The 288,358-nt window shown below is 40.3% G+C and overlaps 1 protein-coding gene, 2 long non-coding RNA genes and 2 pseudogenes across 5 annotated transcripts; 3 read left to right on the plus strand and 2 right to left on the minus strand.

Annotated features, from left to right (window-relative positions):
* Nucleotides 1-25,113: 25,113 nt before the first annotated feature.
* EGFR (epidermal growth factor receptor) lies at nucleotides 25,114-176,946 on the minus strand. 2 transcript variants are annotated; one of them, XM_085226730.1, is made up of 28 exons: nucleotides 176,809-176,946; nucleotides 70,950-71,101; nucleotides 68,930-69,116; nucleotides 67,891-68,025; nucleotides 65,811-65,879; nucleotides 63,064-63,182; nucleotides 61,829-61,970; nucleotides 60,887-61,003; nucleotides 60,207-60,333; nucleotides 60,034-60,107; nucleotides 58,756-58,846; nucleotides 58,094-58,293; nucleotides 57,413-57,545; nucleotides 55,738-55,837; nucleotides 53,734-53,891; nucleotides 50,140-50,175; nucleotides 48,519-48,660; nucleotides 47,307-47,429; nucleotides 46,583-46,681; nucleotides 43,161-43,346; nucleotides 39,779-39,934; nucleotides 38,839-38,914; nucleotides 37,537-37,683; nucleotides 35,122-35,219; nucleotides 34,080-34,247; nucleotides 33,936-33,983; nucleotides 33,681-33,783; nucleotides 25,114-32,673 (listed from the first exon to the last, which is right to left on the minus strand). In XM_085226730.1, exons 1-28 carry the CDS (start codon nucleotides 176,924-176,926, stop codon nucleotides 32,297-32,299), a joined length of 3,681 nt encoding a protein of 1,226 aa, XP_085082856.1. In that variant the 5' UTR covers nucleotides 176,927-176,946; the 3' UTR covers nucleotides 25,114-32,296. The 2 variants fall into 2 exon arrangements, with proteins under 2 accessions (XP_085082856.1, XP_085082855.1); XM_085226729.1 differs by having other exon boundaries at nucleotides 33,681-33,786.
* LOC146544191 (uncharacterized) lies at nucleotides 55,534-57,824 on the plus strand. The gene is made up of 3 exons (XR_014884055.1): nucleotides 55,534-55,657; nucleotides 55,929-56,028; nucleotides 57,689-57,824. It is a non-coding gene; the product is annotated as an uncharacterized LOC146544191 (long non-coding RNA).
* On the minus strand, nucleotides 81,198-108,415 carry LOC146544192 (uncharacterized). Its single transcript, XR_014884054.1, has 3 exons — nucleotides 98,206-108,415; nucleotides 85,661-85,735; nucleotides 81,198-83,259 (listed from the first exon to the last, which is right to left on the minus strand). It is a non-coding gene; the product is annotated as an uncharacterized LOC146544192 (long non-coding RNA).
* A 47,490-nt stretch (nucleotides 176,947-224,436) lies between the features above and the next one.
* LOC146544193 (syncytin-2-like) lies at nucleotides 224,437-227,099 on the plus strand (annotated as a pseudogene).
* Nucleotides 227,100-231,891: 4,792 nt separating this feature from the next.
* On the plus strand, nucleotides 231,892-248,109 carry LOC146544194 (uncharacterized; annotated as a pseudogene). Its single transcript, XR_014884056.1, has 2 exons — nucleotides 231,892-232,029; nucleotides 233,094-248,109. The product of XR_014884056.1 is annotated as an uncharacterized LOC146544194 (transcript).
* Nucleotides 248,110-288,358: the final 40,249 nt, after the last annotated feature.

The following is a 288,358-nucleotide window of genomic DNA, read 5'->3' on the forward strand; positions in this document are numbered from 1 at the left end:
TGCCATGAAAATATATATTATAAAATATAAAATATAAATATTATAAAATATAAAATAAAATATATATATTTTATACTGACCTTTGCTTTCTCTTCAGTCTGCACTTTTCTCTATACTGCAGCCTCCATGTCTGTTTTGCAGAACCCCGTTTTCTTCTCTGACACTGCTATAGGTCTATAACAGCCTACAAAGACTTTCTTATCATCTCTTCACCATTACTGTTGCATTCAACTTAATTATATTTCCTAATTTCTTTTTTTCTCCACCACTGTCTATCATATTCTGCAGTTAAGTTACTTGAAACAGTATAGGCCTAATAAACTCTGTTGGACTGCTTTTTGTAATGAATATGATGTTATGATATCAAATTTGCAGGATCAGGCTTTGTATGTTAATTGTAAAAGACTTCCAGACTTTGGATGAAATTCAGCCCTGTGTTTCAGTTTATCTTTAGGCAGAGTATAACTGTTCACAAGAACTAAATGGTTATGTGTGATATGCTATATCATACTTATTTCCCATAGCAACCACTTTTTGCATCTGCTATGAATAGCTGATCTCTATAATAGAATAACTTTGTTGTTTAGTATAGCAGAGATTTCTATGTATCTGTTAAGATACGGTGCAACTCAAACACCAAATAAATAATAATAATTCCATATAGTTGTGGTTTTGTGCTTTTTTGTGTTGTTTTCATTATTTTTTTCTGTTCTTTCCTCTTTTAGCAAAAACAAAATAAAAACAAACAAATGAAAGAAAACCAGTGCCATCAAGTCTATTGCAATTCTGTTTTGATGAGTACACACAATAAATGATAAGTCTGAGCAGCAGTTTTTGCTTTTCAAGTTGTTTTTAAACAATGGATTTTGTCATAATCAAACATTTAGGTTCCTTATCCCCTTAATCCTAGTGCTCTTGATTTTTCACCTTGTGAGGAAAATAATGAAATTATGCAAAGATGTCTGTAAATGTTCTTACTGTCTGTGATGAAAATTGAGCCAGCTTACTGCTATTAAAATGTACCCTTAATAATTTTTGGCATATCATTGGATTTTCAAAGGAGATGATACTAACCCTGAGAAGATTTGTAAGCCCACCAAAAGAACATCCCAGTTAGTAAAAAAACAACTTTCCAAAAGACAAGGAGAATAACAAACTGAGGTGAAATATGTGTGCTGTTAGGCTCCCTGTGGCTGGCCTAACAATACATCTATTTCACCTTTGCTCCATACAAATGAGCAACAAAAAACTGACAATTTCCTTTCTCTAAGGAAGCTGTTTCAATCTGGATTTTAAAATTTCTGACTGTATCCCAACAACTATTTTCTTATTTCTTCTGGTACCCTTTGAACGGCATAACGACAATGTGACTTAAAAAGTAGCCCCAGTTATTATTTTGACATAAGAATAAATGAAAGACCCAGGCCTGAGATTCACCAGAAGTAACAGGCTTGGTGCTGTAATGCACAGGGCTCTCACTCCTGTTTGAGGGGAAGGTTTATGTTCTTCAGAATATGCTTCATGGCTTTGGATGCTATCTTCAGTGGTTTTCATCACATTAGAACACAGAGGAATAATGAAGAGAATATTTTGGAGGAATAATCAGGAAAAACACAAGCACCTTCATGCAAAGTGGCTCTATAACTTTTGTAGGCTGAGGAAGAATGGCATCAGTACAAGAACGGAAAAGAGAAGCAAGGGTAGACAGTAGAATATGTGGTAGACAAGACAGGGAAAGAAAAAAAAAACAGGACTAGTGGATGCCATGCTGCTCCTACTAAGGAGGTGAGTGCTGACATACTTGTTTGTCAAGATTTTAAATACACCCCCAAGAAGAGTCATGTGTTTAGCAGCTATTAACGTGCCCTGATGATCACTTTATCTGAAGATGTCTGGCTTGCCACAGCAGTGAAAGGGCTGAGAGGTCAATTATTTAACTAGAAACCTGTATCACAAAAGATGTGTAGGTGAGAAGAGAGCCAAAGCTACTCAGATGTCTCAGCTGATCAACAATTAATTGCTCCAGCTCTTGGTACTGTGGCATTTGTAGAAGTGTATAAAGTCTCATCTTCTGCCGTATGTTTTATTCTTGTTCATGCAAGCTGTGGACTGTTTTTTTTTTTCTTTATGAGCGTACAATTTTCAGAAGCCTTGATCAGAAAATAGTTTACTAAGATGTTATGGGAGCATTCAATGCTCAGCAGGATTTTTTCCCTCTTATGTACACCTTGTGTGTTTTACTGAATACTACCTGATTCTGTGAAGAGCAGCAGGCAGTGCTTTTTACATCTCTTGCTGTGTGCTCCATGCAGCTTTAATCATGGAAGCAGGAACTGCCTCATCTGATGACTTAAATCCTGAGAGTACGAAGAACTGGGCTAAAACATATGGAGACAGATGGAGGTCATTAAAATCATAAACATTTTTCCTGCCTTAATTGAAAGGCAAAAAGGGAATCACATTCATGTGGAAAAGTTCCTAACACAGTCCTCATTTAGAAAGGGAATCCATATGGATGCCAATTTATTGATTTATGTACAGTACATCTTCTTGTAGCCTTGAGGGGAGCAGCATGGGGAGCTGGTGTGCTTTCACAGATGAACAGTGATGACTTGGGGCATGGCCCTCTTGTTACCATAGCCTCTTCCCACTCAGGACTTTAGGCTTCATCTGATCCTTCAGGATGCACAGATTGTGCCATTAGCTTCTCCATTGCTGGGATTTCGGCATCTCAGAGTTGGGAAGAGAGAGAGACATCAAAGGAGGCAACTCTTTTTTTTTTTCCTGTTACAAACTGAAATACATCTGATCTGGGCTAACAAAAAATGCATATTGCAAAATGTGCCTGGCAGATCTTATAATTTGAACTCTTCTTTTAGCCTGTGCATCTGATGTGCATCTCTGTTTTGTCAAAAAGTATGAGGAAAAATTCAGAGTTCCCAAAATTAAGGTGACTGGGATAGTGCAAAGGAAATTAACATCTGCTGTAACAACAGTAAAATCCCTTTTGCTAGATAAGGACAAAAACAAAGAGCAAAGAAAGAGTAGCTTTTTGTTTTGCTTTGTCTTTTAGTAGGGTAAGGATAAAGTTAGAAGGATTAAGGAGATTAAGGTCAATCCAGGTCTAGTAAAAAGCAGAATTAAAATTAAATTAAAATTCTGTAACAGATTAGAGAATGTGGAAATGAAAGCAGTGTCATGGGAACAAGTGAAGGAGAACAAATTACTGTGTTCTGAGTTGGGCTGAAGAAAACTTGTTTAATACCCAGTTTGACTGGAATAATAAAAACTGGCAAATGAAGCTACAGTTTCCTCAGTTATATTTATTTGTGTAGGTATAAAATTTGGCAGTACTGTGCAGTCAATGAATGACACATATAAGACCTGTTTAACAAAAAGAGATATATTGAGGCATTCCATTACCAATCATTTATATGACCTCAGTAGGATGCAAAGATTTAGAACAAATGTTGAAGAAAGGATTAACTGGGAAGATGGAGATGTATGAAAATGGAATAAAATAATGTGCAAGTATGTAATACTTAGCTCACACTGGCGAAACTCACTACTGTTCTTCGATTAGTAAACCAGTTATGTGGCTAAAGGATGTAAAGTAGCTGTCACTCATCTATACAGTTGCAGTAATCAACCATGTAGCCCGAGAGCAGATTAGTACATTATTGTACTGTAAGCAAGGATCTAACAGGAAGGGAGCCAAGAATCTGCCACCAGATAATGCGTGAGGCTGCAGAAAAGATTGATCCTAATGTACGTTTGTATTAACAGTGTTTATAGAAAAGTTAAGGAAAACAAATCAATTACTTTTGGTGATGGAAGGGTTGTTGACGCAGAGAAGGATCAGAATTTTGTAAGGTAATAGCCAATAATGTGGAGTTGGTAGTTTCAGTGGGGATAAGAGGGTATTGAACACAATACGTGGTTATAATTGCTCTGTCTGTATTAGAGATGGTCAGTCATGCTCAAAAATATCTGTTAAAATTGGAGCAGATGCAGAGGATGAGAACGGAGAACTTGCTTTATGAGGAAAGCCTAGGCAAACAAACAGAACAAAGAATAACAAAGACTGAAATGTATGTAGTTGTTGTCTGTAAGTACCAGACAGTAGAAATATTGATCTGTATCTATAACAGGGAGAAGACAGAATAACTAGTGACAGTATTTGCAACTGAACAGTATGTTTATCTGTTGCCCATAATGAAATTCATACTATTAAGAACGAGGTGTTGAACTGTTAGAGGAGGAGGGCTTAAAGAAGCCTTTCAGTGAGAATTTTTATAAAGACTCTGATAAACATCTTGAAAAAAATGTTACAATGAATCATAGAATCACAGAATGGCCTGGGTAGAAAAGCACCACAATGCTCATCCAGTTGCAACCCCCTGCTGTGTGCAGGTCACCAACCAGCAGCCCAGGCTGCCCAGAGCCACATCCAGCCTGGCCTTGAATGCCTCCAGGGATGGGGCATCCACAACCTCCTTGGGCAACCTGTTCCAGTGCCTCACCACCCTCTGGGTGAAAAACTTCCTCCTAATATCCAACCTAAACCTCCCCTGTCTCAGTTTAAAACCATTCCCCTTGTCCCATCACCATCCACCCTCACAAACAGCCGTTCCCCCTCCTGTTTATTCGCTGCCTTCAAGTACTGGAAGGCCACAAGAGCCGAGCAGAGGGGGACAATCACCTCCCTCTCCCTGCTGGCCACCCCTTTTTAATGCAGCCCAGAACACAGTTGGCCTTCCGGGCTGCAGGCGCACACTGCTGGCTCATGTCCATCTTCTCACCCACCAGGACCCCCAAGTCCTTCTCCGCAGGGCTGCTCTCCAGGAGATCTTCCCCCAGTCTGTATCAATACCTGGCATTGCCCCGGCCCAACTGCAGCACCCTGCACTTGTCCTTATTGAACCCCATTAGGTTCACATGGGCCCACTTCTCCAGCCTGTCCAGGTCCCTCTGGATGCCTTCCCTCCCTTCCAATGCATCGACTGCACCGCTCAGCTTGGTGTCATCTGCAAACTTGCTGAGGTTGTACTCGATGCCATCGTCTGTGTCACTGATGAAGATGTTGAAGATCACCGGTCCCAAGACTGATCCCTGTGGGACGCTGCTTGTGACTGGCCTCCAGCCTGACACAGAGCCATTGATCACAAATAATGTTGTTATCGTGAGCCAAGATTATCACAGTCCTCTGAAGTACAGTGGCCTCTGGAGACATTACAGATCTTCTTAAACCACTGATAGGTCCAGGTAACCAGTGATTAAGAGAGCATAAGCTTTTTTTGCTGTTCATAAACTTCCTGCTGAGGAAGGTGTATTAGCAAGTGAAATGACTATAATTTTCAATGAGCTCCGAGTGACATTTCCTTCAACTGGCTTCTGAAGTCTAATTGCTGTGATTCTGCATATGTAGTACTAAAGTGGCAAAGGAGTACAGGCATCTACACCTGCTTAAAATTATGCCATGGGAGTGACAGGGCAAAGTCCTGGGAGGGCAGATAAGAGAGAGGTAAGTTAGAAAAGGATGAACCCAGGCAGCTTTCCATTTTGTGACTTGAAGGGAGATTTCATTCTGAAGTGAATTTCCCATTCTGACAGTTTCCTCTCGTGTGTTTTTATTTCCATACATCTCTCCTGGTATTTAAGTGTAAAAATATTCCTATCATCCAGACTGAGCTTTCAGGTCTAACAATGAAAGAGAACAAAGGTGAAATTTAAAAGTGGTGCCCTCTTGGAAGCCATTTAAGAGCTGTCAGTTTGATATAGAAAAGGCTATTAATATTTAAATTGTAGAGATAAGGAAGATATGGGGACACTCTTCCTTTTTTACCTCAAATATTGTTTTTGAGCTGCATTTTGACTCAAGGAATAAATGAGAACTTATTTATTGCATAGTCCCTCCATTACTGTTGGACTGAGTACAGTTTTCCAGAAGGCTGAATACTACCAGTGTGGCTATCTTTGCATCTATGAAGGTACAGTGTAGATGCTAAGCAGAAGTAATACAGTACTGAAGTTTGAATGCTTGAATAATGTGAGTGGAAATTGCTAACAAATTAGAAAATCGAATTTCTTCTCCCATAACTGCTTTGACTGGTTTAGGTTTTCTGAACTAACAAAATGGATTAACGTTACTCTGCATGTGTGTTGCAATTCAGCTGCAACATCACCTCAGAATTAAGCAGACTGCTTTTGAATTATTTCTGGAGTAGTGTTACCCATTACAAGTGTTGTTTTACCCACAATTAAGCAGGGCATCTTTCATTGGACCAGAAGCAGATTTCAGACACACAAATATGTCAGCACACCAGCCTGACTTTTGTAAAAATGATGGATTCCAGGGATGATGTGGGAGGAAATGGTTGCAAAGCTATTGACCATAACTTACTATTTTAAGAAATGGACAGCATGAAAGAAGCAAAATAAAGATAATGGGCTTCAGTAAAAGAGACTTCGATAAACTTGAGGAATTTTTAGGTTGATTTTCTTGGAAAGTAATTTAAGGATAAAGGAGTGCAGGAGAAATGACAATTACTGAAAGAAGCTGTATTTAAGGCATAACAGCCAATTATTGTCGTGTGGAGGAGAAAGTAATCAGTGAAAGAAGCAACAGAAGCTGAAGCAGAATCTCTTTAAATCTTGGATATTAAAAAGGGAATTATTTACGAATTAGCAACAAGGGTAAAGCTGAGTGGAATAAAAGTAGACCAAAGGTTTATAGCTGAGCCTAGGATGATTAAAGCACAAAATTACTTATTACCAACGGCAATAAAAATTCATGTGAAAACATTCTATGAGCACTATAAGAACGGGAAAAAAAAGAGTATAATACCTTAATAGGAGAGTATTGGAAATAATAGACAACAATGAGAAGGCCAAGATATTCAACATCTTTGCTTTAGGAATTACATAGGGGTAAATCATGAGCAAATGCCTAAAGCAATTAGGTTGTTAGAGAACAACTGCATGAATGCAACCAGGGCAAAAAAAAAGTTTAAAAAATGTTTAATTTTACTACATTTATTAAAGATTACAGTAGTATTTTCCCTGAAATATCTAAGAAACTGAAGAAAGTAACTGAAATGAATCCTATTAATGCATTTTTTGCTTCAGATTTCTCCTAGAGAGGTGGTGGAGTCACCATCCGTGGAGGTCTTCAAGACACATTTAGATGCTGCACTGAGGGAGACAGTTTAGTGGGAACTATTGGTGATGGGTGGACAGTTGGACTGGATGATCTTAGAGGTCTTTTCCAATCTTAGTGATTCTGTGATTCTAACCATTAGCACTTGTTGGTAAGAGAAAAGCAAAAAGTTCTGTGGGAACTAGAAAAACAAATCACAGAAACATAAAAAATAGCTGTGATGACTCTAATGGAGCACAAATGAAAAAGTCATGATATGTTACAGTTACAAAGATAAACAACAAATCTCATGCTGTGCTGTGCTGATAGAAGCACTGTAGGTAACAAATGCAAGGTAAGTATTCTTCCCTACTTGGCCCATATAGGAGGCTGGCGTTGGCTTTAAAACAGTTTTGGGCAGCACACTTCATTAAGTGTTGCTAAACCTGAGGGAGTCCCGAAGAGGAAAATCAAAAAAGTAGGTGCGAATGAATACATGACTAGAAGATGATACCCAAATCAGTCTGAGAAAAGACTGAAATGAAAGGCTTTGTTTGGTTTAGGAAAGGGAACACTAAAGGTAGGAAGTAATAATAATCCCTCTTAAAGAGATAGGTGGAAATTTGTTTTCAAAGACTCTAGCAGATATATTATGATGACCTCAGTGAATTTGCACTGGAGATATTTTGGGCTTGGTATTAAGAATTATCTGTGGAGAAGTGGTTGAATATGCTTCACAGGGGAGAACTGTTTACGGAAAGGTTTTATGATCAAGCTAAACAAATTATTATTATATAGTTTAAGTCTAATAGCCCTGTCCTTCACATAGGAGGAAAGACTATGTGATCCCAGGAGGTCTGCACCAGGCTTGCATTACCATTATTCTGTGAAATTAAGAACAGGAACACAGCAGAGTTGACTGTTACTATCTATCTGTAGTTAATTCTCAGTTCCAAGTTTCAAATACATAAGGCTATTATAAGGCCTCTTTTGTTTCACATGGATGTTAGACAATCATAATTAAGACTGGAATGTGACTAGTTTTTTTTTAACTGACTTAAATTTGGAGACAGCTAAAGAATAATGATATGCGGAGGATATTATTTAATCAAGGAACTGTGGGAAGTCTGTGAGAAATTAAATATGGTCTATATAATAAAATCCCAATATTTTCCACAGGAAGAGCTGGTAGCATGGTTAGTACAAAACATGCTGATAGAGCATGCCCTGAAAGACTGTATTGTGGAGGAGAAAATGAAGGATAAGACAGAAAAAAAACTTGAGGTGAAAGGCCAACCATGCATGAAATCAAACGGCAAGAAAGAAGAGGCTGTAGGCATTGTGAAGACTTCAAGAATCAGAAGCAAATTCTAAAATCTATTCTATATTTATTAGGTGGGACAGAGACTATAATGGCTTCGAAAATTATAATTTACTCATTTGCATTTTTCAACCAAGTGGGCTAGTACAGTGTCTACTGAAGACCTAGCACCCTAATCTTGGGAAGCTAGGAATGTAAAACCTGAATATTAATACTTCCACTCCAGTTCTGCTTCTTTTGTAAGAGTTATTCCTAATACAGGAAGAGCTATCTTCTTTCTTTGCACCTATATGCAAAGATTGTGCTAGCTTCACTAATGCAGCAGCAGTGAAGAACGTTGCTCGATAGTTACAGCAGACTGGTGCATTCGTAAGAAAAACTCTGGGTTGGTGCAGGTTTTAGAACCCCTGATTTGAGATGCAATGCAGGAAGTTTGTGCACATGTGTGTGCATATGCTTGCACAAATGCAGCTGCAGCCAAAACGTTTCCTTTTCCCATTTAGTAACCAGCACATGTGATTACAGTTTCTGTTGCATCCTCAATCTTGAAGTCTAACAGAAAAAGATCTATTGTGTGATTACCACTCTTTAGTAGAAACCCCAGCATATGCTGTGTAAGACTGTTTTATGCTATTTTAAAAAGGTACAGAGTAGGAGGGGAGGAAGAAACTGTTCCAATAGGAGTATGTCTCCTAAGACAGATTCAGAAGCAAAGGGAATTACGTTTGAATGAATTCTAGCTTTATTCCACATTAATCTCCTGAGTATTATCTGGAATTATCCTCAAGCAACAGCGACTGCAAATGTCCTCTGGATACTTTTGAGTACATGCATAGCTGTACAAACCCATTCACCTGAACCTTAGAGACAGACAGTGTACAAGAAGGATTGGATGATGAGATAACAAACCTTAGATAGAAGAAATTTTGTAATTTTTTGTTCTTAAGCATACACCCGTTGTGAATGAAAAAAAATCTCTGCATCTCCCTGAGGCCTGCAGAGCAGCTGAAATATCTGATTTGCAGTATGTTTAATCTCCAGTTTAGTCCTTCAGAAATCCTGTGTGGTGTCTGCCTGGGGATGAAGTAAAGCTGGACCATGAGGCACAGTAACCTACAAGTCTTATGTGTTTTCCACTAGATTTTTTTAATCAGTCATTAAAAACAGCATCTTTGATTTCTAATATCTTTATATATTTGTTTTTCTCGCCGTTATAAATGCTGTTCCATTGCCTCGGTCCTTATTTGTAGATATTTTGGTTTTTATTAGTGCTTCAAAACACCAACAGAAATATCTTTCATTCAAATGCATATGTATTATTCCTCCTTTAAATAAAAGATGCCTTAATTTTGTGATAGTCAGGATGTACATTTTACATTTATTGATGATATTAATTAATTACACAGCCTGGTAGTGATCTCAACAATAACCACTGCTATCTCATTCAGGATCAAGCTGATCCTGAATTGTTGTGGCCTGACCTCTCATTAGACACGTTGACAAAAGGTGATCATAGCTGTCTTTTAGTTGTGACACTTTCAGAATGTTCAGTATTAAATAAAATACAGGATACAGATGTTCTCCATAAGATCTGATTTTTAGTGAAAAGATTAGAATTAGTTGTAAACTCTCCCTTATAAAAAATATGACATTATGGTTAGAGGAACTATTATTTCTTAGCAATACAAAACTCTCAATGCTGATTAAGCAGAGTTCACTGACTGCTAAAGCTGTGAATTTATCTTCGTATTCAGTGGAGATTAATTCCTGTGCTACTTTAGTTCTACTGGCAGCATCAGCAATACAATATTTTATGCCTGCTGCCTCCTAGCTTGTCAATGTTGGCTTTTTACTCTTGGTATCTGTGCAAGTTCACATTACTTAAATGACCTCTCTTTTTTCTCTGCCTGAAAAACGTGCTTTCCTCCTTTCCAGTTGAACAAGCCTTAGAAACCCAGTGCCTCAGGTATTTTGAGACTCTCTTGAATTTAACCTTGTTTGTCAGGATTCTTGCCAAGTGCTTCAGTATGCAAAAGAATCAGAAGCACATCATCAGATTTTATGTTCAAGGCCAGAAATGATTTACTAGCTATACAGGGTACTAGGGAATATGCATATTCAATATATCTTCCTTCAAGCCAGAAGTTCATGTAAGTACAGGAGGAGCAACACTTAAGATTCATTGCAAAACCGTTGTATACATTCTGCTTGCTTTTTTTTTTTTTTTTTTTTTTAAACACACAATATTCAAATGCATACTTTCTAATGCCTAGTATTTCTTACCATCACCACACTGAATGGCAGTGTGGCATTCATACTTACACCAGCTATGTGATCACACCATGTCTCATAGTTGAGTGTGCTTTTGTTCTGAACATTTTCTAACCAGAAGATTAACAGAGCTGAGTTTGCTTGCAAATCTTGCCAAAGCTTAATTGTATCACTTGGATGTAGTCCACAATACCATTGGTCAGGAGCCATGCAATTTCACAAGGATCACTGAGAAATATTTTGTCCCAGGGAAGAAAAATGCTCTCTTTGGTGACATTACTACCATTCAAGTGTGTCATATTACTCTTACACCATCAAGATACCGTGTGCTGGACAGGTGCCTTAGAATCATAGAATCATTAAGGACTGGATGATCTTTGTGGTTTTTACCAGCCAACTATGAACCCATCACCACCATGACCACTAAACCATGTTCCTAATGCCCACATCTACACACCTCATGAACACCTTCCAGGGACAGTGACCACCACTTCCCTGAGCAGCCTGTTCTAGTGCTTACCACTCTTCCTGAGAAGAAAATTTTCTTAACAACCAACCTGAACCTCCCCTGGCACAACTTGAGAACAGTACCTCTCATACTATCAATATTTACCTGGAAAAAGAGGTTGACTCCCAGCTCTTTAGTATCTCCCTTCAGGTAGTTGTAAAGTGCAGTGAGGTCTCCCCTGAGCCTCCTCTTTTTCAGACTAAACAATCCCAGCTCTCTCAGCTGCTCCTCATACGACTTGTGCTCCTGACCCCTCACCAGTTTTACTGCCCCTTCTTTGGACACACTCCAGGGTCTGAATGTCTTTCTTGTAGTGAGAGGCCCAAAACTGAGCACAGCAATCAACATGCAGCTTTACCAGTGCCAAGTGTAGAGAGAGAATCATCTCCCTAGTCCTGTTGGCTATGCTATTTCTGATACAAGCCAGGATGCTGTTGGCTTTCTTGGCCACCTGGGCACATGGCTGGCTTATGTTCAGCCAGTTGTCAACTAACACCCAGAATCACAGAATCATAAGGTTGGAAAAGACCTACAAGATCATCCAGTCCCACCATCCACCTATCACCAATAGTTCTCACTAATAGTTCTAACTAATCCATCCAGCCTAAATCTCCCCTGGTGCAGCTTGAAGCCATTCCCTCTAGTCCTATCACCAGTTACACAAGAGAAGAGGCTGACCCCCAGCTCACTACAACCTCCCTTCAAGGAGGTTATAGTTAAAGAGAGCAATAAGGTCCTTTTCCTCCATGCAGCTTTCCAGCCACTCTACCCCAAGCCTGTAGTGATGCACAAAGTTGTTGTGACAAAAGCTCAGGACTGAGCACTTGGTCTTGCTAAATCTCATAGAGTTGGCCTCAGCCCATCGATCCAAATTATCCAGATCCTTTTGCAGGGCCTTCTTAACCTCAGGCAGATATTTCCTCCCAGCTTGGTGTCATCTGCAAACTTACTGAGGGTACACTCAATCCCCTTATCCAGATCAATCAATAATAGTATTAAACAGGGATGTCACATTGACCGACACCTTGTTTTTTTGCAAGGTACAAATAACACAACTAGTAATTCTCACTTTTCTTGAATTTCACCTGCTTGTATCTTTTCTCCACTATTTGCTGTATCATTTCAGCTTTTCAGCTACATTAACTTTCTTGTGAATACCATCATGAAGGTGATGGTTTGTGTTTGGATACCATAGAAAAATTAGAACATTGAAGGAATTACTGGTAGTATCTGAAGCCAATAAATTTTGTCTTTGATGTTTGGCAGAACTGAGATCCTGGGCTAGAAAGAACCAATGGAGCTGCAGGCCTACATATTGGGAAAGCATGAGGAAATATGATAGGATTTGGAAGGCTTTGAAATAAAATAATTTTATACCAGTACTGATAAACTAACAAACCATAGAAGCTGCTCCTAGTATACCTGCTTCTTCTCAGTGTAGTTTGAAAAGCTGAAGAAAGACTCCTTTTTTCCTTCTTTCTTATTCTGCAGCATTCATGGAAAAGTTGAATGCAGCCTAGCAATATGGAGATCTGTCAAATAATAAACCAAGAATTACTCCCACAGTGATACTTCTTACATTAGGCATTTATGAAATACCATACTTGTGTCTTGTCAATCTTGAAGTATTTGAGCATTAACATAATTAGGGATCTAGTACTGTGAAACAGCCAAACTTGAACAAAAATAAGAGGGCTGCTCTGAAAATAACATCTATTTTATTATGTTGGGCCAGGATGTCAGAGGCAGATGTTGGTAGTAGAGGCTGAAACTTTCTGCCAATGCTGTTACATCTTGCTGCCATGCAACAGATGGCAGCAGAGGGGCAGTCTGACAGAATGGCACCTGGCATGGAAGTATGTGTGAATTGAAGGGATGTAATTGAATCCCCCCAGGTAGGAAAAAATGCACGCATGGACATTCACTGATGCTTGCTGAACATTTATGGAGACCAAACAGTGGATGTCAGCACAGTGAAAGCTGGATTGGATAGGCAGTATTCTCCTAGCAATTATGTCATTGTAGCATCTGTAAAACAGTGGGTCACTTATATTAGTGCAGAGATTTACAAGCGTGGCATGCAGACTCTTGTTCATTGCTGCCAAAAATGCATAGCTAATGGTGGGGACTATGCTGAAATAGTGTTTTGTAGCTGATAATTTGCTATACTAAATAGTGTCCTGATGCTCTTTATATGTGTTGCAGCTTCCATGGAAATAAATAGGAAATAAATTACATTTGGAGCAACCTATCTATATCTCAGTCCCTTATATTTTCACTTTTACACAAAAGTTATTTTTCCTTCCTTGCTCAAAACTCAGAATTCACTGTATTTATTCACTGCCTGAAAGATTTCAAAAGTACAGCCTGCACACAAAGCAGACTGTTTTTAAATTCAACTAAGTCATGGCATTAGAAGAATTTTTAAAATTGCAAAAATAAAATTCTAAAATTCCATAAAGATAAAACCTAGATTGGTATTCAAACAAAGTAGGCTGCATGTGGCTTGCAGAGGAGTGTTCAGAGATGTCTTCTCATCTCAGAGTGTGATTTTTTCATTAACTATGGGCTGAAGGGTTTTTGAGCTACATGGAATACAGACGTATCCGAGAACAGCTTTGGACATACCGCTGCAGACTTTATCCACCTGTCTGAGCAAATTATTTTGGGTTGCAGAACAAACTAGCTATGATCTCTCAGAGCTCTGACTTTTTACCTAAGATTAATCCTCATATCTTCAGTTATGGAATCTGTAGATCTGCCTGGCAACCTCTCCCTACCCTCTCAAAGGGACCACATACATGGAACAAAGAGGTGGCTGGTGCCACTGAAGGTTTCAGTGCCCAAACCTATTATCTTTAGGAAGATAAATGACACAGGAGAACCATTCCCATGGAAGGGGCCCTCAGCTCTCCCATGCTTACTCTTCTTCCTTTAACATAGCCAAGAGTTGCCCCAGTTTTTTGATCACCATGGGACATTAAAATGACATCACCACGTGGCCTCCCGATGTCACAGGTAATCTCACAGCCCTTCATTCTAAGCCTTTTAAGCAAGGGGACCCTGTGTCCAGAACTCCAGCCACTGAGCTACAGACAACCAGCAGTGACTTTACTTCTAAGCTGCCTTTTCTACCAAGGAGAGAGATGGATTGCTCTCTTGCCAAGATAAGGCAGCTGATGGAGAGGCATCATCACCATCAAACTGATGAAGGTGGACCTGCCTAAGAGCAATGAGGAGCCCATGGAATTGGATCTACCTTCATGAGGGCAGAACCATCATCAGCCTATCGCTCTCAGGCAGTGCTGAAGGAGATCCAGACCCCACCCCTATCATCACAGGGGCACAGCATCCTGTCCAGCTCCCCTCAAATGGCCACCTGAATCTTGGCACAGAACCTCCTGTCCTGTAAGTTTACCAATAGCCAGGAGAACCCCAACTCCAGTACCACTCTGTGGGCTCCCATGGGACATCCGTTTCCTCAGTATTCTTCTTTTGGCAGCCAAGTCTCCTATGAGCCGATCCTTCCTGTCCCCACCCCCCTTCCCTTATCAGGACTTCTCATTTTTTCTGCAGCAAGAGGAAGAAGGGAGGGCAGGGACTGGCATCTGCTGTGCTGCTGTGCTGAGCAGCACCATACCTGAGCTGCCAGGGGCTGTGGGGAACTGTCAAAGTGACAGAAGTGGCTGTTACTGTGGAGAAGCAAAACACTTCAGTTCTTAAAGGAAAAAGGCTGAAGTGCAGCATGAAGGATTTATTTTCAAGACTGGAAATTCAAAAAAAAACAAACTCACAAGAATAACCAAAATAGTAAATGATGTTGTTTTTTGGAACTCCAGACTCTGCATGTAGATTCCTGTGTCCCCTCTTGGTCTCCCCAGTATAGGAAAGACATTGCCAGGTGGTGTAGGGCTCAGCTCAGGGCCTGGAGGGGCTGGGAAGGGGCCAGGGCACCTGGCATCTCTGGGCAGGCTGAGGGAGCTGCCTTCAGTCAGCATTAAGGACAGAAGGCAGAGGGGGGTCTGAGTGCTACCTACAGCTGCTGCTGGGAGCATGGAGCATGATGAAGCCTGACTTTTCTCACAGGTGCTAAGTAGTGGAAATAAATAAATAAATAAATAGGAGGCATTACTTTGAGAGTAACCTACATAGTTCCCTGATTGATGGTTCATTTTGTCTCACTCCATCAGAAAGGCACCTAAATGTTGAGGGCCTAATGAGCAGTAATGTCTCACTTGGTTTGATTTGAGAGAATTTGTGTTCAGAAGGCTTCTCAGTGGGAGTACCTGATTTTAGATTTTGCACAGCAGTGTTCAGAAGGGACATCTCTGAATCAGTACTTACCTTAATAAAATGCTGAAAATCCTGAAATCATGAAATGATGAAATCTTAACCGCCTCCTCATTATCCAGACAGCATCTGTCTGACTTCTCAACCCAGGGATGTTGCATCCAGTGGGTACAGTAAGTGATTCCTGGCTTGTGCAGTTCACCAACCATAAGAGAAAAATCTGCAAAATCAAATACAGTATTTCTCAAAATATCTAAAAGCATAGTTGCTGAGAAAAGCCTATTCTTATGGCTTTGCTTTTCAGGACTCTTAAAAACATGATATTATCTTTACTCACAAAATGCCTCTCTTTCATCTCTGCCGTGACATCCCTGTTCTAAATAGCTGAGCTAGTTTTGTTGGAACTCTCAACAAAAATAAGTATTTTTGGTAGACATTGGAAAAAAAATGGCACAGCCAGAAAAGAGAAAAACTGAGACCAGCTGAAGTCCCTGGGAAATTCTTGCATAATTTGATCTAAAGCAACCCCTGTGACTCCCATTTCAATTACCATTCCTCTTCAACAAACTGAAGATAACATGACATAGAATTAACCCGCTTGGAAAGCAGAGTAAATCACAGTTCTGAGGCTGCAGAGTGCTTCGTTAAGTAAGCTATCAGCTCTCAAAAAAATAAAATAAAATAAAAAATAAAAATAAAAAAATCTTTCAAACAAAACAGCCCTGAGGAGACACTAGCATCAGCATAACAAAACAAGTGACTGACAGGATAGACAGGTACAGGCTTTGGTTATGAGATCCTCCTCCACAGCAGAGTGCATACTCCTTGTAACTGTGTCAGATCTTGCTTGCTAAAAATACATCGTGCCGCTGCTCAATGCTGTAAAGAGAGCATGGGACTGAGAGCAGAGTGCTGGAAGGGATATGAAGCTGAAGAGTCCACTGGTGACTTGCAGAAGTGAAGGAAAGCTGGAAAGAGCATACAAGGTCTTGTAAGATGAAGATGATTATGGACTAAATAGCAAGTAGACTGAGGGTGTGAAGGAGAAAAAAAGGAAAAAAAGAGTCAGATGGTAACTTCTGCTAAAAAACTGCCTAAATTTCTAAGCACGTTCATACTTTCAAGAATTGGGTCCTAAGTGATCCGGTTATGTGAAATCCCATTTTAGAAGAGACCTATGTACTTTGAAATCTGTTCCTCTCTCTGAAATTACACAAAGGCGTTCACATCATGTAGACAGTGTTTTTGACATCTGTAAGCCTAAGAGAAAACGTATGTAAAACTGTTATTGATTTTACTACAGTTTTACCTTGTGAATTATAATCAGCAAGTGAGTTAAACTCAGCTTTTATATCGTAGACAAGTGATTGATGCTCTTGTCATAGCTGGCAGCAACACCTGTTGGAAATGTCCAAATGATTTTGTCAGGACGGTATCTCTGATAAAGCAGATTTTATTCGCCATTGCAATGGCGGGCGTCCCGCAAGCAGGGGCGCCTATGGGCACAACATGGCAGTCTTTATTCCCTGTTTTCTCCCCTTTGCCTCTCCCCCTGCCCTGTTTCCCACTGGCTGGGCACTCCAGGTTCACAATCTTATCAGAGGATTTACATTTGTTATTTACTTGTTAATTTGTTTGTTATCTGGTGTCAGTCAGCAGTCATCCCGTTGTTTCCAAGATGTCTCAGCGCTCTTCTTGTCATATTGATATGGCGATTTGCTTCCAAGTCTTCCTTAAACAAGGAGCACCGGGGGGGGATGATACCAGGCCTTCCGATGTCTCTTCAGGCGCTTCCTCGGGCATGCCATGACTTGTTCTCTGGTTTGATCTCGTGCAGGATATTCTTGCAGTGTGTATGACAAAATATACATATATACACCTATATACAGAGCGTGCATTCCACAAAATTGCCTCCCCATCACTGTATCCTTTGGAAGACAAATGGATAACCAGCAAAAAAATCAAACAAGCAACTGAGAGCTCATTACAGCCTTGCTCATGCAAGTATTGCACGCTTATATTACACCAAGAACTGCTTCATAGAGCTTCTGTGGAACTACTTTAAGAAATTAAACATCTCTGCCTGTCTTTGCAGAGAAATTTGCTCTGCAGAGAAGGCAGATGTGCCATTAGTCATGTTTTGAAGACTTAGGAGTAATATAAATGATATTTACGTTCTTACACAGATTGTGTACACAGGCAGATTCCAACAGCATTATTAATGCTATTTGAAGTATTTATAGAAGTGCTTCGCATTCAGCAGTGATTAAAAAAAATAAAAATAAAAATCTGTGCTTCAATTGACATCTTAAAGGGATGTTTAGAAACTTCACTAACATTTTCCCTGAGGCCCTTCCCATGGTATCTCTAATACTGAGACATGGAAGGTTAATTAGTGAATATTTGTAAAAGACTTTGAAGATGAAAAGCTTTTTTTTTTTTTTTTTTTTAATGCTAAATGCGTTGATGATTATGAAGGCAAGGTTTTTGATGGCTTTTTTTTTTTTTTTTTTTTTGCATGGTGCATTGAAGTGGTTTGCTGCGAGTCCAGTTTCCTGCCAGGTTTCCAGAGATAAGGTTACCAGCTCCACTTTGTGAGTGGAGTGAGCACTGTCTGCCTTTTGCTATGCTAATGGCTCTGTGATGAACTTGTGCTGGTAGGGTGCCTGGAGATTCAGGAGGAAGCTGAGCTCAAGTGCCATGTTGCACATCACCAGCAACCACCACCGTGGATCAAATGGTAAAATCTTCCTGTTTGCAATGTTAAAATCCACCAGTTCCCCCTTGACTACAAGAAACATAGCTTTGAAACTTAGGGAATTGAGTCTATTGAAAAAGATCTGTGTGAGTAACTCTACTGTCAACATCACACCGATGTTCTGGGCAACCTGCTCTAGATGCCCCACATGACAATCAGAGGTCCTTCCAATCTCAACTATTCTGTGATTCGGTTCTGCTTAGCATAATACAGCCTACCCTATCAAGAGACAGAAAAGATGTGACAGCAACTTTGCCATTGGCAAGTTAAACAGAACGTTCATTTCATGAAATCCCACAAAAGGCTACAATATTTTGGGGAAAGAGCCAAGTACTAAACAAACTGCATTGCAGCATCTTTCATTTGCTTGAACACAAGAGCTCTGCAGTAACAGCGTGAATCAAGTCATATTTTCAAAGCTTTCTGCTGTTTTAAGAAACTAGCTGTTCTCTTCATTAAACTCAGACCATTCTTTGTCTGCCATATAAACTTCCACAGGAACAGTAGACAGCAGTTTCCTTCATACATGATAGGTTATATTTTCATATTCATCTAAAGTAGATAAAATTACTCTGCCTGGAATCTTGATATGCCTAAATTATTAAACTTTCATTAAGCTAGGCCACTGTAGTAGTAGCAAACTTTATACTTAATAAAAGTAGGCTTATAAAACAGGTTACTTGGTACTATGATTTTGGAGCATTTACACATTTAAATGTGTTAAGAGAAGAGTTTGCTTTGAAAAGAAACCAATAGCAACTATTAGACTTCATCTGATCCCTACCTGTCTCTTGGTTGGTTGATGTTTCATTTGCCTATCCTGAGTCTGTATATAGAGGAATGCATCTTCCTCATAAAAAATACCCAGAGTACTGTGACAGAAAAACATAGCATTCCTAAGACATTTATTGAGATGGAAGAACACACAAAAATGAGAATTCTCTAATGATACAAACTACCTCAAAATGAAGAACACAATGAATTTCCCCAGTGAAAAACAAATTCACAGCTTTTTGCTCCAACCTGTATTAAAATTTTTATTGTATAGTAATATGATGTTGGAAGTAAGGCATTTGTACCATATAAACTGTATAATTTTCCCTCTTTTTCTTAACATTATATTATAAATTCTGACTACAAATTTATTCAGCCCTAATTTTTCACCATCTGTGGGAAAGCAGTCACTGTCTATGTATTTATGTCTTCAATATGAAGAGTGTTCCTATTACACATTTCAAGATAAAAATCATAGTTAACATAACAAAGTCATAAGGTCATAAACTGATATAACGCACTGCTAGTTCAGTGGATGTGGGCTTCAGCTGGATCCCATTGCTTTGTATTCTCTGAAGAGCTGAAACAGCCCAAGCCACAGAGAGTAAATTCTGCTTGGTGAATGCAATTAAACTACCAAAACCACCAAGGGTGGCTGGAGCCAGGCTTACACTCTAGTTTCCATCAGTCTTATTAAAATTCTGTCTGTGTCATCTGATCAAAAGTCTGTAGAGCAAAACATCATTCTTCTTCCAGTGGCTAATGCTGGGAACTCAAGGAAAGCATGTAAGAAAGAGGACTTATATGCACTTGGGGTAATTCGGTTTGTTAGCAACCTAATTTTTCATTTTCTGGTAGCCTCTGTAATTTCTTTTTTGTGATTCTTTGTGTGAGAAAGTATAAATTTGAGTTGTGTTTATTAAAATAGTTTGAAATAGATGTTAATTATTAACAATCTTTCAAGCAATAAAATTTGTGTGAATATTTTGAATGATAACATCAATACTCAGTAACCCAGAACTCAGGACGAGCCATCATTTATGAACTCATTAAACTCTCTCTGAAGTAATACCTTCTCAATGCAAGCAGCTTACAGGCTTGCAAAATAGGAAATTGCATCCTTCAAGAGTATATACATGCCTGTGCCCTTCTCCACCTGCTGAACAAACCCCTTAACAAGGAGAAAGACCCAAAGACAACACAAGTGGAATCTCTGCAGAACTCACACACAGAGGTCTTATACATGCAAAATTAACAGGTAGTTAACAGGTAGTTTTCCATCCTCCTCCAATGAAAAAAAGAGGTCCAGTGGAACATCTAAATATCACTCAACCAATCAGCAAATTTTGATGCAAAAATATAAAAAAAAACAAACCAAGGCACAGTACTTTTCATTAAAGCAACAGTTCCTTCTTCCTCATTGTTGAGGAAGTCAGAGCCAGTCAAAGAGCCTCTGACATACCCTTTCTCACCTCATCCTTCCTCCTTCTATAGGATGCTCTTCTTCTGTCATGTCAACACTTGTACAGCCACATCAAAACCTATCTGCTCCCTCCCTTCAGGCATCCCACACCAGCCCAGACTGTATTTCTTTATCTCAGTTTCCTACCTTTGTGTAATGTGCTTACTTATCTCCCAGAGATGTAGCGAAGGTAAGTTTTTGTTGCACACTATGAACAGCCAGTGTCATCTCTGCAGGATTACTTCCAGCTGTCTTAATGTACCACTTCTACTTTCCAGTATCTTGCCACTGGCTTCCTCAAAAACCATGTTGGTGTAAATCCTCTGAGCTGCCAGTATCCCAGTGGGCTCATCTCTTGCTTCATAATGATGTTAAACTTCCCAGTGACCACTGTTACCTCGGGAGAAGTGCCCTATTAGCCTAAACCATCTTCTATTGAAAGGAAGCAGCAGAAAAGCCTACTGACAAGGATGCTTACAAACATGAATTCGGAATCAGCGTTACTTCCAGTATCTGTTGCCTAATTACATATAGATTACTGCTCCTCCCAATAACTGCTTGCTGTCTGCCCGTATTTTTGTACTGATTTCAAATGCCTATTGCCTGACCTTGCCACTGCCTATGATAGGACAATACCCTAGTACCACAATAAGACATCCTCAGCAGGAGTATCAACCCAACTTGCTCTGCAAAAAATTGTTAACTGGCACGGTTTTGCCATATGCAAGAGATATAAAACTGGGAAGAAAGCAGCGCAACATTCAGGAGGAACACAGATGAACAGACTCTCATGATGCTATTTATCCCTTGTCTAAAATGTTGCAGAGACATGCCTGTTGCCCTCTGCAAATATAAAAAGTTCCAAATAACTCAATTTCGGCACAAAGGCATTCCGTAGCTTTTGCTTGCCTGCTGAACTGATGTGTGACGGGAATTAGGTTTATTGTCTTCATACGTCTGAGACAAATGCAGAGCCTCACTTCCTTATAACTTGTTGTGGTTTTGTGATTTTTGTTGTCGATATTCCACACGACAGCATCATGTAAAGGAATTAAGGAGTTAATGTTCCGGTTCTGTGCACTGCCTTTTTTGGGCATTTTGGTTCTCAGAGGGCAGGGGAGGAGCGGCCATTCCCCAAAGGACGAAAAGAAAGATGGAGCTCTCGACAGGGCTTCAGCCCGCCTCCCTCTCGTTATGGAGAAAAGCGTGGTTCTCCTGCAGTCTACTGTAGTAAATTACCGTTCCTCCTCAGATCGTTGCCGTTGTTCGTTTGTTTGTTTGTTTTTTAAAGACCCATCTACTGTCTCCCTACCCTTCCCTGACCCCTCGATTTCCCGGCTCTCCCAAGGCGCCGATCCACGAGTGAGTCGGTAGTCCGGGGCCAGGCCGGATAGGCATAAATGGTTAACACTTCTCTTTTCCTTCTCCTCTCCTTTGTTTTTTTCCCCTCTCTTCGGGCCCGTGTCCCTGTCACAGATCTAGAGATAACTCTGTGAGGTAACTGTATTTTGGCACCCTTATTTACAGCTTCCAGATTATAAACACAGCATCCAGATTTCTTAGGCAAATCTCCACTGCATTTTGAGCCAGAATCAAGTAACAGAAATAATTTTGTGTTAGCAAGATAGAAGCCAGTATAACCAATTTTTAAATGTACATGACTTTTTTTGTTGTTGTTGTTCATGTTCCACAAGACCGCAACTTTTCTAAAGCTGACATTCACTGAAAATATTCGTATTTACTCTGCAAAAGATTCTGTGTATGTTGGAAACACCTCATACAAAAAAAGAAGTCTGGACAAAGCCTACTTCCCACCAGCAGTCTGAATAAAAATCGTAAACGAAGAATGAACTTAATTCCCCTTGTCCTGACACAGCCTATCTGCATTATTTTAACTCATAGCATTATCTTGCATGACATGAAGAAAACAAATAACTGAGTGCTACAGAAATGGTGTACTTCACAGGAATATGTGCTTCTGAGGGCAGGAGGACCTACCTGTTTGTCACCACAGGTACGGTCACGTCCTTGGCATACACACTGCCACATCAGATGTCAGATCTCCGGTGCATGCAATTGCATTGTAGATTTGCTTAAACTATACCATCAGAGAGAAGGATTAATTATCCATCAGATCAGTGCAGTGATCCTTTGCAGCAACAGCCCGTATTTACACTGGATTAAATGTAGCATGAACCTGTACTCCAAATAGGCTGGAAAATAAATTGCTTGTGTGAGCTATTTTTTTCTGCTTTGCTTGCTAGAAGCCTATTTTAAAGCTACGTATTTGTGCACATTTTAATCTCTTCCAGAAGAGGGCACTGCTAGCTTTTCTTCCACACCTTCCAACAACAGGACCCAGGCAGACTTTGCAGGCTTGGCTTCTCTTTGCTAGCCTCGACAGCGGCCTGGGCTTTCTGTCTCTCCCCAAGGGGCTGTCGGCAGAGAACAGCGCGGTCTGGGCCTGGAGGACTTGGCACCCGTACAAGGGCTGCCCCTCGGGCATTTCTGGCCTATCCAGAGCAGCCGGGCCTAGTGCAGCTTGCTCTTCACAGGCAGCAGCAGAGGTTGTTGTGTTTATTATTCACCACCACAAAACACACACAAGTTATCTGCTTTTGATGATTTAGCGGTTAGGCAGAAAGTGATACAGCCAGCTACAATCCATATTAACTGTACACTGACTGGTTAAGAGCATCAGTAGAAACACAGCTAAATAAAAGCTGTTTGTAAAACAAGAACAGCCATCTCCACTGTCATCATAGCTCACACGTGTGAAGGACAAGATCCACTGAAGTCTAATGTAATCCTGTTACAGTTGGAAAGATTCACAGAGTGGAATGGTGATAGAGGAGCGTAACAGCAAAGGATGGATCAAAATGGAATGTTGTTACAAAGGAAAAATGCTCACCTGTCTCCAAAGATCTAGGCTCACAGGAAAAACTTCACAAAGGACAGATCACCAACCAGAAATCCTTCCCTGTGACAGTCTGCTCTTACATGGACTCTAAGAGAGGTGAAGCCAGCCTCCACCCCTTCCTATCACACAGCCGAATTGCCTTCACCTGTGCTCCCAGGGCTGACTGGATCCTTCCCCCAGTTCTCATTCAGTGGTTCAGGCCATGACTGAGCAGTTCCCATACAAATCCATACATCTATGCCCAAAAGGAAGAAATGAGAAAGAAATGAAAAGTGTAAATCAGCCCATGCAGTACTGGATACAGAAAACAAACATTGCTATTTCTGAGCTGGTTCAGTTTCACAGGACAACAGTCTCTGGGGTTAACACGCGCATTAAATGATACTTCCCTCTTCATAAAGAAAAGAGATTTTAAAGCAAAAGGCTTTCTGAAATAAAAGCTCTGATGTGGAACACCTCATGTATGGTACTTATTAGAGAAATTTCAGTTCCCAACAAACAATTTAAAACACCACCTGATCTCTAACTCCAGTTCCTCTTTCAAATAAGAGCAGCAATGTCCTCCATTTTGAATTTGCGGTCTCAGCGTATGCACCTTCAGGTGGGCTCCCAGTGAGCCACCTCAACAGAGTGGAGTTCTGTCCACCTCACAAAACATCCTTGTGCAGGACATGTCCCTTAGTGTCTGCTGCCCCAGTAGCACCTCTCCTTGGGGGTCTGCCATGGGTCTACCTCAGGTGGGCACCAACAAGTGCTGTGCAACTTCAGAGAAGCTGTGCTGATGGATTAGTAAGCACCTGCTTTGATGCCACACAGAAAAACACTCTCTAATGGTAAGCTCCTGGCATGAGCAATGGCTGTCACCTGTATGAAACAGGGAGCCCAACCACACAGCCCTTGGCAGGAGGTGGCCTTGGTAGAGCTCTGCCATCTTCACACATGAGCACTGCGGTAGAGACTCTGACTGTAGCCATGGCTCTTATTGGCTGTCCTGGAAATTTCTTACAGGATGTGGTGTAATTGTTGCAGGTTTGGATGAGATCCCTAAAGGCTCACTTTGCTCTTTCCCTGCTTGAGTTTGGGAATAGTGAAATGTTATGTTTGATCAGTGCTGATGAGAATAATTATGGAAGGACGTGGCATAGACTTGCCTTCCTCTCCTTAGAGAGCAGTTTTCTGTATCTTACCTTAGTCAGGGAGATAAGGGAATTAAAGAATACTAATAATTAGGGAATAAGTAGGGAAATAACACCTGTGTTTCTTTAGCTGTCTTATCCTTTTGCACCTTTTGTCTTTTTTTATGCTTCAGGCATTTGAACTGAGATCAGCGGAATTTCTAAATGTTTATTCTTCCCAAACATCCATACATTTCTATACCCACCTCATTCTTGATTTTTAATTTCCTCTCTTCTAGTGCTTCAGCAGGGGGATTTTTCCCCACCAGTGTCTCCACCTCTTTGGGTAATGCTGTGCCTTTATTTTTCTATTTGTGAAGTACAGAGAAGAGTACTCCTGCCCAATGAAGAAGACTTTTGAACCTTCACAGAGGAGGTGAAAGGACATATATCTCAGTTTCCTTTTCAAGTTAAAAATAGTAATACTAATTTATGCATAATCTTAATTGAGCATTGAAAAAGAAAAAAAAAAAAAAACATGCCTCCAAGCAGCAGATTTATTTAATTACTTTTATTAAAATAAAAATATCATGCATTAATACACATTAGACATTTCTGAGAACCAGTAATATTAAGACTACATAAGTTCTGCATAAAGTAAGTTGAGCTGGTAAAACATGCAGCCTATGTGTTGGAAGGGACTGGATGGAAAGATGAAAATGAGAAAGGTGCTGTAGTGGTTTTTTTTGTTTGTTTTTTCATTTTTTTTCCCTCTGTACAAAATTAATCTCTAGAGAGAGAAAATGATTTAGTTTACTAATGATAATACCAGGGACTTATCCAGGCTGAGTGTGTACTGTCAATTCTAGATCCTCTCTATTGTATTGTAAACCCAATGTATTTTGCCCCGTTATATCACAGATCCTGCAACTCTTTTTTTTAAACTTTGTCTTCTGCATGTTCCGCCACTTGGATAATTAAATACCGATACTTGGGGAACCTTGAGGCTTTATTTCATTTGCTTTGATAACAGAATTTATCCTTTTTGCTAGAGTAGTACAATAATATAACTGTTTTTCACATGTGTGACTAATTGAAACTTTTGACTTTCCTTTCCATGGAGTTGTGCTATGTTGCTGTTGCATAACTGTACAATTAATGAATGTACCGATGTTATGGTATAGCAATGTACAATTAACAAATACATAAATGTTCAGGTATAACAGAGAGCTTGGCTGTAATGTTATTACACCAAAGCAGGAAACAGAAATGATAGGTACACTCCCCTATAACCTGAGCTCACATGGGAAATTCCAGTGGAGCAGATCTCCAGAAGAGATCCTTCCCTACAGGGGGTCAGCTCTTAAATGGCTCTAGGAGAGGTGGAGCCAGGCTCCACCCCTTCCTGCAGCACAGGTGAATTGCCTTCACCTGTGCTCCCGTGGCTGACTTATTGCTCACCTCAGGTGATCAATCAGAGGTTCAGGCCATGATTCAGCAGCCCCATACAATAACTCATGATTATGAAATTCAGAGATGTTCATTAGTATAGCTTTATATGCCGAATGCTATAAGGATGAGAATCTGAGGGATTGCTTTGACTATCCTTCTGCTTTTGCCATAAAACTGAAGTGAGAACCTGCCATGTATTTTGAAAGAGCAGCACCTCTTAACGCCCTGATAAGCAGCACCATGTCTTTTATATTACACTTCCAATGGTCGCAATTGTTAGCTGGATTTTTACTCACATTATGAACTCCCGCACTATCAATAGAGAGAGCCAAAGATTATTGAAGACAGGAAAGGTTCTGTTATTAGCCTCACTAAGCACTGGATAAATCCCCTAGGTGACTGCTCTTACAAAAATCTAAGTTCACCAATAAAAAATCCCTAATGTGATTTCTTCTCTGGCTACAAACGCTGCAAGCTAGCCACTGATTTTTCTTCCCCCAAATACAACAGTATATCACAACAAAAGTTCTCAACAAATTAAAAACAAATAAAAAGAATAATATACACCTCATTTTTCTCGCTCAATATACAAACAATCTTTGATCAAAGTATAAACCATTAAACCATATAAAAGTCAAGAGTTTCTTATTGTACAAATAGTGCTTTCATAGTTGAGTAACCTTACAATGCAAGGGTACTGTCTGTATCTGTGGATGTATTGCTTGATAGTTCATTAAAACAAAGACATTATTCCTTATATTCAATTGATTGCATCAATACAAAGCGGCCTAAAATGGGGCAATAGATCCATAGGATCTTTGGTTATCAAAATCACTCACATTATCCTTGTTTTGTACTCTCAATGAAATCAAGTTTAACATCCCACTAATTTCAAGGGGAACAGAATTAGGAATGTAGGATTAAAAAGAAACTTAGGTATGTAAGCCAACCCTCCTATCACTGTAGACAACTACTTCACGTCCATTTCATTAAATATAAGGACAGCATTGATGTTATTTGAAAATCCACAGTTTTCAGTTAGATTGTGAGAGGTTAGGAGTATGGTTTGGCTCAGTTCCAAAGCAACTGGAAACGATGTACCATTCAGCTACATAAGAAAAATAACCCAGCAATTTGATAGGTTACAGGTGTGGTTTTGTGTTTAATTTTTTTCACCTTATTAATCAGAAAATTCATTATTCAAGGAGAAAGATACAGAGAGACCACATTGCATCCAGACAGTCCCATGTGCAACAAAGCTGAAGCATGCAGGAGGACAAGAGCAAAGGTGGTGGAACACCGGCCCTGAAACTTGCCAAAGGTATTTTGCCTGCTGACTTCAGTGATTCAATTAACAAGTCTCTAGTCAGGTCCTCAGTTCTCTCTTTTTCTTCAGGAAACTTTTTTTTTCTAATGCTACTGAGGGTTTCCTTCTCCAATAACTGCAGTACAGCCTACTGTCTCCGCAGTCTCCTCTCCCAGTCTCATTTCGCTTCGCATGTAAAAGAATTAGAAGTTTGTGTACTGCTGATGTGAATGAACCATGATTTTCAGTCCACTAGGCTTTGGTAACACAGGTGATCTGCAAATACACACAATGCCCAACTAGAGAGAATGTGTGACAGAAAGTAAATCCTATCAAGGAAGTGTTGTGATTTCAACTTCTCCACATAATTAAAGTAATGCAGAACAAAAAGTGTTTTCATTTTAAAGTCTCACTGCCTGCCTACACACTTATTTACATAAAAGGCAGTTATCTAATCATGTCTCATCACTGTATTTTTTTCCTAAATCTGAGCCAAAATATAATGTAGTTGTTTCTTTTTTTCTTTACTGTGTCCTTGTTTAGTTATTGCATTGAATGGAAAGTGAATCAAAATTGAGCAGAAGTTATAGATCTGTCCCTGAAGTGATATCTGGTTCTGATGTTTGGTTTGGTTTTCTATGAACAGGCCTCAGTGACTTGTGAAGCCCACCTGGCACAACGATGCTTTAGCCAGTCCCAATGAAGGATGGAGATCAGCAGCTTTTCCTTGTAATGAAATAGTGTGGAAGTGGTGATCAATACCCTATTTCTTTAAAACAAGAAAACAAGACATTACATCTTTGGTTCTAATGCAGCTTATTAAAAAAGCTTCTTAAAAGTGTCATATTTTTCTTTTGTATAAACTTTATTTTTCTATTATTTTTTAAAAAGTCTCCTTAAAAACTTGTACGTTGGAACAAAGAGATAAAAACTCAGAAAAAGAACACTAGAAAGTGGGATTCCAATATAGAAAATTGATTCAGTGGTGATAAAACATTACAAAGCATTCTTGCTAAGTGTTACATGCAGAGTTTGATGCTTCATCAGTATGTGGTTTTCATCAGGAGGGAGGACACAGGTACATTTTCATAGTTTGTCCTGATTCAGACTACTTCTCCCAGAGAAGCATGGGCAGAAATAAAAGCTGGCATTTTGTAACTCCTCATCTGGAGAGGCAGTCATACTAAAGTATACATACAGATGTTGGAACTCTGAATTTGAAAAATGACTGCTTGTCTGGAAATGCAAAGTTTCTCATTGGCACCCTGGAGCATCCCCAGACAGCCCGAGGACACCGCAGGCACTGTGTGAGGGCACAGATGCTGCCACAGCCCCAGGTACATCTCCAAGCCTCCTGAAGCACAGAGGCTGAGCCCTGTTTTTTGTACAGACTCTGGTCTCTCTAGAAATATAGAGGACTTCTCTCCAAGGTGGAAGTAGGGAGAGGAGCCATTTGTGTACCTATTCCCACCCATGCCTGCAAGAACAATCCATTGCAAATTCGGCAGCTGTCACAGATATGGATTGGCTGTCTGTGCTCTCAGCCTGGAACCGCTCTCCCCTTCCTCTCAAGTAAACCCCAGGAGCATATTTTATAATGCATTATGTAGGAGAATTCAAAGCCACTTTCCTTTGCAGCAGAAGAAAACACCCAAGGCCCAAGTGAAATAAAGTGCACCAACACCGCACACAGATTGCTGGAAAACATCAAAGTAACATGAAAACTCTTGACGTGACTTACATTTTCATATCCAAGCATGTAGTGCTTAAATTATTATTTCAAATAGTTTGTCACTAACTGCTGCTTTACGATTAAGAGATACTAACTTGTGAGTGGTGTCATTTTGCCTTCCATGAGAAATACAGTGAAAACTGAAGTTTTATTTTCTGGATTGTAAAGTGTCTGTTAGCTTTTACCAGTGGCTGTGGCCTGCTACATTACCCTGTTTAGCTGTGTTTTTAAAATCAGTGTTTTATACCCATGTATCCTGAGAGACAATGGCAGTGCTTTGAAGTCATTTTTGGATGCTGATGTATGTAAGCTATCAAGATGCAGTGCCTTTATTTTTTCTAGTATTCAGAAAATAAAATTCTAATATTTAGTTTCATAAAAGTTGTAAGCCCATAACTTCTCTGTACCATTTAATTTCGTACAACACTGCATCAGCAAGGTGCCTGTGAAAGTGCTGCCTGACCCAGTTTGGCTTTACCAGCACCTATGGGGCTACTTGCTGTTACATGGTCAGTGACCTGCAGTGGAAAGAAAAAAAAACAACACAAAAAGCATTTCAGCTGCTTATTGATTATTTTTTCAGTGACAGTTGTTGGGTACCTTGCTAATGCATGTTACCCAGAAGCACTATGCTGTGTAGCACCCATGCCTCCAGCAACAACCATGCAGCTGCACAATCTCATTCACCCCAGTGCTGCTGTATCTGCCCCTTGAGGCACTGCCCTTTTTTTTATTTTATTTTGCTGGCTTTTTAATAATTGCTGAGCTGCCTATTTACAATCATGACTTAAAGGGTGCACATTTAGTGGAATTATTTCACAGTGCAACTAATCCCATAAATCTGGAATCTTCCTGTATGTTTTTATCAAGAGCTAAAGCCTCTTTCCTAGTATTCTCATTAAAATATATATATATATATATAAATAATTTTTAGATGTATTTCCCTGTTTCTAGTAATAAGTCTCTACTGAATTCCTCCTAAATAGCTTTAGAAGGGCAAGCAAACTAACCAATATTGAACAATTTTAATGCTACATAACACTGGTTATAGATATTGCTCCTTCTTAGTGGCTTTATTGTTTTGGATGACAGATTAAAACATCAATACATTCTTCCATGTAATGCTGTTGGAAATTTGCTATGGGAGGACCATGCACTGTATGATTTTCTAGTGTTCTGCTTTGAGACAGAACAGATTTAGTGAACTGAAAATTATCTGTGCTTTCTGTTAAAACACATTTTGGTTTTATTTACATTCCTCTTGGGGTGGTGGGTGGGCAGAAAAGCACTGCCTGTGCATTCACACTGCTTTTGAGAGCAACAGAACAAATGTGCTCTCAGGAATGCAAGGAGAAATCTGCCACTAGTTGGACGTGGGAACTAAATTTTGGTTATTGTTTTGAACACAAACCAGCAATAATCAAAGTCAGACACTGCATTTCCCATAGCACTGCGGGTGGGACTCACGTCTCAGTGAAATAGCAGACCAGGAAAACCTTTGGATTTTGACTAAATACACTTTTCTACCTCAAACTGAAAGGCAGCTGATGAACTACAGCACACACAGGAGCTGCTGATGCCTTTTTCACTGCATTATCTATAAAAAGGGTCATTTCACATGACCACTCTCACTCCTCAGTACATCTGTAAAAACAATGTTCTAAAATTGATGAACATGCTTTTGATTTCTGAACTAATGGTTTGATTAAAACTGCACTGCTGCTAAGCTGCTGGAAAGTCACACTTTGGGCATTTCACGCCTACTGCCTTCATGAAGAAATATCATTGCTAGAGGAGTTTTAAGTTCTGTAACATGGAGCCCTTGAAAGAATACCTGCTTTGGTTCCAGTGACTGACACACTATCAGTATACAGAGTATTTATACTATTATGTTAAAATCTCCATCTTGGCTAGTCTGCCTCTTCCACACTGACAACAGAAGCCTAGGCTGGGAATTTTGAAGAAGCAGTGAGAAGCTGTGTGTTTCATAAGAGGTAGGCAACTTTTTCCACCATTCTAGATCACTCTTCCTTTTCTGAACCCATGCTCACTGACCCTCCGTGTCCCCACAGGGAAAGGTACAGTGAAGCAAACAGCCCTAGTCTCTGCCCTGGCATGATACAGCTACTAGCCATATTCTGCCTTGAAGTGAGGAAAGCGGTAACACGGGCTTGACCATTTTCATTGCCAAATGTAGGCAAAAAGATTTCTGAGTCTCTAAAAGAGACTACTTGGCTAGAGCTACCTGTGTTTCTTGCCTTACTGAAGTTTAATTTAGTATCAGTCTTCCTGTCTGTCTCATGAAGGCTCCAATTTGCAACCATTTGCATTTCATTTCCTTGACATTTAGTTAGAGTCTGTTAAACATTATCTGACACTTAATTTTTCAATTATGGCAACATCTTTAACAGTTCTGTTGGAGAGGCATTTTGACAACTCTACAACAGCATAATACATCAGGAAAATGCCTTGTATTCTACCATCAGAAAACAGACGAGTGAGTGCTCTGTAAAAATCTACAAATTATTGTGAGCTGCGTTCCTGTCAGTTTTTAGCAGCAGTGGTCAGTAGGTGATGTGTCTTGCCATTCACTCCTTGTGCTGGTTTTCCCCAGAATAATCTGCCTCATCCTGCCATGGACAGAATTTCCCATACATCCACCAGATGCACTTTTCCTGTTCATGCCAAGATGCAGTATGTGGAGCCAATTTGTAGAAATCCCGTGGTTTGGAATAACTATTTCTGTTCCAGGACCTTTGGAAAACTATTTAGTAACATTGTTTTTCTTCCTGCTGGTGATCTGATCACCAACTAATAGACAAGCAGTACAAGCATCTGATCTTGTAAAAGATCCAAAAAATCTGTTAGAAACATTTATAAAAATACACATTGTAGAAAGAAATTTGACTGTACAGAGTGTACAGCTCACAAGTTCATCCCAGAGTGGCTTCTTACCATGCTACCATTTGAAAATGAAAGGAATGAATCCATATTTTTTCTGTACAGGAAGGTCCTGCTCCATTTCAACACACATCTCAGTGCAGGGTATGGGCTTCAGCTATACATGGAAATGGGCAAGAAAAGACCCAAACTATCCTGTGAGATTGGCTTTGCAGATTCAGATTGCGTGCTGAAGTGTGCTTATTGATGCATTGTGGTTGCCATTCATGCTGAACAGTTTTTGCTCTTGCAGCAGCCAGGCGATTCACCAGTCTGACTTGCCTCAATGCAAGAAGAAATTCTCTGTGGTCATGCTGAAGCTTCAATGTATTCACTTTTTGGTGCTGCTACCCTCAAGTACTCTGGGTTTTCTGCTGCAGGAACTTTCAAGAGACCATTAGGTTTCGTTTCATTTGGTAAAAAGTCCTGCTGGTAGTCTGGATTGTCCAGATTTATTTGATGGTTGCCTGACTGGATCCAGTAAGGAGAGCTCTCGAAAACTGTTTTGGCCTGTGGGGACTGGTTAGTGTTGAGATATTCAGGGTTGTCCACAGCTGTGCTGTGGGAATTCTGGTAGCTTGAGTCCATGGGGAGCTTTGAGTTTGCTGTGAGAGAGATGTTGTTGTAGATTGGATTCTGGACCATGGCAGTAGATGGTTGCTTGGGCATCAGTTGGTTTACATACTCTGGAATTAAAAACAAACAAACGAGATAATGGAAGTGATGAGGTATGACGAATGCAACCATTTGCATCACCCAAGGTGCAGTTTTAATCTATCTGCAACACTTTTTTCAGTGCAACATCTCACCAGACTTCCCAGCTCTGTACCCAGAGTGGAAGAGAACAAAATGCAATGACTGCCATGCTGTACATGAAGCACACTGCCTTGAAGCTCACCTTCAAAGTTCAAGTTTCAAAGCAGCAGAAAAGATTACTTTGACCACAAGGCTGCAAGATAGCTAGTGCTGATTTTAGCAGCTATGTCCCTGATACTGTTCTGAAATTTCAGTAGGGAGTTTGGCGGTCAGAAGCCATATTCCTCAAAAAATGTTTAGAGATGAGGAAACTACCTAGGAAATACAGAACAGACAGTAACAGAGATTCCACTTCTCACTCACATGCAGTCTCTTGTCAGTCTTTTCAAAAGAGATGTGGGACAGGAGAGAAGATTAATTTTTTTGGAGGATACTACTTAACCATGACCCTCTATGCCTTCTGTCTCACTCTGTGATGGCCAGTGCTGTAAGTTAATGGGAACCTGTGAGCTTCCTTCTGTGTATCAATATCTGAAAGCAGTGACACAACCAGAAAACTGTTTATATGGCAGAAATGGTATAAGGGGTGAAACCCATGTTGACATGATATTTTCTGAAGTAGTAGAAAGCTTTAAACATAGACTGACACACGTAAACTTCCTGACCAGATGGCACATGTGGTAAACATGAGGAACTTGACTCATGAAGGAGTGGAAATGAGAGATGGCCAAAAGCAGTCAGAAAAAGTTTAAGAAAGGGATATGTGCATGCATTTCCACTCTTGTTTACTGAGTAAAAGCAAAAGGTAGGAAACATTTAGATTGCTTCCTTTCTCTCAAAGAGTAAGGAAGACAACTATATTTATGCAAGAGTCTTAACTGATCAAATGGTTTGTGAATGAATAGCCCTAGAATGGAAACATAGGAGAGGTACTTACCTGGAGCAGGCAGGAAGCCATCATCTATGCTCTCCTCCAAGAAATTACCTGTTGGGTCTGAGCTGTACCTCTGGACAAAGCTGTCTTCCCTCACAGGGTGCCCCTGCTAGGTTGGAAATGCAGAAATTCAGTATTACAGGGACTGTTTTGTAGAAGTTGACTTGCATAAGTGAGGTATAAAAGTAGGGAGGGGGATTCAATAGGAAAGTGGTCATGCAGTGCTGCTACTCCTTTTTTACGAGTCATTCTACTTACCCCATTTCTGTCAATGCAGGTTGTAGCAGAATTGTTGCTAGTTGCGCTCTTTTGAAAAGGAGAGAGAAAATACAGGTACAATGAGAAACAGTTCACTCTCTCATTACTTCTTTTTTTTGTTTTCAGAGAGAAAAAGCTTCATACCAATGAACTCAGGAGAGGAGTCCGAGATGTAGAGGGGCTGTTGAAAAAGCCCTGGTGTGGGACAAGATACTCATCTGCATCCACAATGTCTTCCATGTCCTCCTCCTCCATCAGGGTGCGATAAAACTTGGAATCTGTAGGGCTGGGCAAATGCATCCTTTCATCTCCCTATGAGACAAATCAGAGTGAGAGAAGTCCTTCAAGTTGAATTCCTTCAAGCCCTCGCTATCAGTAGAATTTGGACCTGGAATGTCCATGCTGCTGTAAAATATCTGCATTTTTGTATTATTTTTTGAATATTTTGTAATATTCACACTATTCTAACTCTGTTAGCATTTCAGAACTTCAGTAGGTTATCGGGCATAGACAAGGAACCAGTATTAAGAAAACATTGGCCAGTCTTGAAATTCTGTCTGTGGTTCTAGCTGAATGTGTTAAGACCTGGAAGGCAAGAACTGTCCTTAAATTATCAGCATGTGCTAGAAATTATTTGCAGTGTATCTTCTCAACTCATGCTGTTACTGAGTGTAAGCTCACATTCTGCCACAAACAGCTACGCTGTTTCATCTTATCATCAGTGCCAGAGAGGATGTTCAAAATCTATTCCACAACTGCTCTTGTTTTCCTAAATGGCTTCTCTTTCCACATCATGTTTCAGGAAACATCACAGGAAATAATCCTTCACTGGCAAGGAGATAAACAGGCTAACACATTCAGCTCTCTGATTCTCTAAAACACAGAGCTCTGCCATTTCAGTCAGCTTTCACATCCTCACACCTATACCATTTGTGTTGGATCTTTTAGCTTGAAGCAAATGTCAACATAAAATTTTTTTTGCTGCAGCACCCAGAAGTGGTATGGGCAGGATAAATCATTTTGCCTCAGAAGGAAGCAAACCATGGGGATATTAGCCTGTGTGGCCTGGCATCTTTTATGTGGAAAACTTGTCCAAACCAGGAATTTGATTTCCTATTCATCATTAATCATTCTGGACCCGATAATAAACGCCCATTAGATGTGTTGCTACCACTGTGTTTAGTACCTGTATGACAAGATAGCGGGGAGGGTCACGAGCCATTTTGGAGAACTCTGCAATCAGCTCACGAAACTTGGGACGGCTGTCTGCGTCAATCATCCAGCCTGAAGGGACAGCAGGGAGAGCAGTGCACAATTGAAATTGTTTCAGCAATCAGACACAGAGTCTGAAATAAAGTGTAACAGCTAAAAGAGCAGTGCTATACATGGTAAGAAGAAAGCAGCTGCCTGTAAGAGATCACCATAAAAAATTAATTAACCAGACACTAGCTGGTGTGAAGGTCAGCATTTAAGAAGTACATCCTGGCAGTTTGGGAAGCATGAAGGAGGCAGCAAAATCCCAAGGCCAGACAAGCTCCAGCCTAAGCCTGTCCACTCTCTTCCTGGCTTCTCTCTGCTTGGACAGAAGGTCAACAATGTGACAGTAAGGAACAAGACCTGAGGACAGCTAATGGGGGCCAGTCTGGATCAGTCTAACCCTCTTGAAGGAAGAGAAGCAAAGTATTTTCAACAGGTTCCTGCAGATATATTGTAATTTGCCTAATCCTTACTGTGCTGCTTCATGAAATCCTGGGAAATCTAAAGCATTGCAGTTTTCTACCCTGTACCAGATATTTTCTAAAATTTACATCTACAAAATGTTTTGAAAGATACCATACCTAAGTTGTATTTCATTAGTAAATGAAGTTTAATTACAGCTTAGGGTGGATTAATGATGGAAGAGATTTCTAATATTGATACTGGTGGCTTTACATGTGAAATGACTTAGAAAATCCACACTTTCCGATATCAACTAACAGATGAGGTGATATATAGACACTTGTGTTTAAAATTAGAAGTAAGAAAGGTTAATCTTAGCATGTCTGAGAGAACTCATAAAAGCGGCTTATCCAAGGCAATGGAGGAGCAAAGTGACAATATGCCATCTGAAATCTGCATTGGACAAAATCTCATCAGTGCCAGTAGCTTTTTGTCACGCTGAAGATATGATGTTGTGCTAAAGTCTTCCAGTTCTTACCAATTAAAGAAATTCTTCTCACTTTAGGAGAAAATGGACCTTTTGGAAGTAAGCTGCTGTTGCAGAAGCAGCATCTACTGCTTCTGAATTTATCTTTTAATTGCATGTGTTTAAATATAGTTTAAAAAATTATGTGTAATAACTTCCAACTTTTCAGTTTATATTTTCTCTTTATAAAAGGAGATGAATGGGAATCCCAAATTCTTTTAGACAAGAGGGCATGGCTTCAGCAGTGTCTGCACTGCAACCTGTACACAGGGTCTGATCAGAGTGATGAAAGATGTACCGCTGAGTCCTGTGGAAGAAGGAAGGCTCAAGACTCACATTCTCATGCTCTTGCTTTTAAATATAGTGTAATGGTATGAAAGAGAGTAGTGACACTCCATTGGTAGTGTTTTATAAGCAAGAGGTACCCGACTGAGTGCCTGGAAAAATGCCAGCCTTCTAGCTCTGGCCTGGCTTTAAAGAAGGGCAGTGGAATGGAGCTGCCAGGACTCAGAAAATCTCAGCATTTGGAGACACGCTGTTGTGCAGAGCTTTTGAAGGTCTGAGATAGGATTACCAAAATCTGGTAGGGCTCAGGTGTCAGCAGGGTTCAGCATTGGTGAGGGACTTCCAGGAGAATGCTTATGGGTCTGAGCACTGCTGATGGACGCAGATGGACATGTCTGGATGTGGTTCCTTCTCGCCACAGTGAGCACAGGATCAGACTCTCCTTGCACAGTGCCTTTCCCAGCACAGCAATGCACAGGCTCTCCAGGCCTATCCAAAAGTGCTATACTACAGGGTCGGTGTTGTAGCACAGCTTATATTTCAGCAAAAGCTACAGTCTGTTCCAGTGAAAAGATCTTAAATGCCACCTAGTGGGCTGCCTCTCAGCATCCCACAGCATACACAGACTGTACTGGCAGGGATGCAGCCTAATCTTGGCTTAGAAAACAAGGTTACAATCTGACATTTTAGCAGCTGATAGATGAAAAAGGAGTTTGAGATTTAGAAGCCCTTCAGTGTGCCCTACCTGACAGCATATTACTGAACTAAGGCTGAGCCTGGAGAAGTCACTGTTAGTTTTATTTTCTAGATGTTTAAAACCAGAGTGTCAGGTCACATGGATGGTATTATACTGATTTATACTGCCTGACATTTTAAAATAATTGACAACATCAGCCAGCAGTGTGAATGGTTGATAAACCATTAGTTGGCTGAATTAGTAATTAACAAAATCATGCCCTCTACTCTCATCTAAGGCATGAGGTGCAGGAATGCACTCTGTCACTGCTCTTTTCATGTAACCTAATTTTCATGCCATCACCAAGAATACAACATACAGAAATGCCTACATAATGAAGACAACTGTGCTACTTATTGGGCTTAGGAAAGCACCCACAAATCCACTGAACTCACATTTGACCATGATCATGTACACATCAATGGTACAAATAGGTGGCTGAGGCAGACGCTCGCCCTTCTCCAAGACAGAGGAGATTTCACTTGCAGGGATCCCATCGTAAGGCTTGGACCCAAATGTCATCAACTCCCAAACTGTCACACCTGCAGGGAAAGGAGAAGACAGTGACAGAAATTTGGAGGAAGCCGAGTAGCTTGCCTGGATGTGTTTGTCAATTGAGAGAAACACACTGACAGATCCTCATCCAGGCAAAGCACTTTTTGCCATGATATTAAAGACATACACATTAATAAAACAGTTTGAAATCATCCTGCCTTCCTTTATTTCTTTTTAATCGCAACTACTGTCTCAGTGTTGAACATCCCACAGACTTTCCAGCCCCGCAGCAAAGAAAGGAAATACAGGCTACAGACTCCTGACTCCAGCTTAGAAAGGGGATTTAAAAATGCAAGTTGCCTTTTTGTTTAAAACAGTCTCTTTGGAAACCAGCAAGAGCAGTTGTTGAAAGATGTGTAAACCATCTGCCTCAGTGTTGTTTGCTGATGACATACTCTGTGATGTAGCTATTGTGATTGTCCAGTAGCTTAGGATTCAAAAAAAAACTTTGGATGCCAAGATACATAAATGGATTAAGAGAACCAGAGACTGTACTTTTTCTAAATGGATACAGCGTCTGACCATTTGTACTTAACGTCTTCTAGGAGCATGACACCATGGAGTGGAAATTTTGCAACAAGTTGCTCTGAAAATTTTCCTTTCAGCTCCTTTATCTCTTGTACAAAGTATAAAATGAATTATTTCAATTACTTTTCTTTCCTTGTTGTCCTCTCAGTACCCAGAGAGCACATCATACTGCTTGCCCTTTTGCAACTACTCTGAATCATTTTAGGCCACCATGACAAAATAAGGTTATATCATCACCTCAAGTAGTGCCAGAGGAGAAAGTGGAGTTACACTGACTGATGATGACTGGCAGTGTGGCCAATGGTTTTGTGTCCTCCCTCCCATTATACTGCTTTATTTTTGCTCTTTAGCAGTTCACCGCATGGAGGAGTGCAAACTCCTACATGTAGCTCCTGTCAGGGAAGGGCTCATCATGTGGAAGCATATTCTGCAAAACTTCTTACACCTCACCACTGCTCAGTTTTGTGGGAATTTGACTTAGCTGTATAGGTGATTTTGCCCTATTATTTAGGTTTAATCTCTCAATTTTCAGATAATAGGAAGAATAAAGAACTCTTTTCAATGTCACTGCAATTGTTCCAACACATCCACAAAAACTATGTTTTTAGACTCACCATAACTCCAGACATCACTTTGATGAGTATAAATTCGGTGTAAAATTGACTCCAATGCCATCCATTTAATAGGAACCTAGAAAGATCCGCAAATTAGCCATAAGATGCTGAGTCAAATTTTATCAGCAACCTTTACCACCAGGTGGTGTTTAATCAATGACTTGGTTGTAGAAGGAGGTCAAAAAACACAATGAAACAACACAATTATTTGAGTGGTAAAGCAGGCAAGTTCTGAGTCCCTTGTTACTGTTTTCACTTACTATGATAAACCTGGAAACTTGTGAAATTTTTGAGGCTATTACTAATATCTCTTACAAGTTAGTTTTACCATATTTTTAACAGTTAAATTACTAATTTTTTAATTTCTCCTGTTGTAGCAGAATAAAAATCCAATCTCAGACGGTATGACAAAGACCGATTTGTGCTCATCTGATTTCCATTTATGGTCACTGGTCACAATATTTGCAAGCAGATTTTGTTAATTTCTCAGCAGGATACATTCCCTTCATCAGCATGTAGTACAACATAAAGGCATGTTGAACCAAGCCTGACAGGTCTTTGTTCTGCTATAAATAAACAGCATTCCCTTTCTATTCACAAACCGCACGGTTTTATTGGTGCTGGCTATGTGATGAACTCAGACATGCTTTCATTTTTATAGTTTTCTAAATAACCTTGTTTTTTCCCAGACATTCAGGGTGGGAATTTCAAAAGCCCTTGCTGCTCTGCTACCTCTGCTCCTACTGCAGTCACACTGGCCTGACGCTGCTCTGGCTGTGCTCAGCAGACTTCCACAGGCTTCAAAGGCAGCAAGCTGAGATTGCAGCTGAGCCTTCTGAAAAGCCCACTTCTTTTTTCCTATTTTTAACATAAAGGCTCATGCATGAACACATGAACACACCAACAAACACGCCATGGTTCATCCTCTAGTGCCTTGTACCTTGCCTCCCTCTGCATGATACTCCTTCTCATCTGCCCCAAGCAGCTTTGCCAGCCCGAAGTCTGTGATTTTCACGTGTTGTGGAGTCTTAACAAGGACATTCCTGGCAGCAAGGTCACGGTGCACCAGGCGACGTTCCTCCAGGTAGTTCATTCCCTGCAAAACAACAGGCTGGTGGTAGGCATCTTGCTCATACACACAAGTAAGTCACCAATCTTCAGCTGTTCTCTATGGTAACTGTATACATACCACCATCAGCACGTGGTAACCTATTCCCCTTTCAGAAAGATTTGCTGTTTTGAATTTTGTGATGCTGATTGAAGGATGAGGGCACGTGCTATGCAGAGAAGGAGGTAGTTATGTTACTGTCTTCTAGTAACCTTTCTGTGGGTCTGTATTCAAGTGGAACCACGGAGAAATAAGGGATGGCAGAAGGATGTGGTTCCTCTAGGACTTTGTTCAAGACATATAAAATCAGCACAGTACTGTCAATTGAGTGAGCAAACCCATCTGTTGTTGTGCAACTCCTGTGACCTCAAGGTAGCACAATCACCATCCTTATTCACACAGGCAAACCTCTCTGGGAGAATCTAGACACAAATGGCCTGGGAGAAGAGTCCAAGCAAAAATAAATTCATCAACACAAAGCTGCCAGTTCTGTGCCTTGTTACAACTCTGCCCTTTCACTGATAGCAATTAGGCATCTCTGCAAACATGATAAAAGGAAAAAAAGTTAAAAAACCCTCATGTAATGGCTGAATTCAGAGTTGCACCTATTTTGAAGTCCTCTTTGTAAAGGCAAGTTCTTCCAGTTTCAGTGCCATAGCATATGTGCTTTTTTGGTACAACTTCTCTCAAGGAAGAACAGACTTTTCTCTGGAGTGACTACAAATCTCTCACACAGATAAAATTGCTAATTGTACTGGTTTGATTTTTAAGGCATGATCCTAACATCTGCCTCTCTGACCATAGAGTTAATTCTTTGTTCCCTCAACTCCAATCTTGTGGTGCATGGAATTAAATAAAAACATGATTTCTAAGTTTCCTGTGAGATCCTTTCTAAAAACCACTATTATTCCCAGTCCATAGGTTTCTGGCAGTAGATTACATGCTTGTATTTTTACAAAGACAGAATTAATAAAAAAAGTGCTTCTAGCCTACAAAATTAACACTGAAACGAGCAAAATTTGATGAAAGGGCACTGGAGGGAGTAATTCCCTTCCATACTCCACCCCCCTCCTAAGCCCACTGTTAACCTGGACCACCAGTGAATCTTCCACTGCATTTTCTCAGCAGAACTTCACCCCTGTGCTTAGAGCTGCTTGTGTTGCCAAAACAAACCACCCAAACAGACTGGCACAAAGCCACTGTGAGCATGCATTTAATTATACAAATATAGCTTTAATGAGCAGAGTTCTTGAAAAAAAAATGAGCTACCAATAGAAAACTGACTATCTTAAAAAAAAAATCACAAAATCTCACCCCAGTGGAGCAAACATTTCCTGCTAAGCATGTATTGCTGCAGAGACTTATTAGGACTCAAAGCTACTGAAAAGCAGAATATCAGTTTCACTCTAAGCTATTTAAGACTCTGGTAGCCAAAGGACTTGTGCACATGCATAAGCATACACCAAAGATGTTGAACTGCTCATGCAGAAAGTACAACAGATCTTTATTTGTGTTCAAGTCTGGGATTTAAGCCATTTTTTCATCATTAAGTGTGAGACTAACATGTTCAAAGTTACTTCAAAGTGTTTCTGCACATGGTGTGGATACACTCATTTTGTCTGAAAGACATGGCTCAGTAAAATATAATGTTTGTGAAAGATACAAAGAGAAATTATTTCAAAGCTATGAAAACAGAAACAAAAATAAACTTTACAGTGAACTTGTTTCCTTCTGGTTAGTTTCCAGACACAAGTATATTGGTCATAATTGTTCTCCCCATTTTGAGAGCCAGAGAAAGTCAAAATATGGGGCATGACTTTATCAGTGCAGCAGAAACACCAGACACATTGGTGGGAAAAGGCCATATGCATTTACAAGCACTTTGAGGAGAACTTCAGTATGGAGCAACACAAAGGGGGATGTAGAGGTCAAGCAACATTGGAAAGGGTAAAGGTTGCTATAGGTGAATGCTAAACTGATGTGAAGAAAATCAAAAAGAAGCAACAATTGTGGATGGTAACGTTTCAGGCAAGTGCACAACAAATGGGGTGTTCTGAGGATCAGTCTGGGGACTGATTTTGCCACCTTAAAAATGAATGAGGAGGAGGAAGAAAAGCAGAGAAATGTGGCCTCCAGTTCATCATCTGCAGGAAGAAAGACCAGGAGAGAGCAATAACTGGTTTCAAATGAGAGTGCAAGAGTGAGAATAATGGCAGCTCATATTACCGGTGGACACACAAACTAATTTGCTGTGGAGTGTGCTGTAAAAAATATACATAACTAAATGAAAAGTATGCGCTGTATACTTCTGGTGGATACATTTCCTGAAAGCAAACCATGGCCAGGATAGCCTGAGATGTATACAAGGTCTCAAGGGACCAATAAGGTGGTAAGTGTGTGGTTAACTTGGTATTACTGAAATGAGCAGCATTAAGCATCTAGACTTTGCAAATAATGCTATCTCACAAAGCGAACCTTAGACAAACCACAGCTATTGGTTTTGCCCCATTCTTACATACTGAACCATCTTTCACGCAGCATACTGCTGCTAAGAGCTGTACTTCAATCTCCTTTGCTTCTCTTCTCCTTAGCTCCAAGCACAGGCAGATAACCAGTGCCAGGTGTGATAATAATGTTTTATTTAGCACTGTGGCCATTTCAATTTGATCACGTGCACCAACTCATTGTATCTGAATTGCAAAAATCCCTGTGGTGCCTGGAATGTCTTTGGTCACAGCCAGATGGTATTTATTAATCAGCAGTTTTGATCCCAGACCACACAGATTTCAGCCTGAAAAGCCAGGGTCATTCTCCAGGGCATGCTAGAAGGTATATTTAACGTTACTGTTTGCCTTGTGGCACAGCCCAAATAAATACAGCAACTTGAAGCAGCATTTTCTTATGAGAATGACAGATTCTTTTCTCCGTCACAACTTAATTAAACAACTGTTTCATCACTGGGTGTTTAGTTTTCATTGGTGACAATATTATGCTGCCTAGGAGCAAATTGTTTGCTCAGTGGCTTGAAAATAATAAATTGTTTAAAACAAAGCAACAGCTTGCTGATGTGTATCATGTCTCCAGGAACTATGGGGCATGGTGAAATACAGAGACCTGCGCAGACAGGCAAGGAAACAAACACATGATATATTTCCTGATATCTGTGTCGCAGCCTGAGTCTTAGCTGGCCCCAAAGTCAAGCTGGTCAGCTTACCTTTGCAATCTGCACACACCAGTTGAGAAGGTACTGGGAGCCAATGTTATCCTTGTGCTCTCGGATGTAGTCAAGGAGGCAGCCATAAGGCATGAGCTGGGTGATGAGCTGCACAGTGGAAGTGAGGCAGATTCCCAGCAAGCGGCACACATGAGGATTGTCAACACTAGCCATCACATAGGCTTCCTGAGAAGAAAGAAGGGAAGAAAGGGATGTGAAACACTCTCTTATGTATGACCAAAATATTTCTCTATGATATCAAGAAGATAGTTATACATTTTATGAAAACCTTAATAAAGCCTTTTGGGTTTGAGTTTCATAAATACCTGAAAAACTCTTCTTTCAAGCCTATTCACCCTGAGCAAGGTAAACATGGTACCTCTTCTTTGCTCTTTCCGCAGTTAAGAGACAAGAGAGAGGCTGTTGCAGCCTCCAGAAAATCTTAATATACTTTTTAACATGGCCATGAGGGATAAGCCACTCAGACTTCACAGGTTTTCATGCAAAAACTACTTACAGATTATAATTTGGGATTTGTATTTGTATTGAGATCCATTGTCAAGTGCCAGCTCAAAGAATGGTATAGTCGGCTGAATATGAGCCAGCAGTGTGCCCAGGTGGCCAAGAAGGCCAATGGCATCCTGGCTTGGATCAGGAATGCTGTGGTGAACAGGACCAGGGAAGTCATCCTGCCCTGTACTCGGCGCTGGTGAGGCCTCACCTCAAGTGCTGTGTTCAGTAATGGGCACCTCAGTACAGAAAGGACATGGAGGTGCTGGAGCAGGTGCAAAGAAGGGCAGCAAGGCTGTGAAGGGCTTGGAGAATATGGCCTATGAGGAGAGACTGAAGGAATAGGCTCCCCAGGGAAGTGGTTGAGTCACCATCCCTGGATGTGTTTAAGAACTGTTTGGATGTGGTGCTCAGGGACATGGTTTACTGGTGGGTTGTTAGAGTTAGGGTAGTATGCTTAGGTTGTGGTTGGACTTGATGATCTTGCAGATCTTTCACAACCTGAGCAATCCTATGAGTAATATACAATAGGGGAAAAAAGTAAAGCTGAAGTTTTTTTAACTAACTTCCCATCTGATTTTACAATATTTTCATTTTGGACATTTTAAAAGAACTTTGAATGAAAACTGATACAATTAAACAAATAAACGGGGATTTTTCCATTCAGTGAGCTTCAGCATCTTAACTCAGCATCTAGAGCGCACCAACTAACTATCCCTTGAAAGTTTCAGCATTAAGTCAGCAGCCCCCAGAAGCCTAAACTAATAGTCAATGCCCATAGAGCACTAACGCAGCAGGGAAAGAAGCAAATCTGCACTTTCTAATAGCTTAAGAAATGACATACCACAGCACTAAACTCATCACCTAACAAGCTTTCCACAGACGTCACATAGCTGTGTAGCTGGTAAGAACTATTATTAAACAAAGATATTATAGCAATGACGTTCAAGAAATAAACAATCCCAATTCTTAAGCAATAGGTTCTGTCCCTGGAATTGCTGCATGACATTCCAGCCTAAGCAATACATGACATAATGCCGTTTCTTCAGAGGTGCTAATTCTGCATTTGGTTTCTTTGTTTAAGAGCCAATGGGATGCAAGTGGCCTCCAGGCAGCCAGAGTAAAGATGATTTCCAGCAGTACTCAAATTAAGGGATCCTCAACATCCTACAGAATGTGAGCAGGTAACTGAAAAACTATACTTTGTCAAGGAGAGTGCTGAGTAAGGGAGCTTGAGGAAAGATAAAAGAATATAATGTGCTCTTCAATTATGTAAACATTTATGACGCTTTAAGACGATCTTGTGAATTTACTGTATGATGCTTAGATGGAAGCAGAGAGCAAAATACACTAATCTCAGCAGGCCTCAAAACCCAGCAGCAATAATGATTAGGGGTGTCTTTTCCTAGCATTGCTTCCTGTTGGGATTCAGCTCCACTGCTGTATTAATTTCACCAGGGGGAAAAGAAATCTGCAGGCTCGGAGCTGCTTTCTGCCCATCTGCCACACAGCCCCTGCTGGGCTGGCTTGGGGGCAGAGCAGGGAAGCTGGAGGCGTGGAGTTGGCATTCAGCCACACAGCTTTCAGAGATCTCCCAGATTTGGTAATAGGGAAATAGGGCCACGGCCTCCTCACAGGGAGCAGAGGGGAGCTATTGCACATCCAGGATCCCTCCAAGTAGTCCTAGACATTAAAGTGAGCCTTTGTTTCAACTGTTTATCTTGGAAGTCTCTGTGTATGCTCTGACCTGCTCCAAGTATGCTTGGTATTCAACAACAATCTTCTGAATTAGCCCTACCCTAATAAAGTCAGTGAGAGCTTGTCTGGATTACAGGAACTAAAGCCGATGAGCTGGTTCGATGCCTAGCATGTTTCTGTAGGAGAAATCACCTTTAATTGATTGTCATTATCTCTGATGTTTCAGTGACCTTAAAATATTGGTTGTGTAGCAAAAGGACAAGAGCTTTTGGAGTCATCTTTCTGACTTCTTTCAAGAGAAAGTATTTTGATATCACCAAAGAGCATACAGTCTATGCTTGTACCAAATGTATCATTCGGATATCTTGCTCTGCTGAAGGCAGGTTGCAGTACCACAGGCTTATTAATTAACCTTTCCTTCACTATACAGGAATTTGACACAGTTCAATTTGTGAAAACTATATTGTACTCCTTATCACTGTGAAGAGCGCAACTGCCCCTGGAAGGCCCATGCAGGAGGAAATCAGCCTATCCTAGATGCACTGGAGCAGCAACAGGATCCATGTGGGTCTGGGACTTGGAAAAGTGTGAGACTGGCCTAGGGGCAAAGGGTCTGTGCTGCTTGTGTCTTGTCCAATGGCTCAGGGGAAATAAGTGGTTTCTCTCCATGGGATAATGCTAGGAAACTGGTTCCAGAAGTCCAAAGACAAAATCTGTAAGACAATTTCCAGACCATAGTTGTTTAGCCATAGCTGTCAGCAGTTCCTGGGGACCTGGCAAGGTCTAACAGAGATCTCAGCCATCTGAGAACTGCTGATTTTTGTCCCTCTGAAAGCATGTGAGAAACAGTGCCTCATAGTCTTTTCCCTGTTTTGTGAAGTTGTAAGTTTTATCTGAGTAAGAAAATAAAATTCCCAAGCTTCTTTCAGGAAGTGAGATAATTTTTCACTTTTCATGGCTGCAAAACTAGTCTGCTGGAATTTTTCTTTGTGGATTAACAGTTAACTTATTCCTTTATAACTAAGCAACAACGTGATGACAATCTGCAATGTCAGGATTCAAAACAACTGCATTATGACTGCAATTTTATATGAAGAATTCTGGCTGGGACGTTAAATATTTCTTGCCAGCCAAAGTTCTGAAATCCCTTTAGCTGCTAGAGGAAAAAATTCAAAGCCCACTGTCAACTTGGCAGAACAAATATGAACACTTACGTCAAGTATTTCCTTGTTGGCTTTTGGTGATGTAGCCTCTCTCAATTCTTTAATAGCAACAGGAATTTTAACCTTTTCCCCTTCTGGGATCCAAAGTCCCTACCAAAAAGAAGTACAAAGAATTACTCAGCTCTTATGTCTAACAATTTAATTCTCACAATTATGTACACATTTTACATCGTCTGAGTAGACTTAAATATTCTGAGCAATGGGGAGGCAAAGCAAACAACAAAAAATTTGACAATCAATATGCAAAAAGTCATTGTGTCTTGCAGATATTAAAACAATCCTATCAGTGGAATGACATTTCATTTTTTTGTTACTTCAACCGTATTTTTTTGAAAAAATACTCACAAAAAACCCCCATGTTAATTACCTGCATCTATAGCCCAAGACATGCATAAAGAATACCTTACTTGGATAGAAAACTAATTAATTAGCACATCATGGCAACTGCAATAGCAAAACCTGGCCACTTACAATTTATAAATCACTGGTTCAGCAATATAGATTCAGCAACACAAAAAAAAAATCCCATGTTATCAAATTAATAAATGAATTAATGACAATTTTAGCAGTATCTGCCAGTTCAACACATACAAGTTATGAAAGCTAGTGAAAAAAATCTACAACAATAACCTCAGCTCTCAATTCATGCTCTGTTTGGGTGGCTTTTCCATGTGGGAGCAAGACAAAGAGGGGAAGAGAAACATTGCGATCTTACCTTATAAACAGTGCCAAAAGCTCCAGAGCCCAAAACTTTGACTTTTTTAAATTCTGTTTCCTTTAAAATTCTCAGGTGGGCCTGGTTTGGTGCCTCCCCACTGGGTGTCAGTGGTTCGACAAGCTGGTGCAGACAGAAGAACAAGGCTTTAGAAAGATGCAGGTTGGAGTACAGCAAGCAGGACAATTTGGGAAGGAAATTAATCCTACATTTAAATAACAAACATATTATTCCAGCTGAAGTTTATGTGAGGGCAATTCTGCTCTGACTTACAGCAATAAATATCTAGAGTTGTTTCAAATTTCAGAGATAAAATAAATCAAAATAAGCTCCACTACACCATTTCTGTTCACTGAAATTGAGCAGAACAGCAGCTGCCATTTTGAAGGAAAATAAAGGAATACTGTTGTTCAAATGAAGACTTAGACATAAAAGACTTAAAAAATATGGCATGAAGAACAGTGCAATTACCACAGATCTTAAATAAGATTATTTTTTTCAACTTGCATATAAATTATAAAAATGTTTAAAGTAATGCGCAAGAACCACCTGCAACCTTTCAGGTTTGCTCTTGTTTAATGAGATGAAATTCCCATGGTACTGTAAGCTCCCCCAGACCACAGCGTTTAAAAACAACAGTTTAAAGTATGAGCACAATATTTTATAAATTGAAAAGGAAAAGTTGAATTGACTGTTAAAATTTGATCTAAGCCTTGTTGCAAACAGTAGCAATGGCCTCCAAATAGAAATATTTAACACTTGTTCTGATAAGTAAGTCAGTTTTTTCCCTTTACTGATTTTCTTTTGTTGCCACTTGGCTTTCTGGGAGAGAGAAATGACTCAGTGCTGAGGGTGTGGTGCTGAGGGTTTACATGGCAAGGTTGCACAGATCAGCAAACACATTACACATCACCCCTCAGGCAGTCTTTTCCTCGAGTAGAAATTTTCAATGATCGCCACTAAGATTTATACATCTAAATCCCTGTGGTTTTGGAAAATTATATCCACAGAGATCAGACTTAAGATTAATTGAGAAGATATTAGGTGCCCACTGCCTCTTTTCCAATGAGTGTGGCAGACGCCATGGCAGCCAAGCCTGGGCTTATTGAATTACGAGGCAGATCTGTGGTGCTGCAGCTCTCAGGCTTAAGGTGGTCCAGCTTCGCTGCCCTCAGGAAAGCAGCCTGTCCCAGATGTGTTTGCAGTACTCACCTCTCTCTCTTGCAGCAGCCTGCGCAGGGTGCGCTTCCGCACGATGTGACGTCGCCGCAGGTAAAGGCCAATGCCCAAACCAACCACAACCAGGCACAGGAGTCCTCCGACAACACCAGCCGCGATGGATGGAGTTTTGGAGCTGCCAGGCACCAGAGATGCAGAAAGAGAAGAAAATGCTCAGGTGTGTGATTTAAGAAAAACCTACAGAGGTTGCATATACATTTCTGATTTTTTATTGCACACTCCGCTAGATCAATTTGACATTTTAGGAGTCTCGTGTAACTGTATTTTTAAGTTCTTCACCCAGTGTTTGTGTTTATTGATCACCAGGGAATAGTGAAAAATCAAAAGAACTGAGCTGATATGAGACCATCCGTACTTCTACTGTGCTTAGCAGTGGAGATTTCTCCTCCACTGCTCTGCCATCTCCTCCTCCTGCAGATGATTGTTTTTCTGTATTTCCCATTTCAGTGCCATTTGCTTTTGTAGTTTTTTTTTTCCATATTTGCAAAGCAACCTTTAATAAACCAATTTCCTCAGAAAAAAAGTGCTTCTATGGCCAAGTGCTGAGCCTTGCAGAGATGGGTCTGCTTGTTTACCCTGGTGATTTTAACATCACATAGCAGGAGGGAAAAGAGAAGGCTCTCCATGTAGATGAGGTACTTGCAGGTTTGTATACACGTAGGTAAAGTGATATCAAAAAGGCATACACAACTGTAATACTGCTGATGAAGCTGACAGCAGTATTTATATCATCATTGTGAGGGTGCACGATGCATGGGTCACAATGTACTACAAACTGTCTGCCTTCTCCCCAAGTACAAAATGACTGAGGCTGGGTAGCACGTGAACAGTCTGTGTTGCATGTACTGATAGCTGCCTGTTTATAAGAGTCTGGCTGGCTTCAGACTTAAGTTGAAAAGAAAACCCTGTATCCCAAGGTTGTCTACTGGTCTGTACTTGGAGATCCATCACAGATGCCTTGGGGATTGCTATTAAATAAAGTCACATTTTAACACTACTTTTAGACTGAATTTGTCTTGCCATAGCATAACATAATTGTCAGAAACTAAATCCCTCTCTTACTCAGAGAAACCTGTTGACTTCTTACATGTTCTTGAGCAACATAAGAGGCCAAACAATGCAAAATTAGATCTCATGAGAAGAATGAATGTCTATCTTTGCATGGAGAGGCTGAAGATGTAGGGGTTCCAGACTGGAGAAGCACCCAGGTTCTCTGCAATTATTTCCCTATAATGCAGGGAATTAACTACATCAATTCTAAACGTATCTCTTTCTCTAAACCATTATCCTTTCTTTTTCCACCTTTCTCCTTTTCCTTCCCAGTATCAGAACCCAGGTCTCACCTAGATCTTCCTTTTGACAAGCTAAGCAGAACAAGTTTCGGAATCTTGTGCCAGTAGGACTAGTTCTTAATTACTTAGTCATTTTTATAGTTCTTCTATATATTTGTATGAGGTCACTTCCTCATACAAATCTGAAGCACGACTTTACCAAGCTTCAGCCTCAACATTACACATCCAGCAGACACTGCAGAAATGTTGACACGTGCATTCTTTCAAGCTCTGTTGTTAATTGTAGCAGATGAAATACTCACCCATTTGGACATCCTTCAAGACCTGGTCCTTTGCACCTGTAAAAACAAACGAGTGCTACTAACATGTTAGCTCGGGCATACCTACTCCTATAACTCCAGCTAAGAAGAGTGCTACTGATGAAAATTTTATGTTTCAGAGCAGTACAAGCACCAACATAGGTATTTATAATAATCACATACTCTAACAAACATCACACAATGGCCCTGCTCCAGAACCTTTTACACAGAGGTATAATTATGCTGTGTAATTATTATAAGGAATATTTTAAAACATCTTTTTATGTGTTAGAGTGGGGAGAGAACACAGATATACAGATTTCAAATGGACCTGGATTCCCTGCTTCTTAATTTTCAATATATTTCTGTGGTTTCTACATGTGCAGTCCTATCCACCAGCTTCAAAACAACTGATCGCTAGCTTAGACTCAGAAGCCACAAAAAATAAACAGCTATGGAGACAGCTGTGTGACAGCTCGTGTGCTATCAGCAGTGCTCTGGCTCTGTGTGGGCATTTGTTCTAGCAAAGAAGACCTCGGGGCTGACTGAAGAGGAATACATGATGGCAGAAAGCTACAAGGCAATGCACAGCTGCAGATCCTCCTGCATTATCTCAGTGTCCTGAGAAGCTAAGGATTCCCATTTCCAGGCTTTCTGTTGCCAAAGAAAGCTTCAGTAGCATATACATGCTTGCATCAGAAAACAGGATTTGACAGCACTCCCTTTGGCTATAGTGTCCATTATATTTTTCTTTCAGAATCTCAGATCTTATGCCTCTGGTAATGCAAAAAGGTATGACAGCTATCCAAAGAGCAAGAAACTCTACTAGCAAGTCATTCTCCCTGCACTTGAATTTAAAAGGTCCAAAATTCATTTTGGCAGCTTGATACAAAAAATAACATGGATGAAAACACAAGTGACTGTGTTCACACGGTGCTCTAACAGGCTTGAGGGGCACTGTGCATTCCCTAAGTGCTGCTGGGCTAAAGATGTATGCTCTTCATAGGAACTGTGGTCTTTGTGGTGTCTGCTGAGGAAGGAGAGCATTACAGAGGGGATTACATCATCTCTGAAAAGTAGTGCACAGCAAGGAGGGAGTTCAGTTTGTAGTATCTGCTCTCTGTGCTGACTTAAGGTCCATCATACCAAAGCAGCTACAGAGGAGATCATGCATGGGTTAAGGAGTAAACTCGTTCCAGGAAGAGTGCCCTGAGTTCCCTCTTACTGAGAAGAGGAAACAGAAAAAATTCAAAATGGCAGGTGGAGCTGAAGATTTTATTTCATGGAGTGACCTAGGTCGAGGGGGGTAGGAGGGGAAGCAACTACTCATTTTATTGGGTTTTTGTTTATTTGTTTGGTTTCATTACTCTGATCTTTCCCCACGTATTTGACTTGTTTTGAGGCCAACACAGTGCTTCAAGACCCAGCATCTGGAAGGTCTTGTGAGTTCACTGGTCTCCCATGCAAGAATGTGCATCCTGGTGTCCTGGACATACTGGAAGTACTGTGCATACTGGTTCCTGGATCCTGGGAGTCTGCTCTGTTAGCATTCTCTGTCTGTCTACAGCTTGTTTTGTTTGCTTAGTTGTGTAACTAAGCAAAGCGAGGCTGCACATGCAGAGCAGAACCACCAGCTTGCCTGTGGACACAGGAGATGTATCTCACTTTGCACGAGGCTTATTTCTTTGGGCACTTATAAGAAAACTGATCTAGAACCCAAGATCTCAGCCTATCACACTCTATCAGTCACCTGGATGTGAATTTCTATATGCTAATGTAACAAAGCATGTGAAACTTCTCCTGTTAGTTATTTGAAATAAAAAAAAAACTCTTGCATTATTCCAGAATGTGACCATAGTCCTTCAAGTTAATTCTTTCTAAAAATTCTGTTTTTCGTGCTACTTTATTATGGTAAAGCCTTCATGCACTTCCTAACAGCAAACAAAAATAGTACCTGAAGTCTGAGGAATGACTGACCAGTTATTTTTCTAGGCCAGAAAGTGGGAAAAGAGGGGTAGATTTTCATCTGTGCTCTTTTTTTTTAGAGAAGTATTTCCCACACAAATCCATCAATATTAAGTCTAATGGGATAAAGTTAAAAGGTGTTTGGGAATAAAATGACAGATCGCGTGTGTTTTTCAAATCTCATGTAATTCATTTCACAAGTCAAAGAAAAAATAAAGACTATGACACGTATCTATCCAAGACTAAATACAACCTCCTTCCTTAATGTGGAATTTTATGATGACACCCAAATGAGAAATGTCACCTTGTGTTATAAACTGCCTCAAGATCTTATGGCTGCATTGGATGGAATCTAGCAGCAGTTGTAGTCTCTGAAATATTTCTCTACTTTTTGCAAAATTTGTGCTGTGTACAATTCCTGAAAGTATTACATCCTGAACCCAGCATTTCCTCTCTCTATGTAAATATTCCTTGTCCTGGTTCAGACACAGCTATATATTTTCCAAATCCATCAATATTTTAACAACTCTCTCCTCGACCCACAGATCCTAATTTGATGTAATGCTGCTATGATTTATGGCCTTTCAGAGGGGACTTGAGTTTTAACAGCCTAAGTTACTTCACAATCATAAAAGAAATGGAAAACCATTGGGCTTTTCAAAGCCTTACAAGAATTTTCCTCTGCCTTTTATTTGTCATAAACCTTTAGAACATGACAAAGGCATTGAGTGTGCACTGTGCAGCTGCAAGCTTCCTTATCAGACCCCACTTTCTCACCCACTCCTAAAACCGCCTGGTATTTAACACAAGGACCAGTAAGACACAGCATTGGTGAAGACTCTGGAGGCAGGACTCATCATCTAGTCCTAGTAATTACAGCTGTGCTGTCCCCCTCTCTTTTACTTCACTGGATGTGGCTGATTTCGATTCTCATAATCCATGAGAAAACCAGATCCCTCAACATGGAGCAGGATAATCAAGCTGCTGTGTTTTGTTAGTTGCTGGAGATACAAACTGAGTAATTCCAGGGCTTTGGGGACATTGCTCTCTTTAACGGAGCATATATTCCTAGCTGTACTACAGGCAGAGCAGAAGGAAGCTGGTGTACAAAATCCCCAAGCAGTCACAGGAGAAACAGGAGAAAAGAACTCCAGGATGTGCTATGATGTGGAAAGAAAAAGAGGAAGAAAATCACTGTGGTACACCCACTGGAATTTCCCTCCTAAAAAATCAAAGGTTTGGGGAAAAACATACCCCAGGAGCTCAGCATCCACCAGATGTCACTGATGCTCCTCCCAGAAACAGAGGACCTTGTGCCCAGTCAGGTGGAAAAAAAAGAAAAAGTGCACCACTAGTGGGAAAGCTCTGTAAAATACCAGAAAATAAGCAAACAATCCTGTTTTAAATGGCCTAGATCCTTCTGTGTACAGAAGTGCAACTGAACTTTTCCTATTTACAAAGTCCACTGCACTTTGCTTACATTACCTGTGTATGCCTGACCTCTTTCACTTCCTGCTATTTTTTGTTCTTGGTGTTTTGAAATGGGACTAGTCAGGAAGGGAGAAAGCCTGAAACAAGCTGTTCTTCTGCTTTCCACTTCTTCCTCTCCATTCAGAACAAGGTTTTACTCACCCTCGTGTACAGTTTGGATGGCAGAGTTGGCAAACAGCATTGGCATCTGCATACTTCCAGACGAGGGTGTCATTCTCACCCAGCACCCCCGCGGGGCAGGTCTTCACACAGTGGGGACCATCTATAAAATGGGCACACTTCACACAGTGATCCGGGCCCTGCAAAGAAGAAAAGAAACAACTCATCTATGATTTATTTCCTTACACTCCTTACACTTCAGGAAGAAACACAGAACATAAATATCTCTGCATTCAACTGTGGAACATTTTCAGCATTTTGTGATTTCATTACCTTGCTACCTGAAATACTTACAAGTTTTTGCTCTTGTAGGATGGACTGTACAAAGGGCAATACCTGCTGCTGTTTAAAACTAATGCTTCATCAAGTTGGAATTGTTGCTGCATGGTTCCTGCTGCTCTTTTTTTTCTGTCCTCTGCCTGATGGGAAAGCTCACAATTTTTTTTGTTTAAAATGGGGAATAATTTAAGGACACTCCATTAAGGGGTAAGTTGAAAAACAGAAGGCCTAGCTATTTCCTGCTGCAATTTACCATCACATGATTTAAAATGATGGCTGGCTCTGCTTATCTCTCTCTGAAGTCCTGGCCCCAAATCATTATTTCCCTGGTTTCTCTGTGTTGAGAAGCACAGGAAATGGAAACTACCCAAGGATGCCATGCATTTTCAACTTTGAATAGCATTTCATTTGCGTTTAAAGGCAATGCCTCTGGCCATTTTTGGCAGAACTGTTTTTACTCAGACTGTGACAGCACCTGGAATGCTGTAAGTATTTTAAATCAGGGAAACCAGTAAAACAAACCCACAAAAAAACCTACACCAGATCCACACTGTTTGTTTCAGTGGAACTACAGTAAGACATGCCATGTGAAGATTACTTTAATTACTGTAATATCTAAAGGCTAATATAATTGACTAATTACTAGATGCTGGGAAATATGGAACCTCCTGAAGTAGTTTATAATGTTAATGGCATCCCTTAGGCCATGGTGGTCTGAACTGGGAGGGAGGATGGAAATAGTTCACATTGCTAAGCAGTCACTCCTCAGACTGATGGACAAGGGTCAAATACAGAGGCTGCAGGAGATGGCAAGAGGTGTTCTAAAAAAGCAGGTGATTTGATTTCAGTTGGTGAGAAAGGCTCTTTGAGACAGAGGAAGATTAAAGAGAATTACAGGTTTGTCATTAAGACATGAATTTTATCTGATTAAAATTGAATTATTTTTCATTTACAGTTGCCAAACAGAACATTTCATAACACATAAGGGTATTCTGAAAATTAAAGAAAAAATATATAGAATACACTGAGAAAGATTCAGGACTGACTGGCAAGACTGTACTGTTTTGACTTTTGTAAAAGTGTTTTGTGTAGGTATGAATGTATATAACTGTATAAAGTAAGAAAATCCAATCATTTTGTTTTGATTGCTTTTCTTCTATCATGCTTTATGCCTACAACTTCTTTAACATTGGCTATAAACTTTAACCTAGTTAGTTAAAAACAGTTTTAAGTAAAAACTATATCCTGGGTATTTTTCAGTAAGCACTTTTTAAATCTCAATTTTAACAGGTCTTTTCAAGCTACTATATTAATCCACTATTTCAACAACCCTTTTCCTGTGAGCAAGGAAGTGTAATTTGTTCATGCTAACTTGGCTGTTCAATAATTACACATTCCCAAATTACTATATCTTCAGTTATGCTTTCTTTTTGTATGTTTTTTTCCACAAAGACACAAGAAAGAAAGACCCTACAATGCCTGTGACTACGAGGCTATGTGGATAAAACATGTGATGGGGGAAAAACACATCCTAAAGTTCTCTCTCCTGGCTTTTTTCTCCACCAACAACAGATCTTGCTCACTGTTTTTTCCCTTCTCTCCGATCTCTGCCTGATTGTGGCAAAGGGTAAGTGGTAATTCAAGATCATCCCATTATACTAAACTACAGCCCAAGGTACTGGTTTGCTAAGCCAGGTCTATCCTTACAGGTCCAGTGCAGGTTGCGTTGTATACAGTGGAGTTCTGTACCAGACACTCTGAGTGGCAGGGGAGGCATTTGGAGTCCCTTTCAAACTCACGTGGCTCCCTGGAATAAAAGAAAAAAGAGAAATAATAAAGCCCTAGCTAATTAGTGAGGCTTAACATTTGTTCGTCTCTCCACCTTCTGTCTTTTCCAGCTTGAATCCATTGGGGTGATTGTCCTGATACAGGTGGAAGTGTAGGACCATCTTGCCTGATGTCAGCACACCAGGGGCACTTTCTCAGCTCAACAGAGAGGTAAGGGAAAGGGAAATTTGGATGGCAGTGGAACACATGGCACTCCAGGCCACACACTACAAATGAGTTTACTTTCCATTTTAAGCTAATGACACAGAATATTCTCAAAGATTTCCAGAGGCTTTTAAATGGTAGTGATGCAAAGAGATGAGCAAAATAATTTCAAGTGTTTCTAAAGCTCCAAATAATAATTAGGAAAGTTAAACAGCAATGCTCTGATAATTAAATTCATGCCCTCCCTAGAACACATAATTAATCACTAAAATATGAAAGTTGGGAGCAGATAGTTTCAATAGCAATAATGCTGTTCTCCTTCAAGTAATAGAGTTATTAATTAAACTTCATCTACATGTCATAGGACACAAAAAATGCCCAGATCTGCCCTTCAGATCATAAAAGCTGCTGGAGGGAATTCACTTATGAAAAAGACAGCTGCTGAATGGCAAGTTGATAGACAAATTATCATGGGCATGAGCATCCTGTCAAGTTCTTGTTTAGCACTAAAGATTTTTGTAAGAAACAGAGGCAGAAGTGTTTACATCAACAAATCTGTGGATGGCAAAGCATTACTCTATTGCACATTACTGAAGATCAGCATATTTTTTGGTGCTAGCCATGCTTTCCCTGCCTACATCATATGATGAACTGACTAAAAAAAACAGCCACAGCCCTGATACGAGTCACTGGTATGCTTTCCTCGACCTGTGAAAAACTGAAGCAATATTTTGCCTGGAATTACTGCACCCAGTGCTCTGCAGGTGAAGCCTATTTTTCCCTTAACTGCAGCACTGCAGGTTGGAGGGCAAGTTACTAACCTGGCTGGTGAGCAGGATCCCTCTGTTCCTTCAGTGACAGCCCCTGAGCACACCAGGGTACCCATTGATCTAATGAAACGTGCTGCAGTTCAGCAAATCCAGCATGTTGAGTACAACAAGGAGAGCCTTTGCAGCAAGAAAGCCTATGGGGAGTGGCTGTGTTTCTACGACTGCCTCTGTGGTTGATGATGACAGCTATCTCTGACTCTTGCCTGATGTTTTTAACATGACAGGCACAGATTGGGGATTTAAATTCCTTTTTTCATTTGGGAATCATTTGGGAAGGAACGGTAATGCCTAACCTCCTTGATAGCTTCCCAGCAGGCCTGATGCTCAGGAGCAGTGGGTGTGACTAATGCTCAGAACTGGGCCTGAATTCTTCCCCGTGCCTGAAAAAATCCCTGAATTATTATTATTTTTTTTTGGGGGGTGGGGGTGGGTAGAGTGCTCAGGCTAACACCTCTGCCAACCCACTGAAATCCAAAGACCCTATGTCTTGCTCACTTTCTCGCCACACACATCACACACATTCTAAAACCAAAACCCCCAAGGGCCCGCAGGCCCCTTACCCTTGCAGGATGTTGCACTGTTTCACACACTCCTTCTGGCGACTGAAAAACCTGCAGGAAAAGCAGTGGAAGGGCCCTGGGCCCCAGCAGCCCACGTCCGAGCACAGCGGGTCACACACATGCCTGTCAGCAGCTGAGAAAAGAGAAGCCATGAACTTCATGGCAAGAGAAAGGGCAGATACAGCGTGGCAAAAAACTATTCCAAAGCAGACATGAATGACTTTAGTAGAAGAGGAATAATCACAATTTTTCTAATTCCCAAAACTTGACTTCTAGGCTTTATTTCTGGAGCAAATTCTGGCCTTTCAAAATTAAAATGAGATCCATCGTGACCATGTACCAGACCTACAGTAAAGCAAAACCAGTACCAGAGGAGACACATTTCTGATACGTAACAAATTCACATTCTGGTTAAGAGAAATAAATAGATTTTGGCCCAGGAACCACTGCTGAGTGATTAACTTTATCAAACAAGCCTGATGTCTACTGCTGGCTTCTCTGTCCTTCACTGTGTTCATAGCAGGATGTACGATCACCCATAAAGCCCACATCCCCTATGGGACCAACTCCCCTTTCTCCTCACTGTCCTCAATAAAGCAGCATCACTGATGAATTTTGCATCAAATTACTCTTCCATTTCATCATGAGCATTTGCGAGGGCAGGAAAGCAGATTGACTTACTACAATCATTTTTATTTCTGTTCTGTATTATTTTTGTTTTCTGACTCTGAGTAGCAAACAAGCTGCGCCAGTTCATGGTGTCAGCGTAGCAGAGGTTCTTGTTCTTCATAATGGCAATGTCTCCATCACTTATTTCCTTGAGGGAGCGCAGCCCCAAGGACTGTATTTTCAAGTTAACAACAGCAAGGGAATACTGGCCACTGAAATGAAGATGGACAAATTGAAGACACAGAAAAAAGAGAATTAGTAAACAGGGTTGTACTTGGAGAAATAATCTTTTGGTATGTATTGCTGTGCAATCAATTTTTTGTAATGGGAATTTTAAACTAAATCTGGCAGGACACATGCACTCCATCAAATGAATGACATATAAGGATAGCAGTAGGTAGAGAAGCTATTTTGTGCTGGTCCACAAAGCCATTCTTCCTCTCACGGCAAGCTCAAGTGGGTGCTGAATGCAGGCTCTAACAACAGTTAGGTTTGCAGGTTTGATCTTACTCTACTGCTACAAAATGGTGCTCAGCACCTTTCAGACTATTTCCTGTTTTGCATGAGTTTTGTGACACCCATATATCCCACTGCTAGGCACCCTGGTATGTTCAGAGAAATGCAGCTCCCAACAGAGCTCCTTTTACAGGCATCCTGGCACGTCATTTACTTACTGCTGCTTGGTTCGGCCTCGGATAATCTCCAGATTTTCAAAAGCATAGAGATCAGTAGCATTATCAGGCCAGGCCTGAATCAACAGAAATCCTGAAATGAAGAAAAGAAGATTAAAAAATAATAATAATAATAATGCAAACACAGTCAGTACTGGAGGTGAAATGTCCTTCTTGAGATTCTCTTCTGCCAGGAGAAGACACTTGTGCTTTCCACGTGCTTTTCTGAGAATTTCAAAATTAAACATGACATGTTAGGAATATTTGTAAACACTGCTTTGTAAATTGTTTACTTTTTAGTCCACCATAAGGCTCAGGAGCATCAGAGAACAGTGTGTCAGGGGCCGTGCATCTGCCACGCTGAGCTGCTGCTGATGGCTCTTGATACAAGAATACCCTGCTTGAGGGGCTGTGGGCTTCCCTGAGCATGAAGAGGCATTGTCTCCTTTGTGAGCTGCCATTCGGTAAGAGAAAAAGTAGGCATAAAGCAGGAACGGCACAGAACAGTCAGCAGCTCAGAGTGCGTTTGTTATGACAAGCAAATTTCTCTGCTCAGGTGTGGTACTCTGGAGAACAGAAAGAATTTGGGAAATTGCACAAAGATGTATGAAACTCTGAGGTTAGTCACTGCTACCCTGAAGGCAAAAAGACAGGTAAAAGAGATAAAGAGAAGTGGACCTGGAGTCATATCCACGGGCTCTGACATTACATTTGTTTTATAACTGGATGAACAAAATTACTTTCAAGTTGATGCCTGTGCAAGATTGCAGTCAAGTACTCTCGTACTTTGTGGCTCTTGGCCACTTTGTGCTCATCTCCAGGAAGGGCTCTCTGGGCTGGGGAGAGTGTCTCCATGTGTCTCCATGAGGACGATGCAAGAGAGTGACCATAGTTCCCTAAGGAGCTGCAGAAAGGTTTTCCACAAATAGAAACACTTGGCTATTTTCAGATAGAGTGGCATGCCCTTGAATCACCACACACTTCTTGGGTAGCTGAGAATTGCTTCTACCTTTAGTCCTCGGTAGGGCTGACAATTCAGCAGGAGGGATGATCTGGAAAAACCAGAAACATCCAAAGAAACACCTTGGATGGGAGGCAGGGTGGTTGTAACACTGGCAAGATGCTGCTGACTTCCAGTGTGAGCAGTGACCCTGCAAGCTCAGGAACAGAAACCACTTGCCCGCTCTTCCGCTCACAAACTTTGAGAACTTTCTTCTTCTTGCTTTAGGTTTTTGGCAGTACCACTCAGATAATATCTCATGCTTAACCCATGTCACTGACCTGATATTTCTTTGACTGTTCTGAAGACATCCAGCTTCTTAGGGTCAAGGGGTAGTGTCTTTGTGAAGGCATCCCTGAAACAAACAGAAGGAGGTATTGGGAGAAGAATGAATGAGCCTGAATTTCTCCCTAGTCCCTCTCTTCCAGTCCTCAGTGACCAGCAGGCAACTCACCCTAGAAACGCAACAGGAAGAATGCTGACATCCCCATTGATCTTTGTACAGTTTTTGAAGGAGTCGATGTTTGTAGCGTTTATGGATAGTATCCCTTTAAGTTCACCTATTCCAATGCCATTGCACACTGTTAAAACAGGGACACAAAAGTTTGGTAGAGAAGAGAGAAACATCATCACATGTAAGGAAACACATACAAAAATACTGCTGTTCAAAAAGCTTGGTCAATTCTACCACTGTAAGATCAGTTTCACAAATCTTTTGCCGATCGTTGCTTTTCAGAATCACCAAAGGAAAAACACTTCTCATTTGCACACCTGTGCAGCCCTGGTCTTAGCATCTCCGCACACACATTCTGACACATGCCCTTCTCTTTGTCCCATTTTCATTTTATTCCTGTTGATGAGACACTGAGAAGGATAAATAAAGGATGCTGATGCGTAGGATACACATTAAGTGCAGTTTATTTGTGTAAGCGTACTTGCCGTATATCCCAGCTGAAGCATGCTCTGCTGCCATGCTTCCTGAGAAAACAGCCTGTCAAAACTTCAAACTAGCAGTGGATATGTGTATTGAATTTGCACTTTGAGGGCTCAATTCAGTTCAGAACTCCATCTATTTATTCTAATAAATCATCTATCATCTCAAAGCCTTACTGTTCCACGCCATGCTTTTTATACCTTTGCTGCACAGCCCATCACATTTTTTACACTTCCGAACGCCGTTTTCTTCCACTTCGTAAGTGTCAGTATTGCATGAGCGAACGCAGGAGCCATGATCTGTCACCACATAGTTGTCTGGAAAAACAAGGATGACAGAGAACTGAAAAAATAAGAGAGATGTACTGGGGGCAATACATGTACTAGGTAAAATAAGGTTTTTTAACGTTTGGCCATGCACAAAACACAGACATTAATTATTAATTTTCACATCCTTTGAAGATAGACAGACATAGAGTGCTTTTACCATTTTGTAACAGAGGAGCATCGTCACAGAAGAGTGAAACAACATTGCAAAAGACAGACTGCAGCAATGTTGTTATCTGAATCAATACACAGCCCTTCTGAACCCTCACTTTCACACATCCTCCCATGCTAAGGGCAATGATGAACCTCAGAAAAGGATACCAAGTTTATATGCTGAACCCTCTGTTACACTTAAGTCTTGTTTGTCTAAAAGACCATGGTCATGGAAAACCTTGAAAGAAAGAAAGCATCTGTAAAGGAACAGGACTTCTCAAAGAGTGTTTAAACCAACGACTTTCCATCTGCACTAAATAAGAAACAGTAAAGAGTTGATACTGTGTCAGTAATCCACAGGATTGATCCCATATGTCTTCTCTGGCCATTGAGTTGATGATTCTATTAAGATGCTTTTCTCTCCATTAAGAAAAAATCCTCGGAAGTCAAAATTCAACTGCTAATAATCAGGGAAGTTGACAGATTCAGAAAGATTTAAAAGGCTGTTTGTTTTCATAAGCCATTCTCTGACACTTGTCACCTGTTCTCAGTTCCCAGGGAAATGAAGAGAACAAGAATGTGCTGGGCTGTAATGCAGAGGGTGACACAGGTCCTTCTCACCCCTTGAACCTTCTCTTTGTCTGCAAGCAAAAATGAACTTACGTGGACATTCCCTCACACAAGTGGCTCCAAAGCTGTATTTTCCCTCGGGGTTGACATCCATTTGGTAGGTGGTCGGGTTATAGAGGACCAGTGGGGGACACGTGTCCTTGCAGGTAGCATCATCCCGAAACTTGCGGCATGCCTGTTGTCAAACAACAGCACCCATTAAAAAGTTACAAGGTCTTTACATTAGCTGTTTAAAAACACTTCTGTGAGCTGTGCTGCTTCTCACTTAGCTCAAATGGGAATCCTGAGCATCTACAGGGCTGGTTCCTAGTGCTTAGGAAGTGAAAGGTTGCTTCAGGTTGGGCAATTTAGTATGATATTTGAAAAAAAAAAAAAAAGCAAATGTAAGGTTTTCTTCTTTGTTCTGAACAAGAAAACTTGGCACTCTGGAGAAGAACTGCTGGGATTCACGTGGGAACATGGGCGAATCTGCATGCCTCAGATGAAATTTTCCCTACCAGATCAAGACAAACAGTACTTTTCTTGGCCAGCCACTTTTTAATAACCTCAATCAAATCAAGTTCTTTCCTGCCAATTACTGACTTTTGTGGCTGAATTTTAAAAGGAAGCCATTCTATTTGGCTGCAGGTAATGAACAACTTAGAAGCTCTTTATGAAGAATAAGTTGGTTCTTCCAACCCAATCTAGCATTTAATTAATAATCATTCCCTTTTCCCCTTTATTTGTCCCTGGTTTTCCAGATGAGACAGAATAACTCTTCCTTGTAAGCCAGTAAGAGCATCCTAGCTATGCAATTTTTCAGGGTGGCCAGAATACAGATAACAGCAACAAAACACAGACTGGACAGTTGCTGAGGGAATTGTGTGAGCATCACTTAATTCAGAATTAAATTCAGTGCAAAACCGGGGACAAGTTAAAAACAAAGCACGTATTAACCCCTGAAAACTCTTGTAGAAATGCAACAACATTTTTTATTCCTAAAAAAGTTGGATTTGCCCTTTTCCCACCCACAGCACCAGGGTCCCCCAAAGTTTGTAGCAACTGAGAATCAGGCAGGGAAACCTGGTTACTAAAGACCAGTGTTGCAAGGTTTGTGTCCTCTTTCCCTGCCTGCTTCAGGGAAGGCTTGCTCCCATTCCAACAGGGCATCCTATGGGTCAGCATATCTCAGAAGCTTGCTCAAATGGAAGAAGGTTGCAGGACATTAAGCTGCCTGCCTGCCCTTCTGTTTAGGGTTTTAAGCACTGATGAAGCTGTAGCATCCTTACCAGGCAGTCGCTCTCCCGAGGTCCCGTGCACCCTGCAGCACACTGATTGTGGCAGCAGTCACTGGGCACCTTTCCTCTGCACCGGCCAGAGCATTGCTGGGCACAGATGACTTTTGTTACTGAAAGAAAAAAAAAAAAAAAAAAAAAAAAAAAAAAAAAAAGAACAGAAATGAGGAACGTTTAGGCTGTAATGAGATCAATAAATGCAGAACAACCATCTGATGCAGTATCTGTGCTAGTTTCCCCATGTTCTGCTCACAAATCAGGCAAAAGCTAGAAGGGTAAGAGCTGATGCAGGTGGTGGCAAAAAGAGGATGTATACAGCTCTTGTGGTCTGCTCCAGACCTGCAAATCATGCCCTGGTTAGAAAGAGCATCCAGGCCCCTTTGGCATCGATGTCTGAATTGAGAATAACTCCATGGAGTCAATCAACTTTCAGCTTGGCTCTGCTTTATTGAGGTAACCTGCTATGACTGGTGCTAGCTTTGGGAAAAACAATATGATAGCAGAACTGCCAGAACTCTGGGCTATAGTTGGCTATAATTGGGAAATTATGTATCATTGTGCGGTCTTAGGATTCCTTTGATGACTAAAAATATTGCAGAGAGAGGGGACATCCACTCAATAAACTGATCTTATATGCATACAATATTATTTTCTTTAAGCTTCAATTCCTTGGCCAAATCTTATCTTCATTACTCAACTTCCTCAGGCTTTGCACCAATGCAACCCAAAGGAAAAGCTAATCCTGGGTCATCTTTTAACAGGAGAGGAAAAACTGCCTGCAATATTTTTTTAGATCCAGATATTATCTCAATTTGAATATCAAAGCAGGTAGAATAGTAATCATAAAAATAATTTTAAAAAGCACAACACCACAAAATGCAGAAATTAATGGATAGTGTATGTTACTACCATGGCCAAAACTGGTCTGCATTTTCTCTACAATAAAATCACTGATCAGCAGACTCAGGCTGATAGGGACTGGGGACTGAGTCCCCAACAGAGAAAGTGGGGGATTGCTAGTGTGCTTCACTACAGCACCTGAGCACCTGTACAGTGCAGTAACTGCTACCAGCTTCCCTGCTGGGCAGAAATGAGTTACAACACCACCAGGTAATCCTGTAAGTCAGAAACAGATGGTTGTTAACTAACAGAGAGTTATCAGAAAATGCATGACTTTTTTTTCCTAAACCACACTATTTTTTTCCATTATCCATTTTTCTTGTATCTTGTAAGCAATATATTGCCTTTCCAAGAAAACACATGATTTCCACAATACATATTAGCTTCTCTGGCAGAAACTCCTCTGTTCACGCAGAAACAAGGGAAAAAAAGGTACATTGTTCAACATGGACAGCATTTTGATACAACTTTTCCATAACCATCAGCATAGGAGTAAAACAGCTTATCACCTTCATAGCTATTGACTGAAGCTTCCTGCTGGAAACATGTATCATAGCAAACATTTATATTTTGTACAGAACATCCCACATTCAGCTAAGGGAAAAGACCCCTATCAGACCAAACTTCCCCACATATGAAAACGTGGGATACATTTTCAGCTGCTCAGATTCTCAAATGTTTCAAGAGTAGAGCCAAAGCCTGCAAATGGTTTCATTTTATGTACTCCACATAACCCTCCTGAAGCCAGCACGTGTTTTTAAATGCTGGAAGTCTGCAGGATTGAGATTTGATGTTTTGCAAGCCCCTGGAACAGTTATTCTGTTTTAGCAGTGGGGTTACTGCATCACTGTCCTTGAAAGCAACTTGGTGAGCTTGGCAATAGCACAAGAAAAAAACCAAGCTTGCAGCAAAATAAGAGAGAAAGGCTCTACGTTTATTTTTTGATAGGCTATAGAAGCTGTATATACTTGGTCTTAGAAGCACAAAACTTAGGTTTAAGTCATTATTTACAATGGAAAATGTTGCATTCGTTTGTGTAAGTATAGCAAACTTTCCATTGAGCTTTACATGGTCATGCAAAACTGCAAGCAAGAGGAATTAGAAACAGTGTTTTCCCCCAATTATTATAGAAAAGTATAAAGAAAACTTTCCTCTTCATTCTTTACTTTAGGAGAAATAAAGTCTTGCAAAATCTCAAGCAACTCTGATTGCATGTTACTCTAGTAATTTCAGGAAAATAGACTACCTTCAAAACTTTACAGTAAAGCATATGCAACAAAACTGAACAGCCTCACAATCCCAAATATCTAAATCTACAAACTAAGAAATGAGTGAGTGTCCAAAAGGTCTTCTGAGTACAATATGTAGTGCTATTGCCCATATGATGGTGACATTGCTTGTGTCTATAAAACAAACTTCTTAGTGTTCAAAGCAGAGCTGGATAGCGTTTCGAGCAACATGATCGGATTTAAGCAAGTTGTCCCTGCCCGGGGCAGAGGGTTTTGACCAGGTGACCTTGAATGGTTCCTTCAATCCAAATCATTCTGTGATTCAGTGATCTTCGTGACAGTTTTTTTCAGAGCAGGAAGCCCATATGTGCACATGTGTGATGCAGACTTGTTTCAGACCCACTGACACTTATCATGCCTACTAAGACTGTGAGGAGAAGTAAGCCATGTGTTGTGCTTCAAGGAGTATGAGCATAGGAGGATGAAGAAAGGACAAGTGTAAAACACATGCTGTCAGTGCTTTTATTCAGTACTGAAATTATTCAGTAGGCAGAAGATTACTGTGTCAGATTGTAGCAACCAAGATAATTCCTAATTAATCTGCACACTTACAAGTCTGGCAGTTCTGTTCACCGGCACCCCAGCAGTGGTCTTCTGTGCAGTTTGGATGGCATTTTGGACCTAAAACGTAAGAGTGGAGTATTATAAAAACATTTGCTGTTTAAAACCTGGATGACAACACCATGTGTGTCACAGGAAACAAAACCTTGTGCCTTCATTCTCAATAAATCATGGGAGGAAGCATATGTATATTGTTGTTCAGAAATTTTGAGTGCTGGAGCTAAAATCCTTATCTGTTGTTCATAGCTGGTTTCCTATGTGCAATACTACACACCTCATAGCAAGCAAGTGCAATACTCTGCTGATCTGGCAGACAAAAGAGGAGTATTTTTCCCAGGTACAGGAATTTCAGCAACTGTCCTTCTGGCTCTCAGGCTTGGATTTGCATAGAGCTGCAAGTCCCTACTGGCCTGCATTCAGGCATGAGACAGATGCTTGCTGCAGGCCATGTGGAAATGAATGTTTCTGAACAACATGTTTCTAAGAAGAAAACAAAACCAACTGGATTCACAGGTAACTGCCAGCTATTCCTACCACAAAACAATTTGACTTGTCTGAACCATGCTCTCCTCCTGCTCTCAACCAAAAACGTCCCTCAGCATAGGTCTATGCAGCAGTCACTGGAGAGGCATAGGGACAGATGTACACCTTCAATGTTCAACACTGGGTTCTTGTTGCTAAGCATCCCTTTCTTATCTGCCCTCCTCCCTCTTCCTGCTGTGTATACTCTTTCTTTTTTCTTTCTTTTTTTTTTTTTCCCTTTCAGTGTCAAGCAATGTCCCAGAGAAATAACTGATTTTAGATTACAGGATCACTATCACCACTGACCGTAAGTGGCTGTCTACGCAGATTAATCTGGAATTTACTACACTGAAGAGACATGTCATATTAGAGTAATTCCTCCTGCTAGTAGCAAGTGATCCTTCCCCCCATTCACTGTCAATCACATAGCTGAACAAATGTCAGTACTTGTCCAGGAGTCGATTGATTTGCTCTGGGACTGAAGAACTATGTTTTTTTCAAAGTTAAAAAGTTAAAGGTTAACTTTTCCATGATATTGAGAGCCAGGTTCCTGTGCTGACTTGTACTGTTTGCAGCAATGCTAGGTTACATTCGGGCTCTGCAGCAAATACGTCAACACAGAAGTTGTCTATTACACAACTAGAAGATAAAGAAAATATGTTTCCCGCCAGTTTACGGCACCAGAAATGAAATGCTCAGAAGTGAAAATAAACTCCTTTCCTTGAAGTAACAGGGGATTTCACAAGAACTCACAAGGCACTTCTCAGTGACATCCAGTAATAGGACAAGAGGCAATGGGTGCAAGTTGGAACACAGGAGGTTCCACATGAATTTGAGAAAAAACTTCTTTTGAGGGTGACAGAACACTGGAATAGGCTGCCCAGAGAGGGTGTGGGGCCTCCTTTTCTGGAGACACTCAAAACCCACCTGGCCTCGTTCCTGTGTGATCTGATCCAGGTGTTCCTAATCCGACAGGGGGATTGGACATGATATCTTTCAAGATCCCTTCCAATCCCCAATATTATGTGATTCTGTGATTAGCTTGAGCCTACCTTAGGTATACTAGACAAACTTTTAAACACATGCGTATCTCTTTGCTCATCTAAGCATCAAATTTATTTACCTCTTATAATGACATTTTCAAGGATTATTCATGCATCACAAAACATAGGAGTTTTTTTTACAGCATTCTTGATAGAAAATTGTGCCTTACTGCAAAAATGTGAAGGTGCCTGTATAGCTGCTTTAAATTTAAGGACTCCCGGAAAACATGCAAGTGCTTGTGTGGCTGTCTTTGAAGAAAAGCATTCATTAAGTACTGCATGAAATCAACAAAAATTTCTTTGAGCTATGAGTTAAGGACCTAGACATGACAAAACATTAAATCTCACGTCACTGATGAAGAACTGAATGGATTTCCCTCAGAACTGGGTTTGATGGCTCTGTGCATAAGAACTGGTGGATATGAAAACCAAAGCTGAGAGTTTGGTTGCTGGCTCTTCTCTCTGAAATGAGGAAGCTCATAGCATTTTGGTAAATTAATACTTACAAGAAGAAAGATTGCTTGCAAAGTCAAGTACTGTGAGAGGCTTCCTGCTTGTATCAATGATGTCATTCCATAGAACAGTGTCCATGTTGCATAGTTTGGGGTTGTTGCTGATTTTAACACCTCCATTGAGAATTTCTGCCATAGAAGGAAAAACACTAATGAGTGAAGCAACTTTCTTAAGTATTTCCCTCTCTCTCGCTCTCTGATTTAAAGAAAGGGAAACAAAACTCATATTTCTCCATTTCAGTCACACTGTGCTGCCAATCTGCACAGCACAGGCACACTTGACGTGCACTAATCCTAGGCTCAGACTGACAGGTTCTGGAGGGTTACTTGCTCAGTGCTGCCACTGAGAAGCCACTACACAGAGCTTTTCACCCAGTGCCACATCCAAAAGCCGCTGCCCTTGGCAGACATAGCAGAAGGTAATGTGTTTTCACCTGCTTCAGCTCACAATTCAGTCTCCTCATGCAAACAATTCTTTTCAATGTGTGCTGCTACAAAGTCTGTAATAAATCAGTATGGCAGAAGACTGGGCATATGGCCTGTTCTGCTATTCACTACAGTGCCTCCACTACAGTGGTTGTGATTTCTGATAGTGGGTGAATTAGGCATCTACCAGCACTGATGGTTTGCACAGCCTGACCCATCAGCCAGAGACCATACGAGACCCTAACTCTGCAGCTCTTCACATACCACCAACTCCCACTGGAAATTAACAGAAAATAGTAAATTACACACATTAGAATTAAAAAAAAAAAATCAAAAATAAGAAGTGGATGATTCTTTTCCATTTTGGGGATACAAATAAATCTCAGCATCCTATTGATGCTTTGGACTTCGTGTCCTTTTGTAATGGCAAATTATAAACTTTCTTCATGTTCTGAAAAAGGCTGTACAGCTGGAAAGCAAATAGAAAAACTACATCCAGTTTTTAAAGCACTGACTTTGAGAGAAGATCTTCAATTTGGTCTTGATATCAACAATTTAATGGTCAAAGTTTACTTATGAGTGCCTCCAACTTTTGCCCTGGTCTCACCTGATAGTCGTTTCATTGGCAGCTCTCGAAGTCCCTGGGTTTTATTCATGTGGTAATTGGATAAAACTGCCAGGGCAAAAGAGTTGTCATAAAGCACATTCCCTCGGATGATCTGGAGGTTTTCTAAGGGAATAACGTCCACCATGTTAAGTGCAATGAGCACATAGCCTGCAACCTCCTGTATGGTCTGAGAGAAGAAACAAGGCACTTAATCTACAGCATTTATAAACCATCTTTCAACCTCTTGAAAAGGTTACTATCCTTCTCCCACTCCCCCAGTACAATCTTTGAATTTTAATGAACAAAAAAACAGTCTCATAAGAAGTAAGTAAATTGGAGAACAAGAAGGGACTATATGAAAAACGGAGCCAAGGAAATGCATCTTCATATTTGTATTTTGCATTTGATTGACTGTGCTAAGCAGGTATAAAATGACCCTAAAAGTAGCTACCAGCTGGTCACTACCTGTATGTTGTTCCCAAGCAAGGGCAAGTGGGCATACTTAGAGGATGCAGGAGAAGAGGGCAAGCACGTATGATATGCTAGCTGTGTATGATGCTTTCTCTGAATATTTACCTTCAACGATTTGCAGCACAGACACTTCACCTGATTAAGTCTTATACTTTATCTTCTGTGCCTCTTCCCTAAACAGCACTCTAATGCTCATCAGAGGGGAGGATCAGGCAATCCCCTCTCCAGCGATAGATATTTACAGGACTACAAGACAAGTGAGGCACTGACCATGGATGTAGGTTAATTCCTGTCTTGTACTGTGAAGTGTGTGCATTTCTATCTTCTAAAAAAAATCCCTGCAAATGAAAAAGCCCTCAGGCTACTTAGGATATTCTTCTCTTCTATGAAGTCTATCTGTGAGTTTTCAGAAGACTTGTTATGTTCCTGGAGACACTGATCTTCATGGTCAAGCAGTGCTTGGAAAGAAGAATGGCAATACTATCATATTTATAACCTGTATGTCTGAAACAACTATTTTCTGATATTCATGCTTGCTATTGCAGTGTTTTTTGCTTTCTTTGTTCTCTGAGGAGGAAAGATCAAGAAAATTTCTCTAAACTCAGATGATTGACCTGCTTATTCAGATCCACCATAGAAGAGTTCTTGGTACCAGATACACATTTTTCATGTAAAACATGCATTTTCTCCTCCCGCCTTTTTCTTTGTAAACATCCTAATCTGACATACCAGGAATGCCAAAAGCAAAGCATTTAAAACTTCTTTAAAAACATAAACCCTAAATGTGCAGTGCTGCTGCCATTGGTGCATTCAGACAGGGGGGAGCAGAACTGTACCCTTTACCCAGTGTCTGTTGGTGGGGAATCTGGAGGTGCCAATGACAGACTTCTCCTCCTCATGCTCTGGCTGCATTTTAACATCCATTCTGTCTGTTCTCTTCCCAGTTGGCTGTGGTAGCTCATGCAGTTGTGCACAGAACAAATGTTGTGATGGGAATAGTCTGTGTGTTAAGTTCGGAGGATTACCTTGAAGGTCACAAAAAGCACACAGCTGGTGCAGAATGCAGCTGCCTGCTTCCTTGGGACACAGGTGCTGATAGATGGTGAGGCACTCACCATCATGTGTGAAAATGGATCACAGATTGCAGAGAACGGTAACAGCCTCCACACATCAAAGTCTGCGATCAGTGATTGCCACTCACTTTGCCATTTGCTTTGCCCAATCATATAACAAAGCCTTTTGCCCTCTCAGAGGGGACAAAGGGTAAGCATGTGATAATTTCTGAAAATTACAAACCCATCTGCATGGCAACCAAAATAGGTCGGGTCAACACTTGAGAAGCTATTTCTCAAAGTAAATGATTTTGTGTAATTGGGCTGAGCATAATCTGCAGCCTACGGACATGCTGCAACTGTGATTTGCAATATCTCTGACAATTACTGTTTTTGGATCACTACAGCATTTTATAGATAGCTAGATGATCCTTTGCACTCAGAAATGCAGTAAGATTCCTTTATCAAGACAAGTCATGTTGGCCGAAACCACTAACCTTAAGGAAGGAGAGATCACGGTTATGCTCCACGTAGGTAATCTCCAGGTTACTCAGTACCACTTCACAGTTGTTGTACATTCTCTGCAGGCTGGTGAAATGATCTTCCACATGCCCCAGCTGGGTCAACTTGTTATTTGTCCCTTGACAAACTGTGGAAGAAAGAAGAAAGCTTCATGAAGGAAATCAAGAACAACTATGGGGAGTTGAACAACTCCAAAATGTGTTGCCCATCCAGTTTTTACAAGAATCACCATAACTGAAGCATCAGCACGGTGGAAAACACAGATGTGTCTACTGTGCATGAACCTAATGGCAACAGCACAGGGAGCATACATTTCCTAGGCAAACAGATGCACTAGCATTATGAACAGGCAAGCCCCAGAAACTCTGCACTCATCCACCTAACATTAAAACATCTTTGTTATTGCAATACAGAGGAAGGGAGAGTAATACATAAGTAAATCCCATAGAAGACTTCAAAATACCTTTCAGGTAGAAAACTTCAACCCAATTTGGCTCTTGGGTGGGATCAAAAGAAGGTCTTCATCTCATCATTATTATAATGTATGTCAGGCTTGATCTCAAGAAATTATACCTTCACAGAGCCATAATTTTGAGAAAGACTAGTTACAAACTGCAACACCATTGTATGGGGTGCCATAAAGCAAATAACAAATATACTTGACAGAGCTGGATACAAGTTTCAGAGGGAAGACACCTGTTGAAGATTTACCAAACAATTGATGTTTCACTAGTAGAAAAAATAACTTAAAAATCAATGATAAAAACATAGTTATGCGCTGCCAAAACCATTCATTGAACACATGTTACTTCTCAGTACAGTCATCACCATTAAGGAGCTACAGTGATGAACTACAGGCGAAATACTCTTCATCTGTGTTTGAAACAGGTCATCTACTTACATTCCTCAGTTATTTCTCATTATACATCTACATAAGAATTACTGTATTTGTGATCAGAGTGGCAACTGGACATGGGAGCAGCTTAACAGGGACTATGATTACACCACCTAAAGAGCATCAAGTGTAGAAAATGACCCTATTTATATTTGTCTCAAATTTCTGTAATGGATGAGAATTTCCTAGGCAGGATTTTCTGCTCCAGTTTCAAAGTTAACTGTTTAAACATGTTCATGTTTAAAATCTGCATCTGAGTTCTTTTGCATACGGGAACCACAGATTATTAGCAAGAATCGTCTTATTCTGTGGCATGATCATACTTTGAGTGTTACAAAGTTAGAAAAATTGTCACATATTGGTCTGCGCTGGAAAATGCGTTGCTGTTGGGGATGCGAGTGAAGAGGCCTTGCACTGTTTGGAAAAGTATGAGTCCTACCAGACTTCTTCTGGAATTTTAAGCAATGTTATTGCACAGCTAAGATAAAAGCAGAGATTAGGGAAGAACACAAAACTCAAGACAGGTTCTATGCAGAAGCTGCAGTTTTTACACTACAGCTTGAATGGAAAGATGGGTGGAAAGAGCAGCCCTCTACGGCCTTGTCTTCCAGGCCCATGCCTACCATCTACCAACTATGCAGCTGTGGAACCAGAGACAATTAGGTCATCAAAATGAGTGCCAGGGAAACAGCATGCCTGCAGATTTATTCAGTTGGGATCACAGAAGAGCTAGAGCTCTGAAGTTTGCTCAGTTGACCCAAAAAGCACAGCCTTTTTCACTGCTTTCTAGCTCAGGGCTGACACAGCAGGCTGAGGGCATGGTTCCTCACGCACTTCTCCCTCTCTCATGGGACTGCTCACTGAATCATGCCAAAGAGTTGATCTAAGCCCCTAATAGTGCAGAACAATAAATAAGCAAATGAAATAAGAATTTTTTTAGCTCAAGAAAGCTCATCAATTTGGATCATCATGGTATCCCATGTATTTCTCTGTTGGAAACAGCTCTTACAAGGGGAGGAAGAGGGCAGGAGTACATAGTCAGCAGAAGGACCTTGCCAGTCTGTGAGGTCATGAAAGGAAAAGTAGACATAATGAGCTCTGAAGAGGCTTCAGGTTGGTCCACCAGGACTTGCTATCTTCTCCTGTCCTATGAGGGCAAACAACTTTGATGGCTTCCTACCAAACGTGTCTTAAACCATATGCAAAATACGGTCCCTTCCATCAGGCGCATCATGTCCTCTATGCAGTAAACAGAAGATAAAGGACAAACATTTGTTAAGATCTGGGTAGCAAAAGTAAACAGTTTGCTTCTGGTAAGATTTCAACAGTATATGGTCAGAAGCACTCTGACCACCCCCTAGCAGCTCCCCTCATAATTTTTTGTTTGCTCAAATACATATGGGACCAAACACTTATTTGCCATAAAAAGATCTAAGTGCATAAAAAAAGTTAACTTAGTTACAGTAATACCAACCAAATGAGAACCAGAGTCATAAGTAGTATATGCTGAGAAAGTTGAATCAAACAGAAGAACATAAATCCATGGAGCAATGTTACTGAACTCGGGCTAATCTGCTGCATAATTTTCCAAATAAAATGTTTCGAAAGAAAAGAGAATGACTTGCTTGTACGTGACAAATAATACTATTCCTGCAATTTCTCTTCTTATGAGAACTGTGTACTGAAAAGATACATGCTATAATTATATGGATATAATACTGGCATGAACACTATTTTGGCCAGAGGAAAAAGAAAACAAGACAAATTACAGATCAGAATCTTCAGAAACAGGCAATGCAGACTGAGATTGCACGTATCAGGTAAATACAGCAGGTCATTTCTTCTAGCCTATGCCAAGCATCTGCACAGGTCACACAGGCAATAGAGGCAGTCTAGCACAGTGTAGTACTGACCTTCCTCAGCAGAGTTCAAAGTGGGGCATGTACGCATGAGTGGGTGGAAGAATTACATTATGATTTAACATCTGTTAAGATTGATCTATTTGCTCTCCACAGATTTTGATGCCAGCAACATTTATTATATACTTTTGTTTCAGTGAGTAACAGAGCAAACTATCCAGTGTAAGGAGTCTGGGGAGGGAATGGATCCTTCCACAGTACTGCTGAGTAGTGTGGTAGCATACTCCACATAATAAATTCCCAATGAGGACATTAGGCATGGCTCCAGCGTGTTTTAGATAAAAGTGAGAATGAAGAAAAAATTGAGAAGTTTTCTGATAGCAATTCAGGGTGAGATTGTTCCCAGGCAGTAGAAAAGCTGAGATCCAGATCTGAAAAGTTGGCTGATCTCTAAAAGAGGGAAGTTTTGCTCTGATCTGCTGTGTTACTGTAAAAAAAATGCAGCCAGTGTGGAAATGTTGCTGCAGGGCAGCAGCCTGGGACACCAGAGAGCAACTTCATTTCTATGGGATGTTATTCTTAGCATATGTACTGGACTTCCTAAATGTCAGTGTAGAGTCAGTGTTGAGTCATTTACAGTATTACCTCAACAGATGGCCTAAAAGTAATGCTTGTTTCCGACTGTACCTCAAACTGAGCTGTAAAGTAGCATTTCTTGGTGATGCAACCTCTGCGACCCTCTGATTCTTCATCTTCTAGGACTATTGAAAAGGTCATTGGTTTCTGCTGAGTCTACTGCTGTGCAAACAACTAGGGTGAAATGAAAGCATTTCCTAAATTACATTTTTCCACGGGCAATTTTAGGGGCACAGAATGCACCCACCCCTCTGCAATGCTAAGTGACTTTATCTTCCCAAATTCATTCAATCTCAAATTAAATAAGCTGGTCCCTACAATGATTGTACAGATACAAGTAAAATCTGTTTTCATCTTCTCAGAAAATCTCTGATCACTGAAGCACCAATCTTGTCATGCATATTTGTCCCACACTTGATAAAACCCTGGAGAATGCTTTGAACCCAAATTATTACCAATCCCCAAATCATCAGTTGTTTCTGTTCGTGTTTTCCCTGATTTACCCTCTTGCTGCTCCGACACACACATTGAAATAATAATAAGGCAATTTCAGAGACACGCAGTCCATTTCCATGCTTCATATATCACTGATAGCTCTATTCTACTTGGTATAATAAACATGTATGTTTTTTTCTGCATCTTTTCCAGCCTCTAATGATAATGCAAAACTTGCAGAAAAGAGATTTTTTGCTTAATCTGCCAGAATATTTCCTTTCTTCTCACTTGCAAGTTCATTTTTGATTCATTTTGGCATTTCTTGGAAGAGCAGTACCTTGCAGGGATCTTGTTCCAGATGCAGAGCTGCCTCCAGAGGCCAGGGAGGAAAATGACTTTTGGTCTTCTAAAATCAGTGATGCCCAATACTAATTCACCTCAACCAGAGTGTGAAGAAGAGAACACTTCAAGTGAACTAGAAGCATTTTGTAAGAAATACTAATCAACATGCTTATGTATGGGCAATCACAGATAGGAATGGTTTTGTGTTGATGTATTCGCCCCTTACAAGGGCATCCACTGACCTTTTAGAACTTGATATTTGAGGTCTCCTCCAACTCAAGCGGTTCTATTGTCCCCTGCTAATTAAATGAGGATCCCTTTGTGTATTCAGGCACAAATCTGGACAGGTCTTGTACGTTAGACTTTTTTTTAACCAATCCCAAAGCTCTCCCTTACAGCTACTGAACAGCTCCCCAGAGGCCCTCCAGATAGTTGTGGAAACCTGGTATGTGCAGAACTAGCACTGTTAAATGATCGAGATAACAGCATTTAAGATTATGAGGCAGAACGAGAGTAGACAACACATTTGTCATAATTAATAACTACTTCTGATAAAATATTTTCTGCAAAGAAAACAGGAATGAAATGTCAGAGACTCAAAAAAGAAAGTGACATTTTGTTATATGTGATTATTTATATAGTAATACTTCATATATTCCTCAACTTTAGAGAGAGATGCGATGGAGAACTTCCCGTATTACTGAGTTTTGAGTGTATTTTTCATACTGAGTAAGTTTCATGGGGGTAGAAAGACTACATGACACAAAAAAAAAAAAAAAGCTGCTGTAATGTGCTTTGAAAAGTTGCAATATGGAAAGGAAAAGATAGAAAACAAGTGAGGAGTTCTCAGAAGCTGGCAAATGTTTTCCCTTGAGAACAGTGGTTGAAATGTATACAACAGCTAAAAAGACCAGCCTAATGTCAGCACTTGGGCACTGGAAATGTCACCACAGAATACAATCATTTTTGCACATACTCAAATATGGTAATTTGAAACATCATGAAAAACAGACACGTAGCTGTTTCAAGTCCCTACTCAAAAAGAGTGGTTTAGAGTAATGCAACTACTGAGATTAATTCAGATTTTAGGCACATTGGGAAAAAGCAATGACAAGAGCTCTTACAAATACTTTGATGGAAGCTAAACGCAAAAGTGACCCAAAACTAGAGCCACAGCAAAGAACAAGACTATGCTCTAAAAGAAATCTTTTCCAGATGGTTTCTTATTTCTATTTACTTGATGAAAGTAACTTTTTCAGTTAAATCTAATTTAAAATCTCCCCTGCTCCGGTTAGGAGTGGAGATCTGCCCTTTGATGGCAAAAGTCACATCCTAAATTGCAGACACAGAGGCAGCTTGACAGATGGATGACCTGATTGCTTGTGAGTGTCTCCATCTAAAAGAATAGGTAATAATACAAAAATCGTCTTGCTCCTCAATAAAGACCTCTCCAAAATAAAAGCATTTCTAGCATTTCTAACAGTAAGAAATTCTGTCTTATGAATTCCCTATGATTTTTCCCTCGATATTACTTAGTAATATTTTTGTTTTTCTTCTCTCTTGTTATTATTTTGTTATTTTTTAATTCAGCATGTATATTTCCTAATGTTCCGAAATCAGTCTTTCTACTGGCTTCAGTGAGAATGGGATGTGGGATTCAATTCTCTCACTGACACAGATGAAGAAATAATAATGACAGTGTGGGCTAGTCCAGCATTTAAAGTTTCCCTCCAAGTGCCTTACAAAACTACTGTAGGAGGGATAGAGCACAAAACCAAGCTTTTCTATAAAAACATCAATTTCAAAATGTAAGTAAGAGGGTGGTTTGGTTTGGTCTTTATCTTTGTTTCCCGCCCCCCCAACCCCCCTTTTTTTTTTCCTGGGGAGGTTTTCTAGTGAGGTCCTGAAAGGTATGTGGTTTTAGACCAGTTTTCTTCAGATAGCTTTGTCAGTGTTCTGTAGGAAATCACTGCTGATTATGTCTGAAGATGACACAAATTCTGGGGCTCTAAATGATAACAAGAGGCAGGTAACCTGCACAGGCTGATTTGTATAACTTAGAAAACAACCCCTCTGAATGACATTTATCTGAATTATAGCCAAAAGCAAAGTTTCAATCAGACTGTAGGGCTTGACCAGAAAATGGGGACCTAGGATGTAATCTTTCTGAGAAGGACTTAGGGGTGAGCAGTGCATGGCTTGATGCAGAAGGAAACCACAGTCACTGGATGCATCAGCAGGAAAATACCAAACAAGTAAGGACCTGCACTCAGCATTCATCTCTAGCTGTGCCCTGCTGTGCTGAGAGAAGAAGCCTCTGCACTAGAAGGCTCTCCAGTCTTAGTGAAGCAACTTCTTGCAGCACTGGAAATGCCCATCCTGGCTTCAATCATTCTCCAAGATGGGTTCCCCAGACTGATGAGTTGTGCTGCCTACCTAGGAGTTAGCTTGTGCATGAGATTTGGTTTACTGGAAGTGCAATTACCAATGAACTCAACAATGAGACATTGCTACAACAGCAAGGAACTTAGGATGACAACGAAACTTCATATAATCAACTACTGTGCAAACACATATGCAGAAATGATAATACTTTGTAACTTTTACACACCAATGATTGAATCTACTGAAAAACACACATCTCCCCTATTCATCCCCCAACGCTTTTAGGAGAAACTCAAAGCCACACTTAACACGTTATTTAAAGTCAACCAAGGATGTGAAGTTCCCCCACAGCATTTTCTCTGTGTGAACTTGGCAGAGCACAGTGATGATCTTATAGTTCCCAACTTAGAGTGGAGCAATTGAACGTGTATGCCCGAAGATACAAAACTCTTCAAGTTCAAACATGTCTTAAGCAGCATACTGCATGGCAAAGCAACAACAAGCAGTGCAAAGAGCAATGAAATTTTAGAAACAACTTGAAGGAAATCAAGGGGAAAAGGCAGTGCTGGTGGTGCATTTGGTAATAGCAGATGCAAGCACTTCTGGCGGGTCTCTAATAGGAAGCACTGTCCACACATCAAATAATCTCACCTTTGTTTCTTTATGCCATGTCAAACTCACACACTGACGAAAGTAAGTTCATTCAGTACTGAAAAACAACCCTAGTGTGAATCCGAGGAGGAGACCCTGGGTCCTCCTACTGCTTTTCCCACAATAGGCCAATCAGGTAGCACAGCTCTTGGCTAACAGCCCTTCAGCTCTCCAGTTTTGCTGCACACGTTCCAAAAGTCTATGTAGAGACCAGCACCAAGTGGCCAGAAGAACTACAACACAGCTCACTGAGACTTTAATCCTGAGAGATACGCATGGCAGGGGTGTGGCATTTTGAGCTCTACACCAGAATATATCAGGAAACAAGAAGATGACAACAGATAGACAAGCTTGTGCCTTGTCATCTGAGAAAATGCATTCTTTGTCATTTGTTCCAGCAACATCCAAAGAGCAACAGGGTTTTATAGCACAATAAAAAGAAAATATGCCCATGAAAATGTGAGACCACTGACATCACAACTGAATTGTTTAAAACAGTCTCAAAATGAGTTAAAACTTGGGAAACAAAATTTAAAACATGAAATGATGCTGTGAACATTTTACCATGTAGGGTTTCTTAAGATACTGCAATTGCATATGTCCATTTGTACTTTCCAATTAAAAGAAAACAAGTGTTTCTCTTGATTTATGCTAAATTGAGCCTTTTGTTATAACAAATTTCAGCCTTTACATATGTAGTTCTCTCTCGAGCCTCTTTCTTGAGGCTTTGGTTCTAGGTGAGCACTCATATGCAAACTCAAAAAGGGTAAGATAAACCTATCACATCTGATTCCAAGTAGAAGACTAGCAGTTGCTATTACAAATGCAACATAGTCTCAGTTTTTAGCCTACAAATATTTATATAAATGCATACATACTTATATGATCTCTAGAGACTGCAAAACATACAGAGCACAAGAGCAACCATGTAGGTTTTATGCACCACCTTGAGCCACGCATGCCCACGCTCCATGGTAAGCACATTCACTTCCATGTACAACCCTGTCCACCAAAGTCATGCAAATACTGCCAGCAACCACAGCGGATGGTGAATCCAACCTCTGGGGCTGCATCACACTGTCACTGCACAGTGCTTGCTCTGAAGCTGGTCAGTAGAAAGTAACTCTTTGCAAATTTCAGCCTCACACAGATTCAAGCAGGAAAGCTACAGAAAGAGGGAGTTACGCTCCCAAAATTCCCAGGAAACATCTTGTCCCTTAAGAATGAGATCGCTTTCTTGAGTGAGGCTAAAACAAGACAGGACCAAGATAAACAGTATCTGCTCCTTTAAACAATAAAGGTACTGTTGTTATCTGTACTAACAGAGCAAACAGGCCCTGTTAAATAACTAAGAAAAATAAGAAAAAGCTGATAAATTTAAAAGGTTGTATTCATGGGAATGAACATTACAGTTAACACTTACGTTAGGGTTTCCAGTAGAAATTTGGATATTTGCACATGTTGACAGGCAAGCAAGTTAATGCATGCCGCATGGGTTTGAAAAAACTCCAATAATATTTAAGTTTAAAAGGAATAGTTGAAGAGCATTTAAACGTACATATGCTCCAGATTGCTGTTTGATCTTCATTTAAGCCTTGACTAAAAGGAGAGACTCTATTGAAATCAATTGGATCTGAGTCAAGCTCTTATTTCACTTAATTTAGCTGTGTGAAATTCAATAAATGAGGTGAATAGACATACCACTCTTTTATTTCCAGAAGAAGAAGAGCTAAAACTATGTTTTGAAAGCACCGCTAAACAGCCACAACATGATTTAACAGCACTTGGGTAAGTTTGGAAGACAGAGACCAATTTATCTTCAACAGTCTGGGAAGGAAAAACATCCAATTTGGTCATTGCTACTGTAAATGTTGCATGTTACAGCAAGTGCCCTGCTTTTAGAGTTGCCCTTATTTAGCAATACAGAATCTCAGCCGCATTTAATGCCAGATTTCAGTAATGTGAAGAAATGTAAACAAGTTTGAACATTTTAAAATGTACTTGAAATGCACAGTACAATACAAATTACAGGCTGTTCACACTCTGAAAAGATTGCCTCTCCATCTTGATTAGAACAGTGAGCTCCTGCCCTACAACCTGAGCTCAGAGCCAGCACTCCTTGTGCTCCTTCACCCTTTTCAGCAAATAAACTCCTCAGTGAACTCAGAAACTCTGCAATCTGAACTGCATTAAAATAATGCCATATTGGATAAACTTCTGCTAGCACTCTCAGAGTTGTACATTCATAATGCACAATTGCCAAGGTCACAGAAGATGAGACAATGGAGTTAATCTTTTGTTTGAATGCGTTACAGAACAAGGCACTGACACACATTTTATTTCTCTCTGACCTTGCCAAGACAGCCCTCCCACTTCCATGTGCTTCTTCTACTCTGTCACTGCAGGGGAAACATCACGGCTCCTATGTGAAGTATTTTGAGGCCCATGTGTGCAGTGGGCTGCACAAAAGCTTATCAAACAACTGTTATTGTGGTAGTCTCTTGAGGATGCCTTACTTACCTTTTGTCTTTGAAAACACTAATGGAAGAAACATTAACAAACTGATGAAATAAATTAACTTCTTTTCCAAAAAAAATTAAAGTGCGGATTTGTCAAAGGCATCATGCTGTAATAATTTTCTTTAGGTGAAATTATTAATTCATCACAAGGATGAATGCAGCTGCTAAATTTGATTCTGCAGCTCCTCTGCCCCCACAGTTTGAGGAACAATGCTGATTTTGTGTCTCCCTGGATCAGTTCCACACAGACAGGTAGGCAAAAATCCATGCACCTTTCTCAAACACAAAAAACCTACATGCAAATACAATAACGCACTTAAAATGCAGACATAAATCCCATGGACAAAAAGTTGTCAGAAAGAAACTGCTGTATCAGTTAAATGAAAAGGGAATCAATGCCCCTCTTGTATGGAAAGCAATTACATTAGCTACCATGTAAGTTAAAAAATTGAGTGCAAAAATTTTATTGGTAGCAGTCAGTTGCACTATGCTTATCTTTGCCAAAGATGTCTTGAGGGGAAAAAAGCCAAGCCTTTTACTTGTGCAGCAAAACACGTGTAGAGACATGAAAACTTGCTGTAAGCCCGATCACTTCTGTTCCTATCTGCTTCACCACTCCTGCCACGTTTGCTTTGAGAAAGATTCAGGTGGCTGGAGCTTTCTGAAACCCATGGACTTTGCTTTTTTTCTAGACGACCCAGATAATAAGGAGTGGAGCTGCTGTGTGGGGAGTGGTACCTTCCTGTAGTGTCGATTCTGCTGAAGGGCACCTCCAGCACTGTGGGCGGATGGACGCACCCAGCACTTCCTTGCCCCTGTACTTTTTTTTCTGTGGAGCATCTTTAGCAGAACAACTCAAATCACATTTTGGCAAGTTTCTGGCACACTGTGGGGAGGTGATATGTTTTTCTTCAGCCTATCTTTTGTATGGAAATTCAAAGAAAGAAAGAATTGTTGGGGTAGCAAAAACAAGGGGAAAAAAAAGAATGTAAGGTCAAGGTGATATATTTTTTTGAGATCCACTGCTTGAAGTATTTTCAAGCTTGACTCTTTAAGCATCCAAAGACTGAGTGATAAAAATATCAGAAAAATAATAAGTACGTAAGGAATGCATTTATGAAAGACTGCAGAAAAAAAGAAATCACACTTATTTTTCCATGACATGATGATAACTCATAAAGTATCTATTTTTGGCCACTATATCCCAGAAAGTTTCCAAAACTGCAAAAGAGTCACCTTTTGAGCAAACAGGCATGTCACATGGCCAACTTTCCAATACAGCTGGGGATCTGCTCCTCACATTAAGTAACTTCTGATAAACCTCACTAAAATCAGAGCTACCATATCTTGGCTAAATGACACCTGTCAAGCGTTCACAGCCATAGGTTTGTTTGGCTGCCTTTGATGCTTTTGCCAATCTTCCATCAGCATCTATCACTTCATGGGAGAACAGGATCACCTCACTGCATGCAACATGATTCTACTAGCTCCAGGAACAGAACAGCTTTGTCCTTCAGGGATGCAGATGGGACCTCCAGTATACTACAGGAGCAGAAAAAAATGCATTTTTACAATCAATGAGCAGATTTCAAGTTAAAGTGAGTGGGATGAAAGCCGTGAGGAAGGAGCTGCACGTAAAGAGGTGGAAACAGGAAAACATAAAGATTGGAAACAGAGCAAGGGCTTCAGAGGTCACCTCCCACCCTACAACTTGCTCCAGCTCAGGTTCAGCCTAATTAAACCTGGAGCTCCTCTGCTGCAGTGAGGGGTGTCTGTATCATCCCTGACTTACATGAGCATAAGCGAAAGGCAAATCAGGTCATTTTGATTCCCAATCATCATCATCTTAGCTTCTGTAGAAAGCTGGAGGGAAATGGTGCTCTCACTGAAATCAGTGGGAATTGTCTCACCACAATTCAATACATATGTGCTTTTTGTTCAAACGCTCTCAGTTTAGCTTTCTTTCTCAAGAAGTTCTTCTCATGAGAAATACTCTCTTTCTCACTTGCCCTGGTATTCACCCCTAAACAAGCTTGGAAACAAATACCCATCTTGAACAAATCAAGCTATTTCTCCCAGAGACTGGGTAATAAAGTATTTTGTAGTGCTCCATGTAAGACCATGGTGCTACACTGACCAGTCTCCCCCTCAAAAAAAAGTGAAACAACTTCTTCCCAAAATAAGATTTATTTATTTTTTTTAAGTTTGCATTACAAAACCCAAATGACAAAGCATTTAGGAGATTTTACACCGTGGGAATAGCAGAGCTGCATGCAAATTACGCTTCACACCAGTGGAAAGTGGGCATCAGAAATCAGAACAGGTTTCTCAGAATTCCCTCTTTAAGTATTACTGAAGCAAGGATGGAGGATCTGCCACTGAGCAGTAAAGTTTCCAAGCCTACTATGTCTTTACAGAAGGAACGTCCTGAAGTAAGGAGAGCACGAAGTTTTCCCAAATACTTAATTCCAGTGTTAGTTGCTGTATAAGGGCACCTTTAGAGGCCATTTCACTTCAGAATGACTTCACTTCATTGCACAAGGCTGCAACACTTTGAAGGACACTATTAAACAAAACAGAATGACGTTTTAAAAATAGCAGTGATAAAAGAAAAAAAAAAAAAATGGGCTTAGTATGGACATAAAACAGCTGCTGGTAGATGCATTACATTCTCACTCAGCTTAAAATCTCCCAAAAGGTTTTTGCACAGGAGCTGAGAAAACCCATAGGAAAATCTTAGTTGCGATTCAAGTACATTATACAGCTATGGGACACATCTCTGCTTTCACTACACTTGCTTTTACAAGGCTGCCTCTCATAAAAAGATTTTGTATTCTACCTTTTGGATTTCAAAATGAAATTTATTGAGTACTTTCAGAACTTTGCCAAAATTATTTTCCACTGAAAGTCTCGAAGTAGCCTGTGGAAAGTTTCTGCTACATTCTGTTGGAGTCTCCCAATAAATGGCAATGCAGTTTATTCCTGGGGGAATAAGCTCTGACAATATGTGCCTATTCCATGCTATATACATGCTCCTAACACAGCCCAGAAAAGAGAATATGAACAGTAAATCCAGTGTGATTTTAGGATATTGCTTTTTCCTCCATATGTTGAAGCCGACAGCAGCAGGGGAGTCCCATGTCCTACGTGATTGTATTTCACATTATGTGACTGAAGCAGTACAACACAGTAAAATTCCTGGTTTTGGAATGCAAGGACCAAGCTGGCTTTCTTGGGAGGAAGCAGTCTTATCCAGAACTATGGGAATGCTCATCAACAGCAAATACAATTCTTATCTGCTCCTGTTAACACATCTAATCATACCTGTCTTCAAGCATGCAAAATTGCCAGCTCTTCTTATTTTCTGTTTAATTGCATTACCTCAAAATCTGGCTTTCCATCACAACACACTCTACGCTTCAAGAACAAAAACTCACATGGGGGAAATCTGCACTGGCCAAGATCAGTGACCATGGTAAAGATGATGTTGCTGGAAGCTGTGACAGCAATACTGATGCTTTCAAAAATTCTGCCTTAAAGACTGACTCCTTTGTTTTCACTTTTAAGTGTCTTTTTAGACCCAAACTTGTCTCTAAGTAATTGCATCCTGTAACACAGAACTGGAAGGCCATGTCTTCATGAAAAAAAAATCATTATAATCATTATGCAATAACTTAGAGAAGTAAGAGGATTTCAATATCAGTGGATAAATATGTGTATGTCTCAAACAGAGCACTGGAAACATTTTTTCTTGTACTTTAACAGAGGAATGCTTTTAGGTCTCTGTGGTTATTACTGCAAAAGTGTGTCATCATCTCATGCATTCCAAGTCACCACTTAAAGTGCTTCCTCACTATTTATTGTACGGACCAGTGACTTTCAACCTGCACTCTGCATCTCCCTGGGAGTCTCCGGACTATTTTTGCACCCATGAAAGATAAATAAGGAAAGCAGGCTTACATTCACTAAGCAGAGGTCTGTGCCCTGCTGCCCTCAGAAATACTGTAGGTGCCTGCATACTGAGCAAAACTGTAAACCACTGGGATGCACAACCCCACTGCAAATGTGCTGTGTACACCTTTCAAGCAGCTCCTTCTGCTCCATCCCTCACAGAACATATAAACACACATATACATATATTTTATTATATACAATATATATACTGAATAGGCTTCCTGAAGTATATACAAGTCCCCCTGAAGTACTTAAAAGGATAAATAAGATCGTAATTCTTGGGCTTGGCATATAAGATTAAATTGTCATTTCATAGACAAAAAGAATGCATGTGCCTAATTATAATTAAAAGAAGAACAATGAAATTGGGCAACTAGGATTTTTAGCTGGGAGAAAGTCAGCCCTGCTGCACTGAAGCATCACAAGCCCCTGGTGTCTCTGCTCACTGACCACATCAGTAATCTCAGTGAGCCTGGAAACTGCAGCTACCACTGTGAGCTCCTGTGGAGCATGGGTAGCCTGACAGAAAGCATATTTTACTGTCAAAATGTGTTATTTGGCACTTTATTTTTGCCAAATGCTCCTTAGCAAAGTTTTGTACATCTCCTGTTCAGCAAACATGCACAAACAGACTAGAGAGGACAGGCAGCTCTTTAGTTTGCAACACTGGAAATCAGAAATAGGTGAGAAGACTATTTATATCCTTTTGTTTTTGGACACTCTCTCTCAAACGTATACTTGTCTAAGAGTAAAAATAAATGCTGTCTCTGCTTCCACAGGAGTTTATCATCACATAAACCAGACACTGTGACAATTTCCTTGCTGCAACATGAAAAGCTTGTTGAAAAACTACTTGCAAGAAAGGCGGGAGGATCACAGTTGCTTTTTTAATGTTGTTCTAGGACAAACCCATGAGTTAGAAAGTGTAGTAATTATTTCTTATCACTCATGTGACAGTACACCCATAAATAAGAGTAACCAGTGTATTTATCAGTGACTTAAAAACATACCTTATCCTCTCTAGCACAATTGGATATTTCGATGAACTCGTCACTCAGTGTTTTTCCTCTACAGTCATATTCTGTCTTGATTAGGAAGAAATAAAAGGGATTTATTTTTATTTTTATTTTTAATGAAAAGCACATGATTTTCTTTAGCTCTCTTGTGAGAAATTTACTACTAAACACATCTTGCAAATATAGCTCAGACCAATACATATAATTTAAACAGCCTGGCAATCTCTTGCTGAAGGGGGCTAAAATGTCAAAAGGCAAGTTACAGTGTAAGATCATGATATGGCTTTGACATATAACTTCTGTTTTCTGAGAGATTCAGTGCCTTTTAAATGAAGGAACCATTTAGGTTTTGCAGTCTTACAAACATTCCCAAAGACTCAGATGTATTTCTCAAAGTGATTCACTTGCATGGGATTTTAAAAATCGACACTTCCTCTGACAACATTATAAAGTGCCTTAATCACTGCATACTCTGACTGGTCAGGACCAGCTCACAAGGTATTTCCCCTCCAGAAAGGGCAAATTGGACTGTGGCAGGGATATTATGCAAAGAGCTGAAGATGGAGGAGGAGTCACCTACCTTATCACAAACAAGAATCGAATCAAACAATACTGAAAATATAAAGGATAAATTGCATAAACTGCACAATGTCCTTTGTGTTAAAATAGCATCTTCCCCAGTTTGGTATTTTCTTTTCTAATGCATATGCCAAATCCCACATTCATTCAATTTATTCAACCAGCCAGACTTATTTAGCCTTGTCTAAGAAAAAAAATCTTGTGTGTGTTTTTTTTTTCCCCCTCAGTTTCCCCTTATTATATCCCTTTTATTTAATATCCATCTTCTTTTAAGTTAGGGACCAGAACTGCAGACAGTATTCCTGGTGCAGATTTACCAGTCTGTTGAAATTGATGTTAGCACCTTCCATACAGTGAGTCCTTATTTTCTTCACAGATACAAGGTGTCTCCTTTCTGCATAAAGCAGAGTCAGTACATGCTTTGTGCTCTGCACAATTTTATCTAATTTCTCATCCATTCGTGAGCATCCTCCAGTTCTTCTTAAATGCTACCAAGCCTTCCTCTTCCTTCTCAGCATCTCTCACCTCTCCACAGTGAAAGTTTGCTGGGACAAACTTATGTCCGATGCTGAGATACTTAATGAAAATAATTAGACATGTCTCAAGAAAATTCTTAAGGAAACCCAGAAGACACCTGTCTCCAAAGATTTTCTGATACAATCCATTGTGTCCTCTTTAATCACCAAATTATCCAAGTTTAAACTTTTATACTAAACTACCTCCTGCAAGATAAGCAGTAAGCAGTAATTTCTACTGTTGCATTATTTTACTTAGATTACTCAAGTCCAAGTAAGTTATTATCTCCCTGAAACAAAACAAATAAAAAAACCCAGCCATCTCAAGAAGAAAGACAGCCTGGTACAGCTGCTCTTCGATAATGCAATTGAGCCTTTTGACTCTATTGCCTTTCCTCTATTGCCTTTAACTTTTCCTCTCCTTTGATACGCTTTCTGAAGCTAAGGTCTCAGACGCAGAGTAATGGTTCTACAGCTGAGTTACTTCTTTAAGTCCTTGAATATATGTGGACATCATTTTACTGTGTAAATACTTAGAATTATGATTACTTGATTTATTAAATTCTTTATTAAATTTATTTATTAAATTCTTTGCTTTTTAAACAAAATATTCTGAACGATAATAGGAGATTAACCCAAGTACGGTGCAGCTGGAAGAACTGGGAAAGCTAGAGATGGCACATATCTCACAGTGAGAAATGTGAAAATCCACCAAGAATTATTTTCACACAGGTACTGGCCTGGCTACGTACCTTTCATTGTTCACCCAAATGTCCTGTGTGTCTCTAGTACTGTGTAATTCTTTCACAATGGTAAAATTTAAATTCCTTTCCTGCTTAATCAATGCAATTTTCTGATGTTCACACCCTTTACAGAGAAATAAGGAAGGCTGGTCTTTTAAATCCAAGTTAATTTTAAAGGGCATATTTTTAAAAAGCTATTCAGATGGTCATATCTGCCACTAAGGCTCTCTGCATCGTATCTGATAAACCAGCTTTTCGTAATATATCAGAAAACACTCAGTACTGCCTTCTGTACACCTTGTTTGTAAAGGTCTGTTTACTTACCTGTCACTGTCTGGCTAACCATTAACCACAATTAACCTGATGTGTTTTTTTCTTTGCAAACAAGCCAAATATTTATGAGAAAAATAAAACTTATTCAGTAAGCCAAATGCAAATGTTGTCTCAAGCACAAGCTGAGAGGTTGGGGGTAGAGGGTAACAAGGCTCTCTTTCCACATGCAGCAGTTTTTTGATTATTTCTGGTTGCAAATTAGAGTTAGGTAAGTGGAACAGCAAAATAATAATTATATGATAGTTACAGGCTGTCTTAGAAGTACTATTTGTACAGTAGTACATAATCAATGCATTTCAGGGAGAAAAAAAGCTATTTTCAAGAGCAGCTGATGGAAAAAAATTTAAAATTTTCTGAGATGCTAGTAAGTAGTTTTTTTTCATTCTGAAGTCTGCTTCCATTTCATGCAGTAAGTAACAAAATACCTCTGGTAGCACAATGGATGCCACAATCCATCAACAACTTCTGTATCTTTTACTAACCTCTTGCTGGCACTCCTCCATGCTTGCTCTAACAACACAGATGATGGCTTGTGTCTTTCATGGTGTTCCTAGGGAAGACCCATAGCACTAAACCTGCTCTGACACATTTAAAACCCTCATGTTCCCCTACCTAAAAATCACTAGGAATAAAAAGAAGTATAGCTAGCTTCTGTACTAATGGTGTTAAAGGTATTCCAGGCTACTGCTGAAATTAAAAATGTAAAAGTCGATACTGTAAATGCAGAGATTAGTCTTATATCTTTGTCAAGGAGTGGAGGTGTTTCAGCAGATACTACATCTAAGCAGAGAGTGCAATTTGAAATAAAACGTTTCACGTTTCCAGATGATGTTCCCCTATTCAAGGATGTTTGTGAAATCATGCTGCCAAATCTGTGATTTCCAAAGTTATCCACAGTGATAACATAAACAGTAAGTAGTGATTTATCTGTAGGATCAAGCTTTGTTAAAAGAGGCATGCGAAAAACATGTACATTTGAAAGCATTCTCTCCCTTGAGGGAGGAGAAAAGCTCATATGTGTGCACAAAATAAACCATGTGCCCCAAGCTTTGCTTTTCATTTTGTTCTTTCTGAAAATCTGTGAAATCAGATGAGTTAAAAAAAAAATACTAAAAAGTCTATTTGCAAGCTTTATTAATGCTATTCACAGCTCAGTGAGCTTCCAGACATCCTTTTAAACTACAGATGATAGCTTTATCAAGGACATGCATAAGCATACCAATAGCAAGAGGGAGAAATGGCTATCCTGCAAATCTTGTTCCATCATTTGTTTTGAAACACACCTCTCTGACAAAGTGAGAGCACAGCACAGTATAAAAAAGCCAGAAGTCTCCAAAGACAAATGTTCCTATCACCGATAGTGAGGACCATTTTCCTTGTGATCAATCACTGTCAATCTGTTGCTATCACACCCAAGCTTTCTCTATGTGCTTCTTGGTCCCAGGAACTTTTTATTTTGTCTTTTCATTTGACATTTTACCACTGAGATCCAGCTTTTTCTTTTCCTTAAATACACACCTTCTTCAGTTTTTTTCTTCATAACAATCAGCCATAAAGCAGTGAACTAGAAGGCTGCTCAACCCTAACCTTTCAATCCTAACCCTTCTCAACATACACCTTAATATAGCAAATAGAAAGAGGCAAGAAGAATGAAAGTCTCTTTTTGGAAGAGAAAACCTCAGAAGCAAGTTCTGCATTTGTATCTGAGCTGTCCAAAACCATTTGTAAACTGAAAATCAGAGGTGTGACACGCTCAGAGTAGATTTATTCAGAGTAAATTTAATATTGAACAGTGGAGTCATTGTTTGCTAATGTGTGGAGTCTTATGGGTTATCATTTTGTTAAAATGTTTACTTGTGTTTATCCGTTTTCTGGAGGTGTGTAATCTCCTCTGTGACCACTAATAGTGAATCTCTGCCAATATTACCAAGTGCTAGGCACTACTTCAGTGCCTATTTTCAGGACCCTTAAGTAAGAACTTTGTGAACAGAGTAACACAAAAAAAAGACTCTTTAGTCCTCTAAGCTGAATGAAAAAAATATTAGGGAAAAACAAAAGCCAAAAATAACAACAGAAAAGATATACAGAAATTAAGACAGCCACATTTTATGGTATACTTTACTTTCAGTGGCTGATGGCTCTCTTAATGGCAGCTATAAGGAAATGGGGAGTCTTCTGGGAAGGTTAGGAGGTGAAAAGTCTGCTTTTTCATAGCCATCCAGCTTCCTGATGTGAGGGGAGAGGCAAACTTCAAGCTGGGCCCAAAGAATCACAACCGCTCAGAGATGCCTCCTCATCTCCTGGAGCCTTCCTGCACACTGCTGATAGACTTGCACTGCCACAGCGGCTGCCCCGGCTCCGCTCTGCCTGCTCCTGTGCACCAGGCAGTCAGAGTCCCAAGAACAATAACAACAATAATAAAAGAATTAAACCCTGAGTTTATGCTGAGTTGTGTAGCTGGGAACTAAAATCCCAGTTCACATGGCCACTGAGCCAGCTCCTGGGGTGTAAATAGAAAAACTGAAACCACAAGCAGCAAAGCTATATAAAGGAGAAACTTCCAGCCACTCACTCAGTGGATAGGTTTTCACTGGGAATCGTCTCCAACTTAAATCTGCTTTTTACATTTAGGGAGAAGCAGATTAACACAACCAGCCTGGATAAACAAGAGCGTTTGCTTTCCCACAGTTATGCGGCTGTTCTGTCATCCCAAGAAATTCAATATGATGAAAACTGTCCTCAATGCACACCTTGTACCTCATTATGAATTACGCCATTAAGGCCAAGGGAGCTAGATTTCAGGTATTACACAAGATTTTACTGCTGCTGGTATTATCCAAGAACAGCTCACAGGAAATCTATGCGAGGCCAGACAGGAATTACTTGCAGGCTTTGGCATCACACTAGTTTTACTATAAAGAAACATGGGGGCACTGCTTGGTCTGCTTGGTAGCAGAGTCCAAGGAAGTCTGAATGAGCTGCTGCCTCTTCAGGCCTCCCAAAAATAAACATGCTATGCCATGCAGGTGCCCCTTTGGACATGGATGGTGGAAGCCTGGAGGAGGATAATGCATGAAGTGGGATGAGAACGGAATAGCAGCACAGAAATAGGTCAGAGCGCTTGCAGCCTCAGGAGCAAAGCAAAATCAAAATAGCTCATGGCATTACCTTGCACACCTGACCATGGCTGCTGACTGTCAGAGGAGCACCAGTGTGAGTGTGCCTTGGCACTATCTATGACACGCATTTTTGAATGGAGCACAAGACAGTTCTCTTTCTAATTTCCAACAAAGACACATGGAGACAAAATGGCTTCATTAATAATGTCTCTGAAATGACAGAATGATGGGTACAACAGGCCATGTGCTTGGCAACCAAAGTCTGCCCTTACCTACACTATCTTTTGTCTGGCAGAGATAAGGACATGGGGCAGAACAGAGTCCACAGCACACATCAAGCAACAGAAACAATAAATGCAGTCACCTGTGTCCAGAAGCAAACAAATTGCCTGTCATGAGAAACTAGCCTAGTCCAAGCTATCAGCAATTCAGCTTGGTGTTTCATGCCATGGATTTTCCCAATGGGTGGATGCTCAGGCCTTCCTTGGGACAGTGTCTCTGGACACAGTGGATATAAACCACTGGATCAGTGCAAGTCAGAGCTTATTAGGCACCAGGGCTGTATTTTGTAGTCCAGGTCCAGGACTGCATGACAAAAAAACAGGTAGCTTAGGCTTTTTTGGCAATGCTGAAGTTTCATTAGAGAACATGAGAAAGAGCAATGTAAAGCAGGTTTCAAATTATAGTTGATCCATAAATGAAATATGCAATGGTTTTGTTTGTTTGGCTTTCTGTTTTAATTTTCCTTTCATTTTCTTGATCATTGCATAAATGGCAGAGGGAATATTCCCAGGAAAACTGATTCATCTTGGAAAAAGCAAGAGCTCCCAGTTATCTTTTCTAATACCTGCTAGTTCTTGCTTTGCAGCTTGTAAAGAGAACAGCTGTTAACCAACAGACAACTTATGTGTTACTTCACCTTCATTTCTGAAGAGATCTGAGATCACCTACTTTTTTTCCTCAAAGAGAGCCCATCTCAGCATGCAGAAAGGGCTCTGCATGAGCTGTGGCAAAATTAATCTTCTTTCCTTCTGAGAATTGCCATTAGTCTGTCTTCTTCCCTGTTCTTTTGGCCTTGAGAAATAGTTCTTTAATGTTCCTAGGATGGATGAAATGTTACTGAAACAAAAACCTGAGAAGTCTTCTTGAAATTGGCTGGGGAAAAACAAGAAACTTTTCATAAAATATACACTTTTTCTTTTAGTAAATTATCAGAGCTTACTGCTGACAACAACAATGAATATATCTACAATTAGATATGTCACATGAATGAAAATACCTTTAAGAACTGAACTTATCCACTGTCCATTTACAGAGAAGGGTACAGCTCTGTGCAGCGACCAGAACGGCCCGCATCCTGTGCTGAGGGATGCCTTGCAGAGCATGGTCTTCATTTCCAATCTTATGTGGAGTGAACATAAAGTCAGCATCTAGTTGCCAGCAGGGAAGATGCTCTGTATATTTACATAGCCTGTAAATATTATTCTTAGCTCCCAAACAGTCTGTCCTGCAGCCTGGTGAGTGCTACTGGTGAGGGCCTGCTGGTGAACTGCCCCAGGGCCTCATAGATCTCTCTAGTGGCACAAGGGGGAAAAAAAGGTGACTCTATCTTGTATACTTTTTCTAACAAAACCACACACAACAGCTAGATACTCTCTAATTAAAACAGAATTTCACTGGGAAAGGTTTGAGTACAACTGGTGGCTATTTCTGTTCTCTCTGCCTTATGTTTACCAGGAGTTGCAGAATTATACATCATCTGAGCAGTTTATACAACCACCTGAAATAACAGGATTTATACTGTTTTAACTCTACAGGACATCGTGACTCACTAGCAGTAATAATGCACTTCAAATAAAGACATTCAGCTTCATTTTTTCAGATTAGCAACTTAACCTAGGAGAGGGGGCCCAAACTGTCATTCCTCTATTAATATTCTCTCAATAATTAGCTGCTTATTGTAGTTTTCCCTTTTATATTATGCCAGAAATAAAGCCTTTCCATGAACAACATCCCAAAAGAGAGAGCTACTATTTTAAAGTGTCTGCGTTCACAAAATGAACTACTCTGTGTAAACAATGAGATCTTCTCTTGCCTTGAGTGAACCAGATGTTTAAATTAAAAAAAAAAAAAAAAGAGCACCCTCCCCTTCACAGAAGGAAGTTACAGCAAAGAAGAGTTTCTTCCCTCAAAATGACCAATGGACTTTCATTACTGGTGCAACAGGCCCTGCTTCCAGATTTTTGCTCCCTACAGCTTATCTGCATTACTTACAAAGAGAGGCATAAATTAGCTTTCAGCAGTCATTCCTTAACAGCCAAAGCTTTACATTCAAGACTGTATGTTCTGTCCTGGCTGCTCCCTCTTTCCTCCCCCTTTCTCCTATACAAACTGTCTGTTCTTGCTACGTAAAGATGTTGGATATGGTTCATCTTAGATTCTTAGCTGTTTTTGAAATCCTTGACAAGATCTATTTGGTAAAATAAAGTAGTGTTTTGACGCTGATGAGCAGAGCATTAAACAATATGGTCTCATCACGTGCAAAAAATCACCAAGAGACGGCTACACAGATGTTTATATTCTACTTGGTACTGCTTTCTGTTGAAATGATGTTCACATCCCACTTCTGAACATGAGGAGACCTGCTGAAATGAGCACCATTTTGGCTGTGGCTTGTTCCGATAGGCTAAAGGAGCAGAGACCATCACAAGAGCTTTTAACTTAGTACTTGTGATGATAATTTCCAATGATAACAAGCTGGACTTTGAGATGACTGACAAAATGTTTTGCAGTGTTTCACCTTGTTACAGTCAACAGAGAGAAATCAGTTTTCAGTAGATCATTAAAAGACTGCATTTAATTAACAAAAACAAACAAACAACCCCAAACCTAGATCTGTACATTACTAAAGTGAACATTTAAATGATTTTTTTTTTTTTCATTATTCAAAGTTCAATTTCATACTAAGATCTCATTTTTGGAGGTAAACATTCATGTGCCCATTTTATTGTTGTTGTTAAAATTACAGAAATATTCTAATGAAAAAAGAACTTCCCCTCTCCTTTATCTTAATAAGAAAAAATTGATTGTCGGTAATTGTGTTGTTTGTCTTTGTGAAAAACCAAGGTAGATGCAAAATGTTTATGGCTGAGGTCAAATTATCTTTCAGATGATGAATGTGAATACAGAAATTAGGTTTCAGTGCTAATGTCAAGCATTCAGTTTTATTCTCTGCTTAGAAAAACAAAGAGCTAAATATTTGCTACTGCTTAAGAAATTATACTGATCGTGAAATGAATTATCTTGGTCAAGTACAACAAAAGAATGGATTTGTTGCACTGCAGGCTCTAAATCTTCTTGTAAGCCATGATTTAAAACAAGATTTTTTTTCTCCTGATTCCAAACAGGTTGACTTGAGGACCCCAAAGAATCCCTGCTCCAGATGTGTTTATAATTTCAGCTTTTGATACCAGCATCCTCAGAATAACACAAATAAAAACAAGAACCCCTATAACAAGGTATTGAAACAAAATATGTAAACACATGCTACATCAAAGAACTTGATCTATATGATCCTGTATCTGTTTTAAGTACAGTTGTTTGAGCTATTCCCCATGCAGCTATTGTGAATTTAGTAAAACTGCTTAGCCAGAATGGATATGGCTTGTTTTTGTGACCTATGAAGTACTCAGCTTTTAGAGCCAGGACACGCCCCAGATCTCAAATGAGGTAGAGGGAGCTCCCCTGAAGCTACAAGAGCTTGCGGAGACATGCATCTGCTTGGGGCTGGGGAAGTGATACCCCATTTGGTCACTGCATTGCTTCAAACAACAGCTACAACTCTTCCTATGTTTCCTGCCCAAACCCTAGGAAGCAGCCATTGCAGGCATTTACTCTAAAGCTGCATAAATTTAAACACATCTGCTTCTAGTCTCAAGGGATAGGTGACCTGCTTGAGCCTTATATGCTGGCAACCACTGAGATAAATATGGCATGTTGCCTTGTGTCAAAGCCTGCAAAGGGCAGTGGTGAAATTTCATTTATATGCCTAACAACTGAAAAGAATTCCAGAAAAGCTGCCAAACTGATGGCCAGACTAACATGCTATCATCTGTTTATGGTCACTGCAGGTGTATGCCATCAGTTATAAAAGAATGGAACCGTAAATTTAGAAAATTGGCAATAAGCTGAGTGATTCAAAAGCTTCCCCCAGTCATCATCTTCACAGCACCTGCTCTGCAGCTAGATAGGCCCAATGCACAGTCTGAAGGGCAACAGATTACAGTTTCTGCAAGACTAGAACGAAAAGAATTTTCCATACTTGTCAGCTGCATAAAGACTGTATTAAAACCCAAAATAAATGAGACTGCTGTTATTCACACAATCATTCTAAAATACAAAATCTACCCAGAATTAGACCTGCATCTCATCTGGACTAGACACATTAGTGCCAACGTTGGTGTTGAAGATCTGCTTATGTTTCAGTTGCAGGCAGCTTTCCCCAGAAAACTCCTTTGCCAAAAATATACGATTATCTAGCTTCTTTACAAATAAAAATATTTTAATATTAAAATATGTTCTCCTTTTGTAACACTATTAAAAGTCAGTGCACACAAAATAATATTCAGATTTTCTGTTTGTATCTTCCTTTGTCAAAGCTTGAAGCTCCTAAGCTTCAAAAGCCACTATAGCCTTTGGAAACTACAACCAACTCTGCCATCAATCAAAACAACCATTTCCCATCCTGTTAATGTTATCTGCAGACTAGATTAAAATATTATAAGCTACATGGTTGTTTGAGTTTGTCATGATTTAGCATCCTGCACATACACACACACACACATAAAAAAAGGGAAAAAAAAGAAAAAAAAAATTCACTCATGCCAAATAACAAGGGCTAGAATTAGCTTCTGGAAGTCTCATCACACATATTTAAATATATTCACAATAGCTTCATTGCTGCACTTAATCTTCTATGTAGACAAGATTCTAGTGACTTCAGAAAAGCAGAATTAGGCTCTGAATATATGCTGAACAACAAAGTTACACATATATACAAACACTAGATATATTTCCTGAGCATCTAATATTGTTAAGATAGAAAAAGGCATTCACAGAGAGTCTAATAATTCTGTTCATAAAGTAGAGTAGTAAAGGCTGTAAGAAGTACAACTAGTGTGTACTCATGTTATGAGCTTAAGTTTCACATTATTTTTCTAAATTGCTTTCTACATAATGGTACGTAATGGCTTACCACAAATATCATGTACTTACACATCTATTCTTAAATCAGTTTTCCGAAAAATACACTACAAACAAAATAAATTCAAAATAGGAACTCGAAATAACCTTCATGAAATCTGCACACATGGCTGATTTTTTCCTATTTAAATTTCTATTTGTGCAATAAATTCCATACTCTCTTTCAAGATACTCCATGCTTTGCTTAACAGTACTAGTAAAGCGTAAGAGCAACAAAATGTCAATAAAAACATCCTGTTCTTCCTTGGCACTTTACCAGAAGTCTAATTCTATGAAGCAGGTATTATTCTCTTTTTCAGTAACTGGATCCCAGTTCAAGTTTTTGAAACTTTGGGGATGCTGAAGGAAAACATACTGCAGATCAACCAGTGTCCAACATTGAAAAACACAATGCCTTTTGTCTCTCATACTGGCCTGCAGAAAAAAATAATCAGTTGTTTTAGAACCAATATTCCTTCTGTGCATCAAATCAGATTTTCCTTTACCTTGCTGTAGGGCAACAACAACAACAACAACAACAAAATAGGTAGACAAACTACAGAAAGTGTTCTTGCAACGTATCTTTGACATAACTGCCTGCTGCAAACATCTGTACAACCAGATACATTCCTTGTGTTCAAAATCCAGCAGAGGTTACACAGTCTCATTACCATGATATCATGACTTACAAGTGAAAATATACAAAGTTCCTGAGGCGATGAAAATTTAGTATACACCTAAAGAAGACAGAAGATAAACTTTCCAGCTATATTGGTCTCCAGGGTTTATTAGGCAAGAAGGCTACTTTGATGTCTCTGGACTAGTCCCTCCTTAATGGATCATTAATGTATCATTAAACCTAATGATACAGTGGCTTTTCATAAAGCTTGACCTTCAGAAACAAGTCAGTGATATTAGACAGCAAGCACATTTAGCTTTATGGAGAGATGTAAGAGCAAATCCTTTTCCCAAAGGAATGTCAGGTATCAGGACTGAAAGGTAGTGCCAATTACCCAAGCATGTCGTGGGTAACCTAACTGATCCAAGAGTTTACAAAATGTCTTATTTAACAGAAAAACAACTAACAACTTTCTGTGGCCTTACAAACCACTGAGACACATATAGATCCCTAAAGCACTGTAAGACATGTCACAGTCTCTTTAATTTTGTGGGGCAGATGGCAGATCCGTGCTCTTTCATTTCACTCTGCAGAAATTTGGAGAAAGAAAGGCTCCAAGACCTACATTGTTGCACTAGCCAAGCTGACCATAGTTGCTCTTGAATAAGACAGATGCTGAATACTCAGAGCAGTGACAATGTACAGACAGTGGGAGGGGACCTGGTAAACTAAAGTGGTGGGGCTTGAGCTTTTGTGTGACAAGGAGAAGCCAAAGGAAAAAGCAACACAAACAAAACCTTATCCTCCCCACCCCCTGATTTCCTCCTTCTAAACAGTACCGTAATAAACCAGATGTGCCTGTTATTGCCTTTCTCAGGAGAAAAAAGAACACAAACCTCTTATATGCAGCTTTTCATTCTTCCTTGTCACACAAATTAAAAAAAAAAAAAAAGTGGTAAAGGAAACCATTGTGAATGGTTCACTCAAGAGGGATGGCAAAAGATACTTAGGAATATAAAAAAGGAGGCTGTACTGAGCACAGAGACTGCTGGATGCCAGCAGTTGCTGCATTCCCAAGAAATCAAAGAGAATGTATCCTTTTGGGTTATCTCTGATGGCTCAGTCTCCACTGATTAGCTTCCAGACAGGAAGGATTTGCTTTACTTGATGCTATTCTATAACTGTAAAAAACAACACCAGGTTTTAGCTTAGGCACTGCAACTTAGACAATATAATTAACTAAATATTTTTTACAGGAAAATGTTGGAGCTTTTGTAGCTCAGTTGAATATTGAAGGAGTGTACAGCAAAGAGTACAAAACTTGGACAAAAGGACTCTGGAGCATCCTTTCCCTTGAAAGAAGAGCAGGAAAGAGAAAGTACCCCAATACCTGTTTTAGCTGTTGTTTTGCAATCATGGTCCCACTGTCACATCAGAGTGCAGGTGCAATTGCAGCATTGAAGGATTCTTTGAGAAAGGCAGGCAGGATTCTTGCTCTGAACACACCACATACACCAGCAAATGGTTTCATCACCTGGCCACCTTCTTTCACTTCCTCCTTCTCTCCTCTCAGTTTTCAGTCAGCTACCAAGCTCAGTCTGGGAGTAAGCGTATTCATTAACCTTTACAAAAATACCTCGGCAGATGAATTAAGTCAGATGACATTTTATAGGCAGTGAGCGACTTTCCAGGAACACTTCTATACTTAGTAGTAATCTATTTGATAACACTTTAGCACTGTTTCTAAGACTCAGAGCCTGAAGAAGAAATGAACGCAATTCAATGAAAAAGAATGGAAAATGAATGGCACCAACCTGCCTCTCTGATCCAGAAAGTAATGCTTCCTCTGAAATACCACAGATAAGAAACTTCAGCATGCATTACAAAACACGTTTTGCTTTTCTAATAAACCTTATCAACTATTCCCTAAAAGCTTGAGGCCAAACCTTAAGTTTTCATTCAGAACTCAAACATAAAGAGACCAACCAAGTTCGAAAAGGACTGTGTTTTCTCTTCTTCCCAGTTGGACTTTCTCCCTGTATTACAGGCTTCTCCTGAAAACCACCAGCCCAAGCCCTCATACAGTGTCTGTGCATCAGCCTTCTTCTGTCCTGCAGCAATTCTTCCCCAGGACTAAGCTATACATGGTTTACTGTGACTTTAAAACCTCTCCAGATATGAATGTTGCTCTCTCAGTGAAGAAATACTGCTCTTTAAACTTCATTTAAATTTGATTTACTTCAAATAGAGTTGTATTATGCCTGACAGATTTCAGAGACCTAAGAGGAAGGATGTAGCCATGTCTTGGAATGAACTCTGAGGACATTTACCATTTTGTATGGTAACATTAAAATTGAGCGGGTAGACCCCAACTTCTCACCAAAATCATTCACAAGTAGATGCAAATTGATAGTAGCCTGGATTTGTGCATGGAATGCCATCTGGATAGCTCTTGTCTGTAAAACAGTTGAGATATGAGCTCTGTTAATGAACTTATAAAAAAGAAAGCCACCGCCCTAGCCCATGGCTCATGACAGATCTTGAGATTTATCATGAACATATGAAGATAATATATTATTCAATATATGGATCATAAATATTGTTGGAGAAGAGAAACAATAAACATACACCATTTGGCACGCACCTTTAACCGAAGTTGTTTGCAGCTTTATTTTGAACATGAATTTATTCTAATGAGGCCATTCCAGGTTCTAGCATTGTATTATATGGTTTCAATGCACAGCTAAAAAGCCTCAGCTTTTCATAATTAATCATAATTATTTTTTTTTCTGAAATTCTAGAAGCTCAGCTGTTTGAAGTCAAAGACAGTTTAGTGTAGGAGATTTTCCAGTTAGCACCATATTCTCTGGGAGACTGTACTGTACTTGCTGCTGGTGATATAACTGGAATGGGCTGGAAGAGTTTGTAGTCATGGCAAGGGAACACTTAAAGCTTGGCTGAAAATCTTCAGCTATTTAAAAAGCAAATATGCCCCTTCTGCTGGTGTGACTGCATAAAGAATCCCTCATACAAATGGGAGTGGTAGCCTTTTGGATAGAGAATTAAAAAGCTAGGATGTTAATTATGAGCTAAGATGTAAAGCAGATGAGTTTATAAACAAGGAATCGTTTCTACTGAGTAGAAGTGCTGGGGGTTAAATTTAATTGCAAACCTCTGATCCTTTTCTTCTGCTTCTGCAATCACAGACTCTCTCCATATGCACTAAGAGCCCAGCCCCTCCCTGACATTAGGAGCTCTCAGTATGTTTAGGGTTTTTATTACAGACTCCTGCAAAAACTTAATGAGCAATAAACTCAGTGTTGTTTCAGACGTCAGCAATGACCGTGACAAGGGTATTCTGACTAAGTTTCCCTGAATCACCCAGTTATTTATCAGTTGACTAGAATAAATATTGACTGTTCTTTGCACTATCTTCTACAAATACAAATCCAACAAAAAACTCAAAAGTCTAAAGAAATTTTCAAAGTTCCTAGACTGATTTAGAAAAGAGCTGATTGTTTCTATAGGAAATTTCTTAGTAGCTTTCAGATTTCAGATTTCAGATTTGCTTCTAAAAGGATTGTCCAAAAGAAAAATAACATCTAGATACTACTTTTTTAGCCATGGCAAACTTTTCTTTCCAGGAAAATGGATAAATACATATACTTTTTTTTTTTTTTTTTTTTTTTCCCCCAATCCTATACTTACATGGGTTTGGAAAAACTAAAGATAATTAAGCTTGGAACTTCATCCTAGAATCATTACTAAGAAACTTCTGCTTCATTCTCCTATATTTATAAATGATACAGCTTAAATTTTCAAATGCAATTGTTATCTGGGAGGATTCCTCCTTTAGGCACCCAATTTGAGGCACCTTTCTTCCAGTTTTCCAAGATGTCTGTCTTCAGAAGCTTCAGTCACAAAGTTTCAAGAATGTGAAAGAATATCAGAAAGGAACAGCTTTCAGTATCTCCATCTGAGCACTCAATCGATGGAAAGGTTCAAAACCACAGAGAACTTAACAGTACAGGCTTTTGTTTACTTGCTTTGAACAGAAAGCACTGAAGATGATGGAGAAAGCGGTCTTTACCAAAACCACCCTTGCAGATCAAACATGAATGCAATCCTTGATGCATGTGATCTCATATACAACTTCTTCTATTACTGTAATAACAAAACATATGGGTATAAAAAAGCACAGGTTCAATGTGATATTTTTTAATTTCCTCCTTCCCTCTTATTTAGAGGATTTGGAGACTCTGAGGAGCTAAAACAAAAATCCTTGTGCACTTTGGATCAAATTTTCAACCTCTCTCCCTGGGCACCAGCATAAAGCTGGTCCTCCCATTCCTCTGCTGTTGGCCAAGTTGAATGAACCATCTTCTGCACAGCTGCAAGCTACAGCTTACGGGAGGGGAGAGCAGTGGTGATGGAAAAGGAGATCACGAGAACCCAACAGGGAGAATAACTGGTGCTACTGTCATATCATGTCAGGGAGGGTAACTGCTGCTACTGTCATGAGGTACTGCACAAAGGAAAAATCAATACAGAATAAGTTCTTTTCCACGGCTCACATACTTCTTTGTGCCCTAAAGCAACATTTAGAGAGGAAAGAAAAGCCAGTAAGTAACACTTTCTGGAGTAACTGGATGCAATTAGATGGTCTCTGTTACTCTGAATGATAATCATTTTTGTGATTAATGGTTCTGTGTTTGTGATCAATGGCTCTGTGTCAGGCTGGAGGCCAGTCACAAGCAGCGTCCCACAGGGATCAGTCTTGGGACCGGTGATCTTCAACATCTTCATCAGTGACACAGACGATGGCATCGAGTACAACCTCAGCAAGTTTGCAGATGACACCAAGCTGAGCGGTGCAGTCGATGCATTGGAGGGGAGGGAAGGCATCCAGAGGGACCTGGACAGGCTGGAGAAGTGGGCCCATGTGAACCTAATGGGGTTCAATAAGGACAAGTGCAGGGTGCTGCAGTTGGGCCGGGGCAATGCCAGGTATTGATACAGACTGGGGGAAGATCTCCTGGAGAGCAGCCCTGCGGAGAAGGACTTGGGGGTCCTGGTGGGTGAGAAGATGGACATGAGCCAGCAGTGTGCGCCTGCAGCCCGGAAGGCCAACTGTGTTCTGGGCTGCATTAAAAAGGGGTGGCCAGCAGGGAGAGGGAGGTGATTGTCCTCCTCTGCTCGGCTCTTGTGAGGCCCCATCTGCAGCACTGCGTCCAGGCCTGGGGCCCCCAGCACAGGAAGGACGTGGAGCTCTTGGAGCGGGTCCAGAGGAGGGCACTGAGATGATCAGAGGGCTGGAGCAGCTCTCCTGTGAGGAAAGGTTGAGGGAACTGGGATTGTTTAGCTGGGAGAAGAGAAGGCTGCAGGGAGACCTCATTGTGGCCTTCCAGTACTTGAAGGGAGCAAATAAACAGGAGGGGGAATGGCTGTTTGTGAGGGTGGATGGTGATGGGACAAGGGGGAATGGTTTTAAAGTGAGACAGGGGAGGTTTAGTTTGGATATTAGGAGAAAATTTTTCACCCAGAGGGTGTGAGGCACTGGAACAGGTTGCCCAAGGAGGTTGTGGATGCCCCATCCCTGGAGGCAGTCAAGGCCAGGCTGGATGTGGCTCTGGGCAGCCTGGTCTGCTGGTTGGTGACCTGCACATAGCAGGGGGGTTGAAACTAGGTGATCATTGTAGTCCTTTTCAACCCAGGCCTTCCTATGATTCTATGATACAGTCACTTTTAGCCTTAGAAATCTCTGAAGGTATTTATCAAGTTTTGCTTCTGAATTACATGTGAGAAAAGCAGAAGACAAACAACAAATTCTCCTAAGCTTATAAAAGATGAAACATAGCAAAATACATATAAACACACCTGTCAAACCCAATAAAAGGAAAAGCTTTTCAATGTTAATTAAAAGAAAAACGTAAACACACTATTTGAATGTGTCAGACCAATGTTTTCTGTCTCTACTAGCTCCCCTCCAAACAGCATGCATCTGCTGAGCTTTAGCTAAGGTTAGGCTTCTAGGAGAAAGACTGCTGTTTCCTTGATGCACAAATATATCCATGGAAATTTTGGAGGCAAATGAATACGGCTTGTCAAATTAAAAGTATGCATATAATTCCAAGACATTACATGCACAAATACAATTCTTTAATAAAACGTAGGCTTGAACCAAGCATTTAATAAAGATCAGACACCAAAAATTCTTTTAATGTTTTCAAAACCAATTTTAATCTCATGCTTAATACGATGCATTTTGCTTCTCTAAAATTCCAGCTTCTTCCAGACAGACTCACTTAAAATGGAAGAGAACAAACTTCACTGGCTTCAAAGTTACTGCAGCTGCACAGCCCAGCTGGAGGGAGACAGCAAGCTATACTTCCTGCCCACTCTTGTAGGGCCAGAGGAATCTAGCACTGTCTTTGACTGGTACATGGAGGAGAACACAAAGCTAAGAGCTGAGGGAAGGATAGGAGCCCTCTTTGATACTGCTGCCCTCCTGGATGCCTGGTTACAGGCTCCACTAGATCCTGTTAAAGTCAGCGAAAGCCCATCCATTTATCACAGTATAGCATTTAGTACCAGGCCCCCATGTAAGTAGGTGGAACTTTAATTAAGAAAAGGGAAAAAAAAAAGTTAATCTCATTATTAAATGCAAAGGGGAAAACCACTTAGATGAAAGTCTTGTTTTCTAGTGTCATAAACAGAACTGCCCTGTAAGCGTCACCAGTCTGCCCATTCCTCCCTTTCAGGTAAATCTGGTGGGTGAGGGGCTTATCATGTGAGAGCGGATAACATGATTCTTCTGTCCCTGCCCTTGTACTGAGCATCAGCAAAGCCAAGGCAAGAATGAAAATGGACAATAAGTTGCTTAACACTCTAAATCAGCAAAATCATCTAGAAACTTGTAGTTGGCTGATAGATGAGACAAGAGAAATAAGTTACAGAAAAGACAAATACCTTGAACAAATGTTCAGTGGCTACTCAAATAGTTGAATTTATATTCAGAGTGAACACTCTTACTTGTGTCAGAGATTTTCAATAGTCCTCTAAACATCAAGGAATAAATGAAATAAAGTAAAGTAATGATGAAAATTTTTGGGGAACTCTGGCCTCAGATGGCAAGGCCATATAGTTCCTTCTGAAATCAAAGAAAGCAGACAGTGTTTATCACCTCAGAAACTTTTAAGGGTGCATTTTTGCCCTTGGTTTTTAAGTTTATCTCCTGTTGACATAAACCAAGGACGATATTAGACTCAATGACTGAATTTCCATCAGTTTATTGAAGCATAAGACTATTCACTGCTCTGTATTCCTAGAGCCTTGGATTTCTGGATTGCAGCTCAGATATAAAACCTGAGAGTAAATCTGATGCCCATCAAATTTAAACAGAAGACTTGTCTTATAAGTTTAATAATACCCAATACATCAGAAAGGGTTCTGTGCTAGTGAATGTCACACATCACCTTGTAAATAAAGTATTTTAATTTGTAAATTTGTATAGAGCAAATAATAGATAATCTATAGTTTCTAAATAACAAGTTGTTTCCAGATAACATTTGCATTAAAATTTTACTTTTTTTTTTTTTTTCCTTTAAATGCATTGAGCAGATGGACAACAGAAAACATTAATCAATATTCTTGCTATCAGCCATGAAATAAGCCTACAGGGCAAGCACTCTATTAAAGTGCAGCACCAACATTTTTTCTAACATCCCCCATTAATGTTGTGCTAGATGTCTTTCTTTGGCAGTTCAGAATAGCATACAGACACAACCTTGGGTTATATTCCAGGGCTTTTACCTTGCACTGGAACTTCTTGCATACAGCTTGACACAACTTAATTTAAAAGTTTTAATTCATTTTTTCAAAAACAGTAATGTACTCTGAACAATGGGCTGATAAATGATTCTTGGGAGACGGCTGTGCTTAATATCACTTGACCACACTGAAAAGAACACATGAATTTTATATCATTTCATCATTGCATCTGGTTTAGTAAAAACAATCCGGTCCCTTCCTGAAGTCTGATGCCTGTCATTGCCAAGAGACATTCGAAACTTTAACAGAGTTCTTGCATAATAGATGGGATGAGTTATGTCTTAAGTGGGTGTGCAGCTTGATACTGTACCAATATATTTTTTCCATCATTGGCAATTGCCATTTGCACAGAAATAAAACTTCCAAATGAGTAAATGTTATCACCAGACATCATCCCCTGAGATACAACCTCAGGAATTATGTCTTCCTCTTCCAATGTGAAAAGATGCTCAGCATGCGGCATCTCTGGAAGCACTGTGGACAGTGTGTTCTTTTGTTAATGTGAGAAACATTTAAAAAAATGACAGGGTTTGGATTTGATTGGTAAAATTTATTTCTCAACTTCTTGCATACGTGTAGACGGTTTCTCAGAGAAAACTGATGATTTATTATCACAAGAGCACTACAGCAACTGGATGAAATACCAATACCAACTCTAGGAATAACACAGTGGTATTGAATGGGTAGTAGAAGTTCTATTATTGGTGATTAAGATGGCTTTTGAAGATATAAAATTGAGAAAAGAAATTCAAGAATGCTGCTTGTCACAGCCTGCAAATCCAGAAAGGCTATTTCTGCACACCCCCACAACCATCTTAGCCTCTAAAACTTCTTCTGTAAGAGTTTAATTAATAGGTGGGCTTAAGTGTTTATTTCTAAGACAATTAAAGCTGCCCTAAGAGAGACAAAGTCTCCTTTTTCATATCTGAGATCCAGCAGCTTGCTCTGGCCTTTGGTGCAACCAGCAATGAGGGGACAGGCTAACCCTGGAGTGGTGCAGCCTAGCCCACTCCCTTGGGACCACCAGAGCCCAACACAAACCTCTTCCTTGACGCAAAATTACTGAATCCAGCCTTTTTCTTTATCTCTAACAATAAGCAGAACAAAATTACAAAATTGAGTATTTACAAAAAGTAAATACTGTGATTTATCTCATGCACAAACTTTTTTTCTATGATTCACCTATAAGTCCTTGGCTGAATTACCCACATTTGAACAGAGAAACCAATACCGTAGGCTGTTGTGAAGGGTTGCCAAGGAAAGCGTGGCTCATTGCCACTTCTTACCAGTGTCTGTGCAACATACTTGACAGACAACCTGCCTTAGGGTTTCCAAGATGTTACTGTCAATAGCCTTTACACCCTCCCAGTTCTACATCTTTAAGATTTAGTGCAACTGTACCTGCAGTAGAGGATAATTCAATTAAAGACACAAATTTGGCACACTTCTGAAGCAGTATTCCTATAAATACTGTCACATCATATCTCATTGAGAGTTTGAAGAGTAGAGAGTAGAAGCACACTGAGAGTTTGGAGGAGAGGAGGAGAGGAGGAGCATTTCAATCTCTTCACACTTAGTGCAATACCCCAAACCCTCAGCTCACTTTCCCAAAGCTTGCTTAAGAGCATGAGTCCCACAGCCCAGCAATGATGCAGGAACCCAAGGATGCTGGCTGCAGCCCCAGAGCGATGCAGGAGCTGGGCCAGCAATGGGGCAGCTGCTTGCTCACAGCTCAGCAGTCAGGAATGCAAGCTGCAGGCCGCCAGGGGATTAAGTGGGCAGAGTGCAGGTGGGGCAGTCACATGCAAATGTAATTTCTACAAGCAACTATCAGCTGCAGATGCACAAGTTCACAAAGGGCTTTGGAATTGCTTTGTGTGAGTAATATACATTATGTATACATATTGTTTCAAATATACTTGCTTTCATGGAGGAAACGCACTGTGCTTTCTGCTCTAAACTCAGCCAGGGTAAAGTGGAAACCATTCTCAAAGCCCTGCCAGCACCTAGGTCAGCCAGCATCGCTGGGATGAAGCTAAACATCGAGTGCACAAATGGAAATTTGCACGAGCATCCTTACTGGCCACCAGCAGGGGAAGATGAAGCAGCTGGTTGCAGTCTGAAACCTGCATGCTTCTTTGCAGTCAGTGGGAATTCCAGATACATGGGAATGACAGTGAAATCCAGGAGGGAGAAACCTTGGTGAATCTTCGCAATTAACAGCCTTGGCTTAACAGTCTTCAGCAATAACTAGGGAGGAGTAAACACACAATTTTTGTCTCTATATATGTATATTTTTAGCACACATCTCATTCTTTGTCTTGATTAATGCCACAGGGTGTCTACTACCTGCAACAGAAACACTGCAGAACAGATGTTACAATCCCACACTTCTTCTACTTTTGTTTTAAAGAGAGCTCAGAAATGTAATTTATACTTCCAAACAGTACAGTGTCTCTAGAGAGAAAGAAAAACTAGAATTCTTTACTATTTGACTCATCAAAGAGCTTTTTCACAGGAGAACACAAACAGCAATATTAACAGAAACACTTCAGAAGAGGACCTGAAAATCAGCTCTGCAAAAGCTCTAATTTAGCATAAAGGAGCAGACTGAATCTTTTCTTTCACATGCATCATACAGTGGAAGATTTCACTCAAGTGCCAACAGATGTGGTAATCACAGGGGTAGCTCAGAACACTGCATTTACTTAATTTTACTGTAAATCTCATATACCCATAGATGTTCCACTCTACCACAATATGCTCTATAATGCAGTGGCACCTTTGCAAAATAATGACCTCAGATTTTATTTCTAAATAAAAGCACCTGGCAAGTTGTTCAGAAACACACAAAATTTTTCTTTGTTTGATGTGATAGCCATATGTTTGATCCACTCTCTGTCTGAAAGCTGGGGAAATATGTCAAATATAGTAACTGTGCAAGTCCTTCCTAAAAAAAGAACCAAGGGGCTCTTCTCAATATTGTATGCAATATTATATATGATATTGCATGCAATACCACCTTGACCTGTGCCAAACCTGCTTGCTCTGTTGTTAAAAAGAAAGGACTTGTTACTAACCAGATTCAAATTACTACTGATTTATTCTTTGCTATCTCAAACTCATACATACTGCCAGCTTAATGAGTGGATTCTGAAGAGAAATTCTCAAAATCAGTGAATGTTTTCTCTCTCACTCACTGCAATTTCTATGCATATATTACTGTAAAGTCAGTTAGCTGCTTTTCCTGAATGACAACTTCTAAGCAAATAGAATGCAGCTAGCAACCAAAACACTCATTGGAGTTTAACATCCACCACTTAATCAAAATTTATCACAATACTGCCAGCATGTTTCAAAGTAGAGGAAAGGACAGCAGAGATAAGGGCTTGTTCGGTGTTTAATAAAGAAGTTCTCTTATCTGATTATCTTGCTTGTGAAACATACTGAAGTATAACAGACTTTTAATATCTGTGACTTCTGGACAGCCGTATTAGTGCACGCTTCTTCAGTTAGCATTGCAAGAAATTATCTGTGCTGCTGTATATCAAAGCATGCGTGCATTCTTCCATCTGTCCCTCAGGGAAGCGAGTCTCCAGAACTCTGATGAGAAGATAGTGTGGGACGCTTTATTGCCAAAGCTTTTTTCCCTGTTGTTATTGCTATTGTTAGGGGAAAAAAAAAAAGAGAAAGGAAAAAAGTTTCCAGCTGAAACTATGCATGAGTGCAATGTGTAATGGCAATGCCAAGCAACAGCAGCCTCCCCCAGCTTGGCCAGAGCAGCACTCGGGGGGGGGGGGGGGGGGAAGGGGGGGGAGGGGAGGGCTCAAGTGAGCAGTGCAAGCAGTGAAAGCCTAAATAAACTTTGACCATTAGATAACAGGGATATTATTGCTCTGTAAGACTTCCTGAATGGCCTAGAAAAACAGAGACAGTTCTTGTTCCCGCCTGAAGGAAAGGAAAACAAGGATGAGTGCTAAGTATGCAGACTGAAAACTCTGATTACTTCCTTCCTGCCTTCTTTTTTCCTCATTTTTTAAAATTTGATTTTATTTTTTTCACCTTAAAAACAAACTGCATACACCACCGAAACCATGAGGACTCTCTTCTCATGTAATCCTTAAAAGTCTCCTCTGCCTACTGCCTCTCTGCACAAAGTTCTTTCATTCTTTCAGAACTTCAATATGGTTATTGCTTACTTAAGTAATCTCAGCAAGGGTTATTTGCTGCTTTTAACCCTTATGCTTGCATATATAATATTGCTGGTGTGCTAAAGCTGTTAGAGCCATTAAGCTGATGATTACAGTTCCTCAGGCTCAAACCATATGTTCTGGATATCTGGTTTTTTTTGTATATTCCATGTGTTTTTATATTCCCTGTTTCACGTTGAAAATAGTGAACAGTAGGTGACTCTCAACACCCAGTTTGGAATATAATGCATCTTAGATTCAGAGTCCCAGATGACCTTCCTCTCCCAAATCACTAAAAATCTGTTTTCCCTTCCGCCTCCTCCTAGTCAACTGAGCGTTCCCTATCTTCTGTAAGCTCCCTCCCTCTGGTTGCTTGGCTCCATAAATGCATAGAAGTTGTTAGAAAATGAAGCACATCACCAAAATGCCTCTCACATCCGCATCCCTAAAGCTGCTCACCAGCTTTTCTATTGAAAATGAACTTTCTACCCAACAATTTCTGCTGCTGCAATCACACCATGCCTGTATTTTTCACTTACTTCTTTACTCTTAGATTTCTTCAAGCTCCTGTCTAAGACACTCCAATTATGCAAGTTTTTTGTTCTTCCCCAGCTCCTTATTGCTCTGTACTTTCTCTACTGGTGCACACTTTTCTCAATTCTTTTCCAGTAAACCATTTGAAAGCCATTCTTTTGCAGCACTGAATGGGGAATTACAGACAGCAACCTTCTCTTTGGCAGAGGAACAGTGTGCTAGACTTGCTCAGGACTCCTTACAACACAACACCTTCTCTGTTTTGTGCAGCACAAACTGGCCACCAGCCTGACTGGTCCCAACCACTGAACAGGAACAGCAAACTGGAAAGCACTGGTCTGCTACTGGAGCTAAGGAGACAGCCTGTAAAACAGGGTTGCAATGACCTCCAATCTCCATGCACCTTGAACTGAATAGAAAATCCACGTGTAATACAGACATTCGTGTTACAAACAGCAGATGAAAGAGGTTGAGTATTAACAGTTGCTGTCTAAAGAGCAGACTAGAAGGAAAAAGAAAAAACAAACCCCAAACACCCCAAAAGTTTCTGTTTAATTGTATTGGTGCTAATATGTTGTTTCTCACTTGAGCAGGTAGTAGGTTAAAGAACCAGAAACATGGAAGACGGAAAAGAAGCCCCAGGTCTTGAAGACTGCATGAAGGGATCAGGAAGGTAAGGCGGGTAGGGTAGAAAGAACATATTTCTGAAATGCACAAGTGAGCCTGTGGCAGATGAGATGAAAATTATGCTTGAACAGATTTCTGGTGCGAATAATCATGATTTCTCACTACTCCTTTCATGTATTTCCCAAATTTTTTTCTCCTAAAACTTCTGCCATTGGGTGAACACCTAGAGAGGAAAAAGGAAAAGGCTGAGTAACAGCAATTTTTGCACTTTTATTTTAGTAAACCTCCAGCACCAGTAATGACATTCACCAGTCATTAGCTCATCCAAAGCTAATTTCCATCAGGACTGGAAATAGTGATGTTACTTTACTCTAACTTGACTTAAGAAAGAGTCAAAATTTGCTTCCTCTGGTTTCAACATTTTCCTAGGAACAGTTAGTTAATTCAGGTTAGTGTCTTAAAGTTTAGTTCCCAGGAAGGCTATTATTAAATAAATAGAGTTCACATATAAAAAGACAGATATCTTTCAGACCAAAACAAAGATAAAGCAATTCCAGAAACCCCTGAAATGACCAAGTAAACAGATGTGAGGATGTCAGAAGTGACTGACATGTTTCTGAGCCCTTCTGACTGACCTCAAAAATATTCCTTTCTGGAATAAATAAATAAATAAATAAATAAAAATAAAAAAAGGAAGCCAAGGTAGCTGGTATTGCATTCTGTAGTTTTGATTCAAGCATGAGGTCTGAAAGACTTCGTGCAGTATCTGCCAAGGCTGACAGGCCACAGACCTGCGGTGTAGGAAGAAAAGAGGAAGGAGCCAGAGCCAGAAGCTCTGGTGGGCATTGCAGGGCACAGATTAGCATCTAATGCTTGGCCATTACATGGTGCAGAGCAGCCTTTTGTTCTCATGATACCACAGTAATGATACTGTGCTTGCAGAGCACAGTAACAAGAACTCCAGGACGGAGTGACACCCACTGCCAGGGAGATGTATAACACCAATCCAACCCAACGTTCCCATCTTTGCTCTCTAGCTTGCACCAGATTTATCTCCTACTAGCTGTCTGATAAAGTCCTCTAAGAAACAAGTTTGCCCTGTCAACTTCTATGTGCATCTAATGGTGGCTCAGCCCAAACTATGGGCTGCAGCAAGGAAAGACCTGTGCTTTCAGGGCTATGGCCTTCATCTGGGCTGCTCTGCGGGCAGGCAGATGAGACTACAGTTCAACCAAGAAAAGGACCAATCTAAAAATGATAGGACCAGAATGTAAGCACACTAGCAGTTAGCTGTATTGATCTTGGCTGAGAAGTTGCATTTAAATTAAATCTGCTTAAGTACTAACCTTGACTTCTGCCTGTGTTGTTCCCAAGCATCACATTTAACTTTCTTCTCTGAAGAAGGACTTGTTGGAAATCCTCCATAAAGATGAAATCATTTACCAAGTCTGAGTGCAGTGCAAGGGGTGGTGCCTGTTGTCACATATTAAATGATTATCAGGAACCGTTGCTTGGTGGTTGTCCATTTATTCAAGTTTGGAAGGAATATTCCCATCAAGGTTGCACAGCAGATCTAACTATTTTGAATTTAAGGCATCACCACAAAGTTTGGAAGAAAATAATATCAGAAAGAGCTATGTTTGCAGCAAGAGTCATATTTTCTTGAAGCATTTCAGTGCAATGAAAATATAACAAGACAGAGACATACCATGTTCTTTCTATCAGGCCTCCACAGGCAAGTGACACTTGTTGCAGTCCACCAGTAAGGTGTTTTTTTTTTCTTTGTGGACCTTCACATCCATATTAAGTTAGAATGAAATGTATTTAAAGTGCACTAGGAAGAATATTCTGACACTGTTAAGTAACTTCAAAAGGGGAAAAAGTATTAAAACATGTTTGAATTACTAACAGAATTTTTTCTAGTTGAATGCATTTACTTCTATGCTCATTTAAATGAAAAGAAGGTACCCCCATTGACTCCTATTAGTCTGCGTAGCTAAGGAACTTAGCCAAAAATGAGTGAATGAAAAAAAACAAATCTCAAGTGTTACTCCAATTTCTTGTTTCAGGCTATTTGATCAGCAGGTTTTCCTTTTCCTGTGCTCACTCTACTGAAGCAGAGTCAAGGTAACCTCTTTCACAGGGGTAATCATTGCTTTTACCTGGGAAATTCCAGCAAATAAAGTTGGATCCCAGTTCCAGTTTTCACTGACTGATATTATTACCAGAATGAATGAAAGGAAAATAAAGAAGCAAGATCAAAGTGCAAAATTTGAAATAAGTTTCTGAATATGAAATCATAATGGGAAGGTCTGCAGAAGTTCACCATACTCCTTTTACTGGCTGTACTGAGACTTCCTGTGAACACAGTGATGCCCATAAACTGCTGAGAGCTCAAACCTGAAACGGTTCAGTCTACAGCATCAAATTACAATAACAGCTAAGAAAAGCCACACAGTACATCCTCTTCTAGGAAACAGCATTTAGAAAAACACAGACACAGTTATTGCTAAGAAATGACCACTGAATAATACATCTGAAAGCTTCAGTGAGAGATACAAGTACTAAGAGTCCCTGTAAAACTGAACACATTTGTTAAAATATTGAGGGTAAACAACAAGGGTGTCTGATGAAATACAAAGAATACAATGTGAATGCAGTTTATAAGGCTTCTTCTCTTTTGATGCCTGCCCACGTAAAAAATATCTCACCATTTCCTTCAATGTCAAAATCACTGACCTTAAATACTGGTGAAGAAGATACTGCAGCATTTACTTCAGTGCTGCTTAGCCTCTCTATTCTCCACCAGACATTAAGTTTTTACATTCTTCCACTGTTTTTGAAATACTGGCCTATGCAAAGATTCTGGTGGCACTGTGTTAAGATTGACTTAATTTATTCTTCTCCTTTAAATGCTTTCCCACTGAAGATACTTCATGTCAACCAGCAGGATAAACAGGTCACTTGAAGTCTAAAGCACAAGAATGTCATAGCTCCACATAGCATTTCCAATTCCGCAACAAAACGATGCTGCACAACATAAAATGCAGGATTTTTTTCAGCCTGCTAGAACATCACTACCTCCAGCCCCTCAAGGACCCTATATCCCCCACTCTTCTCTCCAAACCTCTACTTATCCCTAGTCCAAATCAAAGCATTGTGTTTTTTTTTCCATGCCCGAGACTTTAATCTCCTCAAACACCTCTTTTAACTTGTGCCAGTGGAACTTTCCTATTCTAACAGCTAAAAAAGACCTCTTTCCCCAGGAGAAAAGTAGCTAAAATGTAGTAGTTAATGATCTGGACTGAGAAACATCATCTCTGTGTTCCAGCCTACTCTCCATCATACATCTCCTGCATGACACTGGCTAAGTGAACCACCTTCAAAGACTCAGGCACAGAAGAGCTGAGTCAAAATTAGATTCATTAATATTTGCAAAGCACTCACTGATCGTAGCTGGGAAGTGTGATTAATATTTTATTACGGAGATGACCAACTCAGCTGCAGAGCTGTAACTCTTTGCTTCTCAAAAAACTCTGAAATAAGCAGCTGCCCTGAAAACCTCGATTTGCTCCAGCAATGCCGTACTTGTTGGGGATGGGCAGGGAGGAACTGAGAGTCCAAAATCTCATATTGTCTTGTTAAACAGGCTCAGCTAAAAAACTTAAAAATTGCTAGAGAACTGTGCAAATCAATATCAGCATGGTGTTAGCGTGTGACTGCAACAGAGCATACAAGCTGCAAACCATGTGAAAGTCTGATGAGATCTTGAAGTAAAAAAACAAACTACAGACTGTTAAATTAAAAAGAGCTTGTGTGGGCAAGTCTGCTTCATTACTTGAGGTTTTTGTAGCAGGAAAGATGCCATTATGAAGTGGCTAGAGCAAGTTAAACACCTTTTAAGTGTTATAACAATTAGTTGCATTATGAAAAAAAAAAGCTGGCATTTGCTTAAAAAAAAGTTGTCTTATTTAACTACAAACACACGGCGTTTAAGGCATTAATAACTGCCTATGCCACTCATTCTTACATACTTACATGCTTTTCAAATTGCATTTGGTAAAGCTTGTTCCATCTGTTTTCCCACACTCCGTCAACACATGCAACAGAAGCAGGCACTACCTATGGTACAGTTGTATTTAGTTCAGAACTTTCTGCTCGCATACCAGAAATTCAGTGCTAATTCAACATACTTTGTGGGCACTCAAGCTATGAAGGATGGGCTTGGAAAGGGGAGGGGAGAAAGGAGGTTTCACTCATCACAGTACACACACTTCCAGATGAACAAGTGCAGAGGAAGGATTTGTGCTTTGTCAAAGTCTGGTTGTGCCCACTGCCTTTAGACTCCAGTACAAACCTGTTGCAACACAATGATATCATGCCACAGGAATTGGATGAGTGGCTGCTAATCTGCTTGCTAACTTCAAACAAACAAACAAACAAACAAACTAGTGATTCCTGTAAGCAGCTTTTCTGAGGTGCTCTCTAGGTAGAGTGGCCTGAGGAGGATTTCAAGAGAAATCACCTTCAGGATCAGCCTATGTCCAAGCCTTGGAAGGAACAAATGGTCTGAGGAGCCCCAGATGTGATGGTGAGAGTTCTTTGTATAGAGAGCCAAGGTCCATAATGGGAAAAGGTGCACAGCCTGAAAATGAGGATGTATGATCAAGCTGTAGCTTTCCTAGGTGAACTCACTGCTGGAAAGTGACCCTGCTATTCTGCTGCTCACCAGTCCCTGCCTGCTCTTATAAAGCTGTGCGCCTGCCACTCTGTTGCCCCAGCACAACTGTTTGAGAAACCACGCTCTGTGAACTGGATTAACAGGTCTGGCTTAAAAAAAAAAAGTTTTTAATTGTCAGTCTATTTTTAAATTCTCCAGTGTTACACAACATGGCGGGTTTAACTGAGGGGGTGGCACATATTAGCACAAGGCAAGGGCAAGAAGAGAATGAGGATGCTCTTAGCAGGGAAGGTTTTGTCAAATGATATTTATGGTCTCACTTTCTCTCCCATTAGAGTTTACACTGTCTGCTTTATCTATCATTACTTCTTGATAGCCTAGTTGTGGAGACAGTACTATTAATTTTTCATAGTTCTAAATTTTGACTCGTGAAAACATTCAAACAAAGAAATCTACCAGCTCTGGGAAAAAAGCCAAGCAGAGATATAATTTTATATTTTTGTTCTGTTTTTTTTTTTTTTTTTAATTGGTTCTATGATTTGTATCAGGAGGCACTACATCAGATGCTAGCCATGCACAGATCAACCATCATTTGTATGATCATATTATCTAAAAGTATCTGGAAAAAAGACACTGAGTTTGGTAAGCACAGAGTAAAGATGTAATCAAATTAAATGGCCCCTACAAGCAGTTTTGGGTGGAAACAGCTATCACTTAAATCCTTTGTATATGAAGCTTTGGAGGCATTTTCCTGCTGCTTTTGCTTATCAGAAGTGGCAATAATGTTCAAAATCCAGAAAGGAAAAAATTCTGCCTCACTGGGTTTTTTTTTCCTAATGCATTAAGGTAGGTGGGCTGCTGAGCATTTAGAGATGCCAGAGATCAGAATGGAAATTTAAAATACCCCCTCAGTTAACAGATGAATTTCTAGTGATACAGATAGTATGCTATATACATTCACTGTTAAACACACAGGCAGTAGTCACTTGCACATGCTCTGGCTGCCATCCAGATAGAAAATTCTTTCAATCAATGTAAGAGTAAAAACCTGTCCTCATGCAAAGCTTAGATTTTAAACAAAATGTTTTTCCAATGTAAAGCTCTTGCACTGTAGTACAGTAAATTCTAAGGCACCAATGGTTTGTGCTTCAGAACTAAAGGTTATCGTTTTAAAATACAGGTCCATGCTTGATTTATTCATCCCTGGTGTTGCCTACTACCACTATAAAAAGTATGTTCTGGTAGCTTATACCAGTGTAAAACTTTAAGAAAAAAGTTCCTCATTCAGCTTCTACTCTTCCTGGGAAAGACCTCATGCAAGTATATATAAAGATTTCAAGATCTGTCTTAAATTATAATCTAGAAGTCCTATCCAACTGAGAAACTCAATTCAGCAAAGCCAAATTTAAACCCAGGTTTTGCAGCCCGCATTTAAACTAAAGCTGGTGTTCAAAACCTACATCCAAATGACTGAAGTATCCTGACATTCTGATTGAATGATGAGTTTTATTTTCCTCAGTCTCCTGGACCTCTTCCTGTGGCACCACGAGATACTTGGAGCTTCATTAACTTTGAATCTGCCCCCCCAAAAATCCCTGCACCTTGTGGGCTTTCCATACCATGCAGTGTGGTAGTGCTTAAGCAATAGCAAATCTCCAGCTTCACTCTGTTTATGTTGGGTGGCATGGAAACTACAAGTGGATTATATGACTTTATTTGGTGTCACTGTGAATTTTCCCCATTGTTAGTCCTTATACATACAGTGGGGGAGGAAGAAGCTTTGCAAACATGGGAGATGTTACAAGGTCTTCCTTCAGCTGTTCTGCTGCTACTTGCAGTCAGCTTTAAGGTTGGAGTAAAGTGGAAACGTGCTACACTATGACTCACAGTCAGAGAGGTTTTCTCTGAACAGCCTGCAAGTAAATAATGCCACGAAAACCATGAATGTAAATGGCAACAGAAGACTCTGAAGAAGCAGAATTACTTTGTGGTCAAAGATGAGCTCATTCAAAAGAAAATCCAGAAAAATGGGCTACAGATCCTCTAAGCTGTAATAATTAAAAGAACATTTCAGAGCAGTGTTTTATTCAATTTCGCTTGTGAAAAGTGCAGAATCTACAAGTAACCTAGATCTCCCAATCTGCTTTCAATGTCTGCCTATCATTTGAAAACATCACTTATAGCAGCAACATTCAGCTGCTCACACTTTGCCTTATGTAAAGCTGTCTGTTTTACATCATTTAGGAAGGCAACAATAGACAGTACCCCTGCAACTCCTCTCTCAGCTCCTGTGATCACACTGTTAACTTCTGGGTGAAGAGGTAGAAGGTTTATTGCAGAAGGAAGCCAAAGTGGACTCTGGTGGAGCCTTCTGCCAACTTCAGCTCCAAGCAACCCTAAACTTTGGCCCTGTTAATACAGTAGCAAGGAATTGCTGAGAGTTTTGCTTTCGTAATGTCAGACAGGTTGTAATTTGCTGGAACAGGAAAAGGCTACCAAGCAGCACAGGAGAATTTTATTCACCACTATTTTTCTTCTTAAACCTAGCACTTGCCTGAAAATGTATCACTTTATCTATCTCATTCACAAGCAATTTGTCATGCATCTTCAAACTTCAAAAAGCATATTGATTCCAGAGCCAAAACTGCAGCTGTCAGCAGTGCAGACTCATGTGATCTGTTAAACACATTCCTCAAAGGTGGTTTGCATCCTCTGTTCCCATTTCCTGTGGGAAAGGCAGCAGCCACAGGCTCTCACTCACAATCCTCTGGAAGGCTTCGCTGTGGTGGTCTATGGCAGCTAGGCCCCGAGCCTGCCTCACAGTAAAGCATAGAGCAAGCTGATGCTGAACCTCAAGTGCCACTGCATGGATCAGCCTATGGCAGGGACAGCAAGCTCAAGGGCTGTTGGGACACCAAAGTTCAAGGGAACCCGAGCTTGATCTGTCAAGGATTACAAAAGCCAGTGTTGTGGTGGCAGAGTTGTTTTTGTCTGCTTGCTGCTGCTACCTTGGCAAACTGCAGCAGCAGCAGGGCCTGTGGGCTCACTCTCATTAAGAACACACCATGAGTCTCAAACGCTATGGAACAGTTCCATTCCTAGATCCTCCATTCCTGACATGAATTAATACCTGTTTCAGACATGATAGCCAGGTGAAATTAGGTGCAAGAGATCCTGTTGGCTTCCCACAGCCAGAACTCTGGCTGGCACAGGTTGTCAGAGTGTCCCTGAGAAACCGTAGTACAGTGCTGATTTGCACCAGCCTTGCCAATAACCCTTGTAAGGATTTGGAAGGAGTTCCCTGTGAATTAATAGGCTGAGAAATTTTAGGGCAAGGAGAACGGCTCTTCTGTCTTACTTACATCATCTCTGAAGGAAGAGAAGGAGGAAAGGTGAGCTGGGATGATTGAGCTGGAAGGCTGCAAAACAAGAGCAGGTGCTGGCCTGAGAGAGGTGTCACAAACCCCAACCAGCTCAGAATAGAGAAATGTTGCCATCTAAGCTAGCATTTCTTCATACCAGATACATTAATAATATCAAACAGTGCATGCAAGGAAAATACACATCATCCTCAAACAATTGCCTGCTTTCTTCCCTTCAACACTGAAGTCAAAGGTGAGGCAATTCTGATACACTGCAGAAGACTTTCATTTATTTGTTTGATATAAAAAACCCAACAAAAATGCCCAAAATAACATTCGAAGTATTTCTATCAGAATGATCCCACAGCAGGTGGAAAGTGTGAACAAGTGACACACGGGACAAAAGATTTTATGGCTTTGTTGTAATGAACTTCTCCCTAAGCACTTTCTTCTTTCAACATTTGAAACTGCTGTTAGCAATGAAGTAAAGCAAAAGAGAAGAAAGTTTGGACCTAATGTTTTCTCAGCAGAAAAGGCATTGGGTGGCATCTTGCATATCAAAGCAGACCTGCAAAACTTATGACACTCTCTGCCAGATATGCAATATATAGTCAACCCTTCTGAAAACTGAGCAGATTGCCCTTGATTAATCTTACTGTCATATCACAGAGCTATTCTCCATCTTCTTTACGGGACCTGTCATGGATACCACAACAATCATGAAACTTTCAAGGGCAAACAGCACTTTTTAAGAGGAGGTATTTGAACTGCAGCTCTTTTTACAAAACTAACTCAGTCACAAAGATGAGCTTTCTCCATAGAAATCTCACATTTAATATGAGAAGCTACAGGGTGCATTTCTAAAAAGGCATATCAGCACATAAATGAGTCTATATCATAAAGCAGATGATGTTGAAATAAACACTAAGTGCTGCCAAAAGGCCCTCTCAATTAAGAGAGGACAACTACACACTTTTGCAGAGGCAGCGGTAAACAGATGAGTAAAGTGTTGCAAAAATATGCAACTGTTACTATATAAATTCCATTGTATTAGTCACCACGTTCTTCTGGGTACTAAAATCCCTTTCTATAACAAACTGAAACCATAAGCTTCTCCGATTCTGTAAATAGGTCACAGGATATTTGGAAATTCAAATCCTTCATCCAGCAGTACTATATGCAGCAGCTACACCAAAGAAACTGCAGGAGAAAAATATATATTTAATTTCTTAGATCTGGCTGGGCTTGGTTTGTTGGTTTTGCTCATCTCTGTACACTTGTGCAAATGAAGAGAGATCTAGTACAGGTTATGTGTCTGCTATTCTTAAACTCCAGAAAGAAAAACATTTTTATTTTTCTAAACAAAGCAAGTATTCTGATCAAATGACAAATGACTTGATTTCCAGAACAGTTGTACGGAGAGATGTATAGGCAACAGCTAGAGCTAGGAAATTACAGTACCAGGTTATGAACAAGGACACGTACTCCCTGAGAGTTTTGTGGATAAGGAAAACATACTTAGAAACAGTTTCCTAGATTGATGAATGCAGTAAAATACAGTGGCATTTCTTTTAACGTATTTTCTGCCCTGCTATGTCGACTTTTCATATACTATACTTACAATCATGTTATATAAAGTACTAAATTTATTTAACTAAGTTTCTGTATTCCAACTGAAATGCTCTCTCTTGGTTGCCTCTGACTAATTTTGGCTAAAACTAAATAGTAATGCACATCGATATGCCTTCTGCATGCCTCACTGGAGAGAGTCCTCTCTTCCTGCCAGGTTAGGTTACCTAAACACCCTTTTCTCAAAAATCGCAGTTGAGATTCATTTAAAAAACTCTTCCTCCTCCAACTTTTGCAATTCATGAGTTCTCCATAATTAAACCAAATGGGAAATTTTTCTGTTCACCATTGAGCTTTTGTTAATCAGGAAAACAGCAACAGCAACAACAAACAAAACAAACAAAAACAAAAAAAACTTTTTTCTTGTGTGTGCCTTTCAGCTTTTGCTGAGACAGTCCCAGCCTTTTCATGTGAACAGCTGCTGCAGGGTTATTCAGGGTCAGCTTGCATACGAAGCAAAGGTTTCCTCTAGTCATTTAGGGGAAACATAGCCATGGTTGGCAAAAGGGAAAAGAGAAAACAACTTCTATTCAATTAAAAGTGCATTTAAAGTGAAAATCAGAAAGAAACAGTTAAGAACGGGACTTATCTAACAGATAATGAAACAGGGAAAACAGAAAAATCTAGACAAAGCACTTAAAATAGCCTACAGAATCTACAGAAACCACTGATAAGAGCTTTTGGTTTTATATCAGAGCACATCATCAATATACCTTAACCTTGGAAACTTGCTCAATATCTTATAGTTTGTGAAGGCGCCCAGGGCAGAAAACAAATCTTTTTTTGCAGGTTTTTCTCCATGTAAGACCCCACTTCTCATTGGTTTTAGAAGTTAAAAAAAAAAAGCAAACAAAGCTGTCCTTCTCCTCTAAAATCCCCTTCAAATCCCAAAATACATCAAAATTTGCAAGGTTCTTGGAGTTTCAATTTCCATCCTGTTTAAGAGAAATGTTTTTTCCTACCTGTAAATGAAAATCAAAGCTTACAGGTTTTAATATTACTAGCCACAGCAACAGCTCTTGCTATTCCTCAAAGCCTCTCCTTCTAATCTGTGTATGTACTTATTCTCCTTGTCCAGTGTATGCCACTCAGTCAGATAACTTGGAGACCTATTTGTGTGAGTGGTCTCATGAAAATACCCTCAGTATTTAATTTGTGGTATTTACAACTTCTCTCAATTGCATAAAGTAAAAAGATGATAAAAACAGACTTCAAAACATCCTTGGAGATACTCAAAAGCTACTTTGACTTGGTCCTAAGAACTCTGCTCTAGTTGGCCATGTCTGAACAGGAGTTGGACAACATTACCAACATTAACCTTTCTGTGATTCTGTGAAAGTATTTCTTCATCAGTTAAATAAAGGTTTAGAAGAAGGACAAAGAAAAAAAAAAGCTTTATGTAGCACCTATGGCTGCAGAAACTGAAATTCATTTTTATCTCCAGAAGAACTACAAGGAAGAGATTTTGCAGCAGTTTCCACATATTTCCGAACTACCGTAAGGCTGCAGGAAGACATGCCCAGGGCTAGGAGGACCTGCTTGTGGGAAGGAGCATCTCCTGCCTGGCAGCTACTAACCACATTCCCAACGGCAGCCACCAAAGGCTGGAGTGATGTTGCCCATTTATTACATGGAGGGCCAACCACTAGTGGTAAAGTGGGCACAGGGCTGAACTTGTGGTCTAGAAGCTTAAAAAAGTGTTTTCCCCTCTGCTTCAATATTCTTCCCCCACATTATAACGTCAACATCGATGCTATTGGAGCCAAAGAATTTTGTGCTGTTTTAGATCAATCTTGATGTTTCCTTTCCTAGGCGTCAGCATATGTAAATACATAAATGTACACAAATAGAAGCTGAAATAATTTCAAAAATCAATTGGTCATAGATTTTCTTTACCATGTTTTTATTCTACAAGCCATGCAGCTCACAAGGCATCCATATATCGATGGAAAAAAAAATAAAACCAAAAAAACTCAACCAAACAACTCCTGCTATTTAGTTCATGGCAAGATTAATGGCTTGAAACACAGATTAATTTCCTGCATCAGATTACACCAATCACACAAAAGAAGATCCCTTTTGTGAAATGAGATCTGTAAACTCAGTATGCTATTCATGAATAATCCAATGTGGATGTAGAGTTATTCAGCCACAGTGCAAATAAGAATGAAAAAGAGAGGGCAACAGTGGTAAACACCCAGGGATATTTTGAATTTAATTGGGATTAGCATGTAATGTGCTTACAGGGTTTAGAAGAGAGGCTGTGCAGTGGCACAGTGAGAACATAGGTATTTGAAAGCCACAAGCACCTAATTTAATGAGATTGAACGGCAAGAACTTAATTTGACAGTCAGTTCATTTGCATGGAGTTTAACCCAATGCTGTTGATTTAGGCTGAACCTAGTGCTAGTGGGGGGTAGGCTCCAGTGTTAAAGTGCACTTTGAAATTTCAGGGCAGAAGACCAGTACATGAGGGTACTTCCATGACCTAATCTCTTGCGCAGTGAACTCCTTACACACAGAGATACCACATGCAGCACTACATGCTAGTCTTGATGAAAATCAGAATAAATATAGACTTTTGGGCTTACCAGCACATGGTCAATTTGGTATATGATGTACCTATCTGGGTAGGAGATGTAATCTGTATGAGTTTTGATCATCTGTGCATGGCTGCTCAGAGGAGGTAAAATGGAAAACAACTAATGTTTTGGGAAGATGGATTTGGAAGAAGTCCAACATGTCCCTGTTTTACCTGAGCCCGCAGGAATATTACTGTGTTGTACAAATATTCTAATAAATTGCCCCACTTGTTAAAGTGGCAAATATCTGCAGACTGTAACAGGAAAGCATCCATTGGCACTCAAGACAGTTGTGTTGGACTTGACTGGAAAAATATCTCAGGGGAGAAAAAAGCCTGGTGCAGAGTCCTAATCACTGTTATGGGCTCCCGAAGAATATTCAGCAGCTTTCAAGCTTATAAAGAGCATCTAAGTATCATTTTTGAAGAAAAGCAGAGGAAACATTCTAAGTACTGTGAATTTTCCACAGCCTCTTCTTATGACTACAGCAGAATGGTCTATAAACTTTGACAAACCAAGGGGAATGAAAAGTAAGGAAAACCTGTTATTGTTATTTTTTTTAATTTTATTTTATTTTATTTTATTTTTTTAACATGCTATTTCTCTCTCGGTCACAAGTGGTAGCATGGTTTCACCGAAGACAGTCTGCAGTAGGGCTTCCACTGCAGAGGGAACCAGTGAGCACCCTGTAGCTGTCTTCAAAGATTTTCTTCCAAGCTGCTCCCACTGTGCTCCTCACCAGTTACCAAACCCAGTGGGAATGAATTGCACAAATTGCCTCAAGTCTTTCTGTAACTGCAGAGCTTTGTTTGTATGTAGTAATAGTAGGGGAAACAGCGTTTGTTACTACAAGCGTACTTTATTCTAAATATATCTTCCACTTGCATCTGTGTGAAGAGGCATGGATGAGGTTATACTCTTAAGTGCTGGTAACTGAGTCTAGTGTATTTGTTATTGCTGCAGCTCTAAGAAAACTGTTTTAGGGATCGCTGTACAAATTGTTATTTTTCCCATGTACGAGCAGTCTCTGTTTTGGTGAGCTTATACAAATTCACCTTCTACCAACAACCTAGAAAAACAAGGACCAAATATTCCGCTGACTTATGTCTACTGCAGACCTAGTGAAATCAATGAGGTTGACATACTTGTAAATCGAGCAGAATTTGATTCCTGTGTTTATCTGTGGATGGCTACAGAAGAGGATGGCAAAACAAAACAAAACAAAACAAAACAAAACAAAACAAAAGAGATATCTTTAAAGAAAGTCACTTCTGCTTGGACTAAACTTCAGAGGGTTTGGGGACAGAACATGGGAACGGATGGACAAATCCTTAGAAAAATAGCAACCAAACAATGTTTTGTTAACCTGAAAGTGCTCACTGAGCTTCCATGCTGGGAGAATTCACATGATTTCACTACTTTGGCTTACTACCATTTTTAATTTATGGATATGATTTGAATAAAAGGAAGCCAGCTGCACAAGTATGACACTCACCAACACCACTGCAGCAGTAAATCAGAAGGCAAAAGGACAAGAAAACCCCTGAAAAACTGTAGATATGCCATGTAACTGGCAACGTGCAGAGCTCAAAACATGCTCTAGCACCCAGTCACAGCACTCAGAACTGGTCCAAACATCACAAGCAATGCACCAACATAAATCTGAGCATGTATCCTGTAAAACTACAGAGTTCTAGCATTGTCTGAGCAGCTTCTAGTTGCCAAATGTTTAAGAGGAATAGAAGCAGTGATGGGGCATAGCTCAGATGCAAAGTAAGGACTGATAAATGCTATTAAGATATCAACTCCAGTTTATCTCCGAGAACCCAGGAATCCCAGGATCAGTTGCACTGGTTGCTGAGCTGTTACTCCATGATGGGCAAGGACTTACGCACCACATCCCACACCCACTGCTGGATAAAGCTTCAGTGGCCTGGAAAGTGCTACTAAAACTTGCACCTCTATTACAAAAAGTCTTTTTGACAACCACAAGTTTAAAAACGCTGAAAAGCATGAGCACAGAAGACTTGGAGAGACTTAGGACATGAATTTAGAAATAGCTAAGTGAGCCAGCCTGCTATCAACCTGTGGCTCCTGCTCAGTGAATAACTTACTTGAGTGGGTTGAAAGAGATGCGTGTGGTATCTGCGCCTTCATTTTAGCAGCAAGAAATCTGGACAGAAAAAAAAGTATGCTACCATCAAGTGAGTAAATATAGGAATTATTTAAAAGTTCACAGGGAAAAGAGGAGGACAAGTCCAAGCACATGCATGGTAAAACAACTTAAATATGACCCTAAAAACAGGGTTCTCCATCACATCCAGGATCCTCTAAACCAAGCTACCATGCTTCTATGTGAAGGTCAGTCTTGACCAGCACACCATAGCTACTGGCTTTCAGTGACTTCCAAACTCAGCGAGAGCTAGGAACCAGGAGCCATTACCTCTCACAGACACACTACCAGCATGCTTAATTTGGGAAAGGAAAATACAGTTTGGCACATTATCCTTGAATACATGTGAATACATGCCAAGCCCTGCTCTCATCTATGCAGTACTGGACCTTGCAAAAAAAATAAAAGGAATAAAGAAAAAACAAAAATGAAAGCCTCAAACCAGGCTGGACTGCCTCAGAAACAACACTCCTGACCCAGACATCTCAGACTCTGTTGTGCTTACCTTTTTCTAAGCATAACAGTGAACCAGCACTTTCAGAGGCGATAAACATCAAGACATAAGTAATCTGGGAGAAATCAGAAGTAAAGCAATACAATGCAAAAATGAGTCCACACAAGAACTTTCACAGCCTATAAAGTTGAAATAACCACTTTTGGAGGCTGTGACCAGGCTTGGTTCACCCTTCTGCTCAATACCACCACTAAGAACAACAAAAATCTTGCCTCCCAGGCTACTCTACAGTGCACTCTCCTGTGCCTAATCCAACTATAATTAAACTAACCTAATATCAAATGGGGAAATTTCAAACCTATTAAAAGGAAACCTGCAGCTATTACATGGATTAAGAAACATCTTGAAAATACATGTACATGTATTATTAACACATGTTAAGCTTATTTGGAAAAAAATCCAACCACCACACATCTTTGAATTAAGACTACTTACTACACCCAGATCTATTCGGAAATCATAAACAGGCTTGAAGAAAGAAGTTTTATAAAAATAAACGTAGATAATAAATATGGAGACAGCTGTATTATTTATATTTTAAGCCCTAGGAAGAATTTATGTCCTATTTCAAAACATTCTCTACAAGCATGGAGACTAAACCCAATATTTTTGGTTCACTTTTCCTTCCTTCCTTCCTTCCTTCCTTCCTTCCTGCCTTCCTTCCTTCCTTCTGTCTTCCTTCCTTCCTGTCCTCCTTCCTTCCTGTCTTCCTGTCTTCCTTCTTTTCCTCTCTCTTTTTTTTTTTTTTTTGGTTTAATAATTTTGTCATTTAATCACTTTCAGAATGTTGGACTTTAAAAATAAACATCATCAGATGACAGTGCCAACAATGAAAAAAATGTTTGTGAATACGGAACTGTATTTGGCTTTCTTCAGTACTAGAAAACAAAGTTTCCCTTCAAAAAACATGCTCTGAAAAACAGACATATATACACGCAAATACATTTTAGTTGTTGTCTTTCATTGCAACTATTGAAAAAATTGTTGTTTGCATTCATCAAAGAAAGAGAAGGAAAAATAGGACTCCAGTAACGTACTACAATGCAGGACAATGATATACTATGCAGATCACAGAAGATAGTTCAAAACTGACCTATACTATGTATAATTGCAGGAATTGCTCTTAATGGCTCTAATTTCTATGAAGAACATGACAAAGATAGGTCACATTTGTGTCAGTCATGCTCCAGTGTTCCCCAGTTCAACCACATCAGGCACTGGAGTGGCTGATAGGTACCTCCGACCACTACACCACCACTAATCAGCCCATTGAATCAATAAGCTCCACCCCTCTTACTTTCTTCCCCAAATCTGAATCACTCTTGAGTCCCTGTCTCTCTCTGTGGACTACAGATGTGAACTAACTGTAGCTGGAATTTTGATGGCTGCTGGGGGAACCAACAGACGGGACAGTTTTCTTGCGGGGAGGAGCACATGTACTGTCTCCCAATCCATTCATTTTTAAGTAAAGAAAGATGCAGACATAATACCTCATCACATTCACTATTGAGATAACAATTGATTTTGCCCCAATCACTAAGATGGTCCTGGTAATTCTGTTGCAGGGGAATGCTGAACAATTCAAGCAATCAAGCTCTCAGGCAAGGAAGAAGGAGTGGTGGTGTGTCCTTCTATGTTAGAGAGTGTTTAGATTTTATTGAGCTAATGAATGCGAATGATAAGGCTGAATCTCTACAAGTAAGGATCAGAGGAAGGGTCGATAAGGTAGACATTCTGGAGGAAGTCTTTTAATAGACCTCCTAACCAGGACAAAGACACAGATGAGGTGTTCTATGAGCAGCTGACAGAAGTTGTGTGATCGCCAGTCACTGTCCTTATGGAGGATGTCAACTTCCCTGATACATGCTGGAAATACAACGCAGAAGAAGCAGTTTAGAAGGTTCCTAGAGGGATGGAAGATCCTTCTGCAGCTGATGAGACAGCCTACCAGGGGAGGTGCCCCGCTAGACCTGGTGTTCACAGAGAAGGTCTGGTGGGAGATGTAGAGGTCAGAAGCTGTCTTGGACAGAGCGACCATGAAATAGTAGAGTTCACAATTCTTGGTGGAGCAATGAGAAGGGACCAGCAAACTGCAATCTTAGATTTCTGGAGGGCGGACTTTGAATTGTCCAGGAGACTAGTAGGGAGAGTCCCATGGGATTCAGTCTTGGAGAATAAAGAGGTCCAGGAAGGTTGGTCATTCCTCAAGAAGGAAGTCTTAAAGGCACAGGAGCAGGTTATCTCCCTGAGCCACAAAATGAGCTGGTGGGAAAAAAGACTGGCGTGGACAAAAAGGGAGCTTTTCCTGAGGCTCCAGGAGAAAAAGAGAATCTACCTCCTATGGAAGAAGGGACAGGCAACTCGGGGAGAGTATACAAAGAAGTTGTTAGGATGTGCAGGGAGAAAATTAGAAAGGCAAAAGCCCAGCTGTTAGACCTACTGTTCCACCTAGACCGTCACAGGTCCATGGGGCCAGATGAGATCCATCCAATAATGCTGAGGGAACTGGCAGAGGTGATAGCCAAGACACTTTCCATCATCTATCAGCATTCCTGGTCAACTGGAGAGGCTCCAGAAGACTGAAGACTTGCCAATGTGACTCCCATCTACGTAAGGAGGATCTTGAGTACTATGGGCCTGTCAGCCTGATCTTAGTGCCAGGGAAGGTTATGGAGCAGATTGTCTTGAGGGAGATCACATGGCATGTGTGGGACAACCAGAGGATCAGGCCTAGCTAGCATGGGCTTGTGAAGGGCAGGTCCTGCTTGACCTGATCTCCTCACTGCAAGAAAGACATTGAGGCCCTGGAGAATGTCCAGAGAAGGGCAAAGAAGCTGGTGAGGGTCTGGTGCACAGGCCTTATGAGGAACAGCTGAGGATTGTTTAGCCTGGAGAAGAGAGGGCTCAGGGGACACCATATTGCTCTTGGTGGTGAAGTGGGGGGTCAACCTCTTCACTCATGTAGCTAGTGATAAGACTAGAGGGAATGGCCTCAAGTTGCACCAGGGGAGATTCAGGTTGGAGGTTAGGAAATACTACTTCTCCAAGAGTGGGGAGGTGCTGGAATGGGCTGCCAGGAGAGGTGGTGGAGTCACCGATCCTGGAGGTGTTCAAGAAACATTTAGATGCTGTGTTGAGGGACATGATTTAGTGAGTACTACTGGTAATAGGTGGACGGTTGGACTGGGTGACCTTGTAGGTCTTTTCCAACCTTGGTGATTCTATGATTTTATGATTTTATGATTCTCCAGCTGCACTGGAGATCCAAATGGTATAGACAGTAATCTATCCTTCTTCACCAAGTGTTAAACAACGGGGCTGAAATAAGTCTATTTTTTGAAACATTCCTACTATTTGTAATATTCATTATTCAATATTCAATGTGCTACCGTAAATCTCAGGGAAGTGGATCAAACTCTAGAGAATTCAAAAGATGCTGTCTTAAACTGAGAAAGAAATAATTAGTTTCTTTTACAGTAAACTATTGAAAAAGATCTTGGGGAAAAAGTGATTCATTTCAGATGAATCACATGGTAAAGAAGAGTGTATCATTTTGTAATCAGTATCAGTGGCTGACCCTTTCTTGCCTCCCCTTACATTCACTCACTGAAAAATTAACTGTTCAGAAGTGCAACATAACTATAAAAAAGACTCATTCACGAGAAGCAAACCTGCTAGCAAAGCAGCAACAGACACTGTACTGATTCACTGCTTGAAGGAATTTTGTTTAAACTGCATGAAAAGAAAACAAAAGCTTACATAATTAAGACAGCCTCTTCACTGTTCTTATAAAGCATTAATATTCTGGATTTGCGTTGCTAATTTCGTTACTTTAAGGAATCAAGCAGCTGGTTTGTCACAGAATAATGGCACAATCTCTTGGACATGAAGTAGACTAAACAACGATAACGCACTTTCAGAACCTGTCAGAAGTGTCCCAGTCTCAACCCATCCTTCTTTAACCACAGACTCCCTTCTTGCTCTGTTTAACATCAGCCATCTGCTTACATCTAAGGCCTGAAAACTGCCTCAACTCTCCAGTGCTGCAAAAATGTTGCATCTCTCAGCAACCAAAAATTTCAGAGTATGTCAGAGTATTGACAGAATAATCTTTTGGCTTGTTCTCATTATTTGTTTGAATTACTGTGTTTTCAAGAAGAAAGAAAGGAAACCCACACACTGAGCAAATGAAGACACTTTGCACATGAATTGTTCCCCACTGAGCAGCAAAGCTTTCACTCTCTCAGCACTAGCCTTGTCCAGATGAAGGAGCAAGAGGATTGATAAGGTAACTGTGATATCCTCACAGAGCTTGCTCCTCTGCCTTTTCTTTAGAAAAACTGATAATTTAATTTGCTTATAATTAATTACGCAATATTTTAAAGTAGTGTTACTACTTTTGGTATTGTTCCTATGAGTGTTTAGCTAGGATCAGATATTCATGATGCCTAATGAAAAGCTTTAAGAGTATCTCATTAACAGCTATCAATTTCAAACATGCTTTCACAAAGGACAGAACAGCACACATCAAAGCATGGAAAATAAGTGGAAGAACACGGCTGAAAGTACTGATTTTTTACAAGGAGCATCATGTGAAGTTAAAGTTGCATCCCATAACTTCACCATATTGTCTTCCTTTGTCCTCCTTATTGGTCACTACAAGGATAACATGATCTTTTGTTTCTAATTTGATCCATGGCCAGCCCACAGGGTCCTTGGTGTAATAACGGCAGCCGTGTCTCATCAGAAGGATTCTTTACATAGAAGTGTAGATCTATGCACTGTCTCTTCAAACAAAGTCATCAAGATGGAAAGTTTATTTGAACTAAACAGTATGCAGTGAGCCAGGGGGAAAAGAGTGGAGAGGTAAATGCGCTTCTAAAAGTCATTCCTGGGAGACAATTTGGACTAAATGCACACAAACTGAACAGCAACACAGGTCTCTCACTTGCTCTGGGGTTACTGACCATGTTTCTCCCTACTGTCTTTGCAGATATTTCCGTGCAGTGACCTGAAACAAGATCTTCAGGGTTGCATACGTTCTTCATTATCTGCCTATACAACATCTTTTCTAAAGACCATGCTGCAAAATTCAATCTAATAAAAATTTGCCTCCTGATTTTCAGAGACCCATTTTTATGCTGGACTAATCCGCTAACTCCAGTAATGTCAGGGAGAGATGCATTTTCCAGTTTCAGTTCATGTATATCTCTAGTCACACAGACTATAAGCTTCAATAAGGACTACTTTGGACTATTTTAAGAATAAGTTTAGCTTTTTTTTTTTTTAAATTCTCAAACTCAACTATGAAATTGAACAAAACCACATAACTTGTCACTAATCTCTCAGTTTAGATAGATCCAGATAGAGCGAAGATAATGGCATATATTGAGTGGTACAAGCGCAAGAATTATATTAAGCTAGGAAGGCACTAAGCTGTCATTAGAAATCTGTGGTGTCTTGGTGTGATCTCTTGGTGTAATACCCATTCATTGAAGGTCCTGTCAATCAGGATGTATTAGAAATGATTTAAAACTTGTGTTGCTCAAAAAGATCTTCAGTACCAAATTTACATGAACATTTCAGATTTTAGGGTTTCTGACATAATAGCCTATGTCATGAGATGGGGTGTTCACTGCTCTAACTTCATAAACAAGTCAAGACGAATAAGCAAAAATGAAGATACAATAATGGAAAGAAGCCCCAAAACTGAGAAGCAAATGATCTAAAGCTCATGCTGGAAAATATGCAGTAGGTCAACATGGAGTAACATACTCTGGTCACACAAGATAGGCCAACGGAAAGTGAGGAGCAAACTCTGCCTCTAAAACAAATAAAGGCATGTAAGTGCATATTTTCTCTTTAATTCCATGCTATGGGACTTGCAAACACAAAGGTTTTATCAAGAAAAAAAAAAAAAGAAGGGAAAAAAACAAAGATTCAGTATACTACCTGTTTTTTTTTTAAACAAAATTTTTAACAAAATTTCCAGCTGTAGCTAATGGCATCTGACTGCTCTTACTTCCTCTGCACAACTGCTGATGTCCAGCAAGTAGAAGGCATGCACGTCTTCAGCTTAATCTGCTCTCTCACATTGCTTCTTCTCTCATTTTTTGGCACAAGGCTTACCTGCCCTATGCTACGCCGGTGACATGTTTGATCTGTGTACCCCGGTTGCCCTGGAGTAGGACAAAACTTTGTAAATCTCCACCATTCAAATAGATTCTCTGAAAATGTGGATGTATCATTTTAACACATTTTCTCATCCTCTTTATATACCATTCCTCCTCCCTCTCTCCCCTCCAGCCGAATTCCCCTTTCCATTTTCTTCAAGAAAAATGCATGCAGTAAGAAGTGAAAATGCAGCAGCTGTTCACTTGTTAAAATATTTATATTTTATTTATATCACTTATAAACATTTATATTTTATTTATATTTTCCTTTTTTTTTTAATTTACAGATTGAGCCAACTACACTCTATGACCTAATCTGAAAAAAAAAAAAAAATACGGAGCTATACTTCTGTTTTATTTAATGTATGTTCTATTTAATCTAAATAAACATGCAAAGGGTCTGTGGCATTTGAGTGAAGGCAAACACAAGTGACAGGTTGGGGGATGGGAGAAAGAACATGCTGGGTATTTTTTTAAATATAAACCTGCTTTCCAATCCTTTCTTGGGAATGTTTACTTTTGTATTAACACCACAAATTATTTCAACTGCACTGTAAATATTTCTATTAATTTCCTAGTTTAGTATAAATTTCTTCAGTATTCTAAATACAGAAAAAAAGGAAATGTCTTTAAGCGATCAACAAGATGCAGAGAATTCTGCTGAATGTTGGAAAGGATCCCGTTCAGTACTGACTACACTCCACTACAACAGCCCAGTAACAACTTGCTCTTCAGCCTAGTTATAGCAGACTCCCTGAAAATACTACAGACTCTGCACTAACGTACAATTGATGTGCATATCAACAAAGGTGCATTTTCTGCACTGGGAAGCATGAGAATTAAGAGCTGCTGAATTCAGCTGGATTGATATTAGTGGAGAATAGAAAGTCGATCTGAAAATAGTTAAATGAAAACTGAATGCTCAGTACAAACTTTCCTTAACTAGAAAAGAAAAATATATTACTTTTCAACTGTACAAGTGACTTTATTTTTTTGTCTTTTCCAGTAGAAAACTCCCACCATTCACTGAAGCACTTCTCTTTTAAGAAACAGAGTCCTTAAAAGGAGAAATGGCTCTTGCCCAAGAGCAAGATGGATATCTATCCAGCCCCTGCACCTGCATCTCTTCAGATCAGTGGTTGGAAAAAATGGGTACTGCAGGTTTCCTTATCATCTCTTTAACTTTTCTCTTCATTTACCTTTGTATTTCATACCACAAGGCTGAATTACACTTTGATAATATGCCATCAACCAAGGGACTGAATTAAAACCCAGCTGTGGGTTTTAATCTTTTGATTCACAGTGTTCTGAAAAAATATTTTTAAAAGAACCCATCAAGTGGTCAGTAACTTTGGGAGAAATTTCACGCTTTTATTGCTCCATACCACAGATTTGCACGTCTGCGCTCTTTTAACAAGCAGCTGAAATGGCTGAGCTCATCCCCATCACTTCTTACTGTGTTAGCATGAGCCCCACTGGCACAGCCTCAGCTTATTTCTCCTTTCTCTACTTGATACAAGCTTTAAGCCTGGAATGTAGCCATCTGGGTACATTTCATAACAGATTTGATTTCTATAGCTTGCTTAAAGAGTCAGAATGACACAGACCATACAAAGCAGACTATCACATGGGCATAAAGAACTCTGCTTTTCTGTGGGATTTTCACCAATTTTGGTACTTTTGCTCATTTTTAGTGAGAAGTCTTCAGGCAAACCTTTCTGTTTCTCCCTAATTCACAGATGAAGACAGCAATATTGTATTGATCATCCAGATTAAGAAGGCAGTTTTCTAACCTTGCATTGAAGTTAGACTAAATACTGGAAGGAGTAATGAAGAGTGTGTTAAACAGAGCAGACTTAAGGTGGGAGCTTTACGTGGCACAAATCTGCTGTGCATACTGATGCCCAAGAAAAGCCACAGCAGCCATCAAGCACATTACAGGTACCTTGCGGAAGAGAACTATGGCTAAAAGAAATCTAATCAGGGCAGGAGGCAATGTCACCACACCAGCAGAGGTGCAAATATCTCCTCTTTTTCCTGGTTGGTGTCATCACAAGTTTTGTTCATCTTATCAGAGACAGATGCTTCACATCACAAAAGAGCATTACCACCTCAGAAAGAAATTCCAAATCAGGATAAATATATTTAAACACTACTGGCACCAAATTCATTTTTCACATAGGGAGTCAAGAACTGACTGGTTCATAGGGCTGGTGCTACTTCAGCATACCTAAACCCCATCAAAGAACCAAAAATCACTTGGTGCTTCACAGAGAATGTGCATTACTTCTGAAGACAGAGTAGAACCCCACCCAGCTCCTGCTATTTAGCCTTTGCTCAAGAACCGACTTGCCACAAAATTTCGCTGGATTGCAGTTCAAGAACCAGACAGTCTTTCAGCAAACCCCTTTTCTCCTTCCAGAACCACAGCATACCTATCCTTCATACTTCTTTTTTTTAAAAAAGAAGGGATTTCAAAGCCAGATGTTCTGCAATGAAAAACGAACTGTTGGTAATGCTGAGAAGATACATTATTGGTTGCATAAGACAAGGTTGATATTGCGCTAAAAATACACTTGAGTAATGAGCATTATCCACCAGCAGTATCCCACCTAAGGCACAAGACAAGTGCAAAGTATGGGACCACAGATGGGGAGCTGGAGTAGGTCAGTTCCCTTCCCCTCATGCCAAAAGACTGGTTCTCTCCAGAGAAACCACAGCTGGAGCCACAGTGAGCCCCATGCTGTCACCTTCCTGTCCTGCTAGGTAGTTTGAGCAAGAGGACAAGAAAGCCTCAACTTCTTGGTTGCTATAGCAAATGTTTCAGGAGAGGACTTGTGGGACCTGGACAGGCTATGGTCATATGACAGCAGTTCTGATGGAATAGCTGGGGCACGTCCTATAACATCTGTTTTGGCTTGATGTTTTTACATGACACAAGCTGTAGAAGAGAGCTGCTATCTGATCAAACACTAAGCCAACTGGTACTGAATTACATAAACCAGCTTTTCTTGTTTTTTACTTTTAAATGGATATGCAAGGAAAAATAAAGTGGGATTTATTTTATCATACTACAGCTGTTAACAAGGCGATGTCTACAGAATATAGGCTGAGCTTCCTGTCAGACTTGGCCACTGTTTAATAACATACCTTACTCCTGCCTCCCAGTCATGCTTCACAAAATTCTCCTATAAGAAAAATGATTTTTCCAGCTTGCCACAAGGCTTAACGAGAGTGCTCTGAGGATAAGGGCTTGTGTGCAGCTAGATGCCCTGACAAAACTCTTCCCCATTAATGCCAGGATGTGGCTACCTGTACATCTTCTGGAGCTGTGTGCAGAATTTATAGGGTGATGTTCTGTGCTACATGCCCTCTGCTGCAGCACTTGGTGAGACCAGAACGGCATGTCCCTGCATGGAGACAGCATATTCCTGCATACAGTATGGCACCCACCTGATGCTCCACCCAGTGCTCCGTACCTGAACAAATTCCTGGTGGTTTCAAACCCCAGGCTCTGCTATTCTTGTGCATTTTTCTGTTCCAGAACATTTTGGAAAAAAAAGTGAGCGTGCAAAGTGCATCACTAAGGAAGTGCAACTCTCCTGCAAGTATCTGGGAGCCTCCTTTTTCAGCTGATGTAGTAAGGTCATTCACATCTCCTTCACTTCAGCTCATATTGTTAAATAATTGTCTAATTAATAAAGTCATACCTAATTACCTGTCTACTACTAAATATCAAAGCTAAGACACAACACAAACATTAATTAGACTTTTTGTATTCTCAAACATTCTCAGTCTTTTTTGGGGGAGATCTTTAAACTGAAGGAAGTGGAAGCATGCACTGTAGTGGATACAGAGAACAAGAGAGAGGGGTTTGCAGGCTTAGTGTGGGAGAATCCCCTCCATTTCCCTAATAGCAACAGTCTTCACATTGCAAGTGTGACTTCACTGATGAAGAATGCCTGAAGCAGCAAGGAAATGAGCTACAGCCAAGCTTTATCGTTTTATGTATCTGAACCACTGATGAGTGTAAACTGCAGGGGTTGATCCAGGTTATAGTCCAGGTGTGTATCTACTGAAAAGTGAAAATACAGTTATCTGCGTAGAGTTTGAATGTGTTTGGGAATACTTTATATTTTATGAAAGAACCTTCACATTAATTTCCTTTTTTTCTTCTTGTTTTTTTTCTGGACTGCTGGCCTAAAGAGTTTCATCATTTTACCATAAGCATCAAAAGTTCCCTTGCTGGAACTATACTTAAGAAAATTTTTGGCTTTCCTCACCCCCATTGCATCAGTGCAAAGACACTTGAGAAGGTAACAAAAATTACTTTTGCCATTTGGAATGCTGGACTAAAAAGTCACAGACAACCTGAAGAAAATATCAGATCCAATTAGTCTAGTGGTGAAATCTTAGGGTGGCAAGCTGAGCTTTAGGTTCTGTGGGGCTCTCCTTGATTAGAAAGTGCTAAAAGGAAAACTGAGTTAATCCAAAGCTCATCCATTTATCCCTGTTTTCCAATAAAAGCATGCATTTAGTGTGCTGCCAGATGTTTGCAGGCAACAAACTCAAGGCCAGAGACTAAAATCATTACAACAGAATATTTTTACAGAAAAATCAACATAATAATTAAAGAAAAGCATTTTCCAGGCTGTGATTGGAATATTTTTCTCTGCTCTTGTACATAGAATCTGTTCTCTTTTGTCTGGGTATGAGATTAAGCTCCTAAGGGTAGCAATATGTGTCAGCTGAGCGATCCATGAAGGAGCAGACCTGCATGTGCTTTAGGAAGGAAATGAATCTTAGGAGTTTTTGTAATATAGTCTGCCCTCCTCCCGCAGATTTCTTTCCTCATCTTTTAGAAGGACTGTACAAAACACCTTGTCTACTTATATCTGCAAAGAGGAGTGAAATGATATCATGTAGTTGTATCTATAATGACTCTGTAATAGAGAGTATATTAGGGGTGGGGATGAAGGAAGAGAACAAAACCCCAAATCACCAGACAGACTTAACATCACAGGAGAATCATGGTGAAGGGAAAAGTAACGGAAAGAGCAAGAAGCAATATAAGAACAGTGAATATTTCCTTTTCATTTGTTGCTTATTATTTTTATTTATGTGTAAACTGACTCCATCTATTTATTTTTAATTTAGCCCCTGAAGGTAAAATATGGGGCAAAGTTTAATACTGAGTCTCATGGGAAATTTGCAAATTCGATGTTGTCTCAATATATTGTTCCAAAAAGAGGCAGGAAGTACAATCCAAATAGCATAATGGTGCTGTGTGACAGGCAATATGCATTTGTAAAGACATACAGGTTGAGAATGAGATGACAACAGAACTTAGAGCAAAACAAATGTAATCCAACATAAAACACCAAAACACAACTGTGCAGTGTAAAGTCTAATTCCAGTGTGGCTGCAAGCATTATCATGACTTTCCCACAGGTACTACTGCCATAAACTTTCAAGGTAACCACAGAGCACTTGTAACATCTTGAGAAAGTCTCAGACCAAGATTAATATATTTTAGAGAAAAGAACTCACTTCAAATTAAACGCTGTGGAAGGGGAAATCTGTAACTGCCCTTTGACAACTCTGAAAAATAATGTCCTAATCTCATATGCTATTAAAATGGCCAAATGCTACTTCTTTAAAGAAGTGCCATCAAAGCTACCTTTGCCCACACACTTGGCTGAAATGGGCATAACCATTGTTCAAACAAAGGCAACCATTTATTCTCCACTTCAAGGATTCCATGCAAGAGTCTGTTTTACAGTGGTAATCTCTGGGTACAAGCTCTCTTGGTTAAAGATTTAAATCTGACTTCTTAATGACTGCACAGAGATTGACTGAAACCTTGTGTGGATAAAATAGTCCCACTGTGTTATTTGGAAAACAGCCCTAATATGGAATTTGGAGGCTATGAACTTGCTTTAGATGCATGTCTTGTCCACAAGTTACTTACTGCTGTTAGAGCATCTCCTTTTAAACAAAACAGAAAATTATCACTTATATTTTCCCCACACTCCTTGGGACTAAACCACACCACATTGCTGTGGTGCTCTAATCTTGGATTATAATGATATGGCACAAAATAATTTATTGCCCAGGGATGCTCTGTGCAAGGTACCCAGCTCTGAAAAAGGGCTCAATAAAGGAAGTTTTCATCACTCTGTTCATAATAAAAACACTTGGAAGAAGCAGAGAAATAGAATAGAAAACACATGCGCAACACAGATGTTGTAGGAAAAATGTTTGTTACTAATGCAATGGTGAAATTGGTCAAGACAACCACATCTGTTCTTATGTACAGTTCTCATAAACACAAACAAGGCCACAAGCAAAGCCAAGGATTAAGCAGAGTAGACGAAAGACAAGATGCCTTCGGCCCTTTATCAGTGCGAGCCAGCATAGCATGTCCTCCCAGACTTCATGAGAGGCAGGGGTGCCAATATATTCATCTGCAGAGCAGTGCCCCTCCTATTCTGAGCATAAAGGAGTGAGATGTCCTCCAAACAGCTCAGCACTGGCCCCTGGGAAAGCTGTTCCCTTATCTAACTGCATCCATCTGCTTTGGGACGCAGACAAACACTACTGCAAACTTTTCTGGGAAAACAGAGATATTATTAAAAAGAAACAAAACAAAACCAGAAAACCCATAAATCAGATGTCTTTTCATTTGATTCCTCAACCCCTCAGGTATTAGAAAAACTTAAGTCAGTATAGTTATAAACTGTATTTTTGGAAACAAAAAATTTAAGCATGCCTAAATTGAAAACAGACAAGCACCACCCACCCTATGTAGAAACACTTCCAAAGCATTCCTTCTCAACTCTTCATCTAGAAATAAATACTATACTTTTACTATATATAGGCAATCAATTTTTAGTAGAAATTATTGCTTTTAATAAGGTGTCAAAGTCACTGGCAGTTTCTACAAAAACAAAACAAGTTTCGTCCAGTGAGATTTATATGTATCCACAAAAATATAAATATGAAAAACCAACATTCTTTGTGTTTTTTATGAACAATCGTTGGATGGAGATAGTTAAGAGAGAAACACAAGGTAGAAAATAAAGTTAAAAAAATCTTTTAATACACAGTGCTTATAATGGAAATGTATGTAATAAGGTGGTATGCTGTAATGGAGAAGTGGGAAAAATATAAATGGAGGAAGTAGAATTATCAGAGAATTATTTTTCCTCTAACCTTAATTCACAAAAGAAGGAAAGAAAAAAGGTTCTTAAAGGAAGCTCAGAGGTAAAAGCCAATATACAAAAACTCAATAAAAATGAGTTTCATGTACACAACAAATTTCTATTAGGATTGATTACAGAACACTATGAAATGCCGAGTTGTCATTTTCTTTACATCCCCATGACTTCTCACTGTGCCCTTGAACTGCATTGTTAGTTGCATACAGTGTACTGTTATGTGAAATGAACAACGATCATTCATGCCCAACCTCCGTATGTAGATTAAAAAAAAAAATACACTGGTAAGTGGGCTATTAAAAGTAGATGCAGTTTATTGATCTCCCCTTAAAGCAATCTGCAGTTAAATAACACTGTTTTCTCAGTGGGTTAGATTAAAAATTTCTAATATTTATCTTGTTGGCAAGGACAGAACACATCAACGCATTACAGCTTAGCCCTGGGAGCTCATTTGAACAGCACAGAACAGCACATGTACTAACATGTCAACACTTTAAAAGACAATAATTAGCAAAAGAAATAAATATTTTGAAATGCAATTACATTTCTAAGTGATTCCCTATACTATCCACTCTTCAGTGTGTACTCTTCAAGACAAGTAATTATGGAAAATGCTTTCACTGCAAAATGGCCGGAGATTTAGTAGCACGTTTCATCAAGACAAAAGTGTCTTTATCTATGATACTTTATTTGATTATCTCAAAGAGAGAAAAAGCACATACTGGAGGGAAAGACAGCTACACAGGAATGGGGTGGGGGATAGAGCAAGAGACATCTTCATCTAATCAAAGAGCACTTGAATCAGAAAATGACCAGTCCCTTACAGTACCCTTGTTCAGGTCAGGTTCTCTTGGAAGAACTGATATGCCTTCCTCCCTTACAGGTTTCCTGTTACGCATCTTTTTCCAAATCCATTCACAAAATGCAGGAGCATTGCATTTTGCCTAATTAGGTGAGAAAACCACACAAACTGTGCTGCATCAGTCAGTGTTTGTTGAAGAAATACAGACATGCCAGATCAAGTCTCACCCAATGGCTCAGAACCTACCCTCCCTCACCAGGAATGACTTTGGGAACACACCTTTTCCCTTCTACAAACAGCCAGTCTCCAAATCATGCTTCCCAGAAAGTCAAACAGTCATTGCTATTAGTCATAGCAATCAGCTAAGAGTGTGTGAGAGGAGGGTTTACTTTCGGTTTGGAAGAAGGCTAAACATAATAAACCCTATCTCTAATGACTGTGATCATCATCTAATCCAGACACTGACTGGATCATGAGGACACTAATAATGCCATCATGGCATTATGTCACCAGAAGCACTGATGTGTCAGAGAGCTAAGATGACATTAGTCTCATCCTAGCAGACACTTACCTTCCTGTACCATAAACCTCTATCAGCACTGAGTGTCCAAGCACCTACCACTGTGCATTGAGGTCTTTTTGCGCCACGGCATGCAACAGTGTTGTCTGCCACAACACAATGCCACTCTGATCTGGACCTGCATTCCTCTGCTGGCCCAGTCTGGAAGCTTGTGAGTGCCATCTTTCTCTCCTACTAGTTGTCTGCAATATTTGAAATTATTTCTAATTCAGGTAAACAATATTGTCAGAAATTCTGTGGTGGATCCATCAAGTGGATTTAGTAGTGTGAGGAAATAGCTTTGAAAATCCTACCTCACGTGTACCTATGGGGAAGTACAGCTTTCAAACTAGAAGATCCAAATACTACAACTGTAATACCAATACAAATCGGCCCTTATTTATGTAACGCTTTGTATTTTGTTATCAAAGAATGCAGCAGACAGCAGTGTTGGAATGCCTTGAACAATCTAAATTTTGGTGAACTTGAGATTAACTGATCAGCCGCAATAGGAACCAATATCTGAATGCTCTCAATAAACACAGACCACTGCTCTTTATAACAGCTTCTGGGAACACATTTTAGAAAAACAAGAGCTTATCTCATAAAAACCTAAGGAGACAACAGGAACAAAAGAAATCCCTCATCTCCATAATCTGGAAAAAATAGCATCTACATCTACAAGCAGTGTTTATCTGACACTTGCCATTGTGGAGTTGAGTGGAGGGCAAGTACAGCAGTAGATCTATGTCGAAGCAATGAAGATTCATTTCAACTTTTGCAAAGAGGCCTTTTTATCACACAGAGATCATGCGTGCCTAAGAACCCTTCCTGTGACAAACTAGCTGGCATGTACTCAAGATTGGAATCGGAACACAGAATAACAACAAAACCTTTGCAGCTGCCTTGACATCATACATTTGGATTGCAGAAATCATCGGTAACATTCTCCTACCACCATTATATAAACCACTCACTTCTGGCGGTGATGACCAAGAGGCACCATGGCTTCATGGTCTTGAACTCCAGTTCTCTGTTCTGGTTTTTGAGAGCCCAAGAGTACCTAAGCTAACTGTTAAAACACACAGTTGCATAACTATCTTGTCTGCGAGATCAGATTCTTCTATCATATTCATCACGCAAACAAACATCAGTTACATATAGCGCCACCACAATAGAACAGGTAAACAGTTTGTGAACTTTGAGAGCTTAAAGGGAAAAAGATAAAGCTTTTGAAAAATGCATCAGCAGAGTTATGTTCAGCATGCCCTAAACCCCCACGAAATATCCATCTGACCTTAACAGAGTTTCAAGTCTTATTTTTTAAAGGGCTTCTGAAGCTTTATCACATGCCTTAATAAAAAAAAAAAGTTGCTACTGAGATAAAGAATATGCTGTAAGTTTATTATTCCCTTATATTAAAGTAAAAATACTCACTAATACACTAGAGACGTCTCATTTACAAAGTTTTGGGCCTGATCCCTCAAATCATACCCATACGTATAAATTTGCTATCTTCAAATCAGTGTGAGCTGAGACTATTCAATGCCTCTCCAGGAAAACCTTACGAATAGATGTATTTTGCACTTTTAAATGTTCTTACAGTATTTAAAGACAGGATACTGACAATTAAATAGACATGTAATAGTCAATTACGCTCAATTATTATACTACTGAAAGAGAAGCTAATTTTACCATGAAAATTTGGTGTTCACTGAATAAAATTTTAGCACAGATGCTTTAGTTCTGTTTAAATCCACAGAATTTCCACAGTATTTGCATCATCAGTTATTATTGCAGTTAATTGTATCAATCTGCGATTCACCAAATCTTTACAGGCAAAATGGAGAGTCTACTTCCAATTCAGAGAAGATTTTTACGGATTCCAGTGTCTTCTAGCAAAATCCTTGTGTAAAAATACAACAGAAAGAAGAGTTTATTGTTACAAAGTAGTGCAAGTTATTTTCCATAACCAACTAAATGTACCTTAAAATTCTCAAAATGGTAGATATCAAAGAGAACACATCTGAATCAGTGCTGATGATTTTCAGAGGCATTTACTGAATTTTGCAAACAAGATGCTGGCAATTGGAAAAGTAGAAACATAATCCCTATTTTCAAAAAGAGAAAAAAAGAAGATACAGGGAACTACAGGCCAGTCAGTCTCAGCTCTGTGACTAGCAAGATCATGGAGCAGATCCTCTTGAAGGCCCTACTAAGGCATATGGAAAATTAAGATGAGGTGATTGGAGGATTGGCTGACACGCCTGAAGGCTGTGCTGCCATTCAGCGAGACCTGGACAGGCTGGGGAGCTGGGCAGTAAGAAACCGGATGAGGTTCAACAAAAGCAAGTGTAGAGTCTTACACCTAGGGAGGAATAATTGCATGCACCAATACAGGCTGGGGGATGAGCTGCTGGAGAGGAGCTCTGCAGAGAGGGACCTGGGCGTCCTGGTGGACGACAGGTTGGCCATGAGCCAGCAGTGTGCCCTCGTGGCCAAAAAGGCCAATGGCATTCTGGGGTGCATTAAGAAGAGCGTGTCCAGCAGGTCGAGGGAGGTGATCCTCCCCCTCTACTCTGCCCTGGTAAGGCCTCATCTGGAGTACTGTGTCCAGTTCTGGGCTCCCCAGTACAAAAAAGACAGGGATCTCTTGGAAAGAGTCCAGCGGAGGGCCACAAAGATGGTGAAGGGCCTGGAGCATCTCCCCTATGAAGAAAGGCTGAGTGAACTGGGTCTGTTTAGCCTTGAGAAAAGAAGACTGAGAGGGGACCTGATCCAGGTATATAAATATCTGAGATGTGGCGGCCATAGTAGTGAGGCCAGTCTCTTTTCAGTGGTACGTGGAGACAGGACGAGGGGAAACGGACATAAGCTGCAGCACAGGAAGTTTCGCACGAATGTGCGTAAGAACTTCTTCACGGTGAGGGTCACGGAGCACTGGAACAGGCTGTCCAGGGAGGTTGTGGAGTCTCCTTCTCTGGAGATATTCAGGTCTCTCCTGGACGCCTACCTGTGCGAACTGGTGTAGGGAACCTGCTTTGGCAGGGGGGTTGGTCTCGATGATCTCTAGAGGTCCCTTCCAACCCCTACAATTCTGTGATTCTGTGATTCTGTGATTGGTGATAATCAACATGGCTTCACCGAGGACAAGTCATGCCAAGTATAAGGTCTGGGAAATCTCAAACAGATACAGGATGGGTGGAGAATTGCTTGAGAGCTGTCCTGAGGAGAAGGATTTGGGAGGTGTTGGTTGATGAAAGATTCAATGTGCACTTGCAGCCCAGAAGGCCAATTGTATAGCATTGATAGCATCAAGAGAAGTATGACCAGCACGTTGAGAGAGGTGATTATGCCTATCTGCTCTCATGAGATCCCACATGAAGTATTGTGTCCAGTTCTGGGGCCTCTAACACAAGGAGGACATGGAGTTGTTGGAGCAGGTCCAGAAGAGGGCCAGAAAGATGATCCTCCTCCACAAGGACAGGCTGAGAGAATTGGGGCTCTTCAGCCTTGAGAAGAGAAGGTTCAAGGGGGACCTTACAGCAGCCCTCTAGTACCTGAAGGGTGCCCATAGGAAAGCTGAGGAGGGACTTTTTATACGGGCATGTAGCAGCAGGATGTAGGGAAATGGTTTTAAACTGGAAGAGGGTAGATTTAGACTGGAAGAAATTCTTTGCTGTGAGGGTGGTGAGACACCCTGGTTGCCCAGCGATGTTGTGGATACCCTCTACCTGGAAGCATTCAAGGCCAGGTTGGATGGGGCTTTGAGCAGCGTGGTCTAGTGGGAGGTGTCCTTGTCTATAGCAGAGGCGTTGGAACTAGGTGATCCAAAAGGTCCCTTCCAACCCAATCCACTCTACGTACTTATGAATTTGCTCAGCTCCTCCAAGTGATTAGCATTCACTCAAAAGTGAGTAGAGACATTTGAAGTGAACAACAAGCATCTGAGTACTTCTAGAAATTTTTCAGTCTGTTGAAACTAGAGATTTTCTTTCAGTGCAGTAGCTTTAGTTGGAAGATGCATAATGATCATCTTACAGATGACTCCTGGAGCTTGGAAATCAGTTCAGGAGCTTTGGTTCTTGAGCATACTAAGAAGTTTGGGGTCTGCTTTACATTTACGGCAGCTAGAAGAAGCATCTAGGGGTCAGAAGAGTGCACTAGACAACAACAGCAAATCAGCAGGAATCATATCAAAACAGTTGGAATACTGCAGGTTAATAGCCCCTGACCCGTTCAGCAGTGACATCATTAACTATAAAGCCTTTTATAATGGAGTAAAAATGCACAATCCCATAAACCATATAGACAGGTGGTCAAAACTTAAAAATAGCATTCACACCTTCGGAATGAGCCTTCTAAAAATCCAAAAACTACACTTAAAAGATGCCTGCATGAGGCAATGCTCTAAGATGGAAAAGTGCAAATTTTTGATGAATCCCCCTTTGATAATGCTTGTCACTGTAAGAGCATCAAGTATTTGTTATTGCTTTGGGCAACTTGCAGACACACAGAGATGTTAAATTCCTGTTCCTAGAAAGGAAAAAGGCCATTGGAATTTACATCCCACAGCAAGGCGGACCATCCTGTTAATTAAACTCTAAGAAGTCACATTTTTTGCTGCCCTGGTCCAGAGCCAGGGACCCAAGTCTCTTTCAACATAAAACGTCCCTGCCAATACACTGTCCTTGCTGCCAGATAAACCCTGGCCCAAGTAAAACTCCTTCAGGCCAATGTGACAGAAGAAGCAGGCATTCTTTAATCTGGTGCCAGACGCACGGGAGCTATTTCCTTCCTAACACGTACACTAACAGAACAAAGGTGCATCCCTTGTAGTAATTGGGTGCACTATGCCTGTGTGCTGGGGGAGAGGTCTGCAGTGGTCATGAGACCACGACCCCACTTCTTCCCATCACATGTTTGGTTAGTTAATGATGTGGTTCATCTCCCCTTTAGCAGGCTAGATAGATATGCTAATTTTCAAGATGCTCCCGGAAGAGATTAGGCACAGGGACAACATATTGTTTTGGGAACACAGTCCAGAACACTGGAAACACTTAGATTTTCCAAGAACAGGCCTTAAAAATCTTCTATACAGTCTTTTATTTCCCCTGTACTTTTAACCAAAAACAAGTGGCTTCAAAATTAGTCTGAATAAAATATTTGAAAGTGGTTTTAAGAAAGCAACACCCTTACAGTTATTCACTTTATCAACTTTGCTTTAAAAGTCCAGCTTTCAGCACACTGAGACAATATTGGGAACACCTGTTAAAATAAGGAACTCTTTATGCCCGGGAGTTGTTTAGTGTATTTCACTGGAGAGACAAAAAGAGGTTCTGAAGGATTCCTGTTATATAGCACTTAAGACACAACTGGATAAACCCAAACCCTAGGAGATACCTGGAGATGCTCTGAAAGTGCAAAGAAAACAAAATGCATGGAAAAGAGAACAAAATGAATGTTGAGGAGCCTGAAACAGGCTGCAGTACCACTGCCATATGCATGCCTATCCACTTCCAATATGTGCCATGGAAAGAGCTCACACACTATTTTTATTTCCTTATGTATTTATTTTGAACAGCACATTATTGAGGCTGCTGCTGTGAGGGGATTTGGCAGGAAATGACGACTTGGAGGAGTGGTAGCATATCTCCAACAGCTCGCTTGCTCCTCTCAGCTGCACTAGCTAACAACCACTAACAGGCACCATGTAGTCTGCCCTCTTGTCTTGTTTCGGGAGGCCTTCTAGCCTGGACCAGTGCAGTATCTCATTTCAAAGCACAGCAGTGTTTGAGGAGTGCTTGGATACACCAGGGTGCAGAGGAACTAAGCCATAAGGCTGCCCACATCGGGACTGCGACCAGAGCTTCTTCTGGATAGAGGATGAGCAAACTGCAGGAAAGAAGCATGAGTTTCATGCTGTTGAGAGCAAGTTGCAAGTTCTGAGAGCAAATTTAGTCAAAATAACCTCCTCTTCAGGCAGGGTTTCCACGTGACCAAAAGAGAGGAGAGTTCTCTTGGATCTGCTCTGCAGTGACACAGAGCAAAGAAGAAAGCAAAAGTTTTAAAAGGGATTATTATTATTATTATTATTGTTTTTCTAAGTACATTCTCTTTTTAGACTGAAGACTAATGCTCCATTGCAGTGTAATTATAGAAATGACTCTATTTACATTGTGTCTTTTATCCAGAGATCCAAAGGGGTATTTACAAACCATAGGCCATGTTTTTTTAGCTCAGGAACGTATGCAACTGCAAACGAACATTTTATGGGTCTGTTCAGTTCAAACATTTGCGCGTACAAACAGCCAGCTACATGTTCCATTTCATCTGCTTTTAAACAAACAGAAAAACACGCCATTTGCAAAAGATATCTAAAGAATTAAAATTTACGTGCTTTTAGAAATACACTGAAGAAACTTGAAGAAGAAAAAAGAAAGAAATTAAAATTATAAATTCAGGTGTGGTCTTGTTTCCATAATAATTATATTTAATTACACCCGGGTAAACCAATTTACCTCCATTTTTTCAGTGCTTCTTTTGTTATCACTTTACAAGAACATCTTTCAGGCACTCACTCTGCCATTAGCTTGAGTTCTGCTCAATCTTTCATCAGAAAGATCTTTCATCAGAAGAAACTATGATGAAGATATATATATATTTCAAAGTATCAAAGAGCAACAACATTTTAGTAAGGATCATTGTTACAATGCATTTAAAATAAGAACTGCTCTCTTGGCCAAGCAGTGACACTATTCCCGCACACCATTCCTAAGGGAGTGCTAAGGTTGGAAGGGAGGAGGAATCTTTCTCCCACTGCAAAACCACTTTTAAGTGTGATGGCTGAAACAGCCTTCTGCAGCCATAATGCTCCCCCGCTCCAGAGAGCTGGGGGCAGAAGCAGAAAAACCCTGCTAGATTTCAAATGCTTCCAGATGCATTGTATGTAAACCAAAGTGAAAAACCCACCAGCATTCTACACAATTTTATGATTCCTCTGGAACAGAGCATACCAGAGCAGTCAAGAATTGTTAAGAGATGAAGAAAGCAGTCATCAAACCCTGCTTCAAACAACATCAAAAAAATGCTGCTGAGGGAGAGGCAACACCACACCGAAACCATACTGCCTCCTGCCTCTCTTAACAATAAAAAAAAAAAGCAGAGCTGCTCGCACTGTCACTGGGACACTGACACATTTTTGGTTAGAATTCTGATTTTTGACTTGATAGCTTTACCATGGAAACCAACTGGGTTTTTTCGCATCTGTCTGGGCTCCAAGCAGTACCACATCATACTCAAAATGCTTTTCTCATGTTACCAATTGCCATCTCACAATTAGAAGTGAAACCAGAACATTTTTCTTAGCATAGTGTTCATTATTATTATAATTAGAATGAAGGCTGTTATTTGTTCTAAAAAAGCCAAGGTGCACTCAGTGGATGTAGTCTATGATATCTGCTGTTATCTGGTGTTTTGAATATCTCTTGCTGCAACAAAGTGCTAAGCCTCTGCTATAGAAGCCAGGACACAAGATAGGGTTCTATTTACTTCAAATGGACATGATTCATTAATTTTTTAGAAGTGAGAGCCGCTCTCAATTTTATGTCTATGCCATACATAAATTTAATTAAATTTATCATTTTATTAACTTTTTGTGTAACAGTGATTTTTAAGCCCTTCTCCTCAATTAAATTTGAGGTAAAGACAGCTGATATTCTCCAAAACTAAACGAATAGAAGTCCTCAACAGGAGTTAAATTGCACACTGTATTTGAAAGGCATGCAGAGCACAGGTATATGAAATAAAAAATTGGTACATTCATAATGATTTTGTAGTATCGGTTTTCCTTCTATTTTCTTTCCAGTAGAAAATGTTTTGTAAGAGAGTGCACTGCTAGACTAACAGACTAAAAACTATTAAAAACACAGTATGTGGCATCAGCTGCATCTCGGTGCTATTCTCACAAAAAGAGAAACATCCCTTCCTAGTGCCATGAAATAAATACAGGAGGGTGCCAGCTTTATACCAGAGAGCCACTTCACACCACATTATTCTTGATGAGCTTTGCAGACACACACACTGCTGTTCACTACGCATGTCCCCAGCCACATGCTGTGTTCTTCCCAAGTACTTGCTCTCCTTTACACAGTCAGCTTTCTGCTTTCCTAATCTACTTTTCTTTACAGAGTGGTTTGGCCACACATGAAGTTGAACCGATAGATCAGACATGCAACAGCATCCAGTAAATAGAGGGGCCATGCAGAGGCTTCTTCTGGAGATCATCCCCACAGAGGCTGCAGACCAGCCACTTCATCCTTGCTGCCACTAGAGATCTGAAATATTGGTACCCCCTTCCACTGTTCCTTCTAGGGATCCTGGAGTAGAAACCTTGGTGCCAACACCCATCAGAACAGAAACTGTCCTGATCTTAAGCTCCACAGGGAAGGCAGGAAACAGCTTCATTAATCAAGATGTTCAAGATAGAGCAGGGGAGGAAGGGAAGCATATATTTGTCCCAGATTTAAACAAGAGAAGCTCTGCTTCGCCAACCTGTATTTTTTGTTTCCTTTGAGAAACTTAGAGGTGTTCCACATGGCAGAACACATCAACAGGGTTGTTAAGCACCTGAGGCAAAGAACAAATGTTTATTAACCAAGAGAAAATATTCCTGCTCAGACATGGCATGGCATGTAAAACGGATGAAAAGTCACTCCAGCCTTCCACATTAATCAGACTGAGTTCCTCCATTACAAAGTAAGGTGTCTGCCCTGCACGTTTGTCATAGCTTTTAGTTTTACTTTTTTTTTTTAAATTTTTGAATAAAATACAAATTTTTCCAATTTAGTTTAGTTAATCTGTCATTCTTAGCTAGAGCTATTTGCCAGATACATCACAGCTTCTGTGTAAAAGGGTATGTTTTCATTACCAAGCATATGTTTTCCTAATCATTTTGTACTTCTAACTTCCATCCTACCTTCCATCTAAGATAATTCAAAACACACTGTTTTAAAATGTTTAGAGAAAATATATATGTTCAACAAACTTGAGAAGTGTTTAAGATCCCAAAGATTTAACAATGCAGGTGAAGAATAGATTTTAGATCTTTACATGTGAAACTAGTAGATACTTCAGGGTATGAAGCTGCTGTAAAACATTTATTTACAGTGATCAGTTATTTAATTTGAACACTAGACACAGCAGTTGTCAACCAAAATTCTGCTGCAGTTAATTGATACTCCACTAGTATCACGGCCGCATCATCAGAACCACATGCACACTGTGTATTTCCCACTGTGAAAATAATCTGAACTTCTTTCTGGGGCAGCATCCCTTATTTGTGCTTCCTCATTACAGCATGGGAATGCAGTGTCCTCCCACATGGACTGAATGCAACCACTGAATTTGGATGAGTAATGACTGGCTGGGGTGAAACATTTCCACTAAAATGTTCCTCCATCACAATGTCTGAAGCCTTCCTTGTCTTCTTTTAGTCCATACTACAAAGTCCAAAAGTGACTAAAAAAACTGTAACAGGATGACACACAGGAATTATACACCTTAAAACATACACACTCAAAATGATCAACTAGGATGAAGTACAAATCACGATATGATTACACGTACAAAACAGGACAGTCAGCACTATCTCAGGAGCACTAAGCTCCTAATAGCACATAATAATCTTGCCAGGTAGCAAGTTACTCACTAGATCTATGATCTCAGCATGAGCAGCCAGATCATTATTCTTCTACAGACTTTTCCCAGGGAAAGGAGGGACAAGTCCCAGGTAGCCTTAGCCTTCTGGCCTAGGATTCTATGACTCCAGGGCAGAAAATCTGAAAAACTAAAGATAACTCCCATTGCTGATACAGATATTATGAGAAATGATCTCAAAGAACCCACATTCCACCACAGCTGCCTGTGGAAGAACACTAATCCCTTGCTCAAAGTAACTTCTCCTTGCTACCACCTCAAAAAACAAAACAAAACAAACAAACAAACAAAAAACAAACACAACTTTTGCTCTTCCAAAAGCAGAAAATGTAGTTTTACTCCCCCAACCAAGGCCTAAGCTCTAGACCTCTGAGCATCTTATGCAGAAAGGATGTAACAGGCTGCAGTGTTGCCATGAATACTGAACTATTTGCCAATGGGTACCAATTTGAAATGTTGGAAAAGGCCCAGAAATCTCTTCCTTTAGATGAACATACGGAATCCAATCATGTTATCTACAACAGCTTGAAGACATTCCAAAGGCAGGTTAGAAACAGCTTTGACCCATCTGATGCTTCAGCAAGAGCCCTCATGGAATGGCTCATGCTGATTGATCCGTGCAGCTGCAGACATCCAGCTTGCATACATAAAATCAGGAGAAGCCCAAGGCTCACCATGACAGCAAGAAAACTAACAGCTTCCTAGCCAGGAGTATAAAGTTTTCCCTTTCAAAAGGTGGGCACAAAGACCTATCAAGTGAGGAGCCAAGATGAGCTTGGAACTCATCTTGTAGCTTTCTAGTTGCAATGTTCCACTGCAGAATCACCTTAAATACGACCTATACTGAATACTACATGCTTTTCAAACTGCTAGCAGACACAGTTAAGCAGGCCAGTAATAAGCCTAACAAATGACTTTTCCAACAAAAGAAGGATAGCAATTCACTGCAAACATGAATCGTGAGTCATATGACAAGGTGATAGGAGAACTTCCTCCAACATACCACTCCTCAAATTTATCTAAAAGTGGTCTTTCTGCAACATCACTCACTTAACAGTTCTGCTCAAATTATGCTTTTGAGGGGGGTGCCACTTAATCTGCATATCAATAAGACCATTTCTTCCAGCTCAAAACAAAAGCCTCCATGCACACACAACCTTATTACTGACAGCTGGGTGTACAGATCAAGATGGATCATTTCATCTCAGTCATACCTTTGATGTTCTCAGAGAAGTCACCACTGCTGGTTGCTTCTAATTCAAACAGCCTACTGTAAGACTTAAGGGTTTGTGCCATCATAGAGAATGCAAATTGTCTTCCTGGGCATTACAAGCTTTTACTGATGCCAGCTGATCATAGTTCAGAGGTAGCTCACATGATTTAAATACCTCCAGAAATGGGCACTCTCTTTCCTGGTGGGACTGACAGTACTGGGCAGAGAGCACTGCTTCATCCAGTCCAGCCTGACTCAGAAGCAAGTATCTGAACTTGACCTCCTTCTGACAGTACTTAGTGAGGCACAGCTTCATACCACAAATGCAGATCTGGGATTTAAAAAAAATATATGAAAATCTTCCATTTTATTAACTACTTCTGTTGGCAGAGAAAAGTTCAAAAAGGCCAAAATTGGGTCCTTCAAGAAAGTAGTCCAGTTTTCCATACATGTTCTACTAACAATAGAATAATGTTTGGTATTAAGATGTTGGGAGGGTCTTTTGAATTGTATAATGGTACGTTTGAAAGAAAGATCATGAATCAGCATCCTCAAAGTAGCCTGAGGGGAAAATTTTGTCCTCCCATTTTTTAAATGTTATTACAGCCAAATTTATGTTTTGAACTCAGTGACAAAAAACAACATACCTGCTCTTTTGGAAGGTGAAAAATAGAGATAATTTTCAGATGAAAAAGAGCCAGTAGAACCTAACTTCCATTTAGTTACATCATTGCCTCTTCACCAACTTCCTACTCTGTCTTAGCAAAGCAGGCTTAAGTCAGGCTGACTGTCAACAACAGGGCACACAGAGCTCGTAACCAACCTTATCTTCGCCCAGTAATCCCACATATCTTTAAGAGGCATGAACAATTTTGCATAGCATAACTGAATAGCTCACATGCTTAACAGGGTGAGATGCCGTTCAGATCACTGCACCTCTACCTCTGAAGTACAGAAACACACCTCTTCTCAGCTCCACAGAGCCAAAAGTGGATTTCAACAGAGGCAATTGCACAGAAACATCTACTTCCTCATCAGTGAGTGGTAAGGCTGAGATTCAAAATCAATATTTTGTATGCTGCTTTTCCTTATTTAATCTAGCAGCTTACACTATGTTTTGAAGAAACACTGAGAAGACTAGATTAAAAAGAATTGTAAAGTCTAGGAACTGTTTTTTGTTCTATGTTTTCTATCCCTACAAATATGCATGAAGTCCTTTGACATTCCCTTCAGTTTCTGGCCCTGCCTTTTAAGACAGTAATATGCTTAGATAGCTGGGAATTAAGTTTCAATTATTACAATCCCCCAGAGGTATTTTTACTCTTTACTCTTCATTATGCAAAGAATATGAAGTGAGAATGGTTTTTATGAGCCCACCCACAAAGACATCAAATATGCTGACTCTTAATAACAAATTTGGAATGAAGAACCCAGTCTTGGAGAAAGCAAAAAAAAAAAAGAAAAAGAAAAAGAAAACCACCGCAAGGTTCTTTCACTCAAATGGCACAAGAACAGAGCAATAATTAAAGTGTTGTGACTTCCTGATGTTCTCCATGGTTCTCTTCACACGGTTTTTCAGATCTTTTCATTCTGCACTCCCCTGCTCACATCCACTGGCTGCCAGAAACCACATTCATCTATATGCCCATACAAAGGTGCCTCAGAGGCCAAGAACTGGCAATGTTGACACATGAAATTCTAGTGGTTAGGCTCATCTTATTGATGCTTCTTGAACTAAAGCCACGGTGCAGGATAGACATGCTTTCTTCTTCTTTCTTAAAATAATCTCAGGGGAAAAAAATGATCTGGTAGCTTTGTTTCCATCCTGTTCTCCAGGTGCTGAGTACTCACTACACCTTGCTCATGTTGAAACAATAATGTAAAAATCAGTGGGTGTAGAGTCAGTGCAGGCAGTTAATATAATTATTAATATAGTCATTTAGTAAAATAATGCAATTACTTTGTTTACGTAATAGAAATTTTAGGTCTTCTCAAAAATTAAATTTCATCCTCTGGGAATGGAGTTTTATGGTTGGCTTCAAAGATTCTGGCACCAAGTGTAGACCTTTCATATAATTGCTCTCTTTTGAAATGGAATAATAAGTCAAATTAAACTGAATATGGAAGAGAGGCCATACTGGAGCTGATGGGAACAAACAAAGCTAACACAGACTGCATCCATCCCCTTCTCCCCATGTACGTTTTTAAGGAATGTGTATTTTCCCACCTAGCCTCCATAAAATGCTCCCCTTGGAAGGAAAGATTTTGAGTGGAAAAAATTATATTTTTCATTTATTTATTTGTCATAAAGAAATATATACAGGCTGCATATACAAGACTGGCATTTTCAGAACTATTGCCACTGGCATAGCTCTCTTCTCTATTGTATGAATTCACTTATGTCAGTAGTGTCTGAATTACACTAAAGCTACTCAAAAAAAAAAAAAAAAAAAGACAAATGCTTTTAAAGAAGTCTCCTATTTAGCAGACATGAAAATATGAAATACATGTGCAAATATTTCCAGACATAAATGCACCAAAATCCACATCTCCATGAACACTAGTGCTTTGTCTTTTTTGTTGGTTACTGCACTGAAAGTAACGCCTCCTATTTTTTTTCATGGAAATTGGATGATACAAAGATAGAAAGAACACAGTAACGCTAGTTCAACATTGTCACCAACATTAGTTCTGCATTTTCACCAACAATGAGCAAGAACCTGCATGCTGCACTCATAAGAATGTGTACGAGTAGAGGTAACCCACTGTTCCTATTACCGAAATGCACCACCCACCTCACCGTGCTTACACCCACTGCTTGGTCTCCATAAACATTCAACAAGCATTGATGAATGGGTGCCATTCTTCCGGTATGGAGGAATTCAATGACACACCTATGCTTCAGATGCCATTCTCATAGACTGCCCTTCTGCTGACATCTGTCACACAGCAGCAAAATGTAATGGTATACTGTTGGGAAGGTTCAACCTATATTGCCATACGATCAATACCACTCTGATGATGGAGGCCAACATAGTAAAAAAAGAGGCATTACTCTCAGACCAGCCTGGTTTATTTTTTACTTTTTTCCATTGTGCTTCTATTTAATATCTTCATACTCTCCATTAAAAAGAAAATGTCAATGTGAATAGCTTGAACTGTGCTTTCATTTACCAAGCTGAAGTGATATACAAACAAACAGGATCAGTTACTCAAGGGATTGTACTTACTAAGATGGGATAAACTACATACGTTAGACAAAATTTTGCAGGTGAAAAAAAGGTTCTACTTTGTTGTTGTTGTTTATAATAGCAAAGTTTTCTACTCTTTTCACAGATGTTCAGGGCATTGCTTCCTTACAGCCTCCAAAACAGAAATTAAACCATTGTCTCTATCCAGTTAAATCAACAGTTATAGATGGTACAAGTATAAATTTCTAGAGCGCAAGGAGACAGCTCTCTTAATTGGAGAGTCCTGAAAGAAAACCAAACATTTGGTGCCGGGTTTTTGTTTAGTGTCTTAAAAATTTATTTTCCCTTCCTTTGTAAATCTTCACCTCAAAGGAGTTCCTGCAAATTGATATCTGACGTGCAACGGGATACAAATATACAGTAGGTTTTGCACTGCAAAGTGCATATAATTCACGTGAAGAAGATAAGGTGTGTCCCTAAGAAGGATGTGCAATCTGGAACTACACAGCAGCTAACGAGTCATTACATCCATACATGCAACATGCTCTACTGAAATGCACAGGAAATGTAGATCAAAGCCACCACGTACATTTAAGTAAGGAAACAAATTGTTTCTTTGGGCTAATACAGAAACTGGGAGTTCTCTGTGCAAGCACGGATCCACACTGCACTGTGAGTTATGGCCTGCCCTAAATGAAAAATGCTGATCTGGGGATTGTTCACTTCGTTATATTTTTCCAAGAGTAATATCCTGTAAGGAACAGCCAAGTTAATACAATGTTTCCACTCAAAAATTGGCAGCTTAAATGCAGCCAATGGGGCGTGTTCAATGAGAGTTTGCCTGCTGATAAAATGTTATTCCAGAACATGCAGACTAAGGAGAGTCTCTGACTTTCCATGTGAGAATGTAACCTTAGACTAGCAAAACTGGGTAACTAGCAATAGTGCTCTGGATTTGTAATTCTTCGTATATTTTCACTCTGTTTTAAACATGCTCCGTAATTTATAACATCTTTCAGCCACTGGAAGCACTCAGACGCTTTTTTGTCTTTATTCTTTCAGGTAACAGCTTGTGATCTGCCCAAGGATGCGACTCGCGCCGGTTGTTCTAATGGGCAGCCCCAGTGTGTGGTGGACGTGCCACACAGCATTCGTCTGCTTGGTTTGAACGTACAGCTAATCACTTCTGACGCAAGCATGCATCGGATCTTTCCTTAACTACTCATGGATGGCTCAGTATTTTCTCCAAACTTCTAATTTCTGGCCCAGGCAGTGAATAATTCAAGAGCGAAATCTGAAACTATAGTAATGTACAAAACAAAAGCTGGTATTGAGCAACTGAACTGAAAAAAATCTGAGGTGCCAAAAAGCCCCCGCTGCTCTACTCCATGGAGATAACAGATGTGCGCAGCCCTGAAACCATCCCCGCTTCCCCTTCCCCGGTCATGCTCAGCACTCCTTTCATACCCATTAGCTTACACAAAGCTCAGAAACGTGCAGTGAAAAGCTGAGTTTCAGGCTAGGTCTCAGTAATTAACATCATGCTCATGTGAACTGGTATGCAGATGAGGGTTCAGTTCTGTGACTATCACCAGATGTTGGATCAGCATGTGAACACCAAGATTTCAGAGGATAAAAGCCAAGTTCCTGGGGCAAGAACCACAAGAGCCCTTTGGACTAGACACAGGAAGATGCACGATTGAACACTAACAAATACTAAGCATGATATGAGTTACATGCAGCTACCACTTAAATACATTTTGTAGAATACTGTCTTGCAACAAAACTGTTTTGCAGTATTTCATGGGACCCCAAACACTGACTTGAGATTCCTAGAAGCTACTAAATAAGCATGTGTGCATGTGTCAGTACATGCACGTAACTCCTCAGCTCCTTTCTCCTCCCAGATCTCCCCAGCATATAGTGCAGAGAATCTGCTAATGCTTAAATGGTGGAAAAGCCAAAAGTAATTTGGCTGCCTCTCTGAAATTCTAGAAACTGCCAAATTGCACCGCTTAGAAAGAAAAATAAAAGTTACTCTTTAATTTAGGATTTTAAAGAAACAACATCTCTACCAGTCCTAAGGCCAACTACCCAAATGTACTGACCCACTGCATGTTTTCAGAAATTGAAGGCAACAAGTTCTTCCTTCTTAGCTGGGGCTCCTACATGACGTGATGACAAGTTTCCAAACGGAGAAACAAGACTATAGAAACCTACTTGTTTACAGATATGCAGAAACCCCAATAACTTTCCCATCTATTTATAAGGATTCCCCAAACTTTCCCTCCAGCTCCTCCAAAATAAGAGCTATGGGAACACCTTATCAACAAGCAGACAGATACCTCAGGACACAGCATTACACCTAATCCAGAAGCACAGCTTCTTTTATCATCTTTAGGGATAAACAGAGCAGGAGCAGTTTGCTGTCTGCAGAAGCAGCTTTGGTTATGTGAATCCAACTGGGGAACATCAAACCCTTCACCTTCAATCTGGATGCCCCCTCATCAGGGTTTCAACAATGTTCTGGGCTGCATAAAAAAAGGAGTGGCAGGTAGGGATGGAGATGATTGTCCCTCTTACTCTGTTTTTGTGAGACCCCATCTGCAGTACTGCATCCAGGTCTGGGGCACAGGAGGGCACTGAGATGGTCAGAGGGCTGGAGCACCTCTCCTGTGAGGAAAGGTTGAGGGAACTGGGATTGTTTAGCTGGGAGAAGAGAAGGCTGTGGGGAAACCTTATTGTGGCCTTCCAGTACTTGAAGGGAGCAGATAAACAGGAGGGGGAACGGCTGTTTGTGAGGGTGGATGGTGATAGGACAAGGGGAATGGTTTTAAACTGTGACAGGGGAGGTGTAGGTTGGATATTAGGAGGAAGTTTTTCACCCAGAGGGTGGTGAGGCACTGGAACAAGTTGCCCAAGGAGGTTGTGGATGCCCCATCCCTGGAGGCATTCAAGGCCAGGCTGGATGTGGCTCTGGGCAGCCTGGGCTGCTGGTTGGTGACCTGCACATAGCAGGGGGTTGGAACTGGACGAGCATTATGGTGCTTTTCAACCCAGACCATTCTATGATTCTATGATAGGTTTCCCTAAAAGCAGACTGATGTACTTAAATGTATATTCAACTTCTTGTCTGCTGGGTGGCACCTCAAAAGATGCTATCTGACAACTCAAGTTGATCCCAGGAAGAGAAGGGCTCCCAGTCTCCATTTTGGGTGTGTGTTGCTCCAAAAGAGGGCAGTCAGCAGGTCAGACTATCTCCACTCCCATCCGCTGCTGTTTCTCAGTCTCCGAGCAGCTATGTTTTGCAGAAGTCCTCTTTGGCAAGCAGGCTGCTGCAACCTGGGCAGTAGCCAGGGGCTCTCATTGAAGGTGCTTCACCCTGCACCCAAGCCTCTTTTATGAGTCTCAGACTTGCATAAGAGATGTGATGCCAAGTTCAGTGTGGTGTTGGTTTTACCAGCTGCCTTTTTAATTAAATTAATTCACAATGGGAGAGAGACTACAAACAGCAAGGTGTGAAAGCTCTGCTTGCCTTTGTTCAGGTTGCTCGGTCTGTAGTTGGAGATGCTCACCCAACAGCCCAAGGCCTCAGCCACTGCCAGTCGGTCTGCACACATTTGTCTGGTAGGAGCAGAGGATCAGAAGCATTAAGTAGCCAATCCGAAGTAAAAGAAGGGAGTGACTGGCCTGTGCCAGAATCTCTTATGCTGAACTGCTATTAAGCGACATAAAAAGTGAGCTTCAATGAACTTCATTCCAAAGCCTCCAGCAATTTAGTTCATTACCAAACCTCAAACTGGCTACTTTAATAACCATTTGCATTTTAGATCTCTGTGCATTACATTTTCATTAAGACAAAGACATTTGGAAAGCAGGTACTTAAACGCACTCCTCACACTTAAAACAAGTAATTAAAGGCCAACTGCAGAAAAATTCAAGAGGGAAAGCTCAGTGTTACAGTGTTTGTGCCCCCTCCTCAGACCTCACCACAGTCACCTTCTGGTGACTGGATTCACCAAAGACATATTCTGGGCCATGTAGGTTCCAGGCCCAATGGATCTTCCCCCTGCATCAGGCATATTTCTCAACCAACTGCCAACATTTCTCCCTGCCACAAAGATCAGGAAAACATATCAGCAAGCATTTGCTGCATTTCACAAGAAACCCTAAGCATGCTGGATCTGGCTATGCTTTGATGGCAACCAGCCACATGCCCTGCCAAAACAGCTGTATATTAACTGGGCTGGAAAACGGAACAGATGAACCAATGCCAGTACCCGAAAGGCTTTTGAGAATCAATGATTAGAAAAAATATTCAATTCCAGGCCTCACAGCCTGATCAATACATTATAGAAATAAAACAATTTGTTTGGAAGGGGTCATCAAGCCTTTAACTATCCACTTAATGCCACTAGCACTCTTAGTCAAGTAAATGTTTGTGCATGATTACACTTCAAATTTAGATGTGGAGCTATTGCCTATATCACAATCTGTGCAGTTTTGTTTGTCTTCTATTTTTATTTAAATTGCCAATAAAGTGAGGCCTAGGGCCAAGACACAAAGTGAATCTTAAAAACCAAATATTTTCTTCATCATTCATTTTCAAAACGCTGTGAAGGTTAAGGGAATTTTGTCTTGCCTGTCCCAAATGAGAAATTACAAAATTACCAATTAAAAATTCCCTTTTGTATTCAAATTACATGCATGAGAGCTGTCATGTGCAGCTCCTCTCAAATTCTCACCCTAAGGAAAGGCTGTGTGCACTCTATATACCTGCATGTGAGGGGGGTGGAACACCAACCCACTCTACTGCATGGGAGAACACAAGCCTGAGATCTCAGCTTCCCAACAAAGCAGGAAAGTGGCTTCAACATGAGCTACTTGCAGCTCCACAGGTACAGGTATGTTATCACTCTTCTGAAAACTTCAGGTGAGGGCAATGTGCAAGCAGTTGTGCAAAGAAATAAGCCTATCTCAGCTTGGAAAAGAAAACAAACAACACACCCTGGACTGGTTTTGCTTTTCATTGCCACCAAGAAGTCTCCACCTCCTTCAGGGCTCAATCCTGCCATTCTGCAAATATCCAGGTAGCAAGTTAAGTGGCTGCAAAAGCCAGACATTGTATGGCTGGGTTCTCCTAACAAGGCACTTTTGTCTTCATAAATTAGGTATGACCTGCAAGCAAACTATTGTTCAGAAATTTATGCAAGTGTAAAAAAGGATCTAATTGTCTCTTCATGGAAATAAGCTATGAAGCACTAAGCCTCTACAACATGAGCTGCCTTAAAAAAAGTAGGAAAGAAGATGCAGTGTCTACCAGTTATCCTGGCATGCCACAGAAAGTTGCATTTATTTTAAAAAAAAAACTAAAAAAAAAAAAAAAACAAAACAAATATAGCTCCTACAAACCTTCCAAAACAGAATCCACTAGTCCATGCAGGTGCATCATAAATACTCTATATATAAACCAATATTACACTTGATTTTGGACTGCAGCAAAAATCTTACTTATATTCAACAGAAGGATTGTTAATGCTGCAGAAAACAGTGCAAATTAATTCTCAGCATTAATTAGAGCAAAATATCCCAAAGTTGTGAGCTAATAAAAGTTTCTTACATACAGTCATTACTAATGGCAGGTTTTAGGCAGCATATAGTTCAAAGCTTAACTGATTTTCTTCTTTTTCTTTACTCCCTCTGGTTTTCCATTGATCCACAACTCACAAACCCTGAAAAACTTTAGCAAAACATGCTATGATGGACAAATTAAAAGGATCTTAAGGAAAGGAGCTGCTGCCAAAGCCCTGGCCAAAGTGAATCTTGGTGCAGAGAATTCCACCAAACTCAAACACGAGCTCCCAGCTCATCATGGAGGCTCAACCCATCCAGCAACAAGCTGAGGACAAAGAGCATGCTCCCAGGAACAAGCAAGTGCCAGGAGGAAAAACTGCAGCATGTAATTTCTTTTTTATGTACAACTTCTTGGGTAGGGGTTTAAGCTGCATTAAATCTATATGACAGTACAGTTACAATATACAGATCCTGATTTTTATAATCCTCTTTTGACTATCTCATTGGAAATGCATTATTCTGACCCCTATATATTCAATCCCACTCCCAAACAAAAGACTAAAAACAAAACAAAACAAAACAAAAAAAAAAAAAACAACCACAACTTACCCCTCCACAAAATCTGAAGAGACTTGAAGATTTGATACCTGAATTCAGGCCACCTTTTAACTTGCTGTATTTTTTCCTGGCTGTACTTCTACCACTTAAACATTTCTAAACTCTAAACCAAAATCCCATTTTAACTGGAACAGATCAATTATAATTTCTTTGCAAATTTTGTTACTGCAGTTTTACTGTGACCTGAAATAAATATCCAAAACACAGAAAAATAATGTAAAGAGTACTGCATAGAACTTCTCCATATGATTCCTCAAGGACAAGCAACATTTCTCTTGCCAGAAGCATTATGCTAGGCAGCACAGATGGAGAGCAAACCTGAAAGACTAAAATCCTGCTTGGCACTACGTTTCTCCTGGCTGTTCAGGACCCAGGTCTACTTTTAGCTGAAGGTGTGCTAGCTCATTGCCTCATGAGCTATGAAGGTTTACGTGAGGGCAGAATGTGACCTCATGTTTTCATAACACAGTTGCCCATGCAACTGCTGGCTGCACAGGTGAATGTTTGCTATTCCTCCATCTGAAAGAATCTACTTCCCCCCAATCAAACTGAAGTCTTCCTTGCCGAGACATTTTCAGAAGCCTTTAGTGTTCATCTCCCCCTACAGCTAAAGCAAGTTTTGCATTTTAGCATACCACATCATATAAGATCAGGAGACAAGTACAGATATGCCTTTTAAACAAGGAACAACAAACATTATAAATAAGACCTTCTAAGTCTTGGGAAGCTTCTTCATTCACTTTCAGTTTGTGCAGTTGCTGGAATAATTTCACTGTCTTTAATTTTGAATTTCAGAAGTTTGCTAATTTTGAGTTCAAAAGTCAGGACCGAATGCAAAAGCTCTATTTTTCTACAACACCCGATATCTCCTATCCCCCACTGCAGCTTTCCAGCTTTCATTAATCAACCTAAGGTTCACTGCCTCTCTGGGCTTCACTGCAGTGAATGCAGATGAGAATTTATTGGTGTCCTGATGTATTTCAGTTCTTTTCTTTCTAAACCTTTACCAGGAATTCAAGTTTCATTATACAACCCATCTGTGCTTCCAAAGCCCACAAACAGCAGAACGTTGATACTTATAAAGGCACAGTGTCCCTCAGTGTCTCTGTGAGCAGACTACCAAACACATTCCCCATGTGGTTAAACAACTACAGAGCGCAGGCTCAGTTCCTGTGACACCAGGAACTCTTTCCAGATAAATAATCATCAGACTTCTAAGCTCTTCTGTCTCTTGGCCTCCAAAAGCATCCTTAATATACATATAAAACAACTTTTTAGATCCTGCTATTGCTGGAAAGCATTCCTTGCATAACATTGAGTTTATCACAGTGATTAATTAGAAAGCAGGCACAGGCTGCATTTTTTAGTAGGTGCATGTACATTTTTGAGATAATTTACTGCTTGCCTACGTATTGTTGTAGTGCATTCAAAGCACTAACAAGAAAACATCTTTTAAAAGTTCTACTTTTGACTACAAAAGTACTTCTATTTTTGTCATGATTCAGGCTATATGATGATGTATCTGAACACCTTCACAAAAATCTGTTCACCTAATACAGTTCTGGAAAACACATGGAAAATCTTGCATGTGCAGCAGCTCTCTGGTGTATTAGTATGAGGCCTAAATAACGTTACCAAAAGGACTTCTGAGGGTACCTTTGCTCTACCTTGCTCACCTGTCCTTATCCTCCGGGCAGCACCACAAACGCACCCAGTGCAAAGCATCCAATCCCAGAATACAGCCACTGTCACTGCCTTTAACTTAGAGAACTCTAAAGTGCTTTTGGCATTTGCTCAAACATAATGAGGCTGTAGGATTGTTATCAAGTGTAAATGTGCTCTACTGCCCTAATGTACACGTGGCAATAATAGATGCTTGTCAAGAGTATCTGTGAAGATCAAAATGCAAACTAGGGCAGGAGTATCAGCACAGGAACTAGAGGTTATATCACAGTGAAGATGTGAAAAGTAGAGCTATAGAAAGCATCCAAAAGTGATCTTTCAGTGTTCACACCTACATGGTTCAGTCTAGGATGGCTGCCTCCCGGACCAACACGGTTCACACAAAACTTGCTGCTTCTCATCAATATATCCAAATGTTCACAGGTATTTTATCCATATCCTGACTACATCAGGATTTGGGCTCAGCTCTGAACATCCAGCTGCAGCAGAGGCAGACCTCTGCAATGTTCTCTCCCAAGTTATTTAACTAATGGCTTTCATGGGAGAAAAAGGAGGTAAGCCCCAATGGCACCGTCCTAATGCATGGTCTTAAATGAACCATCAGGAGCAGACCAGGGAAAACAAGAGCAATCACGGAGGAGAGACACCAGTAGGGAAGCTGCTCCCTCTAGCCTCCTGCATCATTTATCTCACAGCTACCAACAGCACACATGTTACCATTAACAGAGGAGACTGAAATTCAGGCCACGACAAACAGAACTCAAATTTACAAATATATGAATTAGCACCTATGCATAATTTCTTTCAGTGTATGTTTATTTCAAAGCAGTTTCAATGAATAAAGATGCAGATCAGCAATTACTCCAAAAGAACAGGGAAAGGCACCAATTATGAAGCATATGTAAGTAGCATTTTTCAATTTCAAAAATCACAAAACTGTATATAAGCTTCATATAATCTGATAAATGAGAGAAAAAAAAATCAACAAGAGAACAGCAACCAATCTTCTTGAAAACACAGTGCTACTGAGCATAATAAATTCTTCATAATCCCAATATGTTTTTTCTAAATGCATATATCTATTAATACACACACTCAGCTCTAAGAGATAAGAATAAGGTTTAAGAATTCAATGAAATATAGCAAATTTGTTGTACAGAAAGTCTTCCTGTACCATAGCCAAGAAACAGCGAAATTCCTAAATAGGATGCTGATCTGATGCTGCAAAGATATCAGTGATAAGGTAGTCTCACTGAGTCCAGACTAGTTCAGTCTTTACTAGGTATTTTGTTTCTCCTACTTGCGCTGCACTGTATAGAAACATTTAGAATGTGTCATTTCAAATCTCTAAGTTTTAATAGACAGCAAAACTTTGTTATACGCCTTGACAATGTTTTCTTGCTTTCAGACATAGTGTAGATATGTAATGTGAAATCTTGCCCCAAATTCACATCCATAAATCAAAATTTCCAGCAGCTTCTGATACTTCCACTTATTGAAATTAAAGTTACAAACAATCCTCAGAGGCTCATTTTCAAGAAATGGCAAGTAGCTGCCCTCATCAGTCATGATTTAAAGCGTCTCTCCTTCAGCTTCTAAAGATTATTGCTCCCTTAAATAATCTGCTTTTTGCCCCCCGTAAAACGAGGTTCCTCATCCTGTACAAGCTCAGTGAGTATGTACAAATCCACTGATTTCAAATGGATTGTGCATACACATGAAGTGATGCATTTGCCAAAGTAGCTTGCTAAATCACAGCTATTGCTAACTATTTCCATGAAGACCTTTTTTCAGCTTCAGAACCAACTCACACTCTCCTATGGACACAGCATTCAGTGAGTGTTAAGCTCTTACTTTTGCTTTAATTGTGTGCAGTTAAAAAGTCTGTCTAATGTACATGATATAGACAGGAGCTGCTTAGGTACTGTGTGGCATAACAGTTGCTGCAGTAACACAATTTCTTCCTAACTATGAAGTATGAGTGCCAGAAGCCTGTATAAACTAAGAATGCCATATTAACATATTGTCTCAGGTCTACAGTAAATAATTCTTTTTCTTTTATATATAGACATACATACACATATAATCAGTTGCAAGAGCTCCATTTAGAAGTTTTGAGTCCAGCACTCAATGCGAGCAAAATGCAAGCAAAATGCCATTTGACTCAACCAAGTTAACTCCAACAAGTTTTGAGATACCTCCTTTTTTCTGCAGTAGTAGAACCACCATGTCAGCTGGCAGAAATCCATGCTGAAGACACATCATTGTACAGAACCTAAAGAATTAATCTATTTCAATTCCATCCAACAGCATGTCTAGGAATAATTTTTTAGGAAAGAAAGTGGAATGACAATTACCAGAGTACTAGACTTACTTTTAAGCACAGCCAATCAAAAGTCACATTTAAAGTTTTAATTCTGACACCACAATACCTTGTGATGTGATTATAATTTATAATCTCACCTTCTGTTTCAGAAGAATTACTTTTTTGGCATAGCCTTCATAATACATAGTCTGGTATTCTGTATCAGCTTTCCCTTTTAAGTAGATGAGAAGAGTTTTCTTAGACAAATAAAGTAATAAAAAATCCTGATCCTGCAGTCCTGGCAGGCAAAATATCCATAGACTTCAAAGGAATATTACACCTAAAGTTTGCCAGATTAAGTACCAGTTGAAAAGGCATGCCTCTGCTACAGTGTTACTGTAACAGAAGCAAGAGTTTCAGATTTTCTTTTTCCTCCAGCTCTCCATAATTCTACCTCTTGCAATCCACCCCTCTGCATATAGCTGCAGTGCTTTTCTTCAAACTTGCACATTCCTGAGTAAGAAAACCAAAATCTTCAAGGCCATCCTTGAACTTCACGGTACCACCAAACACATGAGGAAGGTGGAGATGGAGAAAGCGGCTTCATCACAGCTAATGTGCCAGTCAATGCCATTATCAGATGCACAAAACTGCACGAGTTGGGCTGGATAACATATTCCCTTGGGATACATGGCTTACTGCCATCCCTCAAAGAAAATCAAGCAAATGGACAAGCAATAGCACTAAGAGAACAGACCCTGGTCTATTCAGCAGTAGGCACTTACTTTTCTTCTCTTTCCTAGAGTATAAAAATTGAACTAAAAAAAAAAAATCAGGTAAGGCAGCTGCTCCTGTTCATTCCATGCTGCAACTGGAAAGCTCCCAGGCAGCTCCTCCATGTGTTTTGCATTACCAATTTTGCATTACTCCATTTTGCATTAGATATGCTGAACATCATCAATGTCAGGGCATTTCACTGCTTGGCTAACCTAATGACAAACAGAGCATTTTCCTGCTCTCATCTCTGTATTATGAGGATAGTCTAACTGCTACATTGCTTAATGCACTGTTAAATACCCTGTGCTATTTACATTCCTGCAAGAGAACTTCCTTCTCTTCCTCAAGCTGTGGCTGATAACAAGTCACTTCACCAATCACATGGAAGGGATTAAGGAAAAAAAAATGGAGCTGAAGAATTTAGTAGCTGTGTGAAAAGAAAAAAAAAAAATCAATCAAAAGGACCATAGGTTGACACAGCATGTAATTGTAGATAAAATCTAAGTGTTTCTGAATTTTTATTTTTATTTTTTTTAGAATGGCATATTAAAGGCTGAGAAAGCAATCTTGCCTTTTCAATGTTCGCATTCTAGTATCATGCTAAAATTACACAGAAACAACAGAATAGAGTTATTATAAAATTCAAAATTCTTTTTTCTATTTCAGACAAAATAGGTAATGACATTTCTCATTTCTGCTGACACAGAGTACTTGGCACAGGAAATTCATGGGTCTACAGTTTCAGATGAAAAGCAACATCAGCCCTATCCAGTTGAAAGAGCTTTGGGCATTTACAGCAACTATGGATGTGATCAATTAATTTTAAGCTGACAGAATTTGTTTTTTTTGTTATGCGAGTTATCATACTTCCAAAACAAAAGACTTATTTTATAATTCCAAAAATATAATTGATAGTAGCAATTTATTCAGCATCTGAGGAAGTTCATTGGCAATCTAACAATGGATGGAATTATTGCTGACAATTTTACAAAAGCTTTTATCAATGTTTACGGGCCATTAAGTCCAACAGTGAGATTACCACTAAGATATCATCACTCTTAATAGTACAGCACTGGTCCATGGAACAATCCATTTTCTAGTCTTGCCTATTATAACTAGTCTGTTTACTCAAAAGTGTTACATTTGCTGTTTTTGAAACGATCCTTGTCTTTGAAACAGCATTTGAGTTTAGCTTTATAGTCAAGATCCAACTGGTATATTAAAGGTTGAGAAAACAGCCCAAGTCCCTTTTCAAGTGTCAGTGACTAATTCAGATTTTCCCCTTCGTCAGATAAGCAGTGAGTAAAAAATACCAACATGAGCTGAGAATACAAGCACACATACTCATAATATAAAGAGGTATATCTGGGAAATAGGCAATAGAGTATTTCTCTGCAGAACCCCAAAGAATTCTCCTCTTGCATTAGCATCTTTGATGCTGTTATACTATTATGAGTTAACGTGGTCCATAGTAACTAATGACCAGACACAAAAGAAACAGAAAAATTGTTAATTAGCGATTTTTAGTCTTAATTCACTGAAAACCATGTGCTCATTGATGCAAGACAGACTGCTGCTGTTCAAGACCTTCATTTGGAAAAAAACTCTATGCTATCTTTTTTCTGCTTGAGAAATCTTATAAATGTCAGGAAGCACACACTGATGGGAGCATCGTGTACCCTGATGAACTTCAGAAAAGATGCTGCTGGTTTAGTTAATTTGCTATAGACAACTATGATAAAATGATGCTTCCAATGGCATCTACCTCATTAAGGAGAGAAAAAAAGAATAAGAAAAGCCCTGAAATAACTACTATTAAAAGAAATCATTAGCATGAACACCTCGCTGAGCTTATTAGAAGGGAAACAGACTGCCAGTATCTTTGTTCAATACAACTACTTTTTGAAGATCAAATGGAAATGAGAAAGCATATATAAATGAAAACCCCTTACAAATCCAAGACAAAGGGAAAAATATCAAACTAGCGTATAATTAGACTCATATCTCAACATGGATGTTGTATGAAATGATGAGGTCTTACCAGGATCACTGAAGATGCTAAAGTTTTGACTTCAATCTCCTACTGCAGGTACCCTCATTCCAAGTTATCAAATTAGGAATCACCAAAGGGAAGGTTCACATTTGCTTTGTCAGACTGTAACTACTGTAACTTCACTGTTTATCCCTTGTTCTGAGTCATGAAGACCAGAAGCCAAGCAATTGGCACAAGCACGAACAACATGTTCCTCTTTCTACATCTGTGGAAAAGGACTTACTGCTGCTTCCACTCTAGAGGACTAAACTCCTGCTCTTAACTCTGGGGAAGAGATAATGCAATGCCTGGACAATGCAGCCATGGCAAGCACCAAGCTGATCCAGCCTTGCACCTCCCACAGAGACACTAGCTCAATACTGATGTTTGCTTTCCACAGCTCTGCTCCATGTTCTGTCCTCAGTAAGCACAAGTAAATAATGACTAGTAAGAGAGATTTTCATTAGAAAGACAAACACTAGCTCTTCTACTTGTAATGATGATCAGTGTACTGTCAACTATCATGCCTCAATAGGAATGGCCTCACTGGGACCAGATACCAGTCAGGATTCAAACACTGAACCTGAAGAAGGAAATACATCCTTTCTGGATCTAAGCCTATTGTGTGTGTCCATGGGGAAAGACCTGGCATGGCACATGATGAAGGGGAAATGGGACTGTTCCTAGACTGTGTGACAGCTTGTTTCTAGTGCAGTGACTTTTCTGCCTCAGGGTGGCTGAGAACAAAGTCCAACTTCTGCCACTTCTCACTGTCAGCAAATACCTCAAACACCACTCCTTGCTGCAAAACCCACGTTCATCTGCAGACACAGAAGCTTAAACTATGGTCCAGCTCTGATCATAGTCAGGATTATGCTGATTAAAATTTCTGTATAAAAATAATAATAATAATTTGGTTTGCCTTGCTCCGGTTTCATTGTTTATTTCACATGGGGTTTTCTGCTTGTTTTTAAACAGGAAAAAGCAAAAGGCAGGGCTTCACACAAAACTAGCCTGAAGAGCAGCATAACAAATGGAATTATTTTTAAACAAATGTGAATATCATGTTTCCATTCATGAGAAATAAGTTGTAATAAAAATGGAGGGGGAAAAAAACCAACCAGCATTGCACAGATGAAAAAACTTCCAGCTGGAAGGACAAATAATTCCTGAAAAGGTAGTTTCAACCAGGACTTGAGGACATCTTCCTTACCCTCTTTTTCTGTGGAAGGAAGAGAGAGATTCCTGTCCTCATATCCCCAGATATGAGGATACAGATAGACGATCTCTGTACCTCTGGATTTAATGCAGTAGAAGCAAGCTTGTTAAATATTAGTCATGTCTGCTTCTACTGCAGCCTTTTCTTCATAATGATTAAAGGAAATGGAGGATTTTTTTTTCCAGCTTCCAAAGTCATAGTTTGTACAAAGTTCAGTGGCAAGGCCCTCAGGCAGGAGAACCACTAGATGGTGATTTTGTCAGGAAGTCCTCAAATCTTACCTATCCACTGTATCTCCAAAGAGCACCATCAGCCAAAGCTGCTAATTGCCATGGATAGTGCATGGTAAATTTTCTTGAGTTTATCAGTATTACTTTGTGCATGGCATAACCACTTATAGAAGAGTAACTAAGTGAAAGTATTTTTTTTAAATACTACTTTCATAACACCAAGTCCACCTGGGATTTTTCAATAGTGTTATACATTTACTTAAAATTAATGCAAACTACAAAACAGCAAAATTAGGAAACAAAAGCCAAAAAAAGCTTTTTGTCCCTGTTCTCTGCAACAAATTAACAATGCTCTCATCACAAATCCAAACCCAATAGCAAATGTTTGGGATGATCCATGAAGCACATCACCTCAGAAACATGAGGAATTGCACACAATCCACATGCACACCTCAAAAAGCTGTTTTCTGCATTTTTGATTATGCCTCATCCATTGGAGTTTATGGCCCAGGAACATACAAAGGAAAGTGAAGAGTGCAGAAAATTGCAAATGACTATGAAGTGCCTGCTTGAGAATGCTCTGGTGCAACTTAAAAACTAAGGTGCACTTGGCAAGAGAAATCAATTCCCCATTAAGTATCTGCTTGCAGAAAACATAAGCGTTGAAGATGCAGCACAATGCCACCTGTACAAAACAAATCTATATCTCATTTTAATGTAAGCTTTGGTTAAGTGGCTTCTGATGAAATGCCACCTCGCATTCCAAGTATAACCCAACTTAATTGTATCTACTGAAAGCCACACAACAAACAACATGAAGTGTGCAGCATGCCATCCTAATTGCAGAAGTTGTTTAATTTACTAGAAGTTATTTATTTATTCAAATGACCTGAACAATGTGATTTAATCTGAATCATGGGAACCAGTTACTGATTTATGAAAACAGCCTCTTGCTTCTTTGCTAAAAGCATTGTTGAAATAACTGATCCAACAGCTAGAATGGGCTTCCTCCTTGAACCATGCTTCCCTCCTAAGCCTTGCCTCCCAAGTGAACTTCAGAAAGCATGGGTATTCTATAAATGCATTTTGAACCTAAGACTTTCAATAAGAAAACAAATAAAGAACTAACTACATGCACTGGTACTTCCAAGATCAGGGAATTTCTTAGAAATAGGGAACAATAACATGCAGCCGTAACAATCGTTTGCAGAATGTAAGTACACAGTTCTGAAAATGAATTGTTTACTACCTTAGATTCAAATCAGATTCATCTTTCAGAAACACACACAAGTTTATCTGATCTTAACGGGCGGAGACAAGTTTGAATATTTGAATACAAATCCCCAGTCAGAAGTAGCTGCAGTTCTTTGTTCTTTTTTTTTTTCCTTCAGTTAGGCATTGGGAATATGAAATTGCCATTAATACTGTTCTGCAGCTAGTAGAAGTGATTTCAGAAGCAGTTCAGATCTCACAAAGCAATACCCACTTGCAGCCCACCTTGATGTGCAGCCACCGCCTCACACAGCTGTTACTTCAGCAGCTGCTGCAGCTTCCCCAGCATGGTGGAGTGAGAGGCCTGTCACAAGCAGAAAACAAGAAGCCAAGCCAGACACATACCAGTGAAGTCACCATGTCCCAAGTGAACCACCAGATACACTATGGCCAGCATCCCACACGGACATAGAGCTGCCAGGGATTGACCTTCGGGAATGGGAGGAAACAATGCCCTTTGCTAGACATCATTTTCAAGCTCGCAAATCAACCCTCAAATAGGAAGCCGGTTACCTCAAACTACAGGCTATGACTGTCATTGGCTAGCACATAGGAGGGGGGCCAAGATCCCAACAAGCAACTTCGCCAGTGGCGATCTGTTTTACCTCAAGCAGCCAAAGTCTCCGTGGCCCTGGTTCCATGGCTGCTAGTAGATAAAATAATATTTTTCCTACCAGGAGAAGCGCAAATTCACTGTGCGCCAGTGTCAAGAATAGCCAATTTCTAGGGCTCCCCTGGTTATCTTCATATGTATAGTTGAGTTAGGTGATGAGAAGTCAAAGATTATGCCACTGTTTGGATTACAGAATGCAAAAAAACAACAAAGAAAAAAACCAAAACAGTTCCCACAAATGATAACTTCCTTACTGTACAAGCCAGGGCTAAAGCACTACTATCCTGTCATTGAAGCGTCTGTTTTATATCCACTCCTCCTTCCTTCCATATTTCCCTGGAAAACCCAGCATCACCGTGCTCTGGACCCCAGCAGCCTGGAAAGAGATATTCTGGCAAAACTGTCCTTGCATGTACTGTATTATTTTTATTGTGCAGGGCTTGGGATGGAGTGAGCTGGCAGAGCTGCAGTTTCCACAGGTGCCAGAGGGCATGGCTGGGTGGCAAGGAGCACAGCACCTTTGCTGCACGTTGGAACCCCAGAGCAGCAAGTGCATGCAGCAGAGGGCCTTTACCAGCATGACAGCACCACTAGCCCTTAGGGTACAGCCACTGCTTGGCAGCCCTTGCTCTGCTGCCCAAAGCCCCAGTCCACACTGGGACTGGTGTCTGAGGTGTATCAGCCCTGGCCAAAGGGCAGCATGGTTCAGTGTATGCACCATGCATAGCCAACACAGGTGATGGAAACCAAGATCTTCATTATTAATCCTCAGTGAAAATGGAAAAGCCATGACAAACATTTCTCTCTCTATTTTACCTTCAGATAGACTGGAGCAGAGCTTCTCACCTTTACACAAATAGCAATTTATCCCACCTTAGTTTTTCTCAAGCAAAGAATAGAATTGAAGTTAGTTCATTAATTTGAGCCAAATGCAGCAAACATGCCTTGGCCCAGAAACTGAGTGGGAGAGAGATTTAAGAAAATTAAGCAGTGCTCTGCTATTTTCAGAATAAACCTGCAGCTTTTCATTTCAAATAGCATTTGATTTTCCTTTTTACCCAACAATGGTTTCAGGTCAAACAAATCTTCCAAATTAGCCTAGATCTGTCTTTTTTTAGATAAGTTGATGCTCTGTTTTTATTTCCTTTTTTTCTTTTTTCTTTCATTTTCCTTTTTTCTTCACTTCACTAGAACCACCCTAATATATGTTTCACTTTGACTGGAAGTCATTCTTTATGTTTGTTTGTTTGTTTTCCTCCTTCAACCACTGAAACAAACAGAATCCACCCATGGTTTGATGCACTCTAGCAGCGAGACATGCATGTGAACATGTAGATGTTTACTTTCACGTACACAGATGTGTGGGTTGGAGAAAGCACATTGGAAGGCAGAGGAAACTCGCATCTGCCATGCACTGATTGTCAGCAGGCAAAACACACTTCGCATTAAAACTTCAAAATGTGGTAGCAAGCATACTTCAGAAAGTTTGGTCATCACAAAGTTTGTTTGAATAGGAAAAGTAACAAGAATTTCTCATGCTTTTTCCTTGTGAACAACCCTTAATAACATTACTAATTAAGCACAGAGAGCACAAGACCCACACCTACACATAAATATTCTCCATATGGGCCAAACTACTAAGGCATGTCACAGCTTTCTTAATAAACAACAATCTTGCTTCAGCAGGAATAGACATTTGTTTTGTACAACCTCTCTGAACAGCAAAAACAAAACAAAACAAAACTTTTTTTTCCACATTTCTTTTACATATGACTTCTGCTGCCCATATTCACGCCAAATCCTCTGTAACTATAATTTCTGGGGAAAAAAAAAGTACATTATTACTCAATACAATTAGGTCAGCAGAACTCAGCCCTAAATAAAGGAGTGTTACAGTCCAGTTTGATGCCATGGGAAGCCAGGAGTAACACAGTGAAAACCAAAACGGAGATCTGCATTAGATCTCATCCTCTGCTGATTAACATAGTGTTCCTGGATGCATAGAAGGAAGTCACATTCTTTCACACACAAAAGGGGTAGCATGCACTGTATCAAGCTGAACAGCAACTGTCCAAGTCCACAGGAAACATCAAGTGGTGGATTCACATCCGAACACCATTAACTCCCAGCAAAGCAAAATTACCCTAGTACCATACCATACTGTAGAATGACTTGGGTTCAAACGATTATCTATTTCCATTCCCTCTCCTATGGACAGGAATCCCTCCCACTACATCAGGCTGCTCAGGGCACCATCCAACCTGGCCTTGAACACCCTCAGGAATGAGGTATCCACGGCTGCTCTGGGCAACCTGTTCCAGTGACTCACCATCCTCATAGAGAAGAATTTCTTTCACATACCTAAGCGAAATCTTCCCTCTTTTAGTTAAAACCATAACCCCTTGTCCTGTCACTACACTCCCTGACAAAGAGTCCTTCCCCAGCTTTCCTGTAGGCCCTATTAGATACTGGAAGGCTACTGTAAGGTCTCCCCCAGAGCCTTTTCTTTCTCCAGACTGAACAAGCCCAGCTCTCTGAGCCTGTCTCAACAAGCCCTCAGATCATCCTTGTGGTCTCCTCTGAACCCAAGTGCTTTCTACCCCTGCTAAAGCTGCTAAATCCGTGCCATTGGCTACCTGGCAGGTACAAGCAGGCAGCAGGAGCAGAAGGACCTCTAATGAGTCACCAGACATGGCTGACATCCCTCCCATCTCAGCCAGAGTTGGTGTGCCAGCATGCATCAGTCTAACTGGGAGGGTGTATCCCCAAAGCAAGGGCTGCTTTGCTTGATCCCATCATGCCTTCCCCCAGGTATCACATAGCCCAGGCAAAACAGTGGTCCCACTCAGCCACCACTGCAACTCAAGTGCTGGGTGAAGCGCTTTGTAGGACTCAAGAGAGGCAAATTGTGCACTCACTTCTGAAAACATGCTTACAGCAAGGCACGTTGCTCAAGCTGACCTTGGGGTGAGAGCAAGACAGGTGATAATCCTCAGCACAGCTTGAGCATGCATCAGAGGCTGCATAGTTTCTTCATGGCAAATCCAAGAAAGGAAAAGTCAGAATATGCCTCTGAACAGCAAATGAAAGCCCTGCTCCCTTTCCAATCAATTCCTGCTTCTGTTAAAACTAGCAAAATCCTAACTAGATTGAGTGCAATTCTGTGCTAGCTGAGCGCCAGCCAATGCGATCACATTTCCCCTAGTAGATGCTCCAGGAAAACAGCATAGCAGGGTGGTATTTGAAGAATGATAAAAGACAGTGCAACTAACACTCTTCCAAAATAACAATTGCTCTTGCTAGCAGGTCACTTTTTGAAAATAACGCTTTTCCAGCTCATCTGTCAGCTGGGTCACCCCAACAAGTTCTCCTCTTGTGTAGACCAGTCAGAGGATGATTTTGTGAGTACAGCCAGCCCTGGCTTCCCAGAGCAATGCCCTCCAAGGCAAAGCACTTCTTAACATCACAACTACACATGCGTTGCACAAGCACTTTGGCAATACAGACTGGAACATAACACAGGATTTGACACAAGCAGAACATGACGTACTGACTGCTGGGTTTTTAATGTATGTTAGTTTTTTATTGGATGCAACACTTAGAACCACAGTTTGACTGTACCTTCTGATGCACACATGTTACTGAAACTTGGACTGATCCAGGGGTTTTGCTTTGTAAGTATGTATATTAGTACATTCGGAGAAGATAGTCATCCTCCCTAAGATGAAGTAAACCTTTCAGCAGGCTTATTTTCTGAACAGTTGCTAAAGCTAACTTAGTTTGTATTGAAGGAAGATAAGGATGCCTTCAGAAGGAACTGGTTTGGCCAGTCAGCTATCTCGCTGCTAAAGCTCGCATATCCTAGTGATTTAAGTGATATATGGATACCCAAATGAAAAAGTCAGCCCTGAGGAACACAATGACACTTTGTTACACTCCCTGAAAGTCTCTATAAATTAACAAATGAATTATAATGGACTACTCTGACTGTAGTCTTCAGGGCATCGATCTTCATTTCTCATTTATCTGCAAATCTCTTCATACACTCTTGATGCAAGTAATAATATATTATTTACTACTATCATTTCTGCACGCAGTTTGTTTACATGTACATATGTATACACTCTGTTGAGACACCAAACTCTTTCACAGCATTTTGCACATTCACTGTATTTGCAAGTTGTCTGAATTAAGGGATGACTGCTGTCACTTTGCCTTCCCTTCCTTGCTTATCACCAATTGCCCTTAACAATAGGCTTTGGATTTTTTTCTTAATCATTCACACATTGAGGCAAAGAACAGGTTTATACTGAAGACTTATTTAATTGCTTTATTTCACCACATTTAACTATATCCGAAATTTCCAGCTCTAACTGCAATCATCTCCAGGATTTCACAAATTTGTTACAGTTTCCAAAGGCAAAAAAAGAAGAAAAACAAAACAAAACAAAAACAAACAAACAAACAAAAAAACCAACTACAGCATCCTAAAGGAGCTTAATTTCCCTGTTTCACAGAAAGCGATACGAAACATAAGGTATGTGGGAGGGTACTGCAGAGAGCTTCTGCAGCCAGTACGCTGCCCATTGGGTTAAGTGCACAATCCTTGTTCCCATCCCACAAAGGCTGCAAGTACAGATCAAAACCAGCTATATAGAGCCAATAAAGCAACAAAAAGCGGTTTGCCTAAATGCAGTGTCACTAAGCAATGAGACACAAAATGGACATCTGTCAAATGCATGCTGCAGGAAGTGGCATGCCTGCAGTCAACAGGCCATCCAGCAACTATCAGCGTAAATCCAGATACTAACAGATGACATTACCCATTATAGGTTGATTCTGACCTTCTTGTAATGAAAAGATTTGCCTAGCTACTTTTGGGGGATAGTACTAACTGGATTGAAATATTAAAAGGTGTAAATGCATATACCATTTGGACTTCTAGAAGCAACAGAATTTTATCATAAAACATGAGTGTTGCAATGTTTATGGCAGCATATTTGCTTTCAGAACTGTCATAAATTCAGATGCCATGGTGTCCCAAGGTGATGGGCTTTTGCCTAAATCAGCATCTCGTGATTCCCAAACTGCTTTATTCTGTACCCACCTTATTTTCTCATTCATCCTCAAATGCGGAGGACAACAAATAAAGCCCAAACAATTGATTCATGCTTCTTGAAGAAGTTATTCTGCCTTTCCCTCTTCTGTCACTAGTCCTCCTCACAGAAACGGTTACTCACTAACAGAATGCTGACAATAATGTCTGTTGGGTTTATCATGTAGCTGTTCATCACTTAATAATCCTCAAATAAACAGCATGCTCATAATTTTATGAGACACAGAATTAAGCACTTTAAAGAAGGCAACAACGTGTTTACCCTCACATTTTACAGATTCTACAGGATACGTGCACCTGGGAGTTGCATTTCAAAAGACTTAACGCAAACGCAGCAGATGGAGACAGCTCTGCTCTCCGTCACTTTCAAAGGGTGAGGGGAAACAAGAAAAAGATCAGAAACCTGGGAAAGAGCTGCCTACATTACATCAGCAACAGGTATGAACTTGATTTCTGGAACAAGGAGCCTCTTCGCCGCTTTGAGGTTGTGCAACTAGTTCCTCAGAACGGGGAGCTGCAGCTCCCTTTCAAGATGGTTTTACTGTCGTCAGTTACGAAAAGATGGGTTCAGCTGTTTTCAGCCACACACCAGCTCTTCTAAAAACTACTAATTCTCTTTTCCCTCTTTTTCTGTAGAAAGAAAATACAACAACAAATCTGCATTTTTTCCCTTGCTGGCAGATCTCCAAGATAAAGAGAACTGTACTCTGCCTGGAACAAAACGCTTGGGGCCTATTCACAGAAAAGATCACCACGCACGGAGAAAAAGTGACGGAACTCTCCCGACACAAAAGTTTTCTCACTCCTTAAACCAGTTTTTCAAAAACGTATAAAAAACAAAGCCCCAGAAGCCAAGCAGACAGCCTCGCGGCCACCCCGCGCCGTTCCCACGCAGGCTGCCGGGCGCTCTCAGCGAGGGTGACAGCATCGCGCCGGGCAGAGAGAGAGCACGGAACGCTCCCTGCTTTGATAACCGGAGAACCAGAACCCGCGTGAAGTTTCCCGTCTTCCCCTACACACCCTACCCAGGTGTGTGCACACGTATATACATGCATTCATCTTTTTGGAGCGGAATGAGCTGAGGTGTCCGGCCCGAGGCGGCGGGCCGGCCGAGGCTGCCCGGCGAGTCCCTGGCGCGCTCGGTGCCATCTCCCGGGGGTCGGCGGGGGAGCAGGACGGGGCCGGCGGCCAGCACGGGGTGAAGCCGAGCGGTGAGGGAGCTCGAGACACCGCGAAAAGAGCACGGGGGCGGAGTGGAGGGGAGAGGAGGAAAAAAAAAGCCTCGAGAGGGGAGAAGCACAAGCGATGAGACGCGCGAAGGTTTATTCCCTTTTATTTCCTCCCGCCCCCCCCCCCAAAGAAAATAAGCTTAGAATCAGGAAGTCAGAGCTGCGCGACCGCTGCTGTAGGTTTGTTTTCCCATCTTTCTCTCCTTTCCCCCCTCCTCATCCCCCCCCTTTCTCCTAAGGGACGAAGCCGGGACTTTCCCTCCGACGCTCCCCGCAGCACCAAGGCTCACGCCCGGTAGCGCCGCTGCAGACCCGCACCGCCCGTTACCTTTCTTCTCCTCCACGGCCGAACACACCGCGACGCGCCCCAGCAGCAGCAGCAGCAGCAGCACCAGGACAGCGGCCCCGCGGGGCCCGGCGGCGGACAGGGGGCTGCGGACGCCCATGGTGTGCGTGGGACGTGACGGGAGCACGGAACTCCCCGACAAGCCGCTCCTCGCTCTGCTCTGCCCTGCACTCCGCTCCGCCCCGCTCAGCTCCTGGCTGCCGCTCTGCCTCCGCGCAACATGCTGGAGGGCGGCCGTCGAGGGTTGCGCGCACACGTGCCTGCCCAGCTACAGGCGGACTGTTGCCTTCTTCCTCCTCCTCCTCTTCTTTCCTCCTCCCTCCGCTCCTTCTGTCGCAGGGGTTGCGGAGCGGCTGGGGCCGGCCGCGGGACTACTGTGCCCAGCTGCGCTCTCCGCCCGGCCGCGGAGCACAGGGGCTCCCTCTGGGGACGCCGAGGAGGAGGACGGGGCGGGAGCAAGGAGCGGGGGGAGGAGGAACCAGCGGCATCTTCCCCGCCCAGGTAGAGATGGAGCGGCCCCTACCTGCCCCAGGAGGAGAACGGGCTGTGGGGGAAGGAAGCAGCTTGGCCGATTCCTCCGCTCGGCTTATGTGAGTGTTGAGGATATCCCGTTTTCCGCTTCCCGGCTGTTCGTTTGCCCGGCAGCTGCTGAAGGCGTGAGCAGACGTTTGCGTCGCCGCTTGCGAAAAAGCCCCGCGGCCTTCAGCTCCCCCTCCGTGTCCCTCCCGTGGGACGGCAGGCAGCAGCTCAGCCTCTGCCGGGGAATGCAGCAGAAACCCATCTTGTCCCGTTATCTGCAGCCTTCGTTTCTGCTACCTCGGCCTCAGCAGAGCCCGCGAACAGTCTCATTCAGTCCCATTCCCATGTGGTTATTTTGCCTCAAGTGTGTACGTGCCAAGAAAAACCGAGCTGATGCTAGATGTATTTTAGCAGGGCCCATATCTGCGCGTGTTGTTTCTGTTTTCTACCTGTTGCGAGCAGTGACTTACTTTGCAAACAGACAGTAATACAGAAGTGTTCTTAGGGTGCTGCAGGGAAATCCACAAAGCAAAAGCACCATGCTCTTTCCCACTCAGCGTTGCTACCCCAAGAGGCAAACCCAAGCAAGTCAACATTTAGTGAACGTGCTTACAGCCACAGCATTTTTATGTATTTGTTTTGTTTTGTTTTTAAATGGGCTGCTAATCTGCAAGGCGAGAAGGAGCACTGCCTTATTGCTTAGGCATGGAAATGGGACATGAAGTGTCACTTGTCCATGTTGGGACCTTCACAAGCACATAGTTTTCCATCTCACCATTTGGCAGCCAGACTCACACTTATGTGCTGCTTACTGGAAACTTCTTTCTAAAGCTCCTGAAAAGATTCTGGTCACAAAGTCAACAGGTTATGAACTGCTATGATCGATTGGGAACTCCAGAATTCACAGTGACATGGGGCTTGGGAGGTGACATGCTAAATGCCTGTGCCTATCCCCATGAGCTGGCACACACATAGGGATGTCACAGATATATCACATAGATAGCAAAACTGCTGCTGCTGAGTGTATCCTGCCTTACCTTGGTGATTCATGCCTTCTGAGAGATTCACTGATTTCATATTGATTAATTGATTTTATATTACCCATCAGATTTCTCTGCTTTTTTTTTTTTTAACAAGTTATTGTGCTAATTAGGCAAAGTGAAACATCATTCAGTTACAGTAGCACAAGATAGATGCTCCAACACATACCATATCACGCCCCTAATCATTTATTATTAAGATGAGCTTTTGGATGCTATAACTGGCATGCTCTTTTCCTTATACATTGTAAATAGTACTCAATAAATACTTTGAAGTAAACTCAGACATGAGTAACATCTGTACAACACTGCTCCTCTGATTGTTTCTGTGTCTTTAACAGAGGAGAATCTGATCCTGCAACACAATATCCATTTAATTGTTTGCTTCAAAGATGCTTATACAGTGCAACCTCAAAAACTTTATGTGTGTATGACACATTTTCATTTATTTAGACATACTGGAAGATTTTTAAAAATGAGAAGCCCAGGAAAAAGTCAACTTCTAGAGAGGGGAGATTTGCAAAGTATACACACTAAATACACACAATACACACTAAAGGTTGCAGCTTGCATTATGAAAGAGGAAGTGCAATTAAGACACCAAAGAAATGAACCTCAAATCAGTTCTACAGATAAATGCTAAATAAAAACAGATACCTGTAGGCATGCATGTTGCACAATGAAATACCAACATGAAACTGAGTTTTGATAATCTACAAGAAAGGAAGGATTTGGCATGACAGTTAAAAAGTAAGCTAAGCACAGGAAAATGAAAACATCTTTTCCACATGAATTCAGTGGAGAAACTTAGCAAAGTCCTGTTCTAACTCACTTCAGAACAAGCACTTGCATTGCAGAATTTTTCACACAATCGTGATTCTACCTCCTGTACTGAGCAGGAATATTTCATATTTCATTTACAGTCCATCGCATACTGCCCCTACACCAATCCACGTGAAACCAAGTATTTGATCCTAACTTAACTTCTCCTTCGTTCCTAACATGGTAAAGGAGAAGACTGGGCAAGTTCCCCTCTGTTTTCTTTCCCACTCTGCATACATTCAATGCAGGGAAGTCTCGTCTGAAGCTGGTGGTGCAGTACCACAGACTTGCCATGAGTAATAACTTCCCTGCTTTTTGAACACAAATGCACTATTTCTATGGCATCTGTGCTCAGCCACGAGATACACAGAGAGACTTTAAGACTGAGGCTGAAGACACCAATGATGACTGGCAGCTCTTTCAGGCCCGTTTGACACAACTGAACAATTTTTGTAAATTTGAACTGAAACATGGCATTTTCCCTACACAGCTGGCCATGTACCCAGAAATTGCATTTGATCCACCTTCTTTGAAGCTAGTGTAAAAGAGTGAATTTCAGCATGGGCATATAGTATTTTTTCACATTGCAAAGCTTTTATTACCATCTGTACGTGTGCAAAGGCCATGGGATAAAGGTCAGGCTTTTGACCATTTGTTTTTAAATTTATGGTTCATAGTGAGAATATTACACAAATAGAACACCTCACTTCAACATTCTTTGAGTGACCTCCTTTATTGTGCATACATATCTCCTGTTTTCTGTATGTTCAGTATATACACATACAAACTGTATGTAAACTGTAAATCCATTACCCAATGAGAACCAGGTCAGCACTTGCCTCTCCCCAAAATTTACTAGCAACTGTTCCTCAGTAGTAACACAGTTCTTCTGTGTATGTTGCAGAAGTGGTTTTAAAGGGCAGGCTCCTTATTGGAAGAGCAGAGATGAAGCAGAGCTGAATTAACAGGATTTTACAACCTGACTTTCTCAGATTTAATGTGTGTGGTGTTTGAGACAGTAGACATCGCAGTTTGCATGGCAGTTTGTATTCTGAAACTGCTCACTGATGTTTTAAAACAAAAGACTGAGGTAATTATTCTTTGCATTTTATGGCACTTGGCACTCTCAAAACATTGCACAAATATTAATTTATCTTTGAAAATCACCTGTAAAGCAGGTTAGTAACTATCATTTTCACTTTGTAGATTGAAACTAATTTGTCTTGGGCAGAATGTTAGCGGCAGGACTGGAGTTATCACTCAACAGCTGTTTCTTCTGAACACTATTTAAACCTTGTCAGATTGTGCTGCTTCTAGAGAACTTCCTTGTTTAAATGTGTATATTTTAACACATTCAGCTTCTCTCTTTCCTCTCTTAACATTGATTGCTTGTTTGTACAGCAGCACATAGAAGAGAAAAGACCAACACAGACAGGGTTGCTAGAATTAAGTCTTAATTGTAGTAAATTTCATAGTCAGTATTTGACAAGTGACCGTGATGTTATCTCAGGTCAATCTTCATACTTTTTAATAATAATAAAAAAATAATAAGTTTTAATTTATTTACATCAGATTTTATCTGCTACCTCAGTCCACAAGTTCAATGTGCATTTTCCAGGAAAGCTTCTCCTAAACCAGGAGTATGCTTTTAAATGTCTTAAGCTCTAATAGTGTTTGCAGCACTAGCTTATTCATTAATAAAAATAGGCAACAAACAAACAAACACACCCAACAACAACACCACTCCTTCCCCCCCTCCCTCCTACCCCCTGTAACTATAGTTACAGTAACTATAAAAAAGAAAAACTGATGCATTTATGGCTGTTGTAGGATTTCACACTCCACACATTGCACAGGAAAAACTGCTGGTTATCTGTTCTCTGAATTATGGTTCTTTTTGAAAAGATCTCCAATTTTTGTCTGATGTAAAGGAAAAAAGAAAAATACGGTGTTTTGTGCATTTTTTTCAACGTCTAAAATAACTTTTAAGACCTGAAAAAATAGCTCAGTATTCAAGCTAAACATTACAATTCATAATATTAACTGAACTATGTAATCAGGGTTTCATGAGAGTAAACATACTATGTTGATGACAATATGCAGTTTTTATATCCATAAATCTATTGTTTACACCATCTTCCTGAATCTCTTTGGAAGAACTGGAGTATATGGCATCTCTATTGACATCTACAACACAATTTCAAAGGACAAAATACATTCCCTATTTGAAAGCATTCATTGCTTTTTGTATTTGTAACATCATATTGGTATTGCGGTATTTTTTTCATATAGTTTAATGGTGAGAAAAATTCTAACTATGTTCTTAGCAAAGTAATTTATCATGTGGATTTTATAGTTTGTGTGAGTAAGGATATGAGAACTGATACCGTGATCAAATGAGGTATGCTATATCCCAAAACTTTTTAGTAAACTTTGCAGTAGCTCCAAAGCAAACATCTTCTAACTTATGTCTGTATTTTAGCATGGATATTATCTGATAAATCTGATGTTATCATGACAACATGTACTCTCTCAACCGGAAGTGAAACATCTCTGTTTGGTTGCATACAAAGAATCTGATGTCAGGGGAAGACTGTTTTGACATCTAAATTTGATGTCACTGTTTAATAAATGTTCAAGGTGAGAGATTGCTAATAGCAGATATCTAGCTATTAACATTAATACTGTTAATTGCATTACTCTCATTATCCATTCTGCACAGGCAAAAGAACTTTATAGCTTTGCTTACCTAATTTCTGTTGCATGAGCCACATATGTCCAGAGTGATAGAGAGAGGATGTGCAATACCGTGCAAAAATACAGCAAGCGTCTGCTCAAAACACAGTCTCCTCAGGTGTTCAGAGTGCTGCAAAACACATGGCAAAGAGGGAGTAAAGGAAAGCTGATAGCCGTGAGTCAATGAGCAAGGAATGTGCATTGCATCAAGGGTGCGGCTAATGGGGGTTTCTTCAGATTCAGCCATCTCCCTCTGTCTGCATCAAAAGCAGAGACAGATGGAAGTGATAAGAAGTTGCAACACCATGATTCTCCTAAACAACTGCATCTAGCAGTCCTAATTTGGGCTAAGTAGTATGGAAGAAATCAGGCTTCCCTTTTATCCACATGGTGACACATGATTTTCCATGGTAGAGGTATTTCCGCCTTAATTCAGCATTTTCAGGACCATCTCCACATAAGCAAATTGTCACAGAATAACTTGTATTCACCATGAAGATAAACTCTCAGTCTCAAGACTAGTGTGGCTGCATCCAAACTAACTACCAGGAGCAATCCTTGGCTATTCATATAAATGAATAGCATAGATAGTCTCATCCAGGGGAACACTCACTTCATAATTTACCAATATGGACATAGTCATCTCTGTTTCCCTACTTCTTGTTTTCTTTTTGTCTGTTCTCTTGTTGATCACAGTCTGCTTCTAGAAGAAAAAGAAACAACAATAGAATGTTTGAGTTCCTATAGATGCTTTGATCTTTAAATGGCAAGATGGGACCTGGATCCAAACATCAGTCTTAGGTTTCCAGCTAGGGTTGACCCCAAGCCCAGAACATAAACAAACCCAGACTTTCATAGATTACTTGGAAAACTACTTGATACAAAAATGGTAGTGGGATGAGAATGCCGAGAACTTCCTGTTACCCAGGGGTACTGCAAAATAAGCTCAGTGAAGCAGAACCATGGATAATACAAAACATGCATACGTTGAGTAACAAAAAGAATGGACAGTGTACACTCACCTCGAAGAATAGAGTCTGAGAGTTCCACAGACAACTGGTCCAGCAACACACACAGCGTATAGGGCAGGGTATGGGGCTAGCCTCTGCATCCTTAGCAGGATGCCTCTGCAGGTTGGAGGAAAAGTTAGCTTACCCCCAAGCCAGATAATCAAGGGCTGACATCATGCTTTAGCTGCTGTCAAAACATGAGTTTAAGAGGGATTTTGAGGGGTCACTTGGATATTGTGTTTTTTTATTACATGGTCCTCATCACACCAGAGGATATTTGTTTGATCTCAGCTCTCTGATACTTACTTCTTGAGCTCCCAGCAGCTTTGATGGCACTAACTCCCATTCTGTTCAGATGATGAGCAATTCTCTGGGTGTTTCAGTAAACCTTCCAGAGGTAATTAAGATTTAGCTGTCTCCACAGCTTCCTCTGCTCCAGGCCCAGGTTCAGACATTGAAATACCTACATGACTTGTCACCAAGAGGAAGCTAAGCCCCTAATCAATTCAATGTGCACTTCAGTCTCCATTAGACTCTCCAGCTACCCACATGCGATATCCTGCACCAGTAGTAAGAACACAATATCCTGATATAATAGGAAGCACACCAGAAAACAGTCCAAGTATATATGAGAGCAAAGCAAACTGTCTTCTGTCATTATTTTTTTTCTGAAATGGGTCAGAGTGGGTCAGCTCTTTCAGATTCTCCATCACATCTTTGTAAGCAGCCCTGTAACTGCAAGATCTTCATTTCATTTTATGCATTACTTCATTCCCAGCCATTTCTGCAGAACTAGGGATCAATTCAACTGAAAAACTCAGAGCTATCACAAGAGCATTAACTTCTCCAGACCTGCTTCATTCCTGACCTCACTGCTTATTTGACTGCAAAAGAACTGGAGCTGTGCTTTTCAAAAAGGCAACTGAGGGCCACAGTTTCTAATCCTAGCCTGTGGGAGTGGGAAAGTGATTTAGGCATAAATACATGTAATGTGATACTTTAAATATATTTTAAAAGAATTATTTTTCCTTTAAAGTATTTCCTCTAAAGACAAAGAAATTTATCATTGATGACTGAAGCTGTTTTATCACTTTAAACTTCAGTAACCTTTTTTCTTCAGCGTTCATGGTAGTCCTTATCCAGTCAGTGAGCACTTACTCATGCAAACTGGCACTTTGGCTTTTCTGGCTTATTTGAGGAAGCAAGCGCCTCTTCATTACACATATTGCTGAATCTATTAATTTGAAAGAAGCGTCTTGCAGGAATTGAAGGCAAGCCTGCAAATGGAAGCATAGTTTAAATCTTACCTGTTCTCTGTACAATCACAGCAGACGAAAAGCAAATGCCCAGCCTTCTGAGTAGTGGAACTGCTGGTGTCTAGTTCCTTGCAAAGAATGGTACTTTCTTTGCTGTCTGTCATACTCAGTGGTCTGCAATGCCAGTGGGATTGGAGGAGGCCTTGTGGAGGTGTATGCATGTTAATGGACCATGTGGCTGATGGCCACGTGGCAGAGAGCTGTGCAGCTGCAGACTCTTGTCTCACCTACTACCAAGTTTCCCAAGGTTTGAGAGGGCCTTAGTCTTCTGTGAAATTTTGTTAAAATTAGTTAGCAGGGATGGGGACTGACGGACTGAGTGACTCCATAAATCTTGCTTCCAGGCTGAAAAACAGGCAGCTAGCAAGAGGCTGTAACTGCCTAACATGAAACAGCCAAAATGTGCCCTTGATGTCCTTGCTAGAGCACCAAATATAATTATAGGTTTAAAGTGTAACTCCGTGACCTTATTTGAATGGGAGCGCATCGTAGCATGTTTGAAATCTCTTAAGGCTTTTTTTTTTTTTTTTTTTTTTTAATTTTAAAGAGATGATATCAGGACATCGATGTGGCCTAAGGTTAACAAAGTTGTTAGGGTTAATGGGAGAGGCATATGTGCTGCATGATCATGATGTTTGTCATTCACAGATCTGCTCCTGACCTCTGTTTTTATCTCTGTATCTCACCCCTGAGCTAACAACAGAAGTCAGACCTACTTGAGCAAACCCACACAAAAGTCAGAGGGCTTTCCTGCACATCTGGCCAGCTCACGCAGGCTTCCCTGGGGAAAGAGAATCAAGGAGGTTGTGTTTTTCAATTTCTCAAGAATCACAAGATTGATCTTATTTGAACACCAGGCTTTTTTGAGCAGAAAGAAGTAAAGGAAAAATAGGAATTACATTGAAAAGGTCTCAGAAACATAAGCGGGAGCACATCACTGCTGTTCTGGGAGATCTGTGTGCCTTAAAAACGCAAAAAGCAAAAAAAGAAAACAAAACCAAAAAACTTTCTGAAGGAGTAAATTTTCCCCTGAAAAAAAAGGATGTTGAACTGGGAGTTAGGGCTTCATATACTGTAAGCCTGCCTGAGCCCAATTTCCCCTCTGTAAAATGGTGCTAACAGTGCAACCAGCTAAGTCATTGTTAGAAATACTCACTTAACAGCTACATGATGCTTTGCAGCCCGAACAGGCTTTAGGAATGCTAAATAGTCTTAAAATCACAGCCATTCACCTTGATTTTTGTTTGGCATACCCGAGATGGTGCTTGCTATGAAACATCAGCTGTACTCTCACTTATTGAGTGGCATTTCAACTCCAAAACTGAAAGTTAGTGAAATCGATGCAACACAGCATTGGCATTGCTGTTGTGTTCACTCTTAATTGCTGGTGTGATGATAAGTGCTGTATAAATCAAGCCGGTTGGGTAAAGTGTTCTTACCACAGGCTGGTTAATCACTACATTAATATGAACATCTGACACTTCATTTTCTAGGAGGAGTTAAAACCAGGGTGAAAGCTTGAGAAAGGCCATTCATTTGTATGTTTGGGGGGAAGAGGGACAGAGGCTCCAACCTCCAGTTTCAGTCAGATCAGATGCTTCAACCCTCCCCTCTAGCCTCTCATGTGAAGTCCATTTATACATACCCAGAGCCAGGTGTGAAAGTGTTGAATTCAGAGGGATTGGGCTGCATGATGGTTGCACGTGGGCCTACAGGCAACTTACAAACAAATGATTCCCTGCCATTAGTAGTCAGAATGGAATTATATATTTGTGTATCTACCCATCTATAAAAAAAAAGCCCTACTTGAGCTTTTTTAATAATAGCATTTCCTAGGAAAGGTACTTGTTTACTTTAGTGCCTGTAAAACTTGTCAGAATGGCAGTCTGGGAAACAGAAAGCCTTGTCTTATTCATAGAACAAGTATAACAAGTCCTGCAAGTTCTTTTTCAATGTTAATGTGCCTCAACTCAAAGCCAGCAGATTAGACTCCATGTGTGACACAACACAGATCTTTTCTTTCTCTCTTTCTCTCCCTCTCCCCCCCACATTCCCCCCCTCTCTCTTTCTCTCTTTCTCTCTTTCTATTTATTTATATTTTTTTAAATAGAAGATAGCAATGATCCTAACATAGATTCTGGTAGGAGCTGAGTACTTCAGTATCTTTATAACTTTAGGTCTGATTCTGACAACTACCTCCCATCCAAATAGCAATGGGGTTGCTACAGGCAACAGTTTTGCTGGAGACAGGGCCAAGGTATTGGGAAACGTGTGCTGCTGACACTTGCCCCCAGGAAAGAAGTCACCAGTCACCTGCAGCTCTGTAGTCCACAGGTAGGAGAAACATTATTTTACCAAAGTCTGACTTTGGAACTCAAAGCCAAGCTTTGCTACAGAGCGCATCAGTGCAGAACTATGACAGATGTAAACAAACAAACAAAAAAAAAAAAAAAAAAAAAAGAATTGATCAGTTTGAATTGACTGAGGACTTTTAAATCCAGGAGTACCAGTGCAATTATGCTCTCCAGAAATGTCCAACACTGTAGGAGATTTTGGGAGCTATGTGGGATGAGGGAGGAGATGTATCATGGAAGCATCATTTTGTGCTTGACAGTACAGCTGACCTCCCATTGCACTGAATTAAAGTTGGAAAGCAGAAGTGGGAGTCCTTAGGTGCTGTTTCCTACCTCCTCCACTGTTTACATATGCAGTACAGTTCTTCTCCTTTCTCTGGGCAGGGAATAGCTGTCACCTGCCACCAGCAGAACATTTGCCAAAGTAAATTTCCCTGGTGCTACCTCAGGTGCTGCTCTCTCCCTAAGTTCATGGAGAGAGCCTCATTCTTGTCCATCTATGGAAAATACTTGTGAAGTGACAAGGGCCCAGAGAATGCCACATTTCTGAGATCTGCATTAGAGATGGGCAATATTTGGGTTGTGTTCCCCTAGTTCAGCTTCTATACCAGGCCCACATGTTTCTGGTTGTTGGATGAATAAATCACTCTTGTGACACAGGCCCAACCAAGTCTGTGGGTGCAGCACTGGATCACCTCAAAGGTACAGTGAGGGAAGGGGATAATATTTGTCCCCAGTACTACACAATTAGGCTCTAAAGCTTGAATCCACATTAAATAATGCTTCATTTCACTACAAGCTTCCCTGTTCTCCAAGGTTACTCATGGAGGAGTGACCTACTGGTAACGAGTAAAGGCTTTGGAATCCAGCCTTAAATGTGAATCTTAGTAATACTGAACATGTAAATCTCTTCCTCTTACAGTGCATGCATGGTATTAGCAAAACGCTGCATAAGAATGAGCAAAATAAGAAAAACTATGCAGAGCACTTGAGTCTATATTAAATTTTGCCCAAGTTACCATAGTCCCATTGATTTACATGGCTCTAGGACAAGCTCCTGATCCTATTTTCTGTTAGAACGCAGGAGTAATATACTGACAGACTATTTAAAGCATATGCTTTTCTCTTTCTTGGAGTTTATCGAACCAGTCCATTCATACATCCTTGTGCAGAGACATTACAATTTCAAATATTGCTAACACAAGAGATGATACTCCACAGGCACAAGAAAAGGCATCCACAGATCCTAACAGAGTTTCTCAAAAGACAAGTACACTTAGGATCAGTAACGTTTCTTACCTGACCTTCCTCAGTCCCAAGCAGCAGATTCTCTAAAACAATTTAGTCTGATGGAGGAGAAAGAAGACAACACAATATCTTTGAAGACTTTTGGACGTATATTATTTTGCTGTAAGTAAAATGATATACTTGCTGAAAAGTAGGACACATAGCAAAGCAGAAGACATGTTCTCTGCTTTGCATGCCCAGTGGTCCAATCTGTCTGCTAATAACACTACAAAAGAAGAGATCAAAAAAGTCAGATTTAAACCTGATTAATTATGCTTGTAATTGATTTGGAAGGAGGAGGCTGTTGGAGGGGTGATGGAAAGGATGGGTGGGAAGGAGAAGGAATGTTGTTTGTTTCAAGCTTGTTCATTGTATTTTCAGGTAAAAAGCCCTTTCTAATTTTTCTTACTTATTTTTGGTGCATCAGAACTGTGTTCAGTCACTGCATAGCCTAAATATCTGTAAGCTTTGAAGTTAATTCATATAATATACTACAAAAAATACACTTAGGTTCTTTGACTGCTTTAATTTCATGTATTGCTTGCAGTTTACAACCTACTGTGACATGTTTGAATATGATTAACAGAGATGAGAAAAGAACAAAAACCATGTTATTTTAATAAGCAAATTTTGCACCCTAAAAGATATTATCTAACCTCACTAAAAATGAAATAATGCCTGATTTGAATTTCTGTGCAGTTCCTATCCAGAGATGTCAACAAGAGGATACAAGCTGATTGTGAATAAACTCTGAGAGAAACAATTACTTCTTAAGTTTCAACAGTGGGTTGTCTTGATAGGTGATATAAAATGAAGACTACCTGTGCCATAAGGGAGCTTGCAGTCTAAAAAAGGCCAAAGGAAAATATTTGTCTCTTGCAAAGTGATCTATTTTGTTCTCTCAGTTTATAGTCTACTTTGGAGGTGGACACATTTATCATGAAAATGTTAGCTTTCTGTGAGAAGCACAACTTAGGGCATGTTGAAAACACATCATGATGTTTCAATTTTTCTGAAAATTATGTTTTGTTAAAAAATGAAAAATATACTTTTTGGCCTGTTCAAAGATTTTGAAGATGAAATTCTTCAATTTATTGATTAGGAATTATTTTTGTTTCTGGGCTTCCTTTAATTAAAGATTAAAAGAACACATCACAGACAAAATATATAATTTCCCAAAGAGATTCTCTCCCTTTGTTTTACTGAAAAATCCGGAGGAAAATGTTATTCTGAATGAAAAGGTACATTCATATTAAGAACTGGAAAGTTGCCTAACAACCAAAAAACCTGCTCTCCAGTAAGCTTTACTGTACTAACCAAATCTAATAATTTCCAGAATTGAATGTATACAAACATTTACTGTAAAAAGCAGAGGCTGGACTAATTGTTGGACCGGGTCCTCTGAAGGACTCTGATTTAGCATTTCAGGTCATAGTCGGGTCTATGATCACTTGCTTTGGTTACTGGAAGTGAATGCAATAGGACTTCACTGCTCCACTAAATATTTGCTACAGGATGCATGTGAGAGCTCTTGTTCAGTGTTATTTGCAGGTCAGGGTTTAGCCAGTGTAAATTGGTGCTGAACTCAAGTCTTGATGCCAGTAGCAGCAGCAGTGGCAGAGGTCCTTAGGTAAAGAAATAAAACCTCCACTCCTCAGTGCCATGAGGCTCTCTGAGTAAAAAAATGTGAATTCGTATTAGATAATCTACAATTCATAACGCTTCCTCAGCAGAATAAGCATGAAAAGTAATGTGTCTTATTAAAGACAGAAGGCTTTGTGTCAGAGGTCTGGTTCCCTGGTCCGTCAATGACTTGCTCTGCATTCTTCAGCAAAGGAAATAACCTGAATCCATGCTGGTTTCCTTTGCCATGTGCTGCAGGTAATGGTATCTACCCTCACTTTATAGTACATTTAAAATAAACATGTAAGATAGGCTGTATCGTTACAGGGTGAGCATTCAAAAAAATACATATGCACTCAGACAAGCCATAGTGATACCTAAGATACAAACACTCCCATGCACAGAAATGTACTGTGGATCTTGGCTATTAACTGAATTCTGGGTGGTACTGCCAGCATTTGCGGTACATCAGTGCAGGTGTACTTAAGCCATTCTGCACCATGATTACTGGCCATGGGGCCAGCACTGCGAGCTGCTCCACGAAAAGCTTTGGGAGTATGGGAACAGAAGGAAAAGGAAAACGTGGAAAAGAACCACTTCTCAGATTTTCAGCACAATTTTAGATCATAAAATCACAGAAACACCAAGTTTGGAAAAGACCTACAAGATCATCCAGTCCCACCATCCACCTATCACCAATAGTTCTCACTAATCCATGTCCCTCAACACAACATCCAAATGTTCCTTGAACACCTCCAGGGTCGGTGATTCCACCACCTCCCTGTGCAGCCCATTCCAGTGCCTGACCACTCTTTCGGAGAAGTAGTATTTCCTGACATCCAGCCTAAATCTCCCCTGGTACAGCTTGAGGCCATTCCCTCTAGTCCTATCACCAGTTACACGAGAGAAGAGGCCGACTCCCAGCTCACTACAACCTCCCTTCAGGTAGTTCTAGAGAGCAATGAGGTCTTCCTGAGCCTCCTCTTCTCCAGCCTGAACAATCCTAGCTCCTTCAGCCGCTCCTCATCAGGCCTGTGCTCCAGAGCCCTCACCAGCTTTGTCGCCCTTCTTTGAACCTGCTCCAGGGCCTCAATGTCTTTCTTGCAGTGAGGGGCCCAAAACTGGACGCAGCACTCGAGGTGCGGCCTCACCAGAGCTGAGTACAGGGGCACAATCACTGCCCTGCTCCTGCTGCCAACACTGTTTCTGTTACAAGCCCATTGTCATTGGCCCTCTTGGCCACCTGGGCACACTGCTGGCTCATGTTTAGCCAAGCATCAATCAATACCCCCAGGTCCATTTCCTCTACGCAGTCTTCCAGCCGCTCTGCCCCAGTCCTGTAGCGTTGCCTGGGGTTGTTGTGGCCAAAGTGCAGGACCCGGCATTTGGCCTTGCCTCATCCCATTGGCTTCAGCCCAGCATTCCAGCCTCTCCAGATCCCTCTGTAGGGCTTCGCTACCCCCTGGCAGATCCACACTTCCAGCCAACTTGGTGTCATCTGGAAACTTACTGAGGGTGCACTCAGTGCCCTCACCTCATTCAAGTCATCAGTAAAGATACTGAAGAGGACAGGCCCCAGCACCGACCCCTGGGAAACACCACTGGTTGCCAGCTGGATTTAGCTCCATTCACCACCACCCTCCGGGCCCAGCCTTCCAGCCAGTTCCTTTCCAGCCAAGAGCGTACCTGTCCAAGCCACAGGCTGCCAGCTCCTGCAGGAGAATGCTGTGGGAGACAGTGTCAAAGGCCTTGCTGAAGTCTGGGTAGACTACAGCTACAGCCTTTCCCTCGTCTACCAGACGGGTCACTAGATCATAGAAGGAGATCAGGTTGGTCAAGCAGGACCTGCCCTTTGTGAACCCATGCTGGTTAGGCCTGATCCCCCGGCTGTCCCACACATGGCACGTGATCTCCCTGAACACAATCTGCTCCGTATAACCTTCCCTGGCACCGAGGTCAGGCTAACAGGCCTGTAGTTCCCCGGATCCTCCTTACAACCTTTCTTGTAGATGGGAGTCACATTGGCAAGCCTCCAGTCTTCTGGGACCTCACCCGTCAACAAAGAGCACTGATAGACAATGGCAAGTGGCTCGGCTGTCATCTCCGCCAGTTCCCTCAGCACTCTTGAGTGAATCCTCTCCGGCCCATGGACTTGTGACAGTCCAGCTGGAGTAGTAGGTCTCTGACTGCGTCCTCCTGGATTGCGGGGGGTTCTGTCTGCACTCCAGTCGAGACTACCAGGTCAGAGAGTGGAGTACTCTGAGGTAACTGGTGTGACCTTTAAAGACAGACATAAAGAAGGCATTCAGTACCTCTGCCTCTTCCTTATCCTCAGTGGTCATATTCCCAGCCTCATCCAGTAATGAATGGAGATTCTCCTTAGTCCTCCTCTTACTTGATGTATTTGTAAGAGTTTCTTGTTCCTTTTTACCCCAGCGTCCAGGTTGAGTTCAAGCTGGGCTTTTGCCTTTCTGATTTTCTCTCTACACATCTTAACAACTTCTCTGTACTCTTTCTGAGTTGCCCAGCCCCTTCCACAGGAGTTAGATTCTCTTTTTCTCCTGGAGCCTCAACAATAGCTCCCTATTCATCCACGCCAGTCTTCTTCCCCGCCGGCTCATTTTATAGCTCAGGGGAACAGCCAGCTCCTGCGCCTTTAATACTTCCTTCTTGAAGAGCAACCAGCCCTTCATGATGAAAATTTAAAAATTTATTCCAGATGATTCCACACTTTAACATTTTCACACTTCCAGGGTCCTCTCATAGGAGATCAGGTTATTAATATTATTTTAAATCTAACAGGCATACCATACCCTGAGTACATGGCACTGCAGCTGGCTCTCTGCTGAGGCTTTTATACAAGCAATAACCCTTCTGCTGTCTGACATGCACCTCACCATTACAAATCTTAGAGCAGCTTACATGTGGCACACAAGTGAGTCTTGTTTTATGTCTGTTTACTAGATAATCTACAAAGAGAGTTCCAAACTTGTGAAGTTAAACTTTGTATTAAGAGAAAAAGCTCTGGAGATTCTCCATCTCTCTGCAAACTGAGCAGTTTCCAAACTTCATGTTGTGCTCCTGTTAAATTTTAAGCAAATTGTTTTAAATCTTTGCTGTCCTTGCCAAACCTATTAGCACACATGAAACAGCAGTGGTAGAATTACGCTCCCTGCAGTGTTCTGACTAGAGTAAGAAGCTGAGCACTATTCCGCCTCAAAAGTAACAGACTCAAAATACTATGTTCTCTTACTCTGTCTGGTGCATACTTTTGCTCAGGTATCAGTTCAGGCACACATGAAAAGAGCTGTTTATGAACAGAAACAGTATAAGGAAACTTTGCACCTATCTTACCTCACATGCACTGCTCAATTTCAGAAGCTATTTATAGTAATTATGTAAAATCAAAACAGAATTTAAACTACCCAAATAATGATCAGTGACTGAATACAAACATCTCAGCATCCTTTTAGCCATTCCACAACCAGACAAATCAGTTTACTTTCTCAATCTTTCTATGTATTTGTACAAGAAACTACCCTGCACGCCACCAGGTTGCATTTGATCCTGAAAGAAACTGCAGCTTTACATGTAGTGCAGTTCTAAACAAACCTATAAGTGACTAAGAGTTTATTCATATGCAGGCAAATGACTTCGTCTCTATCTTACTGACTTTATTGCTTTGTCTTTGAGCACATTAGACAGTACAAGATTGCACTAACTTTCTTCTCCTGTAGCACCTCTCTCTCTGCTGCTGCTAATGCTTCAGGCATTGCTAGTTACTAAAAATATAAGATTCTTTCAACCAGCTTTCTGAGAGGAAACAGAAACTACACAGATTAGCCTAGCTATATCCATGTACACCTACCTGTCCATCCTACTTTAGTTTTTGTGTGTACTGACAAGTTCCATCAAGATTGTCTCAACAGAGAAAGACACTCCACGGAAGTGTCTGCAAAAAGACTGGGGCATAAGTCTCATCAGATACTAGAAAACTCCCACAGAGACAACAGTTCTGTTACAAAGGAATTTTCCACAAAACTCCTTATCCTATTCAAACACCAAAGATGATAGAAATAAAATAAAAACTTTTAGGAGATTTCATCATTTTATCTTCTCTTGTAACTGCTTCTTTCCTATCCTCAAGATAGTAATGAATTTTACAGATATGACAGAATTACTCCACAGATATTTGTAATAGTTCTTTGAAGCAAAGGCTCCTCTTTTGCATTTTTTTATGCTTAGCATTTTGTATTTGGCCAGCATGACTCAGTATGAGTGTGGTTCATATTCCCTGAATGAATGACTCAGTTTGTAGATAGAAGCATAGTGCCTGAAGAGAACACATCACTGTGCACGTACAAAAAGATAAGGAAAACAGAATCCTGTGGAAGTTGAACCTCTTTCAAAAATATTAAACATGCTCTAGGAATACGATTGACCTTTCCTACGTAAGAATATAAGTAGTCTATGATTCCAAGAGAAAGGTAGTGTTCATGCCTGCTGGTATTTTTTATATTCACACTTCTTGACAGAAAATATTTCCACTGTGTAAACACAGTGTATAGTAGATTAGTAGTTGTATCTGGAGAAATAAAGCTTGATTTACACATTCATGTGCACAAATGTGATTAACTAGTCAAGTTACTTCGACTATGAGAAGAAAACAGATAATCCATGCACACTAACTCACAAGAAGTCAAGTGAGTTGGACCTAGCAAACATACTTGCCAGAACCAAAACAAGCTTCCCAAATGACATCAGTTCTACTGCTAAGCCCATGAGCTCCAAGAATAACTACAAAACAAAAGAACCTGCAGCAGGATGGCCCCTGTGTATAGTGGCTTCTCCTGCTAAGTATCTAAGAAGAGAATTTGTCTCACTCTTCCAACTGCTCACTTCACAGAATCACAGAATCACAGAATCACAGAATCACAGAATCACAGGGGGCTGGAAAGGGACCTCTAGAGAGCATTGAGAGCAACCCCCCTGTAAAGCAGACTCCCTACAGCAGGTTGCACAGGTAGGCAACCAGGCGGGTCTTGAATATCTCCAGAGAAGGAGAATCCACAGCCTCTCTGGGTAGCCTGTTCCAGTGCTCCATCACACTTACTGTGAAGAAGTTCTTACAGACAATTTAGTGGAACTTTCTGTGCTTCAATTTGCAGCCATTTCCCCTTGTCCTGTCACCGTGCACCAGTGAAGAGTCTGGTCTTGTCCCTTTGCCTCCTGCACTTTAGATATTTCATAGACAATGATCAGATCCCCTCTGAGCCTTCTTTTCTCGAGGCTGAACAGGCCCAGGTCGCTCAGCCTTTCCTCATAAGGGATGTGCTCCAGACCTCTTATCATCTTTTTGGCTCTCCACTGGACTCTTTCCAGGAGACCCCTATCTTTTTGTGCTGAGGAGCCCAAAGCCGGATACAGTACCGTAGGTGAGGCCTGACCAGGGCAGAGTAGCAGGGGGAGAATCACCTCCCTTGACCAGCTGGCCGCACTCCTTTTAGTGCACTCCAGGATCCCAATGGCCTTCTTGGACACTGGCCAGTGCACACTGCTGGCTCATGGCCAACCTGTTGTCCACTAGGACCACTAGGTCCTTCTCTGCAAAGTTCCTCTCCAGCAGGTCATCCCCCAGCCTGTATGTGTGCATGTGGTTATTCCTCCCTAGGTGCAAGACTCTACATTTGCTTTTGTTAAACATCATCTGATTTAACAAAAAGGTGCCCAATTCTCCAGCCTGTCAGGTCTTGCTGAATGGCAGCACAGCCTTCTGGTGTGTCAGCCATTCCTCCCAGCTTTGTATCAATCAGCAAACTTGTTGAAGGTGGACACTATCCCCTTATCAAGGTCAGTGATATGAAGATGTTGAACAAGGTTGGATCCAGCACCACCCCCTGAGGAACAGCTCTAAATACAGGCCTTGGGGGTTATTGCTTTGTAATACACACAAGAAAACTTTACCATTTTACAGTCCAGGAGGAACAGGTGATTATGGAAGCATGGCTTTAAGTCTGTTGAAATACTTGACCAACCTCTGCTGTATTTTAACACTCCAGGTTTTTGTATGTGCTGGAAAATGCAGAGACACAAAAAGGATTAAAGCTGTTATTTTTCAGTCCAATGTGACTATTACTAGGAGTGAATTATTATAGTTAATTACTAGGCCTGAATTTAATTTTTTTTTTTAAAGCCTTGGTTACTTGATTAAAAGGGGATTGCATCCCAGCACAGACCAATAATTTGAAGCCAAGCATTTCTATATGAATTGGGCATAAGGAATGCTAATGGTTCATGCATGGGACTTGCTGATAATGATGTTTGCTCTGCCTATGGAATTTAATCCTTAAATGGCTCCTTTAGAAGAAGCTGTGGTGTGGTGGGCACATCTGCTGAGTGGTGGTAGCCGTGCCCTGAACTGCACAGCTTCAGGTGGATAGGGCTGCTTTACTATCACGACTTCTTCTAGAGGTCTGGTTTGAGAAAAGACAGAAGACAAGTGAGATGCCCAGTTGTTTTGGGGTCTGAACAAGAGCCCATGAGAGCCAACAGTCTTCCTTTTCCATGGCAGGACTTGAACACCGCAGAAATACCTGCCAGATGTAGGGGTATTCAAAACAAAATTCCATTCAAAGGGCATAAATTTAAAAATCCACGTTTAGTCCAAATCTACAATTCAACTAAGATAAGCAATTCTCAGAAGGTGTGAAATAAGCCTTGATTTAAGATGGTCTGTTTGCTGAGTCCATAGCATAGTAAGACAGAAGTCTTCTAATCAAACTCTTGTACGTTGACCAAATTTTCTTGAAGGCATTCTGAACTCCAGAGCATCTCCTATCTCCTTTTTCCTTGTTCACAAATGTACTGATTGTTTTCCATACTTCTCTGTACTAAACATAGAATAATAGAATGGTTTGGGTTGGAAGGTACCTTTCAAATCATCTAATTCAACTCCCCTGCTGTAGGCAGGGACACCTCCCTCTAGGCCAGGTTGCTCAAAGCCCATCCAGCCTGACCTTGAATGCTTCTAGGGAGGGGGAATCCACAACATCGCTGGGCAACCTGTTCCAGTGTCTCGCCACCCTCACAGTAAGGAATTTCTTCCTAATATCCAGTCTAAATCTATCTCTTCCAGTTTAAAGCCATTTCCCCTCATCCTCTTGCTACCTGCCCTTCTAAAAGGTCCCTCCACAGCTTCCCTGTAGGCCACCTTCAAGTATTGGAAGGTCGCTATATGGTCTCATCAGATTCTTCTCTTCTCTAGGCTGAAGAGCCCCATTTTTCTCAGCATGTCCTTGTGGAGGAGATGCTCCAGCCCTCTGATCATTTTTGTGGCCCTCCTCTGAACCTGCCCCAACAACTCCATGTCCTTCTTGTTTTAGGGGCTTCAGAACTGGATGCGATACTCCAGGTGGGGTCTCATGAGAGCAGAGTAGTGGGCTTTCAGAGGTGTTCAGTACTTCAAGATCATGAAACTCTTCTACGAGGGCATTTTTATGATGCTTTCATCTGATAAGGGAATTATTTTATTTCAGTCTTTCTGTCTAGAATCTTTCTGTGAAGCTTGTCTGATTCTGATGCATGTTAACAGTGTTGTGCTTTAACTAGACTTGCTCTATTTCACTTAGTCCCTATTTAGAAATGTTTCTGACAACATTTGTTCTAGTGTTGCATCCATAGTAGCTGGTATTTTTCTTACAATCTCTACCAGTACTTAACAGAAAATTCCATTTCACATATTTTAAAACAGAATGCCATGCTCATTGGTTCTGCAGGAAGACTTGAAAAATCTGTGTTTAAATAACTAGCAAATACAATAAAGTAGAAGAGATGTGATGTCCTTTCCTTTCACTATAAAAATCTAATAAAAAAGAATAAAAAATGTTATCTGTATCAACAACACAAGAAGGCAGAGAATTGGAGCTCATAATTATCAAAATGACATGATTCCTAAAACCTGTTACATCATTTATGTGTGTGACAGTTTTGAATGCATGTGGCTTGCAATACCAGATGTATTTGGAAGAGGGAAAGAGATCGTGTCCCCTCATTCTCTGCAACCCCTCCTGTGAAACACTGTGTGATTCTGGTCGTCTTCCACACAGAAACTGCTTCATTTCCTACACAAAATTCCATTAGCTGTAGGACAACTTGCAAGGACAAGCTGTGCGAGATTTCCCTCTGTCATTTCTGTCACTACTTCTTTGTGAAGACTAAATTTAGAGGTGACTGAAAACAGGGCATGCCAAAGAAGGTTCTCGATGGAATATCACTTAATCATTGCTCAAATCTGGCCATTCCAAGCAGGGAGTCAGATTACCAGATACAGTTCAAAGTAGCTTTCATATGAAAACAGTTGCAATATGTGGACAGTAAGCCTTTGATAGTTTCTTCCACAATATAGTAAAACTCCTTCTTTTGTTAGTATGAAATTTATCTTTGAGATACGCAACTCTTTTCTGTTAGGCATCTTTCTACTCCCTGCCCTGGTGAATGCCATCAGAATAAATACTGCTTATAAGCCTGTGTAGTTTATAGTAAGGGTGGGAGCTGGAAAAAAATGCTTTGCCTATGAATCACCAAATCTCTAGTAGCATAAGAATGAAGATGGACATTAAACCATTAACTATGGGAATGAAAGGTGATTTTACAATGTTTTGCACTAAGTTTTGGAGAGCTAAATATATTCATGTCTGATTTCAAAAAATCTGCAGTGAACTCAGCTGAGCACAAGGACTTCACGACTTCAAAAAAAGGAAATAGCTCCACAGATACAATTCAGAGCTTAGTACTGCCATCCTTGCTCTTATAAAGTATTATTGTGATGCCTATTAAGCACTGCACAAGACATGATGAATTTTAGCAGCTGATTCTTGCTGGCTGCCACTTCACCTAAGTAGTTTACATTTACAGCAACAGGAGTGCAGACTGCAGCTAACACCTAACCTAATTCCTACATCATCAATGTCTGTCAAATGCTGGGGAGGAATTCACTACAGAACAACTCACCCTGAAATAAATTTTGCATGATGCAAAACTTTGGCATTGGAAACTGCGTCTTACTGTGGTCCAGTATCCAAACAGCAAATCTGGAGATGTGGGAAATTTCATAACCATGTTATGACCACTACAACAATGTATAAATTAGAGGTACAACCACAGTGTCCTGTTCCATGTGAAATAAGCAACAGAGTCAAACGTATCCTGTAATCATCTGTAAGGGGATGCTTAGAATGAATTGTCTTGGCCTGAGTTATATGGTCATGTTTTGAACATTTGAAATTGATTCTTTTTCTTTTTAAAGAAAACATTGTAAATGGACTTACTGTTCATTATAGCCAGAACTGTTCTCACCTAGGTAGGACTAAGAATGCAGTTCTTTGAATGTATTTTTCTTTGTTTCTGCAAGGAGAATAAAAATTAATCTACTTGTTTTAAGTAATATGATTTATATATGCTGCTCTGTACATCTATGTGTATGTGTTGTATTACAGGTTTACCCACACTTCAAATATATGAGTCACTTGGGTGTATTTTCAAAGTGGGTTTCTTTTGTCCCCTTTTACTCTGCTGATAAATCTTGCTCTCAGTGTCAATGAACAACCAGTTGTCCAAACAGACTTAACTAACTGTCCATAGAGTCTTGCTGTGCAAGGAAAACACCATTTTTCCTACGACACTAATCTCATGCTTCTTGTAACTTTGTTTCCTAAGGCAATGAGGTTAATGTGGTCACACACTGTGTATATGTCCACACGCATTTGTGTGTATGCATAAAATGAGCCAGTCTCCTCTCAATAATTTTTTACTGTAGCAACAACCAGTCTGATTTAATGGAGGCTCAACAACTTCAAAGATTTTGAGATCCTCCAGTTAGACAAATCAGCAAGCAGACTGGCAAAAGAAAAGCCATATGAGCTCACTTTTTGAGAAGGCAGCTATGGTATCCTGGCTGTGCAGAAGTGTCCTGAACTCCTAATTCTGGGGAAACAGGGCATAATTTTAAATCCAATTTGAAAAAGAACCTCACTGTGAGACAAAATCAAAGGACAAAAGACGTCATATCCACAGCTGTAGGATCTATGAATTAGATATGACCTAGATATGGGTTAAGATTTAGACTGCATCTTGAGACATGACCACTTCCACATCGCTTGTTCAGTGACACCCAATCCAACAACATGTCAAGAGAGAATTCCCTTGCAGAGCAACTCACCCCAAAACAACATGTATTAATGTAGATATGTATCCCTGCTGTAGGCCCAGGGGCCAACACACTCAGCAAATTGACCTATAGTAGTACATGCCATTTTCCTTCTCCTTCATTTAAGGTGCTCTGTATTTTGCTGCCTATACAACAACTGACAACTGCAATGCGTTAGAAGTTAAGGTTGTGGATTCAGTGGGATGGCAGGAGATAAAAGAGAGTAAAGCCTAATCTACTGGCTGGTAACTCTGCCCACAGCAGGGGGGCTGGAGTTTAATGATCTTTCAAGTCCCTCCCAACAGAAGCCATTCTGTGATTGTATGATTATATTTCATCATTGATCTTTGAATGCTTTAGCTGCTGAGGAATACTGTTATCTTAATAGGTGTCCAACCTTTTAGCTTGCCTGAGCTACATTTAGTAAAGAGGAATTGTTCAGGGACAATGTTTTTTTTTTTTTGATGAATGATGGCTGAAAGTCCATGACGGGGCTGGGTTACTTGGCAAGCAAGAGCTGCCGCCATGATGGTGTGGGGTGCTAATTACTAGTTGCTGCTGACCATGGGTTGGATATGCCTGGTTAAGGTCTGCAAGCACTCACACGGGATAACACCTTTCACCCTGCTTTGTCCTGAAGTTCTGGGTGTTGGTTACATTACCATAGAATGGCTTGGGCTGAAGGGGACCTTAAAGATAATTTAGTTCCAATCCCCCTGCTGCAGGTAGAGTTGCCGACTGCTAGATCAAGCACTATATCAAGTTGCCCACTTAGTTCTTATCAAGGCGACAGCTGTCCTGTGTGTAAGTCAGAATGTTGAAATGCTTTATTTTCCAGATCCCTAACAAGTAGTGAATAATATACTTCATCTTGTTACTCTTCTGTCTCCTCCAAAACCTGTCTCCCCAGAATACAAAGCAAAGAGTGTAATTATTTATAATATTAACAATATGATTTCCAAGCCAGTCTTCATACACAAAAAAAAATTCGTTTTTTGGCTGTCAATTTTATCATAATATAAGCCAAGGCCACATAGCAAAATAAAAATTTTAATCCAACCTCCAAACAAGACAAATAATGTAGCAGGGAAAATAAGCAACAAACAAGGTGCTACACAATATAGTTCTACAAGAAGACTCTCAAAGAGCTCTATAAATAGGGAAAAAATAAGATTGTGACTAGGAATTATTAAATTACCACAAGACACTGTATTAACACACTTTGATCAGATCTGCTGTTATCTCAACACTTCATGCCGCACATCAGGTGCCAAACTGACTGTTGAGGTTTAACTTGGCAGGTGGCTTAGCACTATACAGACATTCACTCACTCCCCTTCTTTCCAGTGGGATGAAGAGAGAATAGAAAAAAAAGAAAAAAAAAACAACAAAGTAAAACTCGTGGGTTGAGACAGAACTATTTACTAAGATAAAGAAAAGGAAAAGGATAGTAGTTATGACAGCATGTATGTATATATATGTACATATATATATGAATGTATACAACAAGCACTGCACAAGCAATTGCTCATCACCCACCAATCAATGTCCAGATAGCCCACAATGGATGAGAGCCAAATGAACTCCCATCCCCTTCAAAACTCTCCTTCCATATGATGTCATATGGTATGGAATATCCCTTTGGCCAGCTTAAGTCAGCTCCTGATTCTGCTCCCTCTCAGCCTTTCATTAGCATGAGTTGAGAAACTGGAACAGCCTTGGTTCTGTATAACACTGCTTAGCAGTAATTATAAACATCAGTGTGTCATCAACATTGTTTTTCCCCCCATCCAAAACATAGCATCATACCAGACATTCTGAAGAAAACAATTCCACCTCAGATGAAACTAAGACAACAAGATGACATAACAGTTGAATAATCTTTCTTCTTTAAGTAAAGCATCAAAGAACATGAAAGCTACCAAACTGAGTGTTGAGAAATAACTGGAAATACATGTTCCGAATGCTGGTATGTGATACATCATTAAGGTCACTCAAAAACACGTACTTATCTATCTCCTCTAAACCTAGGGTGATGTCTTTGGATATTCACATTTTCCCTGTTGACTCTCTTTCACACACACACACATGCGCACACACACACACACACACACACACTTACTCACAAAGTGCCAGGATCTATGCAGATATGTGTCATAAAAGAAAGAAAAGCATGGCAGTGCGGAGTTTCTAGTAAATTTCTTGGTTTTATTCAAGAGTATGTTATTGAGCTGTCAGATTCTTCCTTCAGGAATCTCCAGTATATATATTGCCCAAAGATGCATATATTTCACTATACTTTGCTGAATGTGTGCTTCCACAAGTTCTCTGTAGGGTTAGTTCAGCATAACCGTAGTGGACTGTAAAGACCATTACTTAGGACAATATTAAATACCTTTTGAATAATGGAGCCTAGTTAGCTCACTATTAAGGAACAAGTAAGCAAATTGTCATTCATTAGGGAAGCTTGAGTGACTTCTTAAGCTCTAGGATTTCATTTTGATTAAGAGCCTGAAGTTATCTCCAGTGTTTCTTCAGACATGCAGCTGTACAGAGTGCGTTTTACTTAAGTTACTTTCATATTCTTCAGCTCTTTAGATGTATACTTAAGCAGAAAACTATTTGAGCCTAATACCTGAGAAGTAACTTTCTTAATAAAAGAAAACACTAGTAGGAAGTAGGTCAAATACTGATCTCATTTGCAGCTTCATTGATTTTTGTGGACGTTCAGTGGTCTGTTGAATTTTTGCCTTTGTGTTCCCAGAAAGGCTTATGGTTAGGAAATACGAAACCATGTAACCTTTGTGCAATTCTCAAATGTGTAAGTAATAGAACTGCTGGTATAGACAGTACTCTTGGACTATGCCCCAGAGCCTGGGTGACAGCCTTTTCAGATAACTGTATTGCCTGAAAAGTACAAAATCTACACAATAGACTGCCTATGGTAAGTTTAGGTTAAGAGGAATCAAAATCAGACTTTCCCAAAATAGATCAGCAGCACCCACATCATACACTTTTAGAAATTACTTTGGTGGTTTGAGACATTAAATTGCTCACAGTAGTTATTAGACACTTTAGATAGCCAAAGTATCCTGCAGAAGACTGACCTGAATGGGAGCAAAGGTGTAGACAGGCTGGGTCTTTAGGGGAAGAACTGTGCTATAGGACCGTTGTACCTCATGAATAGAACTGCAAGAACAGCTTCTGAGAGCAGATTTCCAGGCTGTTAGTGGCTACTGTAAAATCATGAAGAAAAGGTATATGAAGCTTTTAAGCAAAGGAGTTGTGTGTCCATTAGAGAGGGCAAGAGAAGACAAGGAATGAAATCTCACTTCAGGTGTCAGGATCAGCAGTGAGATTGACAGCTCTCTGATTTAAAAGTAACCATGAACCAGAAATCATGTAACAGCAAAACATCTGAAAGTTTTGCAGGGGAAGGATTTGGGCTTGGCAGGTCATAATGAGTTTGCAAAGCTGAATAACTCAGAACCCCCTAAAATGAAGGGCTTAAGTGCTTAAATGTTAAGTATAAGAAAGCTTAGGAGTAAACCTGACCACCAGACCAGTAGCCATGCTTTGCTACTGGTTTTGGACTACTGCCCCAGCTTTTGGGGCAGATGTTCATGAGCCAATATGAATGAGTCTCACTAATTTTGGTTCTTTTAACTTTGCACCATACTCCCAAACTATCCCAAGTGTTCTTGTAATCTTAAACACCACTATATGTAATCATGCTATTTTTCAGGATGTGAAACAAGTATCTTCTGACAGACTGCATGCTCTGGTAGAACTCAACACAGCCCTCACACTAGTTCACACATTCTGAACACAAAAAATAACAGCTTGCAGTCAGAAGAGCATTGCATGGCTTATGATCTGTTGACTAAGCATATAAATGCTTCTCTATATTTGCTCCTGCAGGCTTCCTATAAAGGCAGAATTCCAAAGACCTTTGCAAAGAAGATAGATGGTAGAAATCTCCATCAGTACTGACCCAATCTCATCTAAGAGGGCAGACCCACTTGTCATATCACTGAAGATTACTGTCTTAAGAAGAGACACCAAAGTTGGCAATTCAGCCCAATACTTTCTAAAAATAAGTTAAAGGAATTATTTCATATTTCCCTTTTTTTCTGCTTTCATGTTGTCATGCACTGAGCAGAAAATCAAGAGATGCTAATAAGTAATAGGTAACACTGACAAATTTCTGGTTCTGTGTGAGGAGAACCATTTCTTTAGAGATCACCACATCAGGTGTAGAACTTTTTTCATGTTATTAGTCATAGAGTTTCTGTTAGAAAACTAGATGCTGAGATGCCTAGTGCATTCCCGTGCATCAACTCTTATTCACGTGGCAAGAGTTTTGCAGATAGATTTCACCATACTTGTTTTAAATTGCATTATTACACAAATACATTGCATTATTTTTGTCATCAAAACCACTCTGTGTATGCAAAGTAGATATCTATCTCACATTGTATATAGTTGCCAGATTCACAACAGTCTGTAGCTCTAACAGTTTAATTTTCAAAAAACATCCTTTACATGTTTGCTTTTGCGTACTGCTGCCTGTATGTGCACAGGCCATGTCCTGCATAATGAATAATCTTGAAAGGGAACACAAAGGAAATATCTGCTAAATGAGAATGTAAGTACAGGTGAAATATCTCTATATGTTTATACAAAAAAGTATTGTTTGGGTATGCTGACGTATTGAATTTGGACTTTAACTAGTGAAGTACATTTATATAATAGCAAAGGGTTCTGAAACAGTCTCTACACAGTGAGATGGAGAGCAACATATTTTAGGTCCATTACTTATGCAAGAAGAATTGAATATGTGCCTTTAAATGCATGAATATATATGCAGATAAATATGTTTTATGGTCTATTCCTTAGTTTCTGTAAAGTTTAAATGAAGACATCACTTTCTCTTACTGAAGACTTTTCTCCTCATATATAAATTTTTAACAATTATTTTAGCTTAATACACGCATAATTTTCTGTAGCAGAAGTTGACTGATTTGAATATATTTGATAAATCTTGAAAGTCTTAAAGAGCTAACAGCCAGTATTATATATTTTTAATGATTAGATTTGGACAAAAATATTCCATTAAAGTTTTTTTTGTCTTTTTTCCTTTAGTAGAACAGATAAGAATATGCAAATGCCCATTAATGTAACTGTATGTTTAACCCTTAAAAAAAAAAAAACTTAAAAAAAAAAGCCTTCATGTGAAAACATGAAAATCTCATACACATCATTTTTATATAAATGAACAAATACCCACAAGCACCTGTAGCTCATCCACTTTACAAGCAATTAACTATTAGAGAGTTTTGATGAAATGTCCTGTGAAAGATTGGTGTTCCAGAGTCCCAGTGCTTTAATGGAGAATTAATTGTATATTTTGGGTAAGTGACAAAATAATGGATGGAATTGTCATAGAATCATAGAATTGGGTTGGAAGGGACCTCCAGGATCATTAAGTTCCAATCTCCCTCTCACAGGCAGGGTTGCCAGCTGCTAGATCAAATACTAGATCAGATTCCCCAGTGCTCCATCCTACCTAGCCTTAAATATCTCCAGAGAGAGGGCTACCACAACCTCTCTGGGCAACCAGTTCTAGCACCTCACCACTCTCTCAGTAAAAAACTTGCCTCAACATCTAATCCACCTTCCTTTAGTTTAAAACCATTCCCCCTTGTCCTATTCCTATCTACCTGTGTAAAAAGTTGATTTCCCTTATGTTTATAAACTCCCTTTAGATAGTGGAAAGCTGCAGTGAGGTCTCCCTGCAGCCTTTCCAGGCTGAACAAGCCCAGTTCCTTTGGCCTATCTTCATTGGAGGGGTGTTCCAGCCCTTGGATCATCTTTGCGGCTCTCTTCTGGAACCTCTCCAGAAGCTCTACATCTTTCCTGTGTTGTGGGCTTCAGACTTGGAAGCAGTACTCCAGCTGGGGCCTCATGAGGGCAGAGCAGAAGAAGACAATCACCTCCTTCGCCCTTCTGGTCACCCTTCTTCTGGTGGAACCCAGCATATAGTGTTACTAATAACATTCTCTCCAAATGCAAGCACCATCTTTTTGGTACATGAAGCAGCAGCAAGTTGGCCAAGTAATAGATAAGTGGTGTTAAAATAAAGGAGCTGAAACAAGGAACGCCTCAGAAAGTACTGAGCTTGTATTTGCCCTTTGGGAGGACAATGCAGACTCCACATACTTGAGAAAGTGAATTTTAAAATACAGTCAAGGCAGAGGTGTTATCCTTTGTGTTTCTGGTTCAGATCAAAGGGAAGTCTAAAAAGCTCAATTAATTCTTCTGATCCAGCAAGATAACTGCCACTGTATAATCAAGATCCTGTGGGCTGGTATTCAAAACTAAAGCGCTATTTTTAACAGCCAATTCACAGCCACTACTGAGGATATGCAGAAAAGACCATGAAACAGATTATTTTTAATGCAATGGTAATTAAAAATCAGGCATTCTCTCCTGTACACCTCCACATCTTTACCAGTTTTTCTATACACATGCAATTCCTTTTCATACTCTGTTTACCTCTTGGAGTTCAATCCTCTACTGCACTGCATTGTAAGCAGGTAGAACTAATGAAGATGACAGCCCCTGCCAAACATATCCTTAGTAAATATCTCTAAAACAGATCCTTGAAGAGATCAAAGTCGGTTCCCCTGAAGTCTAGGACTGCAATCCTACTTACCGCCTTATTTCTTCCATGTACGAACTCGAACTGTATTATCTCATGATCACTGTATCCAAGGCTGCCCCTGACTTTTCCAGCCAGTCCATCATTTTTAAGTAGAAAGTCCCGCTCTGAACATTTCCACAAATTTGAGGGCTACATGCTCTTATCATATGAATAAAAATATTTTAGTCTGCAAAACACAAAATTAAAATATTATAAATAACATACAGATACGCATTTTCCTCTCTTCTATGAGCTCAGCACTGAGCTCAGAGGAGGTACCATCAGCCTGTGTCAAACCACCGAGAGCTGTTGCTTCTGAGCTTTAAAACTACATCAATAAACACATCTGGGCATTTTCTAGGCTTGCTTGTTCCAGTCTCTTGCAGAAAGTGAATGTTACCAGGGAGCTTGTCCTCCCTCCTTTGAGGAAGTGCCTCCATTCTCATAAACACCACAGGTCTCCTGAGGTTAAGTAGGAAGGGCCCGTCACTGTTGTATTTCAAGAAAACTTATTCTGGTTTAAAAAAGGTAAAAACTTATTTTTTAATCAGCACCAAAGCTGGACAGCTAGTTATGAACTCCTTTACATACTATTTGGCTGTCTTGCACTAGTCAAATGAGACAGAAAAATTTAACTACAGTAAAAAATTCTAACCCGAGGCGTTGGAGACATTGTTTTTGGTTGAGTAAGGTTAGAGTATAAGAAGAAATCTGGGGTGGCAGGAAGGTTACAAGAATTGTGTCGTGTCATCAAGCCCAAGATGACAGCCTAATTTGGATACAACTCTCTGTATAGGCATGCTCTAGCTGCCAACTTTAAACTCCATGGATTTATTTTAACTGCCTTTCTGTTATTGTAGATGCTGTAAAAGCACATGCAGTAATAGAATCCCTGAAAGAAACTCCAAAGGGAGAAAAATCCCAGTATAATTTTGCATGCATTTACAGATATAGGTAGAGACCAAGCAGGCCATATGGTCTAACTTTGATGCCTCTCATCCTTACAATCAGTTAGTCTCTCTAGTAGTTCATATACAAATCAGAAAAACCACAGGCTGGGCAGGCATGAAGTTTCCTGCCCAGGAATGTTTGAGCTGTGGAGGAGTAAATCCTGGCAGCCAGAAAGCAGAAGTTAAGACTTAGACTCCAAAAGAAGATTTGGGGCTACACTTCTCATTTGATTAACTAGATTGCAATGAAAGGAATACCAATGCCTTCTTTTTATTTCTCTGCAAATTACAACAGATACAAAGAGCACAAAACACTATCTGACAGAGGAAAGTCACAGCTAGAAAATACTATTTTTCATCACAGCCACCACCACTAACTATGCATTTTTACCAGTGATGAAAGAGTCTGCAAGCTGCTCTCAGACAAAGCTGCACCAGAGGAAGATACCCAGTGTCTCACAGCTACTATGACAGCAATGTTACTAGTAATATGTTGCCCATGCTGTCCATCTTTCATTGGCCCAAATAGGTGGAAGTCAGATGGTGTCAAATCTGGATTATATGATGGGTGTGATAGGACAATCCAGCCAAGACTGGCAATGTGCTCCAGTCTTTAAACTGATATGATGGGGTCTGGCATTATCATGTTGCATGAGAAAGGTTGTCTTTGTGATTCACTGGCCTGACTCTATAAGCTGGGGCCTTTGGCTTAGTGACACACAGTGGCAGAGTTGCTGGTTTGTTTGGGTGCCAGGAAATCCAGAAAGATCATCTATCCTAAAAGACAGAGCACATCACTTCATGCTGAGGGCTGTGTCTTAAACCTTTTATTTGATGAAGAATTCACATCACCACTCCATGGACCACTGTTTTTACTCCAGTTTGCAGTAGTGACACCACCCCTCATCACCGGTAATGATGCCATCCAGGAAAAGTCATCTTCAATGTTATACTGGTTCTGACAAACTTTTATACAGTGTTCCTTCTGTACCTATATGAGCACTCATGAAACCCACTTGATACAAACTTTGTGATATTCCAGTATTGCCACCAATATACTGAAGCCAATATTCAGCTCCACACACAGTTCCTTGGTTGTAATCCACTGATTCTTGCAGATGAGCTGATCAAAACACTTTTAATTTCATGGTGTAATAGCTGTGCATAGCCATTCATAACATGGCTTGTCTTTCACTTTGCTGTCATCACCACTGAAATGTGCCACCAACAGCCTCAGTGTGTTAACAGTCACTGTTTAGTCTCTGTAAATGTTCAGCAAGTATCAGTGAATGTCAGTGGGTGTCATTTTTTTCATGCAGAGGAGTTCAATTCCATACCTTTGCTTCAATATGCACTTCCATGTCAGATGCCACACATGGCATTTTTGTCAGGCTGCTCCCTGCTGCCATCTGTCTCATGGCAACAAAATGTAACAGGGTATTGGTAGGAAGGTTCAACCTCTATTGCCATACCACCAGCACCTGACTGACAGGTGGGCCAACACAATAAAATAGGAAGCACTACCTTCACTGCACCCCTCATACAATTTGAGAAGACCCAGACGTCAAAGGTCTTTCAGATATAACAGTATAACTCCACTGAAAGCCTTGGGTTGCAGCAGACTAACCAAGCACAGCCTTCTCAGGATACATGCTATATACTGCAACAAAAGGCTTTGCTCATATTCACTAAGGCTTACTGAATACTAACAGAATGTCTGTATCCAAATAAGATGGGCTTTATGTGTTACAAGTCATCACATTTGAGGTGCAATAACATGAATCCTACTAATTTTTTGCAATTATAATGTTATCATTTTATCTGCAATTTCTTAGAGGACTCAACTCTGAACTCTCATTTTGGAGGAGCTGAATTATAATGTCAATTCAAGGCACATTTTGATGCAGTTCACCAAGACAGGAGCTGCTTTTTTATTGTGTTGCCAACCTACATCGTCTCATGAGTGGGCTCAATGAAGTGTTATCAAACATTGCTAGGAATAAACTCTGATTCATGAGTTTCTAGATGCCTTCATTTAACAAACTCTATGGCCTCTACCAATAATGTGGTACCTGAATTTTTCCAGGAACTGGGAAAATAATCAGTGATTTCTTTTCCTACTACCCAGCGGACCATTCCAACATAAATAATTCTGTACTAATGATTTTTCTCATGAATTTTGGGTTCTGCCATACACATTTGAAAACATGGATGAAGAACAATGGTGTTTCAGCCATGCTCATGCCCTTCAGCTAATCACTCAATAAGCTCTATGAAAATGATCAAGATCTGATGGAGTGAAATGCTACTCAGAGTAGTAGGGATGCAGAAGATTGCAAGATTTGCTTTATGCTGTCAAAATGCAGTTATGCATACTTGTGTACATACTTTTTAAAGAAAAACCTGATAACTCCATGCTCTGAGTTTGGAGGAGAGGAAGATAAAAGCAGACATGTAACCTTTCAGTTGTATTCCATGACTAAACACATTTCACCAAATAGACAACCCAATTTGCCATGAACATGTTATGACTGTTAGCCATGACTGCAGCAGAGAGACATCTTACAATAAATGGGTTTGATTGAAAGCCTGTGGAAATTGATGAAAAAATCTACCCTCTTCCAAAGGTGCTCTGAGAGGGTCTTCTGTGTAGTACAACATTATTTTAAAATAACACATGAAGCAGATAATCACTGGGACACACACTGCTTTTTTTAATTGTAGAGAGGAATAAAATGGTTTGGAATTTAATTAAAAAACCATAGTTGGAAGGAGGGAGATATGAAGGGAAGTGGTCAAAAATAAAGATTTTCTGTGGAATTGCAGTTGCAGTTGGAATTGCTTTTTTTGTCTTCTTTTTTTTTTCTTTTAAGAACAAATGGTCACACTCTTTTTGCCCTTGCACTTCCTTTTGAAGTACCACTCACTTTGCAAGAAAGAGATGCTTCACAGGTGAAAGTCAAGCACAAACAGGAAAAGATAGTGACCAGGATCCTCTCCTCCAAATTCAGAGCATGGAGTTATCAGGTTTTTCTTTAAAAAAGTATGTACACAAGTATGCATAACTGCATTTTAACAGCATAAAGCAAGTTGTTCAGACTTATAGAGCTAAAAAAAACCCAATGAAACACAACCCAAATAAGATGCACAATTAAATATGTGAGAACTGGCTCAGCCTTTTAAGAAGTTGTTTGAATTAACTTACCCACAGGGAAAAAAAATGTCACAATTCTGTTTGCTGGCCAAGAGGTCAGACTTCCCTAGCCCTCCATTTCTTCCTGAGGATGTATATCTTCAGATCTACTGTAGCCATGGCAAAGAGCTAAATCTAGAGCTCTTAACAGATCTCGTTAAGGGAGATCTGTTAAGATGGAAAGGCCTGAAAAACAAGAATGGGAGGATGACACAGGAGTCCTGTGTTGTTCTCTACTACAACTGCATCCCATAGATTTCCTCTGCTGAGCAGCAGGGCGACCCAGGTCTGACTCTGAGTCCATCAGCCACCACAAAAATGAAATACAACTGAAATCAAAACAACAAGCAATTTAATCAAACACTGCAAAAAGGGGTAAGCAGTTCACCCTTTTACTTGGGAAGCATTCTTTCCTTTTGTGTAATTTTGCTATGACTACACACACAATTGTAATTCATACTTCTTCAAGAACCAACTATCCTGAGTACAATGATATATGATATCAAAGACTGAAACCATAGATCTTCTAATTTTGCAATCAGAAATAATCTTTTCACACAATTTATTCTTTTGTGCATAAAAATTCCTCACAAGCTTTATTCTCATGTTTTACATCCTGCAAAATTTGAGATGGTAAAGAAATTATAGACAAAGCTTTTCACTAGAATGAAGTCACCTCAGCATTTCCTCCTTGCAGCTCCTATTTGTGTTGGTGATTTCCCATCAGATCCTCTCCATTTTAAAAATGGCAGTAGCTTGTTCACAGATCTCCTCTTCTTTATTTAGACCTTCTTAGTGACTGAACACTTTCTTTCTGCTCTCTTGCAGTAAGAATAAGACTTCATTTCTGAGCAAGGAACTAGAGAGAACCTTCCCAGAAATTTCATTAGCAGATTTTTCATTAGAGCAGGATAGCGTTGCTTAGATAACTCTTCCACCCAAAATTCTCTTTTTCTAGACTGCTTTTGAGATCAAAACCCAAACAGAAATACTGAGCTGAATTTGCTTACACCAAAAGATGTCTTTACTCAGATCCAAATCTGTTTTGAGAAGGAAGTCTCTGTCTGTGCATGTTTATAATGCTTTCTAACAGTGCCTACTGAGTCAACAATTACGATCATCCATTGTATCATCATTCTGTGGAAATAAGCTCTTTAGGCAGCAATAGTATATCTTCCATGCTATCTTCCATGCTGTGAATATACATGTGATTAAATATATATACTGGAACAATGTGGCTTAACTTTTTCAGAAAAGTGGTCAGTGTTCCATTTGAGATATCTGACTTCAAGAAGGGAACGTCAGAAATTTCTGAAGAATCAAAACCCCATAGCCAGCATATATTTTGAACTGGGCACCCAAAAAAAAATGGTCACTTGGAAATAGGCTACTGTCTTCTGAACCTTCCAAAATGTCTCTGGAGATGAGGAAGTAATATAGCCACCAGAAAAGAACTAACTATTTAGAAATGCTAGGCACAAGAAACATTAATAAAAGCCTATTTGATATCTAACTATGAAGTGGAAAAAAAAAATTAGCTCTTAAAACAGGAAACACTTCCAATTCATTGGGTTCAGCTGGATGTGAGTGGAGAGCTAGGGTTAAGAATGGCCTGGCCATAGGCATAACAGCAGCTCCCAGCAATCAGTCATGTCAGTAATCGCTGCCGAAAATCTCCCCTAGGACCATGATGACTGTATATTCACTATTCTGCCTGGAAGGCTCCAGTAGAGATTGCATTGCAACAGAGTGGAAGGGAAAGCATTGTGCCAAACCTTGAACAGGACATGACACCTAGGCACCACCAATTGGCTCTGAGAAGTTTGACCTTATATTTCAACTCTTGCTGACTCAGGGTTTATGCTCACAGCCCCACACAGGCTGAAAGTAGACTTTGGACTGCAAGAAAGCTAAAAGTGGAGCAACGGAATACTTGTCCTTGGCATGAACACAGCAGCTGGCCAAAAATATTATAATGCATGAGAACCTGGCAGGTGGCTCAAGGCTGCATAGCTTTTTGGGAAATATTCTAGATTACATTACAAAGCAGGAAATGAGAGAAAATACATTTTGCACAAGATGCAAACTGATAAATAGTATGAAAGGTACTGTCCACATTTAATGTCAAAAATACAACTCTGAGAGCAGAACAAGACAACTGTCTGAGAAGGGATACCATGTACATACCACAAGTTCTCCAGATGGTACGGTCCAATCTCTAACAGTTTAGCAAATACTAGTGGCATTTAGCATTTTGTAGGCTCTGGATCTCTGCTAGCAATGTAATCTTCCATGCAAGAAAATAGGAAAGATCTTCTAGATGGGCAGAGCTATCCCATGGCTTCGCAATATGGTCAGTGCTGTTTAAATCCTTGTCTGCCTTCTGAAGTCATCCTACATCTGATGCTTACAGATGCTGATATAAATAATACAACAAATGGAATTAAAATTCTCTGAGATAAAGACAAGATTCTGGTCTATCACAGAAAAGATTTGTCTTTTCTCCTTCTCCTGCTGCATATTTTTTTTTCAATCAGGCAATTGTAATGTGTTTAAAAAGAGGAGGAAAAGAAGCAGTGAGAGACTTTGAAACCATCAGTACAGGCCACTAGTTTCTGAAGAGTTCTTTCCAGATCTCATTTTGAGATGTTTTGGGACATTTTGCTGGCACTGGAGATATGCTGACACAACTTAATACAAATGAAACTCACAAAATCAACATGATGTCATGATGTTTTGTGCTGATATCAGCCCCCCAAAAAGTTAAATTTCTACAGTTCACACTCTAGTTAAATTTAGATTAATACTGAAACAAATTTAATTAGAACTGTGATCAACTAGCAAAAACTTCCTACAGATCTGCATATAAGCAGACAAGTTTTTTTGCTACTGCTAGTCAGTAACCTAAGGACCAGCTTTTCCCTTGCTTTTCCCTTAGATGATGCCTGCAAACTTTGGGGCCCATACTATGTTAAGTGTTTCTGTACATACATTTGTCAGCTTGTGATGGTTCATCTTAAACATCTTTACTGGGAATTGCAGAGGTTTTTTTTTTACATAAGTAAAAAACCCTTTATTTGTTTCTGAAGGAAGCAAAGTGACTCTTACCCAGAAGGGGTAAAGAAAGGTTAGTTTCCTGTGTAAAGTGCATGCTCATCCTCCTTGGCTACATTACCTGCAAGATGGAGCGCAGCCAGTCCTGCCAAAGGCTCTGATTTTCAGTGCTTGCCTTGAGAGTGTTTGCCTGTTGCAAATGAGGCCCAGGGGGCTCTCACACGTCATTTAAAATTTCCTACAGGTCCATGCAAGATGCAATGAATTGTACTAGACTTAAGTACATGCTCTATGGTACTTTTTTAATCCTCTTCTCTTTCTCTTTTTTCCTAAAAATATTTTTATTAAACCAATGGCTTTAGTATCACCATGTGTTTGGCCACAGAAGTTGTAAACTCACTGAGAACCAAATCACTACTTGCGATTTAACAGTTTACCCATTATTCACTTTAATGTCTTAATGTCAAGGAGCTTCATAACATAATTCTATGCAAGTTTGACTTTTTCAGACATTTGATCAGTCCAGCTCACTTACTAAAAATGATGCTTGACTCACATCTTAGCAACAGTGTTTATTTGGTGCACGAAGGTGAAGGTCTCTAAAAAACTGTGGTAGAGAAGTTCTTTTTCCAACCTCCAAATTTAACCTCCTACATCTGTACACATTAGTGTGCAAGTAAAACTGAATTATCAGTGTGTGCTAAGTGGGTGATACAAGCTGATTAGTCCACCTATGTTGTTTAATTACAAGATGTGTGCTGAAGAGGCCTTCAAAGAGAATAACTCTGTGTTCCTTCTAGGCTTTTTTAACTTCTGTTTACATTGGGTAGCTTTGTGCTACAAGAAAATCCAAGTCACTTTAGTCTGTGTAGATCCCCAGCCAAACTCCAATTACTTTGGTATTTCTTTTCAAATAGAACCACTTGCTATAAATCCAAACCAGCTAAAAATTTGCAGCTGCGAAGTTACAACCATTCCTCCACTCAGGAAACATTAAACTACAGAGCCAAAACTTTCTAAATAGTGTAATACCTGAAGACTAACCCACAGTGGGAAAGGCTGACAACATGCTGGGTTTTGTGTAAGAGCACACCAGAAGGACACTGTGTGGAAAGGAGGGTTTCTTACTTGAAAGCAGCTGCATGAAGTTGGCTGTGTTGCTCTTTCAGCTCATGATGGGCTGTTCTGCAGCCCAGTGTCTTGCCAAGGAGCATTCTCCAGGATCACAACAGCTTCGGCAGGAGCACAGTTGTTAGGCTGAGCCCCAGTCAAGCTCTGGGTTGAGACGACGTACTGTTGCTGAAATGTTTCTTGCAGTTTCAGTTCTGCGATGTATTCCTTTACACATTGTCCCAGAAGTGGAAAGATTTGGAGCCTCATTTGCCCTTCAAGAAGGGAAATTTAATCCTCCCATTCCTGTTCATGAGAATTGAGCAAATATGCTGCTGCTCAAATGAACAGTGGCTAAATCCTCTTTATTTTTATCTCAGGAAAGTGTGGAAGTAGCACAGGGAGCTCAGCCTCCCCAGCAGCAGGCAGTCTCTTATTCGGGATGGCAGGGAAGGGCTATTCTGCCTTTCTACCATGATTACACCCTTGTCTTTGCCTAAGCCATCTCTAATTTTTCCTGTGCATTTGTACATGCTGCGGTTGCACCATATTTTTGGAGCATGAGGCTGTGCTCTGTACTAAAAGAGCAGTGCTTTTTGCCTGTGGTAGGGCAATGCAGGTTCCTCAGGGCATGTGGCCATATTTGTTTGCCATGTATGCAAAGCTGAGGAGGATGGGGAAAATAAAATTTACTTCTACTAACTCATTCCAATCTGAAACAATTTACCTTCATAGCTCATCAAAATGAGTCTTTGGTATTGAAATTCATCAGATTTGGCCAAAGCTCTGAGAAAACTAATGAATGGCAGGGATGCAGCCTGAGGTTTTAAAACAACCTGCCCTACACAAGCTGATATATTCTCCATTTTAAAACACACAAACTTGCAAAAACATGAATGCATTCAGAATATTTTTTTTTTGAAAGAAATTATAAGTATTCCCAGCCAGCAGAGCAAACTCGGGTTTCTCTGCCAAGATTTGTTGCATTTTTCTTTAATTGTAGAAACAACAAATAGGTTTAAATTTGAGAACTAGTGAACAAATTGCCTGCCTCTCTTCCCTCTTCATTGATTGTTTGAAACTTCAAGAAATGAAGCTTCCTAGTCATAGCCCAGGCAACCTTTAAGCACACTTTTATCTTCAGCTACTGCACTGAATTCAACTGTATGATACACATTTGCCAAATTCAGTGTGCATTTAAGTGCTTTCAAGAATGAAAGCTGGAATATATGTGGATCTTCAGAAATTCAAACTTGGAAAGAATGCAATTGCAAAGAATTTACCTTGCATCAAAGGCATTTTGAAAGGTCTCCAAATTAAACAGGAAGTCATTGGTGCTTTTGAGGATTCTAGAACAAAGCTGCTGTAAAATATGTAAGTATTCTGATGTTGCACAAGTATAACTGTCATTTCTGGAGAGTTCTTAATGTCAGAGATGATTTTTGTGAAGATTTCAAGAAAAATGCAGGCATCCTTGCCAGCAATCATCCTCCTGGGCTACATGGGAATCTGTAATTCAGTACATGGTGAATTGCTTTGGTAGTTAGCACAAGTCACGCTGGCTTGGGACAAAGCCCTGCAACTCCATCATGCTACAGTGGCTGAGGCACACCATCTCCATATCCAGCATTACACAGGATGGAGTTGTTGTTATCCCACCAGGCTGACTGATTTTCCACTCCAGATTGTCAGGAGTCCCTTTCTAGATGGATGTGTCTGCAGATGCTTGGTTCTCAACTGCTTCAGTTGAATCCAGTCCTTGCCAACTCCTTTCCAATTACCTGATTCAGTATTACATAAAGTCCCTTTAAAAATGATTCTTGAAGTGTAAAAAGTTATCCAAACCATGCCTCATTTATTCTTTGCTGTATCTGAATGTATACTGCAAATCTGAGAGCAGCAGAGTTAGCAGCTCATCTGTTGGCAAGGCTGTTAGCAAGGCTGGAACTGAAATCACGTTCTCCAAGTGCCAGAAAGATAGACCTTATGGAAGGAAGTATTGAATGAAAGAGCAGGAAAGCGAGTTTGCTTCCAAACTATAAACATGCATACCAGAAATAACTGAGACACTAGTACAAAGGAGAGGGAAAACAAAGCAAATCATAATAATGGATCCTCAGATGAACTAATTTTCCCTTGTAATACAGAAGAGAGTACAGGAGGAAGAGGGAAAATAACAGTTGTAGGTAGCTCAGAGCTGGCCAGAAAAAAAGATCTTTCACTCTGTGATAAAGTCAGAGAAGCTGCTAATTATGCATGGCTGTTGTCAGGCTGATAAGTTGACAACATGGTTGTTCCGGCAAAAGAGAACAAATTTTTCGAGACCTGCCCACCTGCTGGCTGGCATGTCAGTGAGCCGGGCAGCTAGCCACTTTGCATGCTTTCCTTTAAAAACACTCACAAAATACACATATTTCAACAAAGCAGTTCAGTTCCACCAAAATGCTATTTTCAAGTAGACTTCTATCTGACCAGGAGGTTTCCAAGCAGTTCCATAATGCCAAATGATCACAGCCTTTTTAGTATCAAATAACAGGACAAAGTAGAGAAACAAGGCCCAGCATTCCCTACTACTAGACACACGTAAAGCTGTATGAACGATACTTCCAGGCTGCTATGCTGATGGCTTTTGGGTCTGTGGGGTGCAGTGGAAACAGAGACAAAGAATTCTGGAAAGCTGGAGAACACAAAGATGGGATGGATGCAGGACATTTTTCAGTGGCTTCACACGATGCTGTGCTCCGAGATAATATTATATGCTGTTGTTTTCTATAGCATGACAAGAAGCACTGAGTTTAGGCACCCAGCCTAGCTGGTTAAATTACCTGGCTTGCCTTCTTAAACTCCTTTAATTGAGAAGCTCTCCTAGAGGCAGTTCAGAATGCAGACTTATTGAATTCCTCCTGGAAGCAAGTCTCTTTCCCCTCTGTTTTTCCATTGACTGTGGCTTTACCAGCCAAGTTGGGTAGCTAAATTTGGGTGGTCTGAGCATGTCTGCTTTTGCGTGAGGCCTGGATTAGGATTTGAGTTCTGTCTTTAGCATCTGTATTTGCTGACAAAGTATTTTATCACTCAGCTTTAATGTTGTTATGCTTTAAATGAATTACCTAGACATATACTTTGTTTTTCACTTGTGCACACAGTATGGAAGAGAAAATCTAGAAGTGTAGTGTGTTCAAGAATGCACGGGCAAGAGTTAAACTGGAAGCAAACAGAAGTTCAGATTCACTCTGGGGCACTTTCCCTGTCAGACACTGCCACTTCCTGAGCTCTGAGTTACAGAGGTGGATGACAATCATCAATGAACCTATGTGAGCAACATGGTATTGTTCACCTGTTCACTAGATTTTTAATGAATTCTCTCTGAGTGCATTTGAATTCTGTCTATTTTTCACAGTCTCCCAAATATGAACATGCCTCCCCAACTGCAGCCAGCATTACTGCATTCCAAAGTACTTACTTTGAGTGACATTCCAGTTGCCTTCAAACAAACTTTGGGCTAAGTTTGTGAAGACTAACTCAAAGCTTGTCATTTAAAGAAGATAAACATTTAATGGCCAGGAGCTCTGAAGCTAAGCACTCACCAAACCTCTTGTCATATGCTTCTTTCAGGACTCTGAAATAATATGCAGATAGTCCATTCCCGCATTTCCAAAGCTGGCCTTCAACACTGCAGGCTCACACCAGATTAGAAGCCATATTTTAAATTATTCTTTAAATAAAGTAAGACAAGTCACTTGTCTAGGTCTCAAGAGCTCAGTCCTTATCACAGTAGGGAAAACTGTCCCCCTTTAAGCAGGGCAATACCTGCAAACACTTGGCCTGCAGGAGGAAGAACACAGGACAGATCAGGCCTTATGGCCCCAAGTAGACACTTGAGAGAATGATGTGATCCTCTGCCTGGAATATTTTTCTTTCCCCATGTGATGAAGAATCACCAAGTGTCACATTTTTGTACTCCAGACCACTTGCCACTTCCTGAACAGCTGCAACTATTGAGAAGAAATACATATTTATAATCAGAGCAAGCCAAGCTTGACTCCAAGAAGTCAGGGACTGTTTTGTTGAGGGAGGAGGAATTATTGCCACTAACTCATTTTCCAAAGAAGAACCACAAAGATTCTGTGTCACACAACTATTCTTTCCATATCATGGAGAGCATGAGAGAACAGAGATAAATGCTCTCCAGTTTTGAAATTCATGTTTGTGCATAATGTTTCTTACAGTTTCCTATAGCTCTGGAGGCATAGAATGATCCCTATGCACTCAGATTCTTGCAAAGAAAAATAAAAGAGAAAACAGAAATAAAACCTCCCAAAACTTCCCATGATCCTGTTGCCTGTTTTTCACAACAAAGAACACATGTCTATGACTGTATTATTATACATTCTTCAAACAGGGATAGGTCTGAAAATATCTGGCCTGGCCGCATCATGCTCAGCTGGATGAAAATCCATGTATAAATTCTAACAACCAAAAAGTACTGATAAGCATAAATTGCTCAGATTTGGACTAAGTAATTAAATTTTGGTTATATAATCAATTATACAGCACAGATTCTCTTCAAAGCAAATGGGAGCTTCATCCATAAAGGCTTTTGATGTAGGTTCCAAGAATTTATAATAAATCAAGGTATAAATGGGATTTTTGGTGGTGCAGGTCAGAAATCATATAAGGAAACAAAGTTTCTGTGGAAAAAAAAAAAAGGAAGAAAAAAAAAAAAAACAACAAACACTGCTTTTGAACAAACACTTCATTTTATTGGACTTTTACCAGATCCAAGACTTCTGGCTGTGTTCAGGTTCTTGGAGGGTCTGTTGGAAGCCAGTGATCTGCAGGCCCTGGAACCCCTCGGCCTCAAGCTCATGTACGCAACTGCTCTGTAGACACATCTCCAATCTCCAAACCTGTGGGTCACTACTTGCTGCCAGAGATGCTAAAACCGAAGTGTTCCTGGCTCCAAGACTCATGCGGTCAGTAATTCTGCCTTAGGAAATGGGATTTTAAAAGCTTTTTGCATTCACCCCCCAAAATTAACGTTTTTGAACACTGGTGAAGCCAGGAAAGCTTCCAGCTTGATTGTAGAGAACTAAATAAAAGTTGGATTCTTATCACAAAACACAGTGAATTAATATAGGAAAATATCTTGCAAGTCTCTGCTTGAGTACTATAAATTTGCTGTCTGTGTGGCACTCCTGGCATCAGTTGTCTGGATTTTCTCTGGAGCTAAAAGCAGCTTTTTCAACACACAAGAAAGGGCTACCAGTTGGTGCCCATCAAAAACAGAAGCGACTTGTCTGACAAAATCTCTCTTTCTGGGCCCCCAACTACAAGAAAGACATCGAGGTTCTGGAGTGTGTTCAGAGAAGGGTAGTAAAGCTGGTCTGAAACACAAGGCTTATGAGGAGCAGCTGAGGGAACTGGGATCATTTGGCTGGAGAAGAGGAGGCTCAGGGAAGACCTTTTCCCTCTTTACCTTAATGGGGTTTGGCCTTCTCCCAGGTAACTAGTGATAGGATGAGAGAGAAAGGTCTCAAGCTCTGCCAGAGGAGGTTCAAGATGGATATTAGGAAAAACTTTTCCAATAGAGTTGCAGGGTTCTGGATCAGACTGCCTACTGTTCCTGGAGATGCTCAAGAAATGTGCAGATGTGGTACTTAGGGACAGGATTTAATGGGAGATTTTGCTGGTAGATGGATGACTGAACTAGATGATCTTAGAGGTCTTTTCCAACCTTAATGATTCTATGACCCTATGACTCTACGAAAAGTGATTTGGCTCAATTTTGAGTCAAAGAATGTGATTAGATAGTGGAACAGGTTGCACAGAAAGGCTATGGATGCTCCCCCCCGGAAGTGTTCAAGGCCAGGCTGAGTGGGGCATTGCTCAACCTGATGTACCAGAAAGTGTCCCTGCCTATAGCATGGTGGTTGGAAGGTGCAGGGGATGGAGAAGTCGGCTCGACCTCATTGAATACCAACTCGCTGATAATGAGGCTCTGGGAAAGAGAAAGAAGGACAGAATAAATGGGATGTTTTGCAGCTAAGCATAAGATAAGCTTGCTGTTGTTGTGATGATTTGTTATGCTTTTTAGCCAATGAATTGTTAAGTGGAAAAGTACTGAATATGCCTGTTAGAATATAAAAACCTTGCTTGGGAAAATAAAGCAGAATCTTTCACAGAAGAGAGCCTTGTGTCATGTTGCAAGCATGCAACAGCTGGTGCCCGAACAGGGTGTTGGGTGTTCAGCTGACCAGTGGCAAGCCTCACTGAAATCAAGACTGCTGAAAGGAAGGAGCAGGACCTCTCAGGTCTGCTGAGAGGAAGCAAGACAAGCCATGCAGCATCATCATCTCTGCTGCACAGAGGTGAGCAGTGAGGAACTATGGGCAGTGATATGTCCAAGGAACAAAAAGAATCGGACCAAGTGGGGTTGAAACTCTGGGACTCTGCTACTTGCTCAGATACTGTAATGCAAGGTCTTCTAGGGTCATGGAGAACTGTTTTTTAAGACTTTAAAGAAACATACAGATTCAGCAGAGTTTGGCAGAGTCTGAGGTGCTTCTGTTCCTTAAATAAACAGTGAGGCAGGTCAGACAGTCTGCTGGCCCCCATTGCTGTCCCTCAGTGTGGGAAGCAGCTCCTGCCTAGATCTGATCCACTACTCCAATCCCTCCCCTGATGGGGAGAAGAAAAATCGTGGTCCCTGGAGAGCACTGCCACCAGTGCTGTGAGGTGCCCAGAGCCCCACGCTTGCAGTCCTTCATCTCTTGCTGCATTGCTGCTGCTCACCATGACATTGCCATCCTCTGCCTCACCCCCACCGCCTGCCACTCTGCTTCTGCCAGGTCATTTAAGCCAAGATTATCCTAATAAAAAGGCCCCTGGGCCCCCAGGACTGGGAGTCTGTTCGAGGTGTTGTAAAGGACAGCATAATGCAAAACAATGCCGTTCTTGCATTAGCAAGGACAGCAAATTCCAGCAGGGAAATGGGGTTCTGGGCGTGTGGCGGGGGTCAGAACATGATGACTTAAGTAGCCCCAGTGCAGATCTCAACACCACAATCAATTCCACCATCCCCCAATTATATGCCAGGACCCGTGGCAGCTCTGCAGTTGACCTGGCCACCTCTGAACAAGTAACCCTTGATTCTGCGACAGTGTAAGCAATGGCTACAGGGGTAAATGGTCCATTGGGAAATGGATTGAGTTCTTCCCTCTTAGTGCATTCATCAGCCACAGTGCAAGGTCTTTCTGCAGTACTCAGACTTATAGACGCTGATTGTACTGGAGAGATTAAAATTGTGGTCTGGACACCCATGCCCCCATGTGAAGTGGGGCAGCCACTTGTATTGCTCAACTAATGCATTTTCAGGTGTTGGCTGTGCCTGTGGAAAGAGGAGCTGCAAGGTTTGGATCAATGGGGACCCCCACACAGATGTCTGACTTTTCAGGAATTTTAGACACAGGCAATGCTGTGACTATGCTTATTCACGGTGTCTGGCCTACTATTGACTTAAAGACTGTTTTTTTTCAACATCCCTCTGGACACCCACGATGCTCCTAAGTTTGCATTTTCTGTCCCCTCTGTAAATGCATCAGCACCATCCCAGCAGAATCATTGGACAGTATTACTACAGAGCATGAAAAGCAGCCCTATGATATGTCATTGGTTTGTTGCCAGAGCCTTAACCCTTGCAAGGGAAAAACTGTTTAATGCTGTTATTTATCATTACGTGGATGGCATTCTTGTGGCAACCAATTCGACTAAAGAAATGTAGCATGCCATGGCTGTAGTTGTTGACAGTAGAAGAAGCCATGGTTTAGAGGTAGCACCAGAAAAGATCCAACAGAGTTCACCATGAAAGCATTTCAGATGGCGAATTACAAATCAGACTATCACTCCACCAGATTTAGACATTCAAACTCTAAATGATGTGCAAAGGCTGTTGGGGACTGTAAATTGGATCAAGCCTTTGCTGGGAATATCTAATGAAACCTTGCACCTATTGTTTCAATTATTAATGGACGATCCAGCTTTAAATTTCAAAAGATGACTGACACCTGCAGTATGACAAGTTTTGCAGGAGATTGCCACAACTGTGTCTCACAGGCAAGCTCAGCGATACGACCCTGCCCTTCTGTTTCAATTAATAGTACTAGATCCAGATTTCCAACCTTGTGTTCTTCTCTTTCAGTGAGATAATACTTTGAATAATCCCTTTTTAATACTGGAACAGATCTTTTTGCCTCATCAGTTTTCCAAAATGATCACTATGAAGGTTGAAATGATTTCTGCTCTTGTTATGGGAGGAAAACAAAGGTTGCTGTCGCTGAGCAGGACTGATCCTTTGATAATTACGTTACCTGTGCCTACAAACATGTTATAATGGCTGTCCCAATGTTCATTGCCTTTTCAGGTGGCAATGAAGTTATCCACCACGGTGACATCAATACACCCACCGGGGCATAACTTGTTACAAATGCATTTTGTTATACAGGAGATGCCAAAATGTTCTTTGGTATCCTTAAACACTTGGACTGTATTCATGGATGGGTCAGGGAGAACAGGTCAGTCGGTAACTATCTGGCAGGATGCATCTTGTCAATGGCAGTTGGATATTCAGACAATAAAGGGCTATCCACAATTAACTGCAGTTGTAAGGGTGTTTCAAAAATGGTTCAGTCCGATTAATATTGTCACTGATTCAGCCTATGTTACAGGAATAATGACTAGAATAGAAGGATCATAGTTAAGTGACATTTCTAATTAACAACTGTTCATGCTTCTGTATATCCTTTCATGTCTAATTAGTTGCCAACGGGAACCATATTTCGTAACACACATCCGATTACATACCATTTTGCCAGGGCAGTTAGTAGAAGGAAACATATCTGCCGCTTGGTTAGCTGGTGTTCCTGTTTTTCCCAATTCATTTGAACAGGTTCAACTGTCACATGCCTTTTTTCAACAGAACACTAAGGTGTTGCAAAAGTCTTATGGCCTTAGCTTAACTCAGGCACAGCAGATAATTGCAGCATGCTCTGATTGCCAACAAATGACACCTTCTCTATTTTATGGGGTTAATCCCCCAAGGCCTAACAGCTCTGGAATTATGGCAGACAGAGGTCAAACGCATAGAATATGGAAGACTTAAGTATGTCCACATGTCAGTGGATACCTTTTCTGGAGCCATTGCAGTGACAGCACATACTGGAGAAAATGTTTGCAATATCTGCGAATATTTTCTCTTGGCCTTTGTAACTCTTGGGGTACTAAAAACTATTAAGACAGATAATGGCCTAGGATATATATCAATAAAGTATTACAGTTTTTACAATCTAGAGGAATTAAGCATCTCACAGACATACCATACTCACCCACAGAACAAGCCATAGTTGAGCGCACCCATAGCACCCTTAAAACTGTGCTATTTAAGCAAAAAGAGGAAATGGAGAAGGCACTTTCAGTAGAAAGTACATATGTATTGAACTTTTTAAATCGAGGGTGATGATGGAGGACCACCAATAGCCCTCATCTTGTTTCAGTTAACAAGGAAAGAGTCAACATTCATGGAAAAACTATGGTACTACAAAAGAATCTGGAATCAGGTCAGTGGGAAGGCCCATTCCCACTGATAACTTGGGGAGAGATAATGCTTGTGTTTCCACAGGTGCAGGACTATGATGGGTTCCAGCAAGGGCAATGAGATCTCATTTGTCAGCATCACCTTCATCTGCTGCACCATTATTGTGAATGCTGTATGGGTACCTTCACAGCCTAAGACTAATGTGTGGATGAGGCTTGCCGATACCATCAGACAGAACACTTTCTGCTTAGCAATGATATCCCCTAACTCCCCATTTACTACATGTCTGATTGGACTTCCCCTTGATCAAGGGAAATGGGAACAACTGGCTCATGCCACTAGTGCTTCTTCACTTGAGCAGGAAGAGAAGGTCTGGGGGAACTGGACAGTGGACATGTGAGGTCAGTCAGTAATATGTTGGTAACTGAGGATGGCAAAATTCTCGCTTTGGTTAGCAAGAAACCATGGAAATCAAGTGACTATAGCTGTAAATACTTTCTGCAAGTATTTTGTTTTGTAGAGAGATCTAATTTTAGCAAGCAGGTGTTTCACCTGAGCTCTATATCATCCACTACCCATGTGAATGTGGAGTACAAATGGAAAAAAAACTGCAGACCCAGAGAAGAATAAAAGCAGGAGAAAGTCCGTGGTGGGTGAGAGAGGGAAAGTGCACTTTGAAGTAGGGGACACCCTGCTGGCACTGCCTGTCGTATCCACCACTGGCATGTTCCTTCTCTTTCCTTTTGGTGGTTTGCCGTTTCTCAGGGGTCAATAAGTAATAATACATTAGCTTAGGAAGTTTCCATTTCCCACACATGGAATTGTCTAAAACAGATGCCTATATGAGCGTGTATATACAGATTAAAAAAAAATCGTGACCTTCTATGTAACTCTTCTCTTATGTTTTGCATGTTATAAATTGAGGCCTTGATTGAATTATGATGATCATGTTATTAATATAATTAGTGCTATTATTTTATAGTGTGGTAATATGTTGCTAATAAACGAAAAAGGGGAAAGTTGTAAGGGAGGATGGAAAGCTGAAAAAGGAAACTTATGAATGTATGTAAGTTATGTGAGAACCTGTAATAAACGATTTGGATTGTTCATATCTGAGTCCGGACAAAACCTGAAAAGCAGATTGGTCAGAGAGTGCGTTGAGAGAAACGTGAGGGAGGCCATGGAGAGAAACGCTGTATGAGGGATCGTTGAGAGAAACGCAGCTGCACGAGGTTTCATCACCCCTACCACTCTGATTGCTCCTCGCTGGATGAAGAAACAGGTCCAAGATGGGTACCAGCACGAAGGATCCATGTATCCGTCTCATCATCTGCTATAACATGATCACCACACTTTCATCAGCATTTTGGATTCCCGCTCAACCAAAATAGAATACATGGGTCACCCTCACCAACAAGAGGAGACAGGACACACTTAATTTGTCAATCGCGTCACCAGGGAACCCATTTTCAACATGTTTGGTGGGACAACCCCTAAACAAATGACCCATCCTAAGCTCTATTCTTGGTATATCATTCAACACAAGCACAGTAGCCAACAGATGGGATGGATGGGTACCCCATCTGCAACAGAGCAATTTTGAGCCACAAGAACTGGAATTGTTGGGATTGGTTAAAATGGACTATTGTTTGTAATTTAACTATAGTGGAAAGAATCAATTGTTAGTTCAGTGTGTTAATTCTAGTTTATCTGCTTATAGGAATGACTCTGCTTGGTGTAACTACACCACAATTAATATTTCAAGATCTATTAACTGTCCACTTACTCTGCCAGCAGGTGTTTTTCTTATTTGTGGGGATAGGGCATGGCCTGCCATCCCCTCTCACAGTAAAGGAGGTCCCTGCAGTATGGGGAGATTAACCCTATTAGCACCTAATATTTCCATGATTATTTGCCATCGAAAATGCTTTAAGCAAACTATACATTCCTTTGAGCCAGATTGCCGGGATGACATTGAATTTTGGAACACTTGGAAGATAATAGCAGCATCCTTTTTAGCCCCAGGTGTTGCATCAGCTAATGCATTATGCACACTTAATAAACTTGGACGCTGGCCGGCCAAGCAAACAAACACTACTTCCTTGGCTCTAAGTGGACTGCTACTAGATATAGACTCAGTATGACATGCTATGTTGCAGAATTGTGCTGCTATAGACTTCTTGCTGTTAGCTCAGGGTCACAGGTGTCAGGATTTTGATGGCATGTGTTGTATGAATATATAGGATCATTCAAAATCAATACATAAGAGCATTCAAGATTTACAGAATGGAGTTAAGAAATTATGGGGTGATAATGGGTTGGATATATTTGGAGGCCTCTTTGGAGACTTGGGAGTGTGGATACAAAATTTGCTAAAAATATGGTTAGTTTGTCTTATTGCTTTTTTCTATATTCTGATTTGTGTTCTTTGCCTATTGCAGTGTATCTAGAAAATGATAGAAGATGCTTTAAACCACTCCTTTTTTATTAATAAAGAAGGGGGAGATGTGGGGAATGGAGAAGTTGACTTGACCTCATCAAATGCCAACTTGCTGATAATGAGACTCACCGTTGTTACAATTAATTGTCATGCATTTTAGCCAATGAACTGTTAAGCAAAGAAGTACTGAATACGTGTGTTAGAATATAAAAACCTTGCTTGGGAAAATGAAGTGGAATCTTTTGCATGAGAACCCTGTGTCGTGTTGCTAGCATGTGACAGGAAGGAAGTAGTCTTTAGGTCCTTTCCAGTCCAAATCATTTGATGATTCTGTGACACTGTGATTCTGCTATAGAAGTAATTTTCCCATCACCTCTGAGAAGCTTTGACATGTTTACTGTGCTCAATGCTCAAGATCTCATTTTCCAGTGCTTCAGTGAAAAAATGAGCAGCGTAAGAAATAGATACCAAATCTCCACACTTCTATCAAAGATCTTGCACCTTTTCTAAAATGAAATTTCAAATCGGTGGATGACAGAACTTAAAGTATTCAAAAAGAGAATATGAGTACCTTGGTAGAAAGCAAAAAAGTAAAAAAAAAAAAAAAAAAAAAAAAAAGCAGGGGAAGATATTCTAGACTTTACAACAAATAGCTCAAATATCAACAGAAAGAAAATGAGGGAAAAAATTCCTGTTGTCTCTTCTTGTGTTGTGTAGCTGTAAGAACACGTCTGCAATGGCTGTAGTATCCTGTTCTGGAGGCCAACAGCCAGTCAAAAGCTAGAAACATTAGGCTAAGAGATCTGGGAGAAAGATTTAAGCACTCCTCAAAATTGTGCACAAAAGTTACAGTAACCCTGAAATTCTGTTTCTTTCATTACTATGGCCTGTAGTCAACAATACACTTGAAAGCACATGTACATCTTTAACATAAGTCGAACACTTGAGTAACCTCATTATCTTAACTGAACGTATGTGAGTATTTCCTGGGGGCTAAGTATGCTCTTGCTAAGTGGCTCAACAGCTCTAGCTGAGTGAAGAGCCTTGCTTCACTCTCTGTATTTTTTTTTTTTTAAATTAAATAGAGCATGATAATAAAAATTCTCTAAATTTTGTCCCTCATTAACCAATGGAGGCATTCATTGTGATGAAGGCCTTAATTGTACTTTATGGCTGCAAACATAAGCAATGTCATTCTTACAACACAGGTTTAGAAAAACCCTTCAGTGTTCTACATAGCTACCTATGATGTTCTAGTGTATCTACAGCTGTAATACAGGGATACATGCAAGATACTGCCTTGTTTGGGTTATATGCATTCATCATTGCACAAACTCAGAAGTCCATCTATCAGGAGGAACCCTTCCTTCAGAGGGCTAGGTCCATGTCAGTTAATCAGTTTGGTAACTGACATTTGGTAGGACTGAAAATTTTGATTGCAGTTATCATATGAGTTTCTTTATCTTTTACTTTTTTTTTATCTGTCTCCTGCAGTTTGGCCTTCTTCAAGGAAATACATGAAAACGCTATCATCATTTTAGTTTGGAGCTTTGTAATTAATGCAGCAATCCCAAACAATCTGAAAATATCTAATTCAGCAGACATATCTGTAAATAGAACATTCTTCTTTAGTAACAAAGTAATAACAAATGCATTTTCCTGCTGAATGACTTCCACAAAACAGGCTACAACTACTTATGCTAAATTATTTAGATCACAACATTTACTATTCCTGTTCACATATTAAAAAGTTCTTACAAATCAAAACTAAAGCTTTGTCTCATTTTCAGAAGTGATTTTCAAATACTTGTGGTCAATATCATATTTCCTATAAGATTCTGCTTTTATGAAATTTTTAAATTTTTGTTTGTTTGTTTTGTTTTTTGTTTTTTTAATCTAGCATCTTTTCAGGCATCACATTTTTGGGGAAGGTTTCCTTTCTTTTTAGTACTGAAATACTGAAATTCAGTTTTGGGCACCTCAGTACAGAGAGGACATGGAGGTGCTGGAGCAGGTCCAAAGAAGGGCAACAAGGCTGTGAAGGGCTTGGAGAATATGGCCTATGAGGAGAGACTGAAGGAACTGGGGGGAGGCCGAGGGGCGACCTTATGGCTCTCTTCAAATACCTGAAAGGTGACTGCAGCAGAGCGGGGCTGGTCTCTTCTCACTGGTGACAGGATGAGGGGAAATGGCCTCAAGTTGTGGCAGGGTAAGTTTAGGTTGAATATCAGGAAAAACTTCTTTACAGAAAGGGTTGTTAAGCACTGGAATAGGCTCCCCAGGGAGGTGGTTGAGTCACCTTCCCTGGATGTATTTAAGAACTGTTTGGATGTGGTGCTCAGGGACATGATTTAGTGGAAGGTTGTTAGAGTTAGGGCAGTATGGTTGGGTTGCAGTTGGACTTGATGATCTTGGAGGTCTTTTCCAACCTGAGCAATTCTATGATTCTATGATTAAAATCTTGAGTTGCTGTTGAACACATTTGAGCTCTCTAAGAGGCTAAACCCACTAATTTATAAGTACGTACCACACAGATAATATCACACTGTACAGTCGTTCTACTCAGTGGATCTGAAGTCTACAATAAAAACATAGAAAAGCACTTTGTGGGTTGGATGGAGAAATAGTATAGCATGATCTTATTAATAAAATCCTCTAGCCCTATTTTGAACATGCTTGCTCTAGTTCTTGAAAGCCTGGTCAAGAAAATACCTTCTAATTTACACCTTACATGTATTCAAAGGTAGCTAGATATTTATCTATATACAAGCATATGCATCTATGTGTATGTAAATGCATGAACACTGAACAGTGTTTCAGAAAGTGCCAATCTATACAGCACTGGTCCTAATGCCAAGAAAATAATTAATCAACAGTTGCAATAATTTTCTAAGTTATAGTTACAATAATAAAATAAGAGCTTAAAAGGGTCTACAGTAATATTTTTGACACAGGGAATTTTTACTCTTTGTAGCTCCATAACAAAACCCTGAACACATATATATATACACATACATACCTCAATAACTTGTATTGAACTTCAAAATATGCTTGGGAGCCTTGCATAATCAGTGTAATTCTTGAAAGGTCAGAAATAGCACACCTATATTTCCCAGAAAATACTGATATTTTGATATTTATCCTGTTTGAAATATGGGAAGGAGGTGGAAATGTTTTGCCAAATGAACAAGCCAAAATTAATTGTTATGCCTAAAGCTACGAATTTCAACAAGACTTGACAGATAAAGTATTATAAATCAGTAATATGTAGATTAAAATTCATCCAAAAAAGATCAATAGAAACAAATAAATCAGAACAAAATATGTCGATAACATACAATTTCAAGAAAAACAAAATCTCCATTTAAATGTGTTCTCTGCTCAGAACTATCAAATCAAGATAATCCTCATAATACTTTCAGAAATCGGTTCCAATCTCATCTTTTTCTTGAGCTATTTAGTCAAACTGACAGTATTATTTTCAGGTTTAATTATGCAAAATAAATCTTGATACCTCGCCTACCTTCAGTGTTCCCTCTGATTTGCTACAATGCCACAGAAGTGTATCTGTGTGCCTCTTTACACAAAAACTAGAGCCCAGGATTCAAGTATCATGGCTTCAGGTTATGAAGCAGTGGCTGAGTGTAATTTACAATGGAATTCAAGTAAAACCATGTCTAGAAACACTGCATATAATTTCTGCTTCAGCCTTTATTTTAAATAAACACCTGCATTTTCATCTTTTTCACATGGAGAAAAATATTTGTTTCATGAGTTGTTACAGCATGTTTGTGTGCTGATGAACCAAAAGCTCTTTGAATTCTATATTGCATCCATTCCCCACTGCAATTTTGACAGCCCTGACTATCCTTTTTTTTGTTTCCTTTTTTTTTCTTTTTTCTCCTTAACATAACATTTCTGCAGTTACTTTGTCATTTAGTTAGGGGCTGTGTCTACATCTGTGGGAGGGAGAAGCAGGTTGCTGCTCTACTCTATGCAGATTGAGAGCCACTATCAGTCAGTATTTCAGGGAAAGCATATTTGGTGGTCAGGACAGGTAAATCAAGAGAAGGCTGCTCATCTTATCCAGGGCTGTGGTATAAGATGTGGTGCTTTTGACAGCCCACATACAAACTATCCTGGTCTCACTGACAGCTATATGCCCCAATCTGCTTAGTTCCCATGGACAAGGCGCTTTGCAAACTGGAGATCCGATGCAGAAGCATCTGGCACATGATAAAGCCCTCCCTGTTCCCTGTGTGAGCCAATCCTTGCCTTCAGCATCATAAAATGCAAAGTCAGACTTTCTCTTTCACCTACAGCCACATTCCAGAGGAGTTTTACACAGTAACATCTGTTTTCCTTGGGCTTCTCAATTATGGCAATTCCTTTGACAATCACAGCATTTAACCTTTCTGCTCCTCAGGTTTCTCATTACACATATTGAAAAAGTGATGTTATGCAAGCTCAAGGTTTTGCTAACCTATGAAATTTCTCATGGGACCTATTATATCACATACTGAGTCATTTTTAAATATAGACATGAGAAGATAAAAATAGTCAAGAAATCCTTAGTCTGCTCCAAACTCATCCCTCCTCCCTTTCCTTTTGCCTTCCTATCATGTATGAACAGGCTTTCCCCCATGATCATTGTTTTCTTTGCTTGCATTATACACATCTAAACTTAACTAGCTTCTCAGAAAAGCGGAAGAACCTCGATCAGGCTCTCTCTTCTTCTCATGCCTTAGAGGAGGAGACCTGTTTGCAGAGTGTGAGAGCAGGGAGGAAACAGGCCCATGATGGAGTGAGTGTCTTGCAGCCAGAGCTGGGGCCTGGGGCTGAGTGAGCAAGGGACGGGGAGGTGCCAGGGAGACTCCGTGCTGCACTGGAGTGCAAAAGTTTCCTCTCAGCAAAATTACCCTCCATTTTGTAAGCTATGCCTTGTAAATAAAAGCACTCCTAAGAAGTGTCTAAGTGATGTACAGCACATTTCTTCTGAGACTACACTGCTTTTCCACAGAGGGATCAAAAAAATGTATCTGTGTTAATGTTACAAACAGGGGGTGGGAGGTGCTTTTGGCTGAGAGGCAGAGATTGCAGAGACGTGACTCAGTCCTTCCACAGTCCTGCTGCCAGCCTGCACCAGCGTGCAACCTCTGTCTTACACTCTGCCTTTCCCCACAAGCAGCTGTCTGACCCAACACGCGGGGGTGCAAGGCGTAGATGAAGCTCTGAAACTCTTCTGCATAGGTAGGAAAAGAAGTATTTCCTTCAGTCCTTGTCAAGGCACAAAGAGCCAACTTACAATAGATGAGTTTTAAACATGGAAGAAATTAAGTAAGACAGAAGGGACAGTTATCTGATATAAGTTTTCTGCTGCAGGTGTTTTAGAGGTTTATTGACATTTTTAACCTGCTACACACCTGTGGCAATTCCAGGAATCTAACTCAGCTAATATTAACTGCAAATACTGTACCATTTCCACAGCGAAGTTAAACCAAGCAATTAAATAAGAGTCTGCCTTGATTTGTTGCTGAATTTGATCCTTGGATGCCAAAAGTTGGATTAAATTTAAAAATATGAAAATTTCTTATTTCAACTAAATACATCAAAGTTCATTGGGATTGAAAGGATACGAGTGATGAAAGGGAATTAGGAGGCCCAAAAAGCTTTTTTCTTCTGTCTTGAAATACAAACTTAAAAGAAATACTTCATAACAGAGGGGAAAGTTGTGGGGTGGGATAAGGTTTTCTTCTTGTGTTTATGAAAACACAACTTGGACACCATTCTAATCTGATTTCAGTATCATATTGTGAGAAGCAGATTGTGTTTTTGCAGTGGAATTTTCCAGTATTTCTGTATGTAGCATAGGATAAGTTGCCTTTCACAAAGAAAGCTGCTGGACAGAGTAAAGTTGAGACTGGGTCTTCCAACCCAGGTAGAATTGGCACAGGCACTAGGTAAGGTAATTATATAGGGTAGGGGAGAGTTTGGTAAAGGGCAGAACAAGTGTGCTAATTTTTAAGATTATTGTCCTCCTGTCGCCATAAAAACAATGGGTTGGTAACAGACATTGTATGGAAATGTATTGTAGCAACAGCATCTGGAAGATTGTGAGCCTGAGGCACTGTACCTCTCAGACCCAGGGTATATAACGGGATGGGTTTCACTCACCAGTTGAGCAATTTCTCCCTTGTCAGCAGGGGGTGTGCGCCCGTTACTGCAATAATGAATAAACTGCTCTTCACGGAGATCTTTGCCTGATTAGAGACTTTGATCTTGAGCATGTTTCTCACATTTTGGTGCCAAACCAGGGAACAACATCACCTGCAGTGAGCCTCTGCCTCTACAGCACAGGACGGCGCACCCTGCTCCTATTTCTGTAGCCCTGTGGGTTGGCAGAGGTGGTTCATCATGGAGCCCGCTGCAGACCTGAGGATTTTGTAAGAGGCGGACCTTTGTAAGAGGCAAGATCTGTGAACAGCAGGGGATAGGGACAGACAGGCACTGCGGTGTTGTGTGATTGATCTGATAATTCCTGGCAACTCTGTGCACAGACCAAGGTAAGAATCTTGTGTGATTAAATATTGCCTTGGAGGTCGAGGTCTGGGACTCTTATGCTGTACTCAAACATCTTGCAAAAAGGGTTGCTTGACAGTACACCTCATTTTCTAGAACCAAGAATTGTGCATGATGCTGCAAAAGAGCAGTTGCTGCAGTAGCATGACCAGAGATTGCTGAGAGAAATAAGTAAAAAGAGTTCCAAGGTGGGGGTCAGAGAGAGGGCCCCCAGAGCAGTGCCTGCTATAAGTCCTTTGGGAGATATGTTGAAAAATTGGAAGAGAAATTTGAGAACTAGGGATAAGAATAAATTGAAAATGGTTAGATATTGTGGTTGTTGTATGGCCCAAATAATCAACTGCAGGGGAATAAGTATTTTGGCCAAAATATGCATCTGACGAAGATCACATTTTATCAGGCTTCAAACATGTACTTAAACAGTAAAACTCCTTTATTTATTATTTTATTGTTTTGTTTGGAGAAGGAGTCCACATATGCCGCTTGTTGAATTTACGAAGTACAGCAGTTAATCATGGCTAGACAAAATTCTGTAGATAAGGAAGAACAGAGAAACCTCAGATGGGATCCTTTAAGTTGTTTACTCCCTGTAGCTTTCCCTAGGATTAAACTCACTTGCTTTCCTCTGTGAAACAGCGTTCACCCCCTCTTACCATCCTGGCCTCGAGTCAAGTCCTGTAACTACAGGAGGGAGGCTGGAGACAGCTGACAGAGTGGAGGATATTGGCTCAGATCAGCCCACCTGAACAGAGCTCTGTGATTAGTTCTGATGCTGAAAAGAAAAAGTTCTGCCAGCTTGAGAAAGAATTGGTACAATGCAAAAGGGGTATTATAAATTCTCCTTTTCCTAAATCTAACTCCATTAACCCCACTAATACTTCTATGTATTCTCTTAGTGAAGTTCCAGTGTTATCAGGAGATATATGATATGTAAACTCCCTACTTACTAGTGAAGAGGTAAGAAATTTGAAAAGGGAAATCTTTAATGAAAGATCCTATTGGATTAGCAGAACAGTTTCTTGGTCATCTTTAGCTTATAAAATACTGGAACTTAATTTAACTGGGAACACCTTAAGAGTAACAGGGGTTGAGGGATCAGGAATGATAGTTTCACTTTTCGATACTACTGAATTAAAATGGGAAGACAAAATAGTCACAGGGCAATTGTTATGTGCCAGAAGCAGCGACCAATTCACTGGGCAGAGATTTAATAGTTAGGACTGCAGTTGAAAACTTATGGAGCAGGTATGAATGTGCAAATGAATTTGTTAACAGCTGATGATGAAAAAGAAATAAATCCAAAGATGTGGGTAGGAGAAGGAATCCGGGGTGGACTCACAATTACTCCCTTAAAAATAACTTTCCAAGGAAGGAGTGAACCTGTAAAACAGCAGCAATATCCCATACCTTTAGAAAGGATACTGGGTCTAGAGCCTGTAATACGAACATTGGTTAAGAGTGGTCTTCTGGAACTCTGTATGTCACCCTATAACACTCCAATTTTGTCAGTACAGAAGGCAGATGGCATCTATCCACTGGTACAAGATCTAAGAAAAATTAATGGAACAATTCTCAAGCGATGCCCCCTGGTTCCTAACCCCTATACTTTAATGAATCTGATCCCACACAGACATAAATGGTTTAGTGTAATAGATCTAAAAAAAAGGCTTTCTGGGTGCTTTAGACTCAGAAAGTTGAGATCTTTTTGCCTTTGGATGAGAGGACCTAGATATGGGATGAAAGTAGCAATATAGGTGGATTGTTTTACCCCAAGGGTTCACGGAATCACCTAATTTATTTGCACAAGTACTGGAGAAAGTTTTGGAAAAGTTTCAGGTTGAAGAGGGGGTAAAGCTGTTACAGTATGTGGATGAATTGCTGATTTGTGGAACAGAGGAGACTAAAGTAAAAGAGACTACAAGTAAACTGAATTTCTTGGGGAACATGGGCTAAGGGTGTCTAAAAATAATCTGCAGTATGTGGAAAAAGAAGTCAGATACCTTGGGCATGTGATTTCTGAGGGGAAAAAGAGTACATTCTGAAAGAATTCAGGGTATTGTGCAGCTTTCTCTGCCTGGGACAAAGAGGAAGTTGCCAAAGTTTCTAGGTTTAATTGGATACTGTAGTTTATGAATAGAAGCATATGCACCAAAAAACCTGAGAGATTGTATCTCAAACTATCAGAGGGGGAACCCAACATATTAAAATGGACAAAAGAGGGAAAAGAATTAGTAGAAGTATTGAAATGGGACTTAGCCACAGCGTCTGTGTTAGAACCACCTGCCTTAAAGGAATTATTTCACCTTTTTGTAACTGTCAGTGAAGGAGCTGCTTTGGGAGTTCTAACACAAGAATGGGGAGATAAAAGAAAACCTATTGCATAGTTGTTAAGCTATTATGCTCTGTATCTCGAGGATGACCTGAATGTATCCAGGCAGTAGTAGCAACTGCCTTATCTGTAGAAGAAAGAAAGCGTGTACCATTCAGGGGTGTAAAAAGCAAATTGTTGAGTTGTTGATAATGTGTGTTCCCCTCCCCCCCCCAAAGAACTTGCTCCACATTTTGAGGCATGATCATTAATGGAAAAAATAAAAAAATAAAAAAAAGGATCAAGGGCAGAATCTGCTCCTCGACCTCCTCCTCGACCTCTTAGAAAAGCATGATATCAAACCCTTCCCTGTAGAGTTGGAGTGGGCACAAAATAATTGGCCCAACTTAGAGGGGGTTGCGGATCATATAAATTCTCTCAACAAGTAAACTTGTATGGGGGAGGGAAAGGGAAAATCAATCATTTGTGCAATTCTAAGAGTCATTCTTACTGCTGCTGTAGAGATCCGCAACAAATAGCAAATGGCAGAAACCTAATCTGTTCAGTCCTTGCAGGAATTGGTTACATACCTACAGGGCCAAGTAGAAGATCTTAGGGAACAGTCAGAAAAAGAAGAACATTCCAAAGTCCTCCTTCAGCAAGCCTTTAGAGAACAGCTGGTAAATGAGAGGAGATTAACTCTAGTTCTTCAGGTAGAGACCTTTATCCAGGAGAAAATCTGGAGGATGTGAGAGCCGAAAAAGACAAATCAGAAAACCTGGTGGCCCTTCTCTGCGCTCCAATAGAAAGTAGGCATGCATATGAAGAGAGCAAAGATGGGTACTCTGATGTTAGTATCAGAGAAGTCCCCTATTTGAAAGATTTCAGTCACACCCCTAGGAAATCAGAGACAAAGTATATGTGGGAAGTACCACTAACGGGGAGATCAGACCCTGCTGACTGAAAAGTAATCAGAAGGTTATTGGGGACCTGCAATATTTTTCACCACTGACAACCACTGTGCCCCGTGTTCCCTTAGTCAAAGAGCTGCTTATTGGGATGATTATCCCTCGGGACAGCTGATGTTGTGTGATTTGCTGGACATTGGTCCTGTCACTTTAACCCTCAAAGAGCCTCTTAACAAATACATCTGGAAGGCTCAAGGTGATCAGGAGAAAATGTACAAAATTAACCATCTGGATTTCACCCACCTTCTAACTTTGGTTCATTTGGGACCAGGAGGTTTTTTGTCATTGTTTTTTTTTGTTTTGTTTTGTTTTGTTTTTTTCCAGTTATGCTTTCTCTAACCTTCATTCCTCTGGAATTGTGAAGTTCTCTCTCTTTGGTTTTCCAGATGCTAACGAATGCTGATCCTGTTGCTGTTCCTCACATGTTCCCTTCTTACCGTGCTCCTTTCTCTGGGATCCCTGTGGTATTACTAATGTCACTGTTTCGGACAGACACCTTCTTCAGATTAATATTTGTAATTGCTTATGCTGGCCCTATCACATTCACTGGCTGGTCACATTCCCACACCCATATTGGGCATATTGGATATATGGGAGCAAATTCTAATTCTAACAGAGGCTTAATCCTTTCAACCACGGTTAAACACAGTGATGAAATATGTTCAGAAAATGAATGGGGCAAGGATAGTACTGGCCAACTCCCACAACTCCGGTGAGATGCAGGACAAAGAATAAAAGTAGGGTGTCAGATGCAACAAGTGATCTATGTGCATTGCAACACCCCTGCAGTCTTCCCTATCAGCCTTGGGGACCAATCAGTAGTTCTTATCTAATATATTATCCCAATGGGAAAGAACTACTATAAAAAACCACCAGTTCATTGTAGATTCACTTGCCATAACTCAAAATAATGTCTACCTAGCTCTTAGTTGTAGAAGGTAAAGAAAACATTTTACCCACTGAAATTCAAAAGGTGATTTGGAACAATGCAAACAAATTTGAAAGAGACTCTCAATCTTCGTGGCATCTAGTTAATTTTACCTGCAATCCTGTTAATAACTTTGCCACAGATTTTGTCCTAACAGTGCGCAATGCTTTGGTACATACCATATACCCAATCATTGCACTGTGTCTGAATCACAATGGGGTTATTCTTTACCTATTAGAACACAAAGTATGGGCCCAACAAAATAGAAACTAATGGCAAACTGCTGACGTTAGTTCATGTGCTGTATGTGAACAACAAGGATTTTTGTGAGAGTAATACCATCAGGGCTCAAGACATTTGTCTTGACACTGAGCAAAATATTTGCCATTTTGAGAGATATCCCAATGAGATCCTTGAAATAGTGCTCACTTATATTGGAAAATGATGTGTGTGTATGAGAAACTCTTGTAATTTTATACTCATAGGTAATATTACTGCAGATATAAGCAATCATTCAAATGTCTGTGTTTGTAACTTTACTAGCATTATGGGATGTGATTTTAATTATTCAGTTCCAGTTATGTCAGTTGTTGCGCTCCAATTACACATTAATCCAAGATTTGCCACCTCCCCCAATTGGAATGAATCTTACTTTGGTAAAGAAATTATTGCAACATGACAATCTGTACCAACTGCTAGAATGTATATGTCCAAGATAATGGACAAATAAAGTTTGATTACTATTAACCATGATACAGAAGACATACACCATGTCCTGGAAAGGGTGAAGAAGGATGGAGAATACCATTGGTGGGAAATGCTGCTTGGATGGTCACCAACAACAGGAGGAGCTTTTAGTTCTGTGCTTCACCCTGTTGTGATCTTATTAATCCTAACGTTTATGTGCTTATTGCTTGTAATAACATTATATGTGAAAGTCTGGCACATGTTGAGGTGACTGGCCTGGCTCAAATTACCCAAGGAGTCTGAAAGTTGGCTAAGTATTAGATTACTTCTCCTAGCCTCTTGGTGATCCATGGGTAAGGCGAGCTCTGTTATGAGCATTGGCAGCATTCACGTTTTGCTCCTTTGTTTTTATGTGATTTTAACATGTATCTTTCCCTTCTCCCCACATTCCCCTTAATGCTTTTTTTCTTGAAACCACCATAGACAGTGACAACAAGCTTAGCACCGGCAGGTGGTGTGAGAAGCGGGAACAATGCTTGGCTCAAAGCTTGTTCAGAGGCAGCCATCTGAGACATGACAAGCTGGAGAATGCTTGGCTTGAAGCCTGTCCAGTGGCACCCATCCAAGGCATGACCTGCTCAAGAAGTTAATGGCTAACTACCATGAGCACAGTGGTAAGAGGACAGATACTCTGTTCCTCCTGATGAACAAAAATGTGGGTACCCCGACAGCTACCATCACCGTGATGGCCAGGACATGATGCCCCTGATAACTGGGGTAATCAGGCCTGAAGAGTTCTGAGGAAGAATGAGTACCCCATCTGCCAAAATGCATCTCTGTAGGTCAACGAGACATCACTGACCAACCTGCTGCCTCCCCATGGACCAAAGCGACATCATTGGTTTCCCTGGTGGTGGCTATCCCTGCTCTGTAAACCATTTGCTAGAATTTCTTTCTTTACTGTTGCTAACTTCTCCATCTTCCTCGCATTATCTAGCAACTTAGAACTTGTAATGCTGATTGTGCACTGATTCAAGGCTTACTACCTGTTTGTATTGGGATGAATTGTACAAGGGTGAAGAAATTGTTATTCTTAATAATAATCATATACATATATATACTACAGTATAGTGAGACAAATAATTTTGAGAAGATTATTATTGTCAATCATCAAATCAGGATAGTAAGATAGTTTTCCTATATTAGAAGTTTTTCATAGTCTGGTACAAAAGGGTAAAAAGGAAAAGAGGGAGAATTGTGAGAAGCAGATTGTGTTTTTGCATTGGAATTTTCCAGTATTTCTGTATGTAGCATAGGATAAGTTGCCTTTCACAAAGAAAGCTGCTGGACAGAGTAAAAGTTGAGACTGGGGCCTTCCAACCTGGGTAGAATTGGCACAGGCACTGTGTAAGCTAATTATATAGGGTAGGGGAGAGTCTGGTACAGGACAGAACAAGTGTGCTAATTTTTGAGACTACTATCCTCCTGTCGCCATAAAAAGTACAGAGCATACCAATGGGTTGGTAACAGACATTGTATGGAAATGTAAGGTAGCAACAGCGTCGGAAGATGGTGAGCCTGAGGTGCTCAACCAATGAGTGCCAGGAGAGGCCTTACCTGCGTTGGACCCAGGGTATATAACGGGATGGGTTTCACTCACCAGTTGAGCAACTTCTCCCTTGTCAGCAGGGGGTGTGCGCCTGTTATTGCAATAATGCTGCTCTTCACAAATCTTTGCCTAATTAGAAATTTTTGATCTTCAGCATTTTCCTCGCAACATGAGGTACATTTATTACTTGGGAAAATTGCCTCAGTGCTTTCACTGATGCAGCTTGGACTCAGCCTGCAAAAGTTAGTCTGTGTACGGAGGGCTCTCTATGACCCAGAGATGAAGTATGGAGAAGGCAGGAGCAGCACAGAAACAAAAAGGAAAATCTCAGGAAGAGTCATCTCAAAAGCATTAGAAGGTGGCTTGAGTCTTAGGGAGCAAGGATATCCTGCTCCCAAAACATGCAGAGCAGAAGCAACCAAGAAGGTTGGGAACAGTGATGATGGCTGATAGAGGGGAAAGAAAATGAGAAAAAACCAGTGGAGTCCGAAACATCTTTGAGCCATGTCATAAAACTGAAAAAATTATAGTAATCAAAATAATGTGTAAATATTCAGCCATTTCTGAATGTGCCAAATATCACTATTGTTGTTTCAAAGCTTGTAACCTGGATGTGCCAAAGCCCTAGAATGAGGGGTAGGCAGATGGTAAATAAAAAAGGCTAGTGATGACAGTGATGGGGAGCAGCTAGCCAGAGCACCTGGCTGAGGGCACAATGAGCACACTGACCATCCCTATATCACAAGGTTAACACCTTTTGGTTAATGCTCCCTCAGCACGGCTGGATTGGGCCTACACTGCAGTGGAGCTATGGGAACAGACATCAACACCACATATGCATGGAATGGTGAAGGGAGGAACAAATAGCTTGTCACGCAATTGGCAATCTCTGGTCCAAAAATGGGACTTATTTAATAATAGCCAGTTTTCTGGGCAACAGCCCAGGACAGTACTTTGCTAAAGGTCTGTAGAAAATGAATCCAGCCTTTTCCCTTTGCTGCCAACCAAAGGCATTGCAACAGGCTGCCCGTATCACATTTCATTTTCTCTCCAATTAAGATAGCTTGTGAAATCCACACGTGGGCATGAACTAGACCATCCCAAATGTCTCTAGGGTTAAATCTCAAGCTCTCATAGTAGATCAGTTGATAGCAAATGATTTCAGGACAGGACAGCATAGCACACCAGCCTCAGCAGGAACTCTAGGACTGCAGTCTTGAAACTGAAGCTTGCTCCAGGTTCTCATAAACAGAAACACTTCCTCTGGAAAAACTGTCCTTACAAACTTCTGTGTCATACAGAAAAGCACATTTAACCCAGTCTCACCCCTAAGCATAGCCAGAATAAATCTTTTCAGTATCAGTGACCCTTTGTGTGGAAGCTAAAGGTGGAAAGATTGATACTATGCCTACAGAAGTGGATGAAGGAGTCACATGATGTGAATGTGGGCAAAATATATCACAAATGTATCACTAATTATCAATATTCACAAAAGCTCCTGCCTGCCCAATGGGAGCTGAGACCTCAGAGTAACAACCACTGTGCAAGGCTCGGTGAGGGGTGATGGAGCACTCCGTAGAAGTCATTGAAGAAGGAGAAACCAAACATGGTCTAAAAGCAGTATGACTCTCAGTCACTGAATGTCCCAATTATGAGGTACCCTGGTAATGTGGGCTTCCAAGTCCTGAGGCAACAGCTTGACATACAATGTGAGTTCTACTTATTTATGACTAAAGTGAAGGTAACTTCACTGAAAACTTCCACAGAAACACTGGAGCCTAGCACTGCTGACATACACCATGCAGTCATCTCTGCCATGTTAGTTGCCAAAGCCATTGCCAGGGTTATTCAGTCTAGAAAACAGCTGGCAGTAGTAATGACTACAGGATTTGGATTTCCTACTGTATCACCCTCTTTGCCTGAGTCATAAAATCATAGAATGTCTTGGGTTGAAAGGGAACTTAACAATCAGTTGCTAGGACATGTTTGTCAATCACTAAATCAGACACTAGATTAGTTGCACAGGGCCCCATCCAACCTGGCCATGAACACTTCCAGGGATAAGGCATCCACGACATTTCTGGACAGCCTGTTCTAGCACCTCCCCAGCCTCTCAGTGGAGTGCTCATCCTCAAGGCTACTGTTGCCTCTACAAAACATTGCAGGTAATTCATCACGCAGTGAAAACCTAAATTTGCAAATATCATGTTAGATATTGCTTTGACAAAACATCAGTCCATTTCTGTTGATTCAGCTTGTTATCTTAGCTTCAACTGTTACAGAAATGCATAAAGATTTGCCAATCACTACTATCTCCCATAAAAGAATATTAAGAGAGATTATGAGCTCTTCCCAATTTCTGTGGGATGAGCAATTCACAAGAACAGTTTCCTGAACTGTAGGATGAAGGAAGTCTGATTTGAGGCAATCCTGTTTCACATCATCTCCATATACCTCTGTTGTATAAGGAAGGAATCAAAGCTTGTTAAAATAAATTGACTTGCTTAAAGTTACACAATGTCAAGAATAAAATCCAAACATCTTAAATGTTGGTACAAGAAGAACCCTTTGCACACTATCAGTCATTTTCTCCGGCATTTCAACGATTCTAGTAGCAATGTACTATACTACTGTACTTCATACTTGTATGGAGATATTGTTTCCATTGATTTACTTTAGATGAGAAAATTGCCATAGTCTAACCCTGAAAAAAGCCAACCTTTTCAACCACCCACTACTGATGTATAAACTTACGTCAGCACAGAATTCTTAATAATTTTCAACATAAATTGATTCACAAAGTTCTAAATTTTTTTTTTTAAGGATGATTTAGTTTTCTGATCATGGAATTTTAACTTCAGTGATACTGACTTGCTTTCTTACTTACCTGTCACTGATCTCCTCAGAAGTAGCCTATGGACCAGGATGGCTCTGCCAAACATGGTCTGAAATCTCTTCTCTGGAGAACTACTTATCAAGTTATTTTACTCCCACAGTTTTTAATACTGCAACATAATTCCTTTAATAAATCCAAAACAGAGATTTGCATAGAGGTGGACCAGATTACTTCCAGCATTTATTACTTCCTATCTCATCACATCTTGACTACCTTTGATTTACACAGTCATTGCCATACTTAAGGGCTTTAGGATTTTAATTTTAAAATGTGTCTGGGTCTGCAGATGTGCTTACTTTCCCAGGACAAAAAACAGAGCAACTTTCTCTCCCCAAACCATCCCACACAGGGAAAAACAGTGAAGGCTGTCTAGTAAGGTCAATGACTAAAAAGCCCAAATGCCTTAGTGAAATTGTAGCAGCTAAAGGCTAACCATGAGCTGCAAAGAAGTAACCAGTAAGCAAGTGTTCTGTGCCAATACAGGGACTGGTAGGTGACGTGGGTGGGATCGAGTGCACCCACAGCAACTTCGTAGACAACTCCAAGCTGAGTGGTGCCATTGACGAACTAGAGGTTAGGGATGCCACTCAGAGAGTCCGGGACAGGCTTGAAAGGTGGGCCCATGAAGTTCAGCAGTGCCAAGTGGAAGGTCCTGCACCTGGGTGGGGGCAATCCCAAGCACACATACAGGCTGGGTGGAGAACGGCTTGAGAGCAGCCCTGAGGAGAAGGATTTGAGGAGTGTCAGTCGTTGAAAGCCTTGACATGAGCCAGCAGTGTGCATTTGCAGCCCAGAAAACCAGTCATATCCTGGATTGCATCAAGAGAAGTGTGACCAGCAGCCAAGGGAGGTGATTCTGTTCCTCTACTCTGCTTTCATGAGACCCCATCTGGAGTACTGTGTCTAGTTCTGTGACTCACAACAAAAAAGGAAATGGAGCTGTTGGAGCAGGTCCAGAGGAGGGCCATAAAGATTATCAGAGGGCTGGAGCACCTCCCCTACGAGGACAGGCAGAGAGAGTTGGGCCTTTTCAGCCTAGAGAAGAGAAGGCTCCAGTGGGACCCTATAGCAGCTTTCTTGCAGGCTGAAAAGCTGGGTAGGGACTTTTAGAAGGGACTTTTTAGAACATAGCAGCAGGATAAGGGGAAATGGTTTTAAAGTGGAAGACGGTAGACTTAGACTAGATATTAGGAAGAAATTCTTTGCTGTGAGGGTGGTAAGACACTGGAACAGGCTGTTCAGTGAGGTTGTGGATGCCCCCTCCCTGGAAGCATTCAAGGTCAGGCTGGATGGGGCTGTGAGCAACCTGGTCTAGTGGGAGGTGTCCCTGCCTATAGCAAGAGGGTTGGAACTAGATGATCTTAAAGGTACCTTCCAAACCAAACCGTTCTATGATTCTGTGAATACTACCAAATGCTTTGAACAAATGCCTCCCTAACTCAGACTGCTGCAGAAGGATCTCTCTTCAAGCATATACTCAGAGAGACAGCAAATCTCTGCTTTCACCCACTGCTGAAACGCAGCATCCACATTTGGGAAGAGCAAAGGTCTTGGGTATGGAAGCTCTCCATGACTGGTTTTCCAGTCCTGCACCAAAATCCTGAGCAACACAAGACAAAACAAAACAAAAGAAAAAAGGAGGCTTATTGTGTCACCAACTACATTCCTTCTGCAAGACAAATAACATAGTAACTTTTCATATATAAAAGGTTTGAAGGCCAACAAGGTGCTACAGATGTTACTGTAGGCTGCTTAATAGCCACTGCTGGCTGCTAACTGTATAGTAAAACTATGGGAGAAAAGCCAAAAATAAATGGAACAACTGGAAGTATATAATATATGTATACATCATAATGACAGTTATATCTAAAATTGGAAGTGCAAGCTTGCTTCATTGAAAGGTTCTGGAAATCTACTCAAGATCTACTCAAACTATCCAGATCACATCAATTGTAGCAAATGTGCTGTGAGCTTTCAAAGAAAGCTGTCTTTATAAGGTTGTTGTTGTTCACAGGGAATGTAAGAAGCGCAGTGCAACTTAATGTTCCCAAATCCCTACATGTGTACAGGTTCATTGCCTTCTGGAGAGAGCTATTCTGTGATGCATTCACTGTCAAAAAAGAGCAAAGTTTACCCCTTCTCCTTTGTTCTCTTCCTTCCACTTCCACTTTCCCCTGTTTGGTTGACATCTGAACTCTTGTGCAGTGAGCATGAATGTACCACTGCAATTTGGTGGCGCAGCACATTCACTTCTTACAAGCATAAATTATTTAGCAGGGTTCCAGACAGCAACAATCAGATCAACACCATTCTCACTCTCATGAAAACATTACTTTTTTCTCTTGTCTTGTTCACTTAATATAAAAGGTCACTGCAACTTGAAGCATATGTTTATTATTTTATATGAAAAATATAATACTACTACTTGTTTTCTTCCAGAGAAGCCAGAAATTACCAGAATGATCATTTATTTCACAAAAGTACTGCACTTCTGTTTTTACTTTCTGGAACTTAGAATTTCAGAAGGGCATAAAATAATGGTAAAGTTATGATTAACATTTTTGGAAAGCAAAAAAGGAGAAAATGGATTTGAATTGTTCCCAAAAGCAACAATTATTATATATTGTAAGTCAGCTCATCTACCTAGACTGAATTTGCAGTCTCAGTAGTTGACACTCAGAGCTATCTCTAGGGCTTTGTAATCAGAACCTTTGAGAGAACGCATTTTTTTATCAGCTTTGACTAACCACTGAAAAAAGGCAAATAAATCTATACTAATTGCATGTGCTGATACAGTTAATCAGACCTTTCCTTTAAATTTAATACATTCTCTATTCCCCATGATTATTCCCCGAGTATCTACCTCATTTCTTTAACCAGCACTAAAACTAAGCTCAGCTGCTAAGTTACAAGTTGCATAGGCCAGTGGAAAACGTACCAGTGTGTGACAAGAAAATGATGTTTGATTTATTAATGGAAAAAGCAGAAAAACAGACCTTATACCAGAACTGCAGTTCTGTGGAATGCAATTTGAATTTCTGAAATCTGTTCTACATACCTTGAGCTTTAAACAACTTACTTAACTCTCAGTATCTCACGGGCCATTTCTGGTTATTTTGAGAATTCCTGATGGCTAACAGCCTTGGCATTGTCATGATTTCTGTATTACTCAGTGACCAGTAGCCTCACTATTGAAACATTTTTTCTATTTTTTTCAATAGAAGTAATATTTGATGTGTGTTACACCTGGAGATTAGGGCTGAAAGTAAACACCTGTGGGTCTCTCAGTCTTATCCACACAATCAATAATGTTTCTACTCAAGAGTGATGGTTGAAAGAATGAAAGGCATGAGGAAAATCTGTCATAAAGAATAAAGCAAATCAGCCAAGGTTTGCTCTTGTATGTGAATTAAGTGTGCTAGAAAAAAAAAACAAAAAACCCTTCTCCAGATATACTTAACCTAGGGTAAGGAAGATAAATGGAAATATGTGTTAGCTAGCCCCTTAATTTTTTTCATTTAAAAGTTTGAATAGGCAAGTTCTTCCAGACAAAGAAATGATTCCTCATTAAAATGCAATAGGTCTCTTGTGGTAGCACCTCAGGTATGCCTTCCATATTCTTACATAACAGATTCCTCTTTCTTTATGCAGCATTTTACTTTAAAAGTAGTGTGCTTAAAATGAGCACGAAGAGCTGCATGTTGGCTGGATAAATGGCAACATGGAAACTAGAGAAGTGCAGGAAACTAGTTGTGCATTAAGCAGGCTTTAACCACTAACCAGAGCAAAAAACCTAAATTCAGATAGGAGTGACAGTGAACTTAATCACCAAGTCAGAAGTCACAAGGTAGATCAGTATATTGTAAAGATATTATCAGTGGTGAATAAGGCTTTGTGGTGAATAAGGTTGTTTTTTTTTAAAAAAAGTGTTTTTTTAATGATTTTTTATTTTTATTTTTATTTTAGCACTATGGATGTCATTATGGGAGAAAGGTGTTCTCCCTCCTCATTGGAATTGTTTAAAAAAAAAATAAAATCTGTCCTTATTCATTATTAATTAAGAGGTCATCCACAATTTCTTTTTTTATATTTTTCATCCAAAGAAAATCTCTTACAAGTCAAGAAGGAATGACCTTCGATTTCCATAAATCAATGCGACAAGGGATTCCGTCAGCCACATATCTTCTCTCACATAAGCAGCACCTGCTGACTCCCATAGAGTCAACCCTGCAAGTGATGAAGAAAGCAGCAGCTTTTTAAACCACTGAAGCCTGGCTGAGGAAATCACTGTGAAACAGTTTTATTCTTATTTCGCAAGTGAAATAGGAGTCTGAATGTTTAATTTGTACGAGCTGCTAGCACTGCACATACCTCCATATCACATTTCCTCACTCTGAACACTGTCACTGCTGCCAGAGAAGCTGTAACATCACTGTAGATTTTGTTCATACTAATTGATATGTGACTCCATACCTGCACATTCTGTATGTTCCCAGGCATGGGCTCCATGAACCTGCAACAAGTGTAGTGCTGTTCAATCTCAAATTTCAGAAGCAAAGCTGACGGGCTGCTGAGTGCCAAAAGATGGCCTTCACCTGTTGTCACAAATTCTCCTCAAATTCAGAAAACTTATTATACCAGAGTTACTCTCAGCTAGATTTCTTGTGTCATCACTTTGGATTTGTTCAGATAGATATGGAAGCAGGATGCAATATAGTTGTCGTGGCCTAAGTGAAGATACAGTTTGTATCTGCAACCAGACAGATATACCTCAGTCCTCATCAGATGGTCTTTACTATTCTCTGCTTTTAAACTTTATATGCACATTGTTATCTCAGTGATGTCTGTCAATAAATTCAGGACTTTCAGCAACTAATTCAAGTGCCTCAGCATAACTATTCTCATGGGAAACTTCATTTTCTACATAAGAAGTACAACTGGAATCTAAAAAGCAGAGATTCAACACTCCACCAGACTTGAGGAGGTAAACTGTACCCTTGTAGGGTTGATAATATGTACCATAATAAGGTCAAAGTGCCAAATAAAAACGTAGTCAACAGTCATACTTTTTGTAAATAGGTTTCTGACCATACATGGGGACATGTAACACACAAACTCTGCCTGGATCTGACCAAAAAAGGCTCCTTACAAGAATTCCAAATTAACACAGTGCATGCGTAGTGCTAGATTATAATATGTATAGCAATTCTTGGAATATGTGGGCATTTCATAGAAACTGTATGAATATTCACATGTTAAAATGTATAAGATCTGTGTGCTTTTTCAGTGTGCACGTCAGGAAGAAGTTATCTCCCATGCACTCAGCACTGCAATAAAATAATACCAACTTTCTAATCTGTCATTCAGATTGCCAAGTTTTATTTCTGCATTTTGGTGACATCAATACAAGTTCAAAAGCTTACAGTGCTTTCCCCAGACTGAAATCTGTGCTCCCTTAGTTTTATTTTTTCAAGCCACTAAAGAAAACACAAAGAAAGATTAATGAAGCTTTCCAATACAAGCAAGTTGATAGCATGCTTTTATTTAACAAAATCTCCTTTGAACAAGGCACTTAACAAGCCTTGATGATTGATAAGTTTGATTCAATCACTTAAAATCAAGTGTCCCAGTACTGTTTTGCAATAAAGGAAACTGAACAGATATACTGAAAGGAAAAACCTGAAATGTCATTATAAACTTTATATTCATAGAAGTAGGAGAATCACTTATCCCTTGTGGGTAAAATAGTAGAAAGGATAGGAAATGGAGTTATTCCCTGATATTCTGGGACAACAGATTTGGTTTAGTGGCTCAGCTAAAACATCCATCTAAAACCAATGCCCTGTTTCAAAAGAACAAATGGTCAAAGTTCAGGGGAAAAATACATGCTACAACATATTTGTGACTATAATATCTTACTAGCATTTTAGGAGCACCTATAGATAGCATTTCGACACATGGCATTTTGTAGTCACTAATAGATCTGTATTTCATGGATTTGTTATGTAATTAAAAAAAACTCATTCACGTTCGTACTTCACCACGTCCTGCAGCAATGAGTTACGTGAATACTACCATAAGTTTTGTGAAAAAAAAAAAAAAAAGACATTGTGACATGGTTCACTTTGGCTTGAAGTTGATGCATTATAATTTCACTACAAGATTTCTGATTTTATACCTAAATGTTCAACTATGTAGATAAATGATAAAGGGATCCTACTTGCATTTTCTCTTCAACAAGCATTAATTCACAGAAGTACATCCTCACATCATCTCTGTGTTCAAACCTGAAAAGCCCCAGTCTATTTACTCTTCCAAACATTTCAGACATTTAGTATCTGGAATAACCTTTGTTAGACTTACACATATTTACTCCATTTCCTCTGCCTGTTTGAGCTGAGTTGGCCCAGAATTTCACACAACATGCACCATCTGTGGACAGAATGCTTTTATGCATGTATTGACGTAATATATGCATTCAGTTTGTTAACAAAAAGTATACAGACCAATGTACCAGCATACAAAAGAAAGGACAAGCCTCAGCCAAGCATCGCTCACCCTGCCTGTCTCATTGCCTTAGCAGTTCCCCTGCCAGGGCTTTGTCGCTGTCACTAGTACATGGCAATTGTATGAAGTTCACACATTTTGCCAAGAAGAAACAGCTGATTTTTTTGCTGTGTAACTCATTTTGCCCTCTCCCCACATACGGTTTTGATCAAGGCTGAATTCTGGGAAGTTTTGTGGCTAATGCTACAAAGGAAAATAAAGTGATTTGTTGCAATAGTACTTCTTGGCCTTGGAATGGAAAAAGCTGTGGTGCTCAGAAAATATGGAAGTGACGCTCTCCCAGCCAGAAAAAGAAAAAGAAAGCAAAGGGCTCTGCACCTTTCTCTTACAAATCTTTCTTCTATTGGCCATGTTTTCCACCATTACTTTTCTATGGATCTGTTCTCCTCTATATCTTAAAGTCATCTTTTTGCATTCAAATATACCCATTAGACATGTTCGGCTTTGAAAGCTAACTGGCAAAGATGTAAAAAAATCCACCAACACAAGCATAATCATTAGTAATGACCAACAGTGATAACTGTTTCATGCTTTTTCTCTTTAATTCCCAGTACATCGGCTGTATTTATGCATGTTTTTTAAGCTCAGTGCCACAAAATTATCTGGACATTAGAGGAACAGTAGCCCAGTCCCAATTATTTTTAGGCAAGTTTCTAGTTTCCTCAAAAAATGTTGAATCGACAGTGGGAAACATGTAACTATGAAGAGCAAAATACTGAAATCAAGATTATTCCTTCATTTAGGATAAAAGATTCTCACCTCAAACACACAGTATGAGTAAGAAATCCCTAAAACCAGTGTAGCCTTAAACAGGTTGCATTACCTCACTGTTTCATGTTTTTTTTTTACTTGGACAAAATGAATACACAGCAAACACCAAAAAACATGGAAAATATTTAAGAAGAGAACATGCAGCACACCTTGTCAGCCACCCAGACAAGACAAACCAAAAGGTTGAAAGCACAGAGGCTACTGACTGGATCTTAAAAAAAAAAAAAAAAAAAAAGGAGTTAAGGATTTTGGAGTACGCTTGGACTTCAGTCCATCTGAACAATGCAATAAATAATTCTTGGTTATTCCATATATTAGTTGGACAATGGATTAAAGGCTACATTTTTAATTGAAGTAAATTAGTGTAATTTTGTGAATGCAAATAGAGGCTTGCATATATAGCTTCGTATTTTTCTAAGTGCTTAGTGGATTTTTTTTTTTTTTTAAGGCTATGAGTGGAATAATCATGAATGGATTAAAGGAAAAATGTAACACTGGAGCTGCTGTAAAACTACACTTCTCCAGGCTGAAGCTAGAGTGAAACGTTTGTCTATCACTTATCTACTTCAAAGATTCCCAAACTAATACATTACTACGTTCCAAAAACTCAGTCATTTGTGCTGTATTACTTCATTTCTTGGAATATTTCTGAAAAGTCTGTCTCTCTCATAAAATAAAGTAAGACAGAAGAATCGAACAGATGAATATTAAAAGATGTTTCCAAGAAGTTAAATCATTAAGTCATTCTTAGAATTATGGAGATGACAAATACTTTGTTTTTTCCATAAAATCAGTAAAATTTTAATTGAAAAAAAAAATTATAATAATCTGTCCAACCATGATGACGATACTTCCTTTGTCTCATGGTTTTTTTTTTTGTTTGTTTTTTTTTTTTTTGTTTTTTTTTTTGGTAAAGCAAGATCCTCAAGTAAGGAAGAAGTAGACACAAACACAAGGTGAGAATCCTTTGTCTTTAAGACCCTTGCTACACATTGCATTTGTATACTACCTCTCTTTACAGTAATATAACTTCTCATAACTTATCAAAGATTTGCAACTCATTTGATATGGGAATGTCTGTTTGCAGACAAGAAGCTGAGACATTGTAACCAAATCCTGGAAAAAAATGAGGGCTGCTCTGAAAGTAATGTCTCCTATTCTATTGTTGGTCCATGATACAAGAGGCGGATGTTGTTGCTATGGAAGTAAGTGGAGAGCAATCCTGCCAATATTCCATTACATTTTGTTTCTGTGCAACAGATGGCAGCAGAGGGGCTGTCTGACAGAATGGAATCTAATGTGGAAGAGCATACGAAGCAAAAGTCTGGAATTGAATTCCCCCACGTGGAAAAAATGCCACCCACTGACATTCATCAATGCTTGCTGAATGCTTATTGAGAGCAAACAGAGGATATTAGCACAGTGAAAGATGGACTGCATGGGCAAGATTTTCCTAGCAACTATGTTGTTGTAGCAGCTGTAATACATTGGGCAACTTTCACTGGTGCAGATCTTTGCAAACACATGCAAGCTCTTGCTCATCACTGGCAAAAATGTATATGAATGGGACTATGTTGAAAAACAGAGTTTTGTAGTTGAGAATTTGCTCTACCAAGTAGTATTACAATGATTTTTGTATCTGTTGTAATTCCATGAAAATAAATAGGAGACATTAGTTTTGGAGCAACGTATGTATTTCCTGAGACATTATTTTCACCAAACTAAATGCAGTACTTGGAACTGCAAGATGCGAGTACACGTTCCCTTACTCTGCATATGTAAACAGATTGTTCTGAAATCAACTCAGGTAGACCTTCTTCCATTAATTAACCATTCTTTGCTTGAGTAAAAGATGCAAGGAAGCCATCCCTGGGAAAGAGGCCTTCAGCAACCCTGTCCTTCCTCCTCTTTTAAAAGTGGGACAAATCTCAAGCCACAGACCTCAACTCCCAACACCACTGTGTTTTGGTCACCATGGGGTGCTGTTGGAATGACATCACCACAAAGCCTCCTGATGTCACTAGTCATCTCACAGCCTTCTGTTCTGAGTCCTATAAATAAGGGGATCCTATGTCCAGAATCAAGCCACTGAGCAACAGACATCAGTGGCAACTTACTCTTGAACTTCATAGCTGCTAAAGTGCCTTTTCTTCCAAGGAGGCAGGAAGGATTGCCCTCCTGCCAAGATGAGGTGGCTGATGGGGAGGCTACACACCATTGAGCTGATGGAGGTGGACCTGCCTGAGAGTGATGAGGAGTCCACGGAAGTGGACCCAGAGCTAGGGGAAGAGCCGATGGAGTAGATCCACCTCCATCAGGGCAGAACTGTCACCAGCCCATTGTTCTCAGGTAGTGCTGGAGGAAACCTAGATTCCACCCTACCATCACAGAACAGAATCCTGTCCAACTTGATGCTGGCGCTGAACCTCCCATCCCACATCTTTACAATTAACCAGGAAAGCCCAACCCCAGGACCATCCTGTGGGCTCACATGGGACATTCATTTCCTAGGAATTCTTTTAACAGCCAAGTCTCCAATGATCCCATCCTTCCCATCCCTCTCCCAGCCCCACCAATATTTGTCATCTCTTCTTTATCAAAAAGAAGAAGGGAGGGGAGGGCAACAGGAGGATCCATGTTGTTTGAGGCCTCAAGGAGTTGTCAAAGAATTGACAGAGGTGGCTGTTCCTGTGGAGAAGCAGAAGACTTTGGTTCTGACAGGAAGAATGCTGAAGTCCAGCATGAAGGGCTGTTCTAGTTGATCACTAGGACAATTTTTCAAGATGGAACAATAAATGTTTTAAAAAATGAGAACAAACAAAAAACAACAGAAAATATAATAATAATAATAATAATAATAATAATAATAATAATAATAATAACATCAATATAAATCAAACAATTCTTTAAAAAAATGGCCAAAACCAATAAATGACTCTATTTTATTTTTTGGAACTCCAGAATCTGCATGTGGATTCCTGTGTCCTCTGGTGATTTCCCCAGTACAGGAAAGACGCTGTCATGTGGTAAGAGGGCCAGGGAAGGGCTGGGGATGAGCCAGGGCACCCGGCATCCTAGGACCAGCTGAGGGAGCTGTGTTCAATCAGCCTTCAGGACAAAAAGCAGAAGGCAGTCTTAAGTGTTACCTACAGCTGCTGCTGGGAGCAAGGAGGAATATTATTCATTAAAAGGTTGTGCAGGGAGGGCACTATCACTCTGCCACTTCCAACAGTGTCTGTAGCCCACAGCCAGCAGAAAGCCATTCCCTCTGCAACACTGTGGCCTCTGCAGCCACAGGAACCAATGCAGCCATGTATGCTTCAGGTTGCAGGACGTATCTGAGCTTTCTGTCTGTGTCTGAGAACAGCAGTAAGTGCAGCTGTGGTAAGTGCACCCAGGTAGAAGAGCAGCTTAACTGCACAGAGCTTTGGGATGAGGTGGGCAGGCTGAGGTGCATCAGGGACTCAGGGGAAATTGACTGGTGGAATAATACACTGCCATCTGTGAGACAGATGCATCAGCCGGCTACAGCACAAGAAACAGGTTTCCCCTACCCTCTCAGCACCAGCCAGGAGGAGACCTATGAGACAGGGGTAATGTAAAAAGTTTCTGCTTGTGGGAACAGGTGAATCTCTGTCTGCATCACCCTCCCAATGCCCTTATACAACATCACTGGTTCTTCAAGTTTGCAATGATGAAATAGCAAAAAGAAGTCCAAGGACAATGAAAGGGGACTTCAGAGCCTTAGGGTGCTAAACTGAAGGAATAGAGGGACAGGTAGTGTTCTCTTTCACCTTTTCAGTAGCAGCATACAATACTGAGAGGCAGACTTGGATAATCAACACATGGCTCCAAGGCTGTCTTTAGAGGAATTTTAGTTTTCTCAATCATGGGATGATCTACACAACATGAAGTCTGCTGGCACCCGATGAGATACACCTTTCTCAAAGGTGGAAAAGGATTTTTGTGCAGTAGATAGCAGGGCTGATCAGTAGAGCTTCAAATGAAACTTGAATGAGGAAAGGGATAAAATCAGGTTTACCAGTGATGATCTATGGGACAGCACCCCAACATTTGAGGGACTGTGTACTTCAGTTTGTCCACAAGGTGCTGGGTACAGTGAAGCACATCTGAAATGTTTCTACTCCAATGCATACAAGCAAGAGAAGCTAAAAGCCGTGACTGTCCCAGCTCTACATCATAGTCATGAGTGAAACCTCATGGAAAGAGTCTTATAACTGGTGTGTCACAATGGAGGGTTCTGGACTTTTTCAGAAAGAATGGACAGGACAGGTGAGGTGAGAGGTAATACTATGTGTGAGGGAGGGGCTGAGCTGTACGGAGCATGCAGTTGGTGACGACACATTTGAGACCCTCTGGATAACGATGAAGGGACGAGCAAGTGAAGTAGACGTCATTGTGGAAGTCGATGATAGGCCACCCAGCCAAGATAATGACACTGATTAACTGTTCATTATGTAACTAAGAGAAACCACTGTGACCAGCAGAGTGAAGGAAGTGATTGTCCTCTTCTTCTCTGCCCTTATGAGGCCTCAGCTGGAGTACTGCTTCCAAGTGTGAGACCCCCAACACAGGAAAGATGTAGAGCTTCTGGACAGGTTTCAGAGGAGGGCCACAAAGATGATCCAAGGGCTAGAGAACCTCTCCTATGAAGATAGACTGAAGAAACGGCTAGTTCAGCCTAAAAGGAGAAAGCTGCAGGGAGATCGCAGTGCAACTTTCCAGTATTTAAAAGGAGTTCATAAATACAAGAAAAATCAACTTCTTACACAGGTAGATAAGCCATTCTATGATTCTATGATCAGCCATACTTGTGCTTATGGATGACTTCAATTTTCCAGATGTTATCTGGGAATATAACACAGCTGATTTAAACAAGTCTAGGAGACTCTTAAAACACCTTGATGACAACTTCTTGGTACAGGTACTAAGAGAGCCAACTAGACAAGTTGCCTACCTGGATTTGTTGCTTGTAGACAGAGAAGGTCTCACAAGTGAAGTGGAAATTAATGGCCATTTTGCCATAGTGACCATTAAGTAGTCAAGTTTAAAATCTTTGGTGATAGGAAGAAAGCTACCGGCAAAACTTCATCCCTGGATATGGGGAGAGAAGATTTCACTGTGCTTGGAGAATTAATTAGCAAGATACCTTGGGAAACTGCTTTTGAAGGCATTGGGGCACATCAATGCAGGTCACTTTTTAAGTGCTTTCTGTGCTTAAGAGCACAGAAATAGGCAATTCCAAAATTTTGGAAGTCATGCAGGCTGAGCAGAAGGTTGACTTGGCTAAGCAGGTATCTTCAACAGCTTAGGCTGAAAAATGAATTTGCCACTGGAAGCAAAGTTGGCTAACACAGGAGAACTGTAGAGATGCTATTTACCAATGTGAGGAGAAAATCTGTGCAGCTGAAGGTCAATTAGAGTTGAAGTTAGCTAGTACTGTGGAAGAGAACAAAAAGAACTTTTAAAAATACATTTTAAGAGCAAAATCAGGTATAACATTGGTCCGTTTCTTGATGAGGATGGCCACCTTGCAGGTAGGGATGTAGACAAAGTAGGGATATTTAATGTCTTATTCATCTCTGTCTTCAACACTGATGTATTCTGGACAAGACTGACGTACTCTGGAACCCCTGGAGTAGAAGTTCATAACCATAACAATAAACTCCAAGCCAACTCCAAACTTGTGTGGGGTTTGTTGCTATGTCTGGATGCCTATAAGTTTATGGGACTCAATAGTATTCATCCCAAAGTACTTAAAGAGCTGGATGATGTCATCTCTCAATTATTTTTCAATGGTCTTGTGAATCTGGAGAGGCTCCAGTCAACTGTAAGTTGGCAAACATTGCCCCAGTTTTCAAGAGCAAGAAAGAAGATCCCTTTAATTACAGGCCTGTCAGTCTCATTTCAGTGCTAGGTAAAATTATGGAGAAGGTTTTAAGTGCTATGAATCTGAGTTAGAAGCATGCCCTGGCAGCCAAAAGGGCCAACTGCTTCCTGGGATGCATCAGGCCCACACTGCCAGCCGGCAAGTGAAGGAATTGTCCCACTCCGCTAAGTGCTAGTGCCTCACCTTGAGTGCTGTGTGCAGTTTTGGGTGCCACAGTGTAAGAAGGACTTAAAATTACTAGAGAGTATCAAAAGGTAGGCTATGATGATGGGAAAGGGTTTAGAGGGTAAGACGTATGAGGAGCAGATGACATCTTTTGGTTTGTTCAGTACAAAGGAGAGGAGACTGAGGGGAAGACTCACAGCAGCCTACAGGTCTGCATAGGGGGAATGGAGGGATAGATGCTGAGCTGCTCTCTCTGGTAACAGCAAGAGAAACCAAGGGAGCAGCGTGGAATTATGTCAGAGGAGGGTCAGGTTTGGTATAAGGAAAAGGTTATTCACTGAGAGGGAGATCGAGTGCTGGAACAGGTTTCCCAGAGCAACGGTCACAGCCCTAAGCCAGCCAGAATTCAAGAAGTGTTTGGACCATGCTCTCTGAAATATGGTTCGAATTTTGGGTGGTCCTGTGTGGAGGCAGGAGTTGGATTATATTTTCCTTGTGGTTCCCTCCCAACTCAGGATATTCTAAGATTCTGTGAGTCTACAATTTAGATTGCCAGTATTTCAGATAAACGTTTGAGCTGGCAAACTGGGAGAACACGTAACTTCCTGCTATAATTCCAAATACATGGGTAACGACGGTAACTGTTTGTTTCTCTGCATTCTCCACCTGAGCTTCCTACACAGTTTTTAAAATCACACTCAAACACTGGTATTTCTCTTCTAACTTTCTTGTACACTGCTCTTTATATTTTTACAAATGATATCCAGAAGTCTAAAAAAAGTGCCGCAGCTCAAGAAAGAGTGGCATGATGAAAGAGAAAAAATATCTTTATATACAGAGAATAGTACACAATGTTCATCAGCCACAATTTAAGCCAGATCTCCAGCAGTTTATAAACCAACCAAGTGAAAAGGGGACAGACTCTGATCAAATCAAGGCTGAACTTCCAGTGATCTCACTCACTTTCCACAAATTTCACAACAAGGTTTTTTAAGAGATTATTCTTTTGCACCTTTATCTCAAAGCTTGCTGAGGACAAGCCCAGGAAAGTCCTGGTCAAGGGTTGAAAAATCCTTTGTCTAAAGGACACAGAGGGACAAATCTAGGCCAGTCCTGGTCAAAGGTGAAGAAATCTTTTGTCTGAAGATTTGCTGGCCAGGAGAAACGAGAGAAAAGCCGCAGTTTAGTGGGTGGGAAGCAGTCTTTTGTGTGGGCTTATCTCGAGAGAGTTAGCGATTTCAGGAGGCACTGACCCAAGTGCCCAGGAATGCCAGGTTGAGTGAAGAAGAAGGATAAAAAAAGGGTAGGTGTCTGACATCAGATGCCTCATGAGCTGATGCCTGCATGCTGACAGACTCTTCTGGCCCTGCTACCTGAGACCTGCCCCTTCCTCCCGGACTTGCTTTCTGCCTAAGGCCGGCCATGCTGCTGCTGTTCTCCCCCTCTTCTTTTGCCTTGGACCATCAGAATGGCTTGCAAAGGGACGCTGTTGAATCTTGTGATGACTATCCCTGCTTTATGCAATTCTTGCTTTTTTCCTATCGCCTGCTTTCCCTTCCCCATCACCCTAATTTGTAATGAACTATTTGGGCCAATATTTGAACCACTGTTTCTTAATCTCACAGGTATACATATATCAAAGAACCTCTTCACCTTCCTTTAAAATGGACAGGTTTACATATTATTTCAGTATGGTCTGGCTAGATATAGTGAAGTTAGAAGTAGATGTTGTCTATACATAGATTTTATTTTCTTGTTAAGTTAGGAAATATCTTAAATACATTTATATCGTAAATGCTCTAAGGCACATGCAATTCCGTGAGTCACACTCCTAGGTTCTGTGAGAGGTAGATTGTGTTTCTGCAGTGGAATTTTCCAGTATTTCTGTATGTAGAACAGAATAATTTGTTTTGGACAACGAAAGCTGCTGGACAGAGTAAAGTTGAGACTGGGGGTCCCAACCTGGGTAGAAGTGGCACATGCACTGTGTAAGCTAATTATATAGGGTAGGGGAGAGTCTGGTACAGGACAGAACAAGTGTGCTAATTTTTGAGACTACTGTCCTCCTGTCGCCATAAAAAGTACAGAACATACCTAAAAACAGTGGGTTGGTAACAGACATTGTATGGAAATGTAAGGTAGCAACAGTGTCGGAAGATGGTGAGCCTGAGGCTCTCAACCAATGAATGCCAGGAAAGGCTTTACCTGTGTTGGACCCAGGGTATATAAGTGGGTTTCACTCACCAGTTGAGCAACTTCTTCCTTGTCAGCAGGGGGTGTGCGCCCATTATTGCAATAATGAATAAACTGCTCTTCACTGATCTTTGCCTGATTAGAAATTTTTGATCTTGAGCATGTTTCTCACAGCTTTCACACAGTAAGTGCTGCAACACTAATTACTACATTGTCTGGATGGCCTTCTTTCTCATGCTATAAAACACAAAAAGCCCACCCAAAATGATCCACTAGATGTCTTAGTGTTGTTTAAGGAAGAAAGAAGTTGTATACATAACTCAGCTAAATGACAAATAAAAGCAGGTACTTTGTCTATAGGAGGAATCAGTAAATCTAAAAGAGGATTCAGCTAACAGCAATGGATAGAGTTGAAATGTTACCTAAAGACAGAAGGAAAAACTGCCCCTTAGAGCATAGAGGAGTCTCTGGAAGATGATGGTGGAATGGTTTTCTATACTAGTATAGTGGCAATCACTAAAATGTCCATGTTTACTAATAGTTATCAAAGGTTATCACAAGTCTTTTGTACTTAAACATAGGAAGATAACGCGCAAGTTTCTCACACTTAGTATCCACCATAAATAGTTTGAACAGGCTAGCACTGCTTGTGCACAAACCAGGCTAGATGATACAGCAAGCAGAAATATACAGTTTTCCAATAATTTCAAAAGCGGAAACTGAAGTCATTTGTCAAATACATTCAAAGGAGAGACACAGCACAACTTAGCTATCTTCAGATGGTACACATTTCTACTATAACCACGATTTAACACAGTCAAAACTTGTAACTGACACAGAGTGTGATACTAGGATAAGACCAACAATTATTCCTCGTCTAGATACCACTCAGTATCTTCTCAACTACTCCTATGACTGAACGCGGAGATAATTGTGCTATTTTCATGTTGTTTATCATCCATCCAGTTTTATCATTTAGCTTGAGAAGTCCTCAAACTCTAACAGACTTTTAAGACCGATATCTGAAAGAAGGCATACCTCTCCACTGAGATTTTTAGATGTCTAACAGATTAGAAATCTTCTTTCAGAACAACATAACTGAATTCTTCTTCCTGTTTTTCTCCATTTTACTCAGTCCAGTAAACATTTAGACTTCTGACAAAAAGCAATTGAGGGATCAGGGAGAAGCGGGGGTAATGTTTAACAGTGAGTGTAATGCTGTGTTTGGGATGTTTTAGGCAGAACTATTCAGGTACAGCAGAGATGAGGCCACTGTCAGAAGAGAGACAAGCTGCAAATTCTACTCATGCAAAGAAGATTCATGGTGCTGCTCTTGGTTCTCTGGACAAACAAATGACCTCTTACCACACTGCACTAGACAAGCTGGCTGGTTCTGAAAGGGAGGCCACAGATTTGAGGATTCCCTTCAACTCTGTATGCTTTGGCAGACCTCCTAGTCCACATGGAGGCCTTCATGAGTTCAGAAAATGAGACAGAAGAAACTCCAAACCTCAAAACAATGTTCAAGTAACCACAGAAAAATTGGAGCAGCAACCCAAATCAAGCACATTCACAGATCTGGGAACAAGAACTATTCCTACAACAGTGAAAAAGAGAAAACACAGGAGACCAGAGCAGTGAGAGAGAAAGGGAATGTGTAAGCTGGCCATTGAAAAAAAATCCTCAAGAATGCCGTTTAAGCCCTGTGAACTGGATATAACTGATACTACAAACTTTTGCCATTCAATTTTTTATCACATTCCACAAAATTTTCAAAAATTATTCCTATCAAAAGCTATTTATTTAATCCTTGGAATTTCTTCAAGTATATTTTCTATATTTACTATTCAGTTCTGATCTTTAGGTCTGCGGGATTTATATTGTAAAAAAGTTTGAGGTGTAGCTTTTCAGGTTTTTTGTTTGTTTGTTTAATTAGGAGAAAAAGCTAAGTTTAAATAACTAAAGCAAGTAAAAATGACCCAAACAACATTTCATCATATTCACACCTCTACAAGATAAAGCAAGCTACGGGTTTATAAAGCACAAACCACGAGAACAATTGCAACACAGATCCAGTGATAATTCCAAGTCTTTAAAGAACTGCACAGCTGTTTTAGGCAGTCTACATCCATCATCCCTGGGTGCACGGTTTGATCATTTTTCCACAATGACATTTCATTTCAGATTTTGTGACCTCCCTAATTCTTTATTACCTCACTCCTTGAATGCCTGGTTTCTTCTGATGCTCTATGCAAAGCGAGTCTAGGATGTAAAAAGTCACTAAATTGAGACAATTCTACAGCCTATGGGGTATTCACTTTGTATAGGAATAAGGAATTCTCTCTGTAATTCCAGAAGGGGAGAAAAAAAAAAATTACAATATGGTTCACGGCCTAGCCTCACAAATAAAATTATTGTTGCAACGCAGGCAGTACATGGGGAAGCTGTGGCCTTAATGGTTGAAGTACAGAGCAGAGGAAGCCGAGATCTCTTATGGTACATGAAAAGTCTTTTTAAATTATAGGATAAGATAAGTGTCTTGATTTTAGCATAAGCCTATTCTGTAGGTATACGGTACATTGTACATAGACATTTCACTGCCAAGAACCTAGAAAAAAAACACAAACAAGGAATCTCTTACATGATGAAAAACTTCTCTCTTGGCCAAGCAAAATGGTGCTAGCTAATGTACATTACCCTGTACTTGGCACAGAATCAGGTGCCAGCTCACCTGATTCAAGGTAACTCATTTGGCCACGGAGAACACTTCACTTGCCTCACTCCAGAGTCTGATGTCACTGACCAGCTAACACTTCACTCATAAATACATTACCTGTGAATTTTCAAATGGAATGTACAGAGTTGCAATCAGACATTCAACTCAAAAAATGATCGTGTCTCTTTACTAGACTTCAATAAGACCTATCTTACCAGATGAAATTATCCCTCCCTTCACCATACCTTATTCTTGTAATTGCTTTTTGGCAATCAGTACATTTGCGAACAACTGTTTTCAAGGATGAAGCACAGGAAGAGTAATATTTCATCAAAAATCCCTGATGAACACCTTGAGAACTCACTAAGAATTGCAACCACTTCCACCAAAACAGATATTGATGCATTAGTTTCACAGAAACAGGGCCATATCTAAATATCCTACTAGTTTCATGCTGTTGCCCTCTTATTTATGTTTTAATTAAAAATATATTTAAAAAAAGAAGCTCTGTTACTTGTATACATTAACTATATTGTGTACTTACATGCAGCCAAAGTCCGTTTCTCTTCAGTCACTGAGGCTCAGGTGAGCCAAAAGGTCAGCCACCCATGATTTAGCCCAATTGCCTGACTACTTCAGGGCTGACCAAAAGTAAAAGCACATTGATAAGGGCATTTATCCAAATGCCTCTTGAACAATGGCAGGCATAGAGCATCAGCCACCTCTTTAGAAAGATAGTTCAAGCATTTGTCTGCCCTCATGGTGCAGAAATGTTTCCCAGAACCCAGTCTGACCCTCTCGTGATGCATGTTTGTATTGTTCCTGTCCTGCCATGGCTTCCCAAGAGCAGAGCCTGACACCTCCCTCTTCTTCCTCTCCTCAGGGAGCTGCAGAAAGCAGTGGGATCACCTCTCAGCCTTCTCCTAACTGTGAAGACTGTGTCACCAAGCCTTCATACCTAGCACCCTGGCATCCCTTCTCCTGGTGCTTCACTCCAAGCAGAAGACCTAGATGCAAAGTATTGTGGTGAGAATAATAGAGATGTTCCCGATTCCCTTATAAGCAGAAATTCAGCAGTTTGAGAAACTGCCTGGCACGTGAGAGAACCAAATACAGTTCCTTCTCCATGTGAAAAGTTGTGACAGAGGTGAATATTTTAACCCTGACCAGAAAGTTAGGGATATCCCTCACTCCTCCTTGCTTTAGAAAGGTAGAGATAGATTGAACAAATGAATGAAATCATTGTTGCAATTATTATAAAAATTATATTTCTGAAAACACAGTTACTGAGGTACTTAAAAACAAATACACAACTGTAATCCATACAACCAAATAAAGCAACATCTGCTCTAAATGTAACAGTGGGCTCCAAAGCATGCAGCTGTTTGAAAAACACGCTTCGTTTGGCTAAAAGGGTTTAGTTTTTTGTCATATAGCATAATGTGGAGCTGAGGAAAACTGTTATCACTGACCATTGCATGTCTGGCCATGTCCACATTTTTTCTTTAGAATTCTATTATAAAATATGCCATCCTCTTTTAATCTGATATTATCGTAGGCTGCAACAAGATTGTAGGTTAATACGTACTGTGCTATGAATATAAGCAAATTGCTTATTGCATCTGTATTTGCCTCACATGAGACAGCTCTTACAGCATCTTCAGTTTTCTTTCTTTATTTTTAAAAGTCTAATAGCAATACTAACGTTTCTTCCTTCTTAAAAAAAATGCATGAACAAATCAGCTTCAAAGCAGTAAGTAATGCTATGAGTGGGAACATCTGAACTAGATGAAGTTTATACCCCAACTACTTGGTTTAACTTGCTATCCATCATAGGATCTCATTCATCATTAGTACTTTCATCTAGAACTCTGAAAGCATGCTGAAATTATCCATGCCAGCTTGACTAGAAGAAGAGGACTTTTAAAAAGTACACAGAAGATGTAAGATACTCAGTAAACATAAATGTGTGTTTTGACAGATATAAATTTGAGTGATTAAGTTTCAAACACTAATAGCACTTCAAGACTTCCCTCTCCCTTTTTTTTTTTTAAACTTGAAATATGTATAAACAAGGTCCAAGGATGGTGGACAGCAATTACATCAAGCTTAAAGGTGCTGTAAATCTGCCCTGTTCCTCTTAAAACACAGCTACTCCAAGATACATAAAATGCAGCACAAAACCCGTCATCATTGACAGCAAGTACAGGTGAAGAATAGTTCAGAAGTATGGAAAAGCAAGAACACCTTTCAACTGGACTCAAGCTACTATAAGCCTGGAAGACTCACCAGTACTAAAGGCCTCTCTAAGAATTAAGTAGCAGCAGAATAGCAGGCAAGTCTGCCACAATGACAGGCTGAATCAAAACTGTCTGTTAGATGGATCCCAGCTTAGCTGCTTATCATGACATCTGTGCACATCAGCGGCTTCTCCAGCTGGAAGCTTATCTACTTTTCCCTCTCAGTGATGTTTAAGCCCGTGAAAAACAATGGAGTCAGCTGTTGTATTAACAGCAGTTCTAAAGAGGTTAGGGAGAGGGTGGTAAACCACTGCTAATACTGACACTGCAAGCACTTAGGAGGAACTGGAGAACCTGTACTTCAACGAGATGCATTCAGCTGCACAAGAAGGATAACAAGCCAAGATTTCTAAGTGTATGTTCTTGTTCTGTAAGTGTAGGGCAGGAGCTGGAACAGGAATTGTGGAAGACATGTAAAACTTGCAAATAATGGAAAAATGTGCAAGTGGAAGGAGAAATGTGAGTGGTGTGTGCAGGATCATGTGGTCTTCAAACACAGAGTTTCTGCACAATATTTCTCTTCAGTTTAGTGTTCTGGCAACCAGTAAAGTTATGGCAAAATGAGAGTGTTGTTTTAATTATTTTTTTTTTTAATAGAAGAAGCTACTGTAGTTTCCAGACAAATTATTAAGTATATTTTGGGTAAAAATGTAACTTGCAGATGTATGGATGAATTAGGACTCTGAGATTTGCCCTTCAGTGCTGCTCTGAAAATCTTATCAAGGATATAACCCTACAATTTCTACTGGCCCAGTGTAAGAGATTATTCTTTTACATAATTGTCTTAAAGCTTGCTGGGGACACAAATAAACAAGTCCAAGCAAGTTCTGGGCAAGGGCTGAGAAATCCTTTATCTGAGGGACACGGATGGACCAGGCCAGGGGCAATGAGAGAGAGACATAAGCTGCAGATTAGTGGCCCTGAAGCGGTCTTTTGTGTGGGCTTATCTCGAGGAAGATGGCCATCTCAGGAGGTGCTGCACACCACTCTTACTCACGGGCCCAGGAATGCCACGATGGCAGAATAAAGATAAAAGGGGACCTACAATCATGAGGTTGAGGTTTTCTGGCAACAGATTCCTCAAGAAGAAGAAAAGGTTTCCGACAAGAGAAACTATTGCCTCTCTCCGTCCTGGACTTGCTCTGCGCTCTACCATGATGCTGAAGAAGAACCAAGGTGTCTGCCATCAGATCCTTCACTACGGAATGCCTCCACGCTGATGGACTCTCCTGGGCCTGCTACCTGAATCCTGCTGCTTCCTCCCGGATTCTGCGACCTCCTCCTACCTGCTTGCTGCCCAAGGCCGGCCATGCTGCTGCTCTCCCTCCCTGCTGCTTTTGCCTCGGACCTTTGAAACGTTGTGCAACGGGACCGCTGCTGGATCCTGGTGGTGACTATCCCCGCTTTACGCGATTCTTGCTTCTTTCCTATCTCTTCTATCACCCTCTTTCTCTTCCCCGTGTCCCTGATTAGGATTTATAATTAACTAGTTGGACCAACATTTGAACTGTTGTTTCTTAATCTCACACCGGGTATACAGATATTAAAAGAACCTCATCTCCCTCCTATAAATTGGAGCGAGACATCCAGCTCTTCCTGTCTTTCAGAAAGCAGTAATTGCCCACAGCTTGTTTTACTTAGCTTTAGATCTTCCCCCTGGGAACCAGTGCTTCTCATTTCAGTGAACAGAGCTAAAGCTGAGAAAACTAAATCTATTGTTACTTGAGTTCAGGAGGCAAAAGATGTTTGGAAGTTTTATGTTTGGCGTAGAAGACTAGAATCTTTTCTACTCTCACTGTCCACTGGGACCTACAGACTTACGTTTTGATAATATGGAGAAATAATTCTTTAACAACTGCAAGGGCACCATCCTTCTTCAAATGCCTTCATTCATTGAACAGATCTCCTTGCCAGCTCTGTTAGTGCAGTTACAGTCTATCTCAGGCACTGAATATACAGTGAACTGGATTTCCACTAGATGTTTAATTCAGATTGAGTATTAACAAGCCATAAGTGCATCTCATCTGGGACATTTCTAGCCAGGTGAGCAGAGAGGATGTGAAACACTCACACCATTGGAACAACTGAGTGTAAATGATCTAACTACTTTTCAGATAAAGTTTGATGTAGTTCTAGGGGGAATAGCTAGCAGTAAAACCATGAAGATGCTGCTCATGACATCACTTCCAGCCCTACAGCATACAAAAGAATTTACACAGTGCTACAGACAAGAGTAAGCCTCCAGACTTGTGCATAGATCTAACTTATACTCTCTATAGCAGTATTCCTGGTTCTTTGCACCAGATTTGCACCTAATGAGGAACAAGAATACATTTTTCTGTATACAATTCTTGACCCAGTGGAAAGACCATGAGCAGTTCAGAGAGTACCACAAAAAGGAAAAAAAAAAAAACAAAAAACCAACAGAAAACCCTCTGTTAGGTGTTTGGACATAAAGCATTAAAACCTATAGCTATTTCTCACATTAATGTCAGTCATTTACCACTCACATTAGCCCACTATACTGAATAACAAGTGCTCCTGACGCACTGGTGACATTTCTCTAGAAATGCTCCTTTCAGAACAATTTCAAATGTTATATTCTACTTCCTAATTACTTAATAATTTTGACACACAGAAATGTTTTGAATGTTTATGCATCAGAAGTGAACCAAAAGGATATATGTATTATTAGCTCTCAAAATGGTAAAGAAATAGTGATTACATTTGCAGAAGCAAAATGCTGAAAATAGGGCCTGACATGGCATTCCTATTTCTGCTATAGAAAGGCACCATTTTGGAAGCTTTTTACAGTAGTAAGCAATGAAATTTTTCAAAATGCTGCTCAGGAAATACATCCTGCCAAGAAAGCCCTAACTTAGGGATTTTGCAAAACATTTCTCTGCACATGGTGAACTTTGGATTTCTGACAGGTCATACATCAGGCAATTCAAAGCTTAGAGGTCTGCTATGTAAGAATTGTTTTTGTTCCCTTTTTTGGCTTTATTATCTGGCTTCTCATATGATATTTGTGATTTTAAACAAGCCTTTCTTTCAAAACAAGACTTTTTTTCCTGCTGGAATTCAAACAACAGTCCTACAGTGCTACATGATTATGTCAAAATTTATAGCAGCTCAAAACAAAGTCACGCCTAATGTCTCCAGCTCAGGATTAACAAGCAATCAAAACCAAGAAGGATATGTAAAATAACCTGATTGTGTATTTCATATAGGATAGCAGAAATACTTACCAGCACACTAGTGTGCAGCATAAAAGTGTACTAAAAGTTGTCTTTTGTAGAGATTAGGCACATCATTACCTGTGAAAAAGAGTTCATCACAGAAGTTTATGAAAAAAAATCATTAACACTGGAATTGCTTTATTTTGGAGGTTTTAAAATCAAATGTTTTTAAAAGGTAATTTTCAGGTATGTTTTTTGGGGAAAAAAAAAAAAAAAGAGTAGTATGTTTAGGTTTTGGAAGGAAAGTCCTTCCAAAAGAAACAAAAAGTAAATATATAGTAAAAAACAAGTACTCACTAAAGTGCTGTTTTTCTTTTTTTTTGTTGTGAGAACAACACTAGTGAGAAAAGTTGAACTTCACTATGAAGTTAGTAGTTGGCAGTTTGCATTGTCATTCCAGAGCTTAAAGAGGAGCATGAGATATCGGATTTGAGTTACAAGTGTCATCAAATGAGAACATGTCTTTCAGAACACAAATCAGAAGCATATATGTGAAGAGAAGTGCTAAGCTCACCCACTGATTTCAGTGAAAGGCTAAGTGTTTTTGAAAGTCTATCTTCTGTTTTATGATCATGAGGTTTGACATCCAGTTTTGAAAATTTAAGTTTCAACTTCCATGGCTATATAATTTAAGTAAGTTTGTACATTTGATTTTTGCTGTGCAAGTTTTGTGTAACTTAACATTGGACTGTAAAAAAGGATCTCTTCAATGTGAACACAGAAATTGTATAAATTGAAGTTCAATTGTAGACATTGAAGTTACGTTTTCAATGAACGTACCTGCACAGTTTGGTCCATTTTCTCTTAAGGGGCTTGCAAAATGGCCCTGTGTTGCATCTTCCCTTTAACATGCTTGTAATTGCTTTCTGGCCCTTTCAAAGGACTTGGTCCTTTGAAACTAAGCAGATGGTCTTGCCACCCAAACAGCCACTCCTTAAAATAGTGCTGGCAAGTGAATCCTTTGTAGATGGAGCCCAGGACAGGGCACTAACAGTGACAGCTGTGGGACCAGATAACCCTTGACTAATGGGGCATTTGTGATGGCTCTGGTTTCTGAAGACATTGACGGAGCCATGCTGACAGCCCTGGAGGGAGGTCTGGTGTTTCATACACACTGTCTACTACATCATTTTTACATTTGGGGGTTATGCATGGATGCTCATGATTTGGGCTCTCCCTAGCCGTATTTTGAGTCTTCCTAGTTCTTGGCAGTGTACGCACATTCTCTGTATGCCTTAAAAAGAAATGAAAACAAAGCACCAAACTTGGAAATGGAGGCCATCAGCGATAAAGCCACAGTGTTGCAAAGTGACTGTTCAAATAAGTTCTGGGATTCTGTATTTCTGATACAACAAAGTTTGTGAGCAGCTCTCTTTCTTCTTGCTGCCTGCAATCTCAACTGCTGTTCAAGAGCCAAGTCCTTTTGTCTGGCCACCTGTCACAAGGCGCTGCAGACCAAGCAGTAGCTTCAGAAGAACTGTCACTGATTTTGCCACATGGAGCTGGTTAGCTTTTTGTTGTGATTTGCAAGAGAGCTGCTGATAACAAATAGAAGAAGAAATGCATTTCCCATCAAGTGAGTCAGCAGATAGGACAGAAAGCTATTTGGCCAAACAGAAAGATGCTATTTTAAAATAAGCAGTACCTCAGAGGAGAATCTATTCTTTAGGACTTTTATAATAGACTTTTGAAAATGTGGTAGAGAGAAAACTTGGAACTCTCTCATCATTGTACAACCTGCTCCGCGTGTTGCTGAGCCTAGTTTCCTGATCTCAAGTACTTAACATTTGACATCTACTTGTTAGAGCATTTTCTTTTAGCTGTTTACCAGAAAATAAGGTACTGGCTTTATTCTAGTGTGAGCATTACTTCTGAAATTCTCTACATCTGTCGACAGCCACCTTGATGAAGTCTGTGCAGTCAACGAGGCACGTCTGTGCATCTTAGCCAAATAAAACTTAATGCATTTCAAATGCTATTTCTGCACAGAGTCACTCTATAGTGGTGGGAAGGTTTGTCTGATATCTCTCTCTCTTCTGCCAGTGACTTGACTCAGGATGTTAGTCAAGTGAGTTCTCCTAATTCATCAAATGCCAAATCACAACTGAAATAACCAATTTACAAGAACTAAGCTGAAACTAGATACATTTTGCAATTTGCTCTTCAATGCATGATATCAGTTATTTATAAAGCTTTTCAGTTGGCTTATTTTTTCTTCATGATTTTCTGCTGCCCATCCATAACTCCTTGTACTTCCAAAATTAGCATCTCATATCCCTCATTAGAAAAATAACTGAGTTTTCAAAACAGGTGTTCTGTTAGTCAGTTTTTCAGTGCTGTTCTTTCAGTTTCTAGTCTTCCACAAAGATTGGTATATAGCTTACCCATGTTCAGGGAAGAAGAGGCAAGCTAATATTTTTCTATTATAAATCCAAGTAAATTTTCTTATAGATCAAAGTCATCACAGGTCTTTTAAGAATTCCCTTGAGATTCCAGCATCAGATTGGTTAGGGAGGGAAGGACACTCAAAAAGTTGAGAACAGTCTTCCCATGCACTTAGTATGTATTGAGAAATGTGAAGCTCAGTCACCTCTGCTAGTGTTTGGGCATTATGATCATTGTGATATTACGGTTTCACAGGCCACGGTAACTTAAAAGGCTTTATAGGCTAAAAGCATCACTTAAGAGTTTCACCTCAAGTATACCAGCAATCAGCTCAGCCTGTTTTGTGTTGTGATCCAACAAATGCATCATAAAATATACAGGAAGCAAAAGTCCATTTTTTTTAAGGTTTCAAATGATCATATGCAGTCCTGAGGTAGGAGAACCTCTTATCAGTTCTGTTCTTGAAGTAATCGTTGATATGCAGAACCTCTTGATCCTGATCTATACACTCTGTGTCACTCCCAATATCACCGTTGGCTGGAAGTGAAGTAAACAAAAAGAGCGCAGTGCTGCCATTTGCTTCATTTCATTTAGAAAAGTGTAATGTAAAGCCCCACCCCCCAAAAAAATCAGAAGTTGTCCAAGGTATTAAAACAAACAAACAACAAACAAACAACAAACAAACAAACACAAAATAAAGTAGATAAAGGTATAGAGATGTTTACAAGAAAGGGCACTAGATCAAAGGCATGGGAGTCAATAACAGATTTGGGACAGTGAATGACTGAAGAAGAGGACAGAATGGGTGGGATTCAACCCACTCTGGGATCAAACCAGGGACAGAGATTATGAGAAATGCAAGAAATTCACATCCTAAATAATAAGGCCCCAAGATGGAAAAGATCCATGTCTCAGTATCTCAGAGCACAGCATAGGCCATATGCCTGTGCCTGATAAACTGCTCATTATGGTCTACTTATAGAATCTCACTGCAGCATCTGAGGCACGGATTCTGATGTGTGAACGATCCCAACCCTTTCCTGCTGGTTCTAACATCCCTTATATACATCTCCAAGTTCCCTCTTGTAAATTTCCATCCCCCTACATGTCAACAGGACACTTAACAGGTCTCCTTCACATCTAGATACTAACTAGTCATGCACGTGCTTATCTAAGCAGACCCACAAGTTGCTTGTATTCCTGCGTTTCTTCTCCAGTCAGGGTCATCATCTGGCAAGGATTATGCACTCACCTGACTTTTGCTCTTGCCTTCTGGAGACAGCTTTTGTTCTCAGTGTCTTCTTCCACACCACACTGGGCGGCCCCAGGCCTGGACCCCTTTTTTAATGCAGCCCAGAACACAGTTGGCCTTCAGGCTGCAGGCGCACACTGCTGGCTCATGTCCAGCTTCTCGCCCACCAGGACCCCCAAGTCCTTCTCCGCAGGGCTGCTCTCAAGGAGAACTTCCCCAGTCTATATAAATACCCGGAATATTGGTTCTGAAACTGGTATACTAATCCCTATTGCTAAGCAAACCAACCTATATCAATATCATAACTACAAAGCAGCCAGAAAGGCCACATCTAGTTATTGTAGACTACTGCTGGCTCTAGGAAAAGAACAGCAGTAGACTTCAAAATGCTGGACACGTGCAACAATTTTATTATGTGTGGGTTTTCAAAGGTTTGATTTTGATATATCTGACTCTTCAACATTGGCAAGATGTTTAATGAACTGTAAGTTTCAGAAGGCAGTGAGTGATACACTATGGGACAATTCGACCTACTGGTAACGAAGTTTACTGCTAATGAGCAAAGCTCTAAGGTTGCAAGCCCAAGTCACAATAGTTGCTGTACTTCTAGAGCCACCAGGGAGGATACTGTCCTTGGTTTCTAGCATTCAAGAGGCCTCAGTTTACTAGCAGAAAGTCATATCCTCTTTCATATTTTCCAGTGTCAGAGAGCCAGTCAGTTCTTTTCTCTACAACATTAGCCATATCCTCTGTAACACAGTAAGATAATAAATGAATGTTAGTGTCATGGTTTTATGAATTTTTGTTATCAGTATTCTATATCATAACATCATGTAGTGAACTAGGAGGAGTTAAAGAATTAATGCTTCAGTTCTGTAGATTATTTCTGGGTACTTGTTCTCAGAAAAGAAGAACTACATATCCCAGAAGACTTTCACTGATCCATTTCCATTTTCTGTTTAGAGGAAAAGATAAAACTTCTCACGACTCATGAGATTGTCCCTTTCTTTTGCTGTTTGCCTCTGTGGTGCATGCTCCCTACTTGTCTCACCTTCAGCATTAGAGTAAGGCCTTCAGTTTTGAACACACTGTCTCTGATTTATTTGGTTTATACCTTCAATCTCAATTAACTTGTGTTTCTGCTATTATAATTAGTAAATTAACTTTACTCCTCGGAGCCTTGCTGCTGTTTTTTCGTTTGTTGTTTGTTTCCTTTCTCTCTTTATTCCCTTTCCCCTCTCCCCCCCCCTCCTTTTTTGGGCGGGTGGACCTTTGGGCATGCTGACCCCCTGTCACAGACACAGATAGGTCTAGAGATAATCCCGTGACCGTTAGCTTCTATTTTTTCTATCATTTCTATATTGAATGTAAATAAAATGCAAATATATACATTATATAGGGGACTGTTGATTGTAATCCAGTCAGTACTTTTTTCTTGCACATAAACTCGTGTTGTTTGCAGTAATTCCTTCCATTGCTTATAGCTCTGTTTCTGTATTTTGCATAATAGCGTGGATTAGCAAGTGTTGCTGGAGATTCTCAGCATTAATCTGGCCTATGATTTATGGAGACAGACACTGATAAAAAAAACACAACACAACAGAATGGGAGTACTGTGGCAACAGAAGTTGTTGACAATACATGTACGTACTGAGAGTAAGAGCCACAGTTGGTTCTTTTACTGCACAGATCAAAATTCACACAGCTGAATCTGAAGTGTTAATTAAAAAACAAGGAGAAACTGGATTTTCTTCTGGATTGGTCAGGAACTATTGGCCAAAGCTAGAACTTGTCACTCCATTCTGCCCCGTCTCCAACTGTAATAGTTCAACTGGACCATTAAAAACATTATATGAGAACACTTGGGGCACAGTCACATCCTAGTAAAGTCTTTGGCCAACCAGTTTATCGTTTGCCCATATGCTATTTATTAGGGATTTTACTCTGAAACACTTGTGAACCCTGGTTTCTCATTTCTATCCCACTTCAAAGCTTTTTAATTACAAGATTCTCCTGCTCTGAAGATTGGAATTTTACTGTATCTTAAAATAATGAAAAATAATTAGATATCAAGTAATAAAGGATTCTTCCATAAACTCTTGACCCAACATCCTTTGTATTGTTTTGAGTTTTGGAGTGGCATGTCTCACAGCCATTTTCACCACAAATTGCTCCTATCTACTTTCACTGCAAAGAACATCTTGTGGATAGTGCATAGAAAGGGGTTGCATTTTTTTTCTTACATGTCCACACATTTCTGGTGACAAAGGCAGCAATATATTTGTGATCAGTATAAATACAGACCGTAGTAATTGTTCTTATCTTAGCTGATGTTTTAGAAAAATAAGACCCAGCAAAGTATTTCTTTTTCCAGAGCGGAAAGCTGAGAAACCTTTTGGGTAACTTTACTTCTCCCCCCCCAACCATAAAACAATTTAAAAAACAAAGTTGCAATTTGCTTACGTTTACTTTCTGAGTTGTTCAGGGCTTCTCTCTCATAATGAGAAATTTAACAATTCTCAGGATTATGAAAACAGCAGGAATTTATTGAGTTAGATCACATCCAAATGATAATGGCATCATTTCAAGGGAGTCAGTTTTTCCATTTTAGCGTCTTTATGACACCCCACCCTTTTATACAGACTTGCCAAAATCTCATTTCTTCCATCTGAGCTTCTCCAAGAAAAAAAAAAAATAGAAGTAACTATTTTCCTCTGTAAAATCTGACTTGGGAGAAAACATTCTCCTTTTGAGTATGGCATGCAGTATGCTATCTTATCAGAGATATACCAAAATTAAAATAAGTCTTTGAGACATATCTTCTGTTCAGTACAGTTACAGAGAGCTTTAAGACAGTTCAAATTCAATCTCTGACTTGCAGTTTTTTTCAGAGGGGTCTCCATGTCTTCCTTTCACTTGATGTCATGCTATATCAGATACAAACATTTCTGTGTGCCCAACCAATAAATTTGGACGTAAAAGGCATTGTCTCTGGGAATTCTGGTGGTAGGAAAATGAAGAAGGACAATTCATGAATTTTATTAAACTGCTGCAAGTCTGTATGCAATTTAATGCATAAAACAAGCTCCATTGTAGAAAACACTCTTGGAACTGCCATCATCTTAAGAAGCATCCAGTTATTAGGAGCCAGGCCTTTTCCTTTCAGGGAATTTGTGGTAGCCACTGTAAGGAAGAATGTTTTTCAAGGAAGGCATTCCTTGCCAACACATATACCCAGCTCCATGGGAAGAGCTTCTTAGATGCAAGGTCTTTCCTATCACTTCTCTTTCTGCCAGCCTTGTAAAACAGTATGGGCACTGTCTGGCTGGGAACATGTAAGCAGCCAAAGGTGCTTCTGTTCCCACATCCCCTCCATCAAACACAGTCATCTCAGCCACAGTCTGCAGCATCTGATCACAGTCATGTCAGTTCTCCATCTGTAACCACAACAACTATTCCTGCCTTTCTAAGGACAGTCTGCTGTGGACATGTCTGCTTTCAGCATCAGTGGCAGCCTTGGGTGCAGGGACCTCCAAAAACAAGAGCATTAATGGGGACTTCACAGGCTGAAAATAATGTTTGTCAACAGTTACCAAGTCTCCAACATTTATCCAGTGTATGGGTGTTGTTGAGCAAGGCAATAACAGTGCTACAAGATGTCTATAAGGGCTTTTGGCTTGGCTTGTTTTCAAGAAAGAGGAAAGAAAGAAGGAAGAGTAAAGAACGTGAGTGATGTTTTTGGATCACTAACTGAATCATATTCAGGAAAATTCTTTGTTTTCCCATGACAAGTGAGGCTAGAGACACTAACAACTCAGTTTGTTGGGACCCAACTTAAAAATGACAAGCATTTGTAAAAGCATGGCATTTTTACAGGCAAAGCCTCCTGTTAAAGAGAGCCTTAAGCATTGCATATTCTGCAGTTTATGAGTACTGGATGATCTAAAAATATGTACCATTCTTAAATGGTTGCTTGCTAATACAAATCTGCTTGACCACTGAAGAAAGACTTATATTCCTATACAACAGATTTGTACCAGGTTATGGAAACTTGTCTGCTTTGGATTGCTGCTCTGCCCCCCACTGCAGCATGAAATCACAGCCATTGTACATAAAATGTTTCTTGAGACAGCTCTTATCCACATAAACACACACAACTTTCTAAAGCTACAATGCTAGGCCACAACCTACGTAAAAATAATAGGGAAATAGGTTAGTCATCATTTCACCATGTCCACTTCTGTTTAATTCTGCAAGACAGAATAAGATTAACTTCGCTAGGCTGCCTCCATGATCTTGAATCCACTCCTACCTACCCCTCTCCTACCCTCCTGCAGTTTGGCCACTAACTTTGTTGCGTGGCCAAATTGGTAACGCAGATTCCCTCTAGGAGCTGCCGTCCTCTGCTCTACTCCTCCCAGACACTGAAATTTCCTGGCTCCACAGCTGCTAGAAATTCAGGCTGTTCTGCATGGTTTGTGATTTATATATCACATAGCTGCTCTTTATACATGATTGTCTTTCATTTTACATTCAGCAAAATTCTTAGGTGAAAATTTTGCCCTTTTCTTCCACAGGAAGCGAAAGTAGATTGGAGTACACTTTGAGTAGAGGGAGTGGGGTAGGGAAGGAAATTTAAAAAGGAGGGGAAAGGGAAAGAGAAAAAGCTTTACCCTTCTCCAGTCATGCTGAGGTATCTCTCTGACTGCAGAGGTATCCAGAAATATGAGAAATTGAGAGAAACTGTTCACAGATTTATCCCATTGTTGTGCAGACTGTATGTGCAATTTAGCTAGTGCATAAAACAGAGACCTTTGTGGGAAACACTCTTAAAAGTGGTATGAGATCCTCGCATCTTCTTAAGAAACTTATCTGGTTACTGAGCACTGAGCCTATTGCTCTCAGGTAAGCTGAGGTAGTCAGCACAAGGAACAATACATATTTTTGGAAGGCCTTTTCTCGATATTTTATCAGTTCACTGGGAACCACTAATGCCTGGAATGAACATAAAAGCACACCATTTTTCCTTTTTTTAAAAAATGAAGGTGAACATCAGCACAGGCTAAAGACAGGATAGGATGTTTTGCAGCCTGGTACCTTCACCTTAGGCAATGGGGGCTGAAGTTAGACATCCCTTTGGTCCATCCAGCCCAGCTGATGACCCACACTCTTTTACAAGCCCAGCTCTGCCAGCTCACCCCAGCAATCTCCAGCTCACATGCCTTTCCAAGTCTATAGTGCCAATATAAACACTTAGTTGTGCACTTTCTGCTGGTGCTTGGAAGAGAGAAAAAACATCACGACATGAATTAGCCACAAGTCAGATTTTCTTCAGTTGTTTCAGCTATTTATTTATTTTTAATCAAAGCTGGTGATTCATTTCAGGAAAGCATATGAAAACATTTGTTTTTTTAAAAAACGCTTTTAGAATGAACTTTAGATGACAAACTTATGAATGAAGGGAGCTCATCTAGCATTTTTAAGGAAACTGCTAGTGGATAATAAAATATATTGCTAGCTATAATTAGAGTAACAGACTTACACAATGAAGTTGGAGCTCTTTGGGTTGTACCTGGTTCTAGTTTGGAAAGAAATTGTACCTGAAAATCTGTTTCAACATGAGGCAGACTGCGGGACTACCTTCAGAGGTTGACACAGTATCTGTGCAGCCTTGCTAAATAGAAAATTCATCACCAAAAGGAAAAAGACCAGGTGTTCACAGTCTACTAAAGGTAGTATTAGTGCTAGTACTAGTGCTAAATCAGAGAGAGAGATACTACAGAAACGAGTAGAGGTATCTGAAAACTGAACTGAAAACTTTTGTTGGAGGAAAGGCACAAGTCAATCTGATCTGCCTAGCTATTTGTAAAACATGAAGTACCACCAACTCTGTATTGGGGTACTGATGACACTGTAATGTTACAGGGTAATCAGTTTAGCCTTAGAGAATCAACAGAGACATTAAACCAACGTAAAAGATCAAAGTAAAATTTCTAATGCATAACAGGAAAAAAGTTATTAGTATCACGGCAGGGGTTAATTTAAGTCTTGTGTGTAGTCAGGCTGTACATCTTTCAAAGTCAAGAAGCTACTAATATCTGTTTTCTTTCCAAGCAGCTCATCTTTACAAACCTCCTCTGATGAGTATTCTCACTCATGCTCTCTCCCACATTGATTTTGCTGACTTGTTTCAAAAGGAAGTGCTTTTCAGGAACGGGGAACACAGGCATTCTGGGGCTCCCTCTGGCTCTGCACAGCCCTCGGCTCCCTCTGTGCCTGTACTTGGGCTGAGCCAGATGGCAATGCAGCACACAACAGCCTGACAACAGATGACATATTTAAAGAGCTGCATCAGCTCCAGCACTCTCCTCAGAAGCAATGCTCTTGTGTCACTTAGTGGTTTGCTCTAAATCTGCAAAAGGAGAAATCAGACTGGTGCTGGCTGTGATTTATCTGCAGCATTCAAATGCTAGTTAATATTTTGTTTGGGAGTAAAATCTTAATGCAGTTACTGTCAGAAAGTTTCTGAGCATTCAGCTCTTTCTCACATGTTCCAACATAGAATATCAATGACATAGAATCTAAAATTAACTCAATGATATTATCAAGCTTTTTAATATTCATAGTAACAATGAAATCCAAAGCTACCATTTGTAGATCAAACTTTAAATGACATGAAGCCACCAAGTACCTTTTATACTGTTTTATATACTAAACTGTGTCAATTTGCAAGACCTTCAGCCAAGCCATAGCAGGCATGGAAAGTGGCTGCAACAGAAGGATTTTATATAAAAGTTTCCAAGTATTTTGGCAATTGGAAAGATTAAATGATGCTTTGAGATCATCTTACTCTGACCAAGATGTTTAGTCCAGTATCTTGACCAGACAGTGCACGCTGCTCATTCTCTATGACAGATCCTTGACACTTGAATAGTTATGAGAAAATTGGGAACATATTTGCTGGAACTTTCTATATATACTAACTCTTGGCTGGAATTACAGTGTAAGGAACAGGATTGTCTGACCAGTACTTTCAGAGAAAAACCTTAAACTGTTGGAATGGGGGACATGTAATAAAACTGACAAATTAACCCATATCAGCAAGCCACCTATAACTGGGCTGTAAAAGTGTCGTGGCAAACAGTCCTATGTTAGCGTTTCAGTTCCTATGTTGAAATCCTCTCAGAACCACTGCCACATTTCAGTAAAGAATACAACCTAAGAAGTCCTGCTGTGAAAGCTGCTTGTTTTGCACAATAATCTTAGAAAGGTGGCCATAACTGTTGGGAATTCGTTCTTGGTCTTCTACAATTGGTGGATATTTAACCTTTAAGTCCTCAGCTCTTTCTATTGCAGCAAGTGTTTTTCCTCATTAACCTCACTGTCTTTCACTCGTCATCCAACAAATATTTGGAAATTCCAGCCTGATTTCTCAAGACCTCCTAAAAGTGACTGAAGCAATATCCCTAAGTCAGAGATAATCATAAATGTCCTTCTGCCTGAAGAAAGGGTTTTCTTAACTTAGTTACACAATAGTTCATTCAACTTGGCTACTGGCGGAAGCAACAAGGAGGAAAAGTCAACTTACGTAACAGTTTAACTCAGAAAGAAACTGCTGGAATCTGTCCTGGAATTGTTATGCTGCCTGACATGTGTCCTCTGCATAAACACACACATTGATAAGTCGTGGAACAGTACAAACTTTACTCTTGGGCAAACTGGTGATAAATGCAAGACCGCCGGTAGTCTGCGCAGTAAAATGCTGCACTATGGTAGCTAAGGAATGTACTCAATTTGACTCCTCTGAAGTGCATCAAGCAGACATGAATCCACACTGTAAGCCTTAGTTCATCCCAGCCAAAAACAATTTAATTCCTTTAGAGCTTTCTGACCTTTCCGTCTTTCATCGACCAGAGAACGTTGCTTTTTCAGGTCCCACGCAGAAGCTTCACAGAAGAGATTCCTTCCTCTCACTGGTAAATTTAAACACAAATATCTTCCCGCACATCTGCTATGAAGAGACCCAATTATTATGTTCCTCATCCTTTCAGCTCTGCTTTTACAGTTGAACATGTGCTGTCACACATACTACTTTCCAGATCTAAAAACCACCCACAGCAGAGTTCAGGATAGACCTGGGGAAACTTGCCCATACTTAGGTAAATTGAATATTGAATAATGTTTCTTTTGGGTGCTTTGAAGAGTTTTTATTAGATGTATCTAAACCAAAAGTCTTTTTCCTTTAACTTCTGGGCGCTTGCTACTTCCTCAGCAGAGATTTAGAACGTATTTTCCATATGTACATCCCTAATGTTACATTGGAGAGTTACATATCCTCTATACATCTAGGAAAAGCAGATGTAGCTGGAAGGATTAAAGAAGGCTGAGAGGGAATAGGAAACCTCAACACTGACAAATCCAGGCAGCCAAAGTGGCAGGATTTGTGCAAAATGGCATTTACTTAGAACTGTGAAGGGAGATAAGCACAGTATCATTCACCCCTTTACTCTTTGGAGCCTTAATTCTAATTCTTACTTCTGTGTTTTAACACAAAGAGGTTTTTTTAGACACTTCCAAATGAAGTTTATATTTTGTTCCAAGTGATATACATATAGTTCCCACTATCTTGTGGAAAAGCTCTCTCCACATATCCAGACAGCTATTCAGCCCCATTTTAGGATATAAAAATAATGTGTTTTCTTGTCATCCAGAAATACTTCGCCCAATCCAGAAATCAGGAAGTCAAGTTACACATAGGAGATGAATGTCTGCTTGACCCTTATGATGCAAATTTAACAGGAGTCAAAGATGTTCTAAAGCAAAATTAGAGGAAAGGAATCCTGTGGAATGACCTAATGGGGCGGCACGTTTGTCTTAAAGAGTGACCTTCTGGCACTGGAAGTTTAAATATTTTCAGTGGCCTTGGTACTCAGTTTTTGTTTTCCTATGTCACTTCTGATTAAGCAGTGCAATATTTTCACCTGCAATTGGAAATTTTCATTTTTTCTTCCCTCTGACTTTCCCCCTATAATACAAAAACTTTCATTTGTTTTGAAATCAAGAGAGTAGAAGTTATGTGAAATCATATTTTAAGTTTGTTTTTCTTTTTGAACTCAAAAAAAAGCCTATAACATAATCTTCTCCTGAATGCCTTTTAACTGTAATCTCACATGGAAGAAACTAGACAGACAAGAAATGCACTGAGTTTTCAGGCAGTGCAAAGCTGAAGCACAAGGAAAGAGAAAGGGACTGCAATACCAAGCAGCTTCCAGGAGAGGCTCAGGAATGATGTGACAGGATTAAAGAGGACAGGAGATGACCAAGTGACTTGAAGCTTAATTTTCAACCCCCTTTTCCCCCAGTCTTCCTCAGGGCAGGTTTCTGAAAGTTCAAACATTCTCAGATGTAACAGGATTGCAAGTCTGATCATAGAATCACAAGGTTGGAAAGGACCTACAAGACTATCTAGTCCAATCGTTCTCCTATTACCATTACTATCACTAAGATGCTAAACCATATCTCATGGCACCTCATCCAGACACCACTTGAACATCGCCAGGGATGGTGACTCCACCACCTCCCTGGGCAGGCCATTCCAGTGCCTGGCCACTTTTTCACAGAAAAAGTTCTTCCTTTCTAAAGGAAGTTTAGTATCCTATCTAAACTAAATTTCCCCTGGCACAACTTGTGGCTATTTCCTTTGTTGCCTGGGAGAAAAGACCGACCCGCTCCTCATGACAGCCTCCCTTCAGGAAGTTGTAGAGTGCAGTAAGGTCTCCCCTGAGCCTCCTCTTCTCCAGACTAAACAATCCCAACTCCCTCAGCTCATAAGACTTGTGCTCCAGACCCCTCACCAGTTTCATTGCCCTTCTCTGGACATGCACCAGGGCCTCAATGTCTTTCTTGTAGTGAGGGGCCCAAAACTGAACACAATACTCGAGGTGTGGCCTCACCAGAGCTGAGTACAGAGGGATGATTCCCTCCCTGCTCCTGCTGGCCACACTATTTCAGGCCAGGATTCTGTTGGCCCTAACAGCCTCCTGGGCATGCTGTCGGCTCATGTTCAGCTGAGCATCAACCAACACCCCCAGGTCCCTTTCCTCTTCACAGTCATCCAGCCACTCATCCCCAAGCCAATAGTGCTGCATGGGGTTGTTGTGGCCAAAGTGCAGGACCCGGCACCTGGCCTTGTTGAACCTCATCCCATTTGCCTCAGCCCAGCAATCTAGCCTATCCAGATGCCTCTGAAGGGCCTCCCTACCCTCAGGCAGATCAGCCTCACCTCCCAACTTGGTGTCATCTGCAAAATTCCTGAGGGTGCACTCAATCCCCTCATCCAGATCATCAATAAAGATATTAAACAAGATGAGCCCCAGTACCAACCTGTGGGGGACACCACCTGTAACGGGTCGTCAGCTGGGCTTACCCCCATTAACTATTAAATCTGCTGATCTAGCTTCCTGTTCCAATGACTATCTATGCAACTTACACAAGTGGCCCCATAAATTAACATTCCATGGTAATGTTATGCAGCTGTGAGGAAATCCCAGTGTCTGTATTTGTGGTTTACAGATGGGCATCATGTCCCAGATATAACCTTTTGATACTACCTATAGTGAACTGTAAATCTAACATGACACTCAGGAACAGAATTTCAATTTGTGGGAATCAGATGTTGTTTCTGCATTAGAATTGGATAATATATATATTTTTTATTTCATGACCTCCACTGTCATAGTTCTTCTTGGGAGTCTTTCTGCTTAACTTGGGGAAGATCTGATAGTTTACGTCACTTATCATCTAGATAACCCTTCCCAGGGACGCAAGCTCTGTACATATGTGTATATAGGTGTATATATGTATATTTTGTCATACACACTGCAAGAATATCCTGCACAAGATCAAACCAGAGAACAAGTGATGGCATGCCCGAGGAAGTGCCTGAAGGCCTGGCATCCCTCCCCCCTCCCCCCCGCCCGGTGCTCCTTGTTTAAGGAAGACTTGGAAGCAAATCACCATATCACTACGACAAGAAGAGCGCTGAGAAACAACAGAATGGCGACTGACTGACACCAGATAACGAACAAATTAACAAGTAAATAACAAATGTAAATCCTCTGATAAGATTGTGAACCTGGAGTGCCCAGCCAGTGGGGAAACAGGGGAGAGGGGGAAGGCAAGGGGGAGAAAACAGAATATAAAGACTGCCATGTTGTGCCCATAGGCGCCTCTGCTCGCGGGACGCCCGCCATTGCAATGCCGAATAAAATCTGCTTTATCAGAGATACCGTCCTGACAAAATCATTTGGATATTTCCAACAAATTCAAGTGTTAACTTCAATTGCTAAACATCCATTGAAACTGATAAGAATGTGACAGATAAAGTGGAATGTATAGCTTGGAAAACATGCCAGCCCTTAAGTCTTTGCTGTGACAAAAATCGTTCCATTGAGCTGAATTCAGCATTGGCACAGACAACCAAAGCCTTCTGGGCACATATTCAACTGCAATTTCACCTGAACAATTACTATGGTCCGAACTATAGGATAACAGACTTTCAATTAAAGCATATTCAAAAGATAGGTCTAATGTTTTCCTCTGACAAGTCTAGCAACAAAGGTGGATTCAGCACTTAAAAAATATGCATCTGTATTACAAATATTCCTAGATGTTCCAGTTGTAACCTAGCTTCCTGAAGTGTGTTATTTCCTAGAAGAAAAAGGTCTTTAATTTTACATTTCTGTGGACTGTTTCTCGTCACCACATTTATCACAAAACTTCTCTGAATGAGCCACAGAAATTGTTAGCATGCTTCTCATGAATTGTGTTAACGGCATATCAAGAACTAGTAGCTGCAGTCTTTTTCCCTGTTAGCTCACTGATTTTCTTCCTCTGCTTTGACTTTGACTTTCTTCCACTAATAAACATGAATAACTTTTAGCCACTGGGAAAGTTATTGGGAAAAAAATCCAGTATCCTCTAATGACTGCTTTGTTGAAACTCATAGAGGTTAGATGAGTTCAGTTAGGCAACCTACATATGTATAATCAATAACCAGGGAAACTGGAAACAATGTTTTTTTTTTACCCAACGTGTTCTCACACACACATACATGCAAACATACAATGTAGAAAACTCATTGCTCATCTGTTCCCTTTCTCAGAAGTGTAATTAAATGCTTCCCTATTTGTCACTGAGAAAGATTACCTTCTTGGGCAAAAATCATAAAGAAGAAAAGCACAGGTGTCCTGTTATCTCTTAAATGTGACAGCAGCTTAAAAAGTACTATCTAGAAAGATTTTTTTTCAACATACTTTTGGCACCCTATCTAACCCTATCATATCTAACCCTCACTTTCATTCTGTCCAAAAAGAGGACAAATTATATAACCAGCTTTCTAGTAGAGATCTAATTTTTTTTTTCACTCATTACTAACAAAGCAAGGCTGTTCCCTAATTGCACTGATTGTTCCCAATCCTACTCCCCGACTTTTTTTTTTTTTTTAAGAGTATAGTTATCAGCAATTTCAAGGGCTCAGTATTATTCAAAATAAAGTTTGGCGCATAAGATCATAAGATCTGGCTGACATTTGATTAGCTGTTTCTCAGCTCTAGAAATAAAGCAGGGGAAGTAGCTTTGTTATTTCAGTCTGTTTTTATCATTTTTCAAGAACAGCTTGAATTAAAGAACAGGGAATTCATATGCTGGACTTAGCAAATAAAAAGCCCTTTGAGCAGCTAAAATAGTGGACAAGATTCAGAGGTCATATGGTTCAAGGTTTATAGCAGAAGTATATGGAAGAGCACCAAAATGGGCTCCTGAGTTGTAGCAATTCAAATGAGCTGCACCAGTTGTACAAGAAGTACAGATCTGGCATGAAAAACTATATGGTTTCCTTACTTTACCCACTGGTGGTAAAATACAGTTAAAACACATTAAAAACAGCATGAAAATATGATCATATAGCAACTAAGAAAGGGACTGAGGGGAAAAACACATGAAAACATATTTTCTGCATGAAGTAACTGTTCTTCCTGCGTAAAAAAGTCTTCAGGGTTCAATGAGGAATTTCAATAGAAACCACAAATGTTTGATTTCCCTAGAGCATACTCACTAAGCTTGTACAGGCAGATTCTCATTTCTCAGCAACTTCTATTAAGAATATTGAGACTTGCTCCATACTAAACAAATTTAAAATGTAGCAGAAACTGAATGGGAAGCAAAGCCTTCACAAGCAGAGCAGTGCCAAGGATCTGCCAGTGATCTTGGTGCTTCCACTTCCCTACCAGCTGGCTTTCTGCTCTCTTACATTGGTGCTACTGGAAATATTTGTTAGATGAGGCAGACAGTATGAGCTGGATTCTCATCTCAGTCATACAGCACCAAATCCTGAGAAACCACTAAAAACCATGTAATTATTTGCTTTCCTCATATTTACATTGATCTGATAAGTACCTAGAGGAATGGGAACCTGGCCCTGAAACTCCATATGCGGTGTGCAAAGAAAGTCACGTGTTCAGCACCAACAGCATGCTCAGAGTATGCCAAGAATCTCCACATATAGTAATATTTTCTTTGCGTCATTAAGGAGCTTGGAACAAGATCCAAAACAGCACAAAAGTGGCTTGGAAAAACGCCTTGCACTTTCATTGCCATCATACGTCATTCTGCCAGGGTGACTGATCTTACAGAAGAGCCAAAACAAAAAAAGAGGGGGATTTCTTCTGCAATGAGGACAATAAAATATATTTGCTATTTAAAGCAAATAATAAAGATAGGGGGAAAAAAAGAGAAGCATAAAAAGATATGACAACATATGTGCATTTCTTGCAAAGACTTGAGAATAGAATGAAATAATTAATTATTATCTCAAGAAATAGCAGGTAAGCTCATATACTGACAGCAGCTGTTGTTCTTTACTGATGGAACTAAATCAATAGATGCCTCATTTAAGCCAAGACATTACTCACCAAAACTTTGCATCTTCTTAATTAAGCCTGGAATAAGGAAAGAAGAAGGAAAAAAAAAAACAAAAAAACAGAAAGATAATGATACTTAAATTAAACTATGCTTTTAGAAAGCCGCTGAGGTCAAGGACTGTCGCAAGAAAGCTCCGAGCTCCCTTGCGGGTGCAGCGAGAGAGGCGCGGATTCCCTTGCTGTTGCAGAACAAAGAACTGAGAACCACCTTTATTGTAGGTGCATACAACATTTTATACCCTCTCAACAACAACTTGGTCACATGTAGGAGCCAGGCGCCTCGTGTGTTTACGTCTGGCTCAAGTTACTGCTAAACTTGTTTACTCACTAGCAAGGTAATGACTTTCTTTGTCCCACAGATGGCTACCCCTATACTTAAGAATCATTCTTCTTGTGCCTCTTCCTGCCTCTTGTACCTGAATTTAGAAGAATATCTCAGTTTAACCCACCTAATAAAGAGATAGGTGGTGTTGAAGCCCTTCAGCAGGCAGTCTCTCTGAGTTTCTCAGGGCACGCTCCAAAAAGTTTGGTTGAAGACAAATTTCCACAGGTAAAAAAACATGGAAATAGGAAAAGGAGGAAAAAAAACGAACAATAGGAACACTCAATTAGAGGCAAAAGCCAAGAAATTTCAGATCAAATACAGATGTAGCTAAATAAGAGAGTGGCCAAATGTGACAGTGAATAGCAGCAATAACATCTCCTTTGTGACTAATTAATCTGTTACGGAGGGAAATTGGAGTCTTCCTCTCCTCCCCTCCCACCCCCAAAAAGAAAAAGATATAATAAAAGATCTATGTGTGCAACTGATACTGCATCCCCTCTGTAGCTCTCACTTTTCCTATTCTGCTAATTCCACCAGCTAATGCTTCCAGATGTTTGTTCTGCGTTTTATGTTATAGACACAATTGATCATGAGAGAGCAAATCATCAGCATTACCAGCAATCATCTGGAGTTTTTTTTTTTTTTTTTAAAGGTTACCCGATTTGGGCATTTTCTATTGTTTGTTTGCAATGGACATCCTTGGTTATATGCTAGTTTCAGTCTTTCCTCATTTTTTATTTTTTATATCTCTGTCCTCCTACTTGCTGTATACTAAATGAAGGACAAACATGCTAATAGCATCAAGAAATACTGAACGGATATTCAAGATTATTTACAAGCATGCACACCTGGTCCCTCATATTAACCTATATCAGAGTGTTCATAAAATTCCACTATATAACATGCTGTAAAATAAGGTTAGCAGGCTGGAAACTGAATTACCATTTAAATCAGATACTGTTGGAAATATCCAAATATTTTTTGTCAGGACAGTATCTCTGATAAAAGCAGATTTTATTCACGATTGCAATGGCGGACATCCTGCAAGCAGAAGCACCCCTAAGGACACGATGACGGCTTTTTTTACCTTGTTTTCCTTTACCCACCCTCCTGTCCTGTTTCCCCATTAGCTGGGTATTCTAGGTTCACAATCTTTGATCAAAGTTTACATTTGTTAATAGGTGTGTTATCTGGTGTCAGTCAACAGCCATCCTGTTGTTTCCAAGATGTCTCAGAGCTCTTCTTGTCCTATTGATTATCTTATTGATGGTGATTATCCTCAAAGCCTTCGTTAAACAAAGAGCGCGGGGGGGGGAGGGGAGGGGGGTGTCTTTCACGTCCTTTCATAGAACAAGTAAGAACCTTTTGTTTAGCTGGTGTCAATCAACAAACAGATGTACACTGTCATTCCCTTCTCATCCTGTCATTTTTTTCTTTCATTCTGACCCACTTCGGACCTTAGATATCTCTCAGGGCTGTCATGGATAGCAAAGAGTGTGACCTAACCCACCTCCTTTCCCAACTCACTGCGAGAGCCCTATTGTGGCATTTCACTTCTGCACTGGCACCACATGTTCCTGAATTTCAGATCACTCATCTGAACACGTGGGGTCCATATGCTGGTGGCAATTTGCTCCTCAGTGTCCTAACTCCAGAAAATAAATTATCTGAACTATTAGCTGCTTCAGAACTGTTAAGAAAGCAGCATGGCCAGTATGTTCACAAGGTCAGTAGAGACCAAAGGATCATCAGGTAACAGCAATGATAAGGCACAGGGCAGCCTATCAGTAAGCTTTCAGCAGATCTCTCCAATCTCAGCAGCAGGTGATTCAACATCTCTTCAACAGGAACAGTCAAATACTTCCCATGTACTACACCAGTCTAGCTCCTGCAGATAGAGCTTATCTCTTGCAGTCAGGCCCTGGTGGTAAGTGTTGTAGAGGTTTTGTATGCTATCCTACACCTTCCCCTACACGACCAAAGGGGTAAGTGTCAAGCTCAAGAGTGAGATTAAGAAATCCCTGAAATAAAGTCCTGAATGCTGCTACAAACCTGCTTACACAGTGAAAGCCAGACAGGCACTTACCTGCTTACCAAAAGGATGGCACTGAAGCTGTCAGCCTAAGTTTCTGTGACACCACCAATGCAGTAGGTTTGACTTCAGCCCCATGAAATTGGACCTTAGAGTGTAGGATAATGGCCAGAACTTGGGCTCTCACTGTGACTTGTTCAAGGCTATGGTTAGCTAATAACCTCACCAAGGTGTGCACGGCACCTCTTTCTGCACAGCACTGTTCTATTTGAGGACTATTTGCTGTTTTCTGATTCCAGTTGTCAAGGTCTGCTTAAATTACTTCCACTAGTAAGGATCTTTCCTTGACACCTGAGTGATTTTTTTCAATTTCCTTGTCCAATATTAGGAAGTGACAGAGGTATTCAAGAATAGTACTCTTTTTTTAGAGCTGTGTCAAGCTCAAGTTTTTGCATACAGGTCTTTAAAACTCACTTATCTGTAATACGGAATTGTAGTATACTGCTGTAGTATACTCTGAAGATCGTATAGATGTGTAGATCATCTCCTATCCATTTCCAATCTCTTTTCCAGAAGAAAAGAGGGCTAGTTACTAGTTGTATGGGAGCTGCTGAATCATGGCCTGAACCTCTGATTGACCTGAGGCAAGCCATGAATCAGTCCTAGGAGCACAGGTGAAGACAATTCTCCCGTGCTATTGGAAGGAATGGAGCCTGGCTCCACCTCTCCTAGACCCCATTTAAGAGCTGATTACCTCTGGGGAAGGATCTTTTTTGGAGATTGTTCCTCTTGGAGTCTTCTCAGCAAGCCCAGGATAAGAGTAAGCTTTCCATATGTTCTTTTCTAGTGTGATAACCTGTTTAGCCTAACTTTCCTATGTATCTCTTAATTATAACATCTGTATATTCAGTGATTATACACTAGCAATCTAGTTTTTTGAGTTATGATGTCTACTGCAAAGTTTACAATATTGTTGATCTGTGATGCATATGCTTACAATTCTTATGCATTTACATAACAAATAAGTTTTAGGCACTTCTATGGAAATCTTACATTCTGGAAGCATCAGCATATCTTTACATTTTTAGTGAAAACAGTATCACATTTGAATTATTGAACAATTAATGAAATTGTGGGAAACAATAGCCATACAACTCTTTAGCTTAATACCATATTGGTATGTAATTTGCCAGACTTCTGACTTCCAGCTTCTCTAGTTGGATCTAGAAAAGTAATTGGGAACATACTCTTGAGGAATCATAGAGTATTCTGAGTTGGAAGAGATGCATGAGGATCATGAAGTCCAACTTCTGGCTCCACGTCTCACTGGCTTCAGGCAGGGTTACAGCAGTCTACCAAAAAGCCGCTTGAGTTTCTAAATAAAATCAGAGCAAAATGGCATTTCTGAACAGCCTGTTATGATAGGTCTCTTACCTTTTCTCAGGTGTTCTCTAATCACAACTTTCCTCCTTTCTAGCAGTCCTAAATCTAACTGTCTAGATTTTGAGAGCCTCAGAAATTTTTCACTTTCACAGTGTCTGGCTGAGATACAAAGAAGTTTAATTACTTTTAGGGTCTCTGCATCCTAAGATAAATAAAGAGGCAAACACTTACATGCACCTGCTGTGCTCTGCCACTGACAAATTTTCAGGTCTCCCTACAGAGAGACTTTGACTGTCTTCCCTGGACTCTCTCTCTCTCTTGCAGGGAGATGATGAAGACTACTCCAAATCTGCAACCTTTAGCTCCACCCTAAAAGCCTGAAT

The sequence above is a fragment of the Meleagris gallopavo genome, chromosome 6 (assembly GCF_905368555.1).
Source record: "Meleagris gallopavo chromosome 6, MGAL_WU_HG_1.1, whole genome shotgun sequence".
In the NCBI taxonomy this organism is placed as follows: Eukaryota; Metazoa; Chordata; class Aves; order Galliformes; family Phasianidae; genus Meleagris; species Meleagris gallopavo.

Excerpts from the sequence above, each read along its gene's own strand:
- EGFR (XM_085226729.1), bottom strand. The coding sequence starts at position 176,926 with ATGGGCGTCCGCAGCCCCCTGTCCGCCGCCGGGCCCCGCGGGGCCGCT. Across the intron at positions 58,847-60,033 it reads AACAGTCAAAGAAATATCAG|GATTTCTGTTGATTCAGGCC; the intron begins GTCAGTGACATG and ends TCTTCATTTCAG. Across the intron at positions 43,347-46,582 it reads CCAACAAGGAAATACTTGAC|GAAGCCTATGTGATGGCTAG; the intron begins GTAAGTGTTCAT and ends CTTTCTTCTCAG.